At 41.3% G+C, this 232,589-nt stretch overlaps 6 protein-coding genes across 15 annotated transcripts; 3 read left to right on the top strand and 3 right to left on the bottom strand.

Annotated features, from left to right (window-relative positions):
* The first annotated feature begins 18,609 nt into the window (after positions 1–18,609).
* LOC124116294 (serine proteinase stubble-like) lies at positions 18,610–30,721 on the top strand. The gene is made up of 8 exons (XM_046477569.2): positions 18,610–18,927; positions 19,641–19,894; positions 20,083–20,415; positions 21,772–21,955; positions 24,622–24,740; positions 27,659–27,799; positions 28,003–28,154; positions 30,527–30,721. Exons 1-8 carry the CDS (start codon positions 18,629–18,631, stop codon positions 30,683–30,685), a joined length of 1,641 nt encoding a protein of 546 aa, XP_046333525.2. The 5' UTR covers positions 18,610–18,628; the 3' UTR covers positions 30,686–30,721.
* An 11,655-nt stretch (positions 30,722–42,376) lies between these two features.
* Positions 42,377–56,173, top strand: LOC124116279 (serine proteinase stubble-like). The gene is made up of 8 exons (XM_046477541.2): positions 42,377–42,536; positions 45,456–45,940; positions 46,387–46,713; positions 48,711–48,909; positions 50,354–50,478; positions 51,287–51,436; positions 51,896–52,047; positions 55,627–56,173. Exons 1-8 carry the CDS (start codon positions 42,403–42,405, stop codon positions 55,774–55,776), a joined length of 1,722 nt encoding a protein of 573 aa, XP_046333497.2. The 5' UTR covers positions 42,377–42,402; the 3' UTR covers positions 55,777–56,173.
* Positions 56,174–56,920: 747 nt separating this feature from the next.
* On the top strand, positions 56,921–62,981 carry LOC124116282 (putative ankyrin repeat protein RF_0381). The gene is made up of 4 exons (XM_046477546.2): positions 56,921–57,221; positions 58,663–58,844; positions 61,426–61,579; positions 62,280–62,981. Exons 1-4 carry the CDS (start codon positions 56,991–56,993, stop codon positions 62,976–62,978), a joined length of 1,266 nt encoding a protein of 421 aa, XP_046333502.1. The 5' UTR covers positions 56,921–56,990; the 3' UTR covers positions 62,979–62,981.
* Positions 62,982–78,919: 15,938 nt separating this feature from the next.
* Positions 78,920–126,120, bottom strand: LOC124116283 (CCR4-NOT transcription complex subunit 1-like). 8 transcript variants are annotated; one of them, XM_046477547.2, is made up of 50 exons: positions 125,800–126,120; positions 119,596–119,703; positions 118,963–119,073; positions 118,374–118,554; positions 117,730–117,873; positions 116,549–116,658; positions 116,039–116,094; positions 115,801–115,927; positions 115,477–115,581; positions 114,818–114,985; positions 113,984–114,111; positions 112,473–112,605; positions 111,120–111,227; positions 110,238–110,357; positions 109,377–109,499; positions 109,130–109,299; positions 108,661–108,820; positions 107,296–108,274; positions 106,369–106,509; positions 105,568–105,755; positions 104,368–104,492; positions 103,697–103,807; positions 103,171–103,249; positions 102,220–102,471; positions 101,373–101,513; positions 99,922–100,101; positions 98,865–98,981; positions 97,935–98,045; positions 97,526–97,660; positions 96,188–96,490; positions 95,379–95,519; positions 94,807–94,962; positions 94,450–94,590; positions 93,858–93,962; positions 93,306–93,422; positions 92,810–92,998; positions 92,388–92,545; positions 91,141–91,348; positions 90,564–90,631; positions 89,077–89,314; positions 87,588–87,827; positions 85,423–85,586; positions 85,082–85,199; positions 84,590–84,691; positions 83,441–83,698; positions 82,913–82,981; positions 82,075–82,252; positions 81,557–81,689; positions 80,256–80,390; positions 78,920–79,649 (listed from the first exon to the last, which is right to left on the bottom strand). In XM_046477547.2, the coding sequence occupies exons 1-50, from the start codon at positions 125,899–125,901 to the stop codon at positions 79,553–79,555; spliced, it is 8,031 nt and encodes a 2,676-aa protein (XP_046333503.2). In that variant the 5' UTR covers positions 125,902–126,120; the 3' UTR covers positions 78,920–79,552. The 8 variants fall into 8 exon arrangements, with proteins under 8 accessions (XP_046333503.2, XP_048236388.1, XP_046333509.2 ...); XM_048380431.1 differs by having other exon boundaries at positions 89,080–89,314; XM_046477553.2 differs by having other exon boundaries at positions 78,920–79,637; positions 89,080–89,314.
* A 10,090-nt stretch (positions 126,121–136,210) lies between these two features.
* LOC124116284 (endosome-associated-trafficking regulator 1-like) lies at positions 136,211–152,972 on the bottom strand. The gene is made up of 7 exons (XM_046477558.2): positions 152,786–152,972; positions 149,929–150,512; positions 146,975–147,048; positions 143,076–143,187; positions 140,680–140,742; positions 139,564–139,697; positions 136,211–138,097 (listed from the first exon to the last, which is right to left on the bottom strand). The coding sequence occupies exons 1-7, from the start codon at positions 152,970–152,972 to the stop codon at positions 137,974–137,976; spliced, it is 1,278 nt and encodes a 425-aa protein (XP_046333514.2). The 3' UTR covers positions 136,211–137,973.
* Positions 152,973–161,290: 8,318 nt separating this feature from the next.
* On the bottom strand, positions 161,291–171,921 carry LOC124116285. Of its 3 annotated transcripts, XM_048380429.1 has the most exons (4): positions 171,782–171,921; positions 169,018–169,367; positions 167,088–167,226; positions 161,291–166,948 (listed from the first exon to the last, which is right to left on the bottom strand). In XM_048380429.1, the coding sequence occupies exons 2-4, from the start codon at positions 169,298–169,300 to the stop codon at positions 166,906–166,908; spliced, it is 465 nt and encodes a 154-aa protein (XP_048236386.1). In that variant the 5' UTR covers positions 169,301–169,367; positions 171,782–171,921; the 3' UTR covers positions 161,291–166,905. The 3 variants fall into 3 exon arrangements, with proteins under 3 accessions (XP_048236386.1, XP_046333515.1, XP_048236387.1); XM_046477559.2 differs by having other exon boundaries at positions 161,291–167,226; XM_048380430.1 differs by having other exon boundaries at positions 161,291–167,226; positions 171,882–171,917.
* Positions 171,922–232,589: the final 60,668 nt, after the last annotated feature.

Here is a 232,589-nt window from a genome sequence, read left to right as displayed (position 1 = left end):
CGACATTGAACATATTGTGAAGCTTGAAGGTAATTGCTACCAATTTCAGAACAGATAAACCATCTGCTGACTCGTATGAAGGGATATTTTAGCGGTATGTTAAAAATATGCTTTGGGTTGTTTTCTCCCTCGTCGCTCTTCAGTTTGTGAATCAGTTGTGTGTGTGTGTGTGTGTGTGTGTGTGTGCGTGCGTGTGTGTTCTACACAACTCCAATAGCCAACGTAAACTGGCTGTAATGTTAATACATGACGCTGCCATATAGGTACACAGGAATGGTATCATGTCTTGCTATTCTAGTGTAATCATGCCGTTTATTCCTTCATCCCATCAATTAATGAGGCCTGCTTGTCTCACCAGATAAGTGCATGTTCTAATGTGTTAAACTGTAAAGGGAGGAAAGGGGCTAATTTCACTTTGTCATGTATACTCTTTAAAAATGTAGTGGATAGTCGTAAAGTAATTAAAATGTACAAATTTGTAGGAGATATTAGTTTCTGGTAATTCTTGTAAGCTGATAATGATGAAAGAATTGGGAACACCTTACTGCCGGTAAGTAAATGTTATGACCGCCAGCTGAGGACGATATGAGTAAGATGGGAAATTTCAAAGTTGACGTTTTTTTTTCGAGAATCTGCACTTTACTAAGACAGTGTTATCGCATTTGTTACATTTGACCACTTTCCTAAAGGCATTGTGTGTTCGTAGCCTTCGACCATGGGAGCCGTGCCAATTGACACTTGTCAGAGGGGTACACAAAGTACGTGATCTGGACTACCAGTTGTCGGACTTTCATTTTGTGGAGGCCTCGGTAGCTGAGTGGGTCAGATTGCTGACTTTGTGTGCTGGTGATTAGGTGACTCACTCTGGTAGTGTGGGTTCGAATCCCGTATGGGACTCAACCAAAAAAAGGACGAGAATCTGTACTTTACTAAGAAATTGTTATCCCAAATATAACATTTGTTACATCTGACCACTTTCTAAAAGGCATTGTGTGTTCGTATATAAATATTAATGAGGACGACATATATGCACAAATACCAGATACTATTTTTGAATGAATAATTGACTGAATACTAATTCCTGTCTAGCCTTGGAATAACCCTCAACAGAAACACCCAAGATAAAAGTCAACAATCACGGAAATAAACTCTACAATATATGTGAGAATAATAACGTGTATATATTTAATTGAAGAATAGGAAGAGGCATGAATTCTGTAAAACAACGTGTAAAGAAGAAAAACTTCAGAAAGAATTTGTTTCATCTGAGAAGTCTTCTTCGGGACACTACTCTAGATAACATTTCTACTATCAACAACACCATTGGGTGTGTGTGTGTGGGGGGGGGGGGGGGGGGGGGGGAGGGGGGGGGATCAATACACTCCATTTTCGTTCAGCTAAAGACACATTAGGATTGTCACATAATTCACGTGCGCCTACAAGACGAACCCGGGTCTTCGGCGTGACGAGCTAACGCTTCATCCACTAGGCTACCCCATCGCCCCACCAGAAAGAATATATTGACGAGTGAGTGAGTATGGTTTTATGCCGCTTTTAGCAATATTCCAGCAATATCACGGCGGGAGACACCAGAAATGAGCTTCACACTTTGTACCCATGTCGGGAATCGAACCCGGGTCTTCGGCGTAACGAGGTAACGCCTTTAACCACCAGGCTACCCGACCGCTCCAAAATATTGACGAAGACCCTTTATCAGACATTGATGTCCAGACATGAACATTATACGTAATGACAATCCGCTTAACGAACCCATCACAACGGAAGAAGTTATAATAAGCTGTTATTTATTAATTTGAAGAACAACACAGCCAGTGGTGAAGACACTACCGATAATAAATATGTCGCCGGATACATTAAGGTTAGTTGCCAAGAGTGATCTCTATTTTATTTTACGGACGCTTCATCTCTCACTCTCACTCCTGGTTATCTTACCAGCAGTATCTCAAGCCCATTCCTGGGGTGTGACGTGGACACTTTCAAATGTCACTTTTTGTCACGCCATAGACGAGGGAAGCCCTGCTTTCTCACTTGACTAATCAAGTCATATTGATGTCATTTATATCTTTTTACAGATAATAAAATCCTTTTAACCTATCGTCACCGCCTCAGTCTACTCAATTACATTGTTGGCAAGGACCCGCGATATCGCCCGAACAGGGACTGAGGTAGTGCCACAACTTCATCAACAACCTCATCACAAAATCAACATCAGCACGACCGATTTCACCCCTTCATCTACATCGAAGTTGTTATGGTCAATGTAATCATCGTCAGCAACTGTGTCATCCATATCGCCTGAATCACCCTAACAGACTTTTTAAGTATATACTTTGACATTTTAATGATTTTATAATCATAAATCTACGTTGTCAAGCTACGATAATTTATATTCAGACTGTGATAGACATTATATTCAGGCAAGTGTGTATTGTAATATCTCCACCTGTACTTGTGGTGTATGGACTCGGAACACATCCGGCAAAGTTGACAGGTGATTTTTACAAACTGCAAAGATGAACTTTAACATCTACTGATTGTGTATTACACTTCTGATTTCACCCTGGAAATGTGTATGCTGTGGAATTCTGACATTTATACTGTATGTTTATGCTTTGGTACCAGCTATATTTATGTATTAGTATTATATTCTTATAAATCCATATAGTAGATACTTCAAGTGTTTATTATGTGATGATAAGAATATTGACTAACACTGCAGTTATTTATTAGTAGTTAGTTGATAGTTACTCTAAGATAATCATTAGTATTTACCTTTAGTTATTAATGTTATAGTTAGATATTGGGAAACAATTAGACAAGCTGTATAAACGATGTCTACCTAGATAGTGTCTCATCTTGGACTTTGCCATTTAATTTCTAAGATTGTTTATTCATTATTCACTATCGTAACTTGGCGTTGGTTTTAGTATTTACTTCATTGTGTGAATGAGAATGAGCGCGACCCACATCACCGGCATTAGCATTTACTAATGTACACAAGCACTTGTTTTCGCGGTCACTTTTCGCGTTCCGTGCTTTCACAAAGGTGATGCATCAAGTGTTCCCTTAAAGGTGATGCATCAAGTGTTCTACTTTCACTAGGCCAGCGGGCTACAGTTGACACTATCGTGAGGAAACGTGAAGGTCTATATTGCACTTTGGATAATCCGGAATCACTAATGCAAGCTCTCTACACGACTCGTCAACAGGACTCTGAATCAGTTGCATCATGAGGAAATTAGATTGGAAACCCTACTACAGAGAGCTACAGAGAGCCACAGATAGAGGAAGCTACATTGATGCTACGTCGAGAGATAGTATTCTGAGAAATAAATTCTGGAGTGGATTATTTCGCGAAGCATTAAAGAATGCTACCCGACCTGCATTTTACTCAGGACAGGATTTCGAGGATCTTCTGCATCCAAGGATGAGATCCAAGGCCCCACAGCAACCACACGTCAAGATATCTCAGCAGTTATCAGACGTTATAAAGAGACTGGACAAGCTGGAACTAGCGCAACCAAACCAACAGCCCCAGATGGACAACAAACTTCTGAAGCAGATCTTGGATAGACTTTCAGTCTTTAAAGCCCAGAAGGATTCTTCTACAGTTACAGGTATCCAAGTTAGAGGCCGAGGTCGTGGTAGAATTCGACGTGGGAGACGTGGTGGTGGATCTTTAAACTAAAATGGCCTACTGCTGAAGGGCTAGTAGAGACCAATGGAAGAGACAGCCCTAACCCAACAGATGTACATGACAGAATGGACCCGTGAAGATCCGGGCTAGAATAGGTCTTCAGCAACCCATGCTTGCCGTAAAAGGCGAATATGCTTGTCGTAAAAGGCGACTAACGGGATCGGGTGGTCAGGCTCGCTGACTTGGTTGATACATGTCATCGATCCCAATTGCGTGGATCGATGTTCATGATGAAAATCACTGGATTGTCTGGTCCAGACTCGATTTTTTACAGACCGCAGTCATATAGCTGGAATATTGCTGAGTCCGGCGTAAAACAACAAACCAAAACCAAAAAACGTGACAGAATGATCGGAGATGCTAATGAAACTCAAGTAGTCATCGCTGGTGTTAAATGTTCTGTACTTTTAGATACAGGATCCCAGATTACAACTGTCAGTCAAGGCCTTTACAACTCTACTTTATCAGAGATTGAATGTCAGTCCCTAAGTGAGTTTGAACTTCAAATAACTTGAGCTGCAGACACTGACATACCTTACTCTGGATACATTGATGTATCAATCTACATTGCTTGCTATGATGTCGAATTTCAGATTCCTTTACTAATAACCAAGGATACAAAATACAACATCCCTGCAGTGATCGGCATCAATGTTCTCAAGAGATTGAAATCCAGAACCCAGGAATTGACTACTGCTCTGGATTCAATTAGTTACCATGGCATTCTAGGAACAGTCAAGTTTACCAATAGTAAACCTGTCATTATTCAGCCAAATCAGATGATCACCCTCAGTGGAAACGTCATAGCCTAGGGAATTACACAGAACATATTGAGGCTGACTACGAAATGCATACAGGTCTGTCTGTTCGTCCTCGCCTAGTAGAAGTTGAAAATCATGGGAAGTTATCCAGAATACCAGTACGATGATGCAACCTGTCTACACAAGTCATCACCATTCGTGCCCCTGGATGTGTTTGCTAAGAAGACCCATCATGTATCAGAGGACACAACAGATACTTCTTCTAAGAACTGCAAATCAAGGATTGATCTCTTGATGATCCACACAGAAGCAAGTAGTCTCTGACATGCTACAGCGTTGGGATTGCCTCATGTCTTCAGGTATCACTGACTTAGGTTGTTGCAACACTGAATCAGGTTGACAGATGAGACTTCTTTCAAGGAGCCACATCGATGAATCCCTCCTGGATTATTTGAAGAAGAATGGAGCACCTACATGGAGCAATTAGAGAATCTCACAGTCTCTACTCATCTAATGTGGTCTTATTCTGCAAACAGGATAACAGTCTCCGTTTCTGTCTTGACATGAGTTTATTTAATTCAAGAACAGTTCGGGATTCCTACTCAATTCCAAGAATTGATAAAACCTTAGATTGTCTGTCTGGATTGAGATGGTTCTCAAAGTTGGACTTACGCTCTGGATACTGGCAAGTTGAGCTTGAGGAAAAGGATAAGGAGAAAACTGTATTTACCGTTGGACCTTTAGGTTTTTATAATGTAATAGAATGCCCTTCGATCTAACAAATGCTCCAGCAACATTTCAAAGGCTTATGGAGAAATGTATGGGAGATTTGAATGACAACATCATGTTCTCCAGCACAATTGATTGAGTATTTCAAAGACTCAGAAATAACGGACTCAAACTACAGGCGATTTGTGAAGGATTTTGCCAAGATCGCTAAGCTACTCAATGATTTGCTCATAGGACAAGGTAAGAAGAAGAGCAGGCGACCTACAAAAGAGAACAACAATTGGATCTGGTCAGATTATTATGCTGATTATTTCCTGCCTTTTGAGGTACACACAGATGCAAGCGGAACTGGACTTGGACTTTATCAGAAGCAACAAGGACGTTTGGGGGTTGTAGCCTATGCCAGTAGAGCTCTACGAAAGAGTGAGAAGAATAAGCCAGCTCACAAACTGGAATTTCTGGCGCTCAAGTGGGATATAGCTGACAAGTTCCACGAATATCTCTATGGAAACAAGTTTGAAGTGAATACAGAAATTAATCCTTTGACATATGTCCTCACAACTACAAAACTTGATGCCACTGGAAATCGCTGGCTAAGGCTCAGCACTTTCAGCATATGATTTCAAGATTATTTATCACCAGGGAAACAAGAAACAAGATGCAGATGGATTGTCCAGACGCCACGATCTTGCAAGAACATTAATCAAACTGGATATTCCAAGTATCAAGGCCATCTATCAAGGTCACCAGATGATAGGTACTCGCGCTGAAAGTCTCACCTTTCAAGAGGATGCCATATATCTAGAGGAACCATTCCTGCCTTTAGCCTTGAAAGAACACAACTGGAAAAAAGAGCAATCATTGGATAAAACACTTGCTCGGGTGATATCACTTTTGAACCCAGGACACAAGCTAATGGCAACGTTCGCTTGAAGATAAATCCGTCAGGAAACTCCTTCTGGAATGGGAGAAGATTATTATAAACAAAGGAGTTCTCTATCGAAGTGGCAAATAGTTCAGATGGAGTTGTACATCAAATTGTGTTACCAACCATACACAAGGAAACAGTTCTGAAGGCCATCCATGATAACACAGGAAATCAAGGCAGACCGCACTCTCGACTTTATTCGAAACAGGTTCTTCTGGGCTGGCATGAATGAGGATGTAGAGAAATACATTCGTAAATGTGAAAACTGCATCAGACGGAAATCACCTGTAACAAGGAAATAAGCTGAACTGATAGTTCCGGAAAGCTGGCTGACAGGTGTAATCAGGCCAGTTTACAAGAACATCGAAACCAACCTGAAAACTACAGACCAATCAAATTACACTCTCTCTGGGAAAACTGTTTAACTGCTTTGAATAACCGACTGACAACATTTCTTAATTTACTATCAGAAGCACAAGCTGGATTTAGAAGTGGATGCTCAACATGTAGATTGCATTTTACCTTACACAATATCAGGGGGGGAAATGATTTGTGCTTTCATTGATTTTCAAAAAGCTTTCCCCAACTTCAAGCGAATTATAACTTACGGCCATGGTGTAAATGGAAAGTGTCTTAATATCATACAAAATATGTATCAATCTATAAAACCATGTGACTCAAATAACATAAATACATATCAATACTTCCCCTGCTGTAAGGGTGTACGTCAAGGTGAATATTTAACCCCCGTTTTATTTGCACTATTTCTTAACGACCTCGAGCAGTTTCTACAGAATCATGATCGTACTGGTCTACAGTTCAATGACGAATCACTTTAGCAATTTATTGATACCTCCTTACAACTATTTATACGTTTATATGCCGACGGTATTATTAGCCAGCAACGAAAAAAGATCCACAAGCCTCATTGATCGCCTTTGGGAAATATGGTGATGAATCGAAACTCAAGGTAAATGTGGAAAACACTAAAGTCCTCACATTGGGTGATACGAAGTGAAACATCAGCATGTATCATGTATCTGAATAATACCCCATTGGAAAATGTCGACACTTATAACTATCTTGGTGTTAGCTTAAGTAGAAAGCGCCCATTTACTGACACCAAACAGTCGTTACAAGGTCAAAAATGCAATGCACTATGTTCATTCTATAATGATATTGCAATCTCAATACAATGTCATTTTAAATTTCTGATGCCCTTGACCCTACCCAAACTTACGGTTATGAAATAGGGGGTATGAAAATGTATTTTCAATTGAAAATGTACACTTAAAATTCATTAGTAAAGTTGTATGGGTTAAAAACAGCACCTTATTATATATGTTGATTATATATAGAGATTCCGGTAGAAAAAAATTATCTGTTGTTATTAACTCAAGAGCCGTGTCTATTCTGCGCATTCTGAATACCTTTTTATATACCCACGCAATCATTAACACTTTTATATATACCAAGGCAATCACAGTGACCTTTATATACACCCAGACAACTATTAACACATTTATATATATCCTGTCAATCATTAACACCTATATTTATATACCCAGATAAACATGAACACCTTTATATATACCCATGCAATCATGAACACCTTCATATATACCCAGGCGATCTTGAACACCAGTATATATACCCAGGAAATCGTGAGCACCTTTTTACATACTCAGGCAACCACAGTCACCTTTATATATATATTCAAGGAAATACAGCCACATGTACATATACTGAAGGAATATTAATCATGGTCACTTTTACTCCTTCCCCGCGCAAACACGGCCGACCTTATATATTCCCCACGTCGACACTGTCACCTTTACATATCCCCACGCAAACATTGTCACCTTTACACATTCCCCCCAATTAACAACAGATATGACTGTAAAGGTCAGGGAAGTACCCCATGACCTTGTGAACCAAACGTAAGTACACGACCTACATAAAACCAAAGAAAGCATTCGTGACCAACAAGTGTCATTCGGGGAGAAGCCGAATAGCGACTCGTGCCCGTCTCGTGGCCATTTTTGCGACTGGATTCCGTCTTAGCGCAAACGGGCATAGCGAAAAGAATTGTCAACTCATTGCGTAATGATTCACGTATATTTCCCCCATATATCATACATATTCCAGATGCTATTGAAAACACATCGGGACTTACAGTATTGTACAGAATGATTGAACACACCCAACTGCATCTTTGGTATTGTTTCAAATGCAAGACCTAAGTAAAGTAATGTAAATTATTACTCACCAAACCAGTAACCGCAAAGTGCAAGGTTTGAATATAACTATTTATAACCTATGTATACGTATTATAGTAATATCACTGACAACGTTAAAAGGGGGAATTCCAGAAAAATTATTAAAGGACGCTACAGGAACAGGACCAGTTTGTATACAGTTTTGAAGTTTCAACAGCATGGTCAAACATGCCTGAAACCGAAACAAACAATTTATTTTCGCTTCATTTAAATAGCACATCATGAACAGTTTCATAAAGCTCATTTAAATTAGGTTGTTTCTAGATAGTGGTCAATGCAAATGTTTGGAACCGAAATGTAAACACTTGTCTATCCGGAAAAGGGCATAACTGTACCTTAAATAATGTATTATTATGACCAAAACTACTATTTAATGTGACTGTTACATCATCAAATGGTTGGAATTCGATGCAATACTTACAGGGTATAATCAGATATGAGGCGCTCCACGTCATGTTATGACCACGTCATGTTATGACCACGTGCTGAATCATTTATACCCGCGCAAAATAATACCGGGCAGGTAAAATTGTATGGTCATAAAGTTACATATTCGGAAGTTTAAAATAAATTTACTTATTTTCATCTAATTAAAATCAGTGTAAACCATCAGAATAATTCCGCCTGCAATAACTAGTTGAGCCGACGTGAACGATCGATGAGCACTAACGGCAGCCATTACAGTCGGGTCGGGTCGGGTCGGGTCGGGTCGGGACGTGGGGATGGGCGCTCTTTATTTAGACGTGTATGAAGATACTGGAGTATGCTGATTTCGTAATAATTACTTAAAGTATTGCTATTATTGCTTATACTGATTGTTTATTTGTCGGATAAGTGTACGTTTAAGAAGGATAGCATTTATTTCAAGCCATTTTGCAGTTTGGAAAGTCCGGTCAAGGCGACCCGGAGAACCCCGTGACGTTATTAGGATGCCGTGACTCATGTTACCTTTGGTGTAAACAGCGTGTAGCCCGTGCCCACAGCCACAGTGGTACATGTAGGGTGCAAACGATGTAGTTCTTTCTTTGCATTCGTCACCACTCGCCCCTTTCCGTAACCTGCAAGAAGACTCGTCCCCCTGTAGATGAATGTCATTGCGAAAATACGACAAACCAATCAGAATGCGCGTATGACTTCAAATCTTCGGTCAAAGAATCCCTCAGTAATAATTTTTGACTTAACATAGGTCTTGCATTTAGACGGGTAGTAGAATGGGCCCGATTCTATCAATCGGCTGGTCAAATAAAAGAAGACATCATTCTTCTTCATTAGAAGAAGAAGTTTCTCAATTTGTGTCTGATTCCTGGCCAAAGTTCTTGGTTATTGAAGCTGCGGATGGAAGTCCATTGAAACTTAATCCATTTGCCGTCTCCAAGGGCATCCAAGGTGTCTGTGGGGACGTTAAAAATGTTACTCGACTGAGATGTGGTTCTCTTTTAGTGGAATGTGTAAGGAGACAACAATCTGTCAATCTGCTGGGTCTAAAGCAGTTTGTAAACATCCAGGTTGTTGTCTCAGTGCACACGACAAAGAACTCGTGTGGAGGCATTGTCAGAGACTGGTCACACTGTCTTTCTGACATGTCAGAAGAAGAAATTGCAGACGAGCTGAAATCTCAAGGTGTCACTGTTGTAAAACGGTTTACTAGGAAACAAGGTTCAGAAATCATAAACACGAATACTTACCTGTTTACCTTTGGACTGACAACTCTTCCCAAATCTGTTAAAGCCGGGTATTGCAACATCGGAGTGGAGGTATATGTACCAAATCCACTCCGTTGTTCTAAATGCCAAAAATTTGGACACAGTGCAAAATCTTGCCATGGCAAAACAAAATGTTCCTGTTGCGGTGAAGCTCATGAGAGCACTAATTGCACAAATGACATCAAGTGTGCCAACTGCAACGGTGAACATTTAACATCATCAAAATCTTGTCCAACATTTGAATATGAAGCAAAAATTATGAAACTCAAATGCACACAAAATATTTCTTATTTTGAAGCCAAAAAATTAGTTCCAGTTCAATCAAATCCATATCTTACATATTCAGCTGCAATTTCTTCTCCTGCTCCAGTTTCTGTTCCGAGACCAACAACAGCCTTCATCGAGATGTGATATTTCAAAGGCAAATTGGCCTTTATTTAAATCATTATGTGAGGAAATATGGACAACTGATATTTTAATAAATGTCCCTGATCCCATTCTGGTGTTCTCTGACAAACTGAATGAAATTGCTGAAGAAACTATTCCTAAGTCCTCTGTAATACCACACATTCGTAAACAATGGTTTGATACAGATTGTAAAAAGGCCAGAAAGATAAGGAAGAAGGCGGACAAGTATTTCCGTCGACATCCTACGGTACATAATTTTAATAATGTTAAAATAACAAACGCCAAGGCACGGCGTACATTTAAACAAACAAAACGCCAATCATGGAGAACGTATGTATCAAAAATCAATTCCCGAACTCCGATTTCAAAGGTGTGGAACATGATACAAAAAATCAAAGGTAGAGGTTCAAAGTCTGCTCTTCATCATCTTGAAGATGCTGATAGATTGCTAACTGACAAGACTGACATTGCAAATAAACTGGGCGAAACTTTGGCCAAAACACTCTTCATCATCTAATTACGTACTTAAATTTGGAAAATACAAACAGCAACAAGAGAAGAAAAGTATTGATTTTAGTTCCGACAATGGTGAAGATTATAACGAAATATTTTCAATTCATGAGCTAAATACTGCACTTGGACAAGCCCATGAAACTGCAACAAGTGCTGATAACATCCATTGTCAACTTCTGAAACTCCATTAAGGTTGTTGAGGAGGCCAAATTTTTGGGACTTGTTTTTGACCATCATTTGACCTATTTGCCGCATATTAAGTATCTGAAGAATAAATGCCTGAAGGCTTTAGATTTATTGAAAGTCTAAATTCTAAGTCAAATTCTAAGTGGGGAGGGGATCAGACAACCCTCCTCCACTTATACAGATCACTTATTCGCTCCAAATTAGATTATGGCTCGAATGTATATAGCGGAGCATGTTAGAGTAATCTCGAAAAATTAGATACAGTCCACGATCAAGGCCTAAGACTCTGTCTTGGCGCCTTCAGGACATCTCCTATTGATAGCCTTTATGTCGAAGCTGATGAGCCTTCTCTTCACCAACGCCGTATTAAATTGTCTCTACAGTTTATTACAAAACTACGTTCAAATCTATCAAATCCTGCTTATGATACAGTTTTTCATCGACAATATGAAGAACTGTTTCAGAAGAAACCTAAACATATTCCACCTCTTGGGATTCGGATGAAAACCCATATTACTGCTGCCAGTATAGAACTGGATACCGTATCTCCTTACAGACTATTTTCAACTCCCCCATGGCAATTGGTTCGACCGACAATGGACCTAACTCTTGCTAATAACAAAAAAAATCAGAAACTAATGAATTACAATATCAACAGGATTACATACAGTTGAAGCGCAATTATGATTCTCCCCGTTCTATTTTCACTGACGGATCCAAGGATGGTGGCAATGTTTCGAGTGCCACTGTCATTGGATCTAAAACTATCTCTTCCCGATTACCAGACAACAGCTGTATATTCACAGCCGAATCTAAGGCAATACTCACAGCTTTGGAATACATTCAACAGCAGTCCATCCACAAACAATTTATGATATTTTCTGATTCACTGTCCGTCTTCAGGCGATTAAAAACATGTCTTCGGGTCATCCATTCATCTTGAATGTATTAGAAATGTACAATGATCTTGCCACTGGCCAATACGACATTGCCTTCTGTTGGTTGCCCAGGCATGTCGGCATAGTGGGTAACACAATGGCTGATGCTGCTGTCAAGGCAGCACTCAACAAACCTGTGACACCACTTTTTATCCCATACAGTGATATTAAAGATCCTCCATTCTGTATCCCTTGTGATGAGAGAATCACCATCAAGCATGTTTTGCTTGATTGTGTCGATTTCTCTCTCACAAGGGATAAATATTATCATCCATCTTCTTTAAAGGATCTTTTGAATAATGTCAGTACTCATTTAATTCTTGAATTTTTAAGAGAAATAGAACTAATAGATAAATTTTGAATAGATGATATGCAATTTAAATAAGTTAAATATTAACATCAACTGAGATAATTGATGGTGGTGCCACTCGGATGGTTAAAGTAGCGTAAAAATATTGTCCTCCTGCTAGTGCCACGTAAATCCATTCTCGATCAAGGTAAGTAATATTGACATGTGTTTTAGAACCTAGATTGTATTGTCTTTTTTAATATTGGCTAGCATAAGGTACAGGCACTGGTAGCCAAAGTGATGGCATAAATCCTGCTGGGGAGTCCTGCAGGAAGCATAGGTACTGTTCCCATAATCTCCAGTAAGGTGGTAACTTTGGTTAGCAGTGGTCTATAGCCTTGTTTTAATTGATAGGACTTAATCTATTATAGCTATGTTTTTTAAAAGGAATTATGATCTAGTTTGTTTTATTAAAAACTGTGATATACCTTACTATTTTACTGTCCTTTGTCCACAGATATTTTAGATTTAATACCTAGTTCCCATCGCTATATGGCTGAAATATTGCCGATGCGATGTAAAATTTAACTCACTCACTCACTCATAATTGAGGGTTTGTGGCTGATTTAGACTCGGCTCATGGAAATACGCCCTAGACTTTAACTTTGTTCATAAATATTCTCATGGCCTAAAGTTATGAAAGGTATATGAAATATTAAGCTTCCTGTTTATTTAGTGCAGTTAAGGCATTGTTTCTGTACATTTTATTGGACTATTATGTGCAATTTCCAGGTTTGTGTTGTAATTTACCTTATTGTTAAATGTTCATGCCTTTGTGAAATAAACAAGCCCAACCAAGTATTACTGCTGTATTATAAGTGAATGTGTAAATTAAGGCAATGTAAAAGCCATATACTCAATGAAATCCTTTCTATCTGTTACAGTCAATCTAATGTTTGTACATGAGACACAAGAATAAGACAAGAATATAGAATCAAGATTATTGGTTGGAAGTTCATGTTGTAATCAACAAACAGCATATAATTTGGGTGACGGGTAAGAATTCACTTACTATCCAATTTGGACTTAAGTAATACCACCTAAATTAATTTACACTTAAACATAATGCATTTGCCTCATTTAGTAACAACAAAAGAAAACTTGTCAGTAAATAACTATTTGATTGGCATTCATAGAAGTTGGTAGGCCAATAAATAAAGATACAACTTTATGGATGACAACTTCTGGTAACTTGAATATAGCCACGTTTTTTGTGTAGATTCTAACAACGTTACCCAGCTTGATAACAGTGTAAGAATCTATTTCGAAACGTCGCTACATGCAATTAACCTGAAGTTGTTATACATAAAGTTTAATGTTTTCTTATTGTCTGCAAATTATTCCAGTAAATGAATGATGCTTTGGTTTGGTTGTTGGTTATATAAATATAAAATTTATGTATAATCTTAAAAATTATTGGGGTAACTCTTTTAGAATCTTTTATTGAGCTCCACAACAAATATACAGGTTCTGCATCTGAGGGCATCTTAGTCGAGCCAAGGCAGTCCTGATGTAATGACAGAAATACAATTGATATATGTTTCAGTACAAAATAGATTATGAACTTGTTTGTGAGCCAAGAGACATTATGCCAATGCAGTCCTGTTCATCCATAGTGTTTTATCTAATCATAAGTTCTTTCACTAATCTCTGAAAATTATTAATAGTATTAATATATTTAGATTTCTACATAAAGGTTAAAAGTGAGAAAGAAACTCTTGATAGGTCTGCATAACAAGAGGGATGACTGCAACGTTCCATTGAGACCAGGGATGGTTTCTGGTGTCGAATTTGGAACAGGTCTACCAAAGGTATACCAAGGAGTGTCTGGTATAACTGGAATACTTGTTGCCAGATATGAATGTGTCAGTCAACATGTATTTTTGTGGCGTTTTCATGGTTATCATACTATTTTGGAAAGAGCACTTTTACGACATTTAAAAAGATAAATCTTCAATATGAAGAGATATTTAATTAATCTTGAATGCTTTGTTGCTGTTCTTGCTTGAAATTCATTGAATTTTTGCTCGCATCATTCTTCGTATTTCATACATTATAAATACAGTACCACGTATTTGGTATCGTAAGAAACCTCATAGAACCTACTTTCTGAACAAAAATTATACCAGTTACGGAATTTTGTGACATCTTATATAAAAGTGTATTGCTGTCAAACTTCAGGAAGGTGCTAGTGCTTGTGACATTAGTGCATGTAATTGTGGGTCAGCTGCTGTCTCTGAAGTCCTACATGGAGAGCACCGGTAGATTGTGACAGGTTCAGTGCTGTTCACATGAACTAGTATTTGTTTTCACGCAGTTTCGATGTTTCAGGTACAAAATTTGGATTTCTCATCATTCTACGATTATTCTGAAACACGGGTGGTATTTGTTTTCAGTGTCACTCAGGTCATGTGTTCTATCATTATTGATACTATGTTCTAGTATTATTGATACTATGCCTGGGTATCATAGTCAATTATTATGAACATTTAATGAACAAGGGATGACTACATGTGCAGGTAACCTGTACAAATAAAATAAGAAAATAACAGTTATATAAACGTAAGATGCAGTCATGGTGTACCGGGTAATCATGTGTGCTTGAAATTATACATTACAATTCCTAATGGTATACTGTAAAAAACACTTGACGGATTATGAAAGCATCAAGTGTGTCATGTGACCTTGACATTAACCTTTGACCTTTAAACATGCATACGCATGTTTGTAAATAGCTGTATAAGTTATACAATCAATAACAAAAACATCAAGTAAAGCTTTAGCATTATCTTCGAAATAATAACTTTATTCGAAAGCCAGTAAAAGTCCTCGTTGCCATGGAAACTCCAAAAATGTTATTGTCCGACACTTGTTATCTTGGCAACATTGGATTTCATAAAGTGTCTCTGTAAATCGATTATGCTGGTCTTATACTTTTGTTCACACCAAAAGGAGTAGAAACATTCAATTTTAGTCCTGATTAACTCCAAAACTGATGAATATGCCCTTGGCCTTGGCCTTTGCCCTTGAAGATGTTTATCCATGTGTAGTTATGACGCAGAGTGCAGGATAACATGAACACTCGTAAACATCCAGGAAAAGCAACAGTTAGAGAATGACAAGATATCGTACATTTCTGTGCTACAATTGAATATGCATGGTAACCATGGACAGGCACCAAATGACATGTTTTCTAACATTTACCGTCGTGAAATTGATTTTATCAGAAAGGAAAGTAGATTCTGGGAGGTTTCTTATGATACCAAACACACAGTACTGTACTTATTATTTGCTTAGCAGTTAGGAATGATGCGAGATAAAGCATAGATAGTGAATCAACCAGGGTATGAAACTCCCAAAAATTTCAGCCAGACCACAGGACTGGCTAGCTGAAATACTTGCCAGCCCTGACCAAAACCTGCCTGCCCACTATAATCATATGTTTCTCAGGATTATTTAATTAAAAATATGAAAACTGATTCCTTGTAGCATAAGCGCATCGCTAAATGTTAGGTTGTCTAAAAGCTAACTGGGTTTCTTTTTGGTTACATTTTATCATTCATCTTTACATGTGAATTAATGCTTATCATCGGGAAATATTTAGAACATTTTCACCTATGAAATATAACCCGACCGTCGGGCAGGGGGATTTGAAAATCTGACAGCCCGAGTTGAAATCAACCCGTCTCGGACGGTCGGGCAGGCAGGTATTTCGAACGCTGAATCAACCAAGAGCAGCGAAAGGCAACAAGATAGCAAGTGATGACGTCACCAGTTACGGGGTTGGACGTTGTGACGTCACCTGAAAGGAGATGGCTGGATAATGATGTCATAGTGTAAACAAGGGACAAGTATAAACAGGAAATGGGAAAGAAGATGGTTGAGCGGATTTCAATAAACGCATTTAGTGTATAGCACTAAATGCAGTAGCAGTTGTGTTCTTTCCACAATAGCATGGTTACCATAATGGAAACTCACCATAAATGAAATTTTGCCTGACACGTTCATGTCTGACATCAAAGGTTTTGGCAAACTAGAGATACAAGCTTTCAAGCGATACCAAATATACTTTTTACACCTCCGGTAGACCTATTGCCTTTATTTTGCTATCGCCATTAGTTTGCTCGCTGGTTGTAGATTGCCACATTAGTTTTCATTCAAGGCCTCAGTAAAGCTTTAAAACGTTTTATGGTAGACAAATGTGAAATATTATGTCCGATGCAATTCCCTATTTTGACCACCTGGTGTCATCACTATTTGATAGTGATGCATAAACATATGCTCATGATATAGTCTGAAGCTTACAACGGACTCTGCTTTTCGCAGAGATTTCCTATGAATATGGAAGCGTTTTGTCGCGCTTTTTTTCAACTTTCCAATTGTCAGCTTACGCTTTGTGTAAACCAATACTCCATACACTTTTTTCACTTTAGCTTTAGTATGCGGTGATGTCTTCTATAGACATTTATGTGCTGTGGGTTGAGGAAAGAACGTTCTTTCTTTAGTTTTTCATTCATTTAAAATCGTATTAAAAAAATTACAAGTATGGTAGCTGTTCATCTGAGATATATGGAACTACGTGTATTATAAAGATTACAGTCATGACATCAGATACATTTCACGAACAGGAAATACATGGCTAATAAATTTTTCATCGTGTACATCAAACAGGTTTTAGTGTCTTTGACGTGATAGTGATAATTATTGTTGGAAAACACATATACAAATGCGATGTAGTGTTTCTTTACACTATGGAATTGTCCAGGCTGAAGATACATCACTATAAAAGACTGGCCATAAATAGCAACTTTCTTAAAGCATTTTCTTCCTGAATTAGCTCCTAAGAAATATTTCACAGTTTTCTGCTATTTCACAGACATATTTTTTTTTTAATTTATGAAATCTTTCATTTGCCTCATGGAATGGTAGGTATATGAGGATTGATTATCGATATTTATTCGTTTTTACTTTTCATATTATGATGCTTTTTATGCATAATTCTATAACGAAACAATAGTCAACGTTGCAACGACATTTACCTTAAAGAGACATTAAGGTATTTTGCCGTCCGACCAAGAACAATCGCAAACCATCGATAGCTACCGGCACTCCTGGTAATAAGTATTGAATTATGAACAAATTAACGTTATTAATCCTTTAAAATCAGAGACCACATGGCGATAGGTGATATTCGCCCATGTTTCGGTTTGCCTTGAACACAAGCTCATTAGCTTTGAATCACAGTTTGACAATATGTAACATATTAAAACACGTTATTGTGATCATATAAATGTATCGATGACTGAGCCAATAAGTTTACTTGAATTGTATGGCAGCTTGATGAATCCTCTTACCGTGGAACTAAGACAGACATTTTCCAGACATGCCTGTACAGCCTGATGTCGTTTAGGGTGCACAAATCAACTGCACAATATAATTGTACAAAACAAGTGTACAATGCATGTGACGAATATAAATTACAGTCGATAGAACCACATCATCTTTTCGCTTACGTTTCGTTGTCATTGGTCAACTTACACAGTCATGTGACCATCATACAGGTGCACCGTGTGTACAAAGCTGTAACATACACAATACAAACAATTAGAAACAGGTGGTCAATATTTAGATACTTAACGAGTCAAAAGAAGAATGTTGGCTACGTTCTAAGCTGAAAATGCAGAAACGTGTCCTTGAGAAACCTTGTGTGCAACGTGCACCACCATCAACAGCTGCACGACAGCACGCAACTACAACATTAGTCGATGCCAAAGCCCTGTTGCTTGTGTTTGGTCAGTATGAATATATTTGCTTTCAAATGACATAAAATGATCCAATGTACATATGCTGTATTTGTTAAACTACGTGTAAATACTCCCATGTGTATTCGGAAGACACCTTTTCTCATAAGTAAACCATTTTTTGTTGTTTCAAAAGAGTCGGTGTAAATACGGGGAAATGTTGCGAATCAATGCACCGATGGCGTGCTGTTTATTTGCGTGAATATGACTAATGACAATATGTTAGGTAACCGTGCCTTCTGACGTCACGGGCACCTGTTGGGGGTTACAGTGGCTATAAAATGCCACGGCTTTAGGGTTCTGAACATCATCATCATGAAGTCGTTACTGGTGTTGTGTTTGCTGGTCTGCCTGGCTGTTGCCTACGTTGGCGCACAAAAACGGTTTTACGCATACGCATACTCTTCTGGGCAGACAGGAAGTGGATACAGCAGATATAGAGCACCAAGATACAGCGGCTCCCAAGGAAGTACATACGGCAGATACAGAACACCAACATACAGCGGCTCCCAAGGAAGTACATACGGCAGATACAGAACACCAACATACAGCGGCTCCCAAGGAAGTACATACGGCAGATACAGGAGACCAACATACAGCGGCTCCCGTTGGCAGTAAGTGTGGCTGCATATCACATTAGGATGGAACGTTTGTGTCACACTGTAGACGAAGGATGATTTCATATTTGAATAATTACACACTTTATTCTGCGTATGTATTCAGTCAATAGTTCTATGGTTACTTCTTTACACATTTGTCATTCCCATTCATTCTGGGGCACTGGTGGCCCAGTCGTCTAAGGCGCCGCAATTACAATCATACAGTATATCACTTCAGGTTGGTGTAGTCATTTAACATTACCTTCACAGTTAAAGTGGGGGCACGGTTGGCACAGTCGTCTAAGGTGCCGCGTCTAAAGTATCGCTGTGCAACCGATCCAGGACAGGGGGCACGGGTGACCCAGTCGTCTAAGGAGTCGCGATTCGCTGTGCAGAGTTGCGTCCCTTGGGCACGCCAGAAACCTATGATTGTGGGTTCGAATCCCGGTTCGCCCCGATTATGTTTCTAGGTTTGTCAGCACCATACCCGTGCTCGTGGGTTTCATCGAAGTGGTAAACGTCTGAGACCTGCATCACTTCGGGCTTTCCGCCCACATTAAGCTGACACGCCGTGCTATAACTGGAATACTGTTAAAAGCGGCGTTAAACCCAACTCACTCACTCACTTATTCATTCTACAGATTTGGGTTTGTTCACGTGTCTCTTTGTTTATCTGTATGGGCAATCACAAAAAATAAATGTATCTTTCATTTTCATTTTGTTGAAAGGTACAACCACCCCCAGCCTACTACCACTACTCCCCCTCCCGTTACCTTCCCGTCAGAACTTTACAACCAGCTTCCAGAAGACATTCTCGGCAACGCTCTGTGCTACATGCTAGGAACAAACCGTTACATCCAAAATGCGGCTTTACTTCGCATATTCCACACCCATCCGCATCAAGCTCTTCAAATCTACACAATTATGCGACAGATGGTAAACTCTAACATCAAGGAAGGTCTCGCTGTTGTACGCGATGAAGGTAAAGGAATTTTTCCCTTTATGACAAGTTTATGTACAACAATAGATGTCCAAAATAAAATCTCTCAGACAAAATGTGCCTACTGAGCATAAACGATGCACATAAATTTAATGACTTAAAATGATCATGATTTCGTTTGCATGGGTTGCTGAAGACCTATCTTCATGGATTATTATTATTATTATCAGCACTCGATGCCATTTCCCCTGCTGGAAAGGAGAAGATGTGCAATCTGCTTCAAAACATGCCAGACAACTACAACGCCTGCGGCTTCCAAGACCTCGTCAGCATCTTGGCCAACGACTGCACACAGCAGGTCAACAACACCGTGCTAACAACACCTACGCCACCTGCACCAACTACAACGAAAGCAACTACAGCTGCACCAACTACAGCGAAAGCAACTACAACTACAACAACTACAACAACGACTGCTGCTACTACGACAACAACAACATCAACAACGACTGCTGCTACTACGACAACAACAACATCAACAACGACCCCTACTCCCACTCTTAGTAAGTCTATATTGATAAAGCAATATCATAGTGCATATCTTCGAGGATTAGCATGTCCGAAGTAGATACACCAGTGACTCATGATCAGAATGTTCCTGAACCCAAAACCTTTGGATTTTGAAGTCGTACCAGCAAGGCTGTAAATATGGGAGGCGTAAGTTGGCTTCCATTCGAACTCAAACGAGTTTCACACTTTGCATCCTTCAGGACCATCCAATGCTAATTGTACCCTGAATGGGGGATTATGTTTATGACGACTTTAATGTTTACCAGTGACTCTTTCTGATCCCCTCAATTTTACGTATTTTAACACTGGTGCATGCGTCTTCGAATAACTTCCCTTACCAATGACATCTCCCCTCATCAGATAACAGACCAACCAACCCCCTACTGTGGATCTGATCCCCACAATAGTCATGTCATTCTTGAATAGAAATAAACAATAGTCACCATCCACGTTATTTGACACCATACTCTGGTATACAGGACAAGGATGTACTACATGATATTTTAGTTTTGTTATGTTATCGCTTCACTCCAAACATGTTTATTATTTTGTAAGGAAAATGGAATTGACAACGATTGGTTTCTTCACATGTTTTAAAATGTTTTCTTTTGAAAAACACAGATCATTGTGGATAATGTGTCCTAGATCGGTTGCTAGGGTCATCATACAATATATCACTTCAGGCTGGTGTAGTCATTTCACATTACCTTCACAGTTAAAGTGGGGGTACGGGTGGCCAAGTCTTCTAAGGTGCAGAGTTGTGTCCCTTGGGCATGCCAGGAACTATGATTGTGGGTTCGAATCCCTGTTCGCCCCGATTATGTTTCTAGGTTTGTCAGCACCATACCCGTGCTCGTGGGTTTAAACGAAGTGGTACACGTCCTGCAGATCATTGTGGATAATGTGTCCTAGATCGGTTGCTAGGGTCATCATACAATATATCACTTCAGGCTGGTGTAGTCATTTCACATTACCTTCACAGTTAAAGTGGGGGCACGGTTGGCCCAGTCGTCTAAGGTACCGCGTCTAAAGTATCGCTGTGCAGAGTTGCGTCCCTTGGACACACCAGAAACCTATGATTGTGGGTTCGAATCCGAACGGTTACGTTTCTATTATTCGATTATGTTTCTAGGTTTGTCAGCACCATACCCGCGCTCGTGGGTTTCACCGAAGTGGTAAACGTCCTGTATCACTTTGTGATTTTTCTCCCACATTAAGCTGACACGCCGCGATATAACTGGAATACTGTTAAAGGCAGTGTTCAACCAAACTCACTCACTCACTCACAGTTAAAGTGCTTTCAAATTTTGACAAAGTTTATAGACTTGACAATGTTAATCATTCTTCAGATTGCAACGATATAACTTCTATCCGAAGTGTTGCCATAACAACAAGAATTGTTGGAGGCTTCGCAGCACAGCAGGGTGCCTTCGACTCCTACGCCTCCCTCAACATCGGAGGCAGCGCTAACCCCGTGTGTGGAGCTACAATCATCGACTCCTGCACTATTCTGACAGCTGCACATTGCGTTAAGTAAGTACATCAACCTTATAATGCCCATTGTGCTAAGTAAGTACATCGTCTTTACATTGCCCATTGTTTTCAGTACGTTCACCCACGTTCTACTGCCCATTGTGTTCAGTAGGTACATCAACCTTATACTGCCCATTGTGTTAAGTAAGTACATCAACCTTATAATGCCCATTGTGCTAAGTAAGTACATCAACCTTATAATGCCCATTGTGCTAAGTAAGTACATCAACCTTATAATGCCCATTGTGTTAAGTAAGTACATCAACCTTATACTGCCCATTGTGCTAAGTAAGTACATCAACCTTATAATGCCCATTGTGCTAAGTAAGTACATCGTCTTTACATTGCCCATTGTTTTCAGTACGTTCACCCACGTTCTACTGCCCATTGTGTTCAGTAGGTACATCAACCTTATACTGCCCATTGTGTTAAGTAAGTACATCAACCTTATAATGCCCATTGTGCTAAGTAAGTACATCAACCTTATAATGCCCATTGTGCTAAGTAAGTACATCAACCTTATAATGCCCATTGTGTTAAGTAAGTACATCAACCTTATAATGCCCATTGTGCTAAGTAAGTACATCAACCTTATAATGCCCATTGTGCTAAGTAAGTACATCAACCTTATAATGCCCATTGTGTTCAGTAGGTACATCAACCTTATACTGCCCATTGTGTTAAGTAAGTACATCAACCTTATACTGCCCATTGTTTTCAGTAAGTACATCCACGTTATCCTGCCCATTGTGTTAAGTAAGTACATCAACCTTATAATGCTCATTGTGTTAAGTACGTACATCAACTTATACTGCCCATTGTGTTAAGTGAGTACAGCCACGTTATCCTGCCCATTGTGTTAAGTAAGTACATCAACCTTATGCTGCACTTAGTGTTAAGTAAGTACATCAACCTTATACTGCCCATTGTGTTAAGTAAGTACATCAACCTTATACTGCCCATTGTGTTAAGTACGTATATCAACTTATACTGCCCATTTCGTTAAGTAAGTACATCAACCTTATACTGCCCATTGTGTTAAGTAAGTACATCAACCTTATAATGTTCATTGTGTTAAGTAAGTACATCCACGTTATCCTGCCCATTGTGTTAAGTAAGTACATCAACCTTATAATGTTCATTGTGTTAAGTAAGTACATCAACCTTATGCTGCACATTGTGTTAAGTAAGTACATCCACGTTATCCTGCCCATTGTGTTAAGTAAGTACATCAACCTTATAATGTTCATTGTGTTAAGTAAGTACATCAACCTTATACTGCCCATTGTGTTAAGTACGTATATCAACTTATACTGCCCATTTCGTTAAGTAAGTACATCAACCTTATACTGCCCATTGTGTTAAGTAAGTACATCAACCTTATAATGTTCATTGTGTTAAGTACGTACATCAACCTTATACTGCCCATTGTGTTAAGTAAGTACATCAACTTATACTGTCCATTGTGTTCAGAAAGTATATCAACCTTATACTGCCCATTGTGTTAAGTAAGTACATCAACCTTATACTGCCCATTGTGTTAAGTAAGTACATCAACCTTATACTGCCCATTGTGTTAAGTAAGTATATCAACTTATACTGCCCATTGTGTTAAGTAAGTACAGCCACGTTATCCTGCCCATTGTGTTAAGTAAGTACATCAACCTTATGCTGCACTTAGTGTTAAGTAAGTACATCAACCTTATACTGCCCATTGTGTTAAGTAAGTACATCAACCTTATACTGCCCATTGTGTTAAGTAAGTACATCAACCTTATGCTGCACTTTGTGTTAAGTAAGTACATCAACCTTATACTGCCCATTGTGTTAAGTACGTATATCAACTTATACTGCCCATTTCGTTAAGTAAGTACATCCACGTTATCCTGCCGATTGTGTTAAGTAAGTACATCAACCTTATAATGTTCATTGTGTTAAGTTAGTACATCAACCTTATACTGCTCATTGTGTTAAGTACGTACATCAACCTTATACTGCCCATTGTGTTAAGTAAGTACATCAACTTATACTGTCCATTGTGTTCAGAAAGTATATCAACCTTATACTGCCCATTGTGTTAAGTAAGTACATCAACCTTATACTGCCCATTGTGTTAAGTAAGTACATCAACCTTATACTGCCCATTGTGTTAAGTAAGTATATCAACTTATACTGCCCATTGTGTTAAGTAAGTACAGCCACGTTATCCTGCCCATTGTGTTAAGTACGTACATCAACCTTATACTGCCCATTGTGTTCCGTAAGTACATCAACTTATACTGCCCATTGTGTTCAGTAAGTACATCAATTTATACTGCCCATTGTGTTCAGTACGTAGACCCATGTTCTACTGTCCAATCCGGTCTTCTTGGTGGGACAGGATCCGTTCACCTTTTCGCGAACAACTGCTAACATCACTGTTTATAGTGATTCATAAACACCTGCTAACATCACTGTTGATAGTGATTCATAAACACCTGCTCATGAAACATTGGGAAGCGAACAAAAGAGATTTCTTATGAATATGGAAAGTGTTTTGACGCATATATTTGGGTATCACATGAGACAGGTATACCTATACATTCTGGTTGACGTTCAGTTGTTTGATAGATATTTGTTGGCAAAGGAAACACTGCCCTAACCCAATTTGTACCTTTCTTGTCTAGTGGCCAGACTGCTGATCAAATCAAAGTCAATGTCGGCGACCACACAACCGTAGCATCAACCACGCAGCTCAACGTCAACAGCGTCACAGTCCATGAGAACTACAACACTCAAACTACAGGTAAGGGCGGACCATATGATTTCTAAGGGTGGGGACAGGTTTATTTAGGAGATTTTGTTTGAAAAAAAATAACTCAATAAAAAGTATCAAACACAATATGGGCATCCTCACATACAGAATATTTCGTGAGCAAAGCCATAATCTTTGACAAAGAGACAGCGTGCCTGTAACCCGTATTTATTAACAATCATTTCAAATCGTCCATTTTAAAAGGCCATAACAGCTGTTGAATGTGATGGGATATGTCCATTAAGCACCATATACCCTTAATTGGAACCTGGCGAGCAAAAGAAAAGTTACCAGTCAACATTGTTCCTAAAAACAGAACAGAAAGATACTGGTATGGTCAAAAGACATGAATTAACAACATCATTCCAAGTTCCGCCATGAGAATCAAGTTGGCCTAAAGTGTACCCTTTTGCAGTTTGAGATGCATCAGTTGTGAGGATAAAGGGTTTGGTTTGCTCGGGACATGCAAGGATGGGGGCTGTTGTAAGGGCTTGCTTTGGCTTTGCGAATGTATGTTGGCAATTGTTTGACCAATCGAAAGACGCATCTTTTTTCAGAAGGTTTTGTAGAGGGAGCGATGCCAGAAAGGTTTGGTAAACGTTGTGACAATAAGAGATCTAAGAAATGACACACGTCATGGACATTTTTAGAGGGTGGGATCGGTGGGACTGAATCTATTTTTGAAGTATATCGACATGGATGCCATCTTTGCTGATGATATGCCCTAAGTAGGTGACTTGTTTTGTCTCAAATTTACACTTGCTTAGTTTTCAAGTTAATGTTCATGGCACTACACAGTTTTAGCAAATAATGCTAATTTAAGGAGAGTAGGGTTGATGGTGTTGGCTGAAAAGGTGAGTTGGATGAGCAATAGGAGCATTTTGAGGCCAATGAGGAGGCGAGTCCATCCAAAATCACCATCAGGTGTAGTTTAGGCCGACTTGTGTTTTGCATCTGGATGGAGTTGTATTTGTCAAAAGCCACTCGTACAATCAAGCACACTATGAATATTGGCAGAGGTGGTAGAGGGAAAACATGTAGGCTTGGTAACTGCGTTGAGGCGTCTTTAATCTGCGGCGAAGCGGTAAGAGCTGTCACGTCTTTTTTAACCTTGACAATAGGAGAGTACCTTTCAGAAGAACTGTCTGAATGATATCAGCTTCAAAGATTGCACCCGTCTGGAACATTCTTCCCCAATGGGTGCGTTTTGCCTATAAGAGGGAGTCTATTGGATCTGGTGTCACCTGTTTCTATTCTGTGATGATGTAAGTGAGTGTGTCCTAATTCTGACCAGTCTGAGGCAAAAACTGATCTTTGCGATTGGAGAAATGCATTTTACTTTGTACTTGGACTTTCAATATTTTTAAAATGCTTTTGGGGACAAAAGCTCCACGACGTTTAGGCGTATTGTTATGGTTCATGGCTAGTTGTGGCATCAGCCAAGGCCGCCGCCTCACCAACGACGTTGACATAGACGATGACGTATCACCCCTATCCTGTCTATCCAGTGTGCCTGTAACGGACCATCAGCCTGGTGACTGGCATTCGGCTACAGCCAAACCTCATTGCAACGTGGTCATGCGTTGCTTCTTGATGTATCATACCAATGGCTTGTTCTTTCAGTACCATTAATCTCAGCATGTTATTTGTCACTGTCCAACGGTTTTGGTGTGAATGAACAGTACATCGTTCCTTCTAGATCCATATCTTTGTAGGCAGGCATGCTGCAAGTGCAGCAAAGGTTTCACATTAAACTCAAGTTCCACTGATCTGGGTAATGAAGCACGTGCATTAATCAGCAAACTGTTGTGGTTGTGTTTGGGCGATCGATTCTCAACCTTTTTGTAACTCTATTCGGGGTTTGGACACAACGTGTTATGCTATTTATGTCTATCATCCGCATCATCTAGGTAATTGAAAAGTACATTCCTCCAGTAGCTGTGAGCACAAACATTTTTGCTGCAGATGGTGCTGTAAAAGAATTATTTATCATTGTATGTAATGCTTTATTATCCTGCTATTTTCATTGTCCTGTTTTAAATTCACCTACATCAGTACTGTTTTAGTGAAAAGTGAGAAAATGATAATATAATAATAAAATGATGAAAATGAAATGAAAATAAAAAAAGAATCTCAGCTCCTAAAAATGAAGGAAAAAACATGACTGTACCCGAAACACACACACACACACACACACACACACATGCCCATGATAGCTACAACACTCAGACTACAGGTAATAATCACAGCCCATGACAGCTACAACACTCAAACTACAGGTAATAATCACAGCCCATGACAGCTACAACACTCAAACTACAGGTAATAATCACAGTTCATGAGAGCTACAACACTCAAACTACAGGTAATAATCACAGCCCACGACAGCTACAACACTCAAACTACAGGTAATAATCACAGCCCATGACAGCTACAACACTCACACTACAGGTAATAATCACAGCCCATGACAGCTACAACACTCAAACTACAGGTAATAATCACAGCCCATGACAGCTACAACACTCAAACTACAGGTAATAATCACAGCCCACGAGAACTACAATACTCAAACTACAGGTAAAAGACACGGCCCATGAGAACTACAACACACAAACTACAGGTAAAAGACACGGCCCACGAGGACTACCACACTCAAACTACAGGTAAAAGACACGGCCCATGAGAACTACAACACTCAAACTACAGGTAAAAGACACGGCCCACGAGAACTACAACACTCAAACTACAGGTAAAAGACACGGCCCATGAGAACTACAAACTACAGGAATCTATTGCAGTCCAAACTAGATCTAATTCAAAGACATCCTATATCCAATATTGTCATTATTATTTCGAAAATGCTGTTGAACTCAGATTGTTCCTTTACGAGCTTGCTTACGTTACAGCCAATGATGTAGCGATCCTGAAGGTCGACCCCATTGACTTCAACGCCATCCCCAACACCGCACCAGCCTGCCTCGCCACCGCCGACTACGCTCTGACAGGACAAGACTGCACTGCAGTTGGAGTTGGAACCACCAGCTTTGGTAATCCCACAATGTCGTTATGCAGTTTTTTAAATGTGGTTCATTCGAAATTTGCTCTGTTAACTATAACGTCGGCCCTGTTCATTGTCGAATTTCAATAGTGACTGATGCTTTTACGCAGCTTCTGTTAGTTTTCAAGTTTTATGATCACGGATGATGTCAAGGATTGGCTTGACATAATGAGTTTTACTTGTGTCCGCTAGGTGGCCAGCAGCCAGATAATTACCTCCTGCAACAAGTGTCCGTTCCAACTCAGGACGGCAACACCTGCGACCAAGACCAAAGCATCCTCGTCCAGATGACCGACCCCAACAACCAGATCTGTGCTGGTCAAGCGGGCAAAGACTCCTGCCAGGTCAGTATAGGCGTCCACTGACAATCGCAACATAAATGAGGCTTTAAGCAGAGGTTTCCTATGATTATGTAAAGAGTCGTGTATTAATGATTATGACACACGCGTTACCTGTGGTGTAAACAGCATGCAACCTTTGATCACAGCCACAATGGTACTCGTTTATAACGAACATGCTTACAACGAACTGGCAGATATAACGAACCTATTTTTCAGTCCCGGCCATTTGTTGTATATATGCTGTATATATGCTTATAACGAACTGCGGTTATTATGAACTAAAATTAGTGGTCACTTTGAGTTCGTTATCAGCGTAGTTTACTGCAGTTATTTTGTTGGTTTTATGTAGGTCGTACACATAATGTGATGCCACAAGGCTATTGGGCACTACTCTTACACATACAGTATTATGGATAACTGGAAGCAGTTTAGGGTCCCTTGGTCGCTCACCTATGTGTTGGGCATACCTTGCTGGAAGAACAATTTAACACTATCTGCATAGGGGAAATGTGAAAGTGACAACGTGGAAAATATGTGAGGTTTCCGTCGGGATGTGTAAAGGTGACTGTGATTACCTGGGTATATATAAAGGTGGCTGTGATTGCCTGGGTATATATAAAGGTGACTGTTTGCCTGGGTATATATAAAGGTGACTGTTTGCCTGGGTATATATAAAGGTGACTGTTTACCTGGGTATATATAAAGGTGGCTGTGATTGCCTGGGTATATATAAAGGTGACTGTTTGCCTGGGTATATATAAAGGTGGCTGTGATTGCCTGGGTATACATAAAGGTGGCTGTGATTGCCTTGGTATATATAAAGGTGACTGTAATTGCCTGGGTATATATAAAGGTGACTGTGACTGCCTGGGTATATATAGAGGTGGCTGTGACTGCCTGGATATATATAAAGGTGGCTGTGACTGCCTGGGTATATATAGAGGTGGCTGTGACTGCCTGGGTATATTTTGAGGTGGCTGTGCTGCCTTGGTATATATAGAGGTGGCTGTGACTGCCTGGGTATATATAGAGGTGGCTATGACTGCCTTGGTATATATAGAGGTGGCTGTGACTGCCTGGGTATATATAGAGGTGACTGTGACTGCCTGGGTATATATAGAGGTGGCTGTGACTGCCTGGGTATATATAGAGGTGGATGTGACTGCCTGGGTATATATAAAGGAGACTGTGACTGCCTGGGTAAAAAGGTGACTGTGACTGCCTGGGTATATATAAAGGTGACTGTGACTGCCTGGGTATATATAGAGGTGGCTGTGACTGCCTGGGTATATATAGAGGTGGCTGTGACTGCCTGGGTATATATAGATGTGGCTTTGACTGCCTGGGTATATATAAAGGTGACTGTGACTGCCTGGGTATATATAGAGGTGGCTGTGACTGCCTGGGTATATATAGAGGTGGCTGTGACTGCCTGGGTATATATAAAGGTGACTGTGACTGCCTGGGTATATATAGAGGTGACTGTGACTGCCTGGGTATATATAGAGGTGGCTGTGACTGCCTGGGTATATATAGAGGTGGCTGTGACTGCCTGGGTATATATAAAGGTGGCTGTGATTGCCTGGGTATATATAAAGGTGACTGTAATTGCCTGGGTATATATAAAGGTGACTGTGACTGCCTGGGTATATATAGAGGTGGCTGTGACTGCCTGGGTATATATAGAGGTGGCTGTGACTGCCTGGGTATATATAGAGGTGGCAGTGATTGCCTGGGTATATATAGAGGTGGCTGTGACTGCCTGGGTATATATAGAGACGGCTGTGACTGCCTGGGTATATATAAAGGTGACTGTGACTGCCTGGGTATATATAGAGGTGACTGTGACTGCCTGGGTACATATAGAGGTGGCTGTGACTGCCTGGGTATATATAAAGGTGACTGTGACTGCCTGGGTATATATAGAGGTGACTGTGACTGCCTGGGTACATATAGAGGTGGCTGTGACTGCCTGGGTATATATAAAGGTGACTGTGACTGCCTGGGTATATATAGAGACGGCTGTGACTGCCTGGGTATATATAAAGGTGACTGTGACTGCCTGGGTATATATAGAGGTGACTGTGACTGCCTGGGTACATATAGAGGTGGCTGTGACTGCCTGGGTATATATAAAGGTGATTGTGACTGCCTGGGTATATATAGAGGTGGCTGTGACTGCCTGGGTATATATAGAGGTGGCTGTGACTGCCTGGGTATATATAGAGGTGGCTGTGACTGCCTGGGTATATATAGAGGTGGCTGTGACTGCCTGGGTATATATAAAGGAGGTGTTTTGTGTGTCTTGTTATTGGCACTTCATAAAAGATAAATGTTGGTGACGTCATGGACAATAATGTGTGGTTCTTCTTCAGGGTGATTCTGGTGGTCCTCTGTACTGCCAGCAGGACGGTCAACAAGTTCTGACAGGTGTTGTGTCCTACGGTGTTGACTGTGGTCAAGACGGTTTTCCTGGTGTCTACGCCAAGGTGTCCAGCTATGCTGACTGGATCGCTGCTCGTTCTGGCTGTTAAACTACGAACGCTGTGTGTAATAAATACTTACAAAATAAATTTATCATGTAATTGTCCTTTCGTTGTACAATCATTTCTGAGAAACACCGATTTTACGGAGCATGTGTGAGATTTGTTTGAACTCTAACGAAACTATTAACTCATTCACTCGATGGTACAAAATTGAATTTGGCAAAATGAAATGACCACGCTGTACTCTTACTCTCACGTGAAGGGAGCTCCTGCTTAATAACACCAAGTGCGATCGGGACTATTTTGGGTATCAGGTGGTCATTCGAAAGGGTACGTCAGTAGAACTGTGCAGCTGTACTCTGCAACGTCTACTCTACTCCTAGACGGATATAATCTACTCCCGATAGAAACTACTATTTTTCATATTTTACTTGAATATGTCAAGTCCATGAGTTTTAACACTTGCCGATCACAGGACTATCACCCTTGCATTACAGTAGTGCGATTGTCCTTCCAACTTGATCTGTTGATAGGCTTGACTCAAGTCCGACTTTGAGAATTCTTCCCCTCCACCTACTACGGCGTAAAGATCTTCTGTCTCAGGCATCGGATAGTTATTCAACTTAGGCACTTTGTTACTGTGACTTTGGAATCACCACGCGTCCATGAATGATGTAATGTTTCTTTTCACATCACGTTTTGTTTATTAGTGACGCTCTGAAATTGTCTATTCCCACGCTGCATGCACCACTGGGAAAAATGTATTTGTTTGAAATGGAAACAAAGCTGTTGTTACACTGACGCAAAATCACTCACACCAATACAGTATTTATCTGCATTTCTGACTAATTCCACAAATATCAATACCGGGACTACACGTTTTTAAACCCACTCCTTATTTAGCCCATGGGCTTAAAACGGAAAAATCAAACGCTTTTAAACCCATTGGCTTAAATTAAATTGAAAAATTGATTGATCTGTCTTTACGGATGCTCTTCAACAAGTGTTAAAGCACGCTTCTGTACGGCCAAGTAGCACTAACATTGCACCTACATGGTGCAGAGGTTTCCCCATTTACAAGACACATTGGACGCCTAAGGTTGGTGATATTCTGGAAACTCAGGGAGCGGGCGAGTAGCCTTGTGGTTAAAGCGTTCGCTCGTCACGCCGAAGACCGGGGTTCGCTTCTTGACATGTGTACAATGTGTGAAGCCCATTTCTGGTGTCCCCAGCGTGATATTGCTGGAATATTGCTAAAAGCGGCGTGAAACCATACTCACTCACTCACTGGAAACTCAGTATGACATTTAAACGCATAAACACGCAAACAGCGATAATGGTTTGTTGTTACTTTATTAATAGCTGTAATTTCAATTTTGAACGCGTCCATGACTCATAAATCATGTTGCTCTCTCATTCCAGTTGTGGGTATTGTTTCATATTCATTCTTCCCCTTATGTTTTTGTCCCTTTTCGTTTTTACGCCCTTGACTTAGATCTGGATAAATTGCTACTCATTTGACATAGACAATATCTGTCATTAAGCCCTAGCATCTTTATCATGGATTCAAGGCCATCGTTCATTCCCACTGCGTCAGGACCGTGAAGATCCGGGGTAGAATAAGTTTTCAGCAACCCATGCTTGACCCGCGAAAATGCGGGATCGGGATCGGCTGGGCAGCCTCTCTGATTTGGTTGAGGTATGTCATCGTATCCCAATGTGTAGATCGATGCTCATTATGTCCGTCACTGCATTGTCTGGTTCAGACTCGATTATTTACAGACCACCGTCATGTTGATGAAATATGGGTGAGTGCGACGTTAAACAACAAACAAACAAACAAACAGAAAACCCTACTACGACCTGCCTTGTGTCTGTGTACATACCCATCACGGGCATGACATGTCTGACACACCGCCATGCCGACCTGTTTCCAGCATACTGCTTCCTGGATCCAGTCGGACATCGAGCCTCATCGAAGCTGCTCAAGTAGGACAATTGCGGGCCATGACACTGCACTGACTTTGTGAATAGGGCCTTCGATCATCATGTTCACTTGTGCTGCACATGGCCATTGTATCACATATTTGCCATCGATTGCCGTGTCTTATTTGATTGTCAACCTTAGTCTGGGTATTTCTATGTCATTTGTTGATTTTTCATTGCTCTTGTGTGGTTATTGACTAATTTCACATTCTAGCTTTGTACGTACTGGTTTCTGGGTTAACCTTAGAGTTTAAATTTAAGAATGAACTTAACTTTACCTTAAGGAAAATGTGAGAAGATGAAATGTAAATATGTCTACAAGATGCACGTATTTCCTATAAACAGGTTAACGAACAACCATTTCATTTTTATAAAGTTGAATATATTACTTTTGTAAAATGTTTCATAATATATTAAATTTGTGTTGCCCAAAGTTCATTGTAATATAAAGACTCTCAGTTGCGAGTGTAACCCCTTATTGCCGGAGGGGGTCACGGCTGGCCCCGTCGTCTAAGGCGACGCGATTCGCTGTGCAGAGTTGCGTCCCTTGGGCACGCCAGAAACCTATGATTGTGGGTTCGAATCCCGCTTCGCCCCGATTATGTTTCTAGATTTGTCAGCACCATACCCATGCTCGTGGGTTTCACCGAAGTAGTAAACGTCTGAAACCTGCATCACTTCGGGCTTTCCTCCCACATTAAGCTAACATGCCGTGATATAACTGGAATACTGTTAAAAGCGGCGTAAAACCCAACTCACTCACTCACTCACTCTTCTCATTCTCCACCGAGTGAGTGAGTTGAGTTTAACACCGCTTTTGACAGTATTCCAGTTATATCACGGTGTGTCAGCTTAATGTGGGAGGAAACCCACGACGGGCACGGGTATGGTGCTGACAAACCTAGAAACATCGGGGCGAACCGGGATTCGAATTGCGGTGCCTTAGATGACTGGGACACTTTTAATGGTAGAGCGTACTGGGGCTTATAACACTGTGCGTCATGAAACATAATTCGGTAGCCGGAGTGTAAATGGGAGACCCATTTATTTACCACAACTGATGTCATAACCTTTATATTCGAGCTGGTGTTATTAGTTATCTATTCCAGTTAATGTCATTAGTTATTGATCACAGCTGATTCTAAAACTTATTGATCACAGCTGATTCTATTACATATTGATCACAGCTGATTCTATTACTTATTGATCACAGCTGATTCTATTACATATTGATCACAGCTGATTCCATTAGCTGATTCTATTACTTATTGATCACAGCTGATTCTCTTACTTATTGAACACAGCTGATTCTATTACTTATTGATCCCAGCTGATTCTATTACTTATTGATCACAGCTGATTCTATTACATATTGATCACAGCTGATTCCATTAGCTGATTCTATTACTTATTGATCACAGCTGATTCTATTACTTATTGATCACAGCTGATTCTATTACTTATTTGTTCCCGCTGATGTTTCTACTTATTACCCTATTTGAATTTATCGTTGCTGATGTTAAAATTTATTTATCCCAGCTGATGTATTTACTTACACATCTAAGCTGGCGGCTTTGATGTCGTTAGTCCTGTGACGTCAAAAAAAAACAAGCGGGTCATTGCTAGACGCGGAGTAAAATCCTACCTATTCACTGTGTTACATGCATTGACATATGTAAGTTTGCGTGTCCAGCGTTGAATGCGTGAGTGAACCTCGCATCACCACATGTATTTGGCTCAAATAAACAACCCGAGAAACTTCTTCATAGAACAGTCAGTCACCCCAAATGATCTGACCGGTATTGTCCTAATGAAGTGGTTTCTTGCGTGTAACTTCTTTTCACAATAGAGCTCATGTCCAACGCACAAGCCTATTTGTCCGGGTTCAAACAATGTGACCTAAACCCGGAATGAGAACGTGCACACTGTTACCGGGATCGACCGACAAAACCCCGAGCTCTCTCCCCGTCTATACACTGAACTGCCCATCGCTCGTGAAGCTACATACCACGCGCTGCTTACTGTTTAAACTATTTCCTTTAGCCGCAAGGGGAGAGAAGCAAGCAATATTAATGATTCTTTCTATTAAATCCTTTTTTTTCTAAAAGAATACACAAAGAAGTCTTTTTTTTAAGGAAAGTGTGTACATTCATTGTAATTTTCATCTTACATCATATGATTAAAACATACTGAGGTCAGTATAGTAGCTCACATTCCTCACGCCGTTGTATAGTAGCTCACATTCCTCGCGTTTGTATAGTAGTTCACATTCCTCGCGCCGTTGTATAGTAGCTCACTTTCCTCGCGCCGAAATATAATAACTCACAGTTCTCACACTGTGTTATAGTGGCACCTTGTTCTCACATCGTGTTATAGTAGCTCCTTGTTCTCACATCGTGTTATAGTAGCTCCTTGTTCTCACATCGTGTTATAGTAGCACCTTGTTCTCATATCGTGTTCTAGTAGCCCCTTGTTCTCATATCGTGTTCTAGTAGCTCCTTGTTCTCATATCGTGATCTAGTAGCTCCTTGTACTCACATCGTGTTCTAGTAGCTCCTTGTTCTCACATCGTGTTCTAGTAGCTCCTTGTTCTCACATCGTGTTCTAGAAGCTCCTTGTTCTCATATCGTGATCTAGTAGCTCATTGTTCTCACATCGTGTTATAGTAGCTCCTTGTTCTCACATCGTCTTCTAGTAGCACCTTGTTCTCACATCGTGTTCTAGTAGCTCCTTGTTCTCACATCGTGATCTAGTAGCTCCTTGTTCTCATATCGTGTTCTAGTAGCTCCTTGTTCTAACATCGTGTTATAGTAGCACCTTGTTCTCACATTGTGTTATAATAGCACCTTGTCCTCACATCGTGTTATAGCAGCTCCTTGTTCTCACATCGTGTTATAGCAGCTCCTTGTTCTCACATCGAGTTATAGTAGCTCCTTGTTCTCACATCGAGTTATAGTAGCACCTTGTCCTCACATCGTGTTATAGCAGCTCCTTGTTCTCACATCGTGTTATAGCAGCTCCTTGTTCTCACATCGTGTTATAGTAGCACCTTGTCCTCACATCGTGTTATAGCAGCTCCTTGTTCTCACATCGTGTTATAGCAGCTCCTTGTTCTCACATCGAGTTATAGTAGCACCTTGTCCTCACATCGTGTTATAGCAGCTCCTTGTTCTCACATCGTGTTATAGCAGCACCTTGTCCTCACATCGTGTTATAGCAGCTCCTTGTTCTCACATCGTGTTATAGCAGCTCCTTGTTCTCACATCGTGATCTAGTAGATCCTTGTTCTCACATCGTGATATAGTAGATCCTTGTTCTCATATCGTGTTCTTGTAGCACCTTGCTCTCACATCGTGTTATAGTAGCTCCTTGTTCTCATATCGTGTTATAGTAGCTCCTTGTTCTCACATCGTGTTATAGCAGCTCCTTGTTCTCACATCGTGTTAAAGCAGCTCCTTGTTCTCATGTCGTGTTATAGTAGCACCTTGCTCTCACATCGTGTTATAGTAGCTCCTTGTTCTCATATCGTGTTATAGCAGTTCCTTTGCATATCGTTTTCTAGTAGCACCTTGTTCTCACATCGCGATCTAGTAGCTCCTTCTCATATCGTGTTCTAGTAGCTCCTTGTTCTCATATCGTGTTCTAGTAGCTCCTTGTTCTCATATCGTGATCTAGTAGCTCCTTGTTCTCACATCGTGTTATAGTAGCTCCTTGTTCTCACATCGTGTTATAGTAGCTCCTATTTCTCATATCGTGTTATAGCAGCTCCTTCGCATATCGTCTTCTAGTAGCTCCTTGTTCTCATATCGTGTTATAGTAGCACCTTGTTCTCACATCGTGTTATAGCAGCTCCTTGTTCTCACATCGAGTTATAGTAGCACCTTGTCCTCACATCGTGTTATAGCAGCTCCTTGTTCTCACATCGTGTTTTAGCAGCTCCTTGTTCTCATGTCGTGTTATAGTAGCACCTTGCTCTCACATCGTGTTATAGTAGCTCCTTGTTCTCATATCGTGTTATAGCAGTTCCTTTGCATATCGTCTTCTAGTAGCTCCTTGTTCTCACATCGCGATCTAGTAGCTCCTTCTCATATCGTGTTCTAGTAGCTCCTTGTTCTCATATCGTGTTCTAGTAGCTCCTTGTTCTCATATCGTGTTCTAGTAGCTCCTTGTTCTCACATCGTGTTATAGTAGCTCCTTGTTCTCACATCGTGATCTAGTAGCTCCTTGTTCTCATATCGTGTTCTAGTAGCTCCTTGTCCTCACATCGTGTTATAGAAGCTCCTTGTTCTCAGATCGTGATCTAGTAGCTCCTTGTTCTCACATCGTGATCTAGTAGCTCCTTCTCATATCGTGTTCTAGTAGCTCCTTGTTCTCATGTCGTGTTCTAGTAGCTCCTTGTCCTCATATCGTGATCTAGTAGCTCCTTGTTCTCACATCGTGTTATAGTAGCTCCTTGTTTTCACATCGTCTTCTAGTAGCTCCTTGTTCTCATATCGTGTTCTAGTAGCTCCTTGTTCTCATATCGTGTTCTAGAAGCTCCTTGTTCTCACATCGTGATCTAGTAGCTCATTGTTCTCACATCGTGATCTAGTAGCTCCTTCTCATATCGTGTTCTAGTAGCTCCTTGTTCTCATATCGTGTTCTAGTAGCTCCTTGTTCTCAAATCGTGACTAGTAGCTCCTTGTTCTCACATCGTGTTATAGTAGCTCCTTGTTCTCACATCGAGTTATAGTAGCTCCTTTTTCTTACATCGTGTTATAGTATCACCTTGCTCTCACATCATGTTCCTTGTTCTCGCTAGCACTATAAATCGGCATCAGTCCGGTCTAGTGCAAGCAGACACACACACACACACACACACACACACACACACACACACACACACACACACACACACACACACACACAGACGTTCATGCACGTCGCTATATAAGTGCAATAATCTTTGACGCGACGTTAAACCAAATTTCACCGTGGGGTCGATCGTAACAAAAGACGTTAACAGATGGTTTTTTTTGTTACCCTGCTTGGAGCTCGGCATTAAGCGAATGAAAAAAGAACTGGCCTGCATAATGTAACTGAGTGGAATACCTGTGCTTAATAACGACGTGGTATTTCAGTGGGCTGTCACCATAAAACTAGCATAATTCCAGACTAGTACAAACGGCAAAACACAAGTGTATACACGTCGCTGTATGAGTGAAATAGCCCTCATTTCATCTCACATCTGACAGGACGTCTACCTCTGAGACCTGCCTTGTCGGTAAAAAGGGCCAACTCGTGGACCTAGCAGCAGAATTGGAAAATTATTTGCGCTTTTCATATAAAATGCGAAGGAGTTTGTTCGATACAATGGCGATATCTCGGATAATTAACATCGGTGTCCGCCATGGGTGTATACAAAGTCCCTTTCTATTTTGCCTTTTCGTAATTAAATTACATATCAAATCCAAAATAACTGAACCGATGCCATACAACTACGTCCCGAAACAGTTAAATTACTTTTGCTACTTTTCGCTGATGATATAGTCATTTTCTGAGAGGAATACCTGTAAAGCAAAAGCAAATAAAAGTATTAGAGGGTCATTGTGATGGTTCGAAACTACCCTAAATATGGATGAAACCATATTTGTAGTGTTTACTTAATCTAGGAAAGAATAAATGTTATCGTAAAGGAAATCCTGTAGAAGGTTTTTTCTATTTTTTTAATACTCAGGTCGGCTTTCTAAGTAGATTTACTTGGTCAAAGAATGCACATAAAATTACATTGCAAGCCATGCAAATTTTAGTAGCAAAACATATGTATGATGTTTTGTATAAAATATTACACACCCGATTTTATTGCATGGGTCAGAAATTGGGGCCTAAAACATGTGGATGTTATTGAAAAGGTACAGTTATATTCATGTAAAAAGTGATTGGGTGTCAAGTCCAGCATACACGACGAAAGGGTACATGGGGAATGTGGAAGGTGTCCCAAGTATCTCTGAAGTTATTAAAAGAATTTTAAATAGTTGGGCAATGTATTAAATATGCCATCTGCAAGATACCTTGTATTGAAAATGAAATGAAAATATCACCTTTCTATGTGTATATCAAGTGTCTATGACTCACTGTCAAAAAGTGATGATACCAGGTGTTTGCGAAAAGGGGAGCGTATCCTGCCCCATCGGTACATGTGGTACAAGTCCAAATAGGGAATTGCATCGGACATCATTTTGCCACTGCTGCCTCAAATTAGGAAGTGACCTCCATATGTCTACCAAAAAACGTTTTGAAAGCTTTACTGAGCCCTGGAATACTGTAACCTGTATGAAACAACCTCTGAGCAAGTCATATGAAGCTCTTTGAAATTTAGTAGAAAGGGCATGCTCGATTGTAACAAAAGTTGCGACATGTTGATACCAGAGTGAGTGAGTGAGTTTAGTTTTACGCCGCTTTTAGCAATATTCCAGCAATATCACGGCGGGGGACACCAGAAATGGGCTTCACACATTGTACCCATGTCGGGAATCGAACCCGGGTCTTCGGCGTGACGAGCAAACGCTTTAACCACTAGGCTATCCGACCGCCCCTGATACCAGAGAAATATAGCTATGTACATTCATCTTGCTCTGAAACTATTTGTTTTTGTAACACATTCCAGACTATGTAGGAAAGGCGATTCGCAGTACAGCTCTCTTGCTGCATCGCGCTATAGCCGACCACATCCCCTTTTCGCTTTATTGCCACATCACTATGGTGTCGTGTTATCGCCATGTCATGTCGTACTATCGCTTCGTTATGCTGTGTTATCGCTTCGTTATGCTGTGTTATCGCTTTGCCGTTGCGTGTTATCGCAATTTTGTTTCTTGCTGTATCGCAATATCGTATTGTAAATCGCTTTGTCGCGATATCGTGTGGATATTTCAGGACGATATATCGATGGCCCTTCTAAGCCACCATACGAATATTATAGATGGAGCATGATTCACAACAACTGAAAAAAAGCTTGATATTGATATGACACACACAGCTGCAGTTTTGACTCTATGGCTATTTCAATTTTCTTTGTAGAATATATTTCAATCGATAACATACATACATGTAGCATGTGCATAATTTATCAATCTCATTTATAAGTATTGACGTTTATTTTTAATTTTTGCAACTACATGATAATTCGAATAACTGGAAAACAGTTCTGGAGGAGGGTTTCCATTGACACGTCACCGACCAGTATAGTGAGTGAGTTGGGTTTAACGCCGCTTTTAACAGTATTACAGTTATATCACGGCGAGTCAGCTTAATGTGGGGGGAAACCCGAAGTGATGCGGATCTCGGACGATTACCACTTCGGTGAAACCCACGAGCACGGGTATGGTGCTGACAAACCTAGAAACATAATCGGGGCGAACCGGGATTCGAACCCACAATCATAGGTTTCTGGCGTGCCCGAGGGACGCACCTCTGCACAGCGAATCGCGGCGCCTTAGACGACGGGGCCACCCGTGCCCCCCGACCAGTATATGAAGGCGAGTTATGGTACACATTACAACACAATACAATAACCACACGGTTTGCATTGCAGGCGTGAGTGGCCCCAACCTCAAACCAACAACTCCCTTCCTGTAGCCAATAAACGAGCACTGGTGCATTTATAACTGCGATTCGGATGGATTGTTTCATCGATGTTATATCGTATTTGCACAACATGCATTTTAGACCGTCTAAAAGTACATATTACGAAACTTTCACTTTCAAACAGGGTATATTACATTCACTTTTCATTTGGATGTCAGCACACTTTCAGACTCAACGTTAAAATGCAAAATCTAAAAGATTTAAAATTTAAATATGTCTTCTTTACGATTACATTAATCAAATAGTTGTTTGTATGTGTGCACATGCTGGAGGTAGAGGTGTACAAGCATATATGAGTACAGTAAACTACGGTTATAACGAACTCAAAGGGACTACTAATTTTAGTTCGTTATAACCGTAGTTCGTTATAAGCATATATACAGCATAACTACAGCAAATAGTTGGGACCAAAAAGTAAGTTCGTTATATCCGTCAGTTCGTTATAAGCGTGTTCGTTTTAACCGTGGTTTACTGTATACACACATGTGCATGGATGCACCAAATTGTTCATGTACCGATATATGTATGTGTGTAATTGTGTATGTATGTGTGACTTGTATATTCGCATCGTAATGTTTGCAACAGTAGGTACAATTAATCTAAATTTATTATTTTATGTTTAGTTCACTCTTATTAATTGTTAAATGTCCTTTGTAGGGAGAAGTGTTTAAAATAGGTTTAACCTGTTCACCAATCCCATTCCTTATTTTTGGAAATAAATATTGTTTAAATCAACATTAAAATGCGTTTACAGATCCTGTTTTTTATATAGAAGTTATATATTTTTTTAGGAACATTGTTGTGACCCGCAGATATCAATATTCCAGTTATACCACGGAGACCTGTAGATAATTAAATCTGGGTCGTGAATACTAGTGGTTGACAGCATGAGCAACGTGGGTGTTCGATGACAAACAGACAACCGGATACTAGTATTCATCGTAATCACCCTACCCCTGTTACAGACAGCCGAACCCGTGAAATTTCGGGTTTATTGATTTCAGCAAGCCGTGCTCGTCTCCAGTCGTCAAGATCCGGGCTAGAATAGGTCTTCAGAAACCCATGCTTGTCCTAAGAGGCGACTAACGGGATTCGGTAGTCAAGTTCGCTGACTTGGTTGATGCATGTCATCGTATTCACGTTGCGTAGAGCGATGCTCATGATGTCAATCACTTCATTGTCTGGTCCAGACTCGATTATTTACAGACCGTAGTCATATTGCTGTGCAGAGTTGCGTCCCTTGGGCACGCCAGAAACCTATGATTGTGGGTTCGAATCCCGGTTCGCCCCGATTATATTTCTAGGTTTGTCAGCACCATACGTGAGTTTCACCGAAGTAGTAAACGTCTGAGACCTGCATCACATTGGGCTTTCCTCCCACATTAAGCTGACACGCCGTGATGTAACTGGAATACTGTTAAAAGCGGCGTTAAACCCAACTCACTCACTCAATCACTCAATTAAACATCGCGAAAATTGGCTTCACGTAAAAGACATCGACAGCGGTATGTACACAATGGTGCCAAACTAAACTGCCGTGCAAAAGAATATATACAATTGAAAATTGAAAACTGACAAACGTTATCAAGGCTGAAAACAATCGAAACTTAAGGTCCAAAGCACAACTATACTACCCGTATCAATTACATCACCATCGAATAACCATGTCTTGTTTGTTTCATTTTTAGCAGCTGTCAAACACAGGTGTGTACTTCTTTCCCCGGCAATTAATGTAAGATGTCCGAAAATAGGTGACATTGCAAAGATTTGTGACGTCACAAACAAGCGTTACAGTAGGGCTGACGAGACAGTTCGACATAACGTTTTTTTCCGTGACTGACCGGAATCTGATACAATTGGTCATGGGCTGGTGTCACACCTGACGCCGCGTGCTGTGACCCTCACGGAATACAACGTGCTTAAGTAGGAGGGTGCGGCCCGTTGCTTACACGTGTCTATTTCACCGGTATTATCACTGTTAAACAATAGCATCATTCCATTGTCCCGGTAACGTTCTACTGAAGACGTACAACCGAAACAGACAATGTTTCACAATGACATTAAAATATACGGATTTCTAACGCCTGTCCGACTTGTTCGTCGTACCTAGTGTTTATAAATGATTTAATATGTCAGTTGAGGCTTATTTCGTTACGATGAAACGTGTGTTGGTGTCGGTCGTACTATTGGCTTGCCTCCTTCGGGTTGCAGCGAGCGCTTATGGGTATGGAAATAATTGGAACAGAGCATATTATAATTACATGAAGTACTACCAAACAAGATATGGAAGGTGAGAATGCACATTTTTCATATTATTTAATAACATCTTAAAAGTAAAAATTATGTTTAACAAGTGAAAGAGAACCAATTGCCTCTTTCCAAATTACAGTTCTTTCGGATATTCAGCTGACAATTTATGATTTATTTTAGGTAAAAAAAACAAGGGAAAATTATTTTTCCAATAAACCACCAACCCCATCCGGAATTTACCTTTTTTTCACACACATTGACTGTTACTTGTCCCGTATTGCAAGTAAGCGCATGGGCTAAACCGCTGGTTGCGTTCTGGCGCGTGTTTCGGATAGCTTATTCCATCACCATCAATCTTTCTCTTTTCATTGTTTTTAATAGTCATTGTCTATTTTTCCAGTTTCATAAAATCATCCAATCAGTGTGACATAGGCATAAACAACACGTTCTTCAACAGTCAACCACATTGTTAACTTACACAGACCTAGTTACGCTCCATCGAAAACAAGAATAGAGAACAATTTTTGAACAGGTGTTGTCTGATGATTTAGACCTTTGAACAAAACCAAGTTTAAAACCAAAACATTGTTATCGCTATGTGTCTTCATTATTGTTACGGGGCGGTGGGTTAGCCGTGTGGTCACTCACCCACTCACTCACTCACTCACTCACTCACTCACTCACAACTGTTACCAAAAGTTATCAGCGACAGAGTTGGCTAGCTATACTTTGTTACTAACCGCACAACAACGCACCTGTGATTGCATATAAACCAAGGGTTTGTTGTACAAAAATCAGAAACCCTGACATGGCAGTAATTGCCCAAAGCTAACTGAGGAACAATCTGTGTCGCACTAACTGACAGGGTATTGATACTGTAACGAATGTTACCGCCTCATTTGTTTCAAATTTGTACCCCACGAGCCTACATGATAAACTTAGGAAAAACTTCAATCCTTGATCTATGGGGCATTTTTACAACACGTGGAGACCATGGATACAGTTACAGATACATGTCTTCAGAGGTTCAGGACAATTGTTAAATGTGAAATAGATAATCTCACCCGAGTGTCTTTTGATATCAAATATATCAACACGAGTTGATACAAGTGGAAAAATTCCGAGGCTTGCCGAGGATTTTTGCCACTTTTATCAACGAGTGTTGATATATTTGATATCAAAAGACACTCGGGTGAGAAATTTGTACCCCACGAGCCTACATGATAAACTTAGGAAAAACTTCAATCCTTGATCTATGGGGCATTTTTACAACACGTGGAGACCATGGATACAGTTACAGATACATGTCTTCAGAGGTTCAGGACAATTGTTAAATGTGAAATAGATAATCTCACCCGAGTGTCTTTTGATATCAAATATATCAACACGAGTTGATACAAGTGGAAAAATTCCGAGGCTTGCCGAGGATTTTTGCCACTTTTATCAACGAGTGTTGATATATTTGATGTCAAAAGACACGAGGGTGAGATTTTATTTATCATCCAACATCATTCTTCCAACTTTTTCAATTTGGAGACAGTAATTAGCAGCAATCTCATTAAAATCAGATCTTAGTTCTCGCTACCGCTAAACGGTAGCGAGAACTAAGATCTGATTTTAATGAGATTGTAATTAGCAGTGTCTTCAGTGTAAAAAGTACTGCCAACAGTATCAGTAGCAGAGCCATTAGTGATGTCATTTGATTGTGACGTCATGGTAACCAGTGATGGCACAATGGTCTGCAAAGCATTGTGATGTAATTTCATTGCAGCGATATCTACAGTGTAGATATCGCTTGATCTCATCCAAGCGATATCTCCTGTGGGAGCCAGTTTTGGATGATAAAGCAAATTCCATCTGAAGTTCACTGAGAAAACAACATGTGAAATGCTGGATTTCCTCATTGATAACATCTATGTAAAATTTGGGGATAAGACTGATGCTAAAGTTGACTTTGTGATGTGAGTTTTGAAGTATCTGACTCAGGACCATAGGTAATGTCGGCCATGGGGTCAGTGACGTCAGGTGCTGATAGCATTCGTGCCACGAGCCCCCTTGTATCGACCATTTCACAGTCCTCACCATAAAGGGTTAATCACATAAAGGGACTGTTATTGAATCAACTTCGTATCAAAGAATAACTGTACAGTGACGTATGTGAACAATGAAGTCTGTTAGGCAAGTTCGGTTGGTTGGTTGGTTGTTGTTTTACACTGCCCTTAGCAATATTCCAGCTATAGGACGGCAGTCTGTAAATAATCAAGTCTGGACCAGACAATCAAGTGATTGACATCATGAGCGTCGATCCACGAAATTGGGATACGATGACATGCATCAACCAAGTCAGCGAGCCTGACCACCCAATCCTGGAAGACCTATTCTACCGCGGAGAAGTAGGGAGAGCACGAATACATGATAGCAATTTCTTTTATTCTATGTACAACGTTTCAGAGCTACTTCTTGCTCCTTCATCAGGTGAATGCTTAGTTAGTGCATAGAGTACTATATAAATATATATACAGATAGATACATAGATACATAGATACATAGATAGCTAGATAAAATACAAAAGTCCAAAGATGAGCTGTATAATTTACTCAACCGGTTTCACGAATGTGATTTTCAAGAGTTATTTATATCCTGATGAAGGAGCAAGAAGTAGCTCTGAAACATCATTACAAAGAATAAAAGAAGTTGCTATCCAAAGAAAAGTACCATGTATTCATATGTGAGTGAGTGAGTGAGTGAGTATGGTTTTACGCCGCCTTTTTGCAATATTCAAGCAATACCAAGGCGGGGGACACCAGAAATGGGCTTCACACATTGTGAGGAATGTGAGGAATCGAACCGGGTCTTCGGCGTGACGAGCGAACGCTTTAACCACAAGGCTACCCCACCGCCCCTATGTGAACAATGTTCTTTGATTCTTGTATACCTAACCCTCGTCCTTACCCCTCAGACAGAACCCGTACGGTCAGCTGGCGGGCTACCAGGTCCTCAACTCCGCTAAGTGGATGCCGATGGGCGTCTATAACAATTACTTCTGCAAAATCCTGGGTTCATCAGTCGGAAAGAGAAGCATTCGACACAAACGGATTGTACCAAACAGAGGACTCTATCTCCCGGATTACATGATGTCTACGTCGATTCTTAGACGTTACGCCAACAGGTACTTCGGGAAAGACAAGGTAGACGACCTTGACCGAACATTACGGCAGTTCTTCAACGTCAGTATCGACGCTTACATCCACGGCATGATCCGACGGAAGCAGCAGGGATACCCTTACAAAAGTATCCGGGATGAAATGCTCCGTGGCCTTCTGTCGCGGTACAGCGGCATGGACAACCCCAGATCTGTCAACAACGCCCTCCGCGCCATCAACATCTTCAACAAGGCAGGACAGGCTCAGGTTAGAAGACATGCAGATGCTTATGGCTCGTCAAGTAGGTGAAACACAAGGGTTTTTTGTGAACATCATACTGATTTGTTATCTTTATGATGAATATTCTTTTGAAAAGAACTGTGGTGAACAAACATATGATCTTAGAAAAGAAATTGCATTGATGGCGATAATTATTATGATTATTATTATTATTGTTGTTGTTGTTGTTATTATTGTTATTGATTTTGGCAGTGATGTCTTATGAATATCGAAAAGGTTGTATCGCTTTTATTCGTTATTATTATTATTATTATTATTATTATCATCATCATCATCATCATCATCATCATTAATGTTGTTGTTGTCGTACAGTCGACCCTGATTTTGGCAGTGATTTTTTTATGAATATCGAAAAGGTTTTATCGCGTTTATTCATTATTATTATTATTATTATTATTATTATTATTATTATTATTATATAGTTGTCTCTAATTCGTTACCCCCCAGACTGCATGAATCTGAGTCCCCACGGCCAGCAGTACCTGTGTAGTTATCTCCACTTCGCGATGAGCATCACCCAGGTCTGCGGCGTGAACAACCTCGTCTCCATGCTCTACAACGACTGCAGCTGCCGAGGTGGTCACGGTCCTGATGTTGTGTACGTGCCCATTGACAACCCGCATCCCAACCCAGCTCCGGCAACCGCAGCAGCTACAACTGCTACTACCACGTCTACTACTACCACTACCACGTCCCCGGGGTCTACAGTGAGTACAGACCCGTCTGCCACCACCACCACCACGTCTACAACTACGACAACCGCAACTCCCTCAGGTAGTCATAGTGATGTCATAGCCGATTTCTGTTATAACTTCTTAAAGTTTATGCTTGTTGTTACCCTGCCTGGCGCTCGGCATTACGAGGATACAACAACGACTGGTCGGCTCGGAGTCAGTATACTGTGTCTCAGTGGAATATCCATGTTCCGTGATATCTCAGTGAGTGCTAGCACTATAAACCGGCCTTAGTCCGGACTTATACAAACACACTCACACACACACATACGCACACACGCATTCTCGTCGCTATGTAAGTTAACCCCCATTTTCACCTCCCCTTGTCTGCTATACCTCATGTTATAGGTGAGGTGAGTTGGGGTTAAACGTCGCGTCAAAGATTATTGCACTTATATAGCGACGTGTGTGTGTGTGCGTGCGTGCGTGCGTGCGTGCGTGCGTGCGTGCGTGTATGTGTGTGTGTGGCTGCTTGTACTAGTCCAGACTGCTACCGATTTATAGTGCTAGCTCACTGAGATACCATGCCGCAGTTTAACATGAATACCCCACTCAGACACAGTATACTGACTACGATCCGACCAGTCCTTGTTTCGGCCCCTTAATGCCGAGCGCCAGACAGGGTAACAACAAGTACCATATTTTAACGTCTTTTTGGCGGTCTCTTCATGTTATAACTGGCTAAGACTAACATTTAGTCTGTGAAATCTTATATTACACAATACCCTTTCTGCCTCTCAAAATTAAAAAACAATTTTACCTATAGAGCTAGATAGAGCTTTTGTATACGTTTCTAGATTGATTTGTTTTCATAAAGTAAATGTATTCCACAGTCATGGTGCAGGACTATAACTGGCTCTGAGTGGCTGCCTGTGGTTATGCAGTTTTAAGCTCATGAAGTTCCTATCTGACGGGAATTATTCACATCATGACATGGTTGCATCCGTGTCACATGTAACCAGGGCGATACGCCACTGATTGCTGGACTTTCCGGGACTCCATAACCTGGTGTCTGTGTCGGACTCCATAACATTCTGCCTCTGTTATAATCCGGACTCCTTAACCTGGTGTCGATGCCGGACTCCATAACCTGGTGTCGATGCCGGACTCCATAACCTGGTGCCTATGTTATAATCCGGACTCTATAACCTGGTGCCTATGTTATAATCCGGACTCTATAACCTAGTGCCTATGTTATAATCCGGACTCCATAACCTAGTGCCTATGTTATAATCCGGACTACATAACCTGGTGCCTATGTTATAATCCGGTCTCTTTAACCTGGTGCCTATGTTATAACCCGGACTCCATAGCCTGGTGCCTATGATATAACCTGGACTCCATAACCTGGTGCCTATGTCATAATCCGGTCTCTTTAACCTGGTGCCTATGTTATAACCCGGACTCCATAGCCTGGTGCCTATGATATAACCTGGACTCCATAACCTGGTGCCTATGTCATAATCCGGACTCCATAACCTGGTGCCTCTGTTATAACCCGAACTCCATAACCTATTGCCTATGTTATAACCCGGACTCCATAACCTGGTGTCGATGCCGGACTCCATAACCTGGTGCCTATGTCATAACCCGGACTCCATAACCTGGTGCCTATGTTATAACCCAGACTCCATAACCTGGTGCCTGTGATATTACCCGGACTCCATAACCTGGTGCCTATGTTATAACCCGGACTATATAACTTGGTGTCTATTCCATAACCCGGACTCCATAACCTGGTGCCTATGTTATAACCCGGACTCTATAACCTGGTGCCTCTGTTATAGCCCGGCCTCTATAACCTGGTGTCTATTCCATAACCCGGACTACATAACCTGGCGTCTATACCAAGCTATGTAATTAACGATCCACCTGGTACTGCGCCAGTGATGCAGTCATTGGTGAAATTAAGTTTTTTGTTATTTAACACGCGAGTAAACAATGTTTGTATAATGACCTGCCCAGAGCTTGAAGCTGCCACGTGGTCTCTGTCGCCCTGTTTGATGCCATTCTCCCCCCATTCTCTCCATGTTCCAGACTGCGGCATCAGCACCATCAACCCGGCGCGCGACTTCCCCCTCATCCGCTACATCCTCCGACAGTGGCGCATCGTCGGGGGGATCAACGCTCAGAGTGGGGAGTTCCCCTGGATGGCTGTCGTCAGCGCCAATGGCGGCCTCTGCGGCGGCAGCATCCTCAACTCCACACACATCATCACTGCTGCTCACTGTGTCGAGTAAGACTTGGTTTTACACGGGATTGGTGGGTGGTGGATTCAGGGAGCTCAACATTGAACATCACATACCCTCAAAGTAAAAAATTAATAAATCCAATAAATAGTACACTACGTTCATGATGCATCAAGAAGGGGAGAATAATATATAGTATCATTATGAAAAAGACCCGTGAAGATCCGGGTTAGAATATGTCTCAGAGGCTAGTAACGGGATTGGGTGCTCAGGTTCGCTTGCTTGGTTGATGCATGTCATCGTATCCCAATTTCGTAGATCGATGCTCATGATGTCAATCACTGGATTGCCTGGTCCAGGCTCGATTATTTACAGGCCGCCGCCATATAACTGGAATATTGCTGAGTGCGGCGTTAAACAACAAACAAACACCATCAAACATTATAAAAAGACACTATGTAGGCTGCATGAACTGACCAATATGTTTCAATTATTCACCTTTCGGTAAATATACTGCAGGATTCTGCGTTAAGTGGTTGCACCACGCGCCCCTGCAGGTAACCGCCCACGCATGTGGCATTCAGTGCAAATAGTAGAGGATTGAACTGCTCATAAACTTGGGAATTCGTGCTTGAAATGAATTTGAAATGTACGTCAGCATACTGCAATAGACAATGAACAGATGTTAGATAGCACCACATGACATGTTCTCCAATACTTAGATGATGTCTGTGTTTATACGCACACTGCATGTATGTCCTACCATTTTGCATTTCATGAGTGAGTGAGTGAGTGAATTCGTGAGTGTGTGGGTGGGGGGTGGGGGTGGGGGTGATTGCTTGGGTGGTTTGGTGAGTGTCGGGTTAAAGCGGTTTTATACAGTGTTTCAGTTAAATCAGCGCGTTTCAGTTTAATGTGGGTTTCAGATTAATGTGGGTTTTTGTAGTGTGAGTGTGGGTCGTTTACCACTTTGTTAAATCCCAATAGGTGTGATACGGACAGCAGTCCTGACACGGCAAAGAGAATGTGCTACCCGTGGCCCACATTTGTTGCAAGCGTCTGTGTACCGGGAATGTGCATTGTGGCTGAGGCAGTGGTGCCATGGTCGTCCTATGAGCCAATTAATGAAGATCGGGGGATTGTGTCAGTATGCCCTGACGACGTAGATCGTTGCTCCCAATATCAACCACGCGTTTACCTGGCTAAGTCTAGAGTATTGAAATATAGCTGGAAGAAACATTATTCACAGATTGGGGCTGGTCGGGTAGCCTAGTGGTTAAAGCGTTCGCTCGTCACGCCGAAGACCCGAGTTCGATTCCCGACATGGGTACAATGTGTGAAGCCCATTTCTGGTGTCCCCCGCCGTGATATTGCTGAAATATTGCTAAAAGCGGCGTAAAACCACACTCATTCATTCATTCGCACATTGTGCCCTCTACAGTACATAATAAGGACGTGTGCATATTATCAAGAGAGGATAATACATTTCAGTGATTTTGCGGCAAGTACAATAACAGTAGACGTGGGCGAACAAGACCGGTTCAACGACAACGACCACACAACGTTCCAGGTGTCGACAGTGACGGTCCATGAGAACTACCAGCCTGGCTCTGAGGGTGGGGAAAGAAGCAATCTATTCAGTAGCTACATGTAGGCGCGGATATTTCGTTTGGGATATTCACGTTTTATAGAATTATATTTAAGCTCCAAACCTTTTCGATTTTGTTTTATCATCGCTTGGTTATTAGTCTTTCATAGATTTAGTAAACTGCAAAAGAGAGTATACATCCATGTTTGGTGGTGGCTAAATATTAAACAAACAAGACATGGTTATTCGATGGTGATGTATTTGATACGGGTATTATAGTTGTGTTTTGAACCTTAAGTTTGCAGTGATTCGGCGTCTGTTTCAGTCTAGTACAGTTTGGATAACGATTGTGTATTTTTTTGGTGAAATTAAATTTTCAATACTTCCTTTTGCCCGGCTGTTCAGTTCGAGGCGTATACCAGACTGTAGACATGGTCGGTTCTCGCTGTTGTGACTCTGTAAGACAAAAACCGAATGTGTTTCTAGGTTCTAGGTAGAAAGACTTTACATCTTGTACTTTTCGGGGCGGTGAGGTAGCCTAGTGGTTAAAGTGTTTGCTCGTCACGCCGAAAACCCGGGTTCGATTCCCCACATGGGTACAATGTGTGAAGCCCATTTCTGGTGCCCACCGCCGTTATGTTGCTGGAATATTGCTAAAAGCGGCGTAAAACCATACTCACTCACTCTACTTTTCTGCTGATGTCCCCTCAGCGGAACAACGCGCCATTTACAAGACCGCCTCAGGAGGTACAGGTATACAGTGAATATCCTAAAGACTTGATATGAAGAAAAATGTGCCTATTGATCAGAGGAATATCATAATTTGTTTGTTTCAGCTAATGATATCGCCTTGTTGGAACTCTCGACGCCTATAGACTTCAACACAATTACTGACGCCGCGCCTATATGTCTCCCTAGCGGCACGTTCACAGCCACCGTGGGTGACGGCACTGAGTGTATAGTAGCTGGGTGGGGGACCCTCTCATGTAAGTCCAGTCTCCCACACTACGGGGGGGGGGCATAATTGGCTCCATGATAATACATGCTGGTTGGCGATAATATATTCCTTCTTATTCACAGTTGTTATTGTATAACATTAACCATTAAAACAAAGGGGACAAGGGGTTAGGGCATCCCAGTTCGTGCTTCAGAGTTAAGTCCCTTGACCATGCCAGGATCTGCTGGTCATTGATTTAAATTTCTTAAACCCAACTCTGTCAGTTCGAAACAGATGACAATCTTGATAGTTGTACCATGCAAAAATCACTGATATACACTGTGTAAAAGGTTAAGCACCATATAAAATAGCATTTTGTATAAAACTGTTCCTGTATCAATTTTCTATCGAAACTAGTTTACTTTCCCTACTCATAGAAAACAGAAACAGATGATCTGATCTTATGTTTTGTAATTGTTCCATGGCAATAATAATCTCACTGTTACAGTTCAAGGTCAGATCCCAAACATCCTTCAGGAGGTGTCAGTTCCAACGTACGCAGGGACGTCGTGCACGGCAAACTTCAACACCAACCCCACTACCCCGGCAACGCAGCTGTGCGCAGGCGCACCTGGTACCGGCGGGGTCGACTCTTGTCAGGTCAGGCAGTACAACGTGTAGATTTCCCAATCAATGGTATCTGTTTGGCTGGCAAGGGAACTGTGGCAATTCTAAAAGCATAAAATATTATATTGTTTAAATCTCCGTTTTCTCAATTTTGTTGTAAATCGGAAGCGAACGAATCACGTTGCACTCCGCATATATAATTTTGCATCAGTTAGTAGTAGAGGGCGTATTCTACGCCATTTACATATTGATACATGAAACTAATTGCTATAGCCCTAAATGAAACAAGTCTGGATTGTCCACAGGTTCCCATTTCAGACAGTGATAAATGTAACTAATTGTTAAATCATACAAGTCAGACTAGACTGTCCCACAGTTCCTGAATCATACTACTTTGCCATCCGCCCAGTTCTTACTTTAATGCTCGAGCCCTAAATGAAACAAGTCTAGATTTTCCACAGGTTTTCCCATCGCACTGGGCCTCTTTCCAAATTATATCTGCTTGCTTGTTTCTATCAAAAGAATATATTTTCAGACAGTAAGCGTTTGTCTAATATTAGACACAAAAGACCATGTATCAGCAGAGACCATCTATCATATAGTCTCTGGTACCAGGTAGTTCAATGTGAACATCAGTGTGCAACATCATCACCGAGGAAGTCCCCTCCACTCCTGCTCAGGAGTCAATCACCGGGTCGGGCAGAGGGCAGCGCCTCAGGCTAACTGATGCGTTGATTCTCACGTTTGACCTCCTAGCTGTGTAACTTTTCCGCTATGATGCAACTCACCTCGGTGTCACAGGTCGCATGACATGGCACTGGAGGGTCAGATGACATCTGGGAGTTATGTGTACTGAATGAGACCGATGGGTTAATAGGAGCCCTGCTTCTGGGACCTTTACACCTTGATATGTGCTGGTGGAGTTGCTCTCCATACACCGTAATGTGTAATCCCACATGGAAATACCGGCGCTACTTCTACCTTTTAAGCGTTAAAACTCTAAAATATTCTACCAAATCATTACGTAAAAAGAGATTACATTCTTGAATTATATACTCTATGTCACGGAATATACCAACTGTACGGGGAATAACACATGTACTCTTGTAATCATTATCATTATTATGTTATTATTATTAAAATGATATGTATGTACTAAATAACTATGTATCAATAAGTCCGTGCACTGAAGAATATTTTAGGCACATTCACTTCGAGTTGGATGGATACGTGCGCCGAGAGAGAAGGGGGGGGGGGGGGGGGGGGGGGAGAGAGAGAGAGAGAGAGAGAGACACACACACACAGAGACACACACACAGAGAGACACAGAGAGAGGGGGGGGGAGGGAGAGGAGTAGTGGTGGTAGAGGTGTGTTTCAGCCGAGAACTTTTAAAATGAACCGTCAGATGTACACATTGGACACATGTGGAGAATCAATCGTACCTGGATCATTGGCGTGACAAGCCAACGCTTTAACTACTACAAACATAAGAATACACAATAACAATAGCGACTAATAGACTGTTAAATACAAAAATATAAACTGTGAAAAACACTCTATACAATTTCTTTTCACTTTTATCTGCAGCCATCAAATATTAAAAATAGTTTTAATATAGACCGATTATTAAAGGGGAAATGACAAAACGTCATAAATTCCTATTAACCATCAGGTATGCCAATCTCCTATACAGACCCGGTAACACAAATAACCTATGCAAGTCTACAATGCTTAGGCAAATCTAGATTTCTTTATTTCTGGTTTCCTGAAAAGGTGAGATGAGGTGAAATGGGGTTTAACGTCGCGTCCAAGATTATTGCACTTATAAAGCGACATGCATGCACGTGTGTGTGTTTGTGTGTGTGTGTGTGTGTGTGTGTGTGTGTGTGTGTGTGTGTGGCTGCTTGTACTAGTCGGATGGATGGATTTAGGAGATTTAACGTGCGCTTTCCGACTATTAGCGTATTTCGCACACGGGGAAGCACTTTATACTATTGGGAGAAAAAAAGCGTAATAAATAAATAAAGAAGTGCGACCCAAAAAAATGTAACTTTTACAGCACTAATCTAATAAAAGCTAAGGGGCAGTGGGTTTGGCTGGGGGTGTGTGGGTGGTAATAAAATACTCAATAATATGGAAAAGTTTGGGCGTGGGTTGGAGGGGAGAGGGTCAGGCGTGGGAAGGCACGGCGTCGGCGGGCGAGCTTGTGTGGCGACGAGGGCGTTTACTGGGAAACGCCAGCGAGGAGGAGGTTGGCGAGCTTGCTTTCTTCATTGGAGATGTCTTGGAAGGATCCCTTGATGAGGCGAGCTGCCATGGCGGCGATGAAGTGGTCTGGGCAGGCGAGTTCGCTCTGCTCCAGAAACTCCTTCAGGTCGGTGAAGTTGTGGATGTCATGCTCAAACCGTTCGCCCTCTATGGTCTGAACCATGACCAGGGATGGTAAGGGGCGACTGCTTGGCTTAATCCAGTTTGTGCGAGTTCCGCAGGCCGGTGGTGGTAGGCTCTTGTGGGCTTCCAGTAGACTGGTCGCTTCCCGGGAGAGAAGTAACCGCTGGTCCTCCGGTTTTTCCATTGGAACTCGGTCCGGGACTGGGTCAGTCTGGACTTGGCTAGAGTTGAGAGACGGGCCTGGTGGTGTGGCGGTCTGGGTCTCCGTGTTTCTGCTTGGTGGTGATGGAAGAGGGGGAGAGTCGGGGGAGAAGATACTTTTCCTGTTTCTCTTCTTTCTACCATGTCCTGTCCCTTCCGGCGTGCGAAAGGGCTCCTCCCCTCTGGATTCGAGGGGAGCGAGTTCCAGTGCAGCTGAAGGGGGTGGAGGGGTGGTGGGAAGGCTCTCCTGGATCTCCATGGGGGCGACTGGTGGAGCCTTCTTCACTGTGGGCGGCTTGGCCTTCTGTACCGGGCGTGGTGCAGCAGGGGCAGGGGCCGGGGTCTTGTTCTCCTTAGGCTTGGTCTTGGCCGGAGCTTTGACCAGAGGCCTTTTCCTTTGACCTAAGTCGAAGGAGATGGAGAGGGTGGAGGAGTTGGACTTGTACGAAGTCCGAAGGGAGTAGTCCCCGACCCTGTAAGCCAGCAAGGGCTCCAGGATGGCGACTAGCTCCCTAGGTAGAGATAGAGCGATATCCCTCATGGTGATAGCTTGGGTTGAGAGCAAGGAAGGACACGTCTGCACGGGGCGAGTGTCCAAGCCGAGATGTGTTGTACTAGTCCGGACTGATGACTATTTATAGTGCTAGCCCACTGAGATACCATGCCGCAGTTTAACATGAATACCCCACTCAGACACAGTATACTGACTCCGAGCCGACCAGTCCTTGCTTTAGCCCCTTAATGCCGAGCGCCAGACAGGGTAACAACAAGTACCATCTATTAACGTCTTTTGGTATGACGCGGCCGGGGATCGAACCCCGGACTTTCCGCTCTCCGGGCGGACGCCCTACCACCAGACCACGGAGGCGGTCTTCCTGAAAAGGACTCCTTTCTATTACATATTTTAAGGCATTTGCAAAAAATGAAAATGTAAAACATTTTCAATATCGGAGACTAAATGTATGGACTAGAAAGTATGCACGTGCATGTCTATAGCGACTATTGTCTTGTGTTCCCAGGGAGACTCCGGCAGCCCCTTGTTCTGTTCCGTCAACGGCCGCTGGGTGCAGTACGGGCTCGTGTCGTACGGTGACGGGTGCGCCAACCCTGGCGAGGCAGGAGTCTACACGGACGTCTCGCAGTACGTCGACTGGATCAATGGCGTCTAGCTACAACCGAGTTAATTTACAACCAAATCGATGCTTAACTTCTCAAATTAATTTATTTTTACTTTCATTTCTATTTCTCCCACAGCTGAGTGTTCTGTCGCCTCAATTAGACTACCTTGTATTAGGCATTGGTGGAACCGTTGTTGTTTTGTTTAAATCTGAAAAATAACACCATGTTTCGTTTCCCATATTAAGTTGGATGTATTTAAACAAAATCCCCGTTTTACTCTTGTTGTGTTCTTATTTGCTGGACACAGATATTACAGTTTGCACCACATGAGTGAGTTGGGTTTAACGCCGCTTTTAACAGTATTCCAGTTATATCACGGCGTGTCAGCTTAATGTGGGAGGAAAGCCCGAAGTGATGCAGGTCTCAGACGTTAACCACTTCGGTGAAACCCACGAGCACGGGTATGGTGCTGACAAATCTAGAAACATAATCGGGGCGAACCGGGATTCGAACCCACAATCATAGGTTTCTGGCGTGCCCAAGGGACGCAACTCTGCACAGCGAATCGCGGCGCCTAAGACGACTGGGCCACCCGTGCTCCCTTGCACCACATTACAACCTGATCGGAATGAAACACCCCATTGCTTAGAATAATAATTAATAATATTATGTAACATTTTCGGGGAATCTTGAATTTGCATTTGTACATTTATGTGCAATCTAAATACACGCGCATACTTTGGTTAAATCGTCAGTAATTTATGACGAAATAAAGATATGTATTGCCATTCATTCAGGGGTATTTGTTCCTGAAAGAACACTGCAATATTAGCTGGATTTCTTAAAACACCGAAAATTAAAATACAACTGTATGTTTTATGTTGCATAATAAACATTAATGAAAGTGTTGTTTTGGAATCTTTCGTGTTGTTGTTGCCTCGTTTCATCTTAAAATATGACACAGTTACACATTTGATCACGCCTTCTTGTGTTTAAAGAGATAGATATCAGCCGTCAATCCTCTGTAAATGTCTTTTCATGACAGCAAGTTATGCTTATATTATGGTTGGACATAAAATTAGAAAAATTCAATCTTTCTTTATGACATAATCCTTTTCCGGAAAATATATTAGGTGACTTTTAAATTTGTTAAGTATTTTGACTAACCAAGGGCAGATCACTCCAAATATTACTGACATTTTATCAACAAGGACGAGAGTCTGTTCACGAGCATCCAACAGGATTGTTGTGCTAAGACACAGTCATGCCAGTCTTAGCTCGCTTGGTAGATGTTAATCCGACAAGAAGATATGTACCGAAGATCTACAAAGAAGAAAATATAATTTCACCCAAGAAAAAGAAAGATATCACGAACTTTCTAAGTTCTGTTCGAACTGGTGATGTGAATTCAGTGAAGCGTTTCTTGGAGGGAGGTCTGGAGGCAGACGTGGAAGGCGAAGGAAAGGAAACCGCTTTAACCACGGCTGTGTTTACTGTAATTATGAACATATTTAATGGCAATGCCAACATCTTTGTTTGTCGACAACATTAACTAATGATTATTTTCTTTGGCGCAGTGTTAACAACTGGTTAACAAGATCAGCTGATGACCCCTAGAGTGCCAGTATCGTCATTAGTTCTCTGTAATACAGACTAGACTCGCCTCAGGTGGTGGTCCGAGCCACAGGGGATTGTAAAATAACATTTTATAGAACTGACTTATGTTGTGACCATGTATATTGTAGCTGCTATGTTTAGAGTTACAAGCGGAAACGGTGAATTCGTAGCCACTCCCTATAGACACAATTTGCTGAGAATTCGTAGACACAATGTTAATATTGGAGGTTCATTCGGTAAGTGGTGTGTGGAGTGGATTACTGTATTATTAATTTATTTTGATAGGATATACAGGATTGTTTGTAACTACCATAAAAAATAAATATTCAGCTAAGTATATATTTGAGCCTAGAAGGACAATTGGTGAGTGGGGTGGATTACTGTATTGTTATTTTGTTTTCAGATAATAATCAGGTAAGTATATGCAAACCAAAAAGGACAATATGTTTTGGTGAGTGGAGTATGGGTTTAATGTCACGCCAGGTCATAATGAGTCAAGGATTTATTTTCCTTTTAGGCTGTCGATGAAATACATTTGCCACAAGATAATTCAATAAGTGTATGTAATAAATCAATATCAGTTCTATTTCTCTATTGTATTTGTTTTGTCTATGAGTTGGGGGTGGCTACAAATTTTCCATGGCTGAGAATTAGTTTGGTTACAAATTCACAAGGGGCGGTCGGGTAGCCTAGTGGTTAAAGCGTTCGCTCGTCATATTGCTGGAATATTGCTAAAAGCGGCGTAAAACCATACTCACTCACTCACTACAAATTCACCTACTGCCATTACAAGACCCTGTGGTCCTATCTCAAATTATATTCTGTATACCCATGCTATAGAAATCTTGCAGTTTTCACTTAAATTCTACAACATTGAAATGTCTTCGTTAGACACAAGTTAGCCTACAAGGTATTGATGTAGTCTGTGCACAGACCCCATCAAATTTAGGAGGATGGTAACAGTGATTTGAACCTTAGATACTTATTTTATTGGTTTCATAGGATTTATTATCGTCAGAAACAGGATGCTTGGTTTTTCATTGCTTTTTTAATTAATAACTGGCAACAGATGTTACTACCTCTATACCTTCTAATATCTATTATTATCTGGCTTTTCAAAACTTATTTCCTAACTTTACATGTTTAAAGCATGATTAGGCCCCGGTCATTTTGCAGTTGTGGCAAGTTTGATTTAGGTTGTTAAACATACTTTGTTGTCTGCTCACTCAAACCTAACAATGTAGATCAATCTACCATAGGTAGATATGAGTATTTGAGTCCCCTTGTAACACTGTTTAATGATAATTTTCATATCATAGGAAAATACTGCTATGTGCCGGCTGTTGATTGAACATGGTTGTGATTTGAACAAAAGTGGGACAGTCCCGCCTTTCTACTTCCGCCTCACCCCACTGTGTCAAGCGGTCAGTGCAGGGAACACACAGGCAGTGAGGATGCTCCTTCAGGCCGGATGTAAAAAAGATCTCAGAGATGATCTTGGGTAAGGTCCACAAGATTAGAATAAATGTTTATTTTGATTTGTCACATCAAACCTATGTTCAGGTACAGCATCTACAATATCAAGGTGTCCTACTTGATGATAAATCTGTTACCTTTGCAAACTCAGAGTCTTTAAAAACCAGGGAGGTGAAATCTCCGCGGAAACGCGGAAAATCGAGTTTTTTATTACAGTAGTCCTCGGAAAAATTCATCTTCTGCGTAAAAATATAATTAAAAAAAAACATTCCGAAAAATATGATCGAAAAACCAGACAACCATACATTATTATAACGTAATATTTTCAGCAGTTCGTGGTTGGCTGAGAGTTAGCATGGTTACAGTCAGTATTTGTCCAAGGGGTGAAACGGTACTTCAGTGCACCGATGCATCTCGAGTTTACATGTGACAATATGATACACAACACGTTTTTTTTCTGTATCGATACAAGATTATACACTTGCTAAAATGAATTACTGACTACTCAGTGATGCCCACCCCAGCAGTTTTGTCAGTCAAATATTGCGAAACGTTTTCAAATTCACTAGTAAAATAAACTGCTACTAACATGTGTCTACAACTAGCTGTTCCTTTGGAACCTGCTCTGAAATATTTTTAGTCAAGAAGTTTCCTCGTGATTTAAGGTAAATATGCGTATTGCGATATGTATCGTATTGTGACCTATGTATCATGATACGTATCATATTGTGACCTTGCTCTATCGTTTCAACCCTAATTTGCCCTAAGCTGGAGAGACTTGGGAAACAACTCTGTCATGACTATCTTTAAACCTCTTACATGTTCAACTCCCCGAAATCGCACGATTGATTGAGCTGAAAATTTATGTTGATGTTTGTTACTATAACATGTATAAGGGGGCATCAAAATTGACATTAAAAGATGATTACAATTTTTGATTTGATCAAAGAAACATTCAAGGGTCTATTTCTGAAAAATTAAAAAGGCGAGGGGCCTGAAACATGATGGGGAGATGGTCCCTTATCATGCTTATGTGGTACCATGTTTATTCCTGATCGAGTATCCAATATGGCTGCCAGTGGCCATATTGGAAAATTTCAAATAATCATGAGTCATCCATGAACACTTTTCCCTCAGAACCCTCTGGAGCAGTGCAGCTGATACTTCAAAATGATGACAGCTGAATTTGTTCAAGAAGTTGAATGTGATTTTCAATATGGCCGCGACAGGAGCCATATTAAAAAATGTATTCTAGTCATATTTTAGTTTAAAAAGTAATAAAATATGTTAGATATATGTGTTCCATTTTTTAGATATTTTAAGACCCATGAATATCCGGGGTAGAATAGGTCTTCAGCAATCCATGCTTGCTGTAAAAGGTGACTAAGCTTGTCATAAGAGGCAACTAATGGGATCGACTGGTCAGGCTCACTGACTTGACAGATGCATGTCAATGATCCCAATTGCGTGGATTGATGTTCATGATGTCAATCATTGGATTATCTGGTCCAGACTCAATTATTTACTGATTGCTGCCATATAGACAGCTGGTGTATTGCTGAGTGTGGTGTTAAACAACAAACACACAAGATATTTTAAATTTTGACTAACAGCTCACCTTCCACTTTGATCGTAAATTCTCTCAAAACATATTTCTTTACACTGTAAATATCACTGATTTACCTTTTCACTTCCACCATACTTAAAGCAGAAGCTTGCTATGACCATTCAACAGCCATTTTGGTTCAAACTGTACTGGTGTTTGATGTATGTGTAGTGGGGCTCACTCACCATGTATGTTCAGTTTTGCACAATATTTTACATTCTGCTCTAAATGTACTTTAATGGTCTTAAATTCTCTCAGAATGCATCTTTTCATCTGAAATTGATGGACTTAGGAAGATTAACTTTGGCATGTATGTCTCTGTTATAGTCATGACTTATTTTGCGCAAATCATTAGGATTTTATTTGATTTTTTGTGAAACAATTAGAAGAATTGTATGTCACAAGAACACTTTTATTCTCCTGAGACATGTTAATAGATATATGTCTTTAAGCCTACAAGTTGAAACCTTATAGGAAGTAAATATAACTGTTGTGTATTGCAACAATGTCTTACAATATTATAATCATTCTTGCAGAAATCTTGTGAAAATTTAGTTTGTATGCTTGTTTCATATTTTATAGGGGCGGTCGGGTAGCCTAGTGGTTGAAGCGTTCGCTCGTCACGCCGAAGACCCGGGTTCGATTCCCGACATGGGTACAATGTGTGAAGCCCATTTCTGGTGTTCCCCGCCGTGATATTGCTGGAATATTGCTAAAAGCTGCGTAAAATCAAACTCACTCACTCACTCATATTTTATATAAGATAAATAAAATATGAAACAAGCATACAAACTAAATTTTCACAATATTTCTGCAAGAATGAATGTAATATTGAATAGCGGTGATTTTGATCAGAAGCAGTCAGCAAGACATTTTAGTCAGTTGACCACACATCCAGGTGAGCTCCAGTGCCATGACACTGTATGTCTTTAGGAGGTAATATATGGCTAGTTCCATGTGGCACCAAGATTCCTGACATGTTTTCCTGGTTTAACTTCAGCCGACCTCCATTATTTTACTCCATGTCTTGTTCCAATGAAGACATGTTAGATCTCCTTCTGAGGTCAGGGTGCGACATCAACCTCGGCACCAAAGACACCAACTACACCATCCTCCACGAGGCAGTTGCTAAGGGAAAGCTGGATATCGTCAAGGTAACTATGGTGATGGCTGTTGTGGTGCATATATACCAGTTCACATCGCTTTAAAGTTTTGAAACAAATTAAGCATGTTAAGATGATAAAGTGTGTGTTTGTTTTTTGTTTTTTCAATTATTAAGGGTGACCCCAAAAACACTGCGTTAACAAAGGAATATTAACATTCTCTGTAGAATACTGAACGAGGAAATGGTTCACAGCAGGTTGTGGAAATATCAAATTTGTGATAAAATAAGGAAGTAAACAATGTGAAACAAGGTAGTAAACAATGCCCTGTCGTAATTTGGATTGGTGATATTTACAAAGGTCTTCAGCAACCCATGTTTGCTGTAAAAGGCGACTGTGCTTGTCGTAAGTGCCGAATGACGGGATCGGTTGATCAGGCTCACCGACTTGGTTGATGCATGTCATCGATCTCAATTGCGTTGATCGATGCTCATGATATTAATGTCTGGTCCAGACTTGATTATTTACAGACTTCCGTCATATTGCTGGAATATTGCTGAGTGTGGCATTAAACAACCAACCAACCAACACCTTTTTAAGTCTATATTTTGTACATCGAGATTCGGCTCAATTATGAGGTTGAATGTCGTCAAGTGATGTCGCATATGAATCAGGCGTTGATTTTCCACACTCTGCATGGACTCATTCAATATGCTCAAACTGAAGAAAACCTAAGCAACACGTGTTTCAGGTATTGCTGGAAGCCGGCGCCAACCCTAATAGTTATGAAGTCAATCAACGCTTAACTCCGTCATTCTTCACCACGCGGCAAGACATCCACGAACTGCTGGTAAAGTACGGCTCCAACATGAACCACACAAGTCGGTCAGGTGACACGGTGCTACACCATGCTATCACACATGGCGATCTCCCGCTGGTAGAATATTTCCTCAATAAAGGTGCAATTATCGATGCTATAAAGACGACGTGTGTGGTCTCTTCCCACAACATCCTGCAGCAGGTGAACATCCAAGACCCCCTCCAGCAGGCCGCGACAGAGCACTACTTCAAAATATGCATCCGACTCATCCAACATGGCAGCTCCACGCAGTTTCTCAATTCGGACGAAAATGATCTTGTCACGAGACTTCTAAGTAGCGAGAACCTGGAGCTGATTCTCACGTTGTTGTTCGCTTCCGGAAACACCAACTGGTTGAAGAGAATTTTGTCGGATGAAGTGCGGAATCATCTGAACATTTCTAAGGCAACTCGTGATTGGTTGCGGAGACTGGCCAACAAGGTGCTGCCGCTGAGGATGATAGCGTGTCACACTATCCGTCAAACGTTGAAAAGCCGAGCATCACAAGGGAGTATTCTGAAAGATATTTCGAAACTATCATTGCCAGAAGTGATGCATGATTGTGTGGAACTGAAGGTGAAGCTAGCATGATTGTGTGATACTGAAGGTGTGATCGGTCCAGGAAATGATCTCAGTGGTCTCCTTGGCTGAAACTCCATCCCAAGTCTCACTTGGAAGAAATTTCCATGTTATTATAAACAGATTGCAAGTGATTCTGTGGCATTTGATTGGCTATCCAAGCAAAAATATTCTGCATTTAAGAAAAAAAAGACCACACCCACTTCTACGTACTACTGTTTCCTGGTTGAGTGATATTAGAATGGGCGAGGCTTGAGTTGCATTGTTGCACTGGATGATGTCGGTGATTGTGTATTGTTGTCTGTTGTTTTATTGTTGCTGATCTAATAAGAAGTTTGTGAAGTTGTTTCTTTTGACATACATATTTATAAGAATTGACTTCCTTGTGTTCCTTCCTTAGGTGTACATCTGCATATACAAGTTTTTACGAAGTCACAAAATGGATTGAGCTGAAATTTTTTGTTGATGTTTGATGCAATACAGACATGGCAATTTTCCTCGGATTCCCAGAATTTCGTGATTTTTTCTCTCAGTATGATGTAAAATAGACTTATTTTAATCCTTGTTTTCGGGGGGGGGGGGTAGAGGGGGCATGCCCCTAAACCCCCCCTAGATTGGCAATGGTCCCTTTATCATGCTTATGTGGTACCATGTTTATTCAAGGCATCCTGTTTGGATATCAAGTGTGGCTGCCATTCGCCATATTGGAAAATTTCAAATAATCGTGGGTCATCCATAAACATCTTCCTCTCAAAACCCCCTGGAGCAGTGCAGCTGAAACTTCACATACTTCTTCCTATACCTCCAGAAACACAAAATATCAATTCTTAAAAAACTTAAATTCAACTTTTAGTTTTGAAAAGCTGACTTCTGTAAGAAGTCTTTGGCACTTCGTGTTACAGCCCTGAATGGAATGATAAGCTAAAATACCCAAATTAAGAAGTATAAAGTTCCCAATTTCATTGGAGATTACTTTTGTTCACTTTGCCTGCCACTGGCGTTGAGTGGACAGTCCTACAAATCCCTGGGTTGAGTGGTGAGATTCACTAATGATCAAAGGCACTCTGTAGAAGCGACTGTATACATTCCTGTTGTATTCCCTTAACACTGATTCCAGGTCATTGATGAGGGTGCTCTTCCTGTAAGAAGACATCCTGTTGGTGTGTGTGAGTTTCATGCGTTAAGGTAGATGAAATGGGGCTAGTCACATTCAAGATTGCACTTAAATTGCAGTGTGTGTGTATGTGCATGCAAGTGTCTGTGCAGCTGCTTGTACTAGTCTGGACTAATGTCTGTTTTAAAGTTCTAGCCCTCTGAGATACCTCAGTTTAACATGAATACAGTATACTGATTCCGAGCCGACCAGTCCTTATTTTATTATCCCCTAAATGCCGAGCGCACGGCAGGGTAACAACAAGTACCATATTTTAATGTATGGTATGATGCAGCTAAGGATCGAAATGACGACCTTTAGCTCTCTGGGTAGATGCTCTACCCTCAACACCACGGAGGCGGTGCTTGGGAGAGACCTTTTTTCGTTCCAAAACATGCCAGTTTTGTACTCGTGACATGATCACATACAAACATGGCCGACATGAAGGACAAAGCAGGAGCATGCCTGTGACGGAAGATGTATATCTGGCACATGTTTGAAACGTTATCTAGATCTCCTCTGATTATCAGTGGGAAAACCTTTTCAAATAATTAAGAATGTTATCAGATGTGTTCCCAAGTAAGAAGTAAGAGACTATAAGAAGTAAGACTGTTCATATCAAAACTTGCATGTTTTGGTCTTGCCCTAAATAACACCAATTGTATACGTGGTATAGGTAAGGGTAAGAGGTGTCTAAAAGCTTGTACTTTGTCCATTGGAAGATGATATGTTGATTCGATACTTCAAACATAAACAATGAACATTGTTTCAGTATGTTATCTGTTTTGATACTTCAAACATGTAAACAAAGAAGGTTGTTTCCATATATTGTTTGTTTGGATGCTTCAAAGTGTAAATGAAGACGGCTTTTGTCAATATATTGTTTGTTTGTTTGGATACTTCAACCATGTAAACAAAGAAGGTTGTTTCAAAGTATTCTGTCAAACATGTTCCTATATATGTTTTATTTATTATACCTTGTATTTTATATCTATGTGTATTCTGAATGGTTTATATCAACAGGGTTTGACAAAAGATTCATGGCAGTTTGAGATCACTGCTTGTGCAGGCTGACAAAGTCACACATATAACTTTCATGTTAATACACATATTCACCGAATAAAAAAATGGTTAAAAAAACACAGGTTCTCTTTGTTGAAATGTTAGGTATTAAAAGTGATTAGCTCTAGGATGTGAGGAATGCCCTGAATGTTTTCAACTGTTGTTTCTTGTCCCCCTTTCTAACATTATCACAGCTTACTGGAAACATGCTGTGTGGTTGTCTTCCAAGTTGACTAATCTTCTATGGATCTAGTGAATTTCACTGGTCCTTTTTCTGTGTAGTGTTTAAGTAGTTATGAACCTGTCATTGTAGTTCAGACCCGTGAAGATCCGGGGCAGAATAGGTCTTCAGCAACCCATGCTTGCCTGAGAGGCAACTGTGCTTGTCGTAAGGGGTGACTAACAGGATCAGGTGGTCAGGCTCGCTGACTTGGTTGATTCATGTCATCTTATCCCAATTGCGTGGAACGATGCTCATGATGTCAGTCATTGGATTGTCTGGCCCAGACTCGATTATTTACAGACTGCCGTCATATAGCTGGAATATATATATATAGTGCGGCGTTAAAGAACAAACGAACATCGTAGTTCTTTTGAATGTGCCCCAGCCATTGTCAAACCTATATTCCATCAGATATAAATTCCTGTTGCATGTACTTGCAGTGTAGTCACTGAATGTGTGTGAGGCGAAGAACTGGCATTAGTCTTCAGGTTGTTACTGAGAGATTATTCTATTGGTCATACACATACGATCTCATCATAACACCATACACATTAGATCTCATGATAAGGTCATACATGTACCGGTTTATATAATCTCATGATAAGGTCATACATGTACTGGTATATATAATCTCATGATAAGGTCATACATGTACCAGTTTATGTGATCTCATGATAAGGTCATGCATGTACCGGTTTATATGATTACATGATAAGGTCATACATGTACCGGTATATATGATCTCATGATAAGGTCATACATGTACCGGTTTATATAATCTAATGATAAAGCATACATGTACCAGTTTATATAATCTCATGATAAGGTCATCAATGTACCAGTTTATGTGATCTCATGATAAGGTCATACATGTACCGGTATATATGATCTCATGATAAGGTCATACATGTACCGGTATATATGATCACATGATAAGGTCATACATGATATGGTATATATGATCTCATGATAAGGTCATACATGTACCGGTTTATATGATCTCATGATACGGTCATACATGATACGGTCATACATGATACGGTTTATATGATCTCATGATAAGGTCATACATGATACGGTATATATGATCACATGATAAGGTCATACATGTACCGGTATATATGATCTCTTGATAAGGTTATACATGAACCGGTTTATATGATCTCATGATGAGGTCATGCATGTACCGGTTTATATGATCTCATGAAAAGGTCATACATGATATGGTATATATGATCTCATGATAAGGTCATACATGTACCGGTTTATATGATCTCATGATACGGTCATACATGATACGGTCATACATGATACGGTTTATATGATCTCATGATAAGGTCATACATGATACGGTATATATGATCACATGATAAGGTCATACATGTACCGGTATATATGATCTCATGATAAGGTTATACATGAACCGGTTTATATGATCTCATGATAAGGTCATGCATGTATCGGTTTATATGATCTCATGAAAAGGTCATACATGTACCGGTATATACGATCTCATGATAAGGTCATACATGTACCGGTACATACAATCTCATGATAAGGTCATGCATGTACCGGTATATACGATCTCATGAAAAGGTCATACATGTACCGGTATATATGATCACATGATAAGGTTATACATGAACCGGTTTATATGATCTCATGATACAGTCATACATGATACGGTATATATGATCTTATGATAAGGTCATACATGTACCGGTATATACGATCTCATGATAAGGTCATACATGTACCGGTACATACAATCTCATGATAAGGTCATACATGTACTGGTATATATGATCTCATGATAAGGTATAACATGTACCGGTGTATATGATCTCATGATAAGGTCATACATGTACCGGTTTATATGATCTCATGATACGGTCATACATGATACGGTATATATGATCTCATGATAAGGTCATACATGTACCGGTTTATATGATCTCATGATACGGTCATACATGATACGGTATATACGATCTCATGATAAGGTCATACATGTACCGGTATATATGATCTCATGATAAGGTATAACATGTACCGGTATATATGATCTCATGATAAGGTTATACATGTACCGGTATATATGATCTCATGATAAGGTCATACATGTACCGGTATATATGATCTCATGATAAGGTCATACATGTACCGGTATATATGATCTCATGATAAGGTCATACATGTACCGGTATATATGATCTCATAGTAAGAATGCTTTTATGTTTTTGTGTGAACTTAAACAATTCTGTATTCTGTTATTTTGTTGTACAAATTTCATTTTCTTATTTACATTTATCATACCATACGTAATTTGCTTTTTTGATGGCATTATTGAACGTGCTTAAAGCATACAGTCATTGCATTTCCCTGCTTTTGCTCCTCAGTGTAAACTATGTATAAATCATGTCTATTGAGCATAATATCAGAGAGAACAGCATCTCTACCAGGTGTGTAGGACATATAGTTTGTTTTATTTGGAAAATGGGCTTCCTGTCGAAATCAAAGTCTGTTCAATATGCAATTGAAAATATACTACCCAAAAGAAGTTAAAGAACTCCCACAATTGGAAGGCTGTGTGTTGCACTACACACCACCAGACGAACTTTAGTCATGTGAAATAAGCAGTGTTCTTTAACTTCTTTTGAGTAGGATATATTCACCTGAGAATATGTCTGTACTGTAGTTGGCTACCTGAGAAGACGATGCCACACGTTCCTTTAACTATTAGATTGTTTAAGGCAAAGTTACATGTTAAATGGGACCCGTGAAGATGCGGGATAGAATAGGTCTTCAGCAGCCCATGCTTTCTGTAAGAGGCGACTATGCTTGTTGGAAGAGGCATCGGGTGGTCAGGCTCGCTGACTTGGTTGATGCACGTGATCGTATCCCAATTGTGTGGATCGATGCTCATGATGTCAATCACTGGATTGTCTGGTCCAGACTTGATTATTTACAGACCTTTGTCCTATACATGGAATATTAGTGCAGCATTAAACAACAAACAAACAAACAAACAAACAAACAAACAAACAAACAAACAAATACGTTAAATGTAAAGTGCCCAATGGGTTCCCCAGGTGAAAGCTGTTGTTGTGGTGGTGCTTGTGGCTGGATCTACACGCTGGATGTGGATCTCAGTCAGTGACTCGCCTGTAAGTGGGAAAAAGGGTGTTATGTAAGAGGCAGCATCCTCGAGGATCCAGTGTATCATATCTCCATGCTGTTATGATAAATACCCAGGAACCATTCACCGCCAATCATTCATTTTGAATGTCTCAGCTCTTTACACCAACTTAGTGAGGTGGATGTAATAACGCTCTAGCACCCAAAGGCAGCTCTGGTTGTATACTCCCCAGGAAGTTGAGAATGATAACTGGAATGCAAACGGATCCACTATTTGGGGAACAAATAAAACCACATTTGAGCAGATACAAGAACCTTGATACCTGCAGTATATAAATTTAAAACAAAAATAAAGTAAAATAATAATAATAATGCAGAATTTCCATGTTATTATTAGCCTGAACCAACAAAAAAAATCCTCATCTGTTCTGCAAGCCCTTGATTTAATAATGAAATCAGTAGACTGCTTCTACTTATTTTGTCCACATATGGATAGATGTTTCAAGAGTGAGTCCTATGCAGTACGAGACGTCCCCTGCAGGCTACACTGCGAGCACTGGTTACATCACTATAACAATAATGAAAGAACACTGACGTTTGACTGGAGAACTAATATTGGAGTCATGTCATATTAATCAGATTTAAAATAAATGTATGATAGCGACTAAGTGGGTATTGATCGTAACAGAATGGATATTTGATGCGCTGGAAACTTGACGATGAGGCAGGGACTTCATATTCTACTTGAAACTGTTCATGAAAAAGTCCTGTGATGCATACTGACAATGTTTTGCAAGACCGAGCACATTGTGGTATTGGGGTCGCAGCACATCATTGGGACCTCCCTGTTCCAACAAATTAAGGCCGCCATCGTACTCAGGAATCCTCAGCAGGTCCGTTCAAATCAACCAGGGTCAACACGTAACATGATCGTAACTCCCATACTTTGACATAGGCTTTCACTAGTCGTAGTGCTAAGATGATCGTAACTCCCATACTTTAACATAGGCTTACACTAGTCATAGTGCTAAGATGTTCGTAACGCCCAAACTTTAACATAGGCTTACACTAGTCGTAGTGCTAAGATGATCTCACTCCTATACTTTAACATAGGTTTACACTAGTCATAGTGCTAAGATGATCTTACTCCCACACTTTAACATAGGTTTATACTAGTCGTAGTGCTAAGATGATCGTCACTCCCATACTTTAACATAGGCTTACACTAGTCGTAGTGCTAAGATGATAGTAACTCCCATACTTTAACATAGGCTTACACTAGCCGTAGTGCTAAGATGATCGTCACACCCATACTTTAACATAGACTTACACTATTCGTAGTGCTAAGATGTTCATAACTCCCATACTTTAACATAGGCTTACACTATTCGTAGTGCTAAGATGATCGTCACTCCCATACTTTAACATAGGCTTACACTAGCCGTAGTGCTAAGATGATCGTCACACCCAAACTTTAACAAAGGCTTACACTAGTCGTAGTGCTAAGATGTTCATAACTCCCATACTTTAACATAGGCTTACAATAGACGCAGTGCAAAGATGGCTTTGTGCAAGTGAGCCCTGGTTCACAGAATATGTAGCAGTTATACACATTCTGTGGACCTTACATTACTCTTCCTGGTGCAAGGTAAGATAGCAAGGTTGGGGTATTAATATGAATTATCTAAAGAAGGATTGGTAACAACTATATGTCAGCCATATATACACACAAAATCATTTATGAAATATTACATTTGCAAACATGATTTTAATATGGACCTGATATTAAGTTTATTTATTGTTATGCATTTTTCTCTCCTGGTTTTGTATGAAATTATAATATCTAATGTATTTTGACACGAAATAAATTGTAGCATATCATAAATCAATGTTTGTCGTGTTTGCACACACCACACAAACATGAGAGTCTGTGCTTTTCACAAGGGGTGGTCAGGTAGCCTAGTGGTTAAAGTGTTGGCTCATCACCCCGAAGATCCGGGTTCGATTCCCGACATGGGTAAAATGTGTGAAGCCCATTTCTGATATTGATATTGCTGGAATATTGGTAAAAGCAGCATAAAATCAAACTCACTCACAATAAACAATGCAAGCTAAGTTGCAGAATGTTATAATCTGGTTAATGACTTCTTTCTGCGACAAGGCTTGTTTTAAGAGGCGACTAACGGGATCGGGTGGTCAGGCCCGCTGACTTGGTTGATGCATGTCATCGTATTCCTATTGGTGGATCAATGCTCGTGATGTTAGTCACTGGATTGTCTGGTCCAGACCGTTTTTGTACCGACAGCTGTCATGTAGGTTGAATATTGAGTGTGATGTTAAACAGCAAACAAAACTGTTTTTCATTCTTTGTTGTTTAACCCCGCACTCAGCAATATTCCATCTATATGTTGGCGGATTGTATATAAGAGCATGGACCAGACAATCCAGTGACCGATATTGTGAGCAACGGTCCACGCTGTCAGGGTTACAATGACAAATCAACCAAGTCAGCGAACCCACCAGCCCATCCATTTGGTCGCCTCTTACACAAGCATAGGTTGCTGGGCGCCATTATAACCCAGAATCCCCTGGAACATCTTCCTATAAATCCAGCAACAGTCCATATTTGCTATTTCTGACATGGTAAGTCTCACTTTGTTGGCAGTTTAACATGGAATTACGAATTATTTGAATGGCTAACCTATTGACAAAGCATTCATATTCTTGTAAGAACCTGTTGCATGCATCTCAACTCCACACACAAACCCTAGCCTGAGGACCATTCATAGTGATACGAGGTTTTACATGATAAAAAGATTGCATGTTACATAGAACCAACATTTCTATTCTGGTAAGAAATGCGTTCAAAGTTTAGAGTGTCAGTGGGTGATTTTCTGTAATCAAACATTGAAATCCCCATCCATAATAGACTAAATCGTGGGTTAGAATAGGTCTTCAGCAACCCATGCTTGCCGTAAAAGGCGAGTATGCTTGTCATAAGAGGCGACTAATGACAACGGGGGGTCAGGCTCGCTGACTTGGTTGATGCATGTTGTCGTATCTCAATTGCGTGGATCGATGCTCATGATGTCAATCACTGGATTTTCTGGTCCAGACTTGATTGTTTATATATATCCAGCCTAGGGCTGTTTTGGATCTTGACATTGTTGCCGCTTGGTGAATATTGATAATGGTCTTCATTAATATAACCACTGCCACTTCGTGGCGGGGGATAATAAGATACAAACCATATAATACATTTCAGTTACATTATAAACAATTAAATACTGGCGTGATAAACTCACGCTGTATTTTCAATGAAGATATATTTTTACATAATTATAAGATGTGCATCATTATTTGCATCAAAATTGAAGTTAAATATGTGTATGCGTCTTGCAAGGAAAGTTGACATTTCCTAATATAGGCTTCCTGTAACATGCTGAGTAAGTTAGAAAAACATTAAATCTAAAAGAACCTTTACTTTAAACAAACAATATATAATGTAAATGTGACATCTGGAAGGTAAAGTTTGAATTTGATGTCGCCGTTCAGAAGTGAGGCAGTGACGTCAGCACAGATCGTGTGCGAAATTCGCCTAATATTGGGAAGCGCGGGTAATATTTCCACATCATCAGCAACAGCACAGAGCGAAATTGTGAAGTTCTTAGTTTTTAACTGAGAACGATCGCTCACCTTGCAGGTATTTTATTTGCGACAAGGTTTATGCAGCTGTCGCGTCCTAAATTAGACAAGGGCTGCGACATGTCTCAAAACATCACAGTCTCAATTAAATAGCGACGTTGTTTATGCAACAACACATTCCCGGGCTGAATGTGTGTCATCATGTCCTGATGGCGTTGATTGTTGTTCATGTCACAACCACTGACACAGACTCATCTATTTACAGCCCAGGTGTGAAAAAGGTGGAAGATTATGTCTTGTATTAACATTCACTCACTCAAATAACATTGTAAGTATATAGATATATCCCGTCAGTGTCTTAATGGGATTGGATGGTCAGGCTTGTTGACTTGGTTGATGCATACCACTGCTCCTGATGTCAATCACTGGATTGTCTGGTCCAGACTTGATTATGTACCGACCGCCGTCACATAGCTGGAATATTGAGGTATTAAACAACAAACAAACAAACAAACAAACAAACAAACATGTCTAAGGATAGTGTCAGTATCAGTCTACTTTGTTATGGAGTCTTTACATGGGTGAGTAATCTCATACATTCATGGGGCACGGGTGGCCCAGTCGTCTAAGGCGCCGCGATTCGCTGTGTAGAGTTGCGTCCCTTGGGTACGCCAGAAACCTATGAATGTGGGTTCGAATCCCTGTTCGCCCCGATTATGTTTCTTGGTTTGTCAGCACCATAACCGTGCTCGTGGGTTTCACCGAAGTGGTAAACATCTGAGACCTGCATCACTTCGGGCTTTCCTCCCGCATTAAGCTGACACGCCGCGATATAACTGGAATACTGTTAAAAGCGGCGTTAAACCCAACTCACTCACTCATACATTCAAGGTAAAGATGATTTCCTTAAGTCATCCCAACAAGGCTACCCAGGTACGTTACAATACCGTACAGAGCATTACAAATATAGTTTTGACGTACGAGGTAAACACAGTGTGAAATATGTTCAAGAAAAATTGCTAGATGACCAATGTGACGGTCCGGGCAAAGTGTCTCCACCCTACACCTTGCCGTATAAGATAAAACAGTGAAATATGTTCAAGCAAAATTGCTAGATGGCCAATGTGACGGTCCGGGCAAAGTTTCACCACCCTACGCCATGCCGCATAAGATAAAACAGTGAAATATGTTCAAGCAGGCCAAAGTTGTACACAGACAGGGGACCTGTGTCTTGGCCAATTTGACAAGTGTGCTAGGTGCTCATTCCCTGCCAAAGCCAAAACAGCCATTGTATCAATCATCGAGACAGCCCTTTAAAGATGATGTTCACAACTCATGGTACGGGGCTATTTACTTTTTGGGGGGCCTAAATGTGTGTTTCATCAATCATGCGCATGTGCACCATGCTCCGTTGCCAGCTGATCTTCACAATGCATGGTACAAGGCTCATTACAATTTTCTGGGGCCCTATTCGGGCGTTTTATCAATCTGTTGCATGTTTTGTATACATGCTGAAAGGGATTACAGGAAATGTAGAGCCCTGAACAAGGATATACTTGTTCGTCTGTTTATTTTAACATGAACAGTGTTATAGGTAACATAATGTAACGCAACAGTATACATCATTAGTGTTGGTTATATCTCACTATATGCATATCGATAATCGGGGATCTGTTATCGCTCAATAATCGATTGTAATTGTAACCCCACCGCAACACACAGGGGCAAGGAGGGAATCGAATACCAACATTATATACTAATTGTCACAAACACCGGTCCTTTTTCGCCTCTGATTACGACTACGATAGACCATCGACGTTATTTCCTGGTTCACGTTTGTGTTGTTTATAGTCCTGTATGGGTGTAACAGGGAAACGACAGCAAGTTTCAGAACATGGAACTTAAAATTCTGTCAACAATAACAATAAAACAATATCTCCAATCGAAGCGGTTGTTTCATAACCAAACTTGAACCAGACTCTTCAGCCTGCTAAATATTCATGGTATATTACGTTGATCATATACAAATATTTAGCCAATCAGGGAACACGAAGTCGAAACCTTCAAAACAGCAGCGTTGTAGACATTTTGCAGAAATGATACATAGGCGTTTGATTTTGAAATTGTTGTGATTACATTACGTAATCTTCACTCCTCATAATATTGATATACTACAAAAATGATCTCCAAATGACAATGCCAAATATATAATAAAAATTTAAAAACATATATTGACTCTTTTGTATTCAACGAATGATTACATCAGTTTACTTTGCATAATGTAATTTGATTAATAGCCGTTTATGAATTACTTTCAAATTCGGCAAAATGTAGAGTCACATTTTATTTCTTTAGAGGTACGCATGCGCCCTGTGATGATTTGGGCTTTTGTTTTAATATGACAAAGAGTTCTGCTTTCACCATAAGAAACATAAATCGACAACACTTGGTTTGATATATCTATCAATCTATCTATATGGTTTTGACAAATGAAATGATATGATTATATCTGCTCTGAAAATAGGCCATAAGATCTATAATGGGTTCTAATGGATTGTGTGATGAGATCGTGGCTCATTAGGTCGTTAAAGAGGTCGGGAAGTCAAATTCGAAATGTGTATTTTGCGGCCAACGTACGTCACTAATATCGGGTAATACCACCTCTGTTGGCAAGACATGAGCGAATATATCGAGGCATATGCATCTGATGAGTCGACCAGTGTCAGCTTTTATTGTAAACTTCAGTGTGAAAGACTGAGTTTTCTGAAGTTGAGAAAAGTGATATTTACCTTGCAGTGAACATAACACTTGATATTTCACTGCAGTGAACATAACACTTTGCCGGAACTATTGTCACACAAGAGTTACTTAGGAGATAAATATACCGCGCTAAATTTAACATTTGAAACCTCACGCTGCGCGTTCGGTTCCAAATTCAATCTAGCGGGGTTAAATCTACAGGTAACCGAGCTCTACATTGAAAACACAGTATGTTTATCTCCATTCTACCATTACTAAATAAAAAGCGAACTCTTTGGTGTTAGCAAATATACTGAGTGAAGCGGCATGGGTTGAGTTCAGTGTTTTGAGTGGGTTATCGATCTGAATTACGGAATCACCGAACAAAATATGGTGCTGTATATACTCAAGCAGTTTGTTTACACCGTTATACTTCACTCGAACATATGACAGGCACCGAAGGCATGCAAGCACGGCAACTTGGTAAGCTAACATGAGGTGGGCATCCCTAAAGAAAACAAAGCAAGCTTTGCAAGGCTTTCGCTCTTCATCGCGCGTCACCATTCATGGTAGAATTCCCTTTAAATTGTCTTCCTTTATCGTAAGTGTCAACCCCATACACAAACTGATGACGTATTTTTTACGTTAGGTCCACATTCACAAGGCAAAGTAATGACAGACGGTCATTTATGGAGTTAATATCACTTCTTGCCGTTTGTTCTCTCGAAAATGTTTCCTTATAAACTGTAAATTTCTCATTTCACTCGTCAATCGGGACTGTTCGTTTCGAAAAGCGCCATTTTTGTTACCTGACCAGCGTGTATTCTTTCGCTTCTCTCAGCGGTCTCCTAGTTTTCAAGAATACTTTTTGTTAAAATTGATTTTGTATATAATCATATCGAAATGCCGTGACCCTAAATATTTTTTGATACTTTTGTTAAGATTTTTTAAGATTATGCAAACACGAAACTACTTTTTAAGTCGCAAATACAAGGGGTGGTGAGTCGTCCCTATGTGTCAGGGGGAGAGAATTTATGTTTCACGGTTTTACATTTGTAATGAAATAGTATAATTTTCCGATAGACTGCACTATATAATGAATAGGATATTCCATGTGTCTTGTGAAACTAAGCCACTCGGTAAAATATCTTCTTTCCCCCTTCTCGATGAGAGAAACATGATATTTCACTCGACACATGACATATCCTGTATGACTCATGTTGTCCAACTCATCAGTGAGAGCAGCACCGAGTTCATTGAGAGTGGTGGATGGATGTTGACGTTGATGTACACGTCTGCTATTGACGTCCCAGACGTGTTCAATTGGGGAAACGTCAGGACTAAGTGATGTCAACAGCATGACATGGATGTTTTGCTGTTGGATGAAACGTTGCCCAACGCGCTGTGCAAATGGCACCACGAGTGGTGCAATGATGCTGTCCTGATAGTACTGACCAGTGCCTCTGCCATGGACAATATGGAGCGCAGTTCGGCCAGTCATCTCCCAAAACAGTCATGCTGTACGACGTTAACGTCCATAAAACGCTCATAGGACGTCTCCAAACTGGATTCCTTCGGTCATGGAAGTCGAGTGAACCTCGATTCATCCTAAAACATGACATCAGTCAATATCCCAGTGCTGACGTTCCCAACACAACTGACGCCTCTGATTCAAATGATGTGCAGTAAGTTGTGGGATGACACGTGGGCGTCTAATACACAAATGCCATCTGTGCAGACCGTTATCTGAGCGACAGTTTGCATTCGATTTACTTTTTTCCCTTTACATTTTTATTGCATGCAAGATTTCTTAATGCTATCGATCTGACTAAACATGTTCTGGGCTGGAGTTGTTGCCAGATCTGCTGATCAATGACAGACTGAGAAACATGCAGCGTGTTGGCAAGTATATTCTGACGAGTCTTAAGAACATAACAATAACACACGTACTGTTTTAAAGTTCATTTGGATGGGCATGGTCATTCTTACGAATATCGATTAATCTCCTCAGCCGACGTTATCCCGATCGATCGATTGACCGTCTATTCGTTTAATCGCTCCAGCACTATACATAATATTTATCAAACTTCTCTGGATTAAACAAATATTTGAAAAAACTTTAATGGTTAAATTCTCACATTTCTGCCATGTTCCTGCGTTCACAAAGTGAGTGAGTGAGTATGTTTTTACGCCGCTTCTAGCAATATTCCAGCAATATCACGGCGGGGGACACCGGAAATGGGCTTCACACATTGTACATATGTCGGGAATCGAACCCGGGTCTTCTGCGTGACGAGCGAACGCTTTAACCACTAGGCTACCCGACCGCCCCTGCGTTCACAAAGCAAAAGGGTTCGAGCCCTGCTAGGGGCACACGTTTGCTAACAAAATCTTAAATCACTTACTTGTGTCCAAATAAGAGTAGTTCCGTCAATGCCAAGTGAACATTATTTGAGATAATGATAGCGTAGGCAATGTCTGCATAAATTGTAATTGTACATATATATTTCTTGTCAGCTACGAATTATCAAAATTTGCAAAAATTTAGTAAAGGTGGATTTACATAAACCCAGTTCCCTGTTATAAAATTTGAATCAATTAGATAGAAATGTGAGTGAGTTTGGTTTCCGCTGCTTTGAACATGTATTAGTTACATCATGGCATGACAGCATAACATGGGAGGAAAGCCCGAAGTGATGCAGGTCTCAGACGTTTACCACTTCAGTGAAACCAATGAGCACGGGTATGGTGTTGACAAACCGAGAAACATAATCGGGTCGAATCAGGATTCGAACACACAATCATTGGTCTCTGGCATGCCCAAGGGACGCAACTTAGACGACTGGGCCACCCGTGTCCCTTAACGTTTTGTGTGTGGATTTCCTTTTTTTGTGGATTTCCCAAGAGATTGGTAATTAAGTCCTATTACTGTATTCACTTAAAAGATCACATGACATCCCTTAACTTGGCAATGGCTAACATCGTTGTTTCCTCAATAATTGTTAGTATCTTATCTAAGGTATAACTTAAACATGTTACAAACCAGAGTATTTTGAAAATTCAGAATTTCCATACACAATTTTAAGTAAAGGTATTTCGTAGGTGAAAGGTTAGTGAAGTTGTCAAAGGGGTATTACAAAGTGTTTGTAGTAGTACTGAAGATGAATGTAATGTTTATTGAGCTCTTCGTTCGATTGCAGTATTTGCAAAGCATGTTCACCACCAACTCGTTGTCAACAGATATTTGCGAAATCTTTTCATGTTTTCAAATAAAGATGCTCACGTGATTTGGTGCACTTCGCGATGTAAGACCCGTTTTATCACAATATAGATCTTTATTATTGACCAGATCGTCTTGACTGGGCGCCGTCATGTTAGAAGCAAATGCTAGTGATACGAGAGGTGGAATCTGATTGGACCACAGGCGAGGCGTAAAAGGGACATAACTCGTAATAGCCAGTGGTGGCGCCACGATCGAGGCAAGGAATTCAAGCCTAGTTCGGCAAGGGTGGAAACTGGACTTTTAAAGTCAGTTAACTCTCTTGCCTCGGGAATGTGGGATCCACAACGTCACAGCAGAATGTCACGTCCACCAACCATGGCGTTCCCACCCGATGCTTTTACAGTATCTTGTACATACTGAATAAATATTGGATAAGTTTAAAAATCATAAAAAATGTTACTCCCATACCCAAAGACATGTAAATATGATTCCTCACGGTGTCTGACCAACAGCCTTTTTTTAAGGCTTGGTGTCTATCCCTGTGAAACATGACACATGTTGCCAGCCTGGGACCCAATCGTTCATACCTTGGACCCCCACAAAATAATAATACCCCTGGGATAGACCCAGTTAAATATCTGTACTCGGCAGACATGAGTACTGGTTAAAGTGTTTACTATGAGCCCTCCGTAAGATTAGTAAAACAATGGTCAATGTGTACAGTCTCACCCTTTTCTCCACCTAACAATGACATACAACAAAGTTCCGAATTACTGCAAGCAATATATTTTATTTCTACGATAACAACAAATCAACACTTCAAATCATACTCCATTGTCCAGTGATTCTGTCTTTAAAACATCAGTAACATTTATTGTCGCCATCTGTCGACAGAATTATTAAATTAACAATTTCACCTCTATAGTGAGGAGTTCCGTAGCTGAGCCAGTCCGGGTCCAGCGCCCCCTATGCATGATGAACAAATTGTACACATGACTATACAGTGGATGAACCCAAGGGAAGAAAAAATAGCAAATGGACACTTTCTTACATCTTTGATTCTTTTCATAATTCCATCAAAATGTACACACAAGAAAATATTTGCAAGTAGGCGAAGAGCCTTATTTGTAGTGTTAATGCACAATCACTTGTGTCACTAGTCCCAGCCACACAAAGAATCCCAAGGTGAAGGACACACACCATCCACACAGTCTGAGCAGGGTCCTGGACCGGTCAGTTTGGTGGTGAGGATGAAGAGGGAAGTAGCATCACTGGTGAGAGGGTTGATACGGCTGCAGACTAAATGAACACTCCAGAATGCTGGCTAACTGTGACGCCATGTGTCTCACACAAGTTGACCAAGCTCCAAATGTTTGCACCAATATTTGAAAACAAGTTTCTGGCTAGTGAACCTCAGCTGTCTCCGGTTCCCGTGAGTTGCCGGTCTGTTTTGGCTGCATACAGGATCGAGCCACAGACTCGAAAAGCCTGCAAGAAAGACTAGTTAATGTTAAAGGTCCACTAAATTGAACACACAAAAATATATATACATGTATATATTTATTTTTAAGTAAATCTAATCATCTCAACCAACTTTTCAAGTACAATCATCTGAGCTTGTTTTATCAAATTCATACATGTCAGTTTGCGTTCATGTAATATTCAGGGAATGCTAAATCTGAATAGAAATCAGAATAGTGAGATGGACAGTGCAATTGAGTTGGAAGTTTAATCCTGCTTTAAACAGTATTCCAGCTACATCATGGCGTATCAGCATAATGTTGGAGAAAAGCCCAAGAGAGGTCTCTGGTGAAAGCCATGAGCATGGGTATGCTGTGGACAATCCTAGAAACTGATCAGGGTGAACCAGGATTTGAACCCACAATCATAAGTTTATGGCATGCCCTAGGGACTGCCAGTGAATTGTGGTGCCTCTGACAACAGGACTACCGTGGACCCGTGCACATTAAGATAACTAACTGTCACCAAATTAGTTATCTATTCAACAATACCAAACAACATAACAGAACATGCCACTGCCTATTATGTTGGACTTACTTTTGGTACAACGTATGTCAATATCCGGACCGTGAAGATAGTACTTACTTGTCAATCTCCGGTGCACAGTGGACAAACTCATGACTCCAGAACTTGAATGTGGAGTTTTTGATGAGCTCAATGAATGTGATGAGAAGACCCCATGGGTGAGGCCGGTTGACAATCAGACGTTCAAGTAGCACTCTGAAATAACGAAAAACACAGATCAGTAAGTACCTTTGCTGACCTGCACCAACCTGAAATAAGCCCTTTGTTAATAAACTGACACTCTTGAACAATTCTTAACTGTATCATAACATTGTAGTTCAACTGGAACATACCAGCATACAACAGACACCAAACAAGATCAGTTATATTTCTGAATGTCATACTTCAAGATGTCTTGAAGGGACCAGTTCAAAGGTTTGATGTCGAATAAAAATACTAATTCCTTAAGTTTTGAGACATACCCCTTTACCCCCAAAAAACTTAATTCTCAAAATGTTAAGTCCCGAGTTTATCGGACATCGAACTTTTGAACTAGTCTGTAAATGTCATTATGTAGTATCAATGAATGCAGTTGACCAACAGATTTCAACTTATTTATTCAACTATATTTCAACTTATTATTCAAAGAGATGTTTCGGTACAGATGCTAGTACCAATAGAGAGATGCAAACTGGCACCAACTTTCTAGCCCAAGTAAGTGTCTCTGGTGTTTATGACATCTCAAGGGAAAGTACAATTTCAGTCTTTAGAGGCAGTCCTATATGTTATCACTGTTTGGTCTAGTACATGTTTCAGGTTGCATCCCTGCCTAATGAAGAAACAGGGCAAGACTTGGTCATATTGTTCACATAGCAGCAAGCCATGAGGAACAAGTGGCATATGGTGTGACCATCAAACAAAACGTATAGATACAGTGACACTATGAATCTGAAATAACACAAGTCTGAGCTAAATCATCTCCCCATGTAGCAGTGGTGAGGTCAACCCATGGGTAAGCAAATAGGTCCTCAATGGGCACTACTTGTCGAAACAAGCAACTAAATGAATCCGGTGGTCAGACTCTTTGACTTAGTTGATTGCAAGTCACTGTATCCCTATTGTTTGGATCAATGCTGATGAAGCCAAACACTGGATTGTGTGATCCAGATTTAATTAAAAAAAAATGCCATCACAAAGCTGTAGTATTTTTGAGTGCGCATTAAACAAACAAAAACAAAAACAAAACAATCATTAAATAACCCGAAAAAAAATACACACATCACTTTTACATCATAGTGGCAGTATGTATTCATGGGTGACAGGATGAACATTGTGTATTGCGAGCCATGAAGTACTGACAAGGTCCAGCATGGTGATCCTACCTTGTGATTTGTTCCTGGATCTGCTCATTGTTGGCCTGCACAAACAGGTAGAGCAGCGTGCAGCTGAAGTAGTGAGTATGACTGTTGGGATAGCGCAGCTGGTTGGCTATCGCTGTCAGGAACAGGTACCGACCTACAAAAGAACAATAACAAGCTAGTTTCTACTTTCACAATCTCTATAATCCCTGAGTATCTATCCTTAATGATTGCAAACTGGGCTCACTGGGTCTAATCTGCTTCAGAAGAATAGAGAATTTACAATACAGTTCTTACTTAAACTTTCAGACAACAGACACGAGAACTGCAAAACTTGTTTTTGGAGGAACATCGCCAATCTTGCCAAACTAGGGGGGTTTAGGGGCATGCAACATCAAAACATGCAACATGCAAGGATTAAAATAAGTGCATTTTACATCATTCTGAGAGGAAAAATCCAAGAATTCCAGGAATCCGAGGAAAATTCTCATGTCTGAGACAAGTTTTCTGTACCCAATCTGTAATAAACATCTGCAACTAACCTTCTGTATCAAGGTTGACGGCGAGATTCTGAAAGATGTCCATGTGTGATGAAGGAGCTATGGTGCTTATAGCCGGTGTCTGTCCCTTGGTGTGTATGAACTGGATGGCCTGCGTGCCCACATACAGGACCAGTGCATTGATCAGGGGGATGTTGTAGTGGCAGCCTGGCTCATTGGACTGAAAACATCATGGACTGCATCATCACTACACCTAACAAACACATGGTATTTATAACATCTCTACGGATTTATCTAGGATCTAAAAAGCAAACTAAGTGCCCTGGCAGGTTAATTGATCTTTCATACAACAAAATTTATACGTAGCCAGCGCAGCCAGCTGGGCTTGCTCCTTTCAAAAGTTACTGGCCCTTCTCCAAACTGAGATGATATTTGAGCCAACCAATCACAGGACCTCATCCCCATCAATATTTGCTCATCGAAATTACATGATTCACGAGCTGTGTCGAATTAAAAAAATTAAAACAAACAGAACGGGTGATATTTTGACTAGCTAGATGGGCTATTAGCTTTATACTACAGCAAGCCTTTCGTATTTTTAACTGGCCATGGGCCAACGGGGCAGCAGTTTAATTGACCCCTGCAATCTGTACCAAACAGACAGGTGGATGATAATGAGAGCACTATCAAGAAAGGACAACATAGCAAAGTAGTAATCAGCTTTCTTCATATGACCCAATCCACACTGTTATTGGTGCGGTTGAAGAACTGGAAGCCCCAAAATGATGGTGCAAGGAAGCAACAAGCCATCAGGCTTGTCGAGTTACTTTCATCGATTACTCTTGAGTGTTGGTAGCCAAAACCCACTCATGCCACCCACCTGTAGACTGCTCCTCAGTTCAGACAAGAAGGATATGGGAGTCCTTGTCTTCAAATAAGAGTCCAAGTCCTGATAATCAAAGCAAATGAGACATAATTATTTTCACTGCTATAACGAAAATCCAAACTAACTTGTCCAAAACCTTACATAAATGAAGGGAAGCTAATATCCAATGGACATGTAAACTTTTTCTAATTAATAGTTTGAGTCAAATATTTTTGTTAAATACATCAACACAATTTGAAAATATTTAAGTAAATGACATCTGACCTTCACAGCAAGTCAGCAACTATCAACTAAACATTATCATCCTACATTTTACTATCCACGTTCAATTGTTTTCTCGGAGTTACTTAGTTGGGTTTCAAACAAGGTAAACCCCATCCATGACCAGCATAAGACTTCATAAATACTTAATATGTCACTTGTTGTTGGTACTGTGGTCACTATGGGTCCCCCATGTCCATGACTGTGGCCCCCTAAGAGCAAGACTGAGAGACCCAGGGTCCCAGGTTAATCCCTGCCTACCTTTTTGAATGAAGCTGGCTGAATCATGTTGACGAAGTTGGTGAGGATGCGAGGGGGATGTGTGATGTCAGGCAGGGTGTCCACCTTCAGGTTGGGGGTGAAGGGGTCTGGCAGCCGCATGTTGCGGGGGAAAGCACTAAGAATGAGGTTGCGCATCTGAATGCAGTTGGGTGGGATGACGTCACAGAATGCATAGTGATAATCACAGAGGAATTCTGGGAAATCATGCAGCAGGACCAACAGGACTCGTAATGTTCCCTGCAACAAAAGTACATATGTAGTCACTGACCTGAAGAACACATGCAGTAACTGACCTAAACAAAACACATATGCAGTCATTGATCTGAACAAGACATATGCAGTCACGGACCTGAACAGTAACACATATGCAGTCATTGACCTGAACAGTAACACATATGCAGTCATTGACCTGAACAGTAACAAATATGCAGTCATTGACCTGAACAGTAACACATATGCAGTCATTGACCTGAACAATACACAATACATATGCAGTCATTGACCTGAACAGTAACACATATGCAGTCACTGACCTGAACAGTAACACATATGCAGTCATTGACCTGAACAATACACAATACATATGCAGTCATTGACCTGAACAGTAACACATATGCAGTCACTGACCTGAACAGTAACACATATGCAGTCACTGACCTGAACAGTAACACAAATGCAGTCATTGACCTGAACAGTAACACATTATGTCATATGCAGTCATTAACCTTGAACAACAATACATATGCAATCCCTGACCTGAACAAATAACACCAGTATTGTTATTATTTTCTACTTGAATAAGACTTGCTTGGTTTTTTTGTTGTTGTTGGTTTTTTTGTTTGTTTGTTTTAACGTCACACTCGGCAATACTCCTGCTATATGACAGCGGACAGTGAATAATCGATGATACGCATGATGATACGATGATACTGGGATACGATGATACGCATCAACCAAATCAGCGAGCCTGACCACCCGATCCCGTTTGTCGCCTCTTTCAACAAGCATGGGTTCCTGAAGACCTATTCTCCCCGGATCTTCACGGGTCAGACTTGCTTGGTAAACGTACTAGAACAAACAGTGAAATAAAAAAACTGTGTTCATAACAAACTAGGACTGCTTCCTTACCCTGTACAACAGCTGTGTCGGCTTTGTCAGTTCAGCATTCCTCAAGAAGGGAGAGAGGAAGCGGAACAGGTCAATCAACAGTTGAGCATACATTCCCCAGCCCTGAAACATGGGAGTTACGTACATCAACAACGTGAAAACTCATCTGAGATGATTGTTTGTTTGTTTGTTTGCTGTTTTACGCCACACTCAGCAATATTCCAGCTATATGCAGCGGTCTGTAAATAATCAAGTCTGGACCAGACAATCAAGTGATTGATATCATGAGCATTGATCTACGCAATTGGGATACGATGACTCGCATCAATCAAGTCAGCGAGCCTGACCACCCAATCCCGTTAGTCGCCTTTTACAACAAGCATAGTAACCTATTAAGGCAAGCATGGGTTGCTGAAGACCAATTCTACCCGGGATCTTCACGGGTCTCATCTGACATGAAACAAGAAGGCAACTTATTAATGATCAAATTCCATACACAGCAATGGTACCTACCCTCTGTTGAGGTGTGAGGGCCAGAAGCCGACCGATGAAGACACGGTGAGAGACCAGCTCTAACCAGGCATACGCAAATCCAGGGGCTTTCCCAGGCCTCAAGATGTGGAACACATGGCTGAAAACAAACTCCAATAGTCAAGAGATGGGTGAGGGAAGTAGCATATCTTATGTAAAAGCGTCAGGGAAACCAACACTGACTTAAGAAATTGTACTTCTGTCATAATTGACATAAAACCTATTCAGATAGTAGAAGCATAGTCTTGTGGAATCAAGTTACAGACAACCATATAATCAAACTACAGTGGTACACACAATTCCACGTAAGAAAGGTGTCTTACCAAAATGCTGCCAACACTTGAAAGTTGATGCTCTCTAGGATGGGTTCTGGTGCATTCAACTCAATGAAGAGCATGATAAAGATGCGGTGATAAGGCAGCTGCTGGAACTCCGTGTACCGGACTTCATGGTCCTGAAGCAGCACACCAGCTACTATTCCCAGTACCTGCAGAGGGGACGTCCAGTGTGAGTGAAGGCAATATATATACGGATGTGTGAGTACGAGATGCTTCTTTCTTTGATGTTTAATGCAGCACTCAGCAATATTCCAGCCATATGACGGCAGCCTGTAAATAATCGAGTCTGGACCAGGCAATCCAGTGATGGATATTGTGATCCACGCTGTCAGGGTACGATGACGCGCCATCAACCGAGTCACTTAGCCTGACCACCATCAATTTGGTCGCCCCTTATGACAAGCAAAGGTTGCTAGGGACCTATTCTACACCAGAATCCCATATTGGGATGTGGGGATGTGGGGATGTAGGGATGAGAACCTGCTGTGGAAGCTAATGGTTATCTAGAACACAGCAGACAGCAAGGTTCAACAAGTAGTGTCTGTTGTAAATCGCACAGAACAACTCATTTTCGAGATGAACCTACTGTTTCAAGTTCCAGATGCTCAAAATCGATTCAACATCCATAAAGTTTATTGAATCGGAATGTGCAGTTTGACACTGCTAAATTGAAACCACGGTTGGTTGAACTTGACAACAAATGACATGAATGCTTTCATAATTGTCGTAGGAATGAGTGATTTTACTCTAACATGTAGTTTGGTTGAATGGTTAAATTCAGGGATCTTTTTGTGTAAGTTTGCAATCATTGTCCTGACGCTACTTAATTTATTCAACACCAGACAGAAAGGACAGATGCCCCAGTGCAAATGATCCTCCAAATTGAAAATGAGTTTCTTGCAGCGGATTGTTGGAAAGTACACAACACTACTGTTTCTATTCTACATACAACTTGCCCATGCATTGTGACACAGTAGACAGAGCGTCACAGTATGTGATAGAGTGCTGCCAAATGTTCAACTGTGTTGAAGTTACCCTAAGTCAGTGAGGGCTTCAGTCCCGCCCTTTTAACTGCATATAGGACCCACAACACAGTTTAGATCATTTACCAAGAAAAATCACTCAGAATCAATGAGGAATAAAAAATGTCATGATAGAACCATCCTGGAACCACAGATCAAAATGCTCCATGTCAATCTGCATACACCAGAAAGGAAAAGCTGCAGGAAATCGAAAGCTCTGGTTTCAAAATACAGTCGAACCTCGTTATATTGAACCCCATTAACTCAAACGTACCGATAACTTGAACCCTTTCAAGGTTCATACAGATAAGGAATACTAAAATTTCAAGACTTTTCAAGGCCTTCAACTGTCATTTTGAAGGCTTTCTTAATTGGGTTATAAGCAGCATCTTGTACATACTTTTCTGAATTTCTAGCTTACTATATATTAGTCGTAAGACCTATGATGCAGTATGAACATCACAAATGTTCAAATAAGATTGATTTTCACAACCAACAAATAAAATAAATTAAGTCTGTCATGAATTCTTCAAGGTCTTTGAAACAATGTAAAATCTATCACTGTAATTATTCACAATTAACATCCTTGGTACATAACTATAGTTATTGTGTGTTTTAATACTTTTATTAACAAGGTTATATCTTATCCTCATTGTTCTACATGGATGTAACCACCTCAGTGGTCTAGTGGTAGAGCGTCTGCCCGGAGAGCAGAAGGTCCGGGGTTCGATTCCTGGCCGCATCATAGTAAAAGACATTAAAAGATGGTACTTGTTGTTACCCTGTCTGGCGCTCGACATTAAGGAGCTAAAACAAGGACTGGTCGGCTCGGAGTCAGTATACTGTGTCTGAGTGAGGTATTCACGTCAAACTGCGGCATTGTATCTCAGTGTGCTAGCACTATAAATCAGCATCAGTCCGGACTAGCACAAGCACAAGCACAAGCACACACACACACACACACACACACACACACACACACACACACACACACACACACAGTACATGCACGTCGCTATATCAGTGCAATAATCTTGGACGCGACGTTAAACCCAATTTCACCTTACCTCTACATGTATGACAAAACAAGTAAACATGAACAGGTACAAAGCCAGTCCTCCTCCCCACCTTGTTGAGTAGGTTGATCTTGGTGACCGTGTTGGTCGTATCCCCCGAGTGTTTCACCAGCAGCGCAATGAGTCGGACAAACGCATCCAGTGTGTGGAAACACTTGGCTCTGATGAGTGTAGGGCTTGTGTGGGTCTGCTCGCTGAGAGCCCGGTAACACAGGTCAACACACATCTCGGTACACAGGCGGAAGAAGCGGGTGATCAGATCATCTGTCTTCAGGATGCCTTGCTGGTGCATCTAACAGAAACAGAAACACGTACCTATTACTATAGACTGAAAGAACAGCTGACCAGTTTGTATTTTTTCCATATTGCTGTATGTGAAGTTTTGATAGTATGAATCTTACATTTTCTGTCACAAATAGAAACTGGTTTCTTTTAGCGTATCAAGAAGCAGAGTTTTGAAAAAAGTTATATATAATATTTGACCTACTGCAACAGGTAAGGATGAAAATAAAACAGCCTCATAGAACTAGGCTATGTTCAGAACAGTTATTTGTTATTGCACAATAGTTTTACAGACATGCAACATTCATGTCAATTTTAGTCAAAGATCAAACTGTTAGATTCATACATACATAAACTTTGTGCCCTACTGCAGAGTTGAATGCTAGTGTGTTAATGCCTTGACTGCAGGTTGTACATGCATGATTATCTAGTGTTGTCTGCCATGCAACTCAGAACTCACGTGGCCAGATTGTTGTGTAAAGGAGAAATAGGAGGTACCACTATTCTCTTGAAGAGACAAAATGAGAGGACAGGTTTAGAAATGTCACTTCAGTGCCCCACCAAATAAAATCCTGCAATTATAATGATACCCAGACATATTTTGAGGCATAATTCTGATTATTTTATTATCAAAGTGATGAAGAGTGATAAAAGTTGTATTGATACTATCTTATTTGTTCAAACCTACAATGCATAATTTCCCCATTCCAACAGACAAATCAAATAATCTGGAAGTAGATTACAACACCTCTTACTGCTGCTTGTTCCACCCTACATGATCACACTATGCATGATTCCAATAAATTGTAGCAATCCTGAATTAAGGATAAATTACAATTTCCGAATTTTCCTACCAATATCATTTTTGCAACACTGAAATACCACCTTTCCATTTCCATATAGTGCTTACAATCATTTAAATCTTTGAATCTTCTTGATATAAATCAGCACATCATATACATAATATGACAACACACGATACCTTGGAGAATAGTGACAAAATACCAAGATTGACAAAGAAATTGGCCTGCAGTAATATCCTATTCATAATGATGCACTATCGGTCCAATCCTACTGAAGGGCACTGAAATGCTGACAGGATGAGTGGTATGGTGTGAGTGTAAAAGCAGATTTCAAACCTTCCATCACGGACATGTAAGTCACTATGAGAGTGGTGTGCAGGCAATGGTCACTATGAGCTGCTGTCTAGTAAATGGGTGAGACATGAGGGGTTCAACCACAAACAAAACTGATCGTACCACCTGCTGAACAAAAGCAGAAAAGGCCTTTGTGCTGTCCCGCCCAGCTGCAGGGGAGTGGTACATGTTGACCCACTCCCTCAGCAAATACTCTGTTTTCTCGTTCAGGCCTGGGGGGTCGTCAAACTCTCGCGCTTGGGAGATTCCTGACTGCATCATGGATGTGGGGCCACCTGGTGTTCGATCGAGGAGTCCTCCATCACTGTTCTGACGGATAATCTCAATCAGTGTTGAGAGGCTGGAAGTAGGTAATCACTGAGTGAGTTAGTGAGTGAGTATGGTTTTACGCTGCTTTTAGCAATATTCTAGCAATATCACATTGGGGGACACCAGAAATAGGATTCACACATTGTACCCATGTGGAGAATTGAACCAGGGCCTTAAGCATGACAAGCGAACGCTTTAACCACGAGGCTACCCCACCGCCCACTATACAAGCATGACTGCTATGAGGTATAATGATATGGTGGGGCAGTGATATGATATGTATCCCGATACTATGGGTGCGATACAATCGGTATCCCAATGTAGTATTTATAATTCATAACTGGATATTTTTTTCTTTTTGTACATGAATCATTTTTATTCAATTCTAGAGAGGGAAGATGGGATATTGTAGGACAGTTTCTGTTCTGCCTCATATCACGATACAATTCTGTATTGCTGTATCGTTACACCACTAATGACTGTCGAGATGCGTCTGTCCATCAAAGACTTAGTGAGTGAACAACTGGGATCTGACACTGTAAATCAGGACATTCTCATCCATTTAATGCCAGTGACACCATGACTAAAAAAGTGATGAGGTGAAGTGTAATGGGACTTAACATTGTGTCAATGTTTGCACTTAAATAGCGACAAAGGTGACAATGAAAGCAGAGAAGTAAATGAATGTTGTTTTACACCACCTTCACCTACACTGAAGCCATGTCAGGCCGGACGGTACTTTACTCAATCTGTATGACACAGAGACTTGTAGATAGGGTCATCAGGTCAAGATAAAACAGTCAATCAGGTCGACATTCTCAACAATAGATCCCTGTTTGGGTTTATTCTTATCACAAGCATAGAGGAAAAGGGGCTAGTCTTCCTTGAATACCAGGACATCAGTATTGTGATCATTCGTCAAAATAATTGTTTGCAATATTTCAGCTATATGGTGGTAATCTGTAACTAATGGAGTCTAAGGCACAATCCAGGGATTGATATTGTGGCCAATAATTCCATGCCGGTACGATGACGTGCTATCGATCCAGTCACCAAGCCTGACCACCTGGTCCATTTGGTCAGCATGTTCTAACCCAGAATCCCCATTGGGCTCAAAACAAGTGAGAAGTGGCTATCGACTGCATAACTGTCAATACCTAGCCACAATGAATCAACATTCAAGACAATGACAGATAGTCTGGCATAGCCTTCTAGGAAGACCTAAACTCTACACTCAGCATTCTGTGCATGTAACAAGCTCTCTTTATTGTCCTACTTACCCTTCTGGGTGTTGTCTTGATCGGGACGCAATGGCACCAAGAGCTTCTATTGTATTGTAGAAATCAGCCTGAGGATAAGAAAGCCGTTACACCATAAACTTCACTTCATAAAGCTCCAGTGTTAGTCTCCATTTATCTACATTAACACCAAAAGGTGGGAAATTTTCTGACATTCAAACCATACAGACCATCTGGCAAGGAATCAGTCTTGATAAGTGACAATGACAAGTCGCCATGTACACAATGATTTTAATTGACAATCTTTCACAATAGATTCTGTTTCTAACTGGCATTTCTTTTTTTTATTCCAGCCGTTCTTTTTTCAAGAAATGTTTTGACCTAGTCATCTTAGTGTTACGTTCACAACACATGGTTGACATGACTGCTGCCTTCAAATTTCACGCTAGTCAGCTAGTCAGCGACTACTGACTTGTGCTGAGGACAAGTAAAAGTCTAATGATGGTGGTCCTCACTGACCAGTTGTACATGGAGGCTATAATTCTGAATCAGTTCTTCTTGCTTCAACTTTCTACAAATTGGAAATGGTTGACATGACCTGCGGTGAGGCTGCACTGACCTCACTGACGGAGCTGTTGTGCTTGTCATCGATACAGAAGCGCTGGACCAGCTGCATGGAGAAGGAGACGGCCACGTGGTTGAGTCCGTTCTCCATCAGCTGGGACAGGTACACGTCGTACTGCTGCAGGTTGACCAGGCCGCTGCGGATGAGGCAGTCCACTGCATCTATGTTGTACTTGAACTCGTCACGGCACTGGATCAAGCATCTGCAGACAGGAACAGTTGGTTACAATGTGTCACTTGAGACTGAACTCCATTATACATTAATAAAGACTTTGGCAGCATCTTCTCAGAAAGAGGTGAGGTGAAATGGGGTTTAACGTCGCGTCCAAGATTATTGCACTTATATAGCGACGTGCATGTACGTGTGTGTGTTTGTGTGGCTGCTTGTACTAGTCCGGACTGATGCCGATTTATAGTGCTAGCTCACTGAGATACCATGCCGCAGTTTAACATGAATACCCCACTCAGACACAGTATACTGACTCCGAGCCGACCAGTCCTTGTTTTAGCCCCTTAATGCCGAGCGCCAGACAGGGTAACAACAAGTACCATCTATTAACGTCTTTTGGTATGACGCGGCCGGGGATCGAACCCCGAACCTTCCGCTCTCCGGGCGGATGCTCTACCACGAGACCACGGAGGAGGTCCTTCTCAGAAAGAAATAGCTGCTGAAATCACCTACAGGGTGAAATCTTGAAATTAACAGAATTACTGTGGATTCATGTGGACCTATGTTTCTTTGTTCAGTTTTGGATACTCAACTCACGTGACATCGTCACAATTCAGTGGACTGATGATTCTAATAATCGGCTTCTATTTAAGGACAGATTTTAGACAAACCAAACCTATATAACTCAACTCAATTCCAGGTGGGGACTGATCGCTTGGAGATTGTCATGCGAACAGTATTTTAGGCGTGTCATTAATTGGAAATTATAGCATCGATTATATTGACTCAGTCAAATGTATCACAACATATTGAGGTATTGATTAATAATAAACATTCTTTATTCTGTATCATATAAAGACTCCCTATACACAAATGTAGACCTGCAATTGATCAATTTAATGCTAAATGTGAACTAAACTGATCCAATAAATGTTTAGAACTGAATCTTTTGCTTTTGCCTTTTCATCGTCCATCTTAACCATGGTAATCTCAATAATCTTAATGCTCAAAATGAAACATCTCAGTACCCCAATCAAAAGTTGTACATTTCCACTGTGACCTCATGTACTGACCTTGTGACCTCCTTGTTGACCCACTGTGGCCCATACGCCCGGGCATCCTGTAGTCCTTTCAGCACCACAAGATGGCACTCCCTGAATCGGAGCAGCATCTCCTGGTCGGTATTGGTCAAGGAGTTCATGGAGTACTGGTCCAGCAAACCCTCCACGGCCTACAATACAACACTCACAGATTGTCCCAGCAGACAAAACAGCAACTTTCTCCATATGACGACTTAGCAACTGACAACTCATTTACACAATGCTCTAAGAATGGATAATTACTGTGTCAAATTCATATCACATTGTACTCTTAAAGAACCTTTGTTTCAAGTCAAACATAAAGCAACAAAATCAACAACTAGACCAGTTTGCATCCTGCTAATATTCAATTTCGACTTGACTTGCTGCCAACCTCAACATGTTCTGCTTCGTACCTTCTGAAGTAAAGCTATAGCTGTAACAATCTCTCTGGAGTTCCTGGCAAGGAGGACAGCCTCCAGCAGACTGTGAAGCTGGGACCCCATGGGGCTGCCAGCTGGGATACCCATCATCTGCTGCAGATGCTGCTCAATGTCCCGGGCAATCTTCTCATAGATCATAGTGATCTCATCAGGTGCATAAGACTGAAAGGAGATAGAAATATTCACAATCTCTCTTCCTTCATGTAAAAAAACGGCGTAAAAACCATACTCACTCACTCACTCCTTCACGTAAAGAAATATTGTTCATATCCTACTTAAGGCTGAAAGAGACAGAAATATTCACAATATGTTTTCCTTCATGTAAAGAAACGTTGTCCACATCCTACTTAAATTTTGGTCAAAGACCAAATCACAGACAAATACTTAACAAATGTAGATTGTTAAAACATTGTTGTTTATTTCTTACTTTCAGACAGGAGACAGGTATATAGACAAGGCTTGCACTTACTGGTGTAGGTTTTGAGATTCCGGGGGGGAATGTGGCATCAGTGAGGGGCAGGAAGCCAGGGATGTTCCTGGCAAACTCGTCATAGACGGCAATCTGCTGGGGCGTCACTCCTCCCACCTGAACAACAAACACAGTGGTAGAAATCAGTTTACTTCTTTCAAGGATATTTACAGTCTGTGACTTCTAATAATAGGCAAAAGTGTTTCAGTTGGCACATTCCAAAAGCACTACTAAATCGCATTGCTTCCTTCAATTAGATCATCAAATAGGTTCATATTTCTTAAAGTGAGTGTATTTACTTTGGCCGACAATCTGCTACCATATTACAAGTTGTATATTGTCAAGTATAAAGGAATTTCTGTCCTATGTTTGTCACTTGTACAACCCAGACTGTGACTTTAGCCACTCGACCGAAACCCAAGTAATATTCAAGTAAAATTTTGTTCGGTCTGGCAAGTGAACAATAGTCCATGTACCACTAAAGTATACAGAACATGATGCTGAGAGATGAGTTCGGGCAAGTGGCAAGTTTTGACCAGGACTGCAACTCACCTTGAGTCGAATCTGATCCGGCATTCTCTCAGCTTGGTAGGGCAGAACTATAGGATCACAGTACCTTCTTCCCTCGGATCTGGCATGTTTCCTCAAATCAAACTCCTGCCAAATCAAACAAATTCCTTTATAAAGAGTCTCAAAATACGTGATAAGAACATACAACAATTACTGTGAACAATGATAGGTCAAGTCACTGGGAGAGTTTGGGGCTACCTTTTATCTGGGGTGAAAATCTGAAGTTTGTTTTGTTCGTTTGTTTGTCGTTTAACACCGCACTCAGCGATATTCCAGCTATACGACAGAGTTCTGTAAATAATCCAGTCTGGACCAGACATTCCAGTGATTGACATAATGAGCACTGTTCTATTCAATTGGGATACAATGACATGCATCAACCAAGTCAGTAAGCCTGACCTGAACACCCGATCCTGTTAGTTGCCTCTTACGAAAAGCATAGTTGCCTCTTACAACAAGCATGGGCTGCTGAAGACCTATTCTTACCATGATCTTAACAGGTAAAAAATCTGAAGTACTGTTATAAGAAGTGGACTGAAAGATGAGTGAAATGAGATAAGTGTTGGTAACTTACAGTAGCGAGTCTCTTATCCATCTCTGGGATGGCCCTCTCCACTGCAGTCTTCTGTATGAAGGCACAGGCCAGTTCAGCATTGTCCTGGGCCACAAGGGTGGCGGCTTCTTCAATCAGGGTCTTCTGAGCTTGGGTGGCACCCTATACAGCAAACAGTTCACTCATGACTAACTGTACTACATGAAGCATATGCTTATCACAACTATGGCAACACATCTTTAGTCATACCAACAATCCGTGTAGTTCATATCGACACAAAACAACTATTTCAACATCACATTTACATTAGCAAAGTCTATACACTTCTTAAACAAGAAAATTCTGGGTAAAGATATGTAACAGCTACAGATGTCTTACTCTGAGTGTGGCCATGAAAGCATTCTTGAGGTTGTTGTTAATACTGATGAAGAGGGGCTCCCTGCATGTGATGAGGGCCAGTCCGGCAGTGATGTTGCGCACCATGTAGTGTGCCGCCGACCTCATCCGCATCTCCTCGGGGTCCAGGGCAAAGTCCTGGCAATCACATATTACAGCTTGAAATTGAAGCATAACTCTACAATGTCAATAATGTCCCTTTCTTGACTTGACCATAGCACTTTCTGGACAGCATCATGGTACAAGTCCCATTGCAATTTTTTCTGCTAGAAACTTCTTCCAGAATGCCATGCTGACTATGACAACTAATATCATCATCCAAACACCTTTTATGGATCAAACTGCCCTCTTCTAGACATATATCAAAGAGAACAGTTTCCACATAGAGACTTATGATTCTAGTTTTTTATCCTAAGAACATAATAAAAGTCAACAGGACAGACAAGAGATCAAACATTGAGGACTCTTAAAATCTGAAAAAAGAAACAGCTTATGCTCTCGAACAGCCAGAGATGTAGTTGAACTGACAGAGTCAGGATGTCACTGCTACGTACCTTCCTGACAATCTGTTCACATGTGGTTAGCGCTATCTTGATGGATCTCTCCACCACGGGTGGCAGTAGCTCCTGCACAGACCTCTCGATGGCGGGCCTCACATACTGCTTCAGCTGCGGGTTCTGGTGCAACAGAGCAATCTGCAAAACAAACACATTAATCGTAACTGATTTGTCAGTACAATCTGCATACATGGCGTACAAGTCAGTCCAATGTTAAAGGTATCATGAGTGAGTTAATATTTAACATCACATCGGCATTATCTCAGCCATGTTGGTTGGTTGGTTTGTTGTTTAACGCTACACTCAGCAATATTCCAGCTATATGACCGCGGTCTGTAAATAATCGAGTCTGGACCAGACGATCCAGTGATTAATATCATGAGCATCGATCCACGCAATTGGGATCGATGACATGCATCAACCAAGTCAGCGAGCCTGACCACCCGATCCCGTTAGTCGCCTTTTACAACAAGCATAGTCACCTTGGGTTGCTGAAGACCTATTAAACCCCGGAATCTTCACGGGTCCTCAGCCATGTAGTGAAGAGTAAAGGTATCATGAGGACTGGCAGAATTTTTAGGCTTTTTAGGGACATATATACATGTGATTATCATTCAGACTAGTATACATTTTAGTTTAATTTCTAAAATTTAATGTACCTTGTATAATTCTGCAGGTTGTTCATACTGAATATTATCCATGTTCAAACCATTATAATACATATTCTACATTCATCAAAAGTAAAATCAATATCCCTAATGGAATAATCTGCCCATAGTGGTGAAGATATGAAAGCGGCATCATACCTGATCATTGATAATGATGTGCTGAGCCAGGCCTGTAAATGATGACGCATTGACATCATGGAAACTGTATGTTGGTTGTGGCGGCAGGTTTGGTGTCGATACTGGTGCAGTGGACGTAGGTGTAGACATGGTTGTTACAGATGTCACAATGGGTGGAGGGATAGACATAGATGTGAGGCTAGGCACGACAGACTCTTCCGCCGGTGGGAGTGGCGTACCGATCTGGGGCTTGGGTGCAGATAGCTGGCACTCGATTGTTGGGAGTCGCATTGGATCTTTTAAATAATTGGTGGGCTTCAGTTCCTAAAACATGAAACAGATAAATATTGACAAAGTTCATCAATAACATGATGTAATTCTACAGTAAACAAATGTCATCAGTCCCTCTGAGAACCTACTATGTATAAAGGCAGGGATTTATCCAGATCTGCTCAGAGGCCGATCAAAACCCAAAATGATTTAACTTCATCATGAATCAACAAATATTTTCAAACCAAAACAACTTAATACTGTCACTTACATTGATATCAAGTCCCAGTGTTTTACATGGCACTTCTATTTCAAACTTGAAGCTGTGACTTACATTGATATCGAGTCCCTGTGTTTTACATAGCATTCTATTTCAAACTTGAAGCTGTGACTTACATTGATATCAAGTCCCAGTGTTTTACATAGCACTTCTATTTCAAACTTGAAGCTGTGACTTACATTGATATCAAGTCCCAGTGTTTTATATGGCACTTCTATTTCAAACTTGAAGCTGTGACTTACATTGATATCAAGTCCCTGTGTTTTACATGGCACTTCTATTTCAAACTTGAAGCTGTCACTTACATTGATATTAAGTCCCCGTGTTTTACATAGCACTTCTATTTCAAACTTGAAGCTGTCACTAACATTGATATTAAGTCCCAGTGTTTTACATAGCACTTCTATTTCAAACTTGAAGCTGTCACTTACATTGATATCAAGTCCCAGTGTTTTACATAGCACTTCTATTTCAAACTTGAAGCTGTCACTTACATTGATATCAAGTCCCAGTGTTTTACATAGCACTTCTATTTCAAACTTGAAGCTGTCACTTACATTGATATCAAGTCCCAGTGTTTTACATAGCACTTCTATTTCAAACTTGAAGCTGTCACTTACATTGATATCAAGTCCCAGTGTTTTACATAGCACTTCTATTTCAAACTTGAAGCTGTCACTTACATTGATATCAAGTCCCAGTGTTTTACATAGCACTTCTATTTCAAACTTGAAGCTGTCACTTACATTGATATCAAGTCCCAGTGTTTTACATAGCACTTCTATTTCAAACTTGAAGCTGTGACTTACATTGATATCAAGTCCCAGTGTTTTACATAGCACTTCTATTTCAAACTTGAGGTTGAGTTTGAGGTCTGGCTCCATGTGGAGCTCAGCTAGCACGTTCATGATGGCCATGGTCCAGGGATTGGGTGGGCGGAACACCTGAAACACACGAGTATGTCAACTTTAAAACACAAACACAACATGGAATGTACAGCTGTCGGCAAAGTTACAGCCATATCAAGGCAGGCTATAGGTAATTAAATCTTAGTCAGATTTGCCAATGGTTTATCATATGCCAACAGGTTATGTCGACAGCCAGCTGTCCACTCCCTAAGTCAGTGGGCACTTATGACAAGGCATGTTCTGCCTTGGAATGATTAACCTTAGTCAGCAAGTAAACCAAAAATGAAAGAGTGAAACATGTGAGCCTTACCTTGCTCTTGGAGCACGACTCTAGCACTTTAGCACTGAAGGGGACAACGTAGAGTAACTCCTGCGCACCCTTCTGGTAAGCTTCATACAACAGGGCTTTCACATCAATATCCTTGGAAAAGAAGAAAAATAAAATCACTTCAACGAAAATTCAAGGCAAATATGCAACATAGGAAACAACAATCAATCACTGACATGCATATTTGTATATATACACGTCAAAATAAGGGAGCATCATAGATATCAATTATGCTGTGATCTTAGCCAATTGCCTGAAGCCAGTGTCCAGTAAAATTCTGTTCAGTCTTGTAAGATCAGCTACTAATAGTCCTGATAATAACCTTAAAATCTACTGAACATGATGTTAAGAGCCATGTACAGAGCTAGTAGACCTAAAATGTTTTTGGCACAGGTTAATTATGACAATGTAGTGAATGTAATTGGAATTGTTATCATGAATGTTGACAGGTGAAAATAAAAGATGCTGATAATCTAAATGTCAACAATATCATATAGAAAATCATAAAAAGAAATGAAGAATCATGGCTTAATGATTATTTGTTGTTTAACACCGTACACAGCATCATTCCAGCTATATGACGGCGGTCTGTAAATAACTGAGTCTGGACCAGACAATCCAGTGATTGACATCTTGAGCATCAATCCATGCAATTAGGATACAATGCCATGATTCAACCAGAGAGCCTGACCACCCGATCCCGCCTCTTGCCACAAGCATGGGTTATTGATGACCTATTCTCACCCAGATCTTCACGGAAAGGTTTAATGATTCATGCTGCAGCATTATTCCTGTGCGGTGAAATGTCAAGCTTATCACCGGTGTACACAGTCTCACATAGATTGTCAAGAATTTCTTCATCTTAATTAAACAATTAATATATTAAACAGTGCATGAGTTGCTAATACTCACAATCTGTAAGATGGGTTTGTTCTTTCCTAGTGTGAGCATTCCCAACCAGTGACCCAGATTTTTCAGCAACGTTCGGTCTGAAAAGTTAGCAACACCCTTGTCGCTCCTTAACAGAACCTGTAAACATCAACATGTTTTGGTTGTCATACATGGTTACATGAATAGCATCCGTACACATGGAACAGAAATGATTCAGTTCACTGTCCCTCCAGCATCAGATAATTGAACATGGGCAGAAAAACAAGCATGTATTGAAGTCAATAGTAAAGGACAGCAGTTTCCACAGTCGTAGAGCTATGACTGCCTTGTGAAATTAGGTCAGCGAAACCTTAAATAGAATTCCAGAACAAAATGTCCAGTAACTTCGATTTAGATTTTTTAACACTTGTGAATATGTGTCATTTGACATCTTCATTTATCATTCTCTGTTTAACCATAGTGAGGTGAGTTGAGTTTAAAGGCGCTTTTAACAGTATTCCAGTTGTCAGCTTGAAGTGGGAGGAAAGCCCGAATTGATGCAGGCTTCAGCTATTAACCACATTGGTGAAACCCAGGAGCATGGGTATGGTGCTGACAAACCTAGAAACATAATCGGGGCAAACCGGGACTCAAACCCACACTCAGAGTTCTGGCATAAGCAAAGACACAACTCTGTGAACTGCGACGACGGGGCCACCCGTGCCCCTACATGTACATCTTAACTGTAGGGATTTATCCAGGGTTCCATAGAAGCAGGCAAATGGGGAAACAACTGTTCAAAACTGTTAATTTTTCATGTTTGAATTTTCATATTTTAACACTGCAGTCGATACTATGATGTAAAATTAGGCCCCTTCCACTTTTTCGGTTCTTATCAGTGAAATACAAGTTACCAAGCTGTTACATTAGTTATAACTATATAAACATGAAATAGGAACTTTTTTATTCTCATTTTGAAAGTTTTACTAATAACTCCTGCAGACTGGGGCCAAATATCAGCCTCGGCAGGACAAGCAAAATCTCTGAACTGAGGACGGGAAGGACAAGAGACTGCACCATGCAATATGTTGAATCAAACCTTGATGTTCCTGAAAGTTTCCTTGATGACAGTCTGTGTCATGTTGGGTATCTGCAGGACGTCGATGAAGCTGGAGTAGAGTGTGTGGAAGTTGGGTTCAATGCTGGCTCTTTTCATGACCAGGTACTGGGAACACCATGGCATATACTCCTCTCCCACTTGCTCTTTCAGCTCCTCGCCCTGCAACAACCGGAATGGGGGTTAAAATGAGTGAATGGGGGTCACATCGAGTGAATGTGGATCACAATGTGGGAATGTGGATCACAATGAGTGAATGTGGATCACAATGAGTGAACGTGGATCACAATGAGTGAGTGTGGGTCACAATGTGGGAATGTGGATCACAATGTGGGAATGTGGGTCACAATGAGTGAATGTGGATCACAATGAGTGAATGTGGATCACAATGAGTGAACGTGGATCACAATGTGGGAATGTGGGTCACAATGAGTGAACGTGGATCACAATGAGTGAACGTGGATCACAATGTGGGAATGTGGGTCACAATGAGTGAATATGGATCACAATGTGGGAATGTGGGTCGCAATGAGTGAATGTGGATCACAATAAGTGAATGTGGGTCACAATGAGTGAATGTGGATCACAATGTGGGAATGTGGGTCACAATGAGTGAATGTGGGTCACAATGAGTGAACGTGGATCACAATGAGGGAATGTGGATCACAATGATGGAATGTGGATCACAATGAGTGAACGTGGATCACAATGAGTGAATGTGGGTCATGAAATGCCTTTTATACAAAAGTAAATGCTGGTTATAAATTTGAGGCACTTCTAATGAACTCACAATGTGTAAATATTCAAAAGATGTCATAAAAATCCTTTAAGCCAGATTGTCATAAGACATAAGCTAAAGGTAAACAACAAATCATAAACTCTGGTTGGATTATAATGTACTTAAAAAGTCAATGATAGCATCATATAACATTTACAGTAAGCATTAAAGAGATTGGCAGCAATTAAACCCATCTTATCAGAAACCTGGTAAATCTCATTTGAAAATCCAACCATCATAAAATCAGGCTGATTTTTTGTTGTTTAACGCCGCACTCAGCAATATTCCAGCAATATTCAAGCTATATGACAGCGGTCTGTTAATAATCAAGTCTGGACCAGACAATCCAGTGATTGATATCATGAGCATCGATCCACGCAATTGAGATAAGATGACATGCATGAGCCAAGTCAGCAAGCGTTAGTCGCTTATTACGACAAGCATAGTTGGCCTTTTACACCAAGCATGGGTTGCTGAAGACCTATTCTACCCGGAATCTTCATGAGCCTCATTATATCAGAGATCCAGACAAACATATTTCAACATACCAAACATCATACAACAGTATTTCAGAACCTCCAATGATAAACAAGGGAAACATGACGACCTGAAACTAAAATCTTGACACAGCCTGAGCACAAGCAGCTTGTCTCACCTTTGGTTGCATATTTGCCAGGGACAGATTGTTAAAGATGAAGAAGACCTTGTCTTGAAGTGACTCGGGCGGCACAGCTATCTCCTCCTTCCCCTGTCCCGCCAGCAGGGTATCAATGTTGGTGGCAGTAGCGATGGAGGGCTGCACAAACAGTAGACACAGACATTGGAGGAATGTTAAAACATCACAGATGGTATATGCACACACAAAGCCACTTGATTGTTTGTTGTTCATGTTGCACTGAGCAATATTCCAGCTATATATATTGGCAGTCTAAATAATCAAGCTTGGGCCAGACAATCCAGTGATTGACATCATGGGCATCGATCTACGCAATTGGGATATGATGACATGCATCAACCAAGTTTGATTGTTTGTTTCTTAGTTGTTCAATGCCGCACTCAGTAATATTCCAGCTATGTGACAGTGGTCTGTAAATAATCGAGTCTGGATTAGTCAACCCAGTGATTGATATCTTGGGCATCAATTGGGATACAATGACATGTATCAACTAAGTTTGACCACCCGATCCTGTTTTTTCACTTCTTACACCAGGCATGGGTTAATGAAAAACAATTCTAACTCAGATCTTCACGGGTGCACGAGTGCTTCAATATCAACTCTTTCAGTGAAAGGTATTCAAAATTGATCAATTTCAGTTGTGCAACTTAGAGACATGACACATTTCACTCCACCGACAAGTACACTTTTTGATATGATTATCCAACTACCTGTGGAACATTCCGGAGTATCATATATATATACTTACAAACAGTCACCCAAAATTATTTATGGCAAGTGACAACGTTGTTGAAGGTGATCACATACAGCTTCACAGCAGCCTTACCTTGGAAAACGCAGGTCCTGGTGTCGGTCTGGTACTGGTGGTGTTGACCGTAGTTGTTCCAGACCCCGCCCCCGCGCTTGTCACCACAGCGGTAGCAGCCCCTCCCCCAGACACAGCTCCTTCTGTGGTCCTGGCAACAGGGTTATTGGCTGGCTGTACTGGGACAGGCGTTCCTCCCATTGTTGGGGTGAGGGTGCCTGAAGTTTGTGCCATTGGAGGAGGTTCCAGGGACCGGGCACCAAAGTCAACAAACTGGGGGATAGAGAAGTCAGGTTAACAGGCAGCTAGCCACAGAAAACAGTTTGCCTACACAGAGGATAAGCCTGGACTAACAGAAAGTAAGCCTGACATGGTATTTAAACAGAACCTTATCTGTCTGCTTACCCTAGTTTTAATATCTAGATTTAAAAAAGTAGTTAAGAAACACTAAAGGAGTGCCTCAGTTTCAATGAACACAAACTAAAGACTAGTGTGAACATAGTCTCCTCTTATGATTGAAAATGGAAGTCCTATTTTTAGAACTATTCCCAGAACATCCTAACAGGATACACCAAGGTTAGGCCTCACATATAGTATCAACAGTATGGTAGTTAAACTGAAGATCTACCAATGCGGAATAGTGAATGAAGAGTCAGTTTGATTTTACGCCACTTTTAGCAATTTTCCAGCAATATCATGGCGGGGGACACCAGAAATGGGCTTCACACACTGTACCCATGTGGGGATATCAAACAAGCGCTTTAACCACTAGGCTACCCCACCACCCCATCAGTGAGGAGTAAGGATTGTAGCAAGGGAACATTAACACATGTAAATGGTGATATGCCAGATACGTGTGTGTGACTGCTATGATATGATGTCAATGGGAAACCCCCGATGCGAGGTTACCTCCAGGAGATGTTGTCAATGAGAATACCCCAGATGGGCATGTGACGAGGGAGAAATGTTTACCTCAATGAGATGCTGGGGAAACTGCTGGAAGTGCTGTATTGCTGCCAGGTGCTGACAGTACTGGGGGTAGTCCTTTAGTCTGAAAAATGGACACAACAACTCAAACAACAGTGTCAATTTCAAAAAACCTTCCACATTTTATGGTCAAAAGTATGGAAATGCCAGAAGATATTCCCTGATATCAAGAAAACACATACAGGTTCAATATAGGAAAATATTTCCACGCGTTTGAACTTCTCCCTCCTTCATTCGTTGGATGATCACAGAAGTGACAGAAACCTAATATCCCCAAAGGGAGCCGCAGTGTACATTTGATTTTTGAGTAATGAAGTTAAAAATGACTGATGGTATATCATATCAAAATTAACTATCTAACCTGTTAGTCCAAATACTGCTTTTGTAATTCACATTCATTTTATTTCTTTATCATATTCTAAGTTGTCAATGGATGCAAGTGCTGATGACACAGCAATAACCACTCTCACTCATTATTACATTCTAAAATCATGAATCTAGCAGCAAGTACCTTGTTTTGAATCGGTCTAGAGCAGCAATTCCAAAATAATACATCTTGCTCCCATATGGTTTTCTCAGTGCCTCCAGAATATACCTCAGTGCAATACCAAGGGTCCAGTATCTGAAACAACAAGGGTTCTGACTAAACATTGTTGCATGAACAGCTGACATGGTACAATTACACAATTACCTGCTCTAATAAACTTCTCAAAAGAAGTTAAGAACCACCCATTTTTTTCATGTTGAAAGAGTCAGGTCCTTAAGTTCTTTTGGGTAGTATAATATCACTGGATATAAATATCAAACCTCTGTGGCCAGCAGACTGATGAAACAGCAGAACCCAGACACTTGTAACTAGATTTACAGATGGTGGAGGAATATCATGTCTATTTATAGGCAACCACTGAGCTGGCACTATAAATAGACATGCAGCCACTTAGAGGTCAATCAATGCTGATGAAACATTGTGAGATGGTTGAAACAACACAGGGTTTCTCATCCTTCCAATACTTTCACTTATATTGCAGAAACAACAACAGGGAACTACAACATTTAACATCTGATAATGCCAATCAAAACAACTCAATGTACATAACTACAGATATCAGCTGTTAAAATCACCTTGATTTGTACCACAATGACTACTGGTTTCAGAGCAATTGTTAGGAAGTGGCTACTCACGTGACAATACCCTGTTCAATAATGCCCCCAAAGAGTACTGCTGTGGTGTGAAGCTCCCTCTCTGGGTACTGGGGGAAGAAGCGGTACTCCTCAAACAGGTTCCGCAACATGCACGCAAACACATCCTGCAAGAGAGAAGATAGAATGTCAGACACAAGGTGAGGTGTACAGATATGTCTTCTTTGCTCTAAAAACTGTGAAAGAAATTCACTTGGAAAGTTAGCAGCTTATGACACTCATACTAAAACCTTACTACCTAAAAAAGCTCAAGGAACACCTTCTTTCACATTACTAAAGTCAATTTGTCATGCCATGACAGACTAACTTTAGTAGCATGAAATAACCGGATGGACCCAAACCTTTTTTGTAGTTTATCAACTGTTTTACATTCTGTGAACCAAAGCTTGAAAAATAGTTACTTTAACACATGTTGCAATCTTTAATGCCTTGTATATGTTGTATTTATTTAATGATTAGACGTAGAGGAAGTTCCAAAGTAAAAGTAAAAGTATCCTAATACAAACTTAACAAATGTTATATTTGGGAAAACACTTTCTAAGTGAAGTACAGATTCTATTACTTTCTTGGGTTCAGTCCAGTCCGTGATTCGAACCCACACTGCCTGAGTGAGGCACCTATCGCCAGCTCACAAAGTCAGTGATCTAACCCACTCAGCCACTGAGGCTTCCACAACATCAAGTCCGACATCTGGTAGTCTAGATAATGTACTTTGTGTACCCCTCTGACAAGTGTAAATTGGCATGGTACCCATAGGTGAAAGCTATGAACACACAATGCCATTTAGAAAGTGGTCAAATGTAACAAATGTTATAACACTTTCTAAGTAAAGTACAGATTCTAGTACTTTTGGGGGTTGAGTGCCACACAAGATTTGAACCCACACTGCCTTGATTGGTATTGTGTGATCATATCCAAATACAAACTTCTGTTTCAGGTTTGTCTTTCACCCACCATTATGTTAACAAACAGAGGAGATCCATGGTTCACAGGCCTTGACCATTATATCACTGAGTGATGCCTTTATAGTATGTTTCCTAGGTGTCATAATCAATATTTGCCATCTTAAAGCAGAAACAAACTACTGCCATACATATGTGAAAACCAAGAATATTTGTCACAACCAAACTCTTATAACATGGAATAACATGGAATAACACACTATGTTCTGCATTACCCTACCCTTTCAATCTTGTTCTGTGAGTCCTTGAATCTCTTCAGCATCTCCAGCACTTCATCTATGGACATTGTGGGGTGCGGAGGCTGGTTGTAGATCTGCTGGAAGTATGAGTTGGCCTTGTCCTCCACTTCCTTGCTGAACTGCTGGGTCATCTCAGGGAAGATGGTGGACATGTCCCCTGGGGGGCCCGCTGGAGAGGAGGAAGAGGGATACATACAACTAGGGGTGAAAAAATTCATCACCATCGTGAGTTTTTCATGCAACGATACGATAGATACATTGCTGTCATAAGGAACTGTGTGCGTCATGGAACTTAACAAGACAATGGGGTTGTCAGAAGGTACAATGTTAGTTATGGAGTGAGTGAGTGAGTTGGGTTTAACACCACTTTTAACAGTATTCCAGTTGTGTCGCAGCGTGTCAGTCTAATGTGGGAGGAAAGCCCGAAGTGATGCAGGTCTCAGAAATTTACCACTTCGGTGAAACCCACGAGCACAGGTATGGTGCTGACAAACCTAGAAACATAATCGGGGCGAACCAGGATTTGAACCAACAATCATAGGTTTCTGGCATGCCCAAAGGAAGCAAATCTGCACAGAAAATCATGGTGCCTTAAGACGACTGAGAGTTATGGAACTTAGTGAGACAATGGGGTTGTCAGAAGGTACAGTGAGAGTTATAATACTCAGTGAGACAGTGGGATTGTGGAAAGATACTGAGGACATTATGGAACTCCGCAAGATATAATGATCCTGGGAACAATCAAAGAATGTAACTTGGCAAGACATATGGTAATGCCTTACTTCCAGTGGGCCTTGTGCTGATCCTGTCGGCGGAGGATGCCCCTTGTTTCACAGCCACCTGGGCACTCAGATTGGCAAGGGAGTTCACTGGGTTCCTCGGGGGACCCATGGCTGTCGATATTGGGGTCTGGAAACCTAGATCTGAAAAGGGATGAAAAGAATACTTTGCACATCTCAAAACCACACCTCAAGTCACTGCCATACCGTCTGTGAAGGTCGATGCAAGCCTCTGGAAATTATCTTAAGTTAAATATAACACGTTGTGTTTTCTTATTCTAGGAGCAAATGGACACTGTCCTAGATTCAACACATAAACTAACAGGATGTACTCAGCCAAAGCAATCAACAAGTAGATATAAAGATAACCGAACAGTCCTTATCAGAAAAACAATTTATGTTGCATTGAGACTACTTCACACCTGAAACAACCTTGTGTATACCTCAAGTAAATACAATCATAATGAAGGTTTAAGAGGACGCGTCAATCAAGCAATATTCCGATGTCATCTTTCTTGTGACTGACATGAAGAGTGAGTGAGTGAGTGAGTGAGTGAGTTGTGTTTAACGCTGCTTTTAACAGTATTCCAGTTATATGATGGCGTGTCAGCTTAATGTGGGAGGAAAGCCCAAAGTGATGCAGGTCTCAGACGTTTATCACTTCGGTGAAACCCATGAGCACGGGTATGGTTCTGACAAACCTAGAAACATAATCGGGGCGAACCGGGATTCAAACCCACAATCATAGGTTTCTGGCGTGTCCACAGGACGCAACTCTGCACAGCGAATCGCAGCGCCTGAGACGACTGGGCACCCCGTGCCCCCCTGACATGAAGAGGTATTCTGTTCAAGAAATTTCACAGTGTCAAATGGAGTACTATAATGCCTGAAAAATATCTTTAAATATTTTCAAAATTGATTCCGACTTACTTTGAAACTGGGACGACAATGACTGAATGGGGTTGAATGCTGTGTTATTCTGTTGTGAGATTCCAGAGAAGCCTTTGGAAGGAGAGCCTGGTGCAACAGATCCAGCCAGTGACTGAGGAAAGCCTGAAGATCCACCTGCAGGAAATGGTGTGGACCCCGACGGAAACGGCGTCGATCCCGACGGAAATGGAGTTGACCCACTTGATGGAAATGGTGTTGACCCACTTGATGGAAATGGCGTTGATCCACTGGAGGGGAAAGGTGTTGACCCACTTGATGGAAATGGCGTTGATCCACTGGAGGGGAAAGGTGTTGATCCACTAGAGGGGAAAGGTGTTGATCCACTAGAGGGGAAAGGTGTTGATCCACTAGAGGGGAAAGGTGTTGATCCACTAGAGGGGAAAGGTGTTGACCCACTAGAGGGGAAAGGTGTGGATCCGCTAGAGGGGAAAGGTGTGGACCCACTTGATGGAAATGGTGTTGATCCACTTGATGGGAAAACAGATGATCCAACACTTGTGGGAAAGGCTGATGACCCAACACTACTTGGGAAGGCAGACGATCCAACACTGGTAGGGAAAGCTGAGGAGCCACCACTTGTTGGGAAGGCTGAAGAGCCAACGCTTGTCGGGAAGGCAGATGACCCAACACTTGTAGGGAAGGCAGATGACCCAACACTTGTGGGGAAAGCTGAGGAACCAACGCTTGTGGGGAAAGCCGAGGAGCCAACACTCGTAGGGAAAGCAGATGAACCAACACTAGTAGGAAAGACAGATGAGCCAACACTTGTGGGAAAGCCAGCTGATAGTCCTGTAGATGGGAATGCTGTGGATCCGCTGGATGGAAAAGCTGACGATGCACCAGTAGTTGGGAAGGCTGATGTGATCCCACTTGTAGGGAAGGCCGAGGAGGCCCCAGAGCCTACTGCTGACTGTGTGGGTGGTGCCAGAACATTGCCAATGTTAGCAAGGGGATCCATCTGTCAGAAAAAATATGATTATTAGTTACCATCTCACACATCATCCAAATGAAAAATCTATATATTTACCACGCTTTTAAGTTAAGGAATTCATTTTTGCAGAAGTAATATTCTTTATCTATGAATGCCTTGCTGTTGTGTATTTAGGTGTACACAGTTGTATTTTTATACATGTCTGGTGAACCGAATTGTACTATGGGCCGCTGGCCCACTCATGTACTGAATAAACAGATTAGAAACAGATTAGAAAAATCTATGAAATCTAAAATTATTAATATACATCAAAACAGTGTCTGTTTATGGAGCTCAACAAAAACAATATCAGAAGAAAGGTCAGGAGAATCCTGTAACAATTATTGAGGTAAATGTGACAGTTTCCAACTCACAGGATTAACCATGCCTGAAGGAGGGAAGTTTGTTGGCGGCTGTTGCTGTGGCTGCTTCGGCCCAACTACACCGGGTGGGGCTTGTCTGTTGCGGTTGAGAATCAAACTAGCATTGGTGAACATCGTTGCGATGGATTCCGATAACTCTTGGGACACTTGGCTGAAAAGCAACAACCATTCAGTCATTAATGGAAAAACAAAAGTTGAAAGGATATTTACTTCAACATAGAAGGTGCTCCGTTTCAAATAATCTAACTGCAATTTTTTTCAGTGAGTGAGTGAGTATGGTTTTATGCCACTTGCAGCAGTATTCCAGCAACCAAATGGCAGGAACACCAGAAATGGGCTTCAAATTTGAGTCAAACCGGGTGTACGACCAATTGCTTTAATCGAAAGGCTACCCCACCGCCCTATTAATCATAGAGAATATGATGGAGATTAATGTTTGACACACAGAACTGCTACATACTTCGCCCAAGTCTTGAGGCAAGTAAGCATAGTTGCAATAGTGTCTGGCGGCAACTGTTGGCTCTTCATCTGTGGCAGTTCTTCCTTCACCGGAGCTCCAACCAGCTGAGGACATCGTCTCTTGAGGAACGTGACGCAGGCTTGGATGAAAGGTTCCTGGAATGAAACCATCTTCAAATAGTGTCATTTATGTCATTCAGTATCAGGTAGAAACATGTCACACACATCAAAGAATCAAAATGGCCAACCTTGTGTTCTCCGATCTTGTCTGTCAACCACTTGTCCAGTTTGAGATACTCTCGTCTGGAGGCGAGGCATGCAAGGTCAATCACAAATGCAAAAGGTGTAGCATTGAGAAGCATGGAGAGAGCCTGTAATCAGATATACATACAACAATAAGGCAGTGTTGTTTCCATTGTAACACAGAACTCAGTTGATGTGTGGAGGTGATTTGAATAACCTGATCAAATATCCTCAAACAACCACAGGTGTAACAAAAAACGGGCAGAAAGACACTAAGATCTTCCAATCAGAGTGAGTGAGTGAGTGAGTGAGTGAGGTTTTACACCGCTTTTAGCAATATTCCAGCAATATCTCGGCGGGGGACACCAGAAATGGGCTTCACACATTGTACCCATGTCGGGAATCGAACCCAGGTCTTTGGCGTGATGAGCGAACGCTTTAACCACTAGGCTACCCGACCGCCCCTCTTCCAATCAGAAGGTAATGGTCACCACCAGGATTGGAGCCCTCAAAGTCTCTACCTCTGGCTAATGATTGTAGTCTCCAGCCAAGATGACACCAGTATGGAACTAATTGTCAAATATCTACTATCAAGAATGAGCTTAAGAGTGGTGATATTTCGTTTTATTCAGTATGTGATTTTAACATACATCAATAAGAATGGATAGTTTTTCATTTAAAAAAAAAGGAAAGAAAAAAACTATGCTGTTATAAATTAGGTCTATGTTTGCCCATAACAGGCCCATCAACAATAATTAGGTTTGATACGAAGGACTTATTCTGGCCCAGAATGCACAAGAGAGATTTTAGAGCAAACAGCCATCAGTATGCAACAAAGACCTATACATTGGAAATATATTGCATACCTTTAGATCTTGAGCAACATCCAAAATACGTGACAATCGAGTCTGATCATGAGGCTCTCCCCTCATGTACCATTCTGCCATGGAGTGCATTATCAACGTCCTGATTGTACTGGAGTGTCCCTGGAAACAAAACACCACATTCAACATTCAAAACGACATTCACATTCAACATTCAAAACGACAGTCACATTCAACCAAATGCAAAGTACAAACTCAATCATCTGAGGGGGATACAAAAATGATTGACATATCAGTGTTTGAAATTACCAGGCTCCTGGGGTCCTTCAAACTTCCTCTTTTTCTATCTTAGTCTAGGAACACCCTCAATTCTATATTTCAAACATTGAGCTATGATGAGGACACCTTGACTTTTATGCTAATTTTCAATGTATATCATACACACAGTCAGAGAAAATGACCTTTCAGACTCAAATCAATATATCCACAAAAAGGTTTACAAACAGCAAAATGGAAATAATACAGCAAATTTGTCGGTGCTTCCTGTGACCATGAAAATGAGGGCAAGGTTAACATCAAACAGTCCATAGGCACCTTACATTCGCACAAAGCATGGAACAAAATTATTTGTGGAAAGGGAATTTGCATACTGATATTGAAATATCCTAAAATTCAGAATAACAGATTGTGCCAAAAGGGTTTAGGTCTACAGGCCCCAAATGACTGGACATTATTTTCAGGAGATTTTAGAGTTATTATATGGAAAACAATTAGCGGAGAGACTGAACAGAGCTAGACAACAATCGGCTTCAGACTAGTGGCTCAGGTCACAGACTGGCATATTCTTATCATGCAAACCTTGATGTACAATTTGTTTATGACATCTAAAGGAACAGAGGTGTTAACTTGTCATGACGACTGTACCTGATGATGCCAAGCATAATGGAGGACCACAGCTGAATTTGCATGGCTGCCCAAGAATATTGGCATAAGTGTTGCAATCAGTTCTTGTTTGATAGTGTTCCATGTGGGCTGAAAGAGAAAAGATTCATGGACAAAAATTTCATTTTGGGCTATAAGTTACTTTTAAAAAATGTCACTGTCAGATCAATAGTAATACAGTGGTCCCTCGCTACAACGCTACCTATGGGATCCAAATAATTGGTGGGCGTTATAGACGATGAGCCGTTTAACCGAGGCCGAGGCGGGGGAGCGCGCTCAGCCAATCTCACGATCTTCGCCTTGTCTCACACATTGCAATGATACAAGTTGTTTACCGTTCATAGTGTAAAAATATAAATCCATTATGTTTTCGCCGTTTGTTATTATTTACAAGCCTTAACTGTCACATTCTATGTGAATGTAGTCTACTTACATGAAAATATCGATCGATAATGGTAGTAACAGACGCTATGAGTGAAGAGCCAATCACAATTCATAACACAAGTACAGAGTGTTTCAGTGGCATTGATTGGTCATGTTGCTTAAAATACGGAAAACGAGAGTTTTGACCAGAGCTACGCGTATTCATACACATTCATACAAATATAGATACACATTCAAGCCAGATTAATTGGTTTGATACGGTTACTTGATCCGAATCAAAAGGAATGACCGCCATGTTGTGACAGCAACATGTGAGTTGACAGTGTCACCTCAAATTGGATTGCCCACTAATTAAGAATATAAACTTCGCTTGTGGTTCTCTTTTATTGCATGCATGCACTTCTAAGATCAAAGGATGTCTAGTGTGAAAAGTTAACTAGTAGAACAATCGTATTTCCGGGACTTGCCGTGGATGTTTTCAAACAGATTATTAGACCTCCATTCAGCGATGAACGGTTGATTATGCAATGAGAAGCGTTATGTGCAAATGAACAACGAACAACTATACAATCATGTCCGTGTAAAACTCTCAGTATTAAAAGTGTACATAAATTTTGGGAGCCACGCGTTACCACGCGTAGTAACCGAGGTAGCGCTTTATTGAAGAGCACAATAGCGAGGGACTCCTTGTTCGTCCAAATGTCCTGCTGGTTTATTTACTGAATACAAATATGTCAAAAATGTGGTCTGTAAATGACGTAATCTGGACCAGACAATCAAGTAATTGACATCATCTGCGATAGTGAGATAGGATGACATGCATCAACAAAGTCAGCGAGTGGGACCATCCGATCCCGTTATTCGCCTCTTACAACACGCATGGCTAGCTGACAACCAATTCTAACCTGAATGGTCAGCGGTCATCAAACAGTGAAGACAGGGAATACATACTGTTGTTTGCAGAAGGGCAAGGACTAGCATATCAGGACACTTCTGGGAAGGGTACTTGAACAGATCCCACACTGCCTGGTAGTGTCCCGCCTCTGCCAGACGCAGTAATGACTCAACCAGGTTCAAGGATTTCCTGTAATAAAACATTGTCACTGAAAACTTGTGTCACCTTGTCCATTTAGCCCAAACCACCCAAATGAGGTAAAACTATTGAGGCAATATTGAGTAAGTATGGCTTTATGCTGATGTTTTAGCAATATTCAGGGATGTGAGCAGGTTTTCTCGAAAAAAGAGGAAAATTGTAGGGGGGTTGGGGGCATGCCCCCCCAGAAATTTTTAAAACATTTGATTGCAATTTCGTGCAGTTTGGACAACAAATAAACAAGATGGCAGATGCAGTAAAATTTCCAAGTTAAATCAGTACTTTTAGAAAATCGGGCATGGCTTTCGCGCGCCTGGCTACCCGCCAGGTCTGGGAACAATACTGCCATAAACTTCAACCCCCATCCCCCAGACACTAGGACAACTGTCACAAGCGTGCGATGTCTGACCCTTTCCCCATGTTGAAGCATATTGAAAAAAACTTACCTTGTACTTACCTTTTGATGAAAAAAACAAAACTCCATTGCAAACACAAGACATTAATACAACATATATCCCCATGACATGGGGTTTTGGACGCTGAAGAAACATTCATAAATTTCTCGCTTATCACATGAACAACTGTAAAACATCTCATTCACTTAAAGGCTAAAAGACAACTTTATCTTAAAAACAAGCCATCAGCTGACTCTGAGTAATTACAATTTCTGTGTGACGCCACACCCCACGTTATAGTGCAAGTATTTGTGACAGAAAACGTATGATGTCCGAAAAACCTATGCTGGTGAAAGCTCTGATCGAAAACAGGACAATCCGCTCCAATTGTCCGGTTTTCGATCATATTTTTCGGAGTGTTTTTTTTTTTAATTTTAAAAAAAAAAAATTTACGCGGAAGATGATTTTTTCCGAGGATTACTGTTTTAAAAAACGTGATTTTCCGCGTTTCCGTGGAGATTTCACATCCCTGAATATTACAGCAACATGGCGGAGGGACAGCGGAAATGGACTTCACTTATTGTACCCTATAATGGGAAATCAACCAGGACCTTTGACATGGCTACTCTTGTGGGAAATCGAACCTGGACCTTTGACATGGGTAACCTTGAGGGAAAACCAACCAGGACCATTTACATGGCTACACTAGTGGAAAAACCAACCCAGGATTTTTGACATAGCTACCCTTGAAGGAAATAAAACAGGACCTTTGACATGGTCACACTAGTGGGAAATCGAACCTGGACCTTTGACATGGTGGGCGATTGCTTCAACAGACTACTCCACCACCCATGGGAAACAAGTTTCTAAAATACAACTACAAGAAATTAAGGAATCATGTGTATTACATGGCATCTGCTCTATCCAGTCATCACACCACATGGTTTCTGAACTCTATAACAAACAACACATACCAAGTAGCAACCTCTCTGTCTTCATCATTGGGTGTAGATTTGAGGATGTCAATGACCACTGTATCACCTGGGTAGTCAGCAAAACTAAAGACATCCGGGTTTCGCAATGACTGTATGATATATGATAGCTGAAACAAAGAATCATTTCATGAATTCTCTAATGCAAAAGCTGCAAGTTTTCAGCTGCATGATGTCAAAGGGGTGTAAAATAAAATTGAAAAAACACAAACATGGACTAAATCATTCCTTCCTTGTTGTTTACACTTTTGAAACTAGGAGTGAAACAATGTGAATACCAAGGGCGGATGTGCACGTTAGTGTCACACTGAGGTGAGGTGAAATGGGGTTTAACGTCGCTTGAGATTACACTCACTCCGAACTCAATTCCCACGTTTGTGGCTTGGTATGTGGATCAGTCTGTTATAGTTCCATGGTAACCTTATTACACCAAACTTGGAACTATGGGGGAACGTTAGGCCCTTGTCCACACATCCAAAGCAATGGTTCCCATGTCAGACATATCCTTTAGTTGAAAATGGCTACTTTTAGGTACTGTCCGTTTTGGAAATGGACACAACCACAAGTACATTTGAATGTGTGTGTTTATGCCACACTCAGCAATATTCCAGTTATAAGAAAATGGTCTGTAAACATGGACCAAAAAATCAAATGATTAACATCGTGAGCATCAATTTACGCAATTGGGATACAATGACATGCATCAACCAAGTCAGCAGGCCCGAACATCACATCCTCTTAGTTGCCTCTTATGACAAGCACGGGTTGCTGAGGCCAATTGTCGCACTGATCAAGGTGCATATATATATGCAGTACCTGTCCCTCTGTATTACTCCATGGCTTGAAGATGTATTCCACTGGGAAGATGTCTTGTAGGCCTCGGAACAAGCCTTCCATCAGCAGCTTCAGGCCTTTCTTGTTGTTCACATAGAAACCTTTGTGATCCAGCTGACTAACCACCTCCTTCCAGTTCAGGAGTGGTGCCTACAGAAAATAGGACATTTTTATGTCATGTGAGCAACAGAATGTTGAACACCAGTCATCAATATTTGTTGATAATTGTTTGTTGCTTATTAAACACATCTCTCTGCAATATTCAAACTATATGACTGCAGCCCGTATATAAAATGTTCTAGAAAAGACAATCGAAATTATTTTGTGAAATACAAGTCACTTCCACAAAGCCATAACATTAGTTATTAATATATAACATGAATTGGGAAATTTGTAATTCCAATTTGGGATTTACTACTAACATCTGCAGCAGATGTGGGGTCAAATTTCAGCGTGAGCAGGTCCAGGCAAATCTGTGCCAAGGCAAGCAGGATAGTGTCAAGTTTTAACTCTAGTGAGCCTGACCACCCAATCCATTTAGTCAAATAATATAATACATTCCTGTTTATGAATATGTGTTTACGGAACAGCAGCAGTTATTTTGCTGAAATTCTATGCAACCTCCTATAAGGTGTACTTACAAGATCCTTCACAACCTGCACAAAGATTTCTACATTCCATGTTGTTACTCCTGGTGTGTCTATTCTGTCTTTGTCTGACCATCCACTGCCAACAGCCACTGAGGTCTGAAAAACACAAATGGAAAATCCAATATTGTTAATTCATTGCATAGCTTTCACAAACATATCAACTAATATTTCTCTTTCATGATGTATATATATTATTTGCTCTCACTGGACATGATTAAAGCAACAGCTATTAAAAAATCAAAACATAGCAAGCGATATATACACATTGCCCACTGTATATGATTTTTTCCAGTTACACAATGGTACAAGTCCTACCGGTGCTGGCTGTGACTCTCCAAGGCCTGTGGGTGTGTGGGCCATCATCCCCAGGACACGGGCAACCGAGGTAGGCGTCAACTCTCGGAAACCAAACTGCATCAGATGGTTCCGGCATTCTTCAACACTGGAAGTATAACAATGTCCAGGTGTCAGTCCAAGCATTAACCAATACATAAACTATATCGACTACTCTCCAGCCTCTGATCTTCACTGTGAAACGAAAACTGGTACTTACGTGGAGGTACAGCTGTATCCAGCTTCTAGTATCATGTCTGCCAGAGAGGCATCCATCTGGAATGATAGACATTCAAGTGAAAAGAAAGATCCAGGTCAGTTACAAAGCCATCAACTTTACCTTAAACAAGTAACATCAATTCTTAGCTGACTGCATCAAAATCAATGATCAGGCTTTGACCACATTGGTAAACCACCCAAAACCTTACAACTAAGTTGTCTCCATACTACGGATCAGTGTAGCAAGTTTGAGTGTGTATGGTTTTATGCCGCTTTTAGCAATATTCCAGCAATATCACGGCGGGGAACACAGAAATGGTCTTCACACATTGTACCCATGTTGGCAATCAGGTCCGGGTCCTCATGTGATGAGTGAACTCTTCAACTACTAGACAAGCCGAACACCCCCTACAGTTCGATGGAGGAACTTTTGTCATCATTCACTAACATTCCAAGTAACATTTCAGCTATAAATAGTGATGAATCTGCATGGATGAATTTTGATACAAACCATTGACTTGGGCATGCTGTGTGTATCTGCAAGTTTCTCTATGGGTATGTCTTCTGTGCTGGGGAACAGTAAGGGAGCAAGAACTGCCGGTGCTCGTTCGCGGGGAAAATCTGCAACCATGACACGTCTCAGGATGTGTACACATACAAACAACTGGACATCTTTCAGGTGAGTTAAATCAGAATCTTGGTCCCGTCTTCAATATATCTATTTATGGAGGTATATACATAACCGAGGTGCACACTGCAAGTCTGCAATGCAGATTTACACAAAGTGTGCAAACTGTTTCTATATTTATAACACCATAAACCGAAAACATGTTAAAGTCAATTCTCAAATCTAAATCTAAAAAAATCACAGACTGCGTATTTACTCGTAATACAAAAAATGTAGACTACATGAAATCAGGGACACATAAATTCACAGACAGCTTATAGAAGCATAAAAAACTATTGCTTTGTTAAACAATGAAATGCCACAGAATCAGTTGGTGTCAGGATGAGTCTGTATGCATGAGTGAGGGAGGAGAGATTTCCAATAGCCTCTAACAGTATAGTCACAGCATGTTGACTGAGCAAGAGAAGCCAAAGTTCATATTCAGGGCATCTGGTATGGAAACCCTTGACCAGCAGAACCTGTGATAGCTGAGGGATGCAAGTCTGCACAGCAAGCCTCAGACCATCCTTAATCAACATACTACTTCCCCTGAGCACTTGGCCATCTGTAACACTCACAGAGTGAGTATGGTTTTATGCCGCTTTTAGCAATATTTCACCAATATCACGACAGGGGACACCAGAAATGGGCTTCACACATTGTACCAAAGTGGGGATAAGAACCTGGGCCTTAACGAGCGAAAGCTTTAACAGACAGGCTACCCCATCACCTCTGCACCACTCCATAAAAGTGTCTGTCTTAACGCTGCTTTCAAAAGTATTTCAGTTATACCAAGATGTCAGCTAAATGTGGGAGGACAGCCCAAAGGTGAAACCCATGAGCAATGATATGCCAAACATCATAACAATACCGAGGGTAAATCTTGGACTCCATCTTACAATCATCGGATTCTCGCATGACTAACATATAAAATCAGCAGAGTTTCAGACTGAATCACAGACTACAGGGCCATCATCCTTATTCCACAGGGGAAGAGATTTTATCTGAGACTCAGCACTGATTACCTCTTCTGAGTGTTTTCAGGAACGCCTCCTTCTGTTCGTTGCCAATACCAAAGTGATCTTTTCCCCGCTCTAAGTGTGTCAGTAGCAGGTGGAGTACTTCAATGCAGACGTCCTGAAGCCCACCCTCCTGTCGACTAGTGACGTCTTAAACACAAAAACATTACATGAAGTCTCAGTAAGCAGAAGGAAATCTTGAGTGAGACCAATCAGCTGCCTATAATGACAAAATGGTAATACCAGTTAAGTATTACCAAAATGAACACTGCATGAGTGCAACATAGAACAGGTTTACCATCGATAGACAACTCTGGTTGCATCACGAATGAGAAAGCTTATTTGCTTGAGAGCATCATCAACAATGCCATGGTGTCCCACAAGGATAATACATGTACTGACTGAAAAATTTAAGTTGTGACAACAGTTCACATTTACCATTAGCAATAAGCATGATCGATGACCTGCTGTAAATTGGGAGAAAAGTGTTTCTTTGACAATGTAAGTGTAACTATATGTGACTTATGCTTCATATCTGCAATAAAGTGACATATGATATATACCAAAACACCACAGGTCAAGTTATGCAGTTAGCATAAAGTTATATAGGCAATATCAATCTAGATGTTGTGAAATCTCCATGTAATCACCTGCATCCACGTATGACCGGAGTAAGTCAGGAAGCTTTTGCTTGATGTACTGTGTGGCGTAGGTGCGGGAATCAGGGCTCACAGAGTTTAGAAGAGCCAAGCCAAATACAACCTCCTGTACACGCGAGAGCCTCAACACCTTACTCAGCTGGGGAAACAGCTGCGAAGTGGGTTTTAAACTCTTGAAAAACAAACAGAAACGCATTGTCATTCAAATGAAATATGTGGAGCAGAGAATGATTTTCAGGGGGTACAGTTCTGGTAGTACATATTTTGTGTCTACCCCTAAGCTCTGATCATGAGAATTACTTAAAAAAAGTTTGAAGATTGGGAATGGTTTTGGTTGTTGATATCAACTCGATGTTAATATCAAATCATTTTGTCCAAGATAATTAACAGCAGCTATTTCTGGGTGCTGCCTATATTATCGTCAAATACATCTTCAAGCAAAATATCAGAAGTGTCAGTAAACTTAGTCTTATATAAATAGACAATATGAGATCAACAGTATCTATTATCATGATTATAATCAAAGAAAAATACCAGAAAATAATCTAAAATAATTCCTTACAATGGGAAAAGTATCTACCTTTTGGTGGTGTAGAGGATTGTCGATGGCGTAGCACAATGTTGACACAAAGTTGGATTTACTAAAAAGTGACCCACACTCTTGAATCAGAAACTGAGTCTGGAAAGGAAACTGAAGACTCTTTTACTGACACACAAATAAAGAAAACAATGGAAATCCAACCTTTTTTATATTTACTCAAGTATTTAAAGCCAAGGCATTACACTAGAACGGGCAGACAAATTGCATTTGATCATTCACTTTGTATATACATGTATAAGCATCAGCTGGGATTTATCTAGACTTCTTCATGGCCGATTTTCAGTCCTATGTCTGCAGCAAAATACAGTTAAAATTCTGAAATGGGAATTAAATATTCCCAATTCAAGTGACTCTAGTTCTTATTAATGTTAGGGCTTGGCAGATTTGACCAATTTGTCTCTGAATTTAATTCTTAGTTATTCATTATTGCACTGAATGCAATGTTAAAATAATTCTGAAGTTAAGAAAATAAGGACTATGAAATAATTCCCAACCTTGAACAAAAAAGTATGGGTTTTTCCCCATAATGTGCCTGTCAAGGGCACTTAGGTTTGGAATTCTAGATAAACCAATGTCAGTTCTATAATGTAGCAACACTTCACGATGACCCACCTGGTGAAAGTCCTTGCCGCTACTTTTACCATCACCACTGAAATCAACGTGAGAGAAGAGGCACCGGAACAGATGCCTATCAGCCTCCGCTCCGTGCTGGGCGACAAGCTGCAACACAAACACAGACGTTCCCAGGACCCATATTTTGTTTGTTTGTTGTTTAATGCCCTACTCAGCAATATGACAGCAGTCTGTAAATAATCAAGTCTGGAGCAGACAATCCAGTGATTTATATCATGCGCATCGATCGAACAATTGAGATGCGATGACATGACCTATACATACAATAACTGCATATAGTTATCCTAAACCAATGCAATGTCCGCTATCACACTGTAGAAGGATCACGCGGGGTACATGGGGTCTAATGCATCCCCCGTTAGGTTCTATATAACGACTAGGAAGCAAGTGCATAAAACCCCATGAACCCTGTGATCCTGCTACAATGAATGTATCTTTACACCAACATGTTTTAATATGACATTGATAAAGAACTAAAACAAATTCAAAATTGATAGAAAACAGCTGTTTGATTGAGTGGAGGTTAGCTTGTGCTGTGTCACGTGACTTTCAGTGTGTGGCCTGTTACTTCGAAGCCCCTCAGAAATCTACATGCTGACTGATTTGCTCGTGCCGGGGTATAACAGATTTATTCTACCACTGAGAAATTTATTTCCCTCCAAGTGGGGATACATACAGTATTTTATCCAGATCATGTGGGCCAATCAGATCCTATCATTCTGACATATGATAAAGTTCATTGTTAAGAAAAATTCTCATCACCATCAACCGTTCTATTTTAATGTTCATCTGCACATCAGACCCATAATAATGTCAGGTTTCAGTTAGGACATAGGACTTTGAAATAATACAGAGGTTATTTGTTTTACCAGGGCTTAACCACCTTGCCATCTGAAGAACTGCACATGGAACAAGAGAGTGCAACATTTATAACAAAAGACAATACAGTAAACTACGTTTATAACGAACACGCTTATAACAAACTGACAGATATAATGAACTTATATGTTTGTCCCAGCCATTTGCTGTACATATACACTTATAACAAACTACGGTTATAACAAACTAAAAGCACTGGTCCCTCTGAGGTTGTTATAACCGTTACTAAACTGTAGTTTACTGTTCTTTGTTGATTGAACGGCTGAAGCAAACAATGTCACCTATTACTGCCCATGAAACCCCAACTGATAGCACTTGCGAGCAACAACACATGCAACTGGGCTGTTGTAAAGGCCATCAGAAGGGCAAAAAGAACTTCCTACCCATTAAACTATTGCTGTACATGTCATCATTATTTCCCCCTTGAACATACAAAAGGAATATAATACAGGGATGAGAACAACCTCATTAAAATCAGATCTTAGTTCTTGCTACCGCTAAACAAAAATCTGAGGACATCCCATTACGGGTCACGTCAGACCGACCTTTCGCAAACTCTTACCGACCAATGGAATTACTGACAAGAAGTCGACATTAGCCAATCAGAAGGCAGCTTTCTCTTGCTTTACGGCACTAATTTCAAATTGCCGACTAAGCTTCGAAACATATTTTGACAAATTCTCGCTTAAAAATTTGAAACCTGAACAAAAGAACATTCTCAAATGGCTAATATATGGTCTCGATTGTATAGATTCAGTCATTAAGCCCGTAACCATTGTTCGGAATACCCCATGTTAAAGTTTTCGAGGCTGCATGATTAGAAATCACATTCCGACTGTCTTTCATGATCTGGTAAGCGACGCTCAGATTGGTCGGATGAAAGGTCGTTCTGACATGACCCCTAATGGGATGTCCTCAGATCATTGTTTAGCGGTAGTGAGAACTAAGATCTGATTTTAATTAGATTGGGATGAGAATGGATTTTTTCTTTTCAGCTGAAATGTCTTTTCAATGGAGCATGGTCCATAATTTGGGGGTGTTTATAGGGGGTTCATCAGAATATAACAAATTTGTGTTCACAAAAATTGGCGGAATTTGATGGATATACTACTACTTCTTCACATTCTCAAAACACTGCAACCATTATGGTGTTGTTTAATGTTTCAAAAGTAAACATCGTGAGATATAAGACTCGAGCTAAAGACTTGTCCAATGAAGTTGGAAGTCACACCAGACGTTTGAGGCAGGTTGCAACACCTACACTGACAATGTTAGATATTACACAGTCCTGGGGTCCTTGAGGTAAGCACAGTGTTTGAATCTAGAGAGCCACGATCGTTGGAATTATGACAAACAGCCCTTAAATTTCAACACTATACTGATTATGTATTTACAAATCATTCTACCATGAATTTGGAATTTACTCGATTCTGACTGGTCAATCAGAGGCTATTAAATCACAATAAACCCCCTCTGATTGAAACAGTTGGTTTGACGGCCGCATCACCACGGAAGCTCATAGTCATAGAATAGTACTATTTTCAGTCATTGTTGGTAGGCATATTTAAATAATTATATCTACAATTACAGGTTACAAAATGCACAGATGCAGTTACTACAATATTCAAAGGATGGGTGGCAATACATTTCGTGCAGAAAACACAATAGAAATCTACAAAGGGAATGTTTTTACGCTTTGGAGACAACAGAGAGCTTGGAATTTTGGCGCTTTTCTTTATACCACTGTGACGTCATATCTTTCCGTCACAATGAGCGGTATGACGTCATAATGGTGACGTGCGATGTAGAGCGAAAACCTTGCAAAGCTTGCTTTGTTTTCTCAAGTGAAGTAATATGGTGTAAACAAACTGCTTGAGTATATACGGCACCATATTTTGTTCGGTGATTCCGTAATTCAGATCGATAACTCACTCTTAACACTGGACTCAAACCATGCCGCTTCACTCAGTATATTTGCTAACACCAAAGAGTTTGCATTTATTTAGTCATGGTAGAATGAAGATAAACATACTGTGTTTTCAATGTAAAGCAAGGGTACCTGTAGATTTAACCGCGCTAAATGTAACATTTAAAAAGCCTGATGCCATTGCAAGTATGCAACGCCAGCTATAGTGCATCATTTCCTACTGATAGATTATTGTGACATGAAAGAAAAGTCGTTATGAGTGTTACCAGAGGAAATTCTGAAAATGATTGAGGTAAACACACATTGCATAGCATGATTTTCAACAAGTACAAAGAACTTTTCAATAAATAAAGAATATTGAAATTAGATCGATCATTTTGGTAATGTGTGGGACACAGAGAAGAGAAAAAAAATAATTTCACACACTGAGTGAGGATCCAGACTTTAAAACGTGACTAAAAGTGTGAATTTTCAAGTTTTATTTTTGTTTTTTCAACAGGACCAAAAGGGGTACAAATTTGGATAATGACCCATATATGGTATTCAGACTGTCCCCAGTATTAACAAACACAGTGCACAACTGTTTCTGCCCTGGACAGAATCTCTGACACGAACACATGCTTAACTCTCTTCACATTGAAAAACATGGTGAATCAGATCTATCAAGATTATCTCTTATGGTTTTAGAGCTATGTATACAACAATATACTTGTAGTCAATGTGGCAATCAGCATTATTCTTGCTATGTAATGGATGCCTGTGAATACTAGTGTCTGGGCCAACTGTACCACTGTGACTAACGTTTCATAGCATGTGCAAGAATCCTGGCCAACATGCTACAATGTTGTCTAGGGATCATTTAGCATTAGCTCAACAATCATCAGTCACAATTGTTTTTCTTCAGGCCAGTCAATCAATGATAATGATAGGACTAGGTTTCCATTTTTGTCTATATCTTTAGAATCTTATTCCACAAATGAAAATACTTCCTCTGTTGCATATTAATAATGAACATACTAACCATTTGTTTACATGTAACTATTTACAGAGTACACATGTTGATTGCACATTTTGAATAAATATTTGAAATCAAATAGCACTTATCCCCGCAGTCCTTGATATAGATCATGAACAATTTCAATCCATAATAGCACAGGTGAGGGTGAAACACTGATGATTATCAATGATCAGAACTTCCCTAGCCTGTTGGTACGATGACAAACCATCATGACTATTGGCTGGGCCACTCAATGTAACCACTCGATTCTCATTTTATTCAGCTACTCCAACAAGCATTGGACCAGCTCTGAACCAGAATATTGTGGGCTACAAATGTGAAGTGGGGATATAAAATACCAGTGTTGGTATTGAAAATGTTTTACTTTTATTCTTCAATTGAGCATACACTTAAACTGCAAAGAGGAAAGAAACTGAACAAGCTGAATGTTGATTAATCAAGATAGATCATTTGCTGCACTTGCTGCTGATATGTATATGTACATCATACTAACAAGATTCCGATGAAAGTATGAGAAGAAATGAGAAAGAATTATATAAGGCCCAAGGAGGTGGGTACTGTCACTACATGATGCAGGGTGCACACTACTGTTAGCTCTGTGCTTATCTGTCACATCAGTGTCGTGTAAAGTGGAAAGAATCTGAAATCCCTTTACTCATGTCATTAATGCACCAGTGGAATTTCACCTGAAATAATTGTTTCATGTGAAGTTTACATGACATACAGCTTTTCAATTGGAGAAGCAGGTCATATAACTGATACATTGATGTTCATAAGTCTACGAACGACACCTTTTGCATACGTTTTTTCATGAGATTGTATTCTTGAAAAAATGTAAAAACTGATGGACTACTTCCACACTCATGTAACTTCTTCTTTTGGTGAACTATTTTATGCCGCATTACAGCTGGTTGTTGAATGGCTGTTAGTGTGAACATGAAGTCACACGTACTAAATGAGATTGTGTACATCCTTCAAGGTATATAATAGTGATATAGAAAATTAAAAGAATTGACTTTCACTTTGCGTGAATTATTTGGCGAATGAACCTTCAAACCTTGTCTCTCTACAAAGGGTCATACTCCAATGAACTCACACAAAGGGAAAGTCAATTCTTAAATGTTCAACTACCCAAATATTATGAACATGGAGAACAAATGAGGACACACAAAATGCTTGGAATTCTACAAGCCTTAATAGTATCTTTTATCATATATTTAGTGATCTGAAAAGATCTAACAATAGTAACATGTATGATAATTTTATCAGGTCAATGAGAAGAACATGAACGGAAAAGTCAATATCCTACATTTATCATACATGTAAAACTACATGTCATAACTAATTTACCAATATATTGATGGTTTGCTTGTGACAAAATACCACTTCAATATGTCAATTTGAGCTCATGATAGCTAAAAAAGATTCCATATCCAAGCATGTCCATCATTATCACTAATATACAAAATCTTGTTAGTAATCCAGTAAATAATCCAGCTACTCTTCTGTAATCAAAATACTAATCATTATCACTGCCATCATGCTTTCCGTTTCATAAAAACATGTTCATGAAAATACACGATGAGACAGATACTGCACTGTCAATTTTCACAGTGGTGAAGGTATTGTGAATTTTGAAGAAATAATTGGATGTCGCAGTAAATGTTTAGATGGCAAGATGTGTGGAATAAATCTTTGCTCTGAAAATAATTTATGTTATCAGCATGATCAGTTTGGTAATACAGTTTTGTGTGAAACAATGTACAACACACACCAGATGCCACTATTTGCTCTTGTGCCTAATAAAATATCAGTTGTTCAGATAACAATATAAGCTGACATGCAAAATTCACGGACACAGCTGTAATCCTACAACAGTCATATTTTTTTAACTGACCGACACAGAGTTCTTGTTTATTATCCTACTTACTTTTTATCTATACAACATTTTCTGTAAATGTCAACTGACATTTAATTCAACATTGATTCACACCATATATAGAATATATGAGAAATGATACTGCATCATATTTAGCTACATTCTTCATAGATGTTGACAAGGAGACCTTGACATCTTTTCCGAATTCAAATCTACATTCACATCCTTGTAAAGATATACCATACGATGTGAACGTTGCTGTGATAACATATTGACCATTGGTCATTCAGTATGTTATGATATTATTCAAAAATGAATGAATAGGCAGTTGAAGAAAATTTGTGATATTTGATACTAAATTTCGAACTCGACAGATACTCTCTGTGAATGTCAAGGCTTAATTTCCAAATTATCTATGATCTGCATGGTTAATCAACATTCTATTTCATAAATCATTAATCAAACATGGGTGTTACTTACATGTGATATCTCAGAAACGTTTGCTTTGAAATTTTTCTTTGTTAGATTGGCAACTGAATAACTGATTTCTGCCAACGCAAATGAAAGTGAGTCCAGATTCATATTACTCCATTCACATTGAAACGAAAGCTCCAAATGCTCTTTGAAGCCTTCTCACAGTCAATATAAATACAAAAACCTATTAACAAAGTTCTTAGAGAAGTCAAACGCGGCCTTTGCCGGGCCAACATCAGGAAATGTCCTGAATATTCACTGTGTCATTTTCAGACTTCTCGACATGGCGTCACAGCTGCCATATTGGCTCGTGTTCGGGTTCAATCGTGAGTGTCCGGATGCACTTCGAAAACCGCCGAAGAATAAATATTATTCGTATAGATTCAATACTAAAAGTTGACCAACTTAAAATCAGTTTTCTATCAATTTCATAGCGCTGTGAAAGATTGAAAACACTTTTAGACCGTGCTATAAAGATTTTAAACGAGCAAATGTTCGGGTCAGGTGACACATCACGTGATACCAGTAAAAATAGGTTATTTTTAGCATTGATGTCAATTCGTTTTCACATGGACAAATAAATGTTCACATTTTCTGTCTTTAGATTGAAAATGATAAATTAAGATCCACTCCAGCAGTTGTATTGCAACATTCCGTTTGTAAAATAGTCTCTGTTTTTCTTGTCTATCTATCAGCGGCGTGTTGTTTAATGCCTGCGTTTCGCATTTATCATTTGTATTATACATATATATATATGACTCATATATAATCTGTTTCATTTTCAGGTATATTTTGCACGACGTTACTTTCACGTGGACTTTGAAGATATATGTGGTGCGTAACTGTCAATTCTCAAACTATGCATAACTTTAATTGTTGTGACTGCCAGTCTGCTATGAATTGTTGATGTGAGACCTACTATGAGAGACCAGTCATTTTATTAAAAAGGAAAAAAACTACTGACTTTACGATCATGACCCCCCCCCCAAAAAAAACAACAACAAACAAACAAACAACAAAACAACAACAACAAAAAAAGAAACAAATCTCAAAACAAAACTAAAAAAAACCCAAACAAACAAAACAATGTCTCAAAAGCAATCAGTTCACACAGAGACCATAAAGTATTTTATGATCTCTGGTTAACAACAACATTTGGAGCCTAATTTTAAAAAGTTCTTTGCGTAGGCTTATCTCAATTATTCAGATAGTACCAGTTGAATGCCATCCAAAAGAATATGGTTGTTAGCTATTACTCTTTGTTTATTAATTTCTCCAAAGCTTTGCCTCTATAGCATGATGTCTCAATACTGACCAGCCTAGCACTGGCTGGAGTCAAAGGAAAGTACTGAACTCCTAGAAGGAAGCATCTTTAAGTCCCAAGTTGTGTCATTTTCAGTTTGGTTCATTGCTGGAAGAAAATGGTGGCAGAGCTGTGTGCTCTGTTTGCCTACAGTCTGGCAACGTCTCTGCTGATTACATCTGTGACAGTCCAAGTCCCTGAGATGTCTCTTCATCTCCAGATACATTGACCAGGATTTAGGTGGAACAGCTTTTTACCCCAGTTTTGGGCCTTTTTTGTTAAACTCTCCAGATTTTTTACCAAGGGGAGGTAACTCTAACCTACTGTCCCCAAGATAAAAGTACACACAGACCATGTGGTACAAAGTATGTTGTGTGTATGTGTGCAGGTTGTGTGTATGTTGAGGGTCCTAGTCTGAAGTTGAATCATTGGTAGAAACAGCATGTCTTAAACACTCACTACCCAAGGCTCTGAACAGACTGTTAAAATTGTGACACAGCACAGAAGCTGTAGTCAGCAGTTTAAGATGTCAACATGGACAGTCACTGAACAAATGTTGTCAGCATTGATATTCAAATAGTTTCTAAAAACTAAAACTAAAATCAAATGATTTGAACAAATATGATGTCATCTCTTCATGGCACCATATGCTAAAACAATTCAGCAGGCTAAAGGTTATAATGGACAAACTCGTGTTCAGGTTGAAAAAAGGACACATCTGAAGCCAAAGTGCCAGTGTAAAGTTGGTTATCATTTAACACCGACAACAGCAGTACGTGATTACATAAAGACCAAGTCTACACCAGGTTGTGCACCAAGTTCCCCCCATCTACAGTTTGAGCTATCACTAAACTATTAGATTAATAACTGGTTTTGTAAGCCCCACTGTACAACATACACATACCAGGTGAATGTGAAGAATCTCCCTAGCAGTTCATGTATTGTAGTCCTGTTATTCTTATTGTCATCATTATTCTTATAGTGCTGTAATATTCAGTATTAACACTGATATCTAATCACCAATAAACTTTAAAATCCATATGTGCAAAGAGTGTGTGCACCCCTCCTATGAATGCTGCAGCAATGAAGGGCTTCAAAAACCCATCTGGGGAATCAAACTGTGATGAGTGAACACTTCACCCACTTGGCTACCTGCTGCACCAGATCATTGGTGAGGTGAGGTGAAATGGGGTTTAACGTCACGTCCAAGATTATTGCACTTATATAGCGATGTGCATGCACGATGTGTGTGTGTGTCTGCAGTCTGATGACTTAATAGTGCTAGCACACTGAGATACCATGCCGCAGTTTAACATGAATACCCCACAAAGACACAGTATCCTGACTCCGAGCTGACCAGTCCTTGTTTTAGCCCCTAAATGCCGAGTACCGGACCACAAAAAACACCTTTTAACGCCTTTTGTTATGATGCGTCCGGAGATTGGGCGGACGCAATCAATGGCGTTAATAGAAGTGAGTGAGTGAGTTTGCTTTGTTGGAGGAAAGCCTGGAGTGATGGAGGTCTTGAGACAATTACAACTTTGGTGCACATGCATGGTGCCGACAAACCTTGAAACATCAGGATTTGTGTATGTGCATGTGCGTGTGTGTGGAGTGTATGTGCATGTGGTGTGTGTATATGTGTGTGTGCATGTATTGGTGTGTGGGTGTGTGTGCCTGCTCGTGTGTGTATATGTGTGTATGTGCATGTATTGGTGTGTGGGTGAATGTGCCTGCTCGTGTGTGTATATGTGTGTATGTGCATGTATTGGTGTGTGGGTGTGTGTGCCTGCTCGTGTGTGTATATGTGTGTGCATGTATTGGTGTGTGGGTGTATGTGCATGTGGTGTGTGTATGCATGTATTGGTGTGTGGGTGTATGTGCCTGCTCGTGTGTGTATATGTGTGTGTGTGCATGTATTGGTGTGTGGGTGTATGTGCATGTGGTGTGTGTATATGTGTGTGGGTGTATGTGCCTGCTTGTGTGTGTATATGTGTTTGTGTGCATGTATTGGTGTGTGGGTGTATATGCCTGCTCGTGTGTGTATATATGTGTGTGTGCATGTATTGGTGTGTGGGTGAATGTGCATGTGGTGTGTGTATATGTGTGTGTGTGCATGTATTGGTGTGTGGGTGAATGTGCCTGCTCGGGGGTGTATATATGTGTGTGTGTGCATGTATTGGTGTGTGGGTGAATGTGCATGTGGTGTGTGTATATGTGTGTGTGTGCATGTATTGGTGTGTGGGTGAATGTGCCTGCTCGTGTGTGTATATGTGTGTGTGTGCATGTATTGGTGTGTGGGTGTATGTGCATGTGGTGTGTGTATATGTGTGTGCATGTATTGGTGTGTGGGTGTATGTGCATGTGGTGTGTGTATATGTGTGTGCCTGCTCGTGTGTGTATATGTGTGTGTGTGCATGTATTGGTGTGTGGGTGTATGTGCCTGCTCGTGTGTGTATATGTGTGTGTGTGCATGTATTGGTGTGTGGGTGTGTGTGCCTGCTCGTGTGTGTATATGTGTGTATGTGCATGTATTGGTGTGTGGGTGTGTGTGCCTGCTCGTGTGTGTATATGTGTGTATGTGCATGTATTGGTGTGTGGGTGTGTGTGCCTGCTCGTGTGTGTATATGTGTGTATGTGCATGTATTGGTGTGTGGGTGAATGTGCCTGCTCGTGTGTGTATATGTGTGTGTGTGCATGTATTGGTGTGTGGGTGTATGTGCATGTGGTGTGTATATGTGTGTATGTGCATGTATTGGTGTGTGGGTGTATGTGCATGTGGTGTGTATATGTGTGTGGGTGTATGTGCATGTGGTGTGTATATGTGTGTGCATGTATTGGTGTGTGGGTGTATGTGCATGTGGTGTGTGTATGCATGTATTGGTGTGTGGGTGTATGTGCCTGCTCGTGTGTGTATATGTGTGTGTGTGCATGTATTGGTGTGTGGGTGTATGTGCATGTGGTGTGTGTATATGTGTGTGGGTGTATGTGCCTGCTTGTGTGTGTATATGTGTTTGTGTGCATGTATTGGTGTGTGGGTGTATATGCCTGCTCGTGTGTGTATATATGTGTGTGTGCATGTATTGGTGTGTGGGTGTATGTGCATGTGGTGTGTGTATATATGTGTGTGTGCATGTATTGGTGTGTGGGTGTATGTGCATGTGGTGTGTGTGTATATGTGTGTGTGTGTGCATGTATTGGTGTGTGGGTGTATGTGCATGTGGTGTGTATATGTGTGTGGGTGTATGTGCATGTGGTGTGTATATGTGTGTGTGTGCATGTATTGGAGTGTGGGTGTATGTGCATGTGGTGTGTGTGTGTGTGCATGTATCGGTGTGTGGGTGTGTGTGCATGTATCGGTGTGTGGGTGTGTGTGCCTGCTCGTGTGTGCATGTATTGGTGTGTGGGTGTGGGTGCCTGCTCGTGTGTGTTTATGTGCATGCATGCATGTATGTGGTGTGTGTGTAGTTAAATCAACATCAGAATGTATCTACAACAGCAGTTTTTTAATGAGGAAGACAAGGTTTAAAAGTGTTAACTGTTATGTACTGGTGTGAATGTGTGTGTGGTGTGTGCATGTGTGGTGTGTATGTGCATGTGTGTGTATGCGCATGTGTGGTGTGAATGTGTGCGTGAATGTGAATGTGTGTGTGTGTGGTGTGATGTGTGTATGTGCATGTGTGGTGTGATGTGTATGTTCATACATGTGCATGTGTGTGTGTGGTGTGTGTATGTTCATACATGTGCATGTGTGTGTGTATGTTCATACATGTGCATGTGTATATGTGTGTGTGGTGTGTATATGTGTGTGTGTGGTGTGTGTATGTTCATACATGTGCATGTGTATATGTGTGTGTGTGGTGTGTATATGTGTGTGTGTGGTGTGTATATGTGTGTGTGTGTGGTGTGTGTATGTTCATACATGTGCATGTGTGGTGTGTGTATGTTCATACATGTGCATGTGTGTGTGGTGTGTGTATGTTCATACATGTGCATGGGTATATGTGTGTGTGTGGTGTGTATATGTGTGTGTGTGTGGTGTGTATATGTGTGTGTGTGTGGTGTGTATATGTGTGTGTGTGGTGTGTGTATGTTCATACATGTGCATGTGTGTGGTGTGTGTATGTTCATACATGTGCATGTGCATATGTGTGTGTGTGGTGTGTATATGTGTGTGTGTGGTGTGTGTATGTTCATACATGTGTATATGTGTGTGTGTGTGGTGTGTATATGTGTGGTGTGTATGTGTGTGTGTGGTGTGTGTATGTTCATACATGTGCATGTGTGTGTGTGGTGTGTGTATGTTCATACATGTGCATGTGTGCTGTAGTTAAAACAACATCAGGATGTATCTGCAGTAGCTGTCGATATTCTAAGTTTCAGAATCCCACTGACAGATATTAATGAGGAAGACAAGGTTTCAAAAGTGTTATTTATTTGTTATATGCAATTTACATTATATACATGGAGCAAATCAACAACCTATACATACTGAACTTAATAAAATTAACAAGATGAACCAATAATTAGATTGGTATCTATAATACACAATTGTTTATTAAAACAACCAAACATTGATCAGCTATGAACACCTTCATTTTTGAGTATATAACAGGCTCTCATATTTGACTCACAAAATCATTCATCCGATCAAGTCGGATATATACTGATGCAGATACAAACACAAAATTTGCAGCTTGAAAAATGTTCTTATTCAATCCCAGCAGCAATTTCAGGATTTAGTATTTTCTCTCCTCAACATCCACTGGAACATTATCTGGAAAGATTAATTTCCTATTTTATTCCAATAAAAGTAAATATGACAAATCCCATCTAAATTAATCATAAAATATTTGAAAATATGGTAATTAATAATAGAAACATAAATCATACTTGATTCAATCTTAAAATATACATGCAGACGTTGTGTCTCAAGAGTAAATTTCTCATCTCCATCACCCATCAGGGTTCTCACGAATCTGCATTCTTAAAAAACTGGGCAAACAACTTGAAAAACAAGAAATAAAAATGCCTTTTCTTTCAATGAATGAATGTACATCTTAACATCATAAAAGGAACTGCATGTCCACCAACTGTTCTACACATATATACTACTTTAAAGAGTGAGTGGGTATGGTTCTACTCCGCTTTTAGCAATATTCCAGCAATATGACGGCAGGGGACACCAGAAATGGGCTTCAAACATTGTACCCATGTCAGAAATCGAACTCGGGTCTACGGCGTGACAAGCAAACACTTTAACCACTAGGCTTACCCTACTAATCAAAAGAAGATTCTTACGACTATAGTTCATTTGTCATGTAACTATCGTAACACGAAAGAATCAGGTGTCAATGATATTCCCAAATCAATGAAATCCTACCCAAGGCACCTTGAAATGTATGAAGTAACAAACACAGGTCGTTCCTATACAGGTTGTCTCTGCAGAATGGCAGCCAAGCCATCATCTCATAATGAATGTACACTCAGGTCTATGTGGCGTCATCCGCAATCAACCAGGGTATTATACCTCTGTATTGGTAAATACCCTGGACCAGGGGTGAAAGGATACAGGAAGGTCACAATATGATACGTATCACGATACATAGATCACAATACAATACGTATCGCTATACACAAAAAAGACTATAAATTTTTTTTATTTCAGAGCAGGTTCAAAGGGAAAGGCTAGTTGTAGACACGTTTGAAGCAGCTATTTTAAATATTGAACTTGAAACTCTAATTATAACACATTTTGCGATATTTGATAGACAAACACACTGGGGGGTCATAAAACGAGTAGTGTATCATCTCGTATTGATACAGTACAAAATGGATCGTGTATCGTATTGCCGCATGAAAACTCACGATGCACCGATGCAGAGATGTATTTTTTCACCCCTAGTAGTATAGGTCCCTCTTCCTCCTCTCCAGCGGGCCCCCCGGGGGACGTGTCCACCATCTTCCCTGAGATGACCCAGCAGTTCAGCAAGGAGATGGAGGACATGAAAACGCACGATACACCAGTGCACCGATGTATCGTTTCACCCCTACCCTGGACTCTAACATAGCTTCGTCTTGAGTTCAAGCTGAATGGCAGGATTAAAAAAATAGCTGTCTTATCGAATTAACAGCTGTATTAAAAAAATACAACATGCAAAAGAAATTATCTGGGAAGAGATAGGAGAAATAGTGACATAATTTCCCAAACGAATACATTTTATTGGTTGGTGACTTCAAGATCATGAGAGAGGAATTCTGTGATACTATATGGTGATAAGAGAGATCGCGATGCAGTCACATCAAAACTAGGCTATGGTAGGAAATAGGTTCAGGGTTATGATCAGAACTGTGGGGTGGATCAGTGACGAAGATGTTGTGCAGTTAATGACAAAGACAGTAGATTTATGTGATCATAATCAATAACCAAGCAATATGTAACCTTTATTTCATCATTTGTTCAGTGGTTATCGAAAGAATCATAAGCTAAGTTTTGACAGTGCTAAAGTTTGGTTCAAACACCTCGATTTAGCAGTGCGTTATTACCCTAATCACACATAGCAGTAGATGTGTTTCACATGTGGTACTAATACCATACCTGGACTGGAAGCAGACCTGGGCCCACTTGCACAAAGCGATCTTAGCGCTACGACTATTGTAAGCCTACGTTAAAGTATGGGAGTTACAATCATCTTAGCGCCGAGATCACTTTGTGCAAGTGGCTCCTGGAGTATAGTCTCTACTTAAGAACACTTTCCTTTTTAGGAAGTGCGTGCTTGTTGTTTAAGTGAGTGAGTTTGGTTCAACGCCGCTTTTAACAGTATTCCAGTTACATCATGGCATGTCAGCTTAATGTGGGAGAAAAGCCCGAAGTGATTCAGATCTCAAGACGTTTACCACTTCGGTGAAACCCACGAGCGCAGGTATGGTGCTGACAGACCTAGAAACATAATCAGAGTGAACCAGGATTCGAACCCACAATCAAAGGTTTCTGGCGTGCCCACAGTGAAACACAGTGACTGGGCCACTCGTGCCCCCTTGTTGTTTAAGGCCAATTAAAGCTGAGTGGGGTAGATCGCTGATTTTATGCGCTGACGATTAGGTGCCTGACTCTGGGAGTGTGGGTTCGAATCCCCGATGGGACTCAAGCCAAAAAATACAAGAATATGTACTTTACCCAGAAGGTGTTATCCCAAATATAATGTGTGTTACATTGTCCAACTTTCTAAATGGCATTGTGTATTCATAATCCCGTGATTGATATTATGAGCAATGTCCACGTCGTTGGGGTACCATCCTGTGCCATCCACCAAGTCACAGAGCCTGCCAATCAATCCATTAATATGCCTTGTACGACCAGAACAGGTTACTGGGGACCTATTCTTACCACCAATCTCCACTGAATTTCAGGAAAGGTGTTTCACTTGAGTCTAATCCCTCTGACAACATAGATGTTCAAACTGTATGTGATGTTTGTTTGTTTGTTTGTTGGTTAACACCACACTCAGCAATATTCCAGCCATATGAAGGCGGTCTGTGAATAATAGAGTTTGGTCCAAACAATCCAGTGAGTGACATCATGAGCATCGATCTACACATTCAGGATACACTGTACGTGTAATGTTCCAGTCTGTCGGGTACTAAAAGTGTCATGTCAGCAGTATAAGTGTGTAGCATCAGCTTACAGAGTAAGTCTTAATTACATCAATTCCTGACAATTCAACTGACCCATGGCATCAAGTATACTGAAACAATGCTTGGTCCTGTCGTTTGTTTCTTTGACTGTTTGTTGTTTAACGCCGCAGTCAGCAATATTCCAGCCATATGACAACAGTCTGTAAATAATTGAGTCTGGACCAGACGATCAAGTGATTAACATCATGAGGATCAATCCACGCAATTGAATGGGTAGCTGGAGACCTATTCTACCCTGGATCTTCACTGGTCACCTCAGATGTGTTCCTTCTCCTTAGTGTGTTCATTGTGCATGCTCCGTGGTGCATTTTTGACATTTTTGTTCCCAGTTTATGGTTACCATAAAGATTTGACACTGTCACATACACGGTACATATCTCCCCAAAAAACCAAAAACAGCAGTCATCCAAGGTTTCAGGACTGTGTGGGCAGGGAGTAGTGACACCAGTTCTGTATCATATTATAAATCTTCATGTAAACAACACTCATCCAACAGGCATACGATAACAACGTTATTCATCATACAGTATGATGCACTTGAAAGAATGAAGGCATTCTTGAGCGATTATACATTCTGTAATTATACACTAGGTCGCAACTATGCAATTATCACATATGTACAGTATACAAAACATTGCACAATTGATACAAAGCACTGGTAAATCAAGGCATTCACACTCCAAGTATTTCACCTGGGTCTACTTCCTTGTAGAACCGCCAATTCTTCAACTTTGTCCAGACTGAAATGCTTCACACACATCATAAATATTAAACATGCTTCTATAAGTATCAGTTACAAACAAACTGCCCTTTGGCAGACAATGTGGGAAAAAACATAAATTTTATCCAAGATGGACTTTCTAAAAAGTTCGAATATTGAAGGATATCTTTTTATTTCATTCAATGCAAAAATGTAAAACTCCATGTTTATTGGTCCTGTTGTCAGTGAAATGCAAGTCAACTCTGCAGAGCCATAACTTTAATTCAAAATATAACATGACTGAATTCTAATTTGGGAATTTTTAGAGACATCTGCTGCAGATGGTACAGATGGATGACATGGACTATTTCGTTTGGTATCATTAGTCTGGCACTAAAACGTTTATGGCTCAGACTGTAATAGTGATTGGTATTTGTTAAATCCATTTGAAAAACAAGCTTCACTTTGTGTAAGGAACCAGTTTACAGTAATGCATCTTCCCGAGGCAAGGGAGTTAACTGACTGTAAAAGTCCAGTTTTCATCCTCGCCGAACTAGGCTGGAACTATGGAGTTATAGTTTGGCTGGACTAACGAGTCTACGCATAGTCCAACCAAAATCGCATAAAGAAATCGACTTTCAGTTCGTAAAGTGCCTTGCAGATTTCAGTCGATTTGAGGATGAGCAAAGCATGTGTACCACCAGTTCGGCCAGTTTGTTGAACTTCATGAAGACCCATTTAATTACAATACAGATTTTGATTATTAATCAGATCGTCTTGACTGGGCGCTGCCATTTTGTTTAAAGCAAATGCAAGTGATATGAGAGGGGGATCTGATAGGTCAATACGACATAGAAGGGACATAACTCATAATAGCCACTGTTGGCGCTATGATCGAGCCCAGAAATTCCAGCTTAGATCGGTAAGGGTGGAAACTGGACTTTAATAGTCAGTTAACTCCCTTGCCTCAGGAAGATGACAGTAATGATGCATAGTAACAATTCACTATCATGTTTGCTACAGATTGCATTTGAAAATTCAGCTAGTATTAGTCCATTTAACACTAAAATCTCTGAAAAGCCAAGTCCGGGCTGGTAAAGGCAAACATTTTTGGCACAGACTGAACATATTATTCTTTAACACTTTTCACTGTTTGAAAGATGTCAAGCTACAATAAATACATGATGGAGTACGGTTAAGTCACTATTACCAATATTGAAGCAATATCACAGCAGGAAAACTTGTACCCATGTGGGGAGTAAAACCCAGGATTGATGATTGAGCAGCACACCCACTGAGCTACCCCATCCTGGCAACGAGGAAAGGAAACAGCTATCCTTGATAATGCAGTGTATTATATCTACATTCTGATATGGTAAATACCCTGGACTCATTCATTATGATATCTCTGTTGAAGTACATTTCGAAGTACACTGGGTAAAAACTAGCTTTCCAATCAACGCTACTTTTCTTTCATAATTGAAACAAGCAGTACTCAACTCGTACGATGGGTAACATCTCAAATACAACTGGGAGCGCCCAGTAGCGTAAGGACTTCCCTCCCCAAATTGTAATACCCCAGAAAACATATTTGCCACATAAAAGTCTATTTTTAAGTTTTCATAATAAAATTTATATTGATTGAATGTAGATCTATGTCAACCTCTTTTTTACAAGAGTGATTTTCATTGGTTGGTTATTTCACGCTCAACCAACCAAACAAATTCTGTGCATAGAGGGTGGAGCAGTTAATGTCTGCTTAATTATTGATTAAACAGTGTGTGACTACCAAATGATGTGCTGCAGACAACTTCAGAAAAAGAATTTATGACACTCTTCACAATGTTGTCACCAGCACACACTGCAAGGTTTTTCTACCCTGCACATGCGTCTGGAGTAGCAAGATAGCAAGATACTATTACATGCACAACTTGTTGTGGATAGTTGACAGTGAAGAGGACTTCTGGTGGAAACATATAAAGATATCCTAGTGTGATAACAGCCAAAAAACAGGATGTAAAAGAATTAGTATTATTGTTCGGTGATTGATAAGTGAAAGAAATTCCATGCATATAGAGGTGGAGCAGGTGACGTCACTGCCGAAATGAAGTTATGATGGTGAAATGGGTTCAGGGCATATACAGCAATAGAGTGAGATATAATACACTGTATCACAGAGGATGCTCAAAAGCATGTGACCTTTGTACACCTATAACGACCAGGTGTGTATGAAACACGTTACCTATGTATGCCTGTAACGACCAGAGAAACGTGACCTCTGTACACCTGTAACGACCAGGTGTGTTGTAAACACGTTACCTATGTACACCTGTAACGACCAGGTGTGTGGGAAACGTGACCTCTGTACGCCTGTAACGACCAGGTGTGTGGGAAACGTGACCATTGTACGCCTGTAACAACCAGGTGTGTAGGGTTTTGACCAGTGGATGTGGACTAGAGTGTGTGGTCATGCTGCGTGATGTCATGTGTTGTGGGAGGACTGTGCTGACTCAGCATTCTCTTCCTCTGGGGCATCTGTTATCTTGTCGATGGACGCTAGGACTTGGGACAAGAGGCGGAGCTTGTCTACTCCCGTCAATAGTTGTCTGAAAGTACAAATGCTTTGATTAATGCTTATGCAACAACACAAACATGCTCCTTTATTCCATCTGTTTGTTGTGTTATGACTTCAGTCAGCAATGTTTTAACTACCGTATTTCATCTATTAGATGCCTGGACATCTACTAATTTTGTCCAAGTAGTTAACTCGGCATCTTTTACTTTTAGAGGCCTGGCATCTCTTCTGTTTACTGCTGGCGCAGTGGCAACTCAATACCTTACTGAACCACAATTCTACAGCCGTAAAAGGTTACAGTGCGTAAAACCCAGTGTCAGTTGGAGTCCGGTGTGTATTAGGGACCCAACATGTAATAGAGGAAATATGGTACATCAGGGCATCCTGTAATTCAAGTCTTGGCCAGGCAAACAGTGGCTGACTATGATCAACATGCCATGGTGTGATGACACATCAGCAGAGCCTGCTCGAAGGAGTGAGTGAGTGAGTATGGTTTTATGCCACTTTTAGCAATATTCCAGCAATATCACGCCGGAGGACACCAGAAATGGGCTTCACACATTGTATCCATGTCGAGAATCGAACCCGGGTCTTCGGCGTGACGTGCAAACCACTAGGCTACCTGACCGCCCCTTGCTTGAAGGAGACAACATGTTTACTACTGTCAGTTTTAGTCAGTTCCAATTTGTATTAAAACTGAAGCATTGGGAACTGGTTCAGAATCACAGCCCTCATATGCAACTTGGCAGAGGAGTTCACAGTAGTAGTTAATTTTGTAGTTGCAGGCTTGCGTGCATTTCAAATGCTGCACAATCAATATATTTTGTCTCAAAAAGCCATGACCATGATGACACACTATCTTTACCATAAGTCAATACAACTTTAAACATATCCCATTCCAAAAATAATTATGCAAGTTCAGACCAACGCAGAACAATTACTTGCTCGAGTTAAAAATTGAAAATATTCCATTATATTTTCATACCTCGGAATTTTCAGGAAAATCCTATACACTGTATATGGTATCAAAGATGAAAAAGCAATTTCAATCACTGAACCCTCCTCTGGATCTTCCTATGGGACACTACAGATATGTACCCAGGGACTTTCTGTATTCTACAACTGTCTAAGGGTAAAGTTGCTTAATTTGGTTAGTGAACAGGTCAGTATTTCTTTTACCTGTGGCAAATATATGTTGTGCTGACACAACAACGATCTCTTCTGCCTCACTGAGTGAAACACTGCCTGCAGCCTTCGACAAAATAGTGCAAGTCTGCTAGTCCGCGACTACTAACTTGTGCAGAGGTCAAGTATACATCTAGTAGCATTTAAGGGCTATCATTCTGAACCAGTTCTCTTGGAGAAAATACAAACATTGTTAACATTTTTAACTCATTCAAGCAGGACTAGCTACTAACTCGAAGGACTAGTGACATAAGGTTTGCACTAGTCCTGTGGACTGGTCTTAGATAAAGGAAGGCAGTGCCTGGGACTCACTTGATTGTCTGTTCTCCTGTGTCAGCTGCGGCAGCCAGCTGGTCGGAGGCGTACTTGGTTCTCTCCCGGATCGCAGACAAACCATCCTCAGTGCTTGAAGAGTCCCTGTCTCTTTGTAAAGCTGATATCTTGTTCTGTAAAATTATACAGTTACTTTAAGTGTCTTTTGTCTTTTTTGTTTGTTGTTTTAAGCCGCACTCAGCATTGTTCCAGCTGTACGACAGCGGTCATTAAGTAATCGAGTCTGGACCTGACAATCTGGCGATTGCATCATGAGCATCAATCCCTGCAATTGGGATACGATGACACGCATCAACCAAGTCAGTGAGCTTGACCACCAAATCCCATTAGTCGCCTCTTATGACAAGCATAGTTGCTTTTTACAGCAAGTATTGGTTGCTAAAGCTCTATTCTAACTCAGATCTTCACAGGTCTTTTATTTGCAAATGTGTTAGGCTTAACGTCACTTTGGATAGCTTAATGACAGAGAATTCAACAAATCACCAGAACATAGAGACATCAATATGCTCCACCCTTATAAATGTTCATACAAAAAAAACCCAAAGTACATCTGTATCTGTCACATATCTGAGTCCTGTACTGATAAGGAAATGAACTCTACCTTCATTTCAAGGTAAGACCTACTAGTTCCCTTGGAAACATAGAAACAAAATCGAAATAAAATAAATTCCTGCACAGCAGATGGTACAAGATGGCCACTTGCTCACTGTGCAGCCTCCAAAGTTTCACAAACACTGAAAGGGTTAAGAGATGCACTGGGAACAAACACACCCACATCTGTACATGTATATGTCCTACTTGTCATATTGACATGCTAAAAATCTAAATTTCAAAACATTGTGACTGCAAAAGGCATCATTCAGCTTATCACTCACCACCCTATGTATTGGTAGGTGACAAAGTCGGAATCGTGGGCCACTCCTTTTGACAGGCATAAACTAATTTGTTCCCAGGATAGTTGTGGTCCCAAAAATGATAAAAAGTCAAAAGTAAATATGGTTAAAACTAGACTCTAGCAGAAGACTGCCAGAGAGGCAATGATAATTGCATAGGATCTACTGGCCAACACAACAGCTAACTCCCTGTTATACACACCTGCAATGTTTTCACTTCTTGTCGTAATTTAGCCACTGTGTTTTCTGCCTTAACTGCTCTTTGCTGAAATAAATAATAAATATTTAGACAACCATGTTGACAAATAGTTAACCAGCCTGGGACCTTGGATCCAAGTAGGCACTACAATTATCCAATCTCAATACCTCTCTCTGTCAACGTCTGACCTTTCCTACAGTTAACCCAATCAAAACAAGTATTTGTCACAGAAGTGACGAAATGTCCCCCGCCTGTATATACACCAAAATACCAAATATGAAGACAATCCAGCGATTAGTTCTTGAGATATCGCGGCAACACCGTTTTCCAACTCCAAAAGCAGATTTGCCTGCTGTGACCTTGAAAATAGGGTCAAGGTCACCAAAACCGACTGGTGTCTGCGGAGTCTGTATATACACCATAGTTCCAAATATTAAGACAATCCTGCGATTAGTTCTTGAGATATCGCGGCAACACCGCTTTCCAACTCCAAAAGCAGATTTACCTGCTGTGACCTTGAAAATGGGCTCAAGGTCACCAAAACCGACTGGTGTCTGCGGAGTCCGTATATACACCCTAGTACCAAATAGGAAGACAATCCAGCGATTAGTTCTTGAGATATCGCGGCAACACCGTTTTCCAACTCCAAAAGCAGATATGCCTGCTGTGACCTTGAAAATGGGGTCAAGGTCACCAAAACCAACTGGTGTCTGCGGAGTCTGTATATACACCATAGTTCCAAATATTAAGACAATCCAGTGTTTAGTTCTTGAGATATCGCGGCAACAAACAGGTGGGACGTACGGACGGACGTACGGACGGTCGTGAATACTATATCCCCTGCTTCGCGCTTTCGCGCGGCGGGGGACAATGATACATGTTTTTTTAAGCCAATCAGAGATCACCTTTCAATGATTTTGCTTCCATGTCAAGCAGATGGCCTTGGACAGGGCTTCTCTCTATTAGAAGGGCTACACCAGGCTCCCAAAGGTGTGTCCCCACAGTCCCTCTATTAGAAGGGCTACACCAGACTCCCAAAGGTGTGTCCCCACAGTCCCTCTATTAGAAGGGCTACACCAGACTCCCAAAGGTGTGTCCCCACAGTCCCTCTATTAGAAGGGCTACATCAGGCTCCCGAAGGTGTGTCCCCACAGTCCCTCTATTAGAAGGGCTACACCAGGCTCCCAAAGGTGTGTCCCCACAGTCCCTCTATTAGAAGGGCTACACCAGGCTCCCAAAGGTGTGTCCCCACAGTCCCTCTATTAGAAGGGCTACACCAGGCTCCCAAAGGTGTGTCCCCACAGTCCCTCTATTAGAAGGGCTACACCAGACTCCCAAAGGTGTGGCCCCACAGTCTCTCTATTAGAAGGGCTACACCAGACTCCCAAAGGTGTGTCCCCACAGTCCCTCTATTAGAAGGGCTACACCAGGCTCCCAAAGGTGTGTCCCCACAGTCCCTCTATTAGAAGGGCTACACCAGACTCCCAAAGGTGTGGCCCCACAGTCTCTCTATTAGAAGGGCTACACCAGACTCCCAAAGGTGTGTCCCCACAGTCCCTCTATTAGAAGGGCTACACCAGGCTCCCAAAGGTGTGTCCCCACAGTCCCTCTATTAGAAGGGCTACACCAGGCTCCCAAAGGTGTGTCCCCACAGTCTCTCTATTAGAAAGGCTACACCAGGCTCCCAAAGGTGTGTCCCCACAGTCCCTTTATAAGAAGGGCTACACCAGGCTCCCAAAGGTGTGTCCCCACAGTCCCTCTATTAGAAGGGCTACACCAGGCTCCCAAAGGTGTGGCCCCACAGTCTCTCTATTAGAAGGGCTACACCAGACTCCCAAAGGTGTGTCCCCACAGTCCCTCTATTAGAAGGGCTACACCAGACTCCCAAAGGTGTGGCCCCACAGTCTCTCTATTAGAAGGGCTACACCAGGCTCCCAAAGGTGTGTCCCCACAGTCCCTCTATTAGAAGGGCTACACCAGGCTCCCAAAGGTGTGTCCCCACAGTCCCTCTATAAGAAGGGCTACACCAGACTCCCAAAGGTGTGTCCCCACAGTCTCTCTATTAGAAGGGCTACACCAGACTCCCAAAGGTGTGGCCCCACAGTCTCTCTATTAGAAGGGCTACACCAGGCTCCCAAAGGTGTGTCCCCACAGTCCCTCTATTAGAAGGGCTACACTAGGCTCCCAAATCTCTCTATAAGAACAGCTACAACAGACCCCCAATTTTGTACTCTCATAATCACTGTATTAGAAAGGCTACAACAGACCCCCAAATCCCTCTATTAGAAAGGCTACAACAGACTCCCATAGGTGTGTCCCCATTTTCTCCATATCAGACGTTACGTCACCCCATGGTGTTACTATACCTCCCCAGGGCGACTCTCTGATGTGCTACTGACCGTGGTGGTGACAAGGTTGGCCTCCACCTGCTGCACGGCTCGCTCCATCACCGCCGTCTCCTCTGCCTCCTTCTTCTGCTGTCTCTCCATCTGCTTCAGCAGCTCAGACACCCTGGGGAGGACAGTTACATATATACCACATCATTGGGGAGAACAGTTACATAGATACCACGACACTGGGGAGGACAGTTACATATATACCACAACACTGGGGAGGACAGTTACATATATACCACATCTTTGGGGAGGACAGTTACATATATACCACGACACTGGGGAGAACAGTTACATATATACCACATCATTGGGGAGGACAGTTACATATATACCACGACACTGGGGAGGACAGTTACATATATACCACGACACTGGGGAGGACAGTTACATATATACCAAATCACTGGGGAGGACAGTTACATATATACCACAACATGTGGGTGAACAGTTACATATATACCACAACATTGGGGAGGACAGTTACATATATACCACGTCACTGGGCAGGACAGTTACATATATACAACAACACTGGGAAGGACAGTTACATATATACAACAACACTGGGGAGGACAGTTACATATATACCATGACACTTGGGAGGACAGTTACATATATACCACAAAACATGGGAGGACAGTTACATACATACCATGACACTCTGGGGAGGACAGTTACATATATACCATAACACTGGGGAGGACAGTTACATATATACCACAAAACATGGGAGGACAGTTACATACATACCACAACACTGGGGAGGGCAGTTACATAGATACTACGTCACTGGGGAGGACAGTTACAAATATACCACAACACTGGGAGGACAGTTACATTTATACCACAACACTGGGGAGGACAGTTACATATATACCATGACACTCTGGGGAGGACAGTTACATATATACCACAACACTGGGGAGGGCAGTTACATAGATACTACGTCACTGGGGAGGACAGTTACAAATATACCACAACACTGGGAGGACAGTTACATATATACCACAACACTGGGGAGGGCAGTTACATATATACAACATCACATGGGAGGACAGTTACATATATACCACAACACATGGGAGGACAGTTACATATAATGATATATATACCATGACACTCTGGGGAGGACAGTTACATCTATACAACAACACTGGGGAGGACAGTTACATATATACAACAACACTGGGGAGGACAGTTACATATATATACCATGACACTCTGTGGAGGACAGTTACATCTATACAACAACACTGGGGAGGACAGTTACATATATACCACATCATTGGGGAGGGCAGTTACATATATACAACAACACTGGGGAGGACCGTTACATATATACCACAACACCGGGGAGGGCAGTTACATATATACAACAACACTGGGGAGGGCAGTTACATAGATACTACGTCACTGGGGAGGACAGTTACAAATATACCACAACACTGGGAGGGCAGTTACATTTATACCACAACACTGGGGAGGACAGTTACATATATACCACAACACTGGGGAGGACAGTTACATTTATACCACAACACTGGGGAGGACGGTTACATATATACAACAACACTGGGGAGGGCAGTTACATATATACAACAACACTGGGGAGGACAGTTACATATATATACCATGACACTCTGGGGAGGACAGTTACATCTATACAACAACACTGGGGAGGACAGTTACATATATACCACAACACTGGGGAGGGCAGTTACATATATACAACATCACATGGGAGGACAGTTACATATATACCACAACACATGGGAGGACAGTTACATATAATGATATATATACCATGACACTCTGGGGAGGACAGTTACATCTACACAACAACACTGGGGAGGACAGTTACATATATATACCATGACACTCTGTGGAGGACAGTTACATCTATACAACAACACTGGGGAGGACAGTTACATATATACAACAACACTGGGGAGGACCGTTACATATATACCACAACACCGGGGAGGGCAGTTACATATATACAACAACACTGGGGAGGACAGTTACATATATATACCATGACACTCTGGGGAGGACAGTTACATCAATACAACAACACTGGGGAGGGCAGTTACATATATACCACAACACTGGGGAGGGCAGTTACATATATACAACAACACTGGGGAGGACAGTTACATATATACCACGTCACTGGGGAGGACAGTTACATATATACCACATCACTGGGGAGGACAGTTACATATATACCACAACATGTGGGTGAACAGTTACATATATACCACGTCACTGGGCAGGACAGTTACATATATACAACAACACTGGGGAGGACAGTTACATATGTACAAAAACACTGGGGAGGACAGTTACATATATACCACAAAACATGGGAGGGCAGTTACATATATACCATGACACTTGGGAGGACAGTTACATATATACCACAAAACATGGGAGGACAGTTACATACATACCATGACACTGGGGAGGACGGTTACATATATACAACAACACTGGGGAGGGCAGTTACATATATACAACAACACTGGGGAGGGCAGTTACATATATACAACAACACTGGGGAGGACAGTTACATATATACAACATCACTGGGGAGGACAGTTACATATATACCACAACATTGGGGAGGACAGTTACATATATACCACGTCACTGGGCAGGACAGTTACATATATACAACAACACTGGGGAGGACAGTTACATATGTACAAAAACACTGGGGAGGACAGTTACATATATACCACAAAACATGGGAGGGCAGTTACATATATACCATGACACTTGGGAGGACAGTTACATATATACCACTAAACATGGGAGGACAGTTACATTTATACCACAACACTGGGGAGGACAGTTACATATATACAACAACACTGGGGAGGACAGTTACATATATACAACATCACATGGGAGGACAGTTACATATATACCACAACACATGGGAGGACAGTTACATATATACCACAACACATGGGAGGACAGTTACATATAATGATATATATACCATGACACTCTGGGGAGGACAGTTACATCTATACAACAACACTGGGGAGGACAGTTACATATATACAACAACACTGGGGAGGACAGTTACATCTATACAACAACACTGGGGAGGACAGTTACATATATACCACGTCACTGGGGAGGACAGTTACATATATACCACAACATGTGGGTGAACAGTTACATATATACCACAACACTGGGGAGGGCAGTTACATATATACAACAACACTGGGGAGGACAGTTACATACATACCATGACACTCTGGGGAGGACAGTTACATATATATACCATGACACTCTGGGGAGGACAGTTACATCTATACAACAACACTGGGGAGGACAGTTACATATATACCACAACACTGGGGAGGGCAGTTACATATACACAACAACACTGGGGAGGACAGTTACATATATACAACAACACATGGGAGGACAGTTACATATATATACCATGACACTCTGGGGAGGACAGTTACATCTATACAACAACACTGGGGAGGACAGTTACATATATACCACGACACTGGGGAGGACAGTTACATATATACCACGACACTGGGGAGGACAGTTACATATATACCACGTCACTGGGGAGGACAGGTACATATATACCACGACACTGGGGAGGACAGTTACATATATACCACGACACTCTAGTGAGGACAGGTACATATATACCATGACACTGGGGAGGACAGTTAGACATATACCACGACACAGGTGCAAGTAATATATATTGACACATTCAAGTCATTTATTATAAAACAAAATAGTGTTTAGACTCATAGTTTTAAGTAAACAAATATTTATTTAGCAGAGGACACCAGATCAGATTCACACTAACAATGAGGATATAATGTAACAATCCCTCATGTGACCGCTCTTACCGTTCTGTTTCTTTAACAGCTAACTTTTTGGTATCATCAACTGTCTGTTTCAACTTTTGATTCTCTTCTCGTAACTGAAATCAACAATTGGTATGCCATTCATTCATAATGATTTTGACCATGTGTGCTTCTTCTACTTTCAATCAAGACTTGATTAGTAGATGTATATTGACCCTGGCCACTTGACAAAGGGGACACTTAACAAAACCATAACTTGTCAAATTTGTTGTAGGAGACATAGTGGTGGAGAACAAACTTGGCACAAACGTTGAAGCTGAAACATTTTTGACAATTACAAAAAAATAGTGTTGAGACACATAGTTTTAAGTAAACAAATATCTAGTTTTGCAGCTATAACTGAAATAATATCCAATTTCCATACAACATTTCAGGTGCCATAATTCACCTGTCCCTCCCATAGACTTCCCCTGAAGATCCCGAGCAGAATAGGTCTTCACCAACCCATGTTTTGCTGTAAAAGGCAACTATGCTTGTCATAAGAGGCGACTAACGGCATTGGGTGGTCAGGCTTGCTTACTTGGTTGATGCATGTCATATCCCAATTGCGTGAAATCGATGTTCATGATGTCAATCACTGGACTGTCTGGTCAATCACTGTCTTGATTTTTTACACACTATTTACAGACACCATCATTTACCATCATTTTACACACTTTTTTCCACCACCATCATTTAGCTGGAATATTGCTAATTTCATCACCAGGGAAACTGATGTTAAATTCACCCCATACAGCTTGGATTATATTCCTCACATTCACTCAGTTCCGGCTAGAATAGGTACCAGGGTTCAAAATTCCTTGTACTTTAGCATTTTTAGTGCCAATAGCACAGGCAAAATAGCAGTGACACACATATAAGTTCCCTGAACCAGAAGGGCGTGTGAAGAAATCTAATATTTCAAAAAGAGCTTGTGACAATGTTGACTGTAGGAAACCAAAAGTGTGTGAACATGCTTACAGCACAGTTTGATTTACAACAGAAAATTGGGTATTCATAAGTGAACAAGAACACAGCGTGATCACCATACCCCACCATAGGGTCACAAGAATTTTCTTTGTTCATATAGTAGTGACTATAAAGGTGAGATGAAATGGGGTTTAACGTCGCGTCCAATATTGCACTTATATAGCGACGTGCATGTACGTGTGTGTGTATGTGTGGCTGCTTGTACTAGTCCGGACTGATGCCGATTTATAGTGCTAGCTCACTGAGATACCATGCCGCAGTTTAACATGAATACCCCACTCAGACACAGTATACTGACTCGAGCCGACCAGTCCTTGTTTTAACCCCTTAATGCCGAGCGCCAGACAGGGTAACAGCAAGTACCATCTTTTAACGTCTTTTGGTATGACGCAGCCAGGGATCGAACCCTGGACCTTCCGCTCTCCGGCCGGACGCTCTACCACTAGACCACGGAGGCGGTCAGTGAATATAAACTATAGAAAAGCGTCCCATGAAGCCTTAAGAAGAGATAGGCACTAGGATCGCTTTATGTCGTCAGAAAAGATGATTAAATGTGAAATTAGAACACACAAAAGGCACCTTCTCTGGAAAAAAATAACTTATGGCATCAATTCTCAAACTCAGTCTTGATAAGTATCTCTTACATAAGCTAACTTCAGTAGTTTCTGAGAAAACTTGTCCATATTGCAGTCACAATGCATTTTGTGAAATAACATTATCTATCTCAAAGACAAGGAAGGGGGCAAAATTACAACTCCTAATTACCAGGTGGCCAGCCTTGGTGAAATCTGTTTGATGATGAATCAAACTTATTCTTCTGCAGTTCTAGTTGGCATCATTTAAATTCATAGCACGCACGAAAAAACCTACATGTCTATCTCACCATGGGGATTCCGGGTTAGAAAAGGTCCCCAGCAACCTCTGCTGGTTGTAAGAGATGAATAATGGATCGGATGGTCAACTGATTTGTTTCTTGTTAATCATGTCAATGCCCCCACTCAGCAACACTCCAGCTTTTTTCTGGCAGCCTGTAAATAATAGGCACGACCAGACAATCCAGTGATTGATATTGTGAGAAATGATCCACGCCATTGGGGTAAGTCATTAAGTCTGACCATCTGATCTATTTGATTGTTTTTTGTTGTTTGTTTGTTGTTTAACGCCGCACTCAGCAATATTCCAGCTATATGACGGCGGTCTGTAAAATAATCGAGTCTGGACCAGACAATCCAGTGATTGACATCATGAGCATCAATCAACGCAATTGGGATCGATGACATGCATCAACCAAGTCAGTGAGCCTGACCACCCGATCCCGTTAGTCGCCTTTTACGACAAGCATAGTTGCCTTTTACGGCAAGTATGGGTTGCTGAAGACCTATTCTACCCCGGAATCCTATTTGATTGCCTCTTACAAACCAGCATAGGTTGCAGGAGACCTATTCTAACCTGGAGTCCCAAAGGTGAGATAGACACTGTCTCGCAGTGATTGATATATGACAGCAATGATCCATACCATTGGGGTAAGTCATTAAGTCTGACCATCTGATTTATTTGGTTGCCTCTCACAAACCAGCATAGGTTGCAGGAGACCTATTCTAACCCGGAATCCCCACGGAGAGATAGACACTGTCTCGCAGTGATTGATACATGACAGCAATGATCCACACCATTGGGGTAAGTTGTTGAGTCTGACCATCTGGTCCATTTAGTTGCCTCTTAAGACCAGCATAGGTTTCTGTGGACCAATTCTAACCCGCAATCCCCATCACCGTTAGAAATTGGCACTAGTCCTGTAGTCCTTGCCAAACTGCCCAATAGTTAAGATATCATGAGGACTAGTAGAAATTTGCCATTTTTAAGGGTTTTGCTATATGTTATCATTATAAGGACTAGTGGACTAAATATGTTAGTTTCTACCCCTGCCTATTGTGAGATAGAAGCAGGTAAACCAGTATACAACTTACTCTTCTGTTCTCCAGTTCCAAGTCTCCATGAACCTCCAAGGATGACACATCCCGCACTCCTCTCTGAGCACCGTGCACAGAACCGTCACTCCCTCCATTACTGTGACCATTGAACAGTTCTGTATTGTTCATTGCCCCGTCTGACAAGAAGTCTGGAAGACTGGATATACTAGATGGCATTGTTGGTCTGTTCCTTGTGGACTCATCACTGTTTTCTAAGTGATGGTCACCATTTTCTGTACCATTGCCACCAATATCAGGCAGGTCACCGCCATCATACAGTGACTGGGTCATGGTCTGACCAGAGGCACTGACATTGTCATCGACGTTTGTAGTCAGAGCAAAGTCAGGAAGATCAAGATCCGGGTTTCTGGTTATGCGCTCCTTCTTTATTTGGGTCTCGTCAAGAAAATGATCCTGTACAAAATCTGGGAGATCGCTGGCAAAGTCAGGGGCATTACTCCTTGATCGGGGAGACGTTCCTGACTTTGGTCTTGCACCACTAGTTTGAGGGCCAGACAAAAACTTCTTAAAGGAAAATGGATTTTCATCACTGCCTTTCTTGGCTGGAGTGGCCTGGGGCTCTGGGAAATAAGAAGAAAGTAACCTTTTATCATGTTATAAATATACACCAACTACAAGTTGGTATGTACATACCATTTTGTCTAATCTTTGTGTTTGCTGTCCTATTGTTGGCATTCATTTATTCAGCTTGGCTGATAGCATTGAGAAGTCTAACGAGACTGACTTGTTAACAAAGTCTCGGAAGACATTATGCAACAGCAGTTACACTCTTACAACAATTGCTAGAATGAAAAATGTGGTGAAACACACATATTTATCAGTGTGCATACATTTTCACTCAGAACAAACAAAATATATAGGACTTGCCATTGCCAGTGATTATTCATGACTTGGGACAGATAATCGGTACTTCCAGGGAATTATCTAGGATTCCAAACAAACAAACAAATTGGGACAAAATTATGATATTGTTTAAACTTTGATTATTTAAAATTTCATATTTTCATAAATTCAAAAGAATTGGAAAGTTTAAATTTAAATTGGGAATTTTTACTATCATTTGCTGCAGACTTAGATAGTCTGGATAAATATCGGCCTCTGAGCAGGTCCAGATAAATCTTTGAATTCCCCATGTTATTCCCTAAATGATAGCTTTAGAAAAGGTTAGAATCTTAAGCAGGTACACCTTGCTCCGTGTTTATATGTGACACATACAGTAAGACGACATGTGCATCCAGTATGTACAAAGGCATGATTTTTTATGAAAAACATAAACTACATCCTGGCGGATGCATAAGAATTAAACATTCTATGGAAATATTAAACATTTTTATCAATGGCTTGAGTAGTCCCACTCCTTGTCTTAACACTGACAAGTTGTCTTGTGGTCCTGTTAACCATGCCATTCATAAAATAATATTCATTCTGAGCAACAGTTAAAACGAATCCTGGAGGGGTGTGCAGCATCATTATTATAGAGCCCATTTATGCATCTCTGTAATTATTGCCATGGCAAATATCACATTTTCATGATATTATACACCTGTTGGTTTACAAAATGACTAACAAGAAGTCGACATCAGCAAATTAGAAAGCAGCTTTCTCGAGGTTTACAGCACTCTTTTCAACCTGGCGACTTCCATTTCAGACCACGCTTAGATATGTTGACAAAGTTCTCGATTAATATTTTGAAAACTAAACAAATGAACATTCTGGTATGTCTAATATATGGTTGAGATTGTATGGCAGTGCTTCCCACATACTGTGCAACGCCTGCTCCGTTCAAATGTTTATCCCACGGAAGAGAGAGTCGTTCGGAATACCCCGTGTTAAAGTTTTCAAGGTTGCATGATTAGACAACACATTCCAACTGTCATTCTCATGATCTGGGAAGCGATGCTTTGATTGGTCAGATGAAAGGTCCTTCTGATGTGACCCGTAATTGGATGTCCTCAGATCTTTGTTTAGCAATAGTGAGAACTAAGATCTGATTTTAATGAGATTGGGCATTATCACCATAAAATTAACAAGACATGGTTATTTGACCATCCATGTCTTAACAGCAATAAATGTTCTCAAAGGTAAGTGAGTGACCAGTGAGTGAGTGAGTGAATATGGTTTTACGCCGCTTTTAGCAATATTCCAGCAATATCATGGCGGGGGACACCAGAAATGGGCTTCACACATTGTACCCATGTAGGGAATCGAACCCGGGTCTTCAGCATGACGAGCAAACGCTTTAACCACTAGGCTATCCGACCGCCCCCTCAAAGGTAAGGCTTAAATGTAGTGCGTTGGGATGGTCATAAGACATCTAATCAATATTTATCACTTCTCAGGAGCTCGAAAATCCATACCTCGAAGATACATTTTTATTGTGACCCTCTCTGAAAGGACGAAATGCATAGCACTTTATATTTTCACATGAACTGTCCATTTTTTCATGACCCTCCCCAAATATGTGTTTATTTTTTAGGACCCTCCCTGAAGACTGACATATGTTTTAGTGACCACCCCCTTCTTCCCTCCCACTAATAATACCAAATGGCCAGTCCCTTGCGTCGTTTGAGTTATAATCAGCTGATAATATTTCGACTGAATGGCAATTTGACAAGTTATCCCCGACCTGATCATCTGTCATAGTGTTTCCGTTGACTCCCCCTTGCTTATCTCCGAGGAAAATTCAGTAAAGCCTTAGACAAGCGTGAGACTGAGAACTGCTTTATAGAAACTCATCGTCAATACCAATCAGAAACAACCCCGGCCTGTCATTTGACAGCGCCATAGATTAATCAGTCAACGAGTTATGAGATAGACAGACATAAGATTCTACCATCTTCAACAATCAGCGCTGCCTTCCCCTTTTTCTTCAGCGCCGACACGTCTGGGAGGAGGAACATGTCTTCCGTGTCGTCTTTATCTTTGTCTTCATCACTCAGTGAATGATTGTGATCTTTCTTCTTCACGAACTTTTTGAACGAAAATGGATTTTCCGAGTCCTCTCCGCCACCCTCCGCCATTTTTGTTGTGATTAAAAGGACCGGTTATTGCTCATTTTCTACATCGAGGAGAGAACTAAGTAATTGACTGCACGTAATGGGTAGTTAACAAAACGGCATTAACAGAATATATTAGCATAGCACAAAAATGTGTACAGTTACAGTTGGTAGATTCTAGCAAAGATATTATCTTTTCAATTATAGACAATTACAAACTACTCCCCGATGTCAGCCATGAAGACGGCTCTTCTCTCCCTTCAAGGTTTCAGAAGTATCCAAACATAAACTTCTAGAACATAGAAGCCCAAACAAACACAAGCAACAATACACATTCGATACGCGCAGATAATACAGATTGACAAGTAAAAAGGGTTTTACTTACACAATGCTACTTTAAAATACAGACATTCGTAGCTGTACATCTATCTACAGTAAACTACGGTTATAACGAACTCAAAGGGACTACTAATTTTCGTTCGTTATAACCGTAATTCGTTATAAGCATACAGCATAACTACAGCATACAGTCGGGACTATAAAGTTCGTTCATTATATCCGTTAGTTCGTTATAAGCGTGCTCGTTATAACCGTAGTTTACTGTATCTATCTATCTATCTATCTATATCTATCTATGTGTGAGTGTGTCTGCGTGTGTGTGCGTGCGCGTTTGTGTGTACAACCCCGAATTCCTATAAAAAAATTTTTTGAGAATATGGGTGTTTATCACGACGGTTCTTTGGGGCAGGGTTGAACTTTTCACCAGTGAGCGTACTAAAAAAATAGATTACCCTCCCAAATGCTTATTTATAAACGTTTTGGGGAAGACTTCCGCCCGTATCCCCTCTTCAAAAAGTTACATATGTATGCATTACCGCTCAACCCTTTTAATTAGATATATTTTTTAGGGTTTTGATACGGGCGGAAGTCCTACCGCATGATGGATTTGGTGCTGACAAACCAAGGACATGGAAATTTGGAATTGGTACCCAAAAACATTGGATCTCGGCACGTCATAGGGACGCAACACTGCAAAGCCCCAAACTACCCGTGTCTCCTTCATCGTACGAACCGCTTCAATTGACATTAGTTAAAAATTCATTTGGGTGAGTTATGTTTTACGCCGCTCTAGCAATATTCCAGTAACGGTACGGCGGGGGACACAAAGAATGGGCTTCACACATTGCACCCATTGGGGATCGCAGCCAGGCCGTCACCAAGACGACCCAACGTTTCAACCACCAGGCTACCCCAGGGGCAGACAACTGAACTATACCAGAGACCATATGATAGATTGTAACCCACCTAACTTAACACGTGCCACGGGCTGACAATATTCCTCGGTTCTTGAAGCATTTTGGCAATTTAATTGTTGAAAGTCATGACTCTGGAAGTCTTCCTGTTGATTAGAAGGCTCATCGCCATACGTGGTACTATTCTTGAACAGCTTGCATGGCACGACGCTCGCCGCTTCAGGCGTCTTCTTCCGTTTCCGGTTACACCGACCACCCGGTGCTGTCTCAGGGTGTTCGTGACAAAACTTATACCTGAGAATGCAAGTAGCGTTTAAGTCCGTTCTGCAGTAGGCACCGCACTGTTTTAATACACAACGCCACAGTTGACTTTTACCGCCTGCGCCTCCAGATCGGTACTTGTAACCATCTACAATAATGGCGTCATTGCCTCGGATTGTCCAGTAATGTTCTATGCGAAACTTCGCCATGTCGGGACCTAAAACGAAGGACATCTTGATTGCATGAAAGTACAACACTCGGAATGCTTGGGAGCGCTGTTGTTAGACTCTGTACCGCACAAGCCGGACAAAGATGGAGGCCTTGGGAATGTAGCGCTAATATATATCTATAGCTCCACTATCGTTCACAGTACCTCACCTACATTCAATCTATTTGGCAATGAAACAAAGTTGGGGTCGAAATATGCACAATATCATTCGCAAATGTTATCCTGGTCGATGCTCGCTTGTTGCGTAGTACGGGCGAATCTGGGTCACATGCGGTAAAATCGTTAAAAGTCGGGAAAATCCGTGAGCTGTCGAAAGGAGTAAGTGAGTATTTTCCGCAGTGGTTTAGGGACGTTACGGCGGAGTGCGGACACGGATGGCTTAGCAAATTGTGCTGCAGTATAATGAAGTGCTGGTCCACATGGCCTTTTCCAGACGCTTTACTTTTACCACATGACCTCCCACAGCCACTGTCAGAACTGTACAGGAGACAGAGAAGGAAGGGAATGGGAGCCAACTGGTCGTGAACGCCCTAGCTTATGTAAGCGTCAGCTATGAACAAAGCAGCACAGATTAGAGAGCTTCTGAGAGATAGTCGTTCGCTTTATAGTTCCAGGGTTAGAAACTTAAGAAACACCAAGACACACATTTTCCTGCAGCATCTTTTATTAATATCCTCAACGATGACCTTATTTTCCTGAATGTTCCTAAATATTTGATACTGTACACCTGTAATGAACACTGAATATATTTGATACTGTACACCTGTAATGAACATTGAATATATTGGATACTGTACACCTGTAATGAACACTGAAATTGCAGAATATATTTCATACCGTACACCTGTAATGAACGCTGAATATATTTGATGCTGTACACCTGTAATGAACGCTGAATATATTTGATGCTGTACACCTGTAATGAACGCTGAATATATTTGATGCTGTACACCTGTAATGAACGCTGAATATATTGGATACTGTATACCTGCCTTTCTTGAATTACTTTTGAAAAGCCCACAGTAGCTATTTCAGTCAGATGAAGGAGGAGATATCAATCTTTTATCACATGTAACATTGCTAAATAGTTAGGAGTACATGGTCAGTGTGAACCATCAATGGAGATATTATTGTTGTTGAATCTTTAGAAATAAATTAAAAAATAATAGTCTTTTTTTTTAATCATCTCTATAGAACTATGATCCATCTAATATATAAACGTTTATTATAAATTCAAGTCAGCCAAAAAATATATTGATTGTTGACCTGATCCCCAGTCTAGTTATTATGTTTTATATCTTACCATTACACACTATAAAACCTAACTATCTGATCGGCCATTCTAACCCCGTCCGACCTGTACAAGTAGGTTGTAAACTGGTTCCACCATTGGTGCGCAAGCTCACCACTTTTATGTAGACAGCTGCCCAGTCTAGTATGCAGGTTGGCTGGATTGTATATATATAGAGCAGTGAATGTACTGAACAAATAAAGTATATAGAGGTACTTTTTGTGTACATCATTAATTGTGTTTTAAATGTGGGATCTGCGTACCAAATAAGATTGCATACTCTGCAAAAAAAGAAACGCCAAAGTAGTAAAATCGTAAATACTGATGCCGACATCCATACAAAATTAATGCCAAAAATTAGTGGGTCATTTCAGCATGAATTGGGATTAATTTGTGTGGAAAGAATGGGGTACTGCAGAAATTTGGTGAAAAGATCGAAACATCTAAAAAAACACAACCAGGTGAGAGCCTGGCGCCGAAACACACCAACATGACATGCACGTGCAATATCACTTGTTGGCGGAAAAAAACGTTTTCATTTGCATGCCATCATTACAGCAAGAGAACAGCGAAAACATGCCACGACTGGCGGGAGGCCAACGCAACAATGCAACCGTCCGACTGCAAACTGGAGAATCATCTTCAGCTGTTGCCAGGTTTATCCACATAGCACCAAGCACCAAAAGACTCTGGAACCGTTATCAGACATACGAGACAACACGAGACCTTCGCAGTTCCGGTCGACCACCTATTACTACTAGAGCACAGAACAGATTCATATGGTTAAATCTATTACGTTAAAGAACCACCACGGCCACCTCTACAACTAGGGCAATACCTGGATTGTGTAGGATATTAGCCCAGACAGTGAGGAACCGTTTACGCGCTGAAGGTGTCATTTTGACGGACCTGCATCGTGGGCTGCGACATCACTGGTCTCAAGGTCAGAGATTAGGGCCACAACTTCTACAGAGACAAGTAACAAGTCCTGTTTTATGCGTAGACGTCGTGTTTGTAGGTGTTGCGGGAATGTTATGTACCAATCTAATTAAAATCAGATGTTTAGTTATTGCTACCGCTAAACAAAGATCTGAGGACATCCCATTACGGGTCACGTCAGACCGACCTTTCATCCGACCAATCAGAGCATCGCTTACCAGATTATGAAAGTGACAGTCGGAATGTGATTTCTAATCAGGCAACCTCGAAAACTTTAACTCCGAACGATGATTACGGGTTTAACGACTGAATCCATACAATCTAGACCACCTATTAGCCATTCCAGAATGTTCTTTTGTTCAGGTTTCAAATTTGTAATCGAGAATTTGTCAAAATATGTTTCGAAGCGTAGTCGCCAATTTGAAAATAGTCCCATAAAGCACGAGAAAGCTGCCTTCTGATGGGTCATTCCATTGGTCGGTCAAAGTTAGCACAAGGTCGGTCTGATGTGACCCGTAATGGGATGTCCTCAGATCTTTGTTTAGCTGTAGCGAGAACTAAGATCTGATTTTAATGAGATTGGTTATGTATGAAACTGCATAAAGAAAGTTGACAGATTTGGTGGTGGTAGTGTGATGATGTGGGCAGCCATCTCCTACACTGGTAGAACAGACTTGGTGCAAGTTCTGGGTAATAAAACGACACAACCTTACACGGATGAGATTCTTTGGCCACACGTCCTTCCCATGACACAACAAGACAACGCCCGACATCACACGGCAAGACTGACATCAGCCTATTTGAGGAATCACATCAAGGTCCTGTCGTGGCTCGCCAGGTCTAAAGATTTAAACACAATGGAACATTTATTGGATGCACTGGATCAACAACAGCAAGCACATCAATTTTCAACAACCGATTGCCATCCCTTGATTATTTATATGATGTATAAACACTAGCGAGTCACGAATATCCTCTCAATAGACTCCCCCAAATTCTGCGTAGGAAAGGGGTGTGTGCAGCCTCAGCAGCATCATTTGTTACAGCCCTAAAAAATTCCTATTTCCACAACATACTTTGTATTTTTAATGAAACATGCACATCTCCAAAACACATGTGAACCATGGAAACATATAAAGAAGTATGTACATTAACAAGACATGTTTCTGATGTGTACCACTTAATGACACAACTAACAATCAATCAAGTGTTACCAGAGAGTGTCTTTATTCTTATCACGATATGCTGCACATAATTTCCAAATTTATAAGCTCATCCTGCACGAGACTAATGGTGCATCTCGAGTCAGGGATCTGTGACGTCACACGATGTGTTCATGAGTGTCGGTTCACACAACATATCAGTGTGTTCATTTGTGCATTGAACCAATCTATTATCTCTTGTATATGAATAATTCTTCATATATTTACTAATATGTATGATATTGGTGTTTCTTTTGCCGGTGAGTATGTATCAAATCTCTGCAGAAACAAAAAAAATTACTATGCTCATTATTTCAATTTTATGACACATCTGTGAAAATTGGGGGGATCTGTTAACAAGGTGAGGTGAAATGGGGTTTAACGTCGCGTTCAAGATTTTTCCATTTATATAGCGAGGTGCATGCCTGTGTTTGTGTGTGGCAGCTTGCACTAGTCCGGATTAATGCTGATTTACAGTGCGTGTGTGTACGTGTGTGTACGTGTGTGTACGTGTGTGTATACTAATGCTGATTATATTTTGCTGGCCCACTGAGATACCATATCAGAGTTTACCATGGATACCCCACTTGGCGACTAACAGGATAGAGTGGTCAGACTTGGTTCATCCATGTCATCATATCCCAATTGCGTAGATGGATGTTCATGATGTCAATCACTGGATTGTCTGGTCCAGACTTCATTATTCACAGACTGCTGTCATCATATAGCTGAAATATTGCTGAGTGCGGCGTTAACAAACAAACTTAGCCCGAGTCCTAGCCAACCAGTCCTTGTTTTAGCCCCTTAATGCCGAGTGCCAGGCAGGGTAACAACAAGTACCATCTTTTAACACCTTTTAGTATGAAACATCCGGGGATTCAAACCCTCAACCTTGCACTCTCCGGGCGGACATTCTACCACTAGACCACGGAGGTGATCCTGTAATCTAGGGATCTGTAAAGTAGACATGTTAACTTGGCATCTGTTAACTTCGTATCGGTAAACTAGGTAATAAAGCACACGTCTGAGTTAGAGTCAATAAATACACACACATTTTGATTAATAAAACTGTACATAGTCTTTAATCAATAACGCATGTCACAATTACCAACAAATACATACACACTAGCTATAATACAATCTTATGTTGGGGTTAATAACAAAACATTTCATTTGGATAAATGTTATATATTAAATATCATGATGTATTTGTACACATATAAATGCTTCTAAAACACTGCATATCATATATGTACACAATTAAAATGACCTTTCACTTAAATATAAAAGAATATCTTTTCCACACTTTCAGGAACGGCATGCAATGACCAACGACACACTGCCTGTTATACAGACAGTGCCTAATGATGTTAAAAAGACATTTTATTAAAATAATATTGCATTTCATATTAATATTTAAAATCAAGAGAGCTTACCGGTATATTAAGACAATATGAGTATTTCATATTTTTGCATATAACATGGTTTTATTGAATGTATTGCTGTATCATATAGAGTTTCACGAAACAACTGTGACAACGTTTCTTGAAAGCACTGTCACATCTTATACAATATAGTTTAATATTAGGTCAATATGTACAAGTACATCTTCACCCGAATTCTTTGATGGGCTTTTCTCAGAAGTGGTCAGATGACAAAGTAGACACAATTTATGGAAAACAACTGTAACAGTACATGTATAATAAAGAAGTTGTTATCCATAAATTAGGTAAACTTAGACAGCTTTTCTTGTTTAATACATACCCATGTATAGCGTATGTATTGACAGAGGGTACATTTAGATATAGGAGACAAATTACAAGATTCCTTTGAATTGTTAACATTTTGTACACAATTCTTGATTATAATCATAGCTAGGGCATGGTCCATCATATGCCTCAGTGATATTTCAGTGATTCCTAGCCCATCTATTCTCAGGACTCTTTGTCTTCTAATGGCTCTGTTTGCCATGGAATATACAAGTTTATGTTGAAACAGATTATATCCCCCAAATACCTTCAAGCCTATGACTTTGTTACACAATGATACATGTTGCTTGTGTCTATACACTTGGTGACACATTGCACCCTACAGCCAGTGTCTCTAGTTACCATGGTTACAGTTAATGGAGTCTACCCAGAAGCAAACTTTCATTCTTTCTTGTTCAGTGAACCAGTGAGTGAGTGAGTTGGGTTTAATGCCGCTTTTAACACTATTACCAGCGTGTCAGCTTCATGTGGGAGAAAAGCCCGAAGTGATGCAGGTCTCAGACGTTTACCACTTCAGTGAAACCCACGAGCACGGGTATGGTGCTGACACACCTGACAAATTTATATCTTTGTTTAGTTATACCAGTTATAATTCTTGTTTTGCATACATTCACAATGCCAGGAAGGCAGAAGCAAAAAGTATACTCATAAAACAATTCTCAGGGTGGGTATGATGTTAATTCCCTAAAAAAATCATTTGAAATAGAGTGAGTGAGTGAGTGAGTTGGGTTTAACGCCGCTTTTAACAGTATTCCAGTTATATCACGGCGTGTCAGCTTAATGTGGGAGGAAAGCCCGAAGTGATGCAGGTCTCAGACGTTTACCACTTCGGTGAAACCCACGAGCACGGGTATGGTGCTGACAAACCTAGAAACATAATCGGGGCGAACCGGGATTCGAACCAACAATCATAGGTTTCTGGCGTGCCCAAGGGACGCGACTCTGCACAGCGAATCGCGGCGCCTTAGACGACTGGGCCACCCGTGCCCCCCATTTGAAATAGAATAAAAAAAAGAAAAAAGAAATTAAATTTAATAATAAAATAAATGACCTTATTTCCTTTGAATGATTCAGTTTCGGTGAAGCCATCCTCTTTATCTCCAGGGTTTGTATGTCAGTACCCATCTTCCTGAGGCAAGGGAGTTAACTGACTATACAAGTCCAGTTTCCACCCTTGCTGAACTAGGCTGGGATTATGGAGTTACATTTTGGCTGGACCAACAAGTCTATGCATAGTCCAATGAAAATCTCACAACGAAATCGAAATCAGATTTCGGTCGATTGCAGGATTTTATGCACTTCGCGATCACAATATAGATCTTGATTTTGATCAGATCGTCCTGACTAGGCGCCACCATTTTGTATGAAACCAATGCAAGTGATGGAATCGGATTGGTCCATAGGAGTGGCTCAGAAGGGACATAACTCATAATAACCACTGGTGGCGCTACAATTGAGCCCAGAATTCCAGCCTAGTTCGGCAAGGGTGGAAATTGGACTTTTAAAATCAATTAATTCTCTTGCCTCGGGAAGATGGTGGGTACCCTTGGTGTAGGTTTACTGAAGTTCAAGCTCTGGAGATAGGGAGGATTCAGTGAACCTTATACAGACTGTTGTGCACTACCGCTGAAGTTATATCACAAAATGATAATATTGATACTTGGTAAAATGAGGCGATTACATGCAAAATGGTTCAATCTCATAATATGAAAAAGACAAATCAGGAAGTTGGAACATCCTTCGGTTAAATTAATGATGTCTTCAGAAGCGAAACATAGGCATCTGTGTTCTGTCTGCTTGTGTAGTTTGATTGCTTTATGCTCTTGAGGTGAAGCATACATTCTTTCAGATCTAAAACCTACACACTTCACCTTTTCAACAATTGTAATCAACAATCAATACATCTTCTTCATCATTCATACAACATATCCATATATTGATGAACTAAAGAACTATACTTCCCAACAGATTCACTTCAATAATTCAGTAACATTATCTCAATCAGTCAGCCTGTACTTGTTGAAAGTTTTGATATATCGGTACTTAAATAAGGTATACAGGTCAACAGGTGCGAGGAACATCTTCAAAACTACGAAATTAACGGAATAACAGGTACAAATACTCCCATCATCTGTAACTTTGAACAGTACATGCAAATAACTTGAGATTATCTCCAGGAAACTGATATTTTTTCAGGGTAACTTTGAGACTAGCTTTGGGAAAGATTGATACAATGTACATGCAGCACCACACTGCAACAGAGACCCACGATGGCTCTACCACAGAACCACACTGCAACAGAGACCCATGATGGCTCTACCACACTGCAACAGAGACCCATGATGACTCTACAACACTGCAACAGAGACCCATGATGACTCTACCAGTGAACCACACTACAACAGAGACCCATGATGGCTCTACCACACTGCAACAGAGACCCATGATGACTCTACAACACTGCAACAGAGACCCATGATGACTCTACCAGTGAACCACACTACAACAGAGACCCATGATGGCTCTACCACAGAACCACACTGCAACAGAGACCCATGATGGCTCTACCACAGAACCACACTGCAACAGAGACCAATGATGGCTCTACTACACTGCAACAGAGACCCATGATGGCTCTACCACACTGCAACAGAGACCCATGATGGCTCTACCAGTGAACCACACTGCAACAGAGACCCATGATGGCTCTACCACACTGCAACAGAGACCCATGATGACTCTACAACACTGCAACAGAGACCCATGATGACTCTACCAGTGAACCACACTACAACAGAGACCCATGATGGCTCTACCACAGAACCACACTGCAACAGAGACCCATGATGGCTCTACCACAGAACCACACTGCAACAGAGACCAATGATGGCTCTACTACACTGCAACAGAGACCCATGATGGCTCTACCACACTGCAACAGAGACCCATGATGGCTCTACCAGTGAACCACACTGCAACAGAGACCCATGATGGCTCTACAGAACTGCAACAGAGACCCATGATGGCTCTACCACAGAACCACACTGCAACAGAGACCCATGATGGCTCTAGCAGTGAGTGAGTTAGGTTTAACGCCGCTCTTAACAGTATTCCAGTTATATCACGGCGTGTCAGCTTAATGTGGCAGGAAAGCCCGAGGTGATGCAGGTCTTAGACGTTTACCACTTCGGAGCCACCCACGAGCACGGGCATGGCACTGACAAACCTAGAAACATAATTGGGGCGAACCCCTACTACATGTAACATTATTTCATATGACCCTTACCTTATAATAAATGACCAGTCCCTAAGTAATGTTCAAATTTAAAAATAGTCCAAACTCCTCATCATAGTTGTTATAAATATTGGCCACCCGCCTCTTTTCTCTGTCATTTCTACATGACACCCCCCGCCCCCATCTCACAACCCCTCTAAAAATGGGGGTTGTGGTTGAGCAAAATACAGTCCTAAAACCAATATCCCCACCCCCCACCCCAAGGTTAGGCCATTGCTGTGTATAGTTTCACTGTGTTAAGTGTCTTTGCGACTGACAACAGAATGTATGCCTCATACTCTTATGTCTGTGGAATGTAGGCTCTGTTTGACCCAGACTATGCTTACAAGCCAAGGGTACATCTTCCGTAGCTGAACACTTTGTGAACCAGACCTTGCTTCTCCTGAGACTTTGCTAGACGGGTCAATCAGAGATTATTATGTCAACTGCAATAAGAGGATAACAAAGTAGTGTGGAATGGAAGTACAGCTGAGAGTGACATGTGACAGAGGAAGAAATGATACAGTTGACATATATAACATCCACATGGAATGTATAGTCATTCTCTTTGGCTTGCATAAGCGGATCAAAAGGGCGGAGGACGTACTTGGGGTCCAGACCCCCCTTTTACAAACTAAATGTTTGCATGTTGCAGACAATACCTCCACCACCCCATCCCACCCCCAATGAGAGATGGTTTTGAACTTTTAGACCCCTCCCTTTTATAAATGCTGGATCAGCCCTTGGGTTGTGTACATGGATGGATGAACGCAGTCTGTACAAACCCGTCAAGTATTGACGATGCTGGTAATCAGAGGGTAAGGATCCTATTACTCAATGACAGTTCTCACAGGCTACTCAGATCCCTGTATATAGTGTATGAACAGCACAAGGTTGACCAGTTCATATTCTTGGGGCGTGCCTGGGATGCAGTGTTTGAAATCAAATGAATCCAGGCTGCCATCAGGACCCACAGACTTTAGAAGCTGCAGGCCCTGACTAAACCCTTTTAGGCCCTCATTTAAAAAGTTGCAGCTTTGCACTGCTGGGATGTCGACAGGTATTTTCTAAATCTTCTCATATTTTTAATCAAGGTACTCACATGGTTTAATGCTCTTTGCGAGGTAAGACTTGTTTTGTTACAATATAGATCTTGATCATCGATCTGATCGTTTTGAAAGAGCATCGCCATTTTGTTTGAAGCAAATGCAAATGGAAATGGGAAGATGAATAATTGTTTGGGTGTCTCTTCCTTTCAGAAAAGCAGATTGTATGTTCTGAAGGGCTGACTGAAACAACATCGTGTTAAATCTGCATCCCGGGCCTCCCTGAATATGAAATGGATATTAAATACGTCAGGTGTCCTTGGTGACAGCCTGGCTGACATTGATGTTGGCATGGGCTATTTCCTGGAGAGTATATTGCTGTTATAACTTTTGCTGTTTTCAGAATCAAAACTGTGACAAAAAATACCATATATAATGTAAGCAACCCCCTTTTTAGGCAAGATTGACTGAGCATTAATCACAATAAATCATTATTCAGGAGATTTTGTATCCATGTGAAACATTTAAGCTGGAGACATTTCATATGTTGCTACATTTATATAATAGTTCTGGCCAGTACAGGGTTCCAACTTGTTGAATTCTAACTGCAGGAAAATACCACATCTATTTATATGTTAACTTTGAAACCTTTCCTGAATGTTAAATGATCATTACAAAATTATTATGTACATGAATTACATATTTTCTTTTCAAATTCAAAACTAAAATGGAACATATGCATAACAATGACCTGGTTGAACTTACATCAATCACAAAAACTCTTCAGTACAATTAACGTCTGTATCAGTACACTATGAACATAAGTAATCTCACGCGATGATGCACACATTGGACTGCTAAGTCCTAAGTCATTGATTAGCTCTAAGTTGGTGATAAGAGAGATGAAGATTGCGATGTTACTTTGATGAAGCTTTGATTGCGAACGGTATCTCTCGGAGAGTATGGAGATATAATACCCTGGATTATTGAGGATGATGATCTCCCAACATGGAGATGTACAGAGAAATATGACTAACTGTGGTTGACAGGATCCAAGCACCATGGCATCTTACAAAGACTTATACAGAGAGACTCTCCCCATGTGTCTTTTGATATCATATATATTAACTCAAGTTTTAATCTAATATCAACAGTTATTGATATACAGTATTTAATATTAAAAGACTTGAATGTGAGATTCTATTTCACATAATTCAAAATCATTATTCCAACTTTTTCAGTTTGCAAACAGTAATGAGCAGTGTCTTGAGTGTGAAAACTAGGGGCGCGTTGCAAGCCAGGAATCGCTTAGAGAAAGCAAATTAATTGCTCATCCCGAGGTCTGCAACAATTCGAAGTGCTTGCGCACTCTTCCAAAATGGGGGCGCAACTAACGCTTGGTTGCCTTGACGTAATGAAGAATGTAATAGAAGAGGCTCGATGACGAGCTGATGAAATGTATGACTACTTTGAAGATATGGAGCAGCCTGAGGATGATGGGGTGTTAGCTGCCTTTGTTCATTTCCTCCTTGATTCAGTCATTTTGGTTTGAGAACGAAGCGACCTCAGACAGCGATTTTTTCGCTTGAAAGCAGCTGAAAGTTAGCACACTGTTGTAAGGTGAATGACTGTACATCGCTTGCAAGCGACTGATGCTTTGCAACGCACCCTTTGGCTAACCAGCTTCAGAGAGATTAGAGATGTCATTTAACTGTGACCCCTCGGGTACAGATGACATCACAATGGTCTGCAAGGCATTGTAATGCAATTTCACTACAGGGAGATATTGCTTGATTTCTCTATCTGCTTTTGGGTGATAAACTTTCTGTTCTATTTTATCAACATGTAAGAAAACACTGGACATTTATTACAAGAAATAATAACTGCAATGACCAGTCCCTAAAATTCTGGTATTCTTATTTATTTAGGACTTTTTAGGTCATTTTAGTAACAACTATGGCTGACCTGAATCTTTTCCCATATTACATGTTAAGATAATGTTGATAGCATGACATCCACTACTGGTCCTTACAAGGACTGCTTGATTTAAGATCAACACAAAGCATGGTGTGATGAAGCAGTATAAAATCAGCTAAACACTTCCTGATTATCTAAAATCATATAACATATAATTTAAACTCTTTCACAATCTGCCGTTCTATAATCACAGCACTGTGGCATCTAAAACAATAATGAAACATCAAATAATAACAAACATTTCACATTCAGTGTCACATAACCTTAAACCAGTGACCCTAACATTTGTTACCTTAAACCACAACAACAGGACATTTAAACTTACAAACAAACAGTGAAAACATTTTGTACTGAAAGACTTGTCACTCATAACCCAAACATCACTAAAAACATTAAATAATATCTACACCTTTGACATGATTTCCTTCTTTGTACGGGAGTTATCTCCCCATTGGTCGCCGTTCAACCATGGCCTCCAGAATATCAAATTCCTTTCAGGGATTTCTATCACAAATGTTCTCCATATTAGTATACCTAGAGCACAGAAAGGTAGATGTGCTAGAACTGGAAGATGATTTTAACTTGTTGACTGAGGGTTGGCTCCCCTTAGTGGCCTTGACCTTCTGTTGTGGCAGCCTAATTTCTATCACAATTGTTCTCTATGTTTGTATACTTAGAGCACAGCAAGGTAGATGTGCTAGAACTGGAGGATGATTTTAACTTGTTGACTGAGGGTTGGCTCCCCTTGGTGGCCTTGACCTTTTGTTGTGGCGGCCAAATTTCTATCACAAATGTTCTCTCTGTTAGTATACTTAGAGCACAGCAAGGTAGATGTGCTAGAACTGGAGGATGATTTTAACTTGTTGACTGAGGGTTGGCTCCCCTTGGTGGCCTTGACCTTCTGTTGTGGCGACCTGCTCTGGTGGGTGAAGGGTTGTCTTGGTGTAGACTGGTCTGCTGGGCGGAGGACGTGGACGGTGACACTGGCTCCCACGTCACTCGGCCTGCGACTGGGATGTTGTTGTAGGCACTCACACCTTGGAAGACAAAACAGGTGATTGTCAGTGCTGTATTCAAAATCTAAGGTCAGGTCAAAATGGGTTTAAAAATGCGTTCATGATTATCTCATATAGCGATGTGTATGCATGTGTGTGTATGATTGCTTGTATTTGTCTGGACTTCTACCAGTTTTGAAGAGCTAGCCGTCTGAGATACCACTCCCAAGTTTAACACGGATACCCCACTCAAACACATTTATATTCTAACTCTGAACTGGCCAGTCCTTGTTTTATCCCCTTAATGCTCAGTAACAACAAGCACAAGGTAACAACATGTACCGTCTTTGAACATCTTTTCGCATGACACAGACTGGGATTCAAACCACTGACCCCCCGCTCACCAGACAGTCACTCTATATACTAGTAGTGGGACGATACACTGATGCATCGGTGGATCAGGATTTTTTACTTCTCGATACATTAGCATCGATCACAATCGCACACTAAGTAAAAAGTATTGATTCTTACCTTAAATGTATTCTTTAATAAATGTTACACCAAACACTAATTACAAGTGGAAATGAGAAGTGAAAACATACATAGTTTCATCCGTTGTGCCAAAATGCCAGGTATTTGGCCATCCTGTCTATGAAAAAGATGGCTTACGCACCTCTGATAACAGCACATGCAAGTATCGCGATATGTATCGGATCGTGTGCAAGGTATTGTGATACGTGTCGGATCGCACAGTTGTTGTATCGTCCAATCCCTACACTATACACAACACCACGGAGATGGTTCGGTGGTAAAACCAATAAAGAAAATTCAACTTCAAGGCCTCTGTGTACATTCAGTAGGACAATGTACATTGTTGTCTTTCATCAAGACAAGAAAGAAGGAAACTGATATTTTGTAGGACAGTGCTTTGTTTACAGTCAGTGTTGGTAGACATATTTATATAATTATATGTACAACTATAGGCTACAAAGTACAAAGTTCTGGGAGTAATTTATGCCAGAGCAGCAGATCCTATTTTTAGCCACATGTTATCATCACTTTGGGTATCAATTGATTGTTTTTTCTATGGTCTGAAAATATTTTTAGCCCAGTCTATTGGTATTTTTAAACCAATGAGTGAACCTTTCTGAAACACTGTTGCAGGTCACTTCTAAATTTCATCTGTTTATGTGGTACTCCTAGTGGGCCACCTGAGCTCGCAACAGTGATACAAATCTGAGTTACAATGAATGAGATGTAGCACCTTTTTGTATTAGCGGGTATTCACTGCAGTAGAGTTCATGTATACGTAGGGGGCACGGGTGGCCCAGTCACCACTGGTGTCGCAAATCGCTGTGCAGAGTTGCGTCCCTTGGGCACGCCAGAAACCCATGATTGTGGGTTCGAAATCCCGGTTCGCCCCGATTATGTTTCTAGGTTTGTCAGCACCATACACATGCTCATGGATTTCACCGAAGTGGTAAACGTCTCAGACCTGCATCACCTCGGGCCTTCCTACCACATTAAGCTGACACCCCGTGATATAACTGAAATACTGTTCAAAGCGGCGTTAAACCAAACTCACTCATCTCATGCATACATAATTCCTGCATTCACTCAGTTTATAAAGATCTGGAGAGACATACAGGTACGCAAGTGGAAAATGTTATGTAAGGTAATTACACAATGTCATAATGCTATTGTCTTTCTTTTTTTCACATGCTTATTTGTATGCAAATAATTCAAAATCAATTGTGCTATGGTGATGTATTGTGGGTTTTTCCCACAAATATGCATGTCATCGTGAGGTCTGTTAATCCACACGTTACTTACTTGCTCCCATGATGCCTGCTGATACTGTTGGGATATCGTCCATCCTTTGACCCTGGCGTGCACGTCTACGTTTGCGTAAGGCACGGAAAATGACCAACAGCGTGAGAAGTAACACGACTGCTAGTATAGCGACAGTGACGGCGGCCACAGTGTCAGTGATTGGGGTGTCTTCCCCCGGCACCATGACCTGGTCCTTGTCGCCAGCATTGCTGTCATCTTCTGTTGTTGTAGTGGTTGTAGCTGCTGCAGTTGTGACCTGCACATCATCTTCAAACTTGGCCATTCTGTCTCATCCTTATCGCCTGCCACATCGGCTACTGCAGGTGGATATTATTGCCTTGGATGGATTACTGGAATGTAAGGCATTACTGTGTCAGTTCAAACAGTGAGTGAGTATGGTTTTACGCCGCTTTTAGCAATATTCCAGCAATATCAGGACAGGGGACACCGGAAAATGGGCTGCACACATGTGGGGAATTGAACCTGAGTCTTAATAATACAGGACCTTATTATCTTATCAAGAGTTTGTAAGAATGAATACCATTGTAACACAATATTTTTTTTTCTGCATCCATTCATTACATTTCTGTGTCTGGTAAAACCCTGTTTTTCATCTACACTATTCTTCAGAATTTGTAGCTAGTCCTGCTTCAAGAACACAAACATGTCTCCATACTTACTTTTTCTGTCAGTTTTATTCAGTTCTAATTTGTAGTAAAAACTGAAGTGGTTCGGAATTATAGTCTGCAGGTCAATGATTGCATTTCAGGGTTAGAAACTAACAGTTTTTGTCCACTAGTCCTTATAATGATAACATATAGCAAAACCCTTAAAATGGGCCAATTTCTACTAGTCCTTAGGATACCTTTACCATTGGGCACTTTGGTAAGGACTATAGGACTAGTGCCAATTTCTAACGCTGCATTTTTACTTGACCTCAGCGCTATTTTGCTGGGCTTCAATTTTTCCACTTTATCCATTTTTATTGCTCTCAACACTGATACCGCAAGCATTGTACTTCAAACGTAGCACAATAAACGATCAAACATTAAACTCTTTTTGTATATATGCAACATGTCATCAACTCGAGAGGTTAAAGGTCAAGTATAGACTCCACAGATAGGATATCCTGTTTGGAGGGGACTAGCCAGGGGCACTTAGCACACAACAGACTTGTGATGTGCAATACGTGACTGGAAATACTGCAGGGCAAGGACGTGTAAAGTACACTTAGAAAATTATAAATCAGTACATTTGATGGTTTCACCATGCCTCCAGTGTTTCCAGTAAATATTAGACATGCATTATGGTTTACAGAAGTTTGCAAACAAATTATTTATGTCTTTCATTCTTTGTTTCTTGTTTAACGCCGCACTGAGCAACATTACAGCTATAGGACGCGGGTCTGTAAATAATCGAGTCAGGACCAGACAATCCAGTGATTGACATTATGAGCATCAATCCATGCAATTGGGATATGATGACATGCATCAAACAAGTCAGCGAGCCTGACCACCCGATCCTGTTAGTCATGTCTTACGACAAGCATAGTCGCCTTTTACAGCAGGCATAGGTTGCTGAAGACCTATTCTACACGGATCTTCACGGGTCTTATGTCTTTCCAAGACAATGTGTAACTTACTATTTTTATATATTTTTAACAAAGTAGGTTTGGATGGCTGAAAGCTAATACTGTTTAAAGTGTGGTATGGTTGGAGTAGGTAGTTCTTCTGTGATGGGTTTGTTCTCTAAATGAGGTTCGCAGTGGACGGTGGCTACATACAAAGTAATTTGTCAGTTATACTACTCAACAAGTGATAGGGATAATGATATACTTTATACTGTTCCAAAAATAGGAGCAAGCAGCGGAATTGAACCGTGATCATATGTTTAAGTTAATGACATGAAGCTGCACTTGCTGAAGTCTCCTGGCAATAATGAATACTATTTGCATACCAACATTTCTCAGCTTTCAGCCATATTCAAGCCCAACTTGGTCACTATGTATATCTCTATCAATAGTTGAGCAGTATATTATCTAAATAAATAACCATGTTCAAAGTCACTAAGTCTTGTATGAATTCTAGACCTTGATTCTTGTAATCCATGCGAGAAGGAGCAGACAGGCACATAAAAACAAACAGAAACAATTTTTTTTTAAATTCTGGTTGTGGCTTTGGACACTGTTCGGTCAAATTCACAAACCAAAAAAATAATAATATATCGCCCAACCTGTAGTAGTAAGTGTACAAGTAACTGCACGTTTACTTTAAAAAAAAATGATGGGGAATATGGCAACTGCAACGATTCATGCTAGCAATCTGTTGACTCATAATATACTAGGTAGATTCACCATTATCATGCTATTTTGAGCGGGAACAATCAGAAAATATCTGTACTGTTAGACATGTTAATTACGACATCCTAAAGATTTTGAACTCACAAAGTCATTATAAAAAGTTCGGCATTGGAGTATTACTTGGAAATAAAAAAAATTAATTACCAAACAATTTAACAAAGTTAGATGTTTTAAACATATGCTGCATGTCTCATGTCGATAGGGTTGTGAAGCCGATAACAGAGCCACAACAGTTTTTTGTGTGGTAACATACCAATCGATCTTTTCGTGGCAATCTTTTTTACGAGATCTAATTGTTGTTGATGACTTTCGTTTGACACAGTCTTGTCTCGTCAGTCACCTGATTACCTAACTCCCCACTGAGAATGTGTGTAATGAAGATATTTTAACAACTCCAACGCTTACCACTTAGTGGATGTTGTACCGTCTTCCTGTCCTACATCGTTGCAATATTTACAAGTCTACAAAGCTGTTAGTGATGTTATTATTTCTCGTCCAGGATTACCTGTAATCAACAAGCCAGGTAAACCGGAAGTTCATGTTGCAACGCCATCTGTGTACAGAAAGTTTTCCAACCGGTATCCACGTAGCAGACGACAATTTACAAACGCGATGGTTGGCGCTGTGGACGAGGTTTCAGAGTTGACGCGCAGGTATGTCAATCTGTTTTGTCAAATTGCCCAGATCAAGTTAATATTGCAAATAGCACGCTTTGTATTTTACCCTGCTCTAATTGTAATGAAAATACTATGAAATATTAATGGGGATCTTGTCGTCGAAAGAATCGGCTTTATTCAGATAAGTTTGTTTTTGTTGTATAACGCCGCCGGCTTACGGGTATATGACGGCGGTCTGTTAATAATCCATTCTGGACCAGACAATCCAGTGATTTCGAAAAAAAAATCATCATTTCTGTATAAATTACCACCAAAGACAATAAATAGATTGTGCACCCCCCCTTTTCAAAAAGCTGTATCCGCCTCTGCATGAGCATCGTCTCCTACCGGGCTACGATGCATGACACGCAATCAACCAAGTTACCGAGCCTGATCCCTGGTGCATTTGGTCGCCGCCTCGACCAGCATAGGGACCGTTCCAACCCTAAATTATTGGGGGACCTGACTGTAGTGCACCAAACCTTATACAGGGAGTATCTTGGCATCCAAACTAAATTCCCTTTTCAGACAAAATGAATAAAAAACCACGTGATCTTGTTCAAAATTGGATTGTATTTTATTACTTCATTCAATGGAAAAATGTAAAACTAAACATAAACATAAACGCCTCTTCTTGTTTATTGGCTGTGTTTAATAGTGAGATGCAAGTCACCTCTGCAGAGCCTTACAGGACTAAATACTATAATAACATAACTTGGAAATTGTTTCATTCCAATTTGGGAATGTTTTAGACAACTGCTTGGTGCCGAACAATGACCTCTGAGCAGGTCAAGATACATCCCAGGTTCCCTGGAAATTTTCATGCCTCTATTAGGTGAGGTGAAATGGGGTTTACGTCGCATCCAAGATTATTGCACTTGCATATAGCGACGTGCATGCACGTGTGTGTGTGTGTGTGTGTGTGTGTGGCTGCTTGTACTAGTCAGGACTGATGCCGATTTATTATGCTAGCACACTGAGATACCATGTCGCAGTTTACCATGAATACCCCACTCAGACACAGTATACTGACTCCAAGCCGACCAGTCCTTGGTTTAACCCCTTAATGCCGAGCGCCAGACAGGGTAACAACAAGTACCATCTTTTAACGTCTTTTGGTATGACGCGACCGGGGATCGAACCCCGGACCTTCCGCTCCCCGGGCAAACGCTCTACCACTAGACCACGGAGGCGGTTTGTGCCACACTGTTTGGTTGAGATGATGCACGAGGACCTGGTGCATGAGATTACACTCACTCCGAACTCAATTCCCATGTTTGTGGCTTGGTATGTGGATCAGTCTGTTATAGTTCCATGGTAACCTTATTACACCAAACTTGGAACTATGGGAGAACGTTAGGCCCTTGTCCACACATCCAAAGCAATGGTGCCAATGTCAGACCATGGAGGCAGTCCATGCCTCTATTAAAGATATAAAGTACAAGTTGCATTTCAATATTACTACATTACCGCATGGGAGTCATTAAGGTTATTTCGACAATATGGGCAGATTAAAGAATGTTGCTAATGGAGATTGTCCTGCTTGTATCGAATTTACGGTTGCTTGTTCTGCCTTGGTCATGTAATTTGTCATAGACATAAGGATGTTTAACAGCTTTAACATACCCACTTTCCTTTTTAAACCACAGATAATAAAACAAAAACGTATATATATATATAACAACACAGTTTGTCTATGAAATAAAAAACGTTTCGTAAGATCACTTTGAGAAGGAAGCACGAGCTCATTTATTCAAGTGGGACACTGCGTTTTGTTCGCACATAATAACAAACAGTGCACGTGTCACACACTAAACATACATAGATATCGTCCTCTGTTTAACTCTGCACATGGAGTGGTGACAGGCTGCTTCGTCTGCTGCATTTATAATATGGACGCTCGGGCACTGCATTAACTAGCGGGAGTTCCCGTATTTAAGCCCACGCGTAATTACGCTCATGGGTCTAAAAACAGAAATAATTCCGTATTTAGGCCCATGGATTTAAATTTGGATATTGATTTTGGAGTGATCTTTCTTAAATTCAGAACTTAACTCCCTTCGAAAGTTTACGTGGCTACACGAGGCAGATTTTCATGTGTATTCAACAGTTAGAGCAAGTTCAAGGTTTGCTTTCTATGAAATTGTTTCCGGTTCAAAGTTAAAATTCATGTTATATATTTTCTCAGTTAAAACAACTTAACAGTTTCTGAAATTGCCAGGAAAGGACGTATCCCCTATTTAGGAAAGAAAGCGTTATTATAAAAAGGAAAGCACTACAGCATCTTTCCCGTGGAAGCTGGACTTATACAGTCACTTAACTCTCTTGCCTCGGGAAGATGCCATGAGGTGAAATGGGGTTTAACGTCGCGTCCAAGATTATTGCACTTATATAGCGTGTGTGTGTGTGTGTGTGTGTGTGTGTGTGTGTGTGTGTGTGTGTGTGTGTGTGTGTGTGTAGCATCTTGTACTAGGCCGGACTGATGCCGATTTATAGTGCTAGACAACTGAGATACCATGGCACAGTTTAACATGAATACCCCACTCAGACACAGTATACTGACTCCGAGCCGACTGTGTTAGCCCCTTAATGCCGAGCGCCAGACAGGGTAACAACAAGTACCATCTTATAACGTCTTTTGGAATGACGCGGTCGGGTATCGAACCCCGGACCTTTCGCTCTCCGAGCGGACGCTCTATCACTAGACCACGGAGGCGGCCCGGAAGATGCGGTACAGGTACATACATTTGTATTATCATACGCGCTACACACGTACAAGAGTGAAAATTCACACTAGACTCTGCCCATAACTGTGTACTGTGAAATTGCGACCTCTATATGTTCATTGAGACGTCAGGTGCACGTCGCCTGTTGTGAGACACTCATTGATATGATGCATGTCATATCGACTATGATACCCGTATCAAATACATCGAATTGTTTGTTTCATTGAAGCCACCTTCAAACGTGTGTACTTGCTTTTGCCCGGCAGTTTAGACAGAATCGTGCAATGGATTCTGCAGTTACAAAGCTGTGTTATTGTTATGAAAAAGGTCCTGTAGCATGTATTTACGAGGATGACATATCAACTGTACATGTATGAGGGTGGGTCGGGTAGCCTAGTGGTTAAGCGTTCGCTCGTCACGCCGAAGACCCGGGTTCGAATCCCGACATGGGTACAATGTGTGAAGCCCATTTCTGGTGTCCCCGCCGTGATATTGCTGGAATATTGCTAAAAGCGGCGTAAAAGCAAACTCAGTATATGTACGTTAGCGTTACTTACACTTATGTCCATCAACTGTTGTTAACGTAATTTACAATTAGTTACATAAACATTGACCCAGGGATTCAAGGACTGATCGTTAGGACTGATGCCCTACCTATTCTCGTCAAATCGTTTATGATATAAAATAGAGCAATGTGTCATTGAAAAAACATTAACATTTTCTGGAATGTCCATATGTCTGTTTTATCTCTAACAGTAAATAGTAAACAGGAAACTTACTTCGGAGCTTCGTAACGTATCCGGGTACCACCAAGCAGGTGCGCGTCTGTAGACAGTATTACCACGACAACACTGTTGAGGTCTATGGATCCCCACCTCACTGCATCACATACAGCAAAATGTGATGAGTAGTCATCAATCTAGCTATTTCACTGTGACAAATAACTGTGTTGTGGATATGTGACCCGAGCTTTCGCTCGTTAGATACGTTTTGAAACAACTCGTTGTAAGATCAATGGTATCTGACAGACACTCGTGTAGTAATCTCTATTTATTTCTGAAGTTATTTGTTATTAATAGATTATGTATAGTGCCCGGTTTTTCCTATTCTCCTTACCCGTGATGATCCGGGTTAGAATAGGTCTTCAGCAACCTGATCTTGTCCTAAAAGGCGACTAGGCTTGTCCTAAGAGGCGACTAACGGGATCCGGTGGTCAGGCTCACTGACTTAGTTGATGCACGTCATGGTATCCAACATTGCGTAGACCCATGCTCACTAGATTGTCTGGTCCAGACTCGATACATTTACAGACCAGCGTCTGTAGCTGGAATATTGCTGAGTGTAAATTTTAAACGTCCTTACTGTTTCCTCCTCAGTAGTGGGGTCACGGGTGGGTCAGTCGTCAAAGGCGCCACGATTCGCTGTGCAGAGTTGCGTCCCTTGGGCATGCCAGAAACCTATGATTGTGGGTTCGAATATCCCAGTTCGCCCCGATTTTGTTTCTAGGTTTGTCTGCACCATACCCGTGCTCGTGGGTTTCACCGAAGTGGTAAACGTCTGTAACCCGCATCACTTCGGGTTTTCCTCCAACATGAATTCCACGCGCCGTGATATAACTGGAATAGTATAACTGGAAGCGGCGTTAAACCCAACTCACTCACTCAATTTAAGTGCCATTTAGTTAACTCGGAATGGTGGCTGTGCAAAAGTAGCAGTTCATTTAGTGTTATTCACAGCAGACGTACCTCGATGTATTGCTCGCTTGTTTCAGCTTTGTCAAAACTCTTTTCATAACCTTTTGAATACAATTTCATTGATATACTAGCACATATAGTGTTGTTCAATTGTTACAACATTCTCAGAACCCATTTTAAGACTTATTGTTAAAACAATTTTATTCGCCCCGAAAATGTTTCTAGGTTTGTCAGCACCATACCCGTGCTCGTGGCTTTCACCAAATTGGTAAACGTCTGAGACCTGCATCACTTTGGGCTTCCCACCCACATTAAGCTGACTCGCCGTGATATAATTGGAATACTGTTAAAAGCGACGCTAAACCTAATTCACTCACTCCTCCTCAGAAAGTCAGCGAGTCCAAGTTAAAGGGAGGTAGCCATATTCTCGCGGCAAACGAAACTCATCTTCGAAAAAACAAACCCTTCAAATAATGAAAATACTCAGATATCTTCTATAACTTTTAACCAAAATAAAACAAACCCCTCTGAGTTTGAAGTCTTAAGTTACAGTAGATAAGGGTATTTTCAGGGACCAAGAGTTGTTCTTCTCAATTCGAAATAATTAAATTTTCGATGGTCATTGTATTTCCTTCATTCTGATTTGCTAACTTGGTTACGTGTTATTGAACTCATTTCCCAATGAATGTAAGACATTAAGCCACGCCCCTCGAAGTTACACGGATTCATACAGTTTGCATATCGGTTTTTCGATTCATACCTCAATGAACCGAAAAACACAGAGTCAATCCTCAAATATAATTTTGTTTCAGTATTTTGTGTCACGTAATATTCTCACAAATTCGATGTTTGAACCTAATACTATGCATGGACTATATGACTAAATGCAACGTTCAGCCATAAGTGTTACGAACGGAAGTCACATCCGTTGTTTCTTTATACAGTTGAGGTTCAGATGCTCATCACGTGATTTTGTGATGCAAATGATTTGCATAAACAAGACGACGACCTTTTCTTCCCCGTATTCATGTCAATTGTTATTTTTGACAAAATGGTAAAAGTCCAGATTCTACAGATCGCCATTGAAATATCATCCACACTTATACCAAAAAGTCCATACTTACCACTGTCGAAAAAATCTTTTTACCGACCGTCCCTGACCTTGTTAAATTAAGACTTCGGTGTGGTCAACAACTGCCAGGAGGTCACCATTCTGTTTATAACACCCGATTTCGAATATAGGCGAGACGAGTATATGTTTCAGTAGTTGCGGTCTTTCAAAACGGCATTCCAGAATCTGCATCGCACGTTTTTGCAGTATTAAGTAAACTCATTCACGGCCACAAAACTATGCAACCGATATCTATGATAAATAGGTCACTGAAGATTCCAAACGTCATACCATCATCTAAAGCTCAATTAAATAGGTCTTAATAAGCTGATACTATTTCAGATACACTGTGTCTACACTGCAGTGAAGATGAAATATAATGTTTTAATAAAATACAAATGTACCTGCCATGCTGCAAGTGTAAATGTGTCATATTAACCCATGCTGAATAATTTAATTCAAATAACGTTGCAGCCCTACAATCTCATGCATGACATCTCAAAATGTAGTTCGATTTAGATCTAAATAAACACTCTGCTCAGTTTGTACTCCCTTATATTTTGTCATGTGCCTGACTTTTTAATTTAATCAAGCCCCTGTTCCACAAAGCCATCTTAGCGCTAAGACTATTGTAAGCCGATGTTAAAGTATGGGCGTTACGATCATCTTAGCGCTACGATTATCGTATGTCGATGTTAAAGTATGGGAGTTACGATCATCTCAGCGCTACTATTGCATTGCGGAACGTGCCGCTGGCCTGGTAGACAGACCAGTCACAATAAAGGATGATAAAAATGAGTCATAATCTTGACTTATTAACCGTGAACTGTCAGTGTATGATTTGTTATGTGCTGCAAAGCAAACTTATTATAAACAACTCAACTGCAGCAAACGCTTCACGATTTGTAGCATATGTGTGTTTTGACTAATAGGTTCAAAAAGAAATTATTCACCCATGTTTGATTGTTGCTTAAAATATAACAAACAAGAAACAGTGATTCGATGGTGATGTATCTGATACGGGTATCATAGTTGTGTCTCGGCGACTGTTTTCAGCCTAATAACGTTTTGATAACATTTGTAATATTTTGGTCAAATCTATTTTTCAAGTGTATACTTTTGTGTGTTTTTGTCCAGCAGTGTATGTTGACAAGCTCAAGTCTGTGTTAGCTGGATGTTGTTTCTGGACATACTAATGATGCATGCATTAATAGTGTTTGCCATAGCAGTCTAGAATAACTAGAATTTCAATATCCTGAAATTGTATATAATCCGGTTTTCGATCATACAAGGCCCACAATCTCATTAAAATCAGACCTTAGTTCACTACCTCTAAACAAAGATCTGAAGACATCCGATTAGGGGTCACGTCAGAACGACCTTTCATCCGACCAATCAGAGCGTCACTTACCAGATCATGAAAGTGACAGTCGGAATGTGATTTCTAATCATGCAACCTCGAAAACTTTAACACGGGGTATTCCGAACGATAGTTACGGGTTTAACGACCAAAATCCATACAATCTAGACCATCTATAACCCATTACAGAATATTCTTTTGTTCAGGTTTCAGATTTGTGATGGAGAATTTGTCAAAATAGGTTCGAAGCGTAGTCGCCAATTTGAAATTAGTGCCGTAAAGCTGGAGAAAACTGTCGTCTGATTGGTCATTCCATTGGTCGGTCAAAGTTCGCGCAAGGTCTGTCCGACGTGACCCGTAATGGGATGTCCTCAGATTTTTGTTTAGCGGTAACGAGAACTAAGATCTGATTTTAATGAGATTGACAAGGCCCATTGGCACTAATAGTATTCTCACATCCACCCACATTTTATTGACAAATGATCATATCGATATATTGTGGCTGACACTTTAGATCCCGATTGCCCTTGGGAAATCACCCATCAGCTGAACGTGATCTGATCGGGAAAATGATGGACATAATTTGGTGAGCGAGTGAGTTTGGTTTAACGCCGCTCTTAACAGTATTCAAGTTATATCGCGGCGTGTCAGCTTAATGTGGGAGGAAAGCCCGAGGTGATGCAGGTCTCAGACGTTTACCACTTTGGTGAAACCCACGAGCACGGGTATGGTGCAGACAAACCAAGAAACACAATCGGTGCGAACCGGGATTCGAACCTACAATCATAGGTTTCTGGCGTGCCCAAGGGACGCAACCCTGCACAGCGAATCGTGGCGCCTTTGACGACTGGGCCACTCGTGCCCCCTAATTTGGTGAGCACGTGATGATACGGGTTTGCAAACTCGTTTAAGAACATGTATCTTCACTTATTCCTCATTAATTATTGAACATATTATTATGTGTTATTATCGATAGTTACAATCATTCATTGCGTTGGCGCGGCAGATCGGAATAAGATATTCTTCCAGTAATAAATCGCAAGTGTGAAGTACAGCAATATTTTATGTATGCAGCCATGAGTTTAGTTTAGAAGGGGAGATAACTTTTGACGGCTTCATTTTGTGTCCGCGACCTGACTATGTCCCTTGGACCATAGTGTAAAGGGCTGTACTTGAGCTGTACGGTTGTGCCGCTGTTTCATATATCTCACACTACACACAGAATGGCTTGAGAAATGTAATTATTGTTCGGAAATATCAAACTCCAAAAGGATGATCATCAGATGTGTAAAATTCTCAAGAATGGATGCAGATGCAACAAGAAACGTTTGTTTCACATTCTACATAATCTGGCAAAGCAGCGTTGATTATAAATGAAATGACAAATAAATGGCATAAACTTTCGTTTTCGTCTTGTAACTAGGACTGACTCACTCTTGTGGAAAAAATTGAATTTGTAAATGAACCATATAATGATAATTGTTATAAACTGTACAAATGTATTATAAAGAGTTAGCCAAAATCTCTGTACAAAGTCTACATATAACTAAAACTCAAGTTGTTACTTGAATTACAAATAAGTGTGAAAATAAGAACATATTTCGCTGAGATAACCGAACAATGGATTTAAAGTATACAGTGCGTCTCAAACGAGACAGTTTACGTGCGCTTCAGCTGGAAGCTCAATGTTCTAAACTGTCACATTTTACTTCTCCTCACACGACCTCCGTGGACGGAACACTGGTCGGCCACACTCTGTGAGATGAAATACACTGACTTTGATCTAGTGTTTCATCGCACCATGCTGAAGGTATTCTGGACCGACTGAGTTTGGTTTTGACGCCGCTCTGGACAATATTTCAGATATGTCACGGCGTGGCAGCTTGAGTGTGACGACGCTCTGGACGATATTTCAGATATGTCACGGCGTGGCAGCTTGAGTGTGACGCCGCTCTGGACAATATTTCAGATATGTCACGGCGTGGCAGCTGAGTGTGAGGAAGCCCATCTACCATTAACCTATCTCGTACTCCTGGTAGACACTGGCCGCTACCATCCTACCGGGTCCCCATTTTACTACTTGATTAATACTCCTGGTAGACACTAACCGCTACCATCCTACCGGGTCCCCATCTTACAGCTTGATTAATACTCCTGGTAGACACTAACCGCTACCATCCTACCGGGTCCCCATTTTACTACTTGATTAATACTCCTGGTAGACACTAACCGCTACCATCCTACCGGGTCCCCATTTTACAGCTTGATTAATACTCCTGGTAGACACTAACCGCTACCATCCTACCGGGTCCCCATCTTACAGCTTGATTAATACTCCTGGTAGACACTAACCGCTACCATCCTACCGGGTCCCCATCTTACAGCTTGATTGATACTCCTGGTAGACACTAACCGCTACCATCCTACCGGGTCCCCATTTTACAGCTTGATTAATACTCCTGGTAGACACTAACCGCTACCATCCTACCGGGTCCCCATCTTACAGCTTGATTAATACTCCTGGTAGACACTAACCGCTACCATCCTACCGGGTCCCCATCTTACAGCTTGATTAATACTCCTGGTAGACACTAACCGCTACCACCCACCGGGTGCCCATCTTACAGCTTGATTAATACTCCTGGTAGACACTAACCGCTACCATCCTACCGGGTCCCCATCTTACAGCTTGATTGATACTCCTGGTAGACACTAACCGCTATCATCCTACCGGGTCCCCATCTTACAGCTTGATTAATACTCCTGGTAGACACTAACCGCTACCATCCTACCGGGTCCCCGTTTTACAGCTTGATTGATACTCCTGGTAGACACTAACCGCTACCACCCTACCGGGTCCCCATTTTACAGCTTGATTAATACTCCTGGTAGACACTAACCGCTACCATCCTACCGGGTCCCCATCTTACAGCTTGATTAATACTCCTGGTAGACACTTACCGCTACCATCCTACCGGGTCCCCATCTTACAGCTTGATTAATACTCCTGGTAGACACTAACCGCTACCACCCACCGGGTGCCCATCTTACAGCTTGATTAATACTCCTGGTAGACACTTACCGCTACCACCCCACCGGGTCCCCATTTTACAGCTTGATTAATACTCCTGGTAGACACTGACCGCTACCACCTTACCGGGTCCCCGTTTTACAGCTTGATTAATACTCCTGGTAGACACTTACCGCTACCACCCCACCGGGTCCCCATTTTACAGCTTGATTAATACTCCTGGTAGACACTGACCGCTACCACCTTACCGGGTCCCCGTTTTACAGCTTGATTAATACTCCTGGTAGACACTAACCGCTACCATCCTACCGTGTCCCCATTTTACAGCTTGATTAATACTCCTGGTAGACACTAACCGCTACCACCCTACCGTGTCCCCATCTTATAGCTTGATTAATACTCCTGGTAGACACTAACCGCTACCACCCTACCGTGTCCCCATTTTACAGCTTGATTAATACTCCTGGTAGACACTAACCGCTACCATCCTACCGGGTGCCCATTTTACAGCTTGATTAATACTCCTGGTAGACACTAACCGCTACCATCCTACCGGGTCCCCATTTTACAGCTTGATTAATACTCCTGGTAGACACTAACCGCTACCATCCTACCGGGTCCCCATCTTACAGCTTGATTGATACTCCTGGTAGACACTAACCGCTACCATCCTACCGGGTCCCCATTTTACAGCTTGAGTGTGACGCCTGGTAGACACTAACCGCTACCATCCTACCGGGTCCCCATTTTACAGCTTGATTAATACTCCTGGTAGACACTAACCGCTACCATCCTACCGGGTCCCCATCTTACAGCTTGATTGATACTCCTGGTAGACACTAACCGCTACCATCCTACCGGGTCCCCATTTTACAGCTTGAGTGTGACGCCTGGTAGACACTAACCGCTACCATCCTACCGGGTCCCCATTTTACTACTTGATTAATACTCCTGGTAGACACTAACCGCTACCATCCTACCGGGTCCCCATTTTACAGCTTGATTAATACTCCTGGTAGACACTAACCGCTACCATCCTACCGGGTCCCCATTTTACAGCTTGATTAATACTCCTGGTAGACACTAACCGCTACCATCCTACCGGGTCCCCATTTTACTACTTGATTAATACTCCTGGTAGACACTAACCGCTACCACCCTACCGCCATATCAATTAATATATTTATATTATTGTGACTAAATATGTGATTTTACCATTTAAAATTAAATGATCTTTCGTATATGTGTTAGGAGGCCAGACGCCCTTAGTGAACCTACATGCGTACTCGGTGGCGAGTATAGCACTAATACACAGCGAAGTTTTTTTGACAGTAGTTCTACGGCGATGAAGCGGATGTATGTATATGCACATGTACATGTAAAGGAAGGTATGTGTGTGTGTGTGTGTGTGTGTGTGTGTGTGTGTGTGTGTGTGTGTGTTCTTCAATTAAGAACCTCTTGCACGACTGAATGCAAGATAAGAGAAGGTTAGTCGTTAGACTCGATTCTAAACGACAAAAACTATATCTTGTATATATTACCATGTGCTTCCATTTTTACTGGGCACGGTCAATGGAAATTAGATATAAATCATTCAACATCGTGTAACGCTCAGGTTCCAGACGAAAAACTGAACATTTTGCAAGTAAATCAAGGTTATATAAACATAAAAGGCACACACGAAAATGTTTTGCTGGTAATATCATACAGGGTGAAATAGACTGATGTATATTAACGATGTATAAATGCTGTAAGTTTCAAAGGGCGATGTACAAAAGCGACATATAATCGCTATAAATTTCTGTGGTTACGAGTTGCATAAGGGCACTTTGTTGGCAGGAATAGCCGATCAGCAAGTGAAAACATTGTAACCGTGTTAACATTCAGTAGTAACAATAAGGTAGCGCAACCTGATATTCTACTTAGCCTGTTGTTAAAAGGAGGGATTATGCATGTCCTGTACCCCAGTAACATATTGGATTCACATGTGCTTCGTGCTTCACGTAGTACTTAATTTGATTGTTTGGATTCTAGCGCTTACTGCAGTAAACTACGGTTATAACGAACACACTTATAACGAACTGACGGATATAACGAACTTTCTTTTTTGGTCCAGACTATTTTCTGTTGTTATACTGTATATATGCTTATAACGAACTACGGTTATAACGAACTGAAATTAGTAGTCCCTTTGAGTTCGTTATAACCGTACTTTACTGTATTTTATTCTCCCATGTGTTCGAGTTACGTTAAACGCCATGCAGCACTGTTACGCCTGTGCTGTCTTTCGCGCACAAACAGGGTGAGAGTTGTCTCCTATGGCGGTATCAACGCGGTGTGTGTTAACGCCATATCTCTATGGTTGTAATATTTGTTTTGACCCGTTCAAGCTAAATGAAATGATGGCGTAGTGAAGGGCAGTTATAAGTGAGTGAGTGAGTGAGTATGATCTTACGTCGCTCTTAATAATATTCCAGCAATATCACAACAGAAATGGTCTTCACATATTGTACCTATCTGCGGAATCGAAACCGGGCCTTCGCAGCGTTAGAAATTGGCACTAGTCCTAATGTCCTTGCCAAACTGCCCAATAGTTAAGGTATCATAAGGACTAGTAGAAATTTGCCCTTTTTAAGGGTTTAGCTATATGTTATCATTATGGGGACTAAAAGGGTAAGTTTCTATCACTGCCTTCGCAATGATGAGTAAACTCTTGAACCACTAGTCTCCCCCTGCGCCCCCGCTCATCATGGGTTCGAGCCTATGCACCTATACGCCTATATACGGCGTTGCCTGCTCTCAGTCAGTACAGCTTGTTGCTGCCCTTTCACGACCCATCGTCTAATGGTCAAAATGGTGACAATTTGTGTGAGTGAGTGATGTGTTAACGTCGCTTTCAACATTACGTCCTTTATATCACAGTGTTTTGGTTGAATATGGGAGGAAAACCTTGAGGTAGGCCAAAGACGACTAGGCACTAGGTTTGTGATGACCAACCAAGGATCATAACCACAGCAAATATTGAAGGAGAACTGATGATTAAGGTAGTGAGTGAGTCGGTGAGTGAGTGAGTTTGGTTTGACGCTGCTTTTAACAGTATTCCAGTTATATCGCACCGTGTCAGCTTATTGTGGGAGGAAAGACTGAAGGGATGTAGGTCTCAGATGCCCACGAGCACTGGTATGGGGCAGACAAACCTAGAGACATTATCGGGGCGAATCGGAATCGAACCCACAATCATAGGTTTCTGGCGTGGCCAAGGGACGAAACTCTGCACAGCGAACTGTGACCCTGATAATTAAGCGAAACAATTTTCAACAGAGAATTACGTCTTTTTAAGCCATGTTACCAATCTGTAATGATAATGATATGCTACGGGCCTGCTGCAAGCACAACTTCATCTCCGCCCCATCCTCTTACCGGAAGTCTTACACATTTGGAGGCGGTAGGGTAGCCTCATAGTTAAACGCTTCTCTCGTCACGCCGAAGGTCCTATTTCGATTCCCCACATGTAACATGTGTGAAGCCCATTCTGGTGTGCCACACTGCTGTGATATTCGTCAAAGCGTCGTAAAACCTAAATCTCTCACTCATTTTAATCTTTGTTACCGAAATTCTTACATCATTCAACATAGCTATGTGCATGACTTGCCACTGAAAGAATACACCTCTTTTGAATATGCTGTACACGTGCCTGTTTAGCATGAGAAATAGTCCCTCCTTCCCCGACTCATAGCCTTATGCAAGCAAGCAGCGGGACTCCCTTTCCGTCACAGCTGCGTTAAACGCAGTCAACCCAGGAATCCTCCTTGGGGAGTCTTCATAATTTTCTATATGGTTTGGAGATAACAAGTTTTATCTTTTTGGTCAAATAAAATTTGGACGTTGCCCTGAATACCCACCATAAACAAACTGTCCCCTGCATTGGCCCAGTGGGTACCTCCTCGTAAAATTATGTTAATTGACGCTTGCCTCGAAATGCTTTATGGGGTTCTCATCACTGTTTTCAAGAATGTTTCTGGTTTGTTACAAGTAAAATTGGTCACACTCGAACATCAAGAATAGGGGTTGATCAGGTCCCCCGGTAAATCTAGACGCTGGCGACCCATGACCGGTGTCCTCTATTCACCCTAGAACACCTGCTGGCACCAGCCCATCAGTCACGTCTTCTTCACTGTCTCATCGGAATATTTATGTTATCCAGTGTCCCCCGCCCTCTCGCTGCAGTCGTATTGGTGGGGGTATTGCCACTATCGTGTATCAGTTTATAGGATCGCTAAGCGGGCACCTGCTTCGGTAATTAGTCAAGTTGATAAGATGCCTTGTGCCCCTTGACAATACCGCCAGGGGTGACTCGGTACAGTGTCCATGCCGCTTTAATGATTGTAGCAAATATTCCTTGCAATGTTGCATGCTAATGCCAAATAGGATTGTTCGTTGTATTTGGAATTTTGATAACTTCACGAAATACGCCCAGATGCAAGTGTCAGATTCGTGTCAGATTGTGCCTTAATTGTGGGAAAAGGTTGAGTGATATCCCATTCTGATAAATGTTCATTTCAGATGAAGGCATTTCCTTATTGCGAATGATACTTTCACGAGAAAACGGTTCGATTTTTCCTTATTTAGTTAATGCGGTAAAGGGTTGTTTACCAGCTTTTCAATCCGCATCGTGTTCCCTTTTCTCAAACCTGGCCCAGCCAGCTAGGACAAAGTTATATATCACTTCCTGATCGCGTTGCCTTAACACATTGGCGACGTGTTTATGCACTGATACGATTTAATTGTTAGACCACTGCCATACTAGACCACATAATTATAGCCTCAACGCAGTTATTCCTAAACCTCTGACACCGACGTACTCAAAAAGAGATTTAAATCGACGATGGGGTAACATTACAATAATTTCTCATGATTTTGTTTGGGTTGAAATAGATTCAGATGGAAGGTTTTCCTCGTGAAGGAAACAGTCATTTCAGAGGGTTCAGCAGGTGTGATTTCTGAAACACGCATTACCCTTTATGTGGGTCTTTATAACAGACGATGTTAAGCAGTGCAGATGTAATTTACATAAGATTGTACAATTTTGAAATATCAGACATGTTCTGGGTAAATAAATATCACCAGACAAGACTATGCGATGTTATTTTGAAAACTGTTAACATTTCGAAATTGAAAACAATGTTTCAAGTGTCTTATAACAGGCAACCCTAAAATAGCAAGTCTGTTCACCTACGCACGAAAGTCCATAAGGAGGTACCGAGGTCCTCGGAGACTCTGTGGCAATAATGACACGCAAAATCTAAAATAATTGTTAGAATCGTTGAGATAACACATGTCAACTAAACTATTATTTGATATATAAACAACTTATTAACTATAGTGAGTGAGTGAGTTTGGTTGAACGCCGCTTTGAACATTATTTCAGTTATACATCACCAATGTGGGAGGAGACCCGTGAAGATCCGAGGAAGAATAGGTCTTCTGCAACCCATGCTTGCTGTAAAAGTCGACTATGCTTGTCGTAAGAGGCGACGCACGGGATCGGGTGGTCAGGCCCGCTGACTTGGTTGATGCATGTCACCTAATACCAATTGCGTAGATCGATGCTCTTGCTGTCAATCACTGGACTGTCTGGTCCAGACTCGATTATTTACAGACTGCCGTCCTATAACTGGAATATTTCTGACTGCGGCGTTAAACAACAAACAAAACAAACAAACCAATGTGGGAAGCTTTCCCGGAGTGATGTAGGTCTTAGAGTGACTGAGTGAGTATGGTTTTACGCCGCTTTTAGTAATATTCCAGCAATATCACGGCGTTGGACACCAGAGTGAGTGCGTGAGTGAGTGAGTATGATTTTACGCCGCTTTTCGCAATATTCTAGCAATATCACGGCGGGGGACACTAGAAATGGTCTTCACTTAGGTTATCCGACCGCCTTCTGTAGGTCTTAGAGGTTTACAACTTTGGAAAAGTACCATGTAAACCAAGGTTCATAACCAGGGCGAATCTGTCTTTACTACACCGTTACATATTTGAATACCGTTGCTATCATACCCAACTTTTAACTTAATGATCGTGGGTATGCTATCATAGACAACTTTTAACTTAATGATCTAGGGTATGCTATCATACCCAACTTTTAACTAAATGATTGTGGGTATGCTATCATAGACAACTTTTAACTTAATGATCTAGGGTATGCTATCATACCCAACTTTTAACCTTAATGATCGTGGGAATGCTATGATACCCAACTTTTAACTAAATGATCGTGGGTATGCTATCACAGACAACTTTTAATTTAATGATCGTGGGTATGCTAGCATAGCCAACTTTTAACTTAATGATCGTGGGTCTGCTATCATACCCAAATTTTAATTTAATGATCGTGGGTATGCTAGCATACCCAAATTTTAACTTAATGATCGTGGGTACGCTATCATACCCAACCTTTAATCTAATGATCGCGGGTATGCTATCATACCCAACTTTTAACTTAAATGATCGTGGGTATGCTATCATAGACAACTTTTAACTTAATGATCGTGGGAATGCTATCATACCCACCTTTTAACTTAATGATCGTGGGTATGCTATCATACCCAACTTTTAACTTAATGATGTAGGGAATGCTATCATAGACAACTTTTAACTTAAATGATCGTGGGTATGCCATCATAGACAACATTTAACTTAAATGATCTAGGGTATGCTATCATAGACATCTTTTAACTTAATGATCGTGGGTATGCTATCAAACCCAGCTCTTAACTTAAATGATCGTGGGTATGCTATCATACCCAACTTTTAACTTAAATGATCGTGGGTATGCCATCATAGACAACATTTAACTTAATGATCTAGGGTATGCTATCATAGACATCTTTTAACTTAATGATCGTGGGTATGCTATCATACCCAACTTTTAACTTAATGATCGTGGGTATGCTATCATAGACAACTTTTAACCTTAATGATCGTGGGTATGCTGTCATAGACAACGTTTAACTTAATGATCGACGTTATGCTATCATACCCAACTTTTAACTTAATGATCTAGGGTATACTATCATAGACAACTTTTAAACTTAATGATCATTGGTATGCTATCATACGCAATATCTAAACTTAATGAGGGTCGGTCGGGTAGCCTGGTGGTTACAGCGTTCGCTCGTCATGCCGAAGACCCGGGTTCGATTCCCGACATGGTTCCCCCGCCGTGATATTGCTGAAATATTGCTAAAAGTGGCGTAAAAGCATACTCACTCCCTTAATGATCGTGGATATGCTATCACACCCAACATTTAAACTTAGGTATCGTAGCTTCGAATCCCTGTTCGCCCCGATTATGTTTCGAGGTTTTTCAGCATCATACCCGTGCCCGTGGGTTTTATCAAAGCGGCATAAACATCTGAGACGTGCATTACTTTGGGCTTTCCTCACAGGATATAACTGATGTAACTGAAATACTGTTTAAAGCGGCGTTATTCCACTCACTCACATAAACTTGAAGACCTTGCTCAGATTCTTTTCGTTGATGCTATGCACGTTTGTTGTTCCATTTAAACATCTGAGTGGTGTACATAAATGTGCAAGTACATGCATGCAAACTCGCCATTTGTTGTGGTGCTGTATTTCTACAGTCAGTGTGCGGGTTGTTGTGTTTATCGCTACTTTGAACAATATTTTAGTTATATGACGGCGTGGCAGCTTGATCTTGGAGTAAAGCCCGAAGTGATGTAGGTCCTAGACGTTTACCAGGTTACTGAAATTTCCAGAAAAACATACGACATCGAACCTCGTTATCTCGAACTTTGATGTGTCGAATTCCCGGTTGTCTCGAACTCATTTGGGAATCCACATTATCCAAATTAAACATAAAATTCCCCTTTGGTCTCGAACCCCGGATAACTCGAACTGTTTTCCAGGTCTCCAGGAGTTCTACACAACGAGGTTCGATTGTAATTACATTCTTAAACAAAACCAGCCATTAACTCACAGTGGCTTGACATCTCGTGTTCTCTCCGTCAAGACGTTATATTTCATTTTATTGCAACATAACATGCTCCATATTTTGTATCGACATTTACGATACGATTTCATGGCAAAGAATGTCGCAGTTCACTGATTTTGTGGTGAATCGTTACGTCAATCATACAAGAAACATGTTGATTGGTCCATTTGTGGAAAAAACCTGACGTTTTTTTCATGACGAGCGAACGTGATAACCACGTCGCTAGTGAACTCTTAATAAGAAGTACTGTGTGTGGTCGTGGTACAAATTGCAATATAAGTAAAAGGAGTTCTAGTGGCAGTAGTTGTAGTAGTAGTAGTAGTAGTAGTAATAGTAGTAGTAGTAGTGGCAGTAGTAGTAGTAGTAGTAGTAGTAGTAGAAGGAGTGACAGCAGTAGTAAAAGCGGTGGTTGCATCAACTGTAACAGTAATAGTCACACACACACACACACACACACACACACACACACACACACACACACACACACACACACACACACATATATATATATATATATATATATGTAACAGTAAACTTTGGTTTTAACGAACTCAAAGGAACCACTAAAATGTCGTTTGTTATAACCGAAATTCGTTATAAGCATATACACAGCAAATGATAGCAAATTTTAAAAGTACTGGTCATGGTAGAGACTAGCTGTAGCTATTGGTAGAACTATACCACTACTGTTAGATTGCAAATTTGGTTGCTCATCTAGTATCGTTGGCAATAGGTAGACTAGTACTATTTGTTGGAGCTTTCATAGGTGTATATAAGTAAGGGTTCATAGGGGGCGCAATCGTGACATAATTTGACCTCGCCTATAATAAATTTCAGCTCCAGGTGCCGAACTGAGTGCACAGGTAGACGTGTAAGCCAGTTCATTACCTTACACCCGTTTGAGCACACCGCATGGGCTCGCTGAGTCATTCAGCACCGAGATCAGGTGGCCGTCAGCCCGACTGGGGTCCACCTGATTGATCGATACTCTGGCATTACCAACCAACCATAAACCTCACAACAATCACCCACTGACGTTAACCCTTCAACCTGTAATACTATCCTATCTTGTCACTTACCTATTCACCACACGCCTAAGCACAGCAACACCCAATAATGATAATGTCATCGCAGTTTGGTTCTGTTCGGGTTCAAGTGTTCATGGGTCTCTAGCTTACTACGAACATTATAAATATGAATTTGAAAAGAGAGAATAATAACAGTGACAGGCTGAATTCGTTCAAGGTTTTTCGAGTTACGGGTTGAGTGTTTGATACTTTTTCTGTTTATGTCCATTGCAAAAAGGATAGTTTTGGATTATTAATGTAAGCTGTTCGCGTTTGTCAGGTTGTTTAACGCCGCACGCAGATATATTCCAGCCCCGTATATGACGGCGGCCTGTAAATCATCGAGTCTGGACCAGACAATCCAGTGATTGACAGCAAGAGTATTGATCTACGCCAGTGGGATACGATGACATGCAGTAACCAAGTGAGCGAGCCTGAACACCTGATCCTGGTAGTCGCCTCTTACGACAAGTAGGGCTTGTTTAAGATCAATTCGAAAAGGTGGTCCTGCAACATGACTGGAAAAAATGTATTTAATGCAACCATAACCAATCTAAATTATACAAAAGCAAGTCTAGCGAGCGTCATTCCACATCAACATAAGGGAAAAGTATTTTTAAAGGAGAGAAATCTGTAGTGTTATAAAGGATTTCATGGGCTATGTTAGTCTAGCCAAACGGCAAAGCCCAGAATACGTTATCAGGAAACATATTTGTGGCGGTCGTTGGCAATATGTCCATCACAAAGTGAAGATGAAGTTTATGTCTTTTAAAGTTCCCTTGTATAGGCAGTATGTGATTGTGTACTGACAGTTAATACTTTACCTTAATCCCCATCCAATAACAACGAGACGGCTAGGGTCCTGTCCACAGCAGCCTCTCTACTCCAACTATTATAGGCCGGACCAAGACGTCACTGAAGCATCCACTCCACAATGCTACACGCTGACATAGATCGTTTCAATTTCTCCAGGGTTTACGGTGATATTTCTCGGAGATGATTGAGTGTTCTCTTTAGGCGATTGAAATATTCTCTTCACGATCGTTTTTACGAGCGATAGCCTTTTTACGAGCGCCCTCTTCGGAAGAGACTTCATACATGTTCGAATGAGATTTTCTAGGCAAAATTATTGCCACGAGACGGCTTCGGTAGTTCGTCAGGAGGCCTTTAACACACTTCACAGGAGCATATCGCACATATACATGCTGCACCATACCTCAACATTATCAAGACGGTCTGTCAACGCCTGCTGCAGACGTCTATCGTGGCAATAACGCAATATTTATGCATGTTGTGGGGACATTGCATATTTCGCTTGGAAGTATATGTCTCAACCAGAACACTCTGTAAGTCTTAACTAGCCCACCAGTCTGTCTGAATTACGTGTACACCGTTACAGTAAGTCTGAACTACCACCTGTTGTAAACTGCCTCACCGAGTTCTTAAAATAAACTGGGCAGCAAAAGAAAGTATAGGTCGAGTTCCATGATCGATAAAAAAAATAACAAGAAGAGGTTTTGTTGTGAATTATACTATAATCTAGGGAGGGGTAACAAATGATTGATCAACCACAGTTAGAATGAAGTTATGCAATCACTGGTAATGTAAGCTCAAGGTAAACAATGGTGGGGTAAGAAATTTCATTTTCAAAAGTTGTCTGAAATGTCACCAAAAATTGTCAGACACACTACAAGTTCATTGTCGACACAGTTGCCTTCAATAGCGTGTATGACCTCCAGCTGCCTCAATGCATGCTGTGATACGCCGCCTCATCCATGACGTCAGTCTTCTGATGACGTGGACTGGAATCCGTTGCCACTCGTCTCTCAGGGCCTGCTGCATTTCTTGTCTGTTGACGGGAGGCTGATGGCGTGCTCTAATCTGTCTGTCAAGATGGTCCCACAGATGTTCAATAGGATTCATATCGGGGGTGTGGGCAGGCCAGGGCAAAACGTCAACGTTCTGCTGGTTTAGATAGTTCCGAGTCAGTCTTGCAGTATGGGGCCTGGTATTGTCGTGTTGAAACAATGTCCCCTGCTGTTGGTTTTGTAAGAACGGAAGTACAACTGGCTGCAACACTTGGTCTCTGTACTGCACAGCCTTCAGGTTTCCCTGTATAATCACCAAATCAGTCTTCTGATCTCCACAAATACCGCCCCACACCATGACACCTCACCCGCCGAATGGATGGACCTCTCGAATACACGCCGGAGCCAAACGTTCCCCTCTGCGTCGATAAACCCATTCTCTGCCGTCATTTCGAAACAAGTTAAACCGACTTTCATCAGTAAACAGCACTCGACGCCAATTTCTCACTTGCCAGCGTCGAACCTGCCTCGCCCATCGCAGTCTGTGGCGTCGATGTTGAGCAGTCAGTACCATTCCTCGGAAAGGACGATACGCTCGGATTCCAGCAGCACGAAGTCGTCGTAGTAGTGTACGTTGGCAAATGGGATGTCCAAACGCTGTTGCTGCCGTCGCCGTCGCCGTTACGAATCTGTTTCGCGGGTGAATGAGCAGTATCTGACCGTCTTCCAGTGGTGTTGTCACTCGGGGCCGTCCGGTTCTAGGTCTGTCCTGTGTCCTCCCTGTCTGCCTGTACCGTTGAATCAGCCTGGCTACTGTCAATGGTGTACAACCAAACCTTCTGGCAATTTGGACCTGTGTTGCCCTCTTTTCGGCCATACCGATGGCTCTCTCTCTCTCTGCACCTGTGACAGTCGTGGCATTTCTTTTGTGTGCTTTCATCACGTGTGGTTATACCCTGCAGACGAACGCATTTATACAGCACGTGAAGTTTATGCCATGGGCGGGAAACCTCTTTCACCATTTTTTTGTCACCGCACGAGCGCCGTCAAAGGTGGCGCGTTCGGGTGAGGTGTTTTTTGGCACCTGTTTCTTGTCAGTCTTATTCCCAATATCCACTTTCCATTAGTTATCGCTGTTTTTAGGAAAATTACAAATTGCCAACCTTTACTTTCTTTTGTCGCTTAGTTTATATTAGGTGCTCAAATGTTTCAGTAGCTCAACAGTAGATGCAGTCAGTGGGGACGTGTTAGTCTGCTGTTTGGTCCCTAGATGCATCGCCCCCGGTGTTTAGTCTGTAGATGCATCGCCCTAAGTGTTAAGTCCGTAGATGCATCTCCCCTGGTGTTTAGTAAATAGATGCATCTCCCCTGGTGTTTAGTCAATAGATGCATCGCCCCTGGTGTTTAGTCAATAGATGCATCGCCCCTGGTGTTTAGTCAATAGATGCATCGCCCCTGGTGTTTAGTCTGTAGATGCATCTCCCCTGGTGTTTAGTCAATAGATGCATCTCCCCTGGTGTTTAGTCAATAGATGCATCGCCCCCGGTGTTTAGTCAATAGATACATCTCCCCTGGTGTTTAGTCAATAGATGCATCGCCCCCGGTGTTTAGTCAATAGATGTATCGCCCCTGGTGTTTAGTCAATAGATGCATCTCCCCTGGTGTTTAGTCAATAGATTCATCGCCCCTGGTGTTTAGTCTGTAGATGTATCTCCCCTGGTGTTTAGTCAATAGATACATCTCCCCCGGTGTTTAGTCAATAGATGCATCTCCCCTGGTGTTTAGTCAATAGATACATCTCCCCGGGTGTTTAGTCAATAGATGTATCTCCCCTGGTGTTTAGTCCGTAGATGCATCTCCCCTGGTGTTTAGTCAATAGATACATCTCCCCCGGTGTTTAGTCAATAGATGCATCTCCCCTGGTGTTTAGTCAATAGATTCATCGCCCCTGGTGTTTAGTCAATAGATGCATCTCCCCTGGTGTTTAGTCAATAGATGCATCTCCCCTGGTGTTTAGTCTGTAGATACATCTCCCCCGGTGTTTAGTCAATAGATGCATCTCCCCTGGTGTTTAGTCTGTAGATTCATCGCCCCTGGTGTTTAGTCAATAGATTCATCGCCCCTGGTGTTTAGTCAATAGATTCATCGCCCCTGGTGTTTAGTCTGTAGATACATCTCCCCCGGTGTTTAGTCAATAGATGCATCGCCCCTGGTGTTTAGTCAATAGATGTATCTCCCCTGGTGTTTAGTCCGTAGATGCATCTCCCCTGGTGTTTAGTCAATAGATACATCTCCCCTGGTGTTTAGTCAATAGATGCATCTCCCCTGGTGTTTAGTCAATAGATACATCTCCCCTGGTGTTTAGTCAATAGATACATCTCCCCTGGTGTTTAGTCTGTAGATGCATCTCCCCTGGTGTTTAGTCCGTAAATGCATCTCCCCCGGTGTTTAGTCAATAGATACATCTCCCCTGGTGTTTAGTCAATAGATACATCGCCCCTGGTGTTAAGTCCGTAGATGCATCTCCCCCGGTGTTTAGTCAATAGATGCATCTCCCCTGGTGTTTAGTCAATAGATACATCTCCCCCGGTGTTTAGTCAATAGATACATCTCCCCTGGTGTTTAGTCAATAGATGCATCTCCCCTGGTGTTTAGTCAATAGATGCATCTCCCCTGGTGTTTAGTCAATAGATGTATCGCCCCTGGTGTTTAGTCAATAGATGCATCTCCCCTGGTGTTTAGTCAATAGATGTATCTCCCCTGGTGTTTAGTCAATAGATACATCTCCCCTGGTGTTTAGTCAATAGATGCATCTCCCCTGGTGTTTAGTCAATAGATGTATCGCCCCTGGTGTTTAGTCAATAGATGTATCGCCCCTGGTGTTTAGTCAATAGATGCATCTCCCCTGGTGTTTAGTCAATAGATGCATCTCCCCTGGTGTTAAGTCCGTAGATGCATCTCCCCCGGTGTTTAGTCAATAGATACATCTCCCCTGGTGTTTAGTCAATAGATACATCTCCCCCGGTGTTTAGTCAATAGATGCATCTCCCCCGGTGTTTAGTCAATAGATGTATCGCCCCTGGTGTTTAGTCAATAGATGCATCTCCCCTGGTGTTTAGTCAATAGATTCATCGCCCCTGGTGTTTAGTCTGTAGATGTATCTCCCCTGGTGTTTAGTCAATAGATACATCTCCCCCGGTGTTTAGTCAATAGATGCATCTCCCCTGGTGTTTAGTCAATAGATGCATCGCCCCTGGTGTTAAGTCCGTAGATGCATCTCCCCTGGTGTTTAGTCAATAGATGCATCGCCCCTGGTGTTTAGTCAATAGATGCATCGCCCCTGGTGTTTAGTCAATAGATGCATCGCCCCTGGTGTTTAGTCTGTAGATGCATCTCCCCTGGTGTTTAGTCAATAGATGCATCTCCCCTGGTGTTTAGTCAATAGATACATCTCCCCTGGTGTTTAGTCAATAGATACATCTCCCCCGGTGTTTAGTCAATAGATGTATCGCCCCTGGTGTTTAGTCAATAGATACATCTCCCCCGGTGTTTAGTCAATAGATGCATCTCCCCTGGTGTTTAGTCAATAGATTCATCGCCCCTGGTGTTTAGTCTGTAGATGTATCTCCCCTGGTGTTTAGTCAATAGATACATCTCCCCCGGTGTTTAGTCAATAGATGCATCTCCCCTGGTGTTTAGTCAATAGATGTATCTCCCCTGGTGTTTAGTCCGTAGATGCATCTCCCCTGGTGTTTAGTCAATAGATACATCTCCCCTGGTGTTTAGTCAATAGATGCATCTCCCCTGGTGTTTAGTCAATAGATTCATCGCCCCTGGTGTTTAGTCTGTAGATGCATCTCCCCTGGTGTTTAGTCAATAGATGCATCTCCCCTGGTGTTTAGTCAATAGATGCATCTCCCCTGGTGTTTAGTCAATAGATGTATCTCCCCTGGTGTTTAGTCAATAGATGCATCTCCCCTGGTGTTTAGTCAATAGATGCATCTCCCCTGGTGTTTAGTCAATAGATGTATCTCCCCTGGTGTTTAGTCAATAGATGCATCTCCCCTGGTGTTTAGTCAATAGATGCATCGCCCCCGGTGTTTAGTCAATAGATGCATCTCCCCTGGTGTTTAGTCAATAGATGCATCTCCCCTGGTGTTTAGTCAATAGATGCATCTCCCCTGGTGTTTAGTCTGTAGATGTATCTCCCCTGGTGTTTAGTCAATAGATGCATCTCCCCCGGTGTTTAGTCAATAGATGCATCTCCCCTGGTGTTTAGTCAATAGATTCATCGCCCCTGGTGTTTAGTCAATAGATGCATCTCCCCTGGTGTTTAGTCAATAGATGCATCTCCCCTGGTGTTTAGTCTGTAGATACATCTCCCCCGGTGTTTAGTCAATAGATGCATCTCCCCTGGTGTTTAGTCTGTAGATTCATCGCCCCTGGTGTTTAGTCAATAGATACATCTCCCCCGGTGTTTAGTCAATAGATACATCTCCCCTGGTGTTTAGTCAATAGATGTATCTCCCCTGGTGTTTAGTCAATAGATGTATCTCCCCTGGTGTTTAGTCAATAGATACATCTCCCCTGGTGTTTAGTCAATAGATGTATCTCCCCTGGTGTTTAGTCAATAGATACATCTCCCCCGGTGTTTAGTCAATAGATGCATCTCCCCTGGTGTTTAGTCAATAGATGCATCGCCCCTGGTGTTAAGTCAATAGATGCATCGCCCCTGGTGTTTTGTCAGTGGATGCATCGCCCCTGGTGTTTTGTCAGTGGATGCGTCGCCATGGGTGTTTAGTCTGCAAATGCATCATCAATGTTGTTTAGTCAGTAGATGCATCGCCAATGGTGTTTAGTCCGTAGATGCATCTCCACTGGTGTTTGATTAATAGATGCATCGCCACTATTGTGTGTAGATGTATCACTACTGGTGTTTAGACCGTAGATATATCGCCTCTTGTGTTTAGTCAGTAGATGTATCGCCATTGGTGTTTAGTCTGCAGATGCATCGCCACTGATATTTAGTCCGTAGATGCATCTCCCCTGGTGCCTAGTCCGTAGATGCATCGCCTCTTGTGTTTAGTCCGTAGATGTGTCGCTACTGGTGTTTAGACCGTAGATATATCGCCTCTTGTGTTTAGTCCGTAGATGCATCGCCTCTTGTGTTTAGTCCGTAGATGTATCGCCCCTGGTGTTCAGACCGTAGATGTATCGCCACTGGTGTTTAGTCCGTAGATGTATCGCCCCTGGTGTTCAGACCGTAGATGTATCGCCACTGGTGTTTAGTCCGTAGATGTATCGCCCCTGGTGTTCAGACCGTAGATGTATCGCCACTGGTGTTTAGTCCGTAGATGTATCGCCCCTGGTGTTCAGACCGTAGATGTATCGCCACTGGTGTTTAGACCGTAGATGTATCGCCTCTTGTGTTTAGTCCGTAGATGTATCGCCCCTGGTGTTTAGACCGTAGATGTATCGCCACTGGTGTTTAGTCCGTAGATGCATCTCCCCTGGTGTTTAGTAAATAGATGCATCGCCCCTGGTGTTTAGTCAAAAGATGCATCGCCCCTGGTGTTTAGTCAATAGATGCATCGCCCCTGGTGTTTAGTCAATAGATGCATCGCCCCTGGTGTTTAGTCTGTAGATGCATCTCCCCTGGTGTTTAGTCAATAGATGCATCTCCCCTGGTGTTTAGTAAATAGATGCATCTCCCCTGGTGTTTAGTCAATAGATGCATCGCCCCCGGTGTTAAGTCAATAGATGCATCGCCCCTGGTGTTTAGTCAATAGAAACATCTCCCCTGGTGTTAAGTCAATAGATGCATCGCCCCCGATGTTTAGTCAATAGATGCATCGCCCCTGGTGTTAAGTCAATAGATGCATCGCCCCTGGTGTTTTGTCAGTGGATGCATCGCCCCTGGTGTTTTGTCAGTGGATGCGTCGCCATGGGTGTTTAGTCTGCAAATGCATCATCAATGTTGTTTAGTCAGTAGATGCATCGCCCCTGGTGTTTAGTCCGTAGATGCATCTCCACTGGTGTTTGATTAATAGATGCATCGCCACTATTGTGTGTAGATGTATCACTACTGGTGTTTAGACCGTAGATATATCGTCTCTTGTGTTTAGTCAGTAGATGTATCGCCATTGGTGTTTAGTCAGCAGATGCATCGCCACTGATATTTAGTCCGTAGATGCATCTCCCCTGGTGCCTAGTCCGTAGATGCATCGCCTCTTGTGTTTAGTCCGTAGATGTATCGCTACTGGTGTTTAGACCGTAGATATATCGCCTCTTGTGTTTAGTCCGTAGATGTATCGCCCCTGGTGTTTAGTCCGTAGATGCATCGCCTCTTGTGTTTAGTCCGTAGATGTATCGCTACTGGTGTTTAGACCGTAGATATATCGCCTCTTGTGTTTAGTCCGTAGATGTATCGCCCCTGGTGTTTAGTCCGTAGATGCATCGCCTCTTGTGTTTAGTCCGTAGATGTATCGCCCCTGGTGTTCAGACCGTAGATGTATCGCCACTGGTGTTTAGTCCGTAGATGTATCGCCCCTGGTGTTCAGACCGTAGATGTATCGCCCCTGGTGTTTAGTCCGTAGATGTATCGCCCCTGGTGTTCAGACCGTAGATGTATCGCCCCTGGTGTTTAGACCGTAGATGTATCGCCTCTTGTGTTTAGTCCGTAGATGTATCGCCCCTGGTGTTCAGACCGTAGATGTATCGCCCCTGGTGTTCAGACCGTAGATGTATCGCCACTGGTGTTTAGTCTGTAGATGCATCGCCATTGGTGTTTAGTCTTCAGAAGCATCGCCACTGATGTTTAGCCTGTTGATGCATACACACTGGTGTTGTATAAATTCGAGGTTTTTGTGTAACAGGTGAGGTGAGGTGAGATGTGATTTGACGCCGCGTTCAAGATTATTTCACTCCTTTACGGGTTTTTTGTCTTGGCGCGGCCTGGGGATCGAACCACCGACCTACGACTCTACTGACATATGCTATATCCACTACACTAGGGCAGAGCTTTATGCGTAATAATGTGTTGATTTGTTTGAAATCGATCTGTAAATAGTCGAGCCTAGACCAGACAATCTAGTGAATGGTATCATGAGCATCGAATTTCGCAATTAGGATATGATGCGTCAACCTGACCACCCGATCCATTTAGTCGCAAACGTGGCTTGGGGCCTAAACTCTCACCCGAAATCCCGCGTGAGGTTTGTTTTACATTTGTACAAAAATGTGTTCGTTTTTTATGTATAATGCACAAAAAACTCTCGATATCCATTGTAAGGGAAGGAACATGTAAGATGTCACTACTGTAAAACGTCCAGACTGCGGAAAGCGGAGCTGACAACCGGACGAAAGGACAGGAGATAATGATTGTGTTGTCAGTGTATGTAGGTTGACGCTAATTGATGACTGCTATTAAGCCCGTATACACACGAGGCCGTCCTTCCTGGACATTCCGTTGCCAAATCATACTTCCCATATAGTTGTCTGAGAAATGGCACAACAAAGTCCGTACACTCACACTCATCCAGAACGGGGCTTACTGACTCAAATTATTTCCCGTATGAATTATTTGCATTTATCTAGCTTTTAAAACAAATGTAAAAAGCACACGCTCTTCCTCGTGCGGATATGGTACACAAAGTTCGTGTCTGTTGTTTAACGCCGCACTCCGTAATATCCCAGCCATATGACGTCGGTCTGTAAATAATCGAGTCTGGACCAGACAATCCAGTGATTGACATTATGAGCATCGATCTACAAAACTGGGATACGATGACATGCATCAACCAAGCGAGCGAACCTGATCTCCCGATCCCGTTAGTGGCCTCTCGACAAGCATGAGTTGCTGAAGACCAATTCTAACCAGGATCTTCACGGGTGCACGTAAGAGATCTGACACTGCAGTTAATCAGTTGTTAGATGGCGGTAACAGGGTCCCCACCCCTAAGTAATACACATAAGAGAGTCTTCTGAGTTTTCAACTTTACCAATCAACACGTGTGTAAATTACTATCCAAACATTTTCTATTACTGAATACATTTTGAAATCGATTATTTTTAATATTTGCCAAACTGGCCGCAAAATCAAGTTATCAATTAAGTTGTTCTGTGTATATAGACAGCATGTCGTCGTTCGCGTTTCAGCATTTAACTTAGCTTTTTTGGACATCGTTACTTACACAATGATTGACATTTTGCTCGTATTATAACATTAAGAAATCGCTGACATTAAGGGTGGGGAAGTTCAGGAAGTATGCCGCGATGGAATATAGGTGCATGGATGTGTATGGAGCATGCATTAAATATGACCCTCGTGAAGATCCAGGTTAGAACTGGCCTTCAGCAACTCATGCTCCTCGTGAGAGGCGACTCGTGGACTTGGTTGTGGTTGCATCCCACTTGTGTTTATCGAATGTTTACTGACCGCCCACAAGTAGCACCCCCCCCCCCACCCCCCCCCCCCCCCCCCCCGCCCAAAAAAAAAAAAGAAGAAGAAAAGACAACAACAAAAAATCCCAAATAAACAAAACAACAAAAAACCCAACAACAACAAAAAACAACAAACAAACAAAACAACCCAACCAAAAACCACAAAACATCAACAACCGAAAACAAACAAGCAAGACAAAAAAACACCCACAATAAACCCAAGTAAATACGGAATAAAAGAAACAAATTATCGTATAAAATTACAGATCACGCTATAGAAACAATCATAATGTTAAATGAGTAACTAGGTGAGTTGAGTTAGCATTATGGTTATACCACACTTGCCAGCTTAACAGGTGAGGCAAGCCAGAAGTAAACAAGTCCCACAGTAAACACACAAACGCCTTGAAAGGAAAAGTGGAAACATGTCCATATTTATTTCAACAAATAAATGTGTGTTCATCGCTGGAGACACTTCTGACGGGGAGTTTATTTTCGTTATTATCCTGTTTTACTCGGCCGTATCTTAAACCTAATCCAAATTAAGAAACCAAAAAAAACCAACAAAAAACCCTATAACAGTCTATATTATACCGATGGACTTGTGTCTATCTATCGCAATGTTGCCAGTAACATGTGTAGACTGTGTCTTTCAAACCGGTTTAACTGTTAAATGCAGATAAGAATGGATATTAGTCAAATATTCACAACTGTAATTCGAATAAAGTGAAAATAGAATAAATACATTATAATTCCCCAGACAAATGTGTTTCGGTGATGTTCATGAGCTAATATTTAACATAAAAGAAATCTACATATATTCAATGTCATGAATACCTCACTGACACAAATGAGTATTTTGTTAGAAACTGCAGTTCAACTTCAATGCTGGTTATCAAGGCATAATGATATTGATAGAAAGTACTTATGATAGAATGCCAACAACCGATGGATGTAGTCCCCAATGTCCAGGACTGCTTAATGGACAACGTACTCAAAGACTCCCCGTTCTGTGCCGCATTATCTACATGCGTTATAGTCAAAATATTGACACAGCGGGGTTTGAACCTGTGAAGGTTATCCAGGGGTACTGATCAACGTGATGAAGGTAATGTCATTGCCCCGTCTTCGCGTTGACCTAGAACTGACCGCGGTAGGAGCAGCAAAGATCGTGTCATTAATAAAAAGCAAACAACTGACCGGAACCACCTGACCTAACGACACGTGTCACGGGCACCATCAACCAATCAGAATTCAACTCGGCTCGTGCCGCGAACACCTGCAAGACCTTACGTGATCATGCATATTTGCCCACTCTTAAGGAAGTGCAGCTCAGCCGTCAGTGCGGAAGAACAGTCTACTGCAATACTTCCTTATTGGGTGATAATTGCATTATCACGAGCCTCTGTTGGTCCTTCATGGCGTAGTCGGTTTTATATTAATTTTTCACGTCCAGGATATTATTTGCCTTTCGTTCTTATTTGGTTTGCATTTGGAGAGAACCTTGTCCAACACGTATGTTGTGCAAGTTGACGACATACATGACGCTTCTACACAGCCACGCTAATTGGTGAACTTGATTAAATACAGGCCAGGTCACGTGCGGTCGGCTGTGCACGGTGAAGGCGAGGCAAACATCTGATTTCAAACAACAACACGACTTTTGTAATCTGACCTAGTTTCGAAATGAAAAGTGTACACATATTATTTCGAGGGGTTCATTTAAACGAAAAGACATACACATGGTTGGACGGATAATGTCAATGATAACAAACAAATAGTAGCGACTGAATGTAGGCTAAACCAGTGGTCTCTGTTCTACAAAACTATAGAATACATTACTTAGCATTATTAACACCACCAGCAACTATAATCCCTTCTATGTTTCATGATGTCAAATAATGAAAGGTCAGAAGCGATATATATGTCATAGTGAGTGTGAGTATGGTTTTACGCCAATATTCCAGCAACCAAAAAACGGGACACCAAAAATGTGCTTCACGCATGGTTCCCAAGTGGGAAATCGAGCTAACGCTTTAACCGCAAGGCTACCCCGTCGCCCATGCGATACATTGTACTTTCATTTAATGTGAATGACATGTTTAATAATATGTACGAGAGATTCTGAATTAGGACTCTGAATGATTAAAGCTTCGTCATGACAAATCAAAAAAGATTTGGAATTGAATACCAGCCAAAACGTACAGGGACTTAATTGAATTATAAACCTCGACAAGTTGTATGTGACCACGGACACTTACCGAATACTTATCATTTTAATTGATATCTTCACCGACATAATTAACGTTTTGGTGTTAATTGTATACTACCAAAGTGTTATTATTGAAGTAGTATTAATTAAGGTAGCAAAGCTATTATTCATGGATTAATCAGGACACATATGTATATATACTAATTACCGTAATTAGTGCCACAAAGGCAATTATTCATGGATTAATTACTGACCAGATGTATATTTTATTTGTCTACTTTCCTATGCGTAGTTTATCTCAGGTTCATGTTCACGATATACGCCAATAAGTTATATATTTATACATTGACAGAATTGCGTTGGTCATGACAATCATGATACGTCCACTGGCCTACTTGCACAAGCACACCAAGGACCGACCACGTTCTACAATGCTTAGTCCCACTGGCACTGGTTTGTTTGTGCACAGGTGCGCGCTGGCGTCCCATGTTTCTACCTGGTCAAGGTGCGAGCACTGAACATTGAGATCAAAGCTTTGTGCCACGAAGGTGAAACTAGCAAGGCCAAGGATTTAACCAGATTAACGCTGTTTGCTTTGGTCACTGGAGGGGTGACATTTTTCACCATTAAACCCACTGGCTCCTTCAAGACATGAGTCGGTGCGGTTAGAGCGTGTGAGAGGGAGTGTGAATGAAATGATTTGTTACTTCTTGATATGGTGCCAGGGGACGAGCTATTGTCACATGCAAGGGTCGCGGTATGTTGCGTAACAACGCTACTCTTTTGCCCCGTGTCGCTCAGTGCGGACCATGAGGGGGACAAAACGTCTTTGGGAACAAAGTATTGTTAGTTGGCCATCTATTGCGCGAAGGGACGGGGACGGGAAAGACGTTGTACTGTCGGCATCAATGCGTTTGCTTTCTTTATTTTTGCAGTTGAAGTGAAATGGGTCTTCACGTCGCGTCCACGATTATTGCACGTATATTACAACGTGCATGCACGTGTGTGTGGCTGCTTGTACTGGTCTAATATCGATTTTATGGTGCTAGCCCACTGAGACACCATGCCGCAGTTTAACATGAATACTCCCCTCAGACATGGCATTTGTAGATGCACGAATACATATGTTAGTGTTAACAGTTCTAAAGTAAGTATACGACGATTTGTATATTCAGTGCAATCGTGATGAATTCTAATCTGAACTATTTAGCTTACTGAGGTAGGACCGATCTCCATCACATGAAATGAGCTATATTCTGAGCAAAGTTTGTTAAGTTTCTCTTCACAAGTAAATATCCTTTGAATAAACATCATTGAGTCATTGCTCATCGCATGACGCAGTTTCGCTATTTAATCAGGTTATCCCTCCAGTATTCTAGTTATCCTTCTGTTTGATAACTTCAGACTCACCGTCGACGATCAGTTTAAACTGTTTTTTGACAAATTCCACGGCATCATTAATAAATTTAGAAAATCCTACCCATTTTAGAAGATTGCTTTAAGGGGGAATGCCTGTAATAGCAATGCCAAGAGTAGCATCGCTCTTGTAGTCTGAAATCCACACGTTGCGGAATCACTGCACCATACTGCGCGATCTTTGACATTGACACGAAGACAAGACGTTACAGAGTTACTCGCCATCCGCCCACGTAATCGATTCATCATTTTCGCACCAAACCGTCATCACATTTTCGCGTGTCCCTGCCACATGCTGGGCCTTTGAGCACACCGTTGTCTTATATTTATGTTACATTTCGTCTGTTTCACTGGTCACGGGATGCATAATATTCCTCGCAGCAATGCTGAAGCAATCTCCGCCATGTTGACCGTCTTCAGTCGTGGTGTCACGAGGCGACATCAACTGGCAGTTCGAGGCCAGGGACTCGTAGAAGTATGAGAAACAACGTCCTTGCGATAATTGAAGTGAGTGAAATCAACATTTACGACGCATCAGCAAACTCTGACAAAGTCCAAACACTGCAGTTGTATTCGGCCTCACTAACACTGAGATTTATCATTAGTATTAGGAATCAATCTCCCTTGTGGTCGAGCTGGTTGCTGTTATCTACTTCACCCACCAATGCTGCTGCTGCTGCTGCTGCTGCTGCTACTACTACTACTACTATTACTGTTGCTACTGCTACTACTTCTAATACCATTACTACTGCTACTATAACTGCTACTACTACTGCTACTACTATTTCTACTACTACTATTACTGTTGCTACTGCTACTACTTCTAATACCATTACTACTGCTACTATAACTGCTACTACTACTGCTACTACTATTACTACTACTACTACTACTACTGTTGCGACGACTACTACTACCCTACTACTGCTGCTACTACTACTACTACCACTACTACTACTTTTACTTCTCCTACTACTACCAATGCTACTTCTACTACAACAACTACTACTACTACTACTACTACTACTACCACTACTACTACTACCACTACTACTACCACCACTACTACTACCACCACTACTACTACTACTACTACTACTACAGATGCTGATACTTATACTACTAGTACTAATGTTGTTTCTGCTGCTGCTGCTACTACTACTACTACTACTACTACTACTACTACTACTACTACTACTACTACCATTTTACGTACATAAATTTATTAATACTCCCGCAAAAGCTACATCTTTCCGACAACCTCCGAATTTTGCATTTTCTAGCGCCATCGTTAACGAATCAATTCGTGTTTTGGTGAGTGGTGTTTTCATCTGTAATGCAGTATGGCACGATGTTGTATCACGGTGGGGAAATGCCTGAAAGCCAAGGACATATTCCTGTCAGTTGACACAATACCTTACACCATGTCTTGTATTCTAACCCACGTACATAGGGTTCTGGTACGCTCAAGGGACGAAACTCTGCACATCGAATTGTGGACTACTGGACACAGACTCGATTATTTACAGGCTTTCTCCGGCGTCAGATAAAATTCACTCCCGCCCACACCCCACCACCACCACCCATTCTTGTGAGGAATGTCAAAAACAGTTGTTGATATATACTTTATACTTTTTTTTCACTTTAGTGAAACCTATAATCAATATCCACTCACCCACTCACTCACTCACTCACTGTCTCACTCACTGTCTCACTCACTCACTCACTCACTCACAGCATGGCAGTCCTGTGTTTAACAGGCTATCGTTTAAGCAGGAAGAATCAGCTTACGTATTCATGTGTCCACACCTGTTGAGTGTGGTGAAATGTTTGAGCCGTTAAGCTACTTATATACACGATGTAATATGCATACGTTTGTTGATGATTCAGTGAGACATGCAGGCAGATCATCATATAGATCACTGAACCAACAAAGCGACGTGGAGAAGTATTCATCAGGTGAGCAAACATCATATTATTTTATGATCAAGGTGCACCCCAGCGTGATCTCGGGGAGGACGGGCTGTATATACATGTGTGGTTTTCTCGGACGAAGAGCCGTGAAAATATACTGTCATCGATTTCTTTAACAACACTCTTTGTTGTTTAGATGGTTTAGGTTTGACAAAATCATTCCATGAACATGCTAATTGCGTTTGACTGCCTGGTACACATGTTGACGAAATCTTTTTTTACTGACGTCAGAAATGTAAATGATCAAGGGATAATGTGTCAAAACAACTTCGTCGACGCGCATCCGTTTTCCTTTTTTACGCCCATATTTCAAAACAAATGTTCAGATGTTCAAACGGAACCGAGCCAAGGTGTATGTTGTCTTGTAATTTTGAAAGGTGGTGAGGTGAAATGGGGTTTAGCGTTGCGTTCAAGATTATTGCACCAGTTTAGCTCCGTGTATTCAAGCGTGCGTGAGTGCGTGCGTGCGTGCGTGCGTACGTGTGTGTGCGCGTACGCGTGGCTGCTTGTCCTTTTCCCGACTTATGTCGGTTTTATCGTGCTACCCCACTGAGATACCATGCCGCAGTTTAACATGAATACCCCACTCACACACAGTAATGCTGAACGGCATGGTAACAGCAAGTACCATCTTTTAACTTCTTTTGGAGTAAGTGAGTGAGTGTGTTTGAGCAATATTCCAGCAATATCCCAGCGGGGGACACCTGAAATGGGCTTCACACGTTGTATCCATATCGGGAATCGAACCCGGGTCTTCGGCGTGACAAGCGAACGCTTTAACCACAAGGCTACCCGACCGCTCCAAGTTCTTTTGGAACTACGCGGCCGGGGATCGAACCACCGACCTTCTGTTCGTCGGGCAGTAAACCAAACTGGTTGTAGGAGGCGGTCTGTGAAGAACAAAGAGAAGAGTAACCGTCAACATCGGTATATATGCGTGCTCATTAATTTCACATGATAGTAGTTTATATGAATTTGTCCCACTTCAAGCGAATAATGATACTTTGAGGCAGATATGTGAAACTTTGAAGAGGGCTTTACTCTAGTATTTGAAGCCTGCACTGTAGTATCCCAAAGCACTCACTTAAACTTAGGTCAAGAGGGTTAGGGCGCGGCTAAAAACTCCGCCTATCTATAAACCTTCCGTATCTACCATTGATTAAAATGCCTTGAGCAAAATCTGATAATGCTATGTAATATTTCTGGTAAACAGCATGTTGTGCAATTTATTTTTACATCTTACTTTGTTTACATCGTAAAACCATATGGATACGTTCTAATTTAGCCGCAGTGACGCTCAAGTGTAAGCTGGTATGCGGAAACAATCCTTTCTTGACCCAGTAGTGACACATGCAGCGTTTATTTCTACAAACAACTTAATTTAGGGAACACCCCTGCGCACCTTTCCCAGGCGGCCTCATCAGTAGTTATCAATGAAACGCAACCTGCGTCAGTCGAAGCGCGTCCCACTGGGACTCTAACAACAGCTTGCCTTGTTGGGGTAATTTGATCATGTTTGCATTCCAACCATATCCTCTTTTAGCCATCAAAGAGCAAAACAAGTACAGACGCCGTATCAAGTGACCCTTGGGATAAGCGAGTATTTATTGCGTTGAGTACTTATGCCCATTTTATTCCGAATATTTCCACACAGCATGTCCCCTCTATTAGCAAAGGACCTTTTTGTCACACACCCGCGATTCCAAATCTAGGGATGGTTTTCTCTGTGATGGCCGAATGAGCTCTGAGAACATGATACGTTCTAGTTGATTACATGCTCTGATGCTATTAACCGATTATTAGATTTACTGGCCTTTTCTATATTTACCGCATAGATTATGGAACCCGTTCACAAGCAACATGTACGCACCCTGTTTGCCCCCCACCTTGTGTTGACGTGCACTGCGATCGTGGGTTCGAGTGAGTGAGTGAGTTCGAATCTATATTCGCCCGGATTATGATCCCTGGTTTGTTGGTTTTACTGAATGGTAAACGTACATAACAGGATTGATTTAGGGCTTTCCCCAAACATTGAGCGAGTGAATGCTGTTTAATGACGCAGTGATCACTATTCTAGCAAAATCACGTCGGCCTGTATATATTATCAAATCTTGACCGAGAATTAAAGTGGATGATATCATGAACAAATTCCTGTCGGGGTGCAATGATACGACATCAACTACGCAACAGAGTCTGACCACCCGATCCATTGAAGTCACCCTAATGTAATTTGCAAAATCACCACCCCCCACGCGAACGCAAAAACGTTTTAATAACAAACAGTTACTGTTGTTCCTCAAGCTATCATTTCATAGCGACCGATCGTAAAATATATTTTGGAATCCGTCCATAATTGGATCGATTTTTTTCAGCGGGATTTTCAGTGTGACGCGATAACGCTTGTTTATGAATGTGCTCTCTCCGAACCTGAATACACATGTACTTGGAGTCGATGCTGTTTTCAATCACCACAGAAGCATTCATAGCATGGCCTTTTGGTGGGAGAACTTTCTCGGAGTCTGTAGGTAGACAGGGGGCGTAACAATACCATACTTGCCATAACCACTGTTTGAACCGCGAACCTGCATTTTGTAACCTGTACTGGTACCGACAATGTTCCAAATACACATTAGGGTCACGGATGGCCCAGTCGTCTAAGGCGACGCAATTCGCTGTCCAGAGTTGCGTCCTTTAGGCAGGCCAGAAATCTATGATTGTGGGTTCGAATCCCGGTTCGCCCCGATTATGTTTCTAGGTTTCTCAGCACCATACCCGTGCTCGTGGGTTTTACCGAAATGGTAAACGTCCGAGACCTGCATCACTTCGGGCTTTCTTCCCACTTGAAGCTGACACGCCGTGATATAACTGGAACCCAGCTCACTCACTCACTCACTACCAATAAATATTAGCTTCTGTGGTGATGCGGCCGTCAAATAAGCTGTTCAAATTTGAAACCACTGACTGACAAATCAGAATCGAGTCTTCTCAAAATTCATGGTAAAATATCTTTTTTAAATACATTTATTTTAAATATTGTTGCAAGAATGGCTAGTCTCGAAGACGTCAATGACGGCGTCCTTATCCTCCAAGAAAAGGAAATATGCAACGACGAACAAATTATTGTCCTGCTTATGGTTCTTGTCAACACGTGTTTTTCCATGTGCGAACCATGCATTAAAACGTTCAGAGTTACTATCCTTTTTCATGCAACGTAACTTGGGCAAATCCCATTGTTTTCATTTTCTTGTTTTTTCATGCATGCCTCCCAAATAAGTCGCTGAGGACGCAGAGTTGCTTGCTTGACGCAATGAACAGAACCTAAATGATAGTGAGTGAGTATAATTTAACGCCGTTATTTGCATTATTCCAGCAATATCACGGCTTGGGACATCAGAAATGGACTTCGCACATTCTACCCATGTCGGGAATCGAACCCGTGTTTTCGGCGTGACGTGCGAACGCTTTAACCATTAGGTTAACCGACCGCCCCACCTAAATGATAGAAAACTGTTGAGGAAGCGACAACCAGCATTCTAAGGTCGGCATTCCACAACGCAACATTCACTGGCTTTCATGTACAAAATATCCATTTTATGATAAATGGTAGTGGCGGGTGAAGTGATTATGGGCGGAAGTAGTGTATACATATGTTCGACTATGTCGTGAGTAATCTGTAAAACCTTGTTAACACGCATGCCTCTGTAGCTTGTAGGACTTGCATCACTTGACAAAAATAAATTCAAAATTTATTTTAATTAAGCGCAATATTTAGCTGAAGTAGGATACGAATAGTTATTGCCCATTATGGAAGAGGCGGAGTGAATGAAATAATCGCTTTCCATGTAATTGGCTGAATAACAAATTTCGTAATTTGATTGGCTTAAAAGATGCGACGGCAGTACTTTACTATTCATTTGTCAAGGATCGGGTCTTTATATACCGTAATTCCACTCGGAAAGTACATCTCGTATGTTATTCTCTAACACTGTTTGAGTTTCACCAAACACTACCTCCTCAAAGCAACCGACACGTAACATTGCTCGATAAGTTATTTTTGTGACAAATATCAGTTTACACACACACACAATCAGATCCAGAAGATAAGATCGACACCCGTGAAATGCCAATGTCTTAAGTATCAACCTTGTTTTGCCAGTGCGATTTCAATATTTCGTTGCATTCCTTCGTCAAAGCGTGACTTTGCACAGGTACTTTTTTGTGTCTTGTGTTGGTGACACGTCACTACACATTCCGCCAGTCGACACAATTAAGTACACATGACTTATTATCCGTCTTGTTACGTGAGTACACCTATGCTGTACACTGACGTCACTGAGAATATGCGATTTACTGTGTATATCGCTTGCTTTGTTTTTGTGTTTTCCACATACCTCAGACTTGTTCATGGTGACATTGGACACAAACATGTTTTTGACAAATGAAGCTCTTTCCAGGAATCTGTATTGATATGGACTTACTGATGTTCACCTTGTATTAATCATAAATAAACTTTAACGCCAGGAAGAGTTTAGAACTTTGTGTCCGTGTTACTTCATCGAAGTTGACTAACATATACATATAAATATCCGCAAAATAAAAAGTAAACTTCTAAAGATGCTTAATTTCAGTGCTGAGGCAATCTAGACTTGTGTTAGTTTCACTTTTAATTTATTCTCAAAGGTCTTGCAGATAAACATTGAATGTAAAACAGGAATGTATCATAAAATAACGTTTGAAGAAGACATCCTTATTAAGCCTTGTGTAGGAGACGAGGTCCTTCAATAATAATTTGCATTTCCAATAGCCAGTAGAGTAATTAACTCAGTTGTGCCTGGGTGCACTGTAGAACCCAGACAATAATTCGATCTCTTTTATTTTGTTAACCGTTACTGTATCCCGGTGTCTCCAATGTGCATGGAAGAATACAACACAAATCTGGCTCAGGCGGCATTTCAAGAATGGCGCAAGTGTTTTGTTGTTCAAATATCGCGTTGCAGGACATAAACATCAAATCCCATCAGCACATTCTCCTTAAATTTGAGATGATGACTATTATGTTCTTTAAATATTCTTAAACCTAAGGAGTCGCGCGGAGCGGAGTCTTTTATCGTGACCTTTATCAATCTTAGATTAAGACTTAATAGTACTTAAGTAACGAAATTATTTTGAAAGACCGCCTACGTTTGTGAAATGGCTGGGAGGATGACTAACGCCTTTAGTTCTGAAATCAGGCGGAAAACCCGCGTTCCACTCCTCGCATTGATCTATGTGCATCTGAACTACTGGTGTTCCCTGGATGAAAGTTTCTATGGAATTGATAACATTTTTTTCCAATCCTTACCAACTTACGTTGTTAGTACATAATTGTATTTACTTTAACGCTTCTATGGTACGTTTAAAGTAAAATATAAGTATGGTATTCACATATGATGCCATCAAACTACCACATAAGAACATAATCATGGATTTAGCCCGGACCTTATCCCACACCGAGTTAATTCTTAAAGGGCTGTAAGTTTATTGGTCAATAGACACGCACGGTAAGGCTTTATGAAGCAAAACCGATAATAAGAATTCTCTCCGAAGTAAGGATGGTTCAGCTGTTGTCGTGACTTACTTCTTTGCACGTCAAAACATAATCGTGCCTGATTTACCGTAAACAACCAAATACGCTTCGCTGAGATTGACCATAACTGACCTACACCCACTCACCTCAAACCGCCGGAGGAAAATTCCTCACTTTATGGCTGAATTACAAAACACTTTTATGGCGTACTTGTTGACACAGAGGATGGTAATTGTTGAGATACCTCCTACGTGGACAAATCTTCTATATGACGCCCTCCGTAATGACCGTTGGGTCAGGCCTATTATGACACATGGAATGTCCAATTAGTGTCTAGTAATTGTATTTTAACCCTGATTTATATGTAGCCTTCGTCATGGATATCACCAGTAGCTATATGACCCATTGTGTCAAAGACGGTACTGATATATGCTTTCTGATACCTACCTGGGGTTATTATTTACCTCCAGGATGTTATGATGTACTTCGGGCGGTCAGGTAGCCTAGTGGTTAAAGCGTTGGCACGTCACGCCGAAGACCCGGGTTCGATTCCCGACATGGATACAATGTGTGAAGCCCATTTCAGGTGTCCCTCGCCGTGATATTGCTGGAATATTGATAAATGCGGCGTAAAACCATACTCACTAGTCACTATGTTGTACTTCCTTTCATCTACATAAACACTCGGTGCAGCATTACAGAATAGCATTTAGCCAACGAACTGAGAATAATTACTGATTATATTATGTTGGATTATATGTCCCGAATCGACCCGTGAAGATCGTGGGTAGAATAGGTATTCAGCAACCCATGCTTGCCGTAAAAGGCGACTATGCTTGTCGTAGGAGGCGGCTTACGGGATCGGGTTGTCAGGCTCGCTGACTTGGTTGATGCATGTCATCGTATCCCAAATGCTTATGATATCAATCACTGGATTCTCTGGTCCAGACTCGATTATTTACAGACCGCCGTCATATAGCTGGAATATTGCTGCGTGCAGCGTAAACAACAAACAAAATATGTCCCGAGTGAGTGTTGTATGTCCCGAACCGGTTTTTAGGCGATGGTTGAAGTCATTCACGGCATTTGGTCATTTGGCGTTTTGCGTAGGATTTCAAAGGGAAACAACACTCTATGTTGTTGAAATCTTGAAATCAAGTCTTGAAATATGGATGGGTATTTTTTTCGCGGAATCCAAATTTGCTTATTATAGACTATACTTTCGACTGGTTTGACGTGAGTTCGGCGCTATCCTTGCTGCGCTGCGACACATGAGGATCGAAGAATAAGCCGTTTATCATGACACAAGTATACAAGAAAGAGCTGAAGCCAAATTGATATTCGTTTTGTTGTTGATAAATACATGTACAACATTGTATATAACTTCAGAGAATTCAGGTAAACGAAAAGGTGATAAAAAACAAGATCAATAAAAACGTGAAATTCAGATAAATTATCACTAAACATGTCATTTTGTACTCTTGATCCTCAAACCGTTATGTGTAACGTTGACTGAATTTTACCACTATTTACAAATAGATGAAGTATTTGTAAAGCAACTATTCTGGTGTATATTTTGGCGTAATGATCAGAGTTTTTTGAGAAATGGATACATTATCTGTGTTTATAAAGTTGCATGGACTGATCAACCTGAATTAACAGACGAATATCACTTGATATCGTGTGTAAAATGTTTCATTTTCTGTAAACTTATGACGACAGAGCCACTTCGTAAAATGTCCTTAATAAAACTGACCATCGGCTAAGATAAGATAAGGTAAGGTAAGGTAAGGTAAGGTAAGGGTAGGGTAGGGTAGGGTAGGGTAGGGTAGGGTAGGAGACGAGAGGAGAGGACAGGACAGGACAGGACAGGACAGGATTTGTTGCAGAAACAGTTGCAATTTTAAAAGACAAAACATTATGTCGACCGTGACATATAGCGTTTGGTAGTCCTGGTGTTATTAATTATGATCTTGCTGTGCTTACATTTGGTCCTTTGACCTTTGATATTTTCTGTATCAGTCTGCTATCTTTATGTGTTGTGTTTTGCAGTATGTCATTACACACAATCCCATTCTGAAGTGTGAGACCTCTTACGAACCGTTTAGAATAGTTCCATCTGTGAGTAATAACTGCCGCGGAAACCAGGCGCTCTACTGTGAAAAGGGGCATCGAAACCACACCGCCGTGTCACCCAACCGCCTTAAGCGACTATACCCCGTTGTCATAGCAAAGAGTGATCAGTTTGAACAAATACGAGAAATTAATCACTTCACTTCCGGCTATCACTGTTGGCAGCACCTATAGGGCGAACTTTGTTAGCTCACGTGGCCCCCTTAAGGGTCGGATGACCCTGGGTCGTATCATGTTGCCAGCGAAGTGTAGCCCAAGACAAGGCACTTATCCTCCATACTGACCAAGCAGACCCAGCTGTTTAAAGGGTACTCAGGGGTATGAGGTGGGCTCGTGTTTCATAACGCTTCCAACAGTGTATATCATTCGTCGTGGGGAGGCATTCTTTGGTTCTGTAGAAACAGAAACAGCTTGCACAAGTCTCTGAGGCAATCATTTTTAGTTTAAATCATGTTTTCTAGATTATGTAAATAATGAGAACAAGTTGTCCCTATAAAAGACTGGAGTGTACTGTCCACATATCTAGACGTGCCTATTAGGAGGATAGAATTACTACACATCCATGGACTTCCATATCTTTCACTAAAGCCTTGGGACAAGGCTATTGTGGGTAAAAAGTAAAAAGTAACGACACTCATCAATAATGGCTACATCGAGATTGACAGTCGTAAAATCGTTATGTTGTTATACGTTCACTATGGCAGTGGTGGTGGTGCATTTAGAGTAACTTTCGTGGTATCGCATCTTAATGACATCATCGTTTGCCTGATACAAGGTCAGAGAGGTAGCAGCATATTATGTATACTGTTCTGGTTAATGCGTTCGCGTTCACCAAACATCCGTGTTCAAGTCTCTAGATTCTGTTCATTGGGTGAGGCCTATAGTCGGTCGCGCAGTCACTGGACCATATGAATTCCCCTTCCGCCAAGTCCTTACTGTGTGTATTTTGCCCTAAATGGGGCAAGTCTAGATGTTCCACAGGTTCTGAATCTCTCATCTTACTTCGTCGCCTTTTGAAGTTACATAAAGTTGTTGTTTTTTTTACCAAAATTATATTTTCAGGGACTGAGCGTAAGTCCAGGTTAAGCCATTAATAGTGATAGTAAAGAAAAGCGACCGAAAACTATTATATTATATTATACATATTATTGACTGTGAATAATGTTACCGCCGAAGAAACTCTCTTCTCCAATACACTGAAAACATATAGATATTAAATATTATGTGATTGATAAACTGAATTTGCAGAATTTTAAATACGCAATTTTAATAACCGGCTATAATATAAATCAAATGTTGGTCACATGGTTGAAGATTGTTTGCGTCTAAACAACGTTACAACCAGTACATTCTATGCCCATGATTCAAACGTTAAACTGGTGGTACCGATAATCCAAGAATAATAAACATCCCAAATAAACAGGCCATATTTTTGCACTACAAACAGTGCTTGTATACGGGTGTCGGGGAATTGGCATAGCTATATTTTGTGATATTATACATACGGTATGAATCGGTACAAAATGTCAGATAAGCAGCCCGCAAACGTCACTACCGAACAATCTCACACCTTCCATGTATTCGGAAGTGTCTGGTGCGCACCGAGAGGTAGCCGTGGATCCCCATGTTGGCATTGTAACCATATACAAAGATAAAGGCACTGGTATTTCATCAGAGCAGAGAAAACAATACTAGAAATGCCCTTTTTTGCCAAAAACGTCAAAGAATAATTAGCCCCAGTGTGCCACCTCCAAGTTCGCACGTGCTTCCCGTATCAAACAATCGTCATTATCACTCAAACATCTCCGCAATGTTGCCATGGTAAATGTCGCGGAAGAAAGGCAAGAATTCTAGTACTTGCTACAGTCCGTGCCCACTAGGCGACCCGCATGGTTCCTTAACACATGGGCATCTCACCCTTTTTCAGGTACATTGATAATTACACACATATCGGAATTTGGCCGAGACTCGTCGACAAACGCAGGAGGATGCAACTGAAGGCCTTTTTCACATCTCACCATGCACTGGGTAAACCATGGAGGACGGCTGCGCGGCCTGGGCTGGCAGGATGGTGGCGGAACCACCACGTGCCTACCTGTCAGACAGATGGCCGCAGAAAAACGCCGAAAACGGCATCAGGCGGTGGTTTGGTGTAAACAGTCGACGGTGGGGGCTGTGTTGGGATGACGCCCACGCCACCGAATGACGCCGTCGAAGATGTTGCGGGGATGGTGATGTGTTATGTTCCTTTAACGCGGGTTTGATGTTCAAACAGCTGCATGACATACATTGCAGAAAACAATTTTTGCGGTGACTTCAAGATCATGTTCCATCTAGTAATCAGACATTATTTGTGGGAGCGTAACGTGAAACGAAGAATATGTACAGAGAAAGGAAAATGATAACGGTACTCATTCAAAGAAAGTCGTTTTCTGAGTTGGCTGTTTTCTTGGCATTGTTTATGGTGCTTTGATCTCTAAATTGTGACCGCCCTTATCTCTATATCGATGAATCCCCGTAGTACGTTTAGAAGTTGCAGTCATAAGATGATATTATTGTAGTACATTTAATTGAAGAACAGATGCAATGTTGTTGAAAACACAGCTGCACTTTACGTATACAAACACATCAACTGTACGTAAACTATTTTAAATGATGGATAGGTTGATGTTGATGGTCATATATATATCGCCTTGGCAAGGCTGATTTTATATAATATCATTTATAGTATATTACAACTCATGCATACTTTACCTTCAGTACAGAACTGTAAACGTTTATGTTTTTTAAAAACAAAGTTTGCGTTGTACGCGTTGGTTTGGAACCAACCATGACAGACTATCTCTTTGATTTACTTTCATTAATTAGGAATACCATAATCATTTAATGCAAGCAAGAATTCCTGAAAAAGATTTTAGTAGCTTCATTAATATCTCATTGCCAACAGGGTAGAATGTGTGTCTTTCATTCCGTCGGTAACCAGTCATAAATACATCAAAACAGCAACATCGCTAAAAGAACACAAACGCTCACTCATTCACAAAGTGATGTCGAACGAGAAACACGTGTTATTTACAAGTAATGCGCAAACATTGGAAGTGTGATTCCACACGACAGTTACACCGCCGACACCCGTGCTGGTACGATGCATAAGGGGGTACAATGGTAGAAGGCGTCCTGGAATAGATTGAACTGGAGACCTTCAGTGTCAGAGATGGAGTGGAGGCAGATGTGAGAGGAGGTATAGAAGGAAAGAAGAGAAAATAGAGAGAGTGAACAGGGACATTCTGCACTGATTTCGCCCCTGCTGAACGCGGATCCACTGAATGATTCCAGTACTGATTGGTACCATCACGTCTGCCTTGTCTTCCGATAAAACCCCGGTATTCTTCGTAAATAAACTCACCGTGTCTCTGTACACCCAAACATAGAGAGGCATCTCTTCGGCCACTTACGACAAGCGATCCGATGCCAGATGGTCCCCATTGCCGAAGTCGCGACCCGTGCTTCTAAATAAACACAACAATAATTTGGAATACAAACGAATAAACTATCGAGCCATCTGTGGACAAACAAATTCCACCTGTTGCGGGTTTAACAGAGTCCAGATTGGTTGAGAATGTGGCAGGCGCACCGACGGCGACGACAGGGAACATTTGGGAATATGGGCGGACATAGAACCATCAGGGAAGTTTATACAGAAAACCCTCTGCGGTTTATCAGTGCAGCTCTCTGTACAAAAGCAGCTAATTAAATCTTCACCGAGGTCAAGCAGTGCTGCTTGTGGTTTGGTTTGGTTTGGTTTGTTTGTTGTTTGATGCCGCACTCAGCAATGTTCCAGCTATATGACGGCGGTCTGTAAATAATGGAGTCTGGACTAGACAATCCAGTGATTGACAACATGAGCATCGATCCATGCAATCGGTATCGATGACATGCACCAACCAAGTCAGCGAGCCTGACCACCCGTTTCCTTTTAGTTGCCGCTTATGACAAGCATATTCGCTTTTTACGGCAAGCATCGATTGCTGAAGACTTACTGGTTGTGGCATACACATCGTTTGCAACATAGTACTTGTGATAATATGTAATGGCATTTGTCTTTGCACTTTTCATTTTACCGAAGATATGCATCTATAACAACGATTGGTATAATAATCCGATTAAATTGATAATGCATAATGTGCCTTGGAGTCTACAACACGAACATTAGAATATAGATTTTCAAGTTCAACCCCCTTCTCTGTTTGTTAATGTGTCATAATGATTCCAAATATGCGAAATAACTTTTTCTAGGGTACGAACTGTGTGCATGCTTTGATTTTCACCTCTCTTGGAGAAGCGTTATCACCATTGTTTTATCTGCTAATAATCAATATAGGAATCTGTATCTTTGCAAAACATGATGTCTCACTAAACACGTCTCTCAAGTAGTCGAAATGTTTCCAAGCTATGGAAGTTAATTTGGGGTCGACAGATGTATTTCTGGTATTGCATAATTTAAAAAACAACAAGAATATTTAAAAAAGTTATTGGAGTGAAATTTTCGGTGGTTTTGAAGCTGTTGTTAAATTCTAGAATTCTTCTAAGGTTCTGATTTTCTTTAAGGAAACGTTATTTTTGTTAAATGAAAGCTCTCTGCTGTCTGCGAAAAAACATCTCAGCGCTGAACACTTCGCATTCATGAACCGTTTCAACTCGACTAAAACGAGTTTATATGATAAACGTTTGTTAACATAAGACGGATATATTCTCAGTAAAAGAAAGAACTAAAAAAACGGGCGTTGTCAATTTAGGCAACCCTACTTAAGTTAATTCCCATCATTAAACTAGAAGCGAGTTCGAAATACCATAAAACCAAACAATCTTGCCAAACTGTTTACGTTTCATTTAAAATGGTGTTTTTAGGTAGACAAGGTTATAAGAAATGAATTACCAGACTGGCATAACTCTCAGGGTTTCAAGTCCTTTCGTATTTGTTCCACTTTTGTAAATCTTTTTGCTCCAGTTGCCTTGAGAGAAACTACTAAAGACAGCATCAAAATGGCATTAGTGTGTATTTGTCACTACCCAGGGATCTCTATCAGTGTTACCAATTACATTTATTCAAGTGTAATGACTTCACGGATCGGCCAACGAACAGTTTCAATGATTACGAAAGGATGGCTTGTACGTGGAGGTAGTTCCACTTTGTTATAAGTTAATTGACACACGGCTCATAAACGACACGACTCCATTAAGGTGATAATATGAACCAATTCAACTCGCTGCAAACACACGCAAATGCGAAACAAATTAGCATCACAAGTCTTATTGCACTGCAAGTACATCTTCATTCTTACACCTTGAAAGACATTTATGTTGTAGACTGTGAAATGCCTGGATTTTCTGCTAAAAGATAACACAGCAGTATTTTGTCTCCCAGAGCACGCTTCACATATAACAATAACCCCTATTCTAATATCATAGTCGAGAGGGTTCCTTCAATACTCGTTTGTTCCATTTTAGAATGTTTTATTTAACCTCATACATTTCAGAGACTGTAGTTTGTAACATCATACGCAATATCCTCATAGGGAGACCGGGTTAAATGTGGTCCACAGCAACATCTGCTTGCTGGTCATAAAATGGATCGGGTTGTCAGACTGGTTGAAGGTGGGTCATCTACTCTGTCGATCGATGCTCATGATGTCAATCACAGGATTGTCTGTTCCAGATTATTTACAGACCGCAGTCTTATAGCTGGAATGTTGTTGAGGGTTGTTGAGGGTTGCGTTAAACAAACAAACAAACAAACATTTTGAGGACAGATGGTCATCTAACTTTTATTTGGAATATCGTAGTGATGACGGGATCAAATCATTCACCACGCTACAACAAGATTCGGGATTTCTTGTAGACTAACATTAGTCTCCCAAAATAAAACGATTATAATATTTGTTTTGTCAAACTATTTTAATACATTATAGACATGAGCACAGAGAATCTAGAAGAAATCCAAAGAATTGTAGGGATGCATTGGCGTTTTCAGGATCTGTGCAAGAGACTGTGATTCCGCGTGGACGATATGATAGGCGCAGTCCTAGCACTGCTAACTTTATTCACGTCTCAATGCCTTGTAGACGTTTACATGTTTTGCCCACTGACGTGAGAACGCTACACGTACGCCTAACGACGTCGGCCTGACCGTGTTATTCCGCACCGTGCAACCTTTTAAGTGCGTTCACCTGCCATAATTAAAGCTACATATATACACAGGCAGCAATCAAGTGGCGGGTATCGTGACAGGTGATAAGAACAGCCTTGACTGCAGTTTTAAACACATCAAATAATCTATTTGTGCAACAGTTCAACAGCAGGCCAGCTCGCCGTCCTATTTCCAGAGCACGGGTGTTACCCTTCGCCGGTATGTTAGGCAGGACAGATAACGGCATAGATGGGGCTGTTGTGAAATGACCCACTTGCTAATTTATCAGGAGCTTAAGTTTAATTCGACGACGCCTCATGTCATCATTGCTTGGTGTGTATTTTCATGGCCGGTCAACACAGACACGCATTTTTAGAGCGTGCTCGGGAATGTGTGGTTAGGGTCCACGCGCGTGGGTTAGTGGGTACGAAAGTATACAATCGCCCTCTGTTGCTTCATGGTGTCTATAAGTGCTCCAGCCTTGGGTGCTTCACGAATGTATACAATCTCGTGGGTCCAAGTATGGGATTCTGTACGTGCGTCTTTTGTGTTTTAGCGTGAATTAAATCTCGGCCTTCTGTGGTTCTCAACTCAAATAAACTGGTTATATCCCATGAATGGGAATCCCAAATGTACCCCCATCAATTCGATAATGAAAATGAATGCCTACCTGTGTCTTCCATGTTCCCAATGAGGTTCAGTTTACACCTGCGTCCTCTGTTCCTTATGAAGTTGAATGTAAACCTGCTTCGTCTGTTCTTAATTACCTTGAATGTATACCCGTGTCTCTGTTCCAAATGAGGTCGAATAAATACCTGCGTCCTCTGGTCCCAACGAAATTTAATATACACCTGCGTCCTCTCTTCCTAAGTTAGGTTAAATTCATACCTGCGTATACCTGTCTTTACGTAGAATATATGACAGATTATTTCGATAAAAGGACGTTTACCCTTACACTAACATTCTGCCCTTAAGTCCACTAGAAAGGTATTCGTGTGGCCTGACTATAAAATTTTATGAGGTGCTTTATGATTGCTTAACTTGTAAGCAAGTGTTTAGATGATATACAACCGGTGATCTGGTGATGGATGTGGTCGTTAATTTGCCGGTAATTATGAGTTACCTCCCTTGTTTCAAGACAGGACTCGCAGAACGCTTGTTTTGAAACTGAACATGTAATCCCTTGTGGGGAGGACATAGGACATCTGAAATCGAATTTGTACCCCATTGAAGAAACTTCGTCACATGTTGTATAATGCAAACATCCAGTATATGCTGCTGCACGAGCAAATCGGGGCTGGCTTCCTGGTGGGAAATATGTCAGTGTGGTTTATTTAGCTATTACATTAAAGTATAATATGGGCGTGTTCGAAAACAGTTTAATGTTTTCGTTCTTGGGTCATTAATCCATGTTTTGAAGGTCGCCAGGGGTCACGCGTTAAGTCAGTTGGCGTGCCTGGATACGGTTTCCTTGTTTGTTGTTCTCGTCCAAGGCGTGTATGTTGTTTATTTCTGTCAGTCAAGACATGAACATCAATGACACGGGTCAAATGTCAGGCTACTCGTTGACGAGACGTACTTTTGCAGACTGTTGGCGGAGAATCACGCCCAAGTCTAATGGCGGCTCCTGCAGCCAGCCCAGTATGTTTGTGGGGAAAGAACATTACACACCCTAATGGCTTTAGCAAAATAGTCAACAGTGCATCAATGTTCATATTCCACGTCCGTGTTATGTTTTGTCCAGAAAACGACGTGTCAACGTGAGGGTGAGGTCAAAGCAGCATTCACATCGCCATACGGTGGAATTCCGAAAGGCGGGCTCATTAATTACAACACCACATTTCCGAAATACAATGCAGTTTCGTGAAATGTAAACCTGACATGTTTAGTTTACATTTGTGTTTAAATCCTTTGGAGATGTTTTCTAAGATATACATGATAAGCACATTAAACATGTTCCATAGATAGTTCAGGAGACAATACACCGAGTACCCTTTACTTTTTTGTGTTGGCGTTTCAGAGAAACATATACCCCAAAATGTCTTTTTACCTTTTTCATATTATCCCCATGACCTGGATTCGGTCCATCCGTACATCCACCGTGTCAGCTGTCGGACATCTAAACGCATGGACGTTGTATCTTATCAGAAAGTTTACACAACTTCGCACACGTAGTTTGTATTCAGCTGCTTATGATCCGAGAGAACCATCAAGCGAATAACTTATTTGCAACCACTGCATCAGCATAACGCATGTCCTTCAAGGCTACAAGGTATTGTTCAAAACCTCGATGTCAGAGAATAATCAGTCTCTAATATATCCCGCAACGGACACCCTAGGGCGTCAAAGATAGCACTGTGGGGAGAATTATATGAATGGATAAGAAAAGCCCATGAAAAGTTGAGAATGTCCTGTTCTACCGGTCGCACCCGCCACTCACAAATGTTCAGTTGAATAATGACAGTGAGAAACTATACGTAAAGGTCATAGTATGGGATAGCATCGGAAACATGTTGGAAAGATTTTGAGGCTTTTCTAGACCGAACATTATAACGTACAGTACTAGTGTATTTCCAGAGAACCCCCCCCCCCCCCCTTCCACCCAAACCCCAAACCCCCACCCCAACACACACATACACAAACACACACAGAGGCATACGTACACACACACGCACGCACACACAGGGGCATACGCCCACCCACATACACACCCTAACACACACAAAGGCATACGCACATACACACAGAGGCATACGTACACACACATATACACCCTAACACACACAAAGGCATACGCACATACACACAGAGGCATACGTACACACACAGAGGCATACGTACACACACACACGCACACAGAGGCATACGCACACACACATACACACACACAGAGGCAGCGCACACACACATTCACACACAGGCATACGCACACACACATACACACACACACAGAGGCAGCGCACACGCCACATTCACACACAGAGGCATACGCTCACACACATACACACAGAGAGGCATACGCACACACACATACACACATAGAGGCATACGCTCACACACATACACACACACAGAGGCAGCGCACACACACATACACACACAGAGGCATACGCAAACACACAGAGGCAGCGCACACACACACACATACACACAGAGGCATACACACACACATAAACACACACAGAGGCAGCGCACACACACACACACACACACAGAGGCATACGCACATACACATACACACACAGAGGCATACGCACACACACATACACACACACAGAGGCATACGCACACACATGCACACACACAGAGGCAGCGCACACACATACACACACAGAGGCATACGCACACACACATACACACACACAGAGGCATACGCACACACACATACACACACACAGAGGCAGCGCACACATATACTTGGACACATACACATAGTGCATAGTAATAGATTGGCTATTGATTTGTCTGTTATTTGTTTTGATTATGCTAAATCGCTTCGTGAGAGGTCGTTACCTGACACATCCATCGCAGAACATTTACACGAAAAGATGAGATCATGTTATAACAATACATAACGCTGTTGTCTTGTCCCGATACACAGATCAAAGTATTCAAGACGAACAAACAATTTCAACCTCGGCAAAGTTCCTCTAAGTACAAGATCATACAACACATATACAATGTATAGTCATCCGCCCGGTACCCCACGTGAAGACTTCCAAGTTTTAGCCCATCAAATTGTTTTGTAGCGAAGACACCGCCAACGCAGGGGACATCAATTACCCATCCGACCCTTAACAAACAAATATTATTACCTCTGTTCAGAGGAATATTAGCTTGACGTAAGTATATAGTTCTTATATATCCTAACCCCCTACCCCCACGGAGGCGGGATTGTTCAGAAATCAATTGCGATGCTAGTCACGAAGGCCTGAAACCTCATTTTGCGTTTGTAATACTCGTGGCATGAGGCTGTGGACCCCTAACTCAAGGCAGGGCAGCTGGGATCAGCGTAGTGTATGTGATCTCTACCCCCTAAGTCTGTCGCATAGGGAGGGGGAATGCGGTGAGAGTCTTGAAGCAGTAGAGTATGCAGAGATCCGAACTGATTCAGATAAATGACAATACAATATGTTTATTCACATGAACATTCTGCATATAAATATAAAAATATATATCATGCTTCTGATTTTTCTATTATTATTAATAATTTTAAGTTTCGAGACATCTTCTATCTCGTGACATAACTACTGTCAGGTTTTCGACATAATGAAATACAGTAAACTACGGTTATAACGAACTCAAAGGGACCACTGGTCCACTTATTTTAGGTCGTAATAACCGTAGTTCGTTGTAAGCATATATACAGCAGATATACATCAAATGTCCGGGACTAAAAAATAAGTTCGTTATATCCGTCAGTTCGTTATAAGCGTGTTCGTTCTAAACGTAGTTTACTGTATACAGAAGCTGGCAATACTATTTAGCAATGTATTCCTATAAGTTTTTTAAGTTCTTATATGATCTTTGAAGTTAGTTTTTGTGTGACAACCCCGTGTTGTTGTGCCACGCCAAATTCCAAATATAAACTGAATGTAACCATACTTATTTGAATGATTTGCCATTTTAAGTGCTTGTTTTTAAGGAGAACTATTGCTTCCTTGACGTGAAAATCACATGCATATTGATGTGCTTTACTTATCTGATAAACTGTGTATTGGTGATCGCATTGGGGGAAATATGGGGTTAAACGTCGCGTTCAAGATCATTGCACTTATGTAGCGACGTGCATGCTCGTGTGTGTGTGTGTGTGGCTGTTCATACTAGTTTGAACCTATGTCGGTTTATAGTGCTAACACGCTCAGATACCATGCCGCCGTTTATCATGGATACCTTACTCAGACACAGTGTACTGACTCCGAGCCGACCAGTCCTTATTTTTTATCATTAATGCCGAGCGCCAGGCAGGGTAACATGTATCAATTTTTAACGTCTTTTGGAATGACGGCTAGGATCGAACCACCGACCTTCGGCTCTCCGGGCAGACGCTCTATCCACTATAGACTACAGAGGCGGTTGATCGTATTCAGGTCTTTAAACATGTAGCCGAGAACAATTGCCGTTTCATAGTAATTACATAACAAGGGCAGATAGTTCACGATCAAGTCTTTCTACTTTCACAACGCGCCCTTTAAATCTGTCTGTACGCTTTAATTCACCCATATGGTTTAAATTCCATTGTTGCCAGGTAGGGAAATAAGCAAATTTAAACTCCTAGGACAGTTAGCGCTGACAGGGTTAATCCGTTCTTTCAAGGGTACACAGACATGTCAACGAGTGCTTTTACCCCTCAAGACTTGTACCCACCCCAGTTGAAATCCCCCAAAGGCGTCCAGCGCTGACCACCCCCTGGTCGTGCTATGAATGAAGCCTTCTAAACGTCCTATTGTGTCCGTGAACATCTGTCTCCCAATTACAGGTTTCGACGGTGTTCGGTACCATGGGGTCTTTAAGATCAGTACAATAACCACAAGCCAGAGGAATGTCCCGTCCGAGAGAGGAAACCGCAAATACACATTGCGCGTAATTGACCGTCAATGGTCAAACCACAGAATTATAATGATGACCAATTACGCTGGCTGTGTTAGCCTTGTATAAGTTGGCTGAGTACACTCTGACGGTTATGGTTTACGATAGGTTTATAGTGTGAGAGAACTATATAGCGTTGTTCCGACAGCTCTATTTACTGCATAGTGCGAGCTCGACGGCGCACAAACTAAACAGTTTCTGCTTTTATAACTCAAATGTATTATTGCCTCTGTTTTGTTGTTCAAAGAACAACTGGTGTCAGGAACTGCTTTCATGTGTGAATATGAGAAGGATTAAGTAGGCTTTGCTACATTAGTACAGCAAGCAGGGTCGGGCAGAACAATTCACAACCGGGTATATGGTGGTACTGACCTCACTAAAAATCCCAATTACTGTTAGGCTTTGTGGTGCATGGAAGTCTATCATCTGTACTGGTAGGTTGGTTGGTTGGTTGGTTTGTTGTTTAACGCCGCACTCAGCAATAATCCAGCTATATGACGGCGGTCTGTAAATAATCGAGTCTGGACCAGACAATCCAGTGACTGATATCATGAGCATCGATCCACGCGATTGGGATCGATGACATGCATCAACCAAGTCAGCGAGCCTGACCACCCGATCCCGTTAGTCGCCTTTTACGACAAGCATAGTCACCTTTTACGGCAAGCATGGGTTGCTGAAGACCTATTCTAACCCGGAATCTTCACGGGTCTGTACTGGTAGGAGACAACATACTGTTTTATCAATACTAACCAAGTCATGACGTTAGGCAACAAACAAGTACATACATGTTGAGTGGCGGGAGCTGCTGACGGAGGGCATGCTTACCTTGTGTCATTATTGATTTTCAGGGATCCATTCATATAATTTTAACTACTATTTTGCCTTTTTACGCCGATCGAATGTTTCGTATACTGGTAATTTCTGGTGTTGACGTTTTGTATTCAAGCTTACGAGGTGTTGGATTCTCGGGTTTAGTAGTATTGTAATCCGGAGCGAAGTGAAAAAGTCGTCGTTCTTATATATGTGTTAGGTTTGTGTAAGAATACGGCGACAGGAACCCTGGTTGAAAACGGTTGATAATTTCAAAATTATGGCATGTGCGATATTATGCAGAACGTTCAGATTGTGAGTGAGTGAATGGGTGTGTATAGTTTTACGCCGTTTCAGCAATATTCCAGCAACATAACGGTAGGGGACATCAGGAATGCGCGTCACCAATAGTACCCATCCAGAAGGTTCAGTGCTCCGCTGAAGATGTTAATATACATCCAGGACCATTAAGACACCATGAAGTCAGGATTCGTCTAGAAAATATGGCGTTTTTCGAATTGACTATATTTAATCTCTTGATACAATCGTTGTTTGTTGAAAAGCAAATGTCACGCGCACGTGGTGAATTACGTCCGTCGGCACGAGCCTCTCTCCCACTCCTTGTTTTCACAAGGTAACATAATCCAAGTCGTTTTTACTCTACTTAGCATAGGTCATCTAATGTCCGAATCTACCGTCCATCTTCTCAGCTGCTATGATCTATCTGACCATTAAGTGTAATTACCTGGCACGAGTGGGAGGCGCGTGGGGGTAAACCTTTTGCCCAAACGTCATATAATTGCACATTTTACAGAGAACTTCTTTGTGCGTTAAATCCAAATGAATCCTGTGTCCTACTATGGCTGCCCACGCCAGGAACCGTGTAACAGCGACGAGAGGTGTGAAATGTCATGTCCATCAGGGCGCGCGTAACCGACCTTTCAGTTCTTTCACGACATTTTCCTATCTCTCAGCAGTGAGTGGCTTTCAGCATCACTCCAGCAATATCACGGCGGGGGACACCAGACATGGGCTTCAGACATTGCAACCATTTGGGGAATCGAACTCAGGTCTTCGGCGTGACGAGCGAACCCTTTATTCACTAAGCACCCACTGCCCCTCTATTAGATAGCGTTGAAAACATAGGAACACTCTCGTTTGAATCAGTCATGGTTTGAAAGGTACATACGTTTAGCTAAAGTTAAATGTACGAGGCGTGTAATCTGTATCATTCAGAAACCTTTGGTGTTTGAACGTTACATATTTACAGGTACATTTCTACCTTTAGAATAAATAACAGAGCCAGGACGAAGCACATTAGCATCTGAGTTAATACGACACACTGTCTGCCATAATGGTGCGTGTGTGTTGTTTAACGCGGCACTCAGCAATATTTCAGCAATTGGTCTGTAAATAATCGAGTCTGGACCAGACAATCCGGTGATTGACATCATGAGCATCATTCCAAGCAGTTGGAATATGATGACACGCATCAACCAAGACAGTGAACCTGGCCACCCGACCTCGTTACGACAAGCGTAGTCGCCATTTATAGCAAGAATGGGTTGCTGAAAACCTATTCTAACCCGGATCTTCACGGGTCCTCCGTAATGGTGAAATGTATGGAAGCTGTATGAAGCTGCACGGTGAGCGTACTCAAGTACTGGGTGTGAGTTATACTTCATGTTAAAACTCTACTGTTGGAGTCGGAGGACGCTGTACCGCCAACTGAAGACTTTCTACAATTCTAGGCGGACGAAGTGAACTAGGTTCGTCAGTAACACTACAAACTACAGGGCGGATATAGCCTTGATCAGGGATATATTCAACTTGTTGTTAGTATTGACCTCAAGGATAGTCATGGAGAATAATGAGATAATTCATGGCATTCCAGAGCGTTGTACATTGCAAGTTACAATAATCAGCTAATAAAAGTTGTTTGATTAAAGCTTCATTTAAAATCCCCATCCGACGATCATTTAGGTAAATTGTTGACAATTCCGCACCTGTGCTCGTTACACAAATATCATATGTGTAGCATATGCATTCATTTTCAGCTCAAACGGTCGTTGTGAAATGTCAATTAAGACATGACAGAACGTTTTATATTACTTTCATATTAAACGAAATAGATAATTAGGCACAGTGTCATTTAAACACCACAAGAACGGGGATGGTACTGAGGTAGAGACATTTAAAAATTCAATGCATTGCTTGATCGTGCATGTATGACGTCAATGTATGATTAAGGGAGGATTTTCGAAAACGAGAATTACATGTAATTTTCATAGGTGTAATTATTTTGACAGCGGGGCTCCATTTTTATCCCTTCTAGTTGTTAGTTTCCTATACATAAACACGATGCGACGTGTTGTAATCATTAGCGATTTGTCCGAGACCGACGTCCGAACATCAGAGAATGTTTTAGGGGGTGAGAGCTGATTAAAGTGAATCATCTGTGAAAGGTGTGTGGGTTACATTTCAAAACTGTCACTTATATAAACATTTACGCATACCAACTCGCTAATCATATATGTAAGTTGCAAATTCTTCACAAAATGTTGATTGGTAATTAAATGTGAAATTAAAAGACTGGTTCTACATCAAAGTCCCAGGAAATGGCTAATTGCACTTTGAGAGAGTGTGTATAATAGTGTTTATATTGAATGTTTGATGACGTCAGTACGTAATAGCTTGAAAGCAATTAATATCCATTTCTATATGAATTGTTATTTTTTAAGGCTGTTATTATTTAGGGCAGGACCCCTGTGGTTTATAAAGGGGCATGTGTAGAGCGAACCGGATTACAGAGGGACATGCAGGGCGGACCGGATTCTAGAGGGGCATGTGTAGAGAGTCGGAATATAGAGGGGCATGTGTAGAGAGCCGGAATATAGTGGGACGTCTGTGGAGAGCCGGAATATAGGGAAGCATGTGTAGAGAGCCGGAATATAGAGTAGCATGTGTAGAGAGCCGGAATATAGAGGGACATGTGTAGAGAGCCGGAATATAGAGGGGCATATGTAGACAGTCGGAATATAATGGGGCATGTGTAGAGATACGGATTATAGAGGGACATCTGTAGAGAGCCGGAATATAGAGAGGCATGTGTAGAGAGCCGGAATATAGAGAGACATGTGTAGGGATCAGGAATACAGAAGGGCATGTGTAGAGAGCCGGAATATAGTGGGACATGTGTAGAGAGTCGGAATATAGTGGGGCGTCTGCAGAGAGCCGGAATATAGAGGAGCATGTGTAGAGAGCCGGAATATAGAGGAGCATGTGTAGAGAACCGGAATATAGAGAAGCATGTGTAGAGAGCCGGAATATAGAGAAGCATGTGTAGAGAGCCAGAATATAGAGGGGCATCTGTAGACAGTCGGAATATAGTGGGGCGTCTGCAGAGAGCCGGAATATAGAGGAGCATGTGTAGAGAGCCGGAATATAGAGGAGCATGTGTAGAGAGCCGGAATATAGAGGAGCATGTGTAGAGAACCGGAATATAGAGAAGCATGTGTAGAGAGCCGGAATATAGAGAAGCATGTGTAGAGAGCCAGAATATAGAGGGGCATCTGTAGACAGTCGGAATATAGAGGGGCATGTGTAGAGAGCCGGAATATAGAGGGGCATGTGTAGAGAGCCGGAATAAAGTGGGGCATGTGTAGAGAGCCGGAATATAGAGAAGCATGTGTAGAGAGCCGGAATATAGAGAAGCATGTGTAGAGAGTCGGAATATAGTGGGACGTCTGTAGAGAGCCGGAATATAGTGCGACATGTGTAGAGAGCCGGAATATAGAGGGGCATATGTAGACAGCCGGAATATAATGGGGCATGTGTAGAGATACGGATTATAGAGGGACATCTGTAGAGAGCCGGAATATAGAGAGGCATGTGTAGAGAGCCGGAATATAGAGGGACATCTGTAGAGAGCCGGAATACAGAGGGACATGTGTAGAGAGCCGGAATATAGAGAGGCATGTGTAGAGAGCCGGAATATAGAGGGGCATGTGTAGAGATACGGAATATGGGACATGTGTAGAGAGCCGGAATACAGAGGGACATGTGTAGAGATCCGGAATATAGAGGGACATCTGTAGAGAGCCGGAATATAGTGGGACATGTGTAGAGAGCCGGAATACAGAGGGACATGTGTAGAGAGCCGGAATATAGAGGGGCATGTGTAGAGAGCCGGAATATAGTGGGACATCTGTAGAGAGCCGGAATATAGGGAAGCATGTGTAGAGAGTCGGAATATAGAGGGGCATGTGTAGAGATACGGAATACAGAGGGACATCTGTAGAGAGCCGGAATATAGAGAAGCATGTGTAGAGAGCCAGAATATAGAGGGGCATCTGTAGACAGTCGGAATATAGAGGGACATCTGTAGAGAGCGGGAATATAGAGGGACGTGTAGAGAGCCGGAATACAGAGGGACATGTGTAGAGAGCCGGAATATAGAGGGGCATGTGTAGAGAGCCGGAATTTAATGGGGCATGTGTAGAGAGTCGGAATATAGAGAAGCATGTGTAGAGAGCCGGAATATAGTGGGACATCTGTAGAGAGCCGGAATATAGAGGGACATGTGTAGAGAGCCGGAATATAGAGAGACATGTGTAGAGAGCCGGAATATAGAGGGACGTGTAGAGAGCCGGAATACAGAGGGGCATGTGTAGAGAGTCGGAATATAGAGGGGCATGTGTAGAGAGCCGGAATATAGTGGGACGTCTGTGGAGAGCCGGAATATAGGGAAGCATGTGTAGAGAGCCGGAATATAGAGTAGCATGTGTAGAGAGCCGGAATATAGAGGGACATGTGTAGAGAGCCGGAATATAGAGGGGCATATGTAGACAGTCGGAATATAATGGGGCATGTGTAGAGATACGGATTATAGAGGGACATCTGTAGAGAGCCGGAATATAGAGAGGCATGTGTAGAGAGCCGGAATATAGAGAGACATGTGTAGGGATCAGGAATACAGAAGGGCATGTGTAGAGAGCCGGAATATAGTGGGACATGTGTAGAGAGTCGGAATATAGTGGGGCGTCTGCAGAGAGCCGGAATATAGAGGAGCATGTGTAGAGAGCCGGAATATAGAGGAGCATGTGTAGAGAACCGGAATATAGAGAAGCATGTGTAGAGAGCCGGAATATAGAGAAGCATGTGTAGAGAGCCAGAATATAGAGGGGCATCTGTAGACAGTCGGAATATAGTGGGGCGTCTGCAGAGAGCCGGAATATAGAGGAGCATGTGTAGAGAGCCGGAATATAGAGGAGCATGTGTAGAGAGCCGGAATATAGAGGAGCATGTGTAGAGAACCGGAATATAGAGAAGCATGTGTAGAGAGCCGGAATATAGAGAAGCATGTGTAGAGAGCCAGAATATAGAGGGGCATCTGTAGACAGTCGGAA

This window comes from Haliotis rufescens, unplaced genomic scaffold (genome assembly GCF_023055435.1).
Source record: "Haliotis rufescens isolate VD_foot unplaced genomic scaffold, xgHalRufe1.0.p SCAF_30, whole genome shotgun sequence".
Taxonomy (NCBI): Eukaryota; Metazoa; Mollusca; class Gastropoda; order Lepetellida; family Haliotidae; genus Haliotis; species Haliotis rufescens.
The sequence above is the reverse complement of the archived record's forward strand: the minus strand, read 5'-3'. Positions and strand labels throughout refer to the sequence as shown.

Coding starts and splice junctions, on each gene's coding strand:
- LOC124116294 (XM_046477569.2), top strand. CDS start 18,629: ATGAAGTCGTTACTGGTGTTGTGTTTGCTGGTCTGCCTGGCTGTTGCC. Junction 20,416..21,771: donor GACCCCTACTCCCACTCTTA/GTAAGTCTATAT, acceptor ATCATTCTTCAG/ATTGCAACGATATAACTTCT. Junction 24,741..27,658: donor CTACAACACTCAAACTACAG/GTAAGGGCGGAC, acceptor CTTACGTTACAG/CCAATGATGTAGCGATCCTG.
- LOC124116279 (XM_046477541.2), top strand. CDS start 42,403: ATGAAACGTGTGTTGGTGTCGGTCGTACTATTGGCTTGCCTCCTTCGG. Junction 48,910..50,353: donor ACTGCTGCTCACTGTGTCGA/GTAAGACTTGGT, acceptor AATACATTTCAG/TGATTTTGCGGCAAGTACAA. Junction 50,479..51,286: donor CTACCAGCCTGGCTCTGAGG/GTGGGGAAAGAA, acceptor TGTTTGTTTCAG/CTAATGATATCGCCTTGTTG.
- LOC124116282 (XM_046477546.2), top strand. CDS start 56,991: ATGCCAGTCTTAGCTCGCTTGGTAGATGTTAATCCGACAAGAAGATAT. Junction 58,845..61,425: donor GATCTCAGAGATGATCTTGG/GTAAGGTCCACA, acceptor GTTTAACTTCAG/CCGACCTCCATTATTTTACT. Junction 61,580..62,279: donor GAAAGCTGGATATCGTCAAG/GTAACTATGGTG, acceptor CACGTGTTTCAG/GTATTGCTGGAAGCCGGCGC.
- LOC124116283 (XM_046477547.2), bottom strand. CDS start 125,901: ATGAATCTGGACTCACTTTCATTTGCGTTGGCAGAAATCAGTTATTCA. Junction 114,112..114,817: donor GGAGTAATACAGAGGGACAG/GTACTGCATATA, acceptor TCTTTGTTTCAG/CTATCATATATCATACAGTC. Junction 104,493..105,567: donor CACAGAACAAGATTGAAAGG/GTAGGGTAATGC, acceptor TCTCTCTTGCAG/GATGTGTTTGCGTGCATGTT.
- LOC124116284 (XM_046477558.2), bottom strand. CDS start 152,972: ATGGCGGAGGGTGGCGGAGAGGACTCGGAAAATCCATTTTCGTTCAAA. Junction 150,513..152,785: donor AGCGCTGATTGTTGAAGATG/GTAGAATCTTAT, acceptor CTTATTTCCCAG/AGCCCCAGGCCACTCCAGCC. Junction 138,098..139,563: donor ACAGGAGAACAGACAATCAA/GTGAGTCCCAGG, acceptor TTGTACTTTCAG/ACAACTATTGACGGGAGTAG.
- LOC124116285 (XM_046477559.2), bottom strand. CDS start 169,300: ATGGCCAAGTTTGAAGATGATGTGCAGGTCACAACTGCAGCAGCTACA. Junction 167,227..169,017: donor AGCAGGCATCATGGGAGCAA/GTAAGTAACGTG, acceptor TTGTCTTCCAAG/GTGTGAGTGCCTACAACAAC.